At 35.5% G+C, this 288358-nt stretch overlaps 3 protein-coding genes and 2 pseudogenes across 11 annotated transcripts; 3 read left to right on the top strand and 2 right to left on the bottom strand.

Annotated features, from left to right (window-relative positions):
* Nucleotides 1-53464: 53464 nt before the first annotated feature.
* LCORL (ligand dependent nuclear receptor corepressor like) lies at nt 53465-229322 on the top strand. Of its 8 annotated transcripts, none has more exons than XM_061191263.1 (7): nt 53465-53770; nt 103708-103773; nt 115578-115657; nt 116556-116685; nt 173944-174195; nt 198355-198448; nt 229098-229322. In XM_061191263.1, exons 1-7 carry the CDS (start codon nt 53611-53613, stop codon nt 229276-229278), a joined length of 963 nt encoding a protein of 320 aa, XP_061047246.1. In that variant the 5' UTR covers nt 53465-53610; the 3' UTR covers nt 229279-229322. The 8 variants fall into 8 exon arrangements, with proteins under 8 accessions (XP_061047246.1, XP_061047244.1, XP_061047249.1 ...); XM_061191261.1 differs by lacking the exon at nt 229098-229322 and adding an exon at nt 199776-201028; XM_061191262.1 differs by lacking the exon at nt 229098-229322 and adding an exon at nt 199776-201028 and having other exon boundaries at nt 53721-53766.
* Nucleotides 151524-152342, top strand: LOC133092044 (GTP-binding nuclear protein Ran-like; annotated as a pseudogene).
* A 2245-nt stretch (nt 229323-231567) lies between the features above and the next one.
* On the bottom strand, nt 231568-269960 carry NCAPG (non-SMC condensin I complex subunit G). Its single transcript, XM_061192129.1, has 21 exons — nt 269662-269960; nt 268510-268713; nt 267765-267993; nt 265855-266000; nt 265486-265570; nt 264277-264469; nt 263657-263806; nt 259970-260110; nt 259241-259364; nt 257951-258040; nt 257444-257623; nt 254868-254978; nt 252335-252454; nt 246406-246633; nt 238765-238946; nt 238303-238477; nt 235872-236033; nt 235502-235640; nt 235035-235118; nt 232722-232797; nt 231568-231783 (listed from the first exon to the last, which is right to left on the bottom strand). Exons 1-21 carry the CDS (start codon nt 269770-269772, stop codon nt 231684-231686), a joined length of 3030 nt encoding a protein of 1009 aa, XP_061048112.1. The 5' UTR covers nt 269773-269960; the 3' UTR covers nt 231568-231683.
* LOC133092876 (U6 spliceosomal RNA) lies at nt 260590-260690 on the bottom strand (annotated as a pseudogene).
* Nucleotides 269961-269984: 24 nt separating the features above from the next.
* Nucleotides 269985-282061, top strand: DCAF16 (DDB1 and CUL4 associated factor 16). 2 transcript variants are annotated; one of them, XM_061192130.1, is made up of 2 exons: nt 269985-270227; nt 278946-282061. In XM_061192130.1, the coding sequence occupies exon 2, from the start codon at nt 279571-279573 to the stop codon at nt 280219-280221; it is 651 nt and encodes a 216-aa protein (XP_061048113.1). In that variant the 5' UTR covers nt 269985-270227; nt 278946-279570; the 3' UTR covers nt 280222-282061. The 2 variants fall into 2 exon arrangements, with proteins under 2 accessions (XP_061048113.1, XP_061048114.1); XM_061192131.1 differs by having other exon boundaries at nt 278931-282061.
* The last annotated feature ends 6297 nt before the right edge of the window (nt 282062-288358 follow it).

Here is a 288358-nt window from a genome sequence, read left to right as displayed (position 1 = left end):
CCACTATAAAGTTACTCTTTTTTCCCCTTTCTGTACTGTATGCATTTTTCAAGGAAACCAATGTATACAGTCCACACTTAAGAAGTGAGGAGTTATGTCCCCCTCCCTGAGGGTGGAGTATCTGCACAACTTATTTGGACGTCTTCTGCATGGGAGATTTGTCTCTTCTCCCCCATTTACCTATTTATTCAATCATTTATCTATATCAGTGTAGACTTACAGATATTTATTTTATACTTTGGGTTATAATCCAATACTACTTTGTTTATTTTGTTGTCCAAAAATTTCCAGCTTTGGCATTGGCATCTCTTTCAATTGACTCCTGAGCCCTTTGACATAATACAAATCAATGTAGGTTTGTTTTTTAGTTCATTTTTTGTTTGTTTGTTCATTTGTTTAGACCTTCCTTATTTGGGGGCTCTACAAGATTCACCAGGTTCATCTTGTATTATTTCCTGCCCCAGTCCTAGAATTAGCCATTTCTCCAATTATATTTTCATCTTTATTATCAATTTTAGTTTTTTCAACAATTCTTTATTCAATAAATAAGCATGAAGTTCCTGTTTCCTTTTGCTTCCAACAAAGAAGAGATGAGAAGCAGACACACACAAAATATAAGTTCAAAAGAAGCAGGTCCTTGAGAGAAGGAAGGAAGAAAGGGTTTCACATCTTCTATTCCCTATAGTTACCAGGAGGTAAGTCACACTTCTAGACTGTCAGAGGGGAAAGTCCATCTGCAGGAGAAAGTCAGCACCTGGACCCCCTCAGAGCATCCCTAGGGTGGGTGCTCTCCCTCCAAAAGAACGTCTGCTCTCTTTTTCCTGCAGGGAAAGGTCCTTGCATCTCATCTTGCAAAGAGAGAACACCATCCGGCACATCTGTGTCCTCTGGAAATGGTTCAAACACTGGTACCAACAAGGAGAAGGATAAAAGGAGCCCAAGGAATGTCTCTAGTGAGGATGAAAATATCCACAAGCCCCTCAAGATATCAAGATACCCTTGTGAGAGTGCCAGTGTGTGTAAAGTGGCCAGTGGGTGTTTCAATGAAGCAGTATCAAGTGAGAGGCCCTGACTGCCGTCTCCTAGGGGTGCTGTAAATATGTAAATAGGACCACATTACAGAGAAGGGGGCCCAGCAAATTGTGTGCTCCTGAAGGCACCAACAAATGGATAGAGGGAAACAAGAGCCATAAAAACTGGCTGGGGTTTCCCTTCTGATGGTTCTCAGAGGCTGCTTCCTCCAGAAAGCCCTCCCTGGCCCATGGAATGGCCTGGGTGGGGCATCTTTGAGCACCTAAAGCTGTGAACTCTCACTCACTTATCAACAAATGTTTACTCACCCCTAATATGAGTCAAGAACTAAGCTATGTGCCAGGGATAAAGAGATGAATTATACCCTGAGTCTCAAAACTCACATACCAGGGGATGGAGAAGGAGGGTGGGGGAATCACAAACATGTCAGTATGCAACTTCAATACCGTGATAGGAGGCAATAGGCAAGACAGAAGGAGAATAACTGCCCAGGTTATGAGGCAAAGGATGGTGGAATGGATGAGGAAACACCCAAGCAGTCTTAAAGGATGACAATTAATCCTCCAATTCCACTCGTTGACCATTCTTCATATTATTTAATATAATATTATATTCTTCTCTTGCTTTTTCTCTCTAACTTCCCTTAGAGACACCTTTTGATTTGCTCACTGTAATCAGTCAGGTTTCCACGAGCGAAAACAGAACCAGTAGGATATATATGTAAAGAAATGGGAGATAGATAGAGATAGAGATAAAAGGAAAGAGAGAAAGAGAGAGAGAGAGGGAGGGATTTATTGCAAGGAATTGGCTCACACAATTGTAGAGGCTGGCCAGGCAAGTCTGAAATCCTTAGGGCAGGCTGGAAGGAAGGACAGGCTGGAAGGAAGGACAGGCTGGAAACTCTTGCAGGAGCTTGACACTGCAGTCGGCAGGTGGAATTTCTTCTTCCTCAGGGAAACCTCAGCTCTGTTCACAAAGCCTTTCAACTGATTGGATCTGGCCCACCCAGATTTTTCAGGATAATCTCCTCTTACTTAGAGTCAACTGATTGTAGATGTTAAACAGATCTACAAAATACATTCACAGCAACACCCACATGAGTGTTTGATTGATTAACTGGGAATTACAGCCTAGCCAAGTTGACACATATGACTGACCCTCAAACTCACCCATCTCTTTCTACCATCTGCCTTCAGTGCACCACTCACGTGAGATCACAGACTTCCCTGGCGGTCCAGTTGTTAAGACTCCCCACTTCCACTGCAAGGGGCACAGGTTCGATCCCTGGTCAGGGAAATAAGATCCCGCATGCCGTGCAGTGCAGCCAAACAAACAAACAGAAAAACACACACATGAGATCACAATGAGAGGAATTCCTCTAGGACTTGTGCAATATAATAGCCCGGCTTACTCACTGATTACACCCCCTCCTACCCCAACACACCTAACTACTCAGAGCCTTTGCCTGGACTCGGGCAGGGCTACGGCTGCCTGTCTGGGTGTGCCCAGGGTACAGATCACTACTGAACATTTCCTGGATAAACAAACAGGACTATTGTAATACATGCGAAAGGGGAAAGGATGCCACGTAACCGTTTAGAAAGATGGTAAATGCAAGGCACATTCACTTAGAAATTAATGAAAGACAAAAATATGGGAGTTTTGGACCCTAGGGGGGAAAAAAACAACTTCTATTCCTTTCTCCTTTAAGTGTACAGAACAGAAATTAAGTACTCAGACCCTGCAATCAACTGGATTTGAAATCTAGTTTACATAACCTATTTGAAATCTAGTGGCAATTTCATAACCATTGTGAACCTCAGTTTCTTCAGCTATGGCATGGGAAAATAATAAACCTTACCTCAGAAAGTTGTTATGAGGATAAAAGAGAAAATACATGCAAAAGCACTTAGCGCAAAGACAAGCATCCTATAGAGTTTTTTTAAGTCACTATTATTATCATTAAGTAACTGCTCTGTGCCAGGCAAAGTAGGGGATACTGAGATAAGTAAGAACCTTAAAAATCCGTTGAGAAATGTCAGATATATAAACAATTTCAATGCAATATTTAAATCCAACAGGAGACGGGGGAGCAGAGAAAGCAATGAGTACTCCAGCCTAAGGATCAGGAAGACTTCACAGTGGAAATTTCACATGAACTGGGCTTCCAAGGACCAGCAGTGCCTTTCTGAGCACAAAAGCAGGGAAGGGCATTGCAAGCATAAGGAATAGCATGTGTAGAGGCAGAGGCATAGAAGAGCACAGTGCATCCAGAGGTGAGCAGGAGTCCCGCGTGAATGGAGCATAGGCATTGTATGGTGTAGGAAGGAGGGGTGGGGTAAGGTGGAGGAGGTGGAGAAGTGGGATAAAGACATCTGATGAAGGCTGATATGGCATGCTAAGGAGATTGGCCGCTATCCTGAAGACAGTTGGAGGCAGGCTTCCAACTCTGCTTTTGGCCACTAAGCAATTGTACTGTAAATTGATAAAGCAGCATTTGTATTTACTTGTCTACAAGCCAGACATAGCAAATGCACACATCCCCATGGAAATGTTCCTCGCCAGGATCATCAGTAATCCGGGCAGAGGAGGGACAGGGGGATTACACATACCAAAAACAAGTCAACCATGGCGCCCAACCCAGTCCATCACCTTACATCACCACATGGCCGGATTTACAGGGGATGTGGGGAGGAAGAAAACTTTCTTAGTTGAAACAGAAGGACATATCCACAAGTATTTTCCTCTCTTCTCTCCCTTCTGCACACTCCAGTTCTGAACCATTTTACATAATTGACTATTCCCTCCTCCTTTCAGCATTTGCTTCTCTTGGCTTCTTGGACAACCTCATTCTCCTGGTTGTCTCTCTACCTCACAAGATGCTCCTTCTCAGTCTCCTTTGCTGGTTCCTAACGTTGGAGCCCCAGATTTCAATCTTTGGACCTCTTCCCCATCTTCGCTCATTCCCTAGGTGCTTTCATACAAATGTATTACTTTGTAATACATTTGTAAATGTAATACCATCAATCTGCTGACAATTTCCAAATTTATATCACCACTCAGACCTCTCCCTTGGATTCCAAACTCTGTATCCGATTGCCTGCTCAATATTTCCACTCGATATGTCAGGCATCTCAACCTGAAGATGGATAACACTAAACTTTTGGTTTGCCAAGCCAAATCTGTTCAATAAACATAAATCCCAAGATCCTTTTAAAACATAAATTATCACCTCACTTCCCTGATCAAAACTGTCCAACAGCATCCTATTTCCTTCACAGTAAAAATCAAAGTCCTACAAAATCCCAGCTGTTGAATTCCCTCCCCTTTACCTGCTTAACACTGATCTCCTACCACTCTCCACCATGGTCATTCCATGCCAGACACACCAGGTTCTTGCTTTTCTTCACGTACACAAGCACACAGGAGCCTCAGAGCCTTTACACTTCTTCCCCCTGCTAAGGATGCTCTTCCCCCAGATGATTGCAGATTGGATGTCACCTTCTCAGTGAAGTCTTCCCTAAGCACCTTATTTAAAATATTAAGTCCACCACTGTCAACACCCCATCCAGAATGCCATATCTCCTTTTCTGCTTCATTTTCTCCTTAGCACTTGTCACCATCTAATCAGGCATCTCATATAGTTTTTACTTGTCAATTTGTTGTCATTTTTCTCTCTTGCCACCACCATTAGAATATAATAAAGCATGAAGATGTTTTCTTCTGTTTTATTCACCACTGTGTACCCTACAGCAAAAAAACAGAGCCTGGAGCATAGTAGCTACTCAATAAACATTTTTAAAATTAATGAATCAACCTATGGAGAAAGCACTGCACTTAGAGTTTGAAGACCTGGGTTTGAATTCAGACTGTGACTTATTTCATTGCACCATTGGTGAAATGATTCATCTTCTTTGGCCTCAGCTTCCTCCTTTGAAAATTGGGGTTAGTAATCTCTGTTTAACATGTAGCAATGATTAACTAGGATTATAAAACACAATACAATGGGTACTCAAAAACTGATTATACACTCATTTATCTTATTTAATGTTTCTGGCAGATCAAAAAGTCAACCCTGTAATAGAATGAGAGCTTCATCCACTGCCAGCAGTTCTTAGACAAAATATGATTTGTAAAAACCAAGTTTAAACATCTACATTTTGAAGCATTATTATTTTCATACTCCATATTAATTCCTCAAACTTCAATAGGAAGTTAGGGTCCAGATATATTTTGTCAAGTAAGATGATAGACTAAAATAACAGATTGCCTGTTTTATGTCAGATATGCATTCACAAAATTATTTATTTAACAAACATTTATTAAGTACCTACTATGTGCCAAACACTGTTCTAGGCTCTGAAGATAGAGCAGTGAACAAGACAAAGTTTTTGCTTTTATGGCATTCATATTGTAGTTCAGAAAGAAATGAATGAATACATTAAGATAGTAATGATTTATAAAGAAAAAGCAGTATAAAGGAACAGAGAAGCATGCTATTTTTTATAGGATAGTCTGATAAGGTAAAATTAGATCAGAAGCCTGAATGAAATAAGGGATTAAGCCTGGGAATACCTGGGGAGATAATGTTCCATGCATAGGAAACAGTAAAGAGTGTTTATTAAAGAAAAAAGGCTGATTCTCAGTAAGAACAGTGAGTTTCGTGGTGTTTTAATTTGCCCTATATCCATCCCCTTTCCCCAGCTCCATAGTAGTTGTAAAAACCAACAGCCATGGAACTATATTTATGAAAAACAGCAGTGTACAGTCAATGGAAGGTACAGAACATGCCTAGAATACCCACCAAAATCTCCATTACAAGAGAACCATCATTATTTGGCCTGTCTGGCAGCACCCTGGTGTTCTAACTATGTTCTTAGATTCCGTATGTCTATTTGGCATCCATTAATCACAGGGCCAAACTATCAGCCACATGTTTACCTGTCCTACAAGTCAGCCTGCCTGAAACTCACCTTTCATGAGCAGATCCAAGGTTGTGCCCCCACCCACCTTCTTATCTGACTCTCACACACCAAGCCAGTAATTCCCCTTCCATAAATCACTGTAGGGCCAGTATTCAGGCAACTAGAACCCAGAGCCCATCAGAATTATTCAAACTGGCCAATCCTAAACTGTTTATTTTGCTCTGCTTTGCCTTTCCCATAGAAACCCCGAGAAATGTTCTTAACTAGGCCTTCCCCTCATTTGTGCTTCTGCCTAATCAAACCTGGTATTTATCCTGTGGTCCTGAATGGTGTGGTATGTCCCTTTTTAATGACCTTGGCCTCTCCATGTCATCACTCAGTCACATCTCTATGAGTTAAATCTCAGGTATAATTTTTAAACACCTGGAAATTCCCACTCATAGGACTTGTCTTTATTTGACCTGACTTAGAACTCAATCATTGTGAACACCCTTTTCCATGGGGCATTTATTGAAAAATACCAGTGGCTATGATTTAACATCACAGCTGCCTGAGTTAAGATTAACAGCTGGGGCAAACAAAGGGCTGACTAAATTTTTTTTTTTCTTTTGAGTAATTAGATTTCCACAGAAGGCTTTGAGAAAGCACCAACATATGCCTGGGAATCTAGGTGGCAAAGTGCATGCTCAGGAAAGACCTGGGAAAGCTCTTGTCTCTGACCTCTGACCGAACTTAAGGCTCTGCACAGGCAGGAAGTGAAGGGTAAGGCAGAGCTGTAACTAGCAGAATGTGAAAAGTGCCAAACATGCACCCAGAACCCTTTGGCAGAGGCTGGGAGAATTATTGCTTCAAAGCATGCAAGGAAATCCCTGTCTAATTATTAGCTGACCACTAAGCCAACTGACCAGAGACTTCAGTGGCCACACATGACAAAAAATACTGACTTTACAAAATTAGTTGAGGAAAATCACTAGGCAAACAAACTGTCATGATAACAAACATAAACAACGACAAGAAGCCATGAGGAAGCGGGGGAAATCTGGTTTCCATAATAACCACATAATATTATTTAAAATGTTCAATTTTCTACAAAAATTATGAGACATGAAAAGAAATGGGAAAGTATGGCCACACGGGATTGGGGGGGGGGGACAGTAAGTAGAAACTGTCCCTGAGAAGGTCTGAACATTGGACTTACTAGACAAAGATTTCAAATCAGCTTGTGTCAAGGGTCTCCAAAACTACCTTGAAGTTCATGATTCACTAGAGAGACTCACAGAACTCAGGAAAGTTATACTCATGATTACAGTTTATTACAGAGAAAGGATACCAATTAAAATCTGGAATGGAAAAAGGTACAAAGGGCAGGTTCCAGGAGAGACAAGGCAGAAGCTTCCAGCCGTCTTCCCATTGGAGTCGTGTGGACTCTCCCTACAATGACTGTGATAACGTGTACTGAGTACTGTCAATCAGGGAAGCTCACCCAAGCCTTGAAGTCCGAGGTTTTTAATGGGAGTCAGTCACATCATCTCAACAGATGTGGAAAAAGCATTTGCCAAAATCTGATGCTCAGTCATGATAAAACACTCAACAGACTAGGAATAGAGAGAAACTTCCTCAACCTGACAAAGAAATTCTACAAAATAAAAAACTAGAGTTAACATCATATTTAATGATGAAAGAGGGAATGTCTTTCTCCCTGAGATGAGGATTAAGACAAAGATTCCACTCTCCCCACTTACAGTCAACATTGTACTGGAGGGTCTAGCCAATGACATTGAGCAAGAAAAATAAAAAAGCGTACCCAGGTTGGAAAAAAACAAGTGAAATTTTCTCTATTCATGGACAATATGGTCTTGTGTGTAGAAAGTCCTAAGGAATACACATGCACAAACACAAGCTATTAGAACTAATAAACAAGTTCAGCAAGATTGCCAGGATAAAAGATTAGTATATAAAAGTCACTTACATTTCTGTGTATTAGCAATGAACAATCCAAAAATGAAACTAAGAAAATAATCCCATTTATAATAGCATTCAAACAAGTAAAATACTTAAATTAATTTAACAAATGGAGTGTAAAACTTATATACTAAAAGCTATAAAATATCATTGAAAGCAATTAAAGAAGATCTAAACAAATGGAAAGACATCCCACATTCATGGATTTGGAAGGCTTGGTATTGCTAACATTTCAATACATGCTACATTGATCTACAGATTCAAATACAATTCCTATCAAAATCACTGCTGCCATTTTTGCAGAAATTGACAAGTTGATTCTAAATTCATAGGGAAATGCAAGGGACCCAGAAAAGCCAAATCAATCTTGAAAAGGAACAAAGTGGGAGACGTTGCTGATTCTAAGACTCAGTACAAAGCTACAATAATTGAGACAGTGTGATATGACATAAGACTAGACATATAGATCAATGGAATCAAATTGACAGTCCAGAAAGAAACTCATGCATTTATGGTAAACTGACTTTCAGCAAGGGTGCCAAGACAATTCAATGGGGAAAGAATAATCCTTTTAACAAATGATGCTTGAACAACTTGATATCCACCTGCAAAAGAATGAGTTTGTACCCTACCCCTTACACCATATATAAAAATTAACTCAATATGAGTATACACGTAAGTTTTTTGCTAAAACTCAACACATGGACTGAAGAGCATAATGGACATGACTGAAGATAAATATTTGAGTTAGAAATTTAAGGCAACTTATGCTTCCAGAACACAGTATGAAAGGACAATGTGTTAAATATATAAAAGAAATGTAAAGAAATATGTCATCTAGATTCAGACGTTTATAATTCATTTAATAGGATTTCTGTCATCATAGAGAGAATGGAGGAAAAGATATAACAAATGAAATAAAAGTAGAAAATTTCCCAGAACTACAGAAAGATATAAATGTTCCAATTCAAAAAGTCCAAATACACATGAATTTTCACTTTTTCAAGGAAAAGAAAAAAATCCTAAAATCTTCCAAAGGGGGCACAGAGAGGAGGAATTAACAGGTACACTACAAAGAACTGAGATTTAGACTGGCATCAGAATTTTTATCAATTTTAGATGCCTGAGATTTTCCAAGTTCAAAGAGGAAACATAGCCTATACAAACAAGTATTCACATTATTCTAAAATGTTCACATTTACAAAATTAGCATACCACAAACTTCTTAAGAGCATAAAACAGAGTAAGACAATATAACTGGGATACATTTAAAAATTAAGGGACACTAGGATTGGTTCAAGATGGCAGAGTAGAAGGATGTGCCTTCACTCCCTCTTGCAAGAACACCAGAATCACAACTAACTGCTGAACAGTCATTGACAGGAAGACACTGGAACTTACCAAAAAAGATAACCCACAACCAAAGACAAAGGAGAAGCCACAATGATATGGTAGGAGGGGCGCAATCACAATAAAATCAAATCCCATAACTGCTGGGTGGGTGACTCACAAACTGGAGAACACTTATACCACAGAAGTCCACCCACTGGAGTGAAGGTTCTGAGCCCCACGTCAGGCTTCCAGATCTAGGGTCCGGCAATGGTAGGAAGAATCCTAGAGAATCAGACTTTGAAGGTTAGTGGGATTTGATTGCAGGACTTCGACGGGACTAGGGGAAACAGAGACTGAACTCTTGGAGGGCACACACAAAGTAATGTGTGCATCGGAACCCAGGGGAAGGAGCAGTGACCCCATAGGAGACTGAACCAGAACTACCTGCTAGTGTTGGAGGGTCTCCTGCAGAGACGGGGGTGGCTCTGTCTCACCGAGGGGAAAAGGACACTGGCAGCAGAAGTTCTGGGAAGTACTCTTTGGCATGAGCCCTCTGAGAGTCCGCCATTAGCCCCACCAAAGAGCCCGGGTAGGGTCCAGTGTTGGGTCGCCTCAGGCCAAACAACCAACAGGGAGGGAACCCCCACCCACCCATCAGCAGACAAGCAGATTAAAGTTTTACTGAGCTCTGCCCACCAGAGCAACAGGCAACTCTACCCACCACCAGTCCCTCACATCAGGAAACTTGCACAAGCCTCTTAGATAGCTTCATCCACAAGAGCGCAGACAGCAGAAGAAAGAAGAACTACAGTCCTGCAGCCTGTGGAACAAAAACCACATTCACAGAAAGATAGACAAGATGAAAAGGCAGAGGGCTATGTACCAGATGAAGGAACAAGATAAAACCCCAGAAAAACAACTAAATGAAGTGGAGATAGGCAACCTTCCAGAAAAAGAATTCAGAATAATGATAGTGAAGATGATCCAGGACCTCGGAAAAAGAATGGAGGCAAAGATCGAGAAGATGCAAGAAATGTTTAAAAAATATCTAGAAGAATTAAAGAACAAACAAACAGGGATGAATAATAGAATAACTGAAATGAAAAATACAATAAAAGGAATCAATAGCAGAATAACTGAAGCAGAAGAACAGATAAGTGACCTGGAAGACAGAATGGTGGAATTCACTGCTGCAGAACAGAATAAAGAAAAAAGAACAAAAAGAAATGAAGACAGCCTAAGAGACCTCTGGGACAACATTAAATGCAACAACATTCGCATTATAGGGGTCCCAGAAGGAGGAGAGAGAAAGGACCGGAGAAAATATTTGAAGAGATTATAGTCGAAAACTTCCCTGACATGGGAAAGGAAATAGCCACCCAAGTCCAGGAAGTGCAGAGACTCCCATACAGGATAAACACAAGGAAAAACACGCCGAGACACATAGTAATCAAACTGGCAAAAATTAAAGACAAAGAAAAATTATTGAAAGCAGCAAGGGAAAAACGACAAATAACATAAGGTTAACAGCTGATTTCTCAGCAGAAATTCTACAAGCCAGAAGGGAGTGGCATGATATACTTAAAGTGATGAAAGGGAAGAACCTACAACCAAGATTACTCTACCCGGCAAGGATCTCATGCAGATTTGATGGAGAAGTCAAAAGCTTTAGAGACAAGCAAAAGCTAAGAGAATTCACCACCCCAAATCAGCTCTAAAACAAATGCTAAAGGAACTTCTTTAAGTGGGAAACACAGGAGAAGAAAAGGACCTACAAAAAAAAACCCCAGAACAATTAAGAAAATGGTAATAGGAACATACATATCGATAATTACCTTAAACGTGAATGGATTAAATGCTCCAACCAAAAGACACAGGCTTGCTGAATGGATACAAAAACAAGACCCATATATACGCTGCCTACAAGAGACCCACTTCAGACCTAGGGGCACATACAGACTGAAAGTGAGGGGAAGGAAAAAGATATTCCATGCAAATGGAAATCAAAAGAAAGCTGGAGTAGCAATTCTCATATCACATAAAATAGACTTTAAAATAAAGAATGTTACAAGAGACAAGGAAGGACACTACGTAATGATCACGGGATCAATCCAAGAAGAAGATATAACAATTATAAATATATATGCACCCAACATAGGAGCACCTCAATACATAAGGCAACTGCTAACAGCTATAAAAGAGGAAATCGACAGTAACACAATAATAGTGGCGGACTTTAACATCTCACTTACACAAATGGACCGATCATCCAAATATAAAATTAATGAGGAAACACAAGCTTTAAATGACACAATAGACCAGATAGATTTAATTGATATTTACAGGACATTCCATCCAAAAACAACAGATTACACTTTCTTCGCAAGTGCGCACAGAACGTTCTGCAGGATAGATCACATCGTGGTCACAAATCAAGCCTCAATAAATTTAAGAAAATTGAAATCATATCAAGCATCTTTTCTGACCACAACGTTATGAGATTAGAAATCAAATACAGGGGAAAAAAACGTAAAAAACACAAACACATGGAGGCTAAACAATACGTTACTAAATAACCAAGAGATCACTGAAGAAATCAAAGAGGAAATCAAAAAATACCTAGAGACAAATGACAATGAAAACACGACAATCCAAAACCTATAGGATGCAGCAAAAGCAGTTTTAAGAGGGAAGTTTATAGCTATAAAAGCCCACCTCAAGAAACAAGAAAAATCTCAAATAAACAATCTAACCTTACACCTAAAGGAACTAGAGAAAGAAGAACAAACAAAACCCAAATTTAGCAGAAGGAAAGAAATCATAAAGATCAGAGCAGAAATAAATGAAATAGAAACAAAGAAAACAATAGCAAAGATCAATAAAACTAAAAGCTGATTCTTTGAGAAGATAAACAAAATTGATAAACCTTTAGCCAGACTCATCAAGAAAAAGAGGCAGAGGACTCAAATCAATAAAATTAGAAATGAAAAAGGAGAAGTTACAACAGACACTGCAGAAATACAAAGCATCCTAACACACTACTACAAGCAACTCTATGCTGATAAAGTGGACAACCTGGAAGAAATGGACAAATTCTTAGAAAGGTATAAACTTCCAAGACTGAACCAGGAAGAAATAGAAAATATGAACAGACCAATCACAAGTAATGAAATTGAAACTGTGACTGAAAATCTTCCAACAAACAAAAGTCCAGGACCAGATGGCTTCACAGACGAAATCTATCAAACATTTAGAGCAGACCTAACAACCATCCTTGTCAAACTCTTCCAAAAAATTGCAGAAGAAGGAACACTCCCAAACTCATTCTATGAAGCCACCATCACCCTGATACCAAAACCAGATATAGATACTACAAAAAAAGAAAATTACAGACCAATATCACTGATGAATATAGATGCAAAAATCCTCAACAAAATACTAGCAAACAGAATACAGCAACACATTAAAAGGATCATACACTATGATCAAGTGGGATTTATCCCAGGGATGCAAGAATTCTTCAATATATGCAAATCAATCAATGTGGTACACCATATTAACAAATTGAAGAATAAAAACCATATGATCATCTCAATAGATGCAGAAAAAGCCTTTGACAAAATTCAACACCCATTTATGATAAGAACTCTCCAGAAAGTGGGCATAGAGGGAACCTACCTCAACATAATAAAGGCCACATACGACAAACCCACAGCAAACATCATTCTCAATGGTGAAAAACTGAAAGCATTTCCTCTAAGATCAGGAAGAAAACAAGGATATCCACTCTTGTCAATAGTGTTGAACCACTATTATTCAACATAGTTTTGGAAGTCCTAGCCGCGGCAATCAGAGCAGAAAAAGAAAAAAAAGAAATACAAATTGGAAAAGAAGAAGTAAAACTGTCACTGTTTGCAGATGACATGATACTCTACATAGAGAATCCTAAAGATGCCACCAGAAAACTACTGGAGCTAATCAATGAATTTGGTAAAGTTGCAGGATACAAAATTAATGCACAGAAATCTCTTGCATTCCTATACACTAATGATGAAAAATCTGAAAGAGAAATTAAGGAAACACTCCCATTTACCATTGCAACAAAAGAATAAAATACCTAGGAATAAACCTACCTAGGGAGACAAAAGACCTGTATGCAGAAAACGCTAAGACACTGATGAAAAAAATTAAAGATAATACCAACAGATGGAGAGATACACCATGTCCTTGGATTGGAAGAATCAATATTGTGAAAATGACTATACTACCCAAAGCAATCTACAGATTCAATGCAATCCCTATCAAATTACCAATGGCATTTTTTACAGACCTAGAACAAAAAATCTTAAAATTTGTATGGAGACACAAAAGACCCTGAATAGCCAAAGCAGTCTTGAGGGGAAAAAGCAGAGCTGGAGGAATCAGACTCCCTGACTTCAGACTATACTACAAAGCTACAGTAATCAAGACAGTATGGCACTGGCACAAAAACAGAAATATAGATCAATGGAACAAGATAGAAAGCCCAGAGATAAACCCACGCACCTATGGTCAACTAATCTATGACAAAGGAGGCAAGGATATACAATGGAGAAAAGACAGTCTCTTCCATAAGTGGTGGTGGGAAAACTGGACAGCTACATATAAAAGAATGAAATTAGAACACTCCCTAACACCATACAGAAAAATAAACTCAAAATAGATTAGAGACCTAAATGTAAGACCAGACACTATAAAACTCTTAGAGGAAAACATAGGAAGAACACTCTTTGACATAAATCACAGCAATTTTTTGATCCACCTCCTAGAGTAATGGAAATAAAAACAAAAATAAAAAAATGGGACCTAATGAAACTTAAAAGCTTTTGCACAGCAAAGGAAACCATAAACAAGATGAAAAGACAACCCTCAGAATGGGAGAAAATATTTGCAAACGAATCAACGGACAAAGGATTAATCTCCAAAATATATAAACAGCTCATTCAGCTCAATATTAAAAAAACAAACAACCCAATCCAAAAATGGGCAGAAGATCTAAATAGACATTTCTCCAAAGAAGACATATAGATGGCCAAGAGGCACATGAAAAGATGCTGTACATCACTAATTGTTAGAGAAATGCAAATCAAAACTACAATGAGGTATATCTCACATCAGTCAGAATGGCCATCATCAAAAAAAATCTACAAACAATAAATGCTGGATAGTGTGTGGAGAAAAGAGAACCCTCTTACACTGTTGGTGGGAATGTAAATTGATACAGCCGCTATGGAAAACAGTATGGAGGTTCCTCAAAAAACTAAAAATAGAACTACAGTGTGACCTAGCAATCCCACTGCTGGGCATATACCCTGAGAAAACCATAATTCAAAAAGAGTCATGTACCACAATGTTCATTGCAGCTCTATTTACAATAGCCAGGACATGGAAGCAACCTAAGTGTCCATCAACAGATGAATGGATAAAGAAGATATGGCACATATATACAATGCAATATTACTCAGCCATAAAAAGAAACAAAATTGAGTTATTTGTAGTGAGGTGGATGGACCTAGAGTCTGTCATACAGAGAGAAGTAAGTCAGGAAGAGAAAAACAAATACCGTATGTTAACACATATATATGGAATCTAAAAAAAAAAAAAAAAATGGTCATGAAGAACCTAGTGGCAAGACGGGAATAAAGACGCAGACCTACTGGAGAATGGACTTGAGAACACAGGGAGGGGGAAGAGTAAGCTGGGACAAAGTGAGAGAGTGGTAGTGTATATATATCCAAATGTAAAATAGATAGCTAGTGGGAAGCAGTTGCATAGCACAGGGAGATCAGCTTGGTGCTTTGTGACCAGCTAGAAGGGTGGGGTAGGGAGGGTGGGAGGGAGGGAGAGGCAAGAGGGAAGAGATATGGAGATATATGTATATGTATAACTGATTCACTTCGTTATAAAGCAGAAACTAACACACCATTGTAAAGCAATTATACTCCACTAAAAACGTTAAAAAAGAAAGAAAAAAAAAAAGATACTTGCACCCTGATGTTCACTGAAGCACTATTTACAATAGCCAGGACATGGAAGCCACCTAAATGTCCATCAGCAGGGGAATGGATAAAGAAGATGTGGTACATATGTACAATGGAATATTACTCAGCCATACAAAGGAATGAAATTGTGCCATTTGCAGAGATGTGAATGGACCTAGAGACTGTCATACAGAGTGATGTAAGTCAGAAAGAGAAAAACAAACATCATATAATATTGCTTGTATTTGGAATCTAGAAAAATGATACAGATGAACTTATTTGCAAAGCAGAAATAGAGACACAGACGTAGAGAACAAGCATATGGATCCCAAGGGGGAAGGAGATGGTGGGATGAATTGGGAGATTGGGATTGACATATATGCACTACTATGTATAAAATAGATAACTAACGAGAACCTACTGTATAGCACAGGGAGCTCTACTCATTGCTCAGTGGTGACCTAAATGGGAAGGAAATCCAAAAAGGAGGGAATATATGTATATGTATAGCTGATTCACTTTGCTGTACAGCAGAAACTAACACATCATTGTAAAGCAACTATACTCCAATAAAAATTTTTTTTAAAGGAAACACCTATAAAAACAAGGTTATATATTGATCAGTTGATAAAAATGTTGTGACCTGAGGAGGAGCTTCAAGATGGCGGAAGAGTAAGATGTGGAGATCACCTTCCTTTCCACAAATACATCAGAAATACATCTACATGTGGAACAACTCCTACAGAACACCTACTGAACGCTGGCAGAAAACCTCAGACCTCCCAAAAGGCAAGAAACTCCCCACGTACCTGGGTAGGGAAAAAAAAGAAAAGAAAAAACAGAGACAACAGAATAGGTACGGGACCTGCACCAGTGGGAGGGAGCTGTGAACAAGGAAAGGTTTCCACATACTAGGAAGCCCCTTCGCGGGCGGAGACTGTGGGTGGCGGGGGTGGGGAGCTTCGGAGCCACGGAGGAGAGCGCAGCCACAGGGGTGCGGAGGGCAAAGTGGAGAGATTCCCGCACAGAGGCTCGGCGCCAAGCAGCACTCACCAGCCCGAGAGGCTTGTCTGCTCACCCGCCGGGGTGGGCGGGGGCTGGGAGCTGAGGCTCGGGCTTTGGAGGTCGGATCCCAGGGAGAGGACTGGGGTTGGCGGCGTGAACACAGCCTGAAGGGGCTAGTGCGCCACAGCTGGCTGGGAGGGAGTCCGGGGAAAAGTCTGGAGCTGCCGAAGAGGCAAGAGACTTTTTCTTGCCTCTTTGTTTCCTGGTGCGCGAGCAGAGGAGATAAACAGCGCCGCTTAAAGGAGCTCCAGAGACGGGCGCGAGCCACGGCGATTAGTGCGGACCCCAGAGACGGGCATGAGATGCTAAGGCTGCTGCTGCCGCCACCAAGAAGCCTGTGTGCAAGCACAGGGCACTATCCACACCTCCCCTCCTGGGAACCTGTGCAGCCCGCCACTGCCAGGCTCCCGTGATCCAGGGACAGCTTCCCCGGGAGAACACAGCGCGCGCCTCAGGCTGGTGAAACGTCACGCCGGCCTCTGCCTCTGCCGCCAGAGGCTCGCCCCGCATCTGTACCCTCCCTCCCCCCCCCCGGCCTGAGTGAGCCAGAGGCGCTGAATCAGCTGCTCCTTTAACCCCATCCTGTCTGAGCGAAGAATAGACGCCCTCAGGCGACTTACACGCAGAGGCGGGTCCAAATCCAAAGCTGAACCCCGAGAGCTGTGGAAGAGCTCTCAAAGAAGAGAGAGGGAAATTTCTCCCAGCAGCCTCAGGAGCAGAGGATTAAATCTCCACAATCAACTTGATGTACCCTTCATCTATGGAATACCTGAACAGACAACGAATCATCCCAAATTGAGGAGGTGGACTTTGGGAGCAAAGATATATATATATATATATATATATATATATATATATATATATATATATATATATATATATATATATTTCCCCCTTTTTCTCTTTTTGTGAGTGTGTATGTGTATGCTTCTGTGTATGATTTTGTCTGTATAGCTTTGCTTTTACCACTTGTCCTAAGGTTCTGTCTGTCCGTTTTTTGTTTTGTTTTTTTACTTTTAAAAAATTTTTTCTTAATAATTATTTTATATTTTAATAACTTTCTTATTTTATTTTATCTTCTTTCTTTCTTTCTTTCTTTGTATTTTTTTCTCCTTTTTATTCTGAGCCGTTTGGATGAAAGGCTCTTGGTGCTCCAGCCAGGCATCAGGGCTGTGCCTCTGAGGTGGGAGAGCCAACTTCAGGACACTGGTCCACAAGAGACCTCCCAGCTCCATGTAATATCAAATGGCGAAAATCTCACAGAGATCTCCATCTCAATGCCAAGACCCAGCTCCACTCAACGACCAGCAAGCTACAGTGCAGGACACCCTATGCCAAACAACTAGCAAGACAGGAACACAATCCCATCCATTAGCACACAGGCTGCCTAAAATCATAATAAGGCCACAGACAACCCAAAACACACCACCAGACATGGACCTGCCCACCAGAAAGACAAGATCCAGCCTCATCCACCAGAACGCAGGCACTAGTCCCCTCCACCAGGAAGAATACACAACCCACCATACCAACCTTAGCCCCTGGGGACAGACACCAAAAACAACGAGAACTACAAACCCGCAGCCTGCGAAAAGGAGACCCCAAACACAGTAAGTTAAGCAAAATGAGAATACAGAAAAACACACAGCAGATGAAGGAGCAAGGCAAAATCCCACCAGACCTAACAAATGAAGAGGAAATAGGCAGTCTACCTGAAAAAGAATTCAGAATAATGATAGTAAAGATGTTCCAAAATCTTGGAAATAGAATAGAGAAAATACAAGAAACATTTAACAAGGATCTAGAAGAACTAAAGAGCAAACAAACAGTGATGAACAACACAATAAATGAAATTAAAACTTCTCTAGAAGGGATCAATAGCAGAATAACTGAGGCAGAAGAACAGATAAGTGACCTGGAAGATAAAATAGTGGAAATAACTACTGCAGAGCAGAATAAAGAAAAAACAATGAAAAGAATTGAGGACAGTCTCAGAGACCTCTGGGACAACATTAAACACACCAACATTCGAATTATAGGGGTCCCAGAAGAAGAAGAGAAAAAGAAAGGGACTGAGAAAATATTTGAAGAGATTATAGTTGAAAACTTCCCTAATATGGGAAAGGAAATAGTTAATCAACTCCGGGAAGCACAGAGTCCCATACAGGATAAATCCAAGGAGAACACGCCAAGACACATATTGATGAAACTATCAAAAATTAAACACAAAGAAAAAATACTAAAAGCAGCAAGGGAAAAACAACAAATAACACACAAGGGAATCCCCATAAGGTTAACAGTGGATCTTTCAGCAGAAACTCTGCAAGCCAGAAGGGAGTGGCAGGACATATTTAAAGTGATGAAGGAGAAAAACCTACAACCAAGATTACTCTACCCAGCAAGGATCTCATTCAGATTTGATGGAGAAATTAAAACCTTTACAGACAAGCAAAAGCTAAGAGAATTCAGCACCACCAAACCATCTTTACAACAAATGCTAAAGGAACTTCTCTAGGCAGGAAACACAAGAGAAGGAAAAGACCTACAATAACAAACCCAAAACAATTAAGAAAATGGTAATAGGAAAATACATATTGATAATTACCTTAAATGTAAATGGATTAAATGCTCCAACCAAAAGACATAGACTGGCTGAATGGACACAAAAACAAGACCTGTATATATGCTGTCTACAAGAGACCGACTTCAGACCTAGGGACACATACATACAGACTGAAAGTGAGGGGATAGAAAAAGATATTCCATGCAAATGGAAATCAAAAGAAAGCTGGAGTAGCAATTCTCATATCAGAAAAAACAGACTTTAAAAGAAAGACTATTACAAGAGACAAAGAAGGACACTACATAATGATCAAGGGATCTATCCAAGAAGAAGATATAACAATCGTAAATATTTATGCACCCAACATAGGAGCACCTCAATACATAAGGCAAATACTAACAGCCATAAAAGGAGAAATTGACAGTAACACAATCATAGTAGGGCAGTTTAACACCCCACTTTCACCAATGGACAGATCCTCCAAAATGAAAATAAATAAGGAAACACAAGCTTTAAATGATACATTAAACAAGATGGACTTAACTGATATTTATAGGACATTCCATCCAATAACAACAGAATACACATTCTTCTCAAGTGCTCATGGAACATTCTCCAGGATAGATCATATCTTGGGTCACAAATCAAGCCTTGGTAAATTTAAGAAAATTGAAATTGTATCAAGTATCTTTTCCGACCACAACGCTATGAGACTAGATATCAATTACAGGAAAAATCTGTAAAAAAATACAAACACATGGAGGCTAAACAATACACTACTTAATAACCAAGATATCACTGAAGATATCAAAGAGGAAATCAAAAAATACCTAGAAACAAATGACAATGAAAACATGACGACCCAAAACCTATGGGCTGCAGCAAAAGCAGTTCTAAGAGGGAAGTTTCTAGCAATACAATCCTACAATACAAGTTTCTAGCAAAACAAGAAACATCTCAAATGAACAACCTAACCTTACACCTAAAGCAAGTAAAGAAAGTAGAACCAAAAAACCCCAAAGCTAGCAGAAGGAAAGAAATCATAAAGATCAGATCAGAAATAAATGAAAAAGAAATGAAGGAAACAATAGCAAAGATCAATAAAACTAAAAGCTGGTTCATTGAGAAGATAAACAAAATTGGTAAACCATTAGCCCGACTCATCAAGAAAAAAAGGGAGAAGACTCAAATCAATAGAATTAGAAATGAAAAAGAAGAAGTAACAACTGACACTTCAGAAATACAAAGGATCATGAGAGATTACTACAAGCAACTCTATGCCAATAAAATGCACAACCTGGAAGAAATGGACAGATTCTTAGAAATGCACAACCTTCCGAGACTGAACCAGGAAGAAATAGAAAATATGAACAGACTAATCACAAGCACTGAAATTGAAACTGTGATTAAAAATCTTCCAACAAACAAAAGCTGAGGGCCAGATGGCTTCACAGGTGAATTCTATCAAACATTGAGGGAAGAGTTAACACGTAGCCTTCTGAAACTCTTCCAAAAAATTGCAGAAGAAGGAACACTCCCAAGCTCATCCTACGAGGCAACCATCACCCTAATACCAAAACCAGACAAAGATATCACCTTAAAAAAAGAAAATTACAGGCCAATATCACTGATGAACATAGATGCAAAAATCCTCAACAAAATACTAGCAAACAGAATCCAACAGCACATTAAAAGGATCATATACCATGGTCAAGTGGGGTTTATCCCAGGAATGCAAGGATTCTTCAATATACGCAAATCAATCAATGTGATACACCATATTAACAAATTGAAGGAGAAAAACCGTATGATCATCTCAATAGATGCAGAAAAAGCTTTCAACAAAATTCAACACCCATTTATGATAAAAACCCTCCATAAAGTAGGCATAGAGGGAACTTTCCTCAACATAATAAAGGCCATATATGACAAACCCACAGCCAACATCGTCCTCAATGGTGAAAAACTGAAACCATTTCCACTAAGATCAGGAACAAGACAAGGTTGCCCACTCTCACCGCTATTATTCAACATAGTTTTGGAAGTTTTAGCCACAGCAATCAGAGAAGAAAAAGAAATAAAGGAATCCAAATCGGAAAAGAAGAAGTAAAGCTGTCACTGTTTGCAGATGACATGATACTATACATAGAGAATCCTAAAGATGCTACCAGAAAACTACTAGAGCTAATCAATGAATTTGGTAAAGTAGCAGGATACAAAATTAATGCACAGAAATTTCGTGCATTCCTATACACTAATGATGAAAAATCTGAAAGTGAAATTAAAAAACACTCCCTTTTACCATTGCAGCAAAAAGAATAAAATATCTAGGAATAAACCTACCTAAGGAGACAAAAGACCTGTATGCAGAAAATTATAAGACACTGATGAAAGAAATTAAAGGTGATACAAACAGATGGAGAGATATACCATGTTCTTGGATTGGAAGAATCAACATTGTGAAAATGACTCTACTACCCAAAGCAATCTACAGATTCAATGCAATCCCTATCAAACTACCACTGGCATTTTTCACAGAACTAGAACAAAAAATTTCACAATTTGTATGGAAACACAAAAGACCCCGAATAGCCAAAGCAATCTTGAGAAAGAAAAACGAAGCTGGAGGAATCAGGTTCCCTGACTTCAGACTACACTACAAAGCTACAGTAATCAAGACAGTATGGTACTGGCACAAAAACAGAAATATAGATCAATGGAACAGGATAGAAAGCCCAGAGATAAGCCCACACACATATGGTCACCTTATCTTTGATAAAGGAGGCAAGAATATACAGTGGAGAAAAGACAGCCTCTTCAATAAGTGGTTCTGGGAAAACTGGACAGTTAATGGTAAAAGTATGAAATTAGAACACTCCCTAACATCATACACAAAATAAACTCAAAATGCATTAAAGACCTAAATGTAAGGCCAGACACTATCAAACTCTTAGTGGAAAACGTAGGCAGAACACTCTATGACATAAATCATAGCAAGATCCTTTTTGACCCACCTCCTAGAGAAATGGAAATAAAAACAAAAATAAACAAATGGGACCTAATGAAACTTAAAAGCTTTTGCACAGCAAAGGAAACCATAAACAAGACCAAAAGACAACCCTCAGAATGGGAGAAAATATTTGCAAATGAAGCAACTGACAAAGGATTAATCTCCAAAATTTACAAGCAGCTCATGCAGCTCAATATCAAGGAAACAAACAACCCAATCCAAAAATGGGCAGAAGACCTAAATAGACATTTCCCCAAAGAAGATATACAGATTGCCAACAAACACCTTAAAGAATGCTCAACATCATTAATCATTAGAGAAATGCAAATCAAAACTACAATGAGATATCATCTCACACCGGTCAGAATGGCCATCATCAAAAAATCCATAAACAATAAATGCTGGAGAGGGTGTGGAGAAAAGGGAACCCTCTTGCACTGTTGGTGGGAATGTAAATTGATACAGCCACTATAGAGAACAGTATGGAGGTTCCTCAAGAAACTAAAAATAGAACTACCATATGACCCAGCAATCCCACTACTGGGCATATACCCTGAGAAAACCATAATTCAAAAAGAGACATGTACCAAAGTGTTCATTGCAGCTCTAGTTACAATAGCCAGGACATGGAAGCAACCTAAGTGTCCATTGACAGATGAATGGATAAAGAAGATGTGGCACATATATACAATGCAATATTACTCAGCCATAAAAAGAAACGAAATTGAGTTATTTGTAGTGAGGTGGATGGACCTATAGTCTGTCATACAGAGTGAAGTAAGTCAGAAAGAGAAAAACAAATACCATATGCTAACGCATATATATGGAATCTAAGAAAGAAAAAAAAAAGGTCATTAATAACCTAGGGGCAAGACAGGAATAAAGACACAGACCTACTAGAGAATGGACTTGAGGATATGGGGAGGGGGAAGGGTAAGCTCGGACAAAGTGAGAGAGTGGCATGGACATATATACACTACCAAACGTAAAATAGATAGCTAGTGGGAAGCAGCCGCATAGCACAGGGAGATCAGCTAGGTGCTTTGTGACCACCTAGAGGGGTGGGATAGGGAGGGTGGGAGGGAGGGATACGCAAGAGGGAAGAGATATGGGAACATATGTATATGTATAACTGATCCACTTTGTTATAAAGCAGTGGTGGCTTCTCTTGTTGCAGAGCACGGGCTCTAGGTGCATGGGCTTCAGTAGTTGTGGCGCATGGGCTTAGTTGCTCTGTGGAATCTGGGATCTTCCCAGACCAGGGCTCGAACCCATGTCCCCTGCATTGGCAGGTGGACTCCCAACCACTGCACCACCAGGGAAGTCGCTCTTGTGTGATTTTCTTCCATATCGTCTGCCATTGTTCTTTTCCAGGCCTAAAATAGCACAGGTTTGTTTTTTTTTAATCTCAATTAAAAAGCTGCTTCTTTTAATTGAGAACTTAAATGCAAAGATTTTATCATTTCATGTTACAGTAGCAGAACCAGTTTTTAGTTTAATCTGATATAAAATTATAGGATAAATTTTTTGTTTTCTGGATCACCTAATCATAAATATTCTAAGAATATCTCATAAGATGTTAAGAGCAATTACAAAAATAAAGGTAGAAACAGACTTCTGTATCCTGTCTCATCAGTAGTTTGGTCAAGAGGAAAATTTGGCCATCTGTGTCAATATCAGAATTCCAGGACTTTGGGTGCAGACTAAAAATAGCACTTTGGACTACAAAGAAACCACAGGCTTCCAAAGCATTGACCAGCAGGAAGGAAAGAAGGAAGGAAGGAAGGAAGGAAGGAAGGAAGGAAGACAAGAAAGAAAAAAGCTTCCTCTGCAGCATTGTTTTCAATTGATTGATTTGCACTTTATTTAAAATAGTTGATGATTTTCCTTCTAGAAGGGTAGGCATCAAGGATTCCTTTTCCGTGTTAATAATAATAATAATAATAAATGGACACTGGTTATGATAGTTGAAGAAAATGCAAAACAACAAAAAAAGTATGAATTAATTACATTTTTAACTGAGATTACATTATATTTGTCATAATAGCATCTTAACTGCATGGAGAATATATGTGTGAGAATGTATTTCTTTAGACTATAGTTAATTTTTGGTGTATATTTGGATTCACTAATCTCTTGGAATAAACTTGAGGCCTTTTTAAGATTCTGAAGTCCAAAAGCTGGCAAACCACAATCTGCAAGAAAGAACACAGGAACTGGAAACAATTAACTGTGGTTTTATTTCCAACTCTACCCCATTTGCTGAACTTGGGTAAATCACTCAATGATCGTGAGCCTCAGTTTCTTCATCTGTTGAAAAGAAGTGCTAGTACCTTTCCTACCACATCTAATTATTACAAGGAACAAATAAGAAAATAGATGTGAAAGCAGGTTGAAACTTAGAAAGTACTATACAAATTATTCAAATTGTTTATGAGTAGAAATAGCATTATCTGTTTAATGCCTAATTTTAACAAATAAAAGTAAAACTTGCTAGAAACAGGCATAATAAAAATATGCGTGATTTTGATGTGTTTGGCAACCAAGTATTCTTTCTTAAGAAATTAGATTCACTATGATACAGTCTTCAGATGCAAATGAAAGGCCCTTATTATTTCAAAGGAATGAAATTGTAAACTGAAAATATAAGGTTGAATAGTGCTGCATAATCTCTATGATCCTTATTCATTTTCTACCTTATATCATAGGTAAAAGTACATGCCTTATCTCCTATTCAAATCATTAGCTCTTTGAGGACAAAGTTCCTGTTTGTTCCATCTTTGTAACCTTCACAGAACTTTTGACATAGTTGAGAGCATAATAATTATGTCACAGGCACCCAATAAGAAATGAAGAAGCTCAGTTTCAAATCCAGATCTATCTAACATCAAAAGCCTTGTCCTTTCCTGATACCATCTCAGTACTATAAACTAGTCATTTTGTAAAACAGTGTTGAGCATTCCATGGACAGCAGGTCTTACATATTTATATGTAAAATCGTACATATAAGTGTAAGACCTGCTGTCCACAGAACCCTCAACACTTCTGCAAAGTGACTAGTTTATAGTACTGGTTGAAAATAACTTCAGGTCCGCAACTTGTGTTCCTGATTCATGTTCTTCTCTCACCCACCACCTTTGCTCTCACCGTCTCAAACCTTTGCCTCCTTGGTTCTTCTCCACAAAGAAAAGATACCCAGAGTTCTTTAATCCTCTGAGCACAAAGAAATCTCCTGGTGTCATCTCCCCACCACCAGGAAGAAAAAAAGATAACGCACCCTCTGGTTAGAATTCAAACTGATAATTGATATTTTGAAAAGTTCCAAATATAAATGCTGTCCATCAGCATCTCTGTTGATATTAAATCATTGAAACACTTCACTACTTCAAAGTACTTGTGTCCCATCTTGTCCCTATGTTCCCAGTGCTGACCTCACCGTGGCTGGGTGCACTTAGGTAACCTAGGTGTATAAAGTCATCAGTTGGGTCTACTTCATTGCTTCCATCCTGGCCTTGTTCTCTAGCATCTGGACTTGTCAGGGAAAACACTAAGAAAAGTCATATAAAGGGAATCTATTAGTAAATGTAGTCCTACATTTTCTCAAAGCATGTTCCTCCAAAAGATAGTCTCCAGAAGTGCTCCACTATAAAGAAGGAAGGATGAAAAGATTCCTGTGGTCTAAAAAGTAAGAGAAACTGCATACCTTACATTTGCTTGCAGATTGACAAGAGATTCTCACCAGCCCTTACTTCACTAAAGGCAGGAATAATGCGTCTACTATGTCCCAAATGCTACTACAGTGTCTGGCCCTGGAAGATGTTTAACGAGTATTTGTCAATCAAAAAAGTAAATGCATTTCCAATACTAAATACCCTGAGAAGAACTACAATTTAAAACTTTTTTTTTCAGTTTTGTTTCACCCAGAGTTACCCAAATATATCTGAACACAGAATCCTTTTTTCAAAGAAATCGTGTTTTATGGATCACATTCTAGGAAATGTTGATGGGTATGGTAAATCAAACAAAAGAAAACCTATTTTGCTCTGAAGGTTAGATAATATTTTGTTTTAATTCTCTAGAATCTTGACTAGCCCTAAAAAGACTCATACTCTTTTCCAGAGGTCTGAATAATTCCCATTAGAGAGAGGAATTCAAGCAGGAAGTAGAGAACTTAGAATCTTTTAAAATTTGTTCAGTTTCCTAACATTATGGGAGAATTAACCAGCTCAGGAGATGGTCTAGCTCTGGATTCTCTAATGGTCTATTTTCCTCAAACTGTGTAAGCACCAATTTACCATCTTTATCAGATTTTTGAGATGAAAATACAACTATTTATTCCAAAGTCAACATAAATTCTTAAAGGTTAAGAACAACAACAACAAAAATCTTTTACATTACTCTGGGACCTAGTTCTACAACCATAGAAAGAAATAAGAATCCCCTAAGAATTTTGAATTCAAAAGTCTGAGTTTTATATTTTTAAATGCTTTCTGAAACAAAATATTTTTTAAATGAGTTTTATTCTTTCAAAAATGTTGATAATGCATGTATCAGGGTTTTTTTTTTTAACTTACCCAAAGTTTGGTTAGCTACAGTTCCTCAAAGCAGTCCTAAACACTTTTCGTTTTCAAGTGGATAGGTAATCAAGACTATTGGCCCTGCTTTGTGCAAAAATTATATATAAAAAATTACACAAACAAAAAACTGAACAGAATGTCAGTCTAGAGTCCAAGAAGTTCATTACCTTCTAGAATCATTATAGATATTAAAGTGCAAACTCAAATGTTAAACAGACCTGGCTCAGGTGAAACAAATTAGTTAGCAGTGTAAGCCCCAGTTGTCTCATGTAAAATGGACATAACCACAGAGCTTACTTCATAGAGTTTTATAAAACTTATGGAAGAGTGTCTAGCACACAGAAAACACTCAATGTTAGCTTTGATTCTTAGCCCAATCCCCTATTTTCCAGAAGTTAAAAATGAGACCCAGACAACATGAAGGATTTGTTCAAAGCAACACAGATAGTTAGTATCAGGGCATGAATTGTAACTTAATTCTCCCAACACATCCTCTACAACATCATAACAACAACACACACAAAAAAATAGGAGTGGGAAAAATAATTTGAAAATACATATAACTTGATATACAAAGGAACTGTAAATCGATGCAACGGTGAGAAACAAATGACTTACAAGTTAAGAAAACACTTGAGTGAATGAAATGATCATATTTTTAAGGTTAGTCAGAAGGGCCACATAAGAATACTTTTAAATCATATTTTCATGAAAAGTGGAAAACGTGGAAAGATGAAGCAGAGAAGGCAATTGGTGGGAAGAAGAGATGCGAACAGACATTTGAATGCTCTAAACCAACTACATGCTAAGACCGGCAAGCAAGTTTTCCTGCCCACTGCATTGAGATTGAGAGAACCTGTGTCTGGCACTATTCTTAGCTCTATACAATGTATCTGAGTCCTCACAGGAACCCAAAAAGGTAGGTACCATTATAGTCTTCACTTCCAGGTGAGAAAATGGAGACTTGGAGTGCTTGAATATCTGGCCTAGGGCCAAATACTTAATAAGTGACACAGCCAAGAGTTAAACCCTATTAGGTCCATAACAAATTATGATGTGAAAACGAAAGGGAGAGAGAGGAAAAAAGCAAGGGAAATGATGACTTCGGAATGTTTTCCTCTTTGTAGGCTAAAATTAAAATGTTGTATTAAAGATAAAGATATATTTTAGATATATTTACATATATATACATTCATGTAAATCATTGCATACATGATTTTTATCAATGTTCTGGTGAATTTTAAGGAAACTATTGAAGATAATGTGCATTTGTTTTTCTTAAGTCAAAACAACCAAATTATGAGAGGAGAGGCTTCCATGTTTTACAAAAGTTCAGTATACTTTCTGGTACTAAGAATCATTCAAATCCAAAGATTACACACATAACCACAGTTCATTTTAAAAATTGGGCCATAGGTGATTGCATATATAAGTGGCAAAGATCCAATAGAATGAAACTATAAAATGGTGCAAGGTGCAAATGAATCAACAGGAAAGGGGATGAGAGATTGCTGGGTTGTAGCAAGAAGTTTAACAGGACTGGCAAACTCAGCTTTAAGTTGTATATTAAAATACATTTGTATGGCCATGCTTGTGAACTAACTACAGTGGAGTGGTTAAGAGCATGGCCGCTGGAATCCTACAAACCTGTTTCTATCCCAGATCTGCAACTTATTGGCCCTGTGAACACAGGCATATTACTTCATTTCACTAAGTTTCAGTTTCTTTACATACATAAGGCAGAAAATAATATTATCTATTTCCCGTACAATAATACACAGTGCTTATCACAGGACCTGCCACGTTCAAATGAGTGTTAGCACTACATAGGTTATATTTTGCTTTGATATCCATAATTGTTTAAATGCTACCCATGACAAACTGAATAAATTATACTTAGTTCTCATTCTTTTTGAACACTTATTGCCCCTTCTCTTTGAACACTTCATGGCCCATTTGACTCTTCAGCTTCTCCTTGAACTTCTCTGCTTCCTTGACGTATGTGATTGAACTGTATTGTCTTTCTGCCCATCTCTGTGATTGCTGTTGTTTATTTTTTTCTTCTATTCTCTCACTGTGATATAGTCCGAAGATTAGCCCTAGGCATTCTTCTCTCTCTTCATACTCTCTCTCCCCAGCAAATTCATCCACTGTCATAACTGTCTTAACCACATTTAGGTAGATACCAACAAACTACCTCCACTACTGACTCCTTGAATGCACTCCTTGCCCTTATCCAGCTGACTCAGAACATTTCTGTGTGACTGTCACGCTGTTTGCTTTCACTCATCATGACTAAAATGACAGTCACTGTCGACCCTGCAGTGGCCTCTGTACATCATCATCCATCTTTCCAAACAAAAGGAACAAACTCTCCACTTAAGTAGAAATGAATTGTTTGGAAGTCTATAGAGGCTAGCTCACAGGATTGATAGGAGGGCTGGAAAACCAGCCTCAAAAATAAGCAGAAACCAAGACACAGCCACACCCCACCTCAGTCACAGGCTGCTGAGGATGTCATCACCACTAAACAAGTACTCTTATGCTACTGGATTCACAACTCTGCCACAAAAAAAAAAAAATAACCTCTGACCATCCACTGCCCTCTTCCATCACTCCCACAAGAACTAAAGCTCCACATGGGTGTATCTGTTGTGTCCAGCCTAGGTGACATCATCTACACTTTAGCTACTGTATGAAGAAGATTGGAGGGAGATTATCTGCTCCTGCACACATACTTTTGTCTCCCATGGTAGAAGGTAGGACTCTACCTTCTTGTTTTGGAATCTTTCCAAAATATGAAGACTGTTTAGATGCTACGCAACCAAAAAGTAGAAGTGTTTCTACACCTTCCGGTAAAACCAGCTTGCCCTCCTGACCACACTGCTTTTGTCATCACCCTCAAATCACTCTGTGCAAACCCCACCTCATTATCAATCAGTTTTGGGGTACCATCAAATTTCCCTTATAGTACCTCCTTCACCCTGGTCCATTATCTCATCACCTCATATTGTGCTTTTGAAATGATCTTTTCACTGGCTCCCTGCCTCTAGGTTCTTCCCTTACACATTTGTTGTGGACATTTGCTCTTTACAGTGCTCCAATTTTCTTTTGGATAACTACCTCTCCTCCTTTGCATCTGGACTGTTAATCAAGGTGACTTGACCTACAAATCCTAATAGCAGATCTATGACCCAAGGTAAATCATCACATACTGCCTCTTAGAATAGCAATATTGACCAGATGTAATACAAAGACTGAAAATGGTCAGATCTAACCATCTGACCATTCTAACTTGACCCTTAGAGTGTACGTCTGATTCTCTGTTTCCCATCTGTGAATTCCCGTATATTGCTCCCCGCCAAAAATGATTTTTGAGCTTATGTTATGTTTTAACCATAACTGATAAAACACTGCTGTCAAATCAGTTTTTCAGAAATATCTTTTAATCAAAGCACTACTCTGTTCAAACACTTTCAAAAGCTTCCCACAGGACAAATATGAAACCCTTTCAAATGCTCTCCAAGACCTTCCACATTGTGACCTCAAACTATCCATTATGGGTTGAACTGTGTCCCCCCGAAAATTTATATGTTGAAGTCCTAACCACCTCCCAGTACCTCAGAATGTGACCTTATTTGGAAATAGGGTCATTGTGATGTAACTAGTTAAGATGAGGTTATACTGGAGTAAGGTAGTCCCCTAATCTAATATTGTCCTTATAAAAAGAACCTCATGTGAAGAGAGACATGTACAGAGGGCAAACCATATGTAGACACAGGGACAATGCCATCTACAACGAATGCCAAAGATTGCCGGCAAACAGAAGCTAGGAGAAAGGCATGGAACCAACTTCCTTCAGAAGGAACCAACCCTGCAAACACCTTGATCTCAGACACCTAGCCTCCAGAACTTTGAGGCAATATATTTCTATTGTTTAAGCCACCCAAGTTTGTGGTACTTTATTTTTGCAACTCTAGCAAACTAATACACCATCTTTCTGGATTAAACCTCCATACTCCCTTACAAAAATAATTTTCTCTCATAAAATAATGAATCATTATACCATTCTCCTTATTTTTATGTACACTTGTAATTTTTTGTGAAAAAAGTTTTTTCTAAATCCCAACAGATTTCTTCTAGGAAGTTAACAAGCTGATTCTAAAGTTTATATGGCTAAACAAAGACCTAAACAACCTGGAAAATAAAATAAAACGTGGGAAATTGCCCTATCAAATATCAAAGATTTATTATGAATTTATTTTAATTAAGATAGTGTCTTATAAGCACAGAGGTAAAGAAATTGACCAATTGCAGTGCCAAAAAAGAGAATTATGTATTTATGGCATCTTGATATCTGGCAGAGACAACTCTAGAGGTAATTAGAAGAAAAACAACGTTTTTTTAATGATGCTGAAACAACTAATTATCCACATGGAAAAAATAAAAAATAAATTGAAACCATACCTTATGTCATATATAAAAATCAAATTCTAATGCATTATAAACAAAATGTGATGGTAACTTTAAAACTTTCAGAACAAAATCTAGGAGAGAATACTATTGTCTTGGGATAGCAAATTATTTCTTAAATGAGATACAAACTATTAAGGAAAAGACTTATAAATTCTATTATAACAAGATTAAGAACTTCTTTTCATCAAAAGATACCATAAAGAAAATGAAAAGACAAACCAGAAACTATTGAGAGAAACTGCAACACAAAAAACTGATAAAGAATTAGTTTCCAGAATACACTAAGAACTTCTGTGAATCAATAAGAAGTCAGATAGCTCAGTAGGAAAATGCCCAAAAGATGTGGACAATAATTGCATTACAAAAGAAAGCTAACAGCCCAATAAACATGAAAATGCCCTCAATTCCATTAATAACATAGATATGTAAACTAAGACACAATGAAGCACATGATATAGCCACTAGATTGGCAGAAATTAGGAAATATAACAATATATAACAATAATAAATATTGACAAGACTGCTGCTAGTGAGATTACAGTTTGATACAATTACTTTAGAAAGGAATTTGGCATTAACCTGTAAAGTTGAGAATGCCCATACCTAAAATCCAACAATTTAACTTGTAAGTATACATCTTAGAGAAACCAGGAAACATGTTAAAAAATAGTCATGGAAGTGTTGCTTCTAATAGCAAAAATAATGAATATAACAAAAATGTCCAATAACAGGAGGTTGGATAAATTATAATATGTTGATACATTGGGTTATTATATAGCAGTAAAATTAAATGAACCAATACTATATACAACAAGGTATAAAATGTTAAAAACATAACCTTGAGTGGAAAAAAGGCAGACCATAAAGGGCTACGTTGAGTACAATTTTTTATAAAGCTCATAAACAAGCAAAACTGAACAATATGCTGTCTAAGGATACATACATATATTAAATTTATTGCTAATACAAATACAAGCAAAGAAAAGATAAACATAAATTTCAAGATAGAGTTTATCTGGTTGGAATAGAGAAGGGGAGGCCCAGAAAAAGAAGGGAAGAATCCTAAAAGAATACAGATAGCTTCAACAGCATTGGTAATATTCTATTTTTAAATTGAATGGTAGGCTCAAAGGTGTTCATTCTGGGATTATGCATCAAATCTTACATATATAGTGCATGTATCCTTTTTTTGCACCTAATATTACATAATAAAAAATTAAGGAATATGTCACATTTTTGACAAGATAGGTTTGTATTATGGTTTCATTCCTTTCATTGAAAGCATTAATACTTATGGGGTTTATTGTGATGTATTACAAAGGGGTGATTCTCTATGTTTACTCCCCCCACCCCAAAGTTAATATATTAGTTTTGCATTGATGTATAACACATTACCACAAACTGAGCAGCCTAAAACCACATCAATCTATTAGCTCATAGTCCTGTAGGCCAGAAGTCCAATCACGATGTGACTGAGTTCTCTGCTCAGGGTCTCACAGAGCTGAAATCAAGGTTTTGGCTGAGCTGTCTTTCTTTTTGGATAGTATGGTGAAGAATCTGCTTCCAAGCTCATTCAGATTATTGGCTGAATTGCAGCCCTTGTGGTTGTAGGACTGAGGTCCATATTGTCTGTCAGGGGGGCTTAACTCCTGGAGGCTTCCCACATATTCAAAGTCAGCAAGGGAGACTCTTTCTCACATGGAATCCTTCTCACACTTCAAATCTCCTTCCAGAAGGAGCTTATCCCTTTTAAGGCCTCATCTGATAAGGTCAGGCCCATCAGGATCCTCTCCCTATTTTTAAGGCTAAATGATTTGGGACCTTAATTACATCTGCAAAACCCCTTCACAGAAGTACCTGCATTAGTACTTGACTGAATAACTAGGAGAGTATGCGTTTGCACCAGAGGCCACAAATCTTGGGGGTCATGTTAGAATTCTGCTTATCACTTTTAGCTAATTATCAAGCTTAATTGATTTCATAATTCCTCCCATTGCCAGTTAGACTGTTATGCCACCTTCATCATATTATATATGTTTGTATATATATATATGCCAAGATCCCGTTTCCAGGTTATTTATACTTTAATGTTGATCAGTTTATCTATTCTTATGGCATCCCCATGCAATAATTTTTAATTATAATATTTCTAGTGTATTTTAATATTTTACATGGCAAGTTTCCCCCCATTACTTGTTATTTTCCATATTTTTGGCTGGTTTTATATTTCATGTTACCCCAAATTTTTAAAAAATAAAAATAAAGTGAAATAAATAATTCCTTTGGAATTTTTATTGTAATTACATATTTTATAGACTTTGGAACTTAAATTTGACAAAACTGGAAATTTGATTGGAACTGTATTTGAGAACAATTGACATATGTATTAATCTGAACTCTTCCCATTGCTGGTGAAAGAAAGCCAGTGCAAACTAACCGTTAATATTTGTAAATCATATTAAACAGGATCTAACATAAGGTCAAAGTGTCTGTTTAATACATAAACCAACTATTATTTTGGTTTCAGCTTAAATATTTTCTCATCAGAGAGGCCTTTCCTGAGTTCCACACTAAAGTACTCCTCCCATCATTTTCCATTCCATCTGTCAAAATTCTGCAAATTGTAAAGGTCAGGTGACTATAAAGAAATTAAACTTACTTTCTAAAGCAAACACTCAAGAACTTATACTTTTAAATAAGTGACCATCTCCCTCAAGGTTGTCATCTTGAAAGTTATAGAAAACACCTCTGGGACATATGCCCAGTTCCTGCTCTCCTTCTCTGAGGACTTCTCCCAAACCCATACCACTTCACCCAAGGTATTGAGCCTTTGTACTGGGTCAGCTCTGTTGCCCAACCACAGTCAAATAGACACTGAGATAAGTTGGACTACTGAGCTCTCTCTACTGGGAATTTGTAATTGAGAACCTGAGATAAAGAACCCACTTCAGTTATCTGCAGGTGCTGAGCTTGTGTATAAGGGCTGAAACTCCATTTTTTGATCAGCCATCTTCTCCCCTCCTCCCCATCAGAGGGAGGGAGAATGATAATTAATGATGCAGATATGAAAATTACATGGACTTTGTGGCTCCAGAGGGAGAAAGAGAGAGAGAAAGTAGATTTTGATTACTTGTCAAATCCCACTTCTAGATTTACAAAACACAGTACTATTTCTTGTACTTGGATTTCTCCGGGATATCCTTGTTTACTTCAAATGAATTGCCCCTTATGTTAAGCTGTTTTGTGTGGGTTTCTGCTACTTGCAAATAAACTCTAAGTAAATAAACTATATCCCTTTCTAATCAGTCTTTGATTATGTAAGACATTTTTGAGATAATTACTCTAGAACTGCCTTCTGAGCTTTGATCACGATCTTTCATTTGATGACATATCTTAATCTTTTAAAAAAATTTTAACAACCAAAAGTCTTTCAAAGATACATAACTTTACAAAAGTGAGGATTTGAAGAACACTCACTGAATACTCATATTTTAAATAATTGGCTTAACTGTTTTACAGTAACAACTTTTCACTGTAGAGTTAGTATATGATTGAGATTAAGAAGATAGGTTCAGAAATTAGATTTCCTTGGTTCAAATTCTGGTTCTGTCACTTATTAATTGTGTAACTGTGAGAAAGTTATAGGGTTATTATGAGATATACATAAAATATCTATAAAAACACTTAAAACAGTGTCATGTAGTAAGTGCTCAATAAATATTAGCTATTCTTATTTTTACTATTACTATTCTTATTATGTGCAATGTGCAAAGCAATGTGATACATACTACAAAGGAATGCCAACTGAATGTTAGAAGGAATTTCTACCCTCATGAATAAACAACCTATAAATTATAGTTTGAACTCAAGAGAAATACAGTGATGGTCTCCTTAATGGTTTAGTCGTGTGAATCTGTACCCAACAATATTTTTAATGAATTAGTTAAATATAAGTGACTTACATGATAAAATAACTTTTGTAGAAGAATCATTTAATGTTAAAAACATTTGACCGCCTTTGAGTGGTCAAATGAACTGAAAAAATTAAATTGTATTGTATTTATGAAATTATTTCCAATGGGAGAGTACTAAAAACGCTCAACAAAATAATGAATTCTATTAATTATAGAAAAGAAAAGTAATATTAAAAAGCTAAATTGAAAAAGATACAAAGATCTAAATCAATGAGCCAAAGAATTTTTAGGTTAGGTATCTTTTATGTCCCACCCCACTAGATCCAGCTTTTTTTTTTTTTTAACATCTTTATTGGAGTATAATTGCTTTACAATGGTGTGTTAGTTTCTGCTGTATAACAAAGTGAATCAGCTATACATATACATATATCCCCATATCTCCTCCCTCTTGCATCTCTCTCTCACCCTCCCTATCCCAACCCTCTAGGTGGTCACAAAGCACCAAGCTGATCTCCCTGTACTATGTGGCTGCTTCCCACTAGATACCTATTTTACATTTGGTAGTATATATTAGATCCAGCTTTAACCAATGTCACCCTTAAGTCTTAACCATTAGGTCTATATTTAAATATCACTTTAAGGTGGTGTTTCCTGATCACTCCATCCAAAAAAAGTTATCTATTCCCCTATTTTCTTTTCTCAGTATACCCTCTTTATTTCTTTCAGAACACTTTCCATGATTTACGATAATGTGCTTGCTGTCCACTTATTCATTATTTGTCTACACTAGACAGATAATGTAAATTCTTAAGGACAGAGAAGAGGACTACTCCATTCTGTTCTGTGCTGTATATCAGGCACCATCAGGGCACCTAGTATGTAGTAGATACTCAGTAAATACTAGTGAGATGAGACAATGAATGCCCTCCACCCTCCCTACTCTGCTCCATCTCCATCAAAATACTCCATTTTCATCAACTTGTTCTTGCCAACATTATTACTGCCCACACGTTATCATCATCTACTTCCAGTCTCAGGACCACTGTTAGTTTGGGTTGTTTGTGCACTGCATAAAGACACTGTGCTGAGGGGATAAAGGGGGCTGAAATCCAGCTTGTGCTCTCTCTCCAGCTGTGAGCCCTGGCATGGTGACTGCGTCCACCCAGAGGGACCATCTCTCCTAATTCACACAGTCTCCATTACAGGCTAACAGAGGTCCTTTTCTGACTAGACTCACTTCGGAGCTTGAGTTCTCTCTCTGTTTTATATTCTGTTATGGGTTGATTTGTGTTCCCCACAAAAAAAATATGCTGAAGTCCTAACCCTCAGTTACTTCAGAATGTGACCATATTTGGAACTAGGGTCATTGCAGATGTAAATAGTTAAGTTAAAGTGAAGTCATACTGCAGTAGAGTGGGCTCGTAATCCAAAATGACTGGTGTCCTTATAAGGCAGCCATGTGAAGACAGAGACACACAGGGAGAACACCATGTGACAATAAAGGCAGAGATTGGAGTGATGCAGCTGCAAGCAAGAATCTCCAAAGATTTCCAACAAACCACCAGAAGCTAGGAAGAGGCAAGGGAAAATTCTCTTACAGGTTTCACAGAAAGAACGGCCCTGTCAGCACCTTGCTGTCTGACTCCTGGCCTCCGGAACTGTGTGATAATACATTTACGTTGTTTCGAGCCACCCAGTTTGTGGTGTTTTTTACAACAGCCCTAGGAAACCAATATACATCCCTAGTATCTTTTCACTTTTTCAGGTGAGGCTGATTAAACACAGGACCCACCCACCACCCCCCCACACACACACAAAATAAATACCCTGCCTACTGTCAACATAGCAGGTACTTTTCCCCGTTTCATCCTTTTTTATCCCTCACTAGATGGAGGTCTATTAGTCTGAGGCAGAAGCTTTAGCGAATTTAAGGAGGTCGTCTCTACACAACCAGTGATAGCTGATTTGGCACCTGAGCTTGTACAAAAAAATCACAGATGTGGAATAATTTTTTTTAAGCTTAGCAATTTGACTTCATGCAAAGTTCCCTTGCTGCCTACTCCATAGACCTACCTTTTCAAAATAAATCCAGAGATTAGATACTAATAGCTGTCACAAACGTGCTTTGGCAAGCTATGAATAGTAAGCTTATTCCTGAGATCTAAACTCTCAAGAATAGAAGCTTCCTAAACCTGAAACATTCCATGACAACAGAAACTTCCTTCACCTGTCTGTATGATCTTCCACATCTCTATCATATGCACTCTGAGAGGAAAAAGAACTGGTTGAAATACAAAGATATTAATGGCCAAGGGGACAATGAGGTATATTCAGACCAAGATGTGAATATAGATCTCATTAATAGTCTCCAATAATAGTCTTCTGTCTGCAGACAGAGCAAAGTTTTTAAATAAATAAAAAGGATGGTAGAGCCAAACCGTGCCCTTTAGAATAGATATGCTACTCCCAGTACAAGCTTGCATTCCATTAACATTACAGAGGTTACTAAATTACCAAATTCACCATTTTCAGAAAGAAATCAAACCAAGGTTACCAAAGCAGCTGTTCAGTTGGCCTCATTTCATGAATGGAATCCATGGTGCTGGCCCAAATGGTTTTTTTATTTTTAATCTTTGCCAAAGAGCTTAATTAAATAAATTATTTTAAACAAAATTTACTACTTAATAATAATTATTTTAAAACTGTTTAGAAAAGAAAATCATTGTGAAAATACTTTCTAATTTAAGAAAGTTTGCAAATCCAGGCTTAAATTGAAGCTAGATGTAGTCCCACAAAGACTGGAAAAAGTCACCTCTGTGGCTGAATTTTTTCATACATTTCAGGACAGTCCTTTTTCTTTTAAAGTGAGATAGTTGATAAAAATTTGTTTTTAGAAACTTACCAATATGAAATATTTTCCATTTAAATTCTAAAGCAGCTATACTATGAAATCCTAAATTTTTCAAGTAAATTATCCTTCATGGTAGATTTTTTTTTTTTTAACTTTTAATCTGGTAGATATTTTTAATGCAGCAAACAATTTTAAATTAGCCTTGTATGTATTTTAAGGATGAAAATTAAATATATTCACTGAACAACTTCAGTTAACAGGAGAACAAAGAATACAGGACAGATAAGGTACATTTTCATGTATAACCCTGAAACTGTCTCAATTATCTGGAAGAAAAAAAAGATAAATATTTTTAAAACTTTCTGATCTGAGTGCTCCCTTTTAAAAAACTAGTTTCTTTTTATTCACTCATTCATTTACCTATTCATTCAAATATTTACTGAGTGCTTGCTTCATATAAGGCACTACTAGATACTATTGCTTTATTATTCTATTACATGGGCTTTTTTCTTAAATGCAAGTAATCTTTAACAAAAGTCAGGTATTTGCTTGAGAAAACAAAAAAAGAAGGCTTCCTCTCTAAAGAAATTAAGCAAATAATTTAGGGAAAAGTATAGTGGTTTTCGATAGCCATTGGTACCTGTGGTAGATTGTATGATTGGCTAACAATTCATCCTTCCCTTTCCCACAATCTTGCTATGGTTCGTTGTGTGCAGAATATACCATCTCCTCCATTGACTTTGGACTTGACTGTGTGACTCGATTTGACCAATGGAATGTTAGCCAATGTGATATAAGGAGAGACTTTAAGTGTTTCATGTTGTCTTGTTTGCCCTTGTGCCCATCTGTCATCTTCATGACAAGAGCATGCCCCAAGTAGCCACGGATCCCAGAATGAGGTACGTGCACATGAACCCAAACTGAGACTTGGAGCTAAGCCTACCCTAACCCAGAAAATCCACAGGCTCATCAAATTGAGGGAGAGAGAGAGAAAAGCACTTCGGAAAATAAAAATTAAACTGATTGATTGGCTATTCAGTGAACATAGTCATAACATGTAGACAACATTTACTGATGACCAATTTTTAGGATCAACCTATAGATAAAGCATACATTTAAATACGGTTGCAGAGTAGACTGTAAATGTTATCAAACGATGCAAAATGTAGATGATGAAAACTGAAAACTTAAAGGGAAAGAAAGAACAAATGCAAAGGTAAGGGTGCTAAAAACCTTTATCTGGAGAAATGGAGAATCAAATACATTGGCTACGGTTGATGAATAAAAGTATATTAGATTTTTAAAAATTTTAATCACTGTATTAGTTTCCTAGGGCTGCCCTAGCAAAATACTACAGACTGGGTGGCTTACACAACAGATTTGTTTTCTTATATTTCTGGAAGCTGGAAGTCTAAGATCAAGGTGTCGGCAGAGTTGATCTCATTCTGAGCCCTCTCTCCTTGCCTTGAGGATAGCTGCCCTCTCACTGTGTCCTCACATGATCTTTTCTCTGTGCACACATTCCTGGTGTCTCTTTGTGTCCAAATTTCCTCTTCTTATAAGCACACCGGTCAGATTGAATTAGGGCCTGACCTCATGGGCTCATTTTAACTTAATCACCTCTTTCAGGTCCCTGTCTCCAAATGCTGTCACTGTCTGAAGTTGTGTGGGTTAGGGCTTCAACGTATGAATTTTCGGAGAACATCTTTCAGCCTATAACAAGCACCCATGTGTTTAAAAACGTGTATTCAAATAGTGATATAACTATATTGAAAGGTAGGAAGAAGGGAAAATAGTTTTACAATGTCAAAAATTGAAGTCAAGAACTAGTGGTAAACACATACTATTTAGAGATATGGAGCTATTTCAGGGCTGCCATGTACAGTTGTGCAAGTTGTACAGGGTACGATTGAATATGGAGGTCCTGACTGACCACAAGAATAACTATTAACATAAACAGTTAAAAAGTTGAAAATAGTTAGCTGTGGAGAACTGGACTGGAATTGAGGAAGGGCAGGGTGGACTAGTTTTTTTCATTAAAAACCACTTAGTACTAGTTTATTCTTAAATCACGTGTACGTATTAGTTTGATTCCAAAAAAATTTAGCTTCAATAAATAAATAAATAAACATTTCATTTCTTCTTTGCCTTCACCCTACCACTGCCCTGTTTCCAAACCTTATTAACTCTTGAATGGACTATGGTAAAGTCTTTTTAATGTTTGCCTTGCCTCTATTACCCTCCAACCCATCCTGCAATGCCTCTAGAGGGTTCTGTCTCAAATAAAAACATCTCCTAAAAAAAACTGATTCTAAATCAAGGAAATCAACTGTATGGGAGAAAAAAAATCTAGAAATGCTCTTTTCTGGCCATTATCATATAAGAATATAATATACTTCTATTGGATTGAACCATATGTAATTGTTTTTTTTTATAGGTCAGACACACTCAAATATCAGTAATTTCATAGATTCAATACAATAGATCAGAGATTGAACTTGATATGATGCAAATGACTTTGTCTTCCATGAGTTCACAATCTAATACTTGTTAAAATGTGTCCCCACATAATCTACTTCTTACTGCAGCTTTTGTTCAAATTCATTAAGTGCTTGCTTAAATAAAGCACTTTTTAAATGATTTTTACAAAATAAATATGACCATGTTACTCCCCTGTTTAAAATATGTCAGTGATCCTGCCATTCTCTGTGTGATGGTCCTTAACCTGGAGGTTGTGATCTTCCGTGATCTGTCCCTTGCCTTCCTAGTCTTTTCTCTGATCACTGTATTATTGTCATTTTATGTCCTCTCAAAACGAACTGTTTCCCCTTTCATCATGCTGTAGCTGCCTTTAGGCTTATAATATCTTTTTGTCCAAGGTTATTGGCTTTAGACAGAGCTCATTACAGGACTTGGTTTTGCTCTCTCCTTTTGTGAGCTCTGTTCCTTGGTGGTGGCTTCATTCTCAAACACCATGTACTTAGTTGCAAAATGGTTGTAGCACATTTAGTGGAAAAGAGCAAAGGTCTCTCCCAAAGTTCACTGTGTCTCATTGGCTCTGACTAGGTAATGTGTCTATCCTTGAGCCAATCACTATACAGGGGAATACAATGTGCTGATTGGCCAGTCCTGACTCACCTGCCCAAGTCTGCAGTCAGGAGTAGTGTCAATTCCATAAGACGCAGATAAACTGAGGATAGGAGAGGGAATGGTCTTCAGGGGAAAATTAAGATCTGATTTCTAAAAGGAAGGTCTACAAATAGTGTGCAACAAACACTATAGATATATGTCATGATCACAAGAGCAAATTCTGTGACTTATCCTTGAAGCCCAGAGCCTAGTGTTGCACTTGAAAAACATTAGATGCCCAAAATGTTTATTGAATTTTTATGTGTGGGATATTGATTTCTGACTAAAAGATATATTTTATGATAAGGTATATATCTTAAGTGTTGATATTTTTAAATTAAATCACCCAGTGTATACAAATGCAAGTTGTTTAAGATATTTCTGTGAAAAAGGAACAGTATTTTATAACTGCATGTAAATTCTAATCATACTAAATTTGCAAAATAAAATTCTGTCACATTTTTTATATATACTACAGTTTTGTTTGAACTGAGAAAATCATGTAAAATCCATCCCAAAGTAGTTGACATTTTGGAGGGCTTTTTATTTTCTTTTCTTTTTTATCTTTCTCAGAGAGTGCTTGGAAACCGACACTTTAAAAGAAAATGCTGCTTCGGCAATAAGTTTTACATAATCCTCAAGGTGCCAAAATAAACCCTTGGATCAAGGGATTCATAGTAGAAAAAAGAGCCTGCTTTTTAAACATACAAAAAAGCACATCTGAAGATTTATCCTCAAAAGTGAGTATGTGCAAATCAGACTTCTCTGAGGAATAAAGGTGTGCTAACAGACATTCTAGCTTAGCAATTGAGATTCCCCCAACAACATGATGCAACTATTTCATTAGCTGCATGTGGGTAATTTGATTCTTCTCACTCTTTCTATTCCTTGTAGAACCTATCTGGGCAGCTATTTAATAGTACCAGGCCAAATTTCTTCTTCACTTCTTCCTGCCAAGTAGTACCGTAATTGTCATCAAGATGTGATCATCTGTTTCACATTGCTTTAACTCATGCTGAATGAAAGCACCAGGGTGATTTGCCATTTTATTTCAGTTCTCATTCCTGAAAAGTAGAAAATATGTGAACACTTCTTTTTATTCCCTTTTCAAAATCATAAGACTGTGACCTCATTAACATTGTCCAATTTAATGCATTGTACTATTTGATTGGAGGGAGAAAGATGATTAGAATGGAAAGAGATGGTTTTTAAGAGAGGCAGTTGGTTGGCGGAGGGAAAGAATAAAGACTTTACTTGATAGAATATAAAAGCTTTCGCAGTTCAGAAATGCTTTGTCCAATATGGTAGCCTTCATCCACATGTGGCTAATCTGAATTGAAATGTGCTGCAAGTGTAAAATACACATAGAATTTCAAAGAGTACAGAAAAAAGAATGTAAAATATCTCATTAAAACTTTTATATTGATTATATGTTGAAGTGGTAATGTTTTAGATGTATTGGATTAACTAAAATATATTTTTTAAATGACTTTTACTTTTTAAATATGGCCACTAGAAAATTTAAAATTGTACACGTGGCTTACATTTATGTCTCACATTATGTTTCTATTGAACAGAGCTGGTCTACAATTTACATGCCAAGAAGTTAGAAAGGTCAGAGATGAGATATAAAGAGATACAAAGTCATATTTAACAAGCAATCTCAAATGCTATTTTCTGTTTTGAAAGGCTTATTTGGAGGAATATTCATCTCTCTAATAGAGGTCAGGATAAAGTAGGTGAATTTTTTTCAATAAAGTAGCTATTTGGTTTTGCCTGTCTGGATATCTACATTCCCTTTTTCTGGTAATAGTGACCTTTGAGGAACTCTCTCTCCCTGATTTTGAGTCCATGTGGTTTGGATGAGGCTGACCCATGGTTCTAGAGTTGGTCATGTGACCCACGCCTAACTAATCAGAATATTCTATTCCCCTGGCCACAATAATTGGCTCAAGAAGTCGATAAAAGTTGGTCAACTTTAAATAAGCTGTGTATTTTGGAGTAACTAATAAAAAAGAGGTGTTGTTAATCTGGGGGATTAAGCTGTAACTACTATTGGTTAACTTGGCCAAGCACATTGGGAGATATGACCTAAGAACGGAAACAACAAAGAAGAAAGCAATGGTAAAAGACGGAGAGAAACAGTTTATTTTTGAGTACCTGGATCCATTCTGTGACTAAACGTATCACCAGGGATTTTTCAGAATCTTAATAAATAGCCTACTTTAATCAAACAAATTTAAGTTTAATTTGTTTTTCAAAACTAAGAAATCTGACTAAAGGGATTAACAAATGATTAAATAAACAATATGCATTCACAAAATTCAATAAACATTCACAGAGGTTTGTCTATGTTCAAGGAACTGTTAGGTGGAGGAAGGCACAAAGTCATTATTATTTTATTATTATTATTATTACATTATTAATTTATCCATTCATTCATTCATCCATCCATCTTATCCATATCTTATCCATATCCACTTATCCATACAGTAAGCACTCACTGAGATCCTCTTCCATGCCAGGCACTATCATAGACACTGGAGAAGCAAAGATAAAAATTCAAAGTCACATACATTGAGGATCTTTCATTTTCTAAGTTACTTATGTGCCTAATACTAGTTCTTTTTGCTCTCCCCAACATCCTTCCAATTTTCATTTTTCCACAAGTCAAACCAGTTATACAATTTCTGCTCCATTTTGTCCCAGGAAATTCTTTCTTGGATTTCTCCATCATCCTACATCCAAAAACAAGTCCATCCTGCATTTGGACTTGCTTTTGGGGTCTTCTGCCAGCTCTCATTTATAACTGTCCTTCCTCACCTTAAGAATTCCTTTGACCTCTTTTTTATGTTGGATTCCCTGTTTCTGTGATTACTTATCTCCTTAATTATAAGAAATCATATCCCCCAGTAGCATCCTGAAAAGGAATACATGGGAAGTAAATGCTTTGAGAACTTGCAAGCCATAAATATCTACCCTATTCACATAACTGACTGATCGTTTGACAGATTTTAGAATTCTAGATTGGAGATAATTTTTAGTTACAATTTTGAAGATGTTGTCCATTGTCATTTGCTGAGAAGTGTGATACTATTCCGATTCCTTATTCATTGTACATGGTCTACAATTTCTCTCTAGAAGTTTTTAGAATTGTCTCATTATTCCTGAGATCGTGAAATTTCATAATTATTTGTCTTGGAGTGAAGCCATTTAATCTAGGGGCTCATTTCCCTCAGTTCTGGGAACTTTTATTATTTCTTTGATAATACCCTCCTCTCAGTTTGTCTGTAGGCTCTTTCTGGAACTCAGGTTGGTCAGATGTTGGACTTCCCAGACTGATCTTGAAATTTTCACATCTTCTACTGTCTGTCTCTACATCATTTTGGTTTTTTGATGCTACCTTTAAGAAATTTTCCATCTTCACCTCTCAACACTCTATGGAATTTTGTCTTAATTTCATCTGAAATATTTTTAATTTCCAAGAACTCTTTCTTGATTCCTTGTTGTTCTCTGTTCCCAGAGCATCTTGTTTCAAAGTAATTCTTGTTTTAATAATGCAATATCTTCTCTTATCTCTTTGAGGATGCTAATTATAATTACTTGGAAGCTTTCTTATATTCCCTGCATTGTCTCTGTTTTATTTTGAATTCCTTTTATCTGCTTGTTTTGGTCTCTGTCTTTTGGATTTTTGCCTCAAATGTCTAAGGGCTCTTAGCTGCCAATGTACATTTATGAGTGAAACCCTTAAACATTTTTTGGATGCTCTGTGTAAATGGGTGAGCCTTATGACTGGCGGGCTTTACTGAAGTGTGATCAAGCAGAAGGCAAGCTTTTCATTACGAAGATATTCAAACGTCAGCATCTATAAGTCTTTTCTGTGAGACTTTTGAGTTTCTCTTGAGAAAGAGCTCCAATTTCCTGCTAGAAGGTGTAACTCTGGTTATGGGTATTCTAGGAGCAAGTTGGGGGGAAACTTAGCAAACTTTTACTTAATAATCTGTGTTCAGTCTGCAACTTTAGCCCCTCCCTCTACTAAACTTGGCGACCTCACATCCATAATCTCTCTAGTCCGATTTCTCCAAAGAGTGAATGTCCAATCTCTTCTAGGAGTTGGGATAAAAAGGCCTGGCTGCACATACATGGTCAAGAAGGAGTCTAGAGGAGGAGGTGATTCTCAGCACTCCTTACACATTCTTTCAACCAATTCCCAGGCTTTTTAGCCACCTTCTCACTTCTACCTTCTGTCTTGCGATTCTCCTATTTCCTGAGAACAATGGAGAAAGAGAGACTGGGGGAGACCAATGGTATTCAAAAGAGTTTCTGAGTTTTATATTTAGATTTCTTTTTCTTTCAAGTTTCTGGTTTAGAGCTTAATAACTTTAGTGTATATTAATAAGATCAGGTGATTTTACCTATTAAATTTGAAAGTCTACAATAGAATCATATTAGACTATTTTTTACCTTCTACTGTTGCATAAGTGATTATTAATTATAATTTAAATCTTAGTATAATTTAAATCATCAAATGTATAATTTTGACATATTGACTACTAAGTTAAAAGGTACTAAAGTTTTATCAACTTCATATTTTAATTCATATCTCTTCTTTATAAGGGTAAATCACAGTATAATTTAATTGCTTCTTTCTTTTCTATCTTTATTTCACATCTATTCTCTAGGCGGATATTAATATGCACTACTACCATATTTCACTGGTTAAATAAACCTTCTTTATGGTAATATTTTAAGATAAACTTCTTCAGTCCACTGGATTTTACTTCAGAGCTTTATTGCTGGGCCTGTTTACCATGAAATATTAGTATTTTGTACTATTTTTATATCAAAATACATAAATATTTTCTATATTTGAAACTGAGGACTCAATCCTAGCTATTGTCAACAGCATGGAAAAGATTTTTCAAATTCACAAATTGTTCGTATTTCTGCTCCCTAAGACATTTTAGTAGGTAAAGTGATTTGCTTTATTCATACAAGACATTGTGGTTTATTTTGTATGAGGAATTTCAACACACTGAAAGGCCAAATGATTATTTCCGGGTTTGAAATATAACCTCTGTAAAATGCAAACATGCCACCTCCTTTTGTCACTGTCTTGACATCAGGGGTGAAAAATAAGTTTGGATTTATGAGTAGGTCTTGAGAATGTTGGTGGGGGTGAAAGAAGTCCTATATCTTTCATGCTTTCTTTTAAAAATCCCAATTTGTTACCCTTTTATTTCAACTTAACAAAAGCCTCTTTGGTATCAACAAAGTGTAGAATACAGGTATAAAGAAATGATGAATACCCAGGCCTTGACTTCACAATCAACAAGGTGATAGAGTGGAATAAAAAGATACATCCACAAATAACTATAATATATGGAAGAATATGATAAAAACCCATGAGAAAAAGTATAAAAAACATGCTTTAAGAGCACAGAAAGGAGTATTAGACGAGCTCCATGACAGTAGACAGCATGGAAATATGAGAAAGTGGGCGGCAAAAACCCCAGTTTGGCTGAATGATATATTAAATACTGGGGGACCGTACTTTTGTGTTTGTGTCACTATCTTCACTCAAATAATGAGGAGCCCCTCATGAAAATCATATAAAGTCGAGGTTCCTCAATTTCTGACTTTTAACAAGGCAACATTATTAACTTCTTTTCTGCTTCCCAGTGTAAAGCAGTCATTAAATTTGGAAAGACAGATTCAAATTCCAGTTCTATCACTAACTAGCTGAGTGAAGTTGGACAAGTTAACTTCTCTGGTCCAATTCATAATTCCTTCTCTGTGATATGTGGATATTAATAACAGTACTTATTGCATAGGGTTATGGGAAAGGTTAAATGAATTAATAACATATGTACATGCTCAATAAATCATGGCTATTATTATAGCAAAAAAAATTCAATATTAGGAATCAGGAAATCTGATCTTTAGTTTGGGTACTACTGCTTGTAAGCTGTGTAACCTACATAAATTGCTTATTCTGTCTGGGCCTCAGTATCCCTATCTGAAAAAGTAGGGGATTGACCTAGACAACACGTACTCTTCCTAAACTGTAATAGACTGGGTGCTGTAGATGACATTTTTATTTGACTTTGATACTGAACTACGCAATTGGATTAAATTGGATCAAATTGCCATCATTAAGCATATAATACATTGAAATTTTATTAAAAGGCTGAAAATGAAAGTGATAATAATGAGTTAGGCTGCAGAAGTAATTTCAAGTGCACACAAAAAGAGTAGTGATAGATCAGATCCTATTAACATCTGCCTGGATGTAAGAGAAAATAGATGGTAAATTTATTCAATTCAGATGCCAAGCTCAAAGGTGTATGATTTTGTAAGAAAAAAAGAAAAGAAAAGAAAAGAAAAGAAAACATGCTCACCCTAATTTCAGTATTGGTTATCCTGACAGTTTAGGGCCTGAGTCTTCCTAATACAGTGAAAATTGTATCCAACTATAAGATATTTAATATGAAGAGGTTACAGGGTGTAATAGTAATGTTTTTAAAATGTATTTAAAAATATCCAATGGTTGAACTAAACAAAGAACATGGAGAACAAAAATCTGAGATACGCCCCTGAGATGAGTGACCATATTGAATCAACTATCATGTCCATTTTTATGTACACTAAGGACAGCCTGGGAATAGGAAATAGACATTACAGTAGAAGAAATGAAGTGCATCATCATTATATTTCTGCTTCTTCAATTTTTATTCCCTCCTTTGAAATGTTATCATTGTTCCCTATAAAATGTACAAAAAAGATGTTGATAATATTTGGAAATGTATCAAGAAGACAAAATCGCTCATCTATTTAATTATTTAACTAGAGTATTGAAATTAAATGCATCAGCATGTATATCTGAGGTAACGGTGTCCTTAGAGTCCAAACTCCCACAAGAAAAAAAAGTACTGAAAAATCTTTGGCTCATAAACATGGATGAATCTAACATGTTTGCATAAAATTTAGCATAATATGATTATGTGGCTGATTAGAAATTTTCTGGAAGGGGCTATGTTCCATATCCTAATAATTGGTTGATCAAGTTTGTCTTGATTTTTATATCTCTGATCAGTGCAGTGCATTATAGCTCAGAACTAAAGGAAATATAGTAAAGTGTGATATTTTTAAAGCAGCTAATAAAGTTTACTCAAAAAATGGCTTCTCAGAAATATGATTTATAGTTAATTAAGGCATCTAATGGCTATGCCTTATACTTCCAAATATCTAATTCATACAAAAATGTTTATATTTTATTAAATTATAAAATGTATATTATTTTTATGTTACATGTTGATAATTCATAATTGAATAGGTATTTTACAATCTTATTAGTATACTGGGTTGTTTATTTTTGTTTCAAAGTAAAAGAATCGCTTTCATTTTTGGTTAGTATCTCAAAAAACATCTCTTGTCATGTACTTCTGTGATTTTATATTTCTTTACTATGGAAACATGTGTATTTCAAACTACTCCAATTTATTTGTATGTTTATATCATAGTCTCCTAAAATGTACCCCAGATTGGGAATTGACTGCCAAATGATCTCATGAATCAAGAAATGTAATTTTCCCAGCCGCTTATATGTATACTTGATACTCTATAGAGGTGCTTATAAGCTTTAGTGGATAATAGTGAACTTGGATGGATATTTATGGTGGTTTGATTGAAGTAATGACCCTAATTTGGTGATACCTTTCTGTATCCATGCCGTTAGTTAGTATTCTCCCTCTCAGATTTTGGGCTTGATCGTATGATTGGCTTTGTTTAATGGGAGAGTAGCAAGCAAAGAAATGCAAGCAAAGACTTGAAAAGCACTTACACATTAGTGCTTACCCTCTTTATATGCTTTATATGCTGTCACTAAATAAATAAGCTCTAGCTAGTCTCTGGATAATGAGATGCATGGCTCAGTCATTCCTTTTACCTAGCAAACAGGGAGCCAAACTCCAGACCAGAGTGAGGCCATCCTAGATCAAGCAGCTTCCAGCATTAGAAATCCCAGTCAAAACCAGCAGAGCCTCACCAACTGAGCAGAACTGCCCATTTGACCCATAGACTTTTGAGTGATAACAAATGGTTGTTCTTTTAAGCTACTAAGTTATAGACTGGCGTTTTACACAGCAATAAACCAATGATACAATATGTATTGGAAATAGACAACAGAACAAAAACATCTTTCCGAGGAACATTAACATTTTCATATCATATATCTGTTGTTATGTTAAAACTCCTTTGTGAGCAACTAGATTTTCAGCGTAGGAGACAATCTTGGATATGACCCCCTCTCTATCCTTGTCTTTATAGATATCCCTAACATTTGTCAAATCAATCAATAAACATTAGGCATCAACTAAGTGCCTGAAACAGCACTAGATGCTGAAAATACAAAGGTGAATCAGCCAGACTTCTATCATTATGTTCACTGAGCTTACACGAACATCGAGTTTTTGGATTATTACAACATACTCTATGATACTTGCCATGGAAAAGTCTTTGCTCTTCAAAGTCAAGCTGAATTCCAAAGTTAACTCTATTTGTGTATTTCATTGTATCTGGCTATGATCTTCCCCTTCTCCCAGAAATTCTATAGATATGATATTCATTAGTTCTGTTCGTTAATACTTCTATTTCCCCTGCTTTGTGGGAACATGGTAGCATTGCACTTTCCTCATGCAGTAGATTGAAAAGTGGGCACAAATTATTTCTTTCCCTCTTTCCATACCCCTTTGTAATGTGTCTTGCAGCTCTTCCTGTTAAGAGGTAGGATCTATTTCCCCATATTGTCACTGGGCTTGGCCATATGATTTGCTTTAGCCAATGGGCCTGGAGCAAATGTAACCCAAGCCGAAACTTAAAAAATGCTTTCATTGCCGCTCTATTTACAATAGCCAGGACATGGAAGCAACCTAAGTGTCCATCGACAGATGAATGGATAAAGAAGATGTGGCACATATATACAATGGAATGTTACTCAGCCATAAAAAGAAACGAAATTGAGTTATTTGTAGCGAGGTGGCTGGACCTAGAGACTGTCATACGGAGTGAAGTAAGTCAGAAAGAGAAAAACAAATACCGTATGCCAACACATATATATGGAATCTAAAAAAAAAAAAAAAGGTTCTGAAGAACGTAGGGGCAGGACAGGAATAAAGACGCAGACATAGAGAATGGACTTGAGGACACAGGGAGGGGGAAGAGTAAGCTGGGACGAAGTGAGAGAGTGGCATGGACATATATACACTACCAAATGTAAAATAGGTAGCTAGTGGGAAGCAGCCCCATAGCACAGGGAGATCAGCTCGGTGCTTTGTGTCCACCTAGAGGGGTGGGATAGGGAGGGTGGGAGGGAGGGAGACCCAAGAGGGAGGAGATATGGGGATATATGTATATGTATAGTTGATTCACTTTGTTATACAGCAGAAACTAACACACCATTGTAAAGCAATTATACTTCAATAAAGATGTTAAAAAATAAAAAGCGCTTGTGCATTGGGGCTTGCTCTTTTTGAACCCTGTGACTGCCACCATATGAACAAGCCAAGGCTAGCCTCCTGATGATGAGGGACACCTGGATTGATTGCTCTGTTGTCCCAGCTGACGGCTCACCCTCAGAAACAGAGCTGCTTTGTTGACAGGCAGCTATTCACAAACACCTGAGTGAGCCCAGGCCAGGCCAGAAGAACTGTCTGGCTGAGCCTAACACAAATTGCTATTCCATAGAATCATGAACTAAATAAATAGTTGATGTTATAAGCTTTTAAGTTCTGAGGTGGTTTGTTATGTCCTCAAAGCTATCTGATATATCACTCCTTTGAAGTTAGGCATAGCCATATGATTTGCTTCACCCAGTGAAATATTTCACTTCTGGCAGGTCTTTAAGAGCTGGACTGTGCTTTGGCATCTTCTTTCTCTTGTCATGCTGACTGCAGAACTTTCAGATGGTGGGGCCCCATAAACGTGGGTCCCTGAGTGGACATAGAACAGTTCTTCCTCTCCTCTCCACTACTGAGTTTTGGAGAACATATAGTTTAAGTAAGAAATAAATCTTTGTATTAAACCTCTGAGATTTGGGGTTTCTGTTACTGGAGCATAACCGAGCCCATTCTGACTAACATAGAATTTGGTACCCAGAAGGAAGTACAGTTATGATAGAAAATCTAAAATATTTAGCTATGACTTAGAAGCTCAGTGGGTGGTGGCGAGGAAAGTGATGTTAGAGGCTGGAAAGTGGGCAATCCACGCTAGCTGTGGTAAAATATTTGCTAAAGCTATTCACGCATGCCTCCCATTCTTCCCCTTTCTAAACAGAAATGTTTACCACTGTTGTTCTGTTCCTGTCCCACCAGTGTTTGTTTGTTGAGTTCACGTGTCTGTGTGTGTGTGTGTGTGTGTGTGTGTGTGTGTGTAACCAGGGAGGATAGATATTTTGTCTTTTCAGATCTTTATAATAACAGAAGTTTTTCTCCTGTTCTAATACAAGGACTATCAAGCATCACCCAGAGATGCTGGACTTTGAGATTAATGCCATTACTGAATAGAACTTTTGGATTGTTTCACTTGTGATAGGAATGAATGTATATTGTAGTGTAAGGAGAGTGATATGTATATTGGTGACTAGAAGGATGGATTGTAGTAATCACTGGTGCTGTTCACCAGTAAATTTTTCTTCTGGGCAAATGGTAGGATTACATTTTCCTGCTCCCTTGAAGATAGCATGCCCATATGATTTGCTTTTGTCAATGAAATGTGAGTGAAATTGACTTGTATCACTTTCAGAAAGAACCTGTTTGCCATTCATCTTCCTTTTGCCTATCATGTAAGTGAGGAAGTTCCAGAGATTGGTTGGAGCCTCCCTAAGCCATTTGGTTGCTTGGTGAGAATCTCATGGAGTGACGCTCTCCCCAGCCTCTCCCTTCCTTCTACCAGAGATGAACATACAGATGAGCAGGAAATAACTTTTTTTGTTGTTTTTAAGCCACTAAAACTCTTGGATGCTTTGTTACTGCACCATAACCTAGCCCATCCTAACCAATGTAGAGTACTGAGATAGAAAAGCTACAGAGGCTGATCATCTTAGCAATTACAACACCAGTAGAATCCACAACTGAAACCATCCACTGATAACTCCACAAAAGCACCTTCACTAGTGATTTCACTTGCTTCTCCAACTGTGTCCATTCTAAAAAAGATGATTATGAGATTTCAAACTTCATTTTTTTTTTAATTTTTGAAAATTTAAAACTACGTATTCAGTATTGAGGAGGTAACGATGAGCAAGGACTTTTTCCTAGGAAGTAAAAAAAAAAAAAGGGGGTGGAGGTGGATAAGGAAGGATAAGCCACAAAACAGGGAGGATGGAACTGAATTCAGAATTCACAGAAGTTTCCAAGAAGAATTAAAACATATTTCCCACAGACTTGTGCATAAATTCCCAGTAATCCACAGTACTTCTCGGCAAACTGTGTGTCATAGCTTCGGTTCGGCCCCCTGCACGTATACAGAAATGCATGCACAATCACTGTGGCGCAAACGTTAAAAATGTCATTGGAGTTTATATCTAATCAAAAGCTTTCTCTCTCTCTGAAGAAATATTTTCTCTAGCTCAGCGCAGAATTCATTCCACAACATTTAAGTGCTAAATCCCGTGCCGCGCACTGTACTAGGGTTGGGCAAGTGAAAGACGACACGGTACACAAGACTCAATGGGTCGCTGTCCTCCAGGAGTTTACTTTTTGCGGAGCATAAAAGTGTCCCCTTTTGGAGTTTTCACCCAGCCACATCCAAGCCCCCCGTAAACGATTTCCGGTGAAAAGCCCCGCAAAATTTCCCTAATCTTTACAAATATTCTCGCTTTCCGAGATGTCATCGCCCTGGAAACTGAAGTTACTGTGGGTTCTCTCTCTGGACATTTGGCAGTTATTTCGGATGCAGCCGAATGACCGGCTTGTTCCTTCCCAGCAGCGACGAGATCACAGTGACCCCCAAAAGTTTCCAGCACTTAAAGCACAAAGCGAAGCCCGAACCTTCAAGATACCGACAACTCTAGCGGCTTCCACCGCCTTTCTATCGTGGATCCTAAGGAAGTTAAGGTGGCTGGGTCAGACCCCGCAACGCGCGCAGCGCACTGTCCTGAGCGCTAAACCCACAAGCGGCACAGAGCTGAGAAGCGGAAGGCCAGGCTGCAAGCCCAAGTGTGCGAAGGGTACGGAAACGTGCCCATCCCTGGTGGACTACAAGAACCGGCATGCACCGCGCCGCGGCGGCAAGCTCCGCTTCGGGACCCCAGCGCAAGGAGACCTGGGAAGTGAAGTCACCGGGAGTCCGGACTCGCGTCGCGAAGACAGAAAGGAAGCGTTGCTAGTCCGCTCCATTAGCACGCCGGTTCCTGGCAGGGCTCCGAGCCTCTGGCTCCTGCTCAGGGTTTTCGCGGGCGGCGGGAGCGGTATGGCTCGCTTGAGTAAACTCCGGGGGAAGGGGAGAGAGGGGAGTAGATGGGGAGGCGGGGTCAGCGGAAGCGGCAGGTTGCTTCCTTCTCCTCACGCTCCCTCCCCGCCTCTCCCAGAGGGAGCGGTGGGAGGGGGAGGGAAGGGCAGAGGGAAGGTAGTGTGACACGTGTCAATCAACCCCCCTCCGGGGGGCGCGCGCTCCGGGGCTCGCGCCGAGGGCTCGCGCCCCTGCCTCGTGCCTGCGCCGCTCGTATGTAAATGAGGGCGCGTGACGCGGGACGCAGATGGACAAGGGAAGAGAGAGAATGGCCGCTGCCGCCGCCGCTGCTGCCGCCGCCGCCGCCGCCGCCGCCGCTCAGTGCCGGAGCCCTCGGTGCGCGGCGGAGAGGAGAGGATTCCGGCGGGAACTCGACTCTTGGCGCCACCGCCTCATGCACTGTGTAGGTAAGAGAGACACGGGCCGGGGCCCCGGCTCCGCGCGGCGACGGCTGCCGCAGCCCGAGGAGTTTGTGGCAGAGGGGTTTAGTTGAATCTCCCGTTCGGGTCAGTTCATTGGGGGAGCGAGATGGGAGCGGCGGCGGCGCGGCGGATCCGGCGATCGCCTTTTGTCTGGGGGCTCCTCGCCCGGCGCGGTCCGCGCTCCTTTCCCCTCCTCAGCTCTTTGGCTCCCCGGGAACTGTTAGTTCGGACCCGCTCGCCGAGCCCCCGAGGAAACGGCTCGCTTGCGCTCTCCCCGAAACTCCTCGGCGCCCCTGGCCGCTCGCCGTCCACCCTGTCAAGAGGGAGGAAGCGGGCCGGTGGGTCGGCGCTCGGCCGGAGAGGAGCCGGCGGGCAGAGCTGGCGGGAGGAAGGCGGGCTGGTCCGCGCCCCCGCCGGGCGCACACACACCCCCTTCTGCCGCCGGGGTCCGGGCGGGCCGACGCGACCGGGTTCCCGGGGACGGGGACCTGAACGACCCCCGGGAGCTCGCGGGGCGGGGGCCGCGGGTGAGCCGGCTGGGGGCGAGGGGCGGCGGGGGCGTCGCCCGAGGGGCGGGGGCGCCCAACTCTGCCCTCTCGCGCTCGGCGGCGGCGGCGCCGTGTGTACTCCTTTAAGAAGGAGCCGCTCGAGCGCTGACGGTTGGGATTTGAAGTTCTTCCTCCCTCTTTGGAAGTCTGGACGCGGGGGGGGGGGGTGTTGCCATGGCGACGGCAACCCCCCCGTTCTCCTCGCGGACGCCCCGAAGACTCGGGTCCTCTTTTACTGTCATGTGATGGACCTTTCCTTGCACAGACACGCACATCGCCCTCCCCAACTCCCATCCCCGTTCTGCAATTCCGTCTTCCCTTTTGGTTGGGTCGGAATCTTTCTGCTTCAAACTTCTGGGCTCCGGGCTGTCATTCTGCGGGTTGCTCGGGGGTGGCGGAAGGTGGTGGGACCTCCCCACCTTGACGCCGTCGCTTTTTTGTCTGAGTAAGACGTGTGCGTGGAGCTGTTATCCAGCAGGTTGGATAACACCGAGTGGGCACCGAGGGGATAACGCAGTTTATGGGATGGGGTGTGTTGTGTTTGTTTTGGAAGGGGTTGATGGGTGGGAGAGTAGGAGAAGAGGTAGAGGGAAGGTTGCATTGTCTAAGGAGTGGATAGTGGCAGCAGCTTGCTCGACTGGCAGTTAAATCTTGGCATTTGGAGTTGAGGAGTAACCTTAGTGCCCTAAGAAAACAACTCTCTTACCCTGTTTCCATCTGTTCTTGCGCCACCTCGCGCCCCTTTTCCCCAAGCCCCCTCAGATTTGTTTGGTTAGCGCCTGAAGATCTTTTTTGTTTTTCACTAGTGAAAAGGAGATCGTGGTAGGATAAACTAGTACAACTTCAAATCAGAAATGTGCACTGCAGAATACGGTGGATATAGGAAAACGTACGAGAAGGAAGTTTGCTCTGAGTAGGGGCATTTAAGTTATGTTCAAGCAATTCACTGTTTTACCCTTTAAAATATGTTTTGTTCTTCTCTAAGGAAACGTTCTAGGAAATAGCTTTAGTCAGGTATTCATAAGTGATTTTCTCTCTTTTTAAAAAGTGTAAAAAAACCCTCACGGTATTCTTATATAAAAACTTTAAGCCAAGGGTTGCTGGTGCTTCCCGAATACAAAATGGACCCTGTTTTTATAATTGCTTATGTAAAGATCTCTTCCACTGACAACCTGTTTGAAAATTGTTGAGTTCGTTCAGTTAGAATCAGGCAGGATGATAGCATTGTAACACTGGCTCGAGATACTATTGTGTTAAGTTTTGCCGAGGCACAGTTATTTGACGGTGTCTTTGGACAATTTTTATATTTTAGAATACTTTGGTTTTTCTTTTTTCTCATCTTGCTTGTTTAGATGCATTAAGTATGGCTTTGTCTCACAAAAATATATGTGCTTTTGAAAAATAGTCGAATTTTAATTAAACACAAAATTAATTGGATTTGATGGAAAAAGGGAAATAGGATGTCTTTCTGTCTTACCTACTTGGATACTCAAGTAGGATTGGAAGACATTGAAAATTGTGTTAATGCTGTGTGTCTAATATGCAGTCTTTATATTACATTTTTAATGTAGTATACACTTGTACGGTATTTGAAAGAAAATTTTTTCCTGAGCTCTAACTGTATTTGAGAATTGTTTCCCACAGTCCCAGTCCTAGTCAGGAGACCTAGGAAGATCCATCTCATAGTTTGTTTTTATCATGGTTGTTTTTTAAATAAACAATAAAACTCTCTTAAGCAGGATATACACTGGTTGACTGGGTTTTTTTCAGTAGTGTATATGTGAAGCACCTACTCACAGTATGAATTGGGATTAAATGTGTTTTGTGTAACTATTTTAAGTTACCTTTTGCTATTACTTTGTAAATATATTTGAAAAAAGCTGTATTCTTTTTACTTTGCATGTGTGTATGTGTGTGAATATATATATGTACTTCTGTATTGAATATTCATTGCTCTTATTGGATGAAATTATTTTTATAAAATATTCTTTCTGCCTTTGGGGAAGAAAATGATCCACAAGTCTTATTTTTAAATGAAATATGGAAATTGTAAGCAGTGTCTCAGGGCCTTACAGCAAATTAGTATTGAGCCAGTAGTGAAGTTTTAAAATCTCAGTTCTTAGCCTAAATCTTTAAAGTAATCTCATTCATTTTTAAAATAACATATATAAATATTCTAATTTTATGAGCAAAAAGTTCATTTTCCTTGCCATGACTGCTTGTAGTTAGCTAAGATGTTTAACTCTTGATATGGAAAATGATATTTACCTTTCTCTATTTGTGGAACTCATCTCTTTAGGTTAGGTTTCTGGCTACTCTGTGATTTAATCCTGGTTTTTATTTTTTTATAATTGAAGAATTGTCCTGTAAGCTGTATGTCCCAATTAATAGCTTTATTTACAATGTGGTGCTTTCTACAATTTGATTTTTCTCTGTAATCATCCTGTACTATGCTATACTTTTGAATATGTTCATCTAACAAATGTTTGAGTGCTTATTGGTTATAATAAATAGTATCCTAGTACTCAGCATGTTGAGTGATAACAGATATAGTCCTGGATCTTATGGAATTATATATGGAATATATAATTAGTATCTGATAAATCATAAAATTTAAAGCAAAGTCAAGTCCAGGATAAAAGAAATGCATTAGTATATTTTTAAACATTATCAGGACTTGTGTAGTCTATTAGGATATTTGATCTGGGAAATAAGTTTTCTGTTTTGTTTTAACTTTTAATTTTGATATAATTTCGAACTTACAAGAAAAGTTGGAAAAATAGTACCAGGAACTCCTCTATACCCTTACCCACATTCACCAATTGTATTACATTTTGCAGTATTTGCTTTATCATTCTTGCCTTATATCTATATCTTTTTTTTTTTTCTGAACCATTTGAGGGTAATTTGGAGACATGATGCCTCTTTACCCCTAAATTCTTCAGTTATATTTCCTAAAGCCAAGGACATTGGCTTACCTAACCACAGTATAGTTATTAAAACCAGGAAATATAACATTGACATACTATTAATGATACTGTTATTGAATTCATAATCCATATTCAGATTTTATCCATTTTACTTTATAAGCTTTTCCCCCCAGCTAGGATCATACATTGCATTTGGTTGTCATATCTCTTTTTAGTCTCTTTAAATCTGGAACACTTCCTCAGCCTTTCTTGTATTTCTTGACCTTGACATTTTTGAAAAGTACAGGAGAGTTATTTTGTAGAATGTCCCTCAATTTGAATTTGTCTGTTGTTTCCTCATGATTAGATTGGTTATGCATTTTTGGCAGGAATACCTCTGAAGAGATGTTCTGTCCTTCTTAATACATCATATCTTGAGATTCATAATGTTGTTTTGTCCCAGTGTTGGTGATGGTAGCTTTGAAAATTTGGTTAATGTGGTATTTTCCATATTTCTCCCTGAAAGTTACTATTTGTCCTTTTGTAATTAATATGTAATTTGTGGGAAAATACTTTGAGGAACAGGATATTTACATAGTCTCATCAAAACTTTACCCACAAGTTTTAACATCCATTCATGATTTTTCTAGCTTCATCATTCTGTAACTAGTAGCTGATATTCTGTCATAAAGCAGTCTGTCCCATCTCCTCCTTTATTTATTTTGTTAGTTATTTTCATCTGTATGAACTCATGGGTTCTTATTTTATTCAGTGGTTAAATCCATTACTGTCATTATTTTGATTTCCAAATTGTCCCAGGTCTGGCCAGTGGGAGCCCCATCAAGCTGTTCCAGTGTTTTTGACAAATCACGTGTCTCCCCAACCCCTCCCTGCCCAATGATTATTTTTGAGCACTTCCTTCCTGCCCAAACAAGATATTCCAGGTTCATCTTGTACTTCACATGTCCCAGCCCTGACATCAGCCATTTTTCCAAGGAGCCCTCCATTCTTTTTAGTGGAAAATAGATTTAGATAACAAAATCTGAACACGAGGTGTCAGGACTGTTTTTAAGCCCTATTTTTCTGATACAGAAGTTAATGATCAGTGTAACCAGTGTAACTGATTTGCCTAAGGTTACAACAATAAAACAATGAAGATTTGATAAGAATCATTCTATAAACTCCAACATACCATTGTTGTCCAGTAGAAATAAAATGGGTGCCAAATATATTATTTAAAATTTTCTAGTAGCCACATTAAAAAAGCATGTTTGATTTAGCCCAATATATTAAAAATATTTTAACATTAATCCATATAAAATTGTTGAGTTAGTTTACATTCTTTTTAAAACATTAAGTCTTTGAAATCAGTTATTATAGCATATCTCAGTTTGGACTAGCTACATTTCAGGTGCTTAGTAGCCTCATGTGGCAAATGGCTCCCACACTGGACAGCACAGTTTTATAGTGTAGTGACTCCAGCCAAGGCTTGATTACCTTGGTACCACTTATTTCAAATCTGTTGATACTAACCAAACTGATAGCTTTCCCCAAACCTTTTATTCCCCAAATCTTTTATTTGAATAACGTAATATAGTGAATGGGAATATAGGCACTGGAGCTAGACTACCTGTGTTTGAACTCTAGCTCTCTAGCTGTTACCACCTACCAGGGTGGACAAGTTACTTAACCTCTCTGCACTTCAGTTTCTTACCTGTAAATTGAAGATAATGAGGTTGTTCGAAAATTAATTGTGTTGATATATGTTAATATGTGTCTGCCATATAGAAAACATTCCATAAACATTTGCTGTTATTATTATTTATACAGGTTATTAAAAGCTTTGAGCTTTATGTTTTTGCCAGTAGATTCTTTCTGGTGGGAATGCTGATGAACAATGAAGAGATCATGAGGCATGTTAGAGAAAAAGATAGTAAGGGCTTGAAAGATCTATATTCTAGGGTATTCTTGAGCCGTAGAGTCATGGAGTTTAAGAATCGCAGTATAATCACTTAGCTTGATCTTCGCTTTTTATGTATAAGAAAAGCAAAAGACATTTGATGCTGTGCTACGTTGCAAGGAATGTTTAGGCTTTGTAGTAGCTGAATACAAGAAATTCGTTTCAATTCATTAAAAAAAAATCTGTATCATATTATATCATGAACCTACTCTCTGTTGGTACCTACACTCTGTACTCTTCCTGTTAACCACATGACTGTGTTAGAGTTCTACACTCTGCAGGTGTTTGCAGAGTAGACTTTTCCAAACTTCCTGCCCCATTGATAATCAGCAGTATCAGGGGCAGAGGATATTCTCTTCCTCTATTTTTTAACCTCTGAAGAAGTTACGGGAGCACTTCATAGAGCTATAACACTTAAAGATGGGATAGTCCAGGTAAATAAAGTTCTAGATAATCAACTTGACACTTCTTTCCGGCTGCTTCTTGCCTCCTACTCTTTTATTTTTCCACCAACTTCTACCTCATCTTGTCACTATTGCTATGTAAATTCTGGAAGAGTAGATTTACTTAGAAATCTGGATTTGATGAGAACTGGTATGAATGGGTCAACTACCCAAAAACTTTGCACAACTGTCTTTTCAGGCACTAGCAAATTTTTTATCCATTAAAAAAAGATGTGAATTAAAGCACTATGTAATAATATGTATCAGGCAAATGGAATCTATGATGATCATGAGTAGTTGGGTGGTAAAGACACATATCCAAATTTCTCTGTAAAATAGGCACATTGTGAATTTTGCATGTAAAATTTGAAATTCTGTATACTCTTGGATTATTGTATACTTGGAAGTTCTGCCACCCTTGGGTTCAAGCAGTATATGAATTTTGTATATTTGCATATGTTAGAAACAGGCTGTATGCTGGTCTGGGCGTATCACATGTATTCTCCCTGTGTGGTGCTGTCTCTTCCTGTCCGTGCTACTTCCCTTGGCTGGTTACATGTGTGTATCCCTCCCTGTTTGGCTGGGCACTGTGATAAGTTCCTGTTATGTCACCGGAAGTAGCTATTATGTATCCTCCATGCTCCCCTGGTTTATCTTTCAATCCTGGTGTTTAATTCTTCTACCACTGTGCAGTCTTGGGAGGAGCAACAGAGGCATGTAGATTTTTGGATATGCAATTTTTTCTTCCTTTTTGGTAAATCCAGTTTTTCAATTATAATATCATACGTTATTGAGGTTTAGAGTTTCTATCTTTTTCTTTTTTGATAATATTCCTTCTTTTTTGGGTGTGTGTGTGTATTTTATTTACCACAGACTATAGATAAGAGCGTGTGAATAGGCCCAGACAAACCTACTGCTACCATTAGGAAACTAATTAAGGTAACAATGCCATATTTGTATTTGAAGAGTGGCACTTTGCTCTTAATAAAGCTAATTAAAAATTTGTTTTGAGGATTTTTATGTTTTCTAGAAAACAACTTACAATGAAGAATCACTTTTCTATATCTCCTTTCCTTTTATATAGTTTTCCCATTAATTGGCAACAACCCTGCTTACTTATATTTTCTTCTTTGTTTTTCTTTTTTCTTTACCTTGATCTATTACCAAGTTATTATTATTTTCTTTGCAATATCTCTTGGATTCAGTTTTTCTGATGAAGTGTTAAGCACTTGGGCCGATTTAGGTAAGACTCTAGTTTATATCAGTATCTGCAACATTGATTTTACTGTCCTTCAGTCTAGTTTATAACCTATATTAAATCATTATTTGGAATAGCTGCTTTGATTTTGTACTTTACAAAGCAGTAGTATCTCCCATTTGTCTTTTTTCATCAAATAAAAGCTCCTAACCATATCCAGTGAGTTGACCATAGTCCACCAGGCTTCTTCCCTGTTCGTTTGCCTAGTTTCTTCTTTAGACAGCCCAGCCACTTTCATCTGCCTTTACTTCTGTTTTGTACACATGGCTCCAAATTCTTGAGTATCTTATTAATCATAACAGCTACCCTGCCTGCATCCTCAGTCTCCTTTAAAATTCAGTTGTATCCTAGAGTCTTTTCTAAAATATTTCTTGAAAAACTAGTTTGAGACTTCCTCTGTTAATTCAGATTGGCCAGTTCTTTTCTGATGGCTATGTGTAAGGTGTGTATGTAGGGGAAAAACTTTGTCCAGTAGTCTTCATATTTAAATAGTAAACTATTTAGTAAACAGTTTAGGGACAAGGGGCTAAGTCTTCACAAATGGTAAAAAGGATTAAGAATTGAAAGAACATAGTTCCTTTTTAGCCTCTATTGTTATAACCTTAGGCACGAGTCATTTCGCTTTTCATAGATGGAAATCTACGGATAATAGATTTAGAGCTGTCCTTAAATGTTCACTATCTTTTGTTTTTATGAAAGGTGCTATAATACTTATATAGTAGTGGTTTCTGGGCTAAAAATATAAATTAAGGAATTACCAGCATAAAGATGATATTTAAATCCTTGAAATGGATGAGACCACCTAAGGGTAAGGGATAGTATAACTAGAGAGGAGTACTCAGTACCGTGTCTTAAGGAATCTTAGCATTCCTTGGATGGAGGAAGAGGAGCCTCAAAGGAAAGCCACTGGACTTTTACACTGAAAAGTAAGGCCATTGGCTATGTCGGAAAACCAGGAGAGATGGTATTACCAAATCTGAGTGAAGAGTGTTAAAATAAGGAGGGATTGTTATATGTTGATGAGATGTCAAGTACTGTTAAACAGGGAAATGTGCATTGTTTTTGGCAGCATGGAAGTTCCTAGTGACCTTGACTGGATAAATTTCAGCAGAGTGGTAGGGATGGAAGCTATATTGTAATAGGTTAGAAAGTATTTAAGATGCGTGGAAGAGGAGAAACCATTTGAGAAGCTACATTTTGAGGAAGAACAGATGTATAGAGCAGTAATTGGAAGGGTGTGGGATCTAGGGATGTTTGTTTTATACATGGATAATAAGATGGAGAATACTTTTTTGAATTGATAATATCCATGATTACTTTATATGTTAATTAAGCTGAGACTTGATAGCAACAAAATATTGAGAGATAAATTAGATAAATAGGATGGGCTTGGTTTGAATCACTGAATGTGAACTCTAAAATTGTTTCTTTTTCCCTTCAAAACATATTTTCCTAATTAAGTTCATCAAGTAAGATATGGTATGTAGCATTAGTGTGTTACACAGTTTAAAAGATTGATTTTTTCCAGTTAATTTACTGTTGCCAGTCAATCATCAAATATCTTGAGTCCTACTGTGTGCTAGTTGATAGGAGTGTAATTCTATGTTTCTTCCTTAACCAGGTTCTGAACTAGAAACAGACTTACGAATCAGGGATCAAAATGTTAGCTTTTTAGATGGTAAGGTTGTATTGAAGAACCTGGCTTGTAGCGGAAGCCAGAATTAAGACAATATCATCCTGAATTGAACTTACCAACCTATCAAAGACAGAGCAGCTAGAGCTGCAGGCCTCTTCTAAAATACAAGGAAGCTCTACCCCATGTGGTTTGCTTATAGGTAGGTAGGACCATCTAGGCAGAATGAACGGTAGGCTTGAACGTGCATGAAAAATGACCTTTAAAACATTAATCCATTCCACTAGGAACAACTATCAGCATGTTGCCAATACTAGTTATTCCTCTTTCCTTTGGTAGGATGAATAAGGGGTAGAGAAAAGGGCAGAAGCTTCTTCCAGAATACTTCCCCTAAAAACGTGGTTAGGATTGGGAGAGGTGGGAACTGTGAGTTGGGTAAAAAAGCTAATTCCTACACTAGGAATTCTTTGCTTTTAAAGAGCTCACAGTTATCAGGGATGTTAAGTATTAGAGATGGCATAATATAATGGAAAGGCTTAGGAGACAGCAATTAATTTTGATTTGAAGAATCTGAAATGACTAGGCTTCAAAGGATTGACTGAAAGCTGGGGTTGGCAGACTTTTTTTGTAAAGGGCTGGATGTAAATATTTTAGGCTCTGTGGGCCATATGGTCTTTATTGCAAGTACTCAACTCTGCTGTTGTAGCACAAAAGCAATCTATAAATGAATGAACATGGCTGTGTTCCAATAACAAAATTATTGACAAAAATAGGCAGACTTGGTCTACTGGCCATGGTTTGCTGATCCCTAAGTTAAATGATCCAGCAGAAAAGTAGGGTGGAAGGAACAGGTTGAAGGATAGTGTAAGCAAAGGTATAGAAGTCTAAGTAATGTATATTCTGAAAATATTCAGCACTCTAGTGTCACTGGAGTATAGGGTGGGAGTAGGAAGTAGGACTGAAAGTATAAATTATGGCATCTATAAGGAGGAAATTATAAGCCTTTGAAGTTTTTTTTTTTTTAATGGGTAATAAGTATGATCAGATAAGTTGGCTTATTTTCATTTTGAACATCTGCTGTTGGTTCAGGTTCGAGGGTTTTTTTATTTCTAATAGTTTTAAGAAGCTCAAATTTAAGCAGCCCTTTTAAGTCAAAACTGGGAAAATGAGCAATCTCCACTTCAATAAATTAATTAAGATATTGGATTGCTGAAGTACTCTCAGATGGCACCCTTCTTTTTTGCTTGGGTTCTGAACAACTTGAAAATTAAAACAAGGAGAAAGATGGAAGCAGAATATTACTTTTATTACTAATAGAGTCCAGGCTAGAGAAATAGATTGGTGAAGGAGTCAAGTAGTTCTGGCTTAAGCCAATTTATCCACCCAGTGCTAGGCATACTAGGGAAGCAGAGCGGAATATGAGCTCTCTGTGAGTACGTTCTCCCGATAGCTACTCCCAAGGGTCTACCCAACTATTCTTTACAAAATCACCAATCAGATCAGTCACTTCGCTTCCCTAGGAGTGAAGAGAGGCTCAGATTGTGCTTATGACGCATCCTTCCTCATAGAAACAGGGAGCAAGGAAAAGGTGTTACTCCTGTAACAATCAAGGCTAATTTTTGCAGAGTTGTATCTGGGCATAAGTGTACTGGAAACAATACAATTGTCATTATACTGAAAACAAGTCAAACTTACATATTCTAAATATTTTAAAAAATATTTAATTCTAGTGTTTGAAACACTCATTTTTTTAAACTCTCAAAATAAAATTGGTAGTTTTGTTTTTTTGATGAACTAGATTTTTCTACAGGCCTATGTAAGATACTTAAATAAAATGCATATTTGGCTAGAAAAGAAAGACAAGACTTCCTTCTTTATCAATTTTCAATTGACTTTTTAAATTTAGAAGGAATTAATGTAAAAGAATTGACCACTGTGTCTTTAAGTGGAAAAAGCAGATACTTTGACAAATAGATTATCCTTTTAATTAGCTTGGATTATGGGTGCTTATGCAGTTTATTCACTGGTATCTCTCTTTCTTTTTTTTTTTTTTAAATGTCATCAGTTGTTCTTCCTTGTTCCCTTCTTCTTTCCTTTCGGAACGTTTCAGTACTGAAACCATCAGGTGGGACCAAAGTGTCCACACTGGTTAGGGTATATGGGGGGAGGGGGCATGTCCTCTTGAAGAAGTGGGTATGTCAGAGCCTGGCAGGGTTGAGGAGGGTCCCCATGTGGGTTGATGGAGCTGGAGGTATGAGGAGCAGTCTGAATAGGAGGGGCACACTAGTGTAAGGTGTTGGAGCCCAAGCAGGGTCAGATCGGTATTTGTGAAGGTGAGTAACCTGGTACAGAGTAAGAGGGATAAGAGGGCATCTACTAGGAGGTGATGGCCACCAGGGGTGGCAGCAGAAAGGCATCCGTTTAGGAGGGTAGCCTGGTTTGGGTGTATTGAGCCTCAAGTTGGATATGGTGGGAGTCCATGGTTGGAGGCATCCCAGTGCAAGATCAGAACCTGAGGGTGGGGAGAGGAAGACATCCCAGTGGAGGATCAGCTCAATATGGGATGTTAGTGCCTAGGCAAGATGAGGAGGATATTCTTGTAGGAGGAGTGCCAGGCACGAGGAATAGGGGAGGTTATACCCATGGAGGAAGTATGTGGGTGTTGGGGCAGAGAGGGGTAAAGAGAGCGTCCATGTGGGGATGGGGAAGCAGCCACAATGGGAGGCTGGTAACGTACAGGGAGACTAGTCAAATAAATAACCTTAAGGATAATGGGAGCCAGCCTGTCACTGTCTGAGAAGGGAGTTACCATTATGGAAGTGGAAAAAACTAGAATGCTTTCTGTAGTGTTGGATTGGAAAAGAGATATTGGTATGTGAATTCATGGTTTTTCTTATATATAGATGTAGAATATAGAAATATATACTTATGCCCTAAACTGTTCACTGAGAAGGGACCTAGGAGCAGTGACACCCCAATAGCAGTGAGCATGATGCTTCATTGTTAATTTCCTGATTTTAATGGTCATATTTGTAAGAGAATGCCTTTGTAGGAAACCCTTATTAAAGAATTCAAGGGTGATGGGTTATCATGTAGGCCATTTACTCTCAAATAGCTGGAAAAGTAAAAGTTCTTAGCATACTTAAAACATTTTCTGTAAATTTAACATTGATACAAAGTAAAAATAAATATTTAAAAGCAGTGTCATTAGTCTAAATATTACATTCTCTTGAATTAATCACTTTCAGCCCTTAAAATCTCATAGTTGGTAATATATAAACTGACTTACAGACTTTTCAACACTAAGAATTGCCTTTTGAAATAATGATAGCTAATGTCTATTGAATGCTTACCATCGTGTGTTAGACACTGTGCTAAAAAGCTTTTATTTGTATTAATCACATTTAATTTTCACATGTGAAATAGTACAATTTTTATCTTCATTTTACAGATGAAAAAACCAAGGCTTAGAGAAGCTGACTTGCCCAAGACTTTTCATCTAGAAAATATGAAGATAGAATTAACATATAAGTCTATATTACTCTTTTGGTGAAACCTAGTTTAAAAATTAGCAAGTCTGATCCTTCCTGCTTTCTGATCAGATAGTTGCATTTAAAACTTTAGTACCAGATCTGTTCTCTGTTTTATTTCAGAACTTTGAAATCAGGAGTAGGGAGAAGTATTCTGGGTCTAGACCTCCTTGGCCTTTTGTTCCTGGCCCTGGAATAAGAGAGAACCAGGGGCTTCTGTATTTGAATGCACATATTAGAGTTAAGTGTTCCCTTGAGATGGGTTAGTCAGGGAATAATATCCCCAAATTTCTTTCTTGGTCTTAACATTGGGAACGGGGTGGGGGGGGGGAGGTAAGAACATAGAGTTAGTGGGGCAAGGGATTTCCCCAGCATAGATTGTCAATGTTAAGTTTTAGTCTTGATGTAAAGATATACAGTTAACCCTCTATCCCAATTCCAAGAATGATGGCCATCCCCTTTCCAACTCTTTTGAACTTTTCCCAAGAATGGCAAGTGATCAAATAGAAATAGCTGGTGACAATTTATTGTTTCATTTTAGCTATCCTTTGCCTATGCTCCCCTTTACCCATTTAGCGTAGTATAGGAAAGTAGTGCCCTGGTGAAATATGTGTTTGGGTTTTTTTTTTTTTTTTAACACTAATATTATGGCATCAGCTTAATCTTTACCTGCTTTTTCTCCTTTGCCTTATTATTTGACCTTTTAATATTTCTATTCTAGCACAGATATATACAACTCATAAATGAAGTAAAATTTCCCTATGAATACAGATTAGCTTACTTACCTAACTTATCTTACTAAGTTATCTTAGTTAACTAATTTATCTTCATTCTTCTCCTCAGTCTGAACCCACAGGTGCTTTCATCCTCTGTCACAGAGTGAGTTTTTTTCTGACTCTCTCATTCTTTAGACCTATTCTGAAATTGCTCTTTTGTTTTTTATCAAGAATAATTGGATTTTCAGTGTGGAAGGAAGCATGGCCATCTGCTATAATCCTTTCATACATCTCTTTTCTCTTCATAATTTTTTCAGTAAATATTTATGGGCCAGGCATTGTGCTAGGTGACTCAGATGCATTAGACTGTCTTTGTGAAGCATGGTCTTGTAGTGAAGACAAGCCTCTCCTACTCTGAAGTGTGGTAAATGGTATAATAGAAGCACATACAGTATTAAAGTTGTGATATAGAGAAGAATGATCAGGTTTCTTTGTATGGGTCCAGGAATGACTGTGGGACATGAGAAGAGAAAAGAGAAACAGAAGCTGAATCATGGAGAAACATCTAAGCAGAATATAACAATAATTATTATTATTTTAAATTATTTTATTTTACTGTTCATTAGGCATTAAGTGCTTAATTACACTAGAATTCATTTGATTTTCAAAACAGTCACATAAGTAGAAACTATTTTTATCATCCCCACTTTACAGATAAGGAAGTTAAGTAACTCACAGGTAGTGGAAAACCATTGAAGGATTTTAAAGCATGGCAGTGACATAATTTAATTTGTGGTTTTATAAGATTACTTGGCCAGTAGAGTAATAGGAGAATAGGACAGGCAAATCAATCGGGAATGTCAGGATAGCCCAACCAAGAAATTATGAGGCTCTGAAATAAGAGTAGTGGTAGAAATGGAGGAGGGAGAAGAATTCAAGAGATATGTCATTACAATCAACAGATTTTAGTCATAGGTGAGCTGTGGGCATACAGAAAAAGGAGAAAATAGAGAATCATTTCCAGGCTTCTGTTTAAGAGGCCTATTGGATTGTGGGACCATTATCCAGGATAGGACATAGAGCGGTTTTCATATTTGAGATAGTAGCGTCAGTATATAGGCGTATCAATATCTAGGATCAACCATTAGGGTGTGCTAGTTTGCTGTAAGCCAGTTGTTGCAAGAATATGTACAGCAAGACCTGTAAGGAAACCAATCATACAGTGGAATATAGTAGAGTATAAATTCTGAGCTTTCTTAACTCAGAAATTTTGCTGCAGGAATGATGTGGCACCTCTGCATTCTTGAATTCTTAACATTTGTAGGTCCAGGGGTGGCTTTGGACCTTGATTATTATCATATGTGGTGTTTTGTTTCCCTCCCCGCCCCCCCACAAATTTTATACCTTATTATCTGTCAGGAAAATACAGCCTAGATAGACTTAGTAATTTTATGTTGTATTTTTTTGTTTAGTATGTGAATAACTTTATAATTATTATAAGTAATTTGGAAAGACTACCTGAAGTCAGTTTTCACAAATTGTGTTGAAGTTAGTAGAGTGAATGTAACATGGTTCACTGTAGGTTTTAGACTTCCATAGCTTTGACATATAATGATTACTTCTTTAAACAAAACCCTAAACGTTTCCTAGTGACCCTCATTTTCTCTGTCTCCTCCCATTTATTAGCCTATCTCAATATTTGATTTACTTGATCTCCCTCCACTTGTATGTCTTTCAGATACCCTAAATATAACATATCTAAAACTGAACTCTTGATCTCCCTCTACCAAATACCAAATCTGTTCCTCTGGTTTTCTTCATCTCATTGTACCTAGTTTCACAAGTCAAGAGACCTGGAAGTCATCTTTCACTTACCGTCCATCTCCTCTCCTATACCCAGTTCACCGATTATTATTTATTATGCTTCCAAATATATTTTTTTATTTGAATTTTATTATATTTATTTATTTTTATACAGCAGGTTCTTATTAGTTATCTATTTTATACATATTAGTGTATATATGTCAATCCCAATCTCCTGATTCATCCCACCACCACCCACCCTCCCACTTTCCCCTCTTGGTGTCCATACATTTGTTCTCTACATCTGTGTGTCTATTTATGCCTTGCAAACCGGTTCATCTGTACCATTTTTCTAGATTCCATATATATGCGTTAATGTACGATATTTGTTTTTTTCTTTCTGACTTACTTCACTCTGTATGACAGTCTATAGGTCCTTCCATGTCTCTACAAATGACCCAATTTCGTTCCAACAGATGGCCAAGAGGCACATGAAAAGCTGCTCCACCTCACTAATTATTAGAGAAATGCAAATCAAAACTACAATGAGGGGGCTTCCCTGGTGGCGCAGTGGTTAAGAATCTGCCTGCGCAGTGGTTAAGAATGCAAGGGACACGGGTTCGAACCCTGGCCCGGGAAGAGCCCACATGCCACAGAGCAACTAAGCCCGTGCGCCACAACTACTGAGCCTGCACTCAAGAGCCCGCGAGCCACAACTACTGAGCCTACATGCCACAACTACTGAAGCCTGCGTGCCTAGAGCCCGTGCTCCTCAACAAGAGAAGCCACTGCAATGAGAAGCCCGTGCACTGCAACGAAAAAGTAGCCCCTGCTCACCGCAACTAGAGAAAGCTCACACACAGAAACGATGACCCAACACAGCCAAAAATAAAAACAAACAAATAAATAAATACATTTATAGAAAAAAAAAAACTACAATGAGGTATCACCTCACACCGGTTAGAATGGGCATCATCAAAATCTACAAACAACAAATGCTGGAGAGAGTGTGGAGGAAAGGGAACCCTCTTGCACTGCTGGTGGGAGTGTAAATTGATACAGCCACTATGGAGAACAGTATGGAGGTTCCTTAAAAAACTAAAAATAGAATTACCATATGACCCAGCAATCCCACTACTGAGCATATACCTAGAGAAAGCCATAATTCAAAAAGACACATGCACCCCAATGTTCACTGCAGCACTATTTACAATAGCCAGTCCATGGAAGCAACCTAAATGCCCATTGACAGACGAATGGGTAAAGAAGATGTGGTACATATATACAATGGAATATTACTCAGCCAAATATATCTTAAGTCCATTCTTTTCCCTCCATTTCCACTCCAGTCTAAGTAAACCTTACTTTTTTGCCTGGACTACTGCACAGATTCTTAATAGTTTCCCCTCTTCTGCTCTGATTCTTTTTAGTTTAATCTTGTGTCCTACAACAACAATCTGATGAAGTTTTTGCTCTATTCTCAACCCAACGATGACTTCCTTTTGCACCAGAGACAGAACCATGGAAGTCTGAGATATTGTTTTTTGGAAAATTATTATAGCATGCCCAAAAGTTGCAATGTGGCAGGAACCAGGAGAGTACAAAAATTGACTTAAAGCCAGACTGTGAATGTTTTCCCCCCGCTAAGGAATTAGTCCTTATTCTGATATTTAATTGGGTGTCAATTGACATTTTTGTTAGTTTGCTTTTAAGTGGTGAAGTTCACAGGAGTGCCACTTTCCACATTTTATTCAGTGAATTTACTGTTGCAGTTATGTTTTATACCAGTCCTCTGCAAACACTGATTACTCTTTCTCTGGGGAAATCAAAAGTAGCTTTCCCAGGAGAATATTTGAAAGCTTGGTCGTAATTTATAAAAATCATTATGGGAAATTTTAAATATACAAAAAAGAAGAAGAAAGCATAATGAATCTCCATATTTCTGTGACCCAGCTTTAACAATAGTATTGTAGGTTCTGGACTAATTTTTAATAGTAGAATTTTTATTAAACAAAGCATTTTATACGTTGGTTGTCTGAATGCAGCAATCAATCCGTTCCATGTTCTAATGTGAACAAAGCCAGATTACACATTTTTTGTGGTAGTTGTGGATTTATGCTAGAGTTGTGAAAAGCATCATGACATTTATGATATCTTACTGCTTGCTTTTAGGCTTAATATAAACTATTTTTGGTTCTTTACGGTTGGTTTATGAGCCAGAAAAGTTGAGCTCTGGACCCCAGAAGCTTACTGTTTTCTTCCCTTTCCTCCCTTCCCCTCCCTGCTCCTCCCCTCCCTTCCCTCCCTTCCCCCTCCCATCTTTTTGTTCTGCTTTTTGAATGGCTGTAAAACCAATAAACCATTGCTGCTTATGTCTTGGATCTATCTGACATTTTATATTCATCAAGCAAATCAAAGAAGGTACTGCTTATTAATAGATTCATTGTGTATGTTGAAGAGCAGTTCATTGTTTTTCATCTTGTAGAGCCATTGAATCAACAGAGATATAGCTAATGTGTCAGAGTGTCTCAGAGCATTCCTCTTATTTGGTTGCTGCTGAAATACCAATAACTCACTAAAAATGTTTTTACATTAGTTTTACAATATTTGTTAGCACTCATGATAATTTGGTACTTAACAATTTGGTCTTGGTGTTTATTCAGATCTACATCAAATTAATTTATGACTTGGAAAGTCTGAATTTTAAGAGATATGGATAGACAGATATATAGAGACATAGAAGTATATATAGGTATCCATCTATACACATATATGTATAATTTATCATTAGTAATAACAATTGTGATAATTCCAGGAGACTTTTTTAAAGAACTTTATTTATTTTATTTATTTATTTTTGGCTGCATTGGTCTTCGTTGCTCTGCGCGGGCTTTCTCTAGTTGTGGCAAGCTGGGGCTACTTTTCATTGCGGTGCGTGGGCTTCTCATTGCAGGGGCTTGTCTTGTAGCGGAGCATGGGCTCTAGGTGCCCGGGCTTCAGTAGTTGTGGCACATGGGCTCAGTAGTTGTGGCTCGCAGGCTCTAGAGCACAGGCTCAGTAGTTGTGGCGCACAGGCTCAGTTGCTCTGCAGCATGTGGGATCTTCCCGGACCAGGGCTCGAACCTGTGTCCCCTGCATTGGCAGGCGGATTCTTAACCACTGCGCCACCAGGGAAGCCCCCAGGAGACTTTCTTAAAAAGTGTTTTTAGTTTAATTTTAATGAATAGTTGAAGAGAATGTCCTGTTGACATTTGTGTGCTTAAAGTTACAATTATATAAAAAGTATTAAATTGAGATTTTTGTAATAAATTATGAATTTAGAGTACCTTTAATTCTAAGTGTCACTTATTAACTTTGTAACCTTTAGAAAGTCATAAGCTATTCTCTCAAAGTTGTTAGGTATTGATTTTCAAGTCAGCGCTTTTTTTCCTTCTTCCTTTCTCTTTACTGGACCTCTCTGTATGATTTGTTGACAACCTCTTCTTAACATCCTTTTTTAAGCTTCACATTTTCTTTCCTTCGACAAATTTCCTAAACTCAAATGTGATCATATTACCATCCGTGTAAAATTCTTCATTGCTTCCCCACCACCTTGGGATAAAGTCTAAATTCATAATATATTTTAGAAAAGCCCATCATAACCTGCTGCCTCTGTTCTTTTAGCCTTTTTGTCATTCTACCTTGAGCACTACCATCAAGGAGCCGCATCAGTAGCACAGTAATAGTAGTATAGTAATAATAACAGCTAACATTTATTAAACACCTATAAATATTTGTGCCAGATATGTGCTTTACACATATTCTGTCCTTTAATCCTATAGTAATCCTGGGTATAGGTATCATAGTTAGCATTTTACAGAGGAGCCATGCTGAACCCTTTTTGGGTCATCAAGCACTGTGTCTTTGGGCTTTTGCATTTTTTTTTCCTTCTGGATTACCAGTAGCTGCTATCCATTTCTTCTTTTTGTAAACATTTTAAAAAAGTATAACTACATAGAGAAAAGTATATGTATTATGAACTTACACTTTAAGGGAACAAAGTGAACATACTCTTGTAACCACCACCAGATTAAGAAATAGAACCCCCCAGAAGTCACCTCATAATCCCTCCCAGTCACTAATCTCTCCCCCGTCAAACGTGAATAGTATTCTGACTTCTTAAAATCATAAATTATTTTTTGCCTATTTTGGGAAACTTTGTTTAAATAGGATTATATAGCATTTATTCTTTGTGTATAGCTTCTTTAACGTATTATGGTTGTAAGATTCATTCATGTGGTCTCCCATAGATTATTCATTTTCATTGCTCTAATAATATTCTAATATGTATATATGTGATAACTTGTTCATCTATTCTATTTTGAAGGATTTGGGGCTGTTCCCAGTTTACATTATTACAGACAATACAGTTGACATTCTTATATATTATACGTATTTAATTTTGATTCAACTCCTGGATTATTTTTCTGTCGCATTTTAGCTAATTAGACTTCATTTTTTCAGCTTTTCTTAGCATTTCCAAGTTTGTATTTGGTACCCTTCTGTATGCACTGATAATCACTCTCTCCTTTCTCTATCATATAACATTTATGCTGTATTTCCCACTAAGTAAAAAGTGTGTGTGTGTGTGTGTGTGTGTCTATGGGTAAAGGAAAAAACATGTTTTTTCCTTCCGTTTCTTGGCACCCACTGAGTCCTTAAATAATTGTCGAGTGAATGAGTTTTTTTCAGTACATTTACCCTGCACTGCTAAAAAATAAACAAGCATAAATTTAATGGAAATTGGGTAATATACTTATTCTCTGCCTTTGTTTTATTCTCTTCAGTTAAATATATAGATTTACCTTAAAATTGATTATTATCAAGTTATATTGAAATTTTTAAATTTGTCCGGTATTTACGTAGTCCCTTTTGTGCTTCCGTTCTACCATACAGCTATCCTGCAAAGTATCTTTGGAAATTTTTTTTATAATTTGTGACACATTTAATAACCTTATTTGTGGCGAATGATATTATTTGCCCTTTGAAGGTTGTGTTGTTTTGGATATAGCCAAAAGACATTTGGAGCTATGACAGTAATTTTATGAATGATACACTGTATCAAAAGTGAGTTGAGATTTCAAGGAACATAGACTCTCTGCTACCCTCATCCCCTTGTGGCTTTGAAAACTATTTCTTTATACAGAATTGTCACTGAATTCAGATAGAGTTAAGTCATTGAGATAAGCCAGAGTTTATAGTATATTTTGCTTCTGAGTTTCTTGGGCCTTAAAAGCTGATTATTTTGCAAGTTACTTACCTTGTACTTAATTTATACTTGAGCATTAGTTCCTTAATTTGTAAGAGTGTTTTCTTTTTCATTTTTAGACTTTTTCATCTTGAATTTGTCTTCTCAGAAATCAAAATTTTTATCTTTGCTTTAACCACCATGCCATTACTAACACCCAGCCCCCCAAATTAAATACTAAAGATAATGTACCTTCTACCATCTTATTTCTCTCACTTTCTGTTTGGCTTTAGCACTCTTTTCTTGCTCATCACAGGGATTCTATGTAATGTTTATTGAGCTTGTCTGCTTTTTGTTTTTCTTCCCCATTAAACTATGACCTTAAGGCAGGTGTTTATTAGGAGTGTAACAAAAATGTTGACTCTATGAAGACTTTATCACCTGTTTTAGTCTTCTCTAAAACACTGTATTTGCTACAAATGCTCATTTTTACAGTAGTAATCTTTCTTATTATTTGAAAACTCTCTACTTCTTTCTTGAAAAATCATTGTGTTACTAAGTGTAGATGGTCCCTCTCTCTCTTCAGCCAAATCCTCTGTCAGCTGCATTTTAGGCTAATTCAACTACATTTATTAGGTGAATCACTGTGATAGATCCTAGGGTTAATAGAAAGGCAGTAATGTTGTCAAGTTGTTAAACATTCTAGCTACCTTTCTCAATCAAAAAAAAAAAAGTCTCAAATTAGGATGTGAACATACTTGGGAGATTGTGGTGCTGGTAACAGTGAATTCTGACAAGTAAGATTGGAAAAGTCTTTGTGATACCATTTGGACAGTATTTGTTGTATGCCATACCTTTTATTTTATTTATTTATTTATTTTTGGCTGTGTTGGGTCTTTGTTGCTGCGCGCGGGCTTTCTCTAGTTGTGGTGAGTGGGGACTACTCTTCGTTGCAGTCCGCAGGCTTCTCATTGAGGTGGCTTCTCTTGTTGCGGATCGTGGGCTCTAGGTGCGCGGGCTTCAGTGGTTGCGATGCATGGGCTCAGCAGTTGTGGCTCGCGGGCTCTAGAGCGCAGGCTCAGTAGTTGTGGCACACGGACTTAGTTACTCTGCGGCATGTGAGATCTTCCCGGACCAGGGCTCAAACCCGTGTCCCCTGCCACCAGGGAAGTCCCAGAGACCTTTTATTTTGCACGTGAACAAACTGCTGCTTAATATGATTAATTACTCAGCTAGTTATAAAGTTGGAAGAAAATGTTTTAGGTTAGTTTGGAAGGCAGGACACTTGACAGATGAACAAAGATGGGGAAAAAGCATTTCAGATAGACCACAGGTGCAAAAGCTCAGATTTGTAAATAACGTAAAAGGTTAGTTGTTTCTTGTAAGTGGCATATTAATTATAATGGAGTTGTATAAAATGAGGTTGGCGAATAGGCAGGGGCTAGATCAGGGAAAGCCATATATGCTATCCTAGAATATTTATAATTCATCAATAGAGACCCATTGAAGAGTTTTAAACAGAATTAGTATAGTTGGCTGTTCTTTTAAATTGTGAAAGTTGATTAGAACAGTGATTTCAATATCCATTATAAGAGCCTTGGTAGTCAGAGACATTCCAGTAAACTTCACATTTTCTGTACTGCTACGAATAATGTTCAGTAGAGGTGAATCTTTAAGGTAACACATTTACTGTTTGAAACCGTAAAACTTTTTTCAACTTATGAACTATATCAGACCTCCAAAAAATTTTTAGAGTAATATAATATATATTCAAGTACCTTCTATCTTAAGAAATAAAACATGACAGATGAAGTTGAAATTCTCATCTATCTTTTACCAGTCCCATTCCCTTTCCTCCATCCTGGAGGTATGTATTTTTCTCTTGCTGTCAGTCTTCTACAAAGCCTTCATAGTCTACTTTCTATAAGTTATTTCAGTGTAAGAGACAGATATGCTTTATGTACTAGGTGTCTTTCATAAAAGTTGCACAGAGTTTTTGTGTCTGTTTTAAATGCCCAGCAAACCTTCTCTTTAAATTATTGTTTCTTCCTAAAGCATATTGTCATCCCATACTTTTTTTTCATTTTTATGTAAACCTAGTTGTTTTACCTATTGGGTTTGCTTGAAATGAGACATTATCAGTGCTATAAAATATGAATATTCTAGTATTATAACTTTGTAAGAGTAACTTACAAACTTAGTAAGAGGTAAAGGGAAATAATATGGACAAAGCCTGGTCAGAATGTGTTTCCTGAATTTTTGCCTGTGTACTCAGGTAGGAGTAAGATCTAGTTCAGATACCTGAATTGTGTATTTCTAGTTTCTGGTAAAGTTTAGCATTTATTTATTGATTTATTACATTTTATTAAGAAATTCCATACAAATTAACTTTCTACCTGGAATATATGTGTTTTATTAAATGTTTGAAAACAATAATTAAATCTTCAACATATGAATTGTTGATGATACTCCAAGTCTTACAGAAGAAGGATTAGTGAGTCAGAGAGGTTATGTCATATGTCCAAGGTCACATGGCTGTTATGGTGGGAAATTTGAGGCTCCAGCATGGATCTTGACTCCATATCTATTATCATTCTATATTTTATGAGAGGACAAAACAGATTCATACTAGACATAAAAATCAGGGAATGCTAATAGCTCTTAATGAGAGGATGAGACTATTTTTCCCATCAATAGCTAAGAAGCATCTAAATACAGGAAAATAATTATTCTAGTGTCAAATCAACTGTGTTTAAGTCTTGAACAGGGTAACTGTCTTATACATGTGCTTATTCCTCAGTAATTCCTTATGACTAGTTTGGTTTCCATTTGTTGCATAAATGTAAATTAGAGAAAGAGGTGGATAATTAAGGTACTCTTTGAGTTTTTCTCTTCTAGTGTCTATTCAGACATGTTGAATCCAGTTCCTTTAATGCTGAGTTTCAAACCAGCCTTGGCTCTATTTTGGGGCTGGACAAATTTTTATTGTGGGGAGTTGTCCTGTGCATTGTAGGGTGTTTCGCAGCATCCTTAATACCAGTAGATACCAGTAGTTGCATTTATATCCTCATGTTTGGGGATTAGGGAGACTTCAAGGCCTTGTAATAGAGACACTTTTGTTAATAGAGGCACCACAGTCCTTAAGTCAGAGTAGAATATATATTTGACATATGCTTACAGAAAGAACACAGCCAAGAAACTACTTAAAGAGGTAGTGGTTACATTGAAGCTAAAGTGTTTTAGCGTCCAAGAAATAGAAAAAGCACTAAACTAAGCAAGACACAAATATGGGTTCGTCTTAGAACAAGGTAGGATGTAAATAAATAAATGGTTATGAATTTCAGAAAGATACTTGATGGGGGAAAGATAATTATTAAGATTTTAATTTACAGATTGGGCTGTGTTTTAAAAATTGTTTTGAGAATGAATGTCTTTGGTCTCAGAGTGAAATTTTTCTCTCAAACATGTATTCAACAAATATTTGAATGCCTTACATGGGCCAGATGCTAGGACTATCATAGCAAGCAAGATGACATTGTCCCTTCCTTTTTTTGGAGCTTATACAATTTTGTGGCATTTATCAAATAAAAATATCAAAGATTTATTTATGTGATTTTTTTTCTCTATCACTCTTCTTTCCCACGTTTGAGGGCAGAATTCTTGTCTGGTCTTCTCACTGATATATCCCCAGCTTCTAGAACACCTGGTAGACGTACAAATATTTGTTAAATGAATAATTGATTAGTTGGGAAGAGACATTAAAAAATTATACATGACTAACCACAATTGTGATAGGTGCTCCAAAGGGAGTATTATATAATATAAAGCATGTAACAATGGGTCTAACCTAGTCTAAAGTTAGATTAGATTATATGAAGCTTTAATTTTAGGCAGTGATTCTTTTTCCCCAGCTTTATTGAGGTATAATTGACAAATAAAATTGTATATATTTAAAGTATACAATGTGATGATTTGACATATGTATACTTTGTGCAGTGAATACCACAATCAGGTTAACTAACATGTCTGTCACCTCACATAGTTAACTTCTTTGGCGTGTGTGATGAGAAAGCTTAAAATCTGCTTTCTTAGCAAATTTCAGGTACACAACACAATATTACTAACTGTAGTCACCATGCCGTACATTAGATCCCCAGAGCTTATTTGTCTAATAGCAGAAGGCTTAATACCCTGACTAGCATTGCTCCATCTCCCCTAACACTCCAGTCCCTGGTAACCACCACTCTACTGTTTCTCTGAGTTTGACTTTTTTTTTTTTTTTCCAGATTCCACGTATAAGTGAGATCATACAGTACTTGTTTTTGTCTGGCTAACTTCGCTTAGCATAATGTCCTTAGATTCATCCATGTTGTTGCAAATGGCAGAATTTCCTTCTTTCTTATGGCTGAATAATAGTCCATTGTCGATACACATCACATCTTCTTTATCCGTTCATCCACTGATGGACACTTAGATTGTTTCCTTAGTACACTTGGCTATTGTAAATATTGCTGCGATGAACACGTGGGTGCAGATATTTCTTTGAGATAGTGATTTTGTTTCCTTCGGATATATACCCAGAAGTGGAATTTCTGGATCATGTGTTAGTTCTATTTTTAATTTTTTGAGGACCTTCCATACTGTTTTCCATAGTGGCTGCACCAATTTACATTCCCACCAACGTACGCAAGGGTGTTGGTGGGAGTTTAACAGCCATCCTAACAGGCGTGAGGTGATATCATTGTGGTTTTGATTTATGTTTCCCCGGTGATTAGTGATGTTGAGCACCTTTTCATGAACCTGTAGCCGTTTGTATATCTTCTTTGGAGAAATGTCTGTTCAGTTCCTCTGTTCATTTTTTAATCAGATTGTTTTTTGCCATTGAGTTGTGTGAGTCTCTATATATTTTGGATGTTAACCTTTTATCAGATATATGGTTTGCAAATATTTTTACAGGTTGCCTATTCATTGTTGGTTTCTGTGCAGAAGCTTCTTAGTTTGATGTATCCCACATGTTTATTTTCACATTTGTTGTTTGTGCTTTTGGTAGTACATCTAAAAAAATTATCACCAAGACCAGTATAAAGGAGCTTTCCCCCTATGTTTTCTTCTAGGAATTTTAGGATTTCAGTGATTTTTAAAACCAAGATTTTAAGAATGAGTAGGAGTTATCTAGACATGTTTTGGGAGTAGGAATGGGGGTTGGAATGCATTGTAGGCTGAAGGAACAACTTTGTGTGAATGCCTGAGTTGGGATACAGTGTGGTTTTTTTTAGGGTTTGAGTGTTGGCAGGCTTGGGGTGGGGGCTTGTGGGTAGCACGGTACCAGATGACATACTAACTTTTTTTCAATTATGTACTGAAATACTGAACATTTGTAGTAAAAACAATAATGCCATTACAATATTAGCAACTAAAATAGAAAAAAACTTTTAAATGGTCGTTTAAAAATATTTTGATTCTGATACTTGATGAAAACTTGTTTTAATTAATTAGAAAATGAGACTCCATCTTCCATCTGTGTACTGATGATCTCTAAGTCTGTGTTTCTACCTCCAGATGTTTTTGTTTTAATTTATGCCCACATAGCCAAGTTAGCATATCCAAAAGTGAACTCCTTTTATATCTACCAGTCATATAAGACAAAACAAAAAAATTTCATGGATTTTCTGTCTCAGTGAATGTTTCTCAATTTCTCAAGCCAGAAATCTTTTTTTTTTTAACATCTTTTTTTTTTTTGGTAGTAAAACAGATATTTATTCAAATATAAAATTTTTCCCCACAAAAATATTTTCTAAATGTATGATGTGGAAATACCGCAGAGAATATTCTACTAGACTATCATATATATGAAAAGTATGAAAAACTCAATATGTATGCAAAATCAATTTACCTCTGGAAATTGCATCTTTATCACAATTAATGCTGTAATAAATCTCTTTGTTTACTTTCTCCCCCACGTCCTGTATGTCATAATATGTTCCCTGACTTATGAACTAGAGGTGATTTCTTCTGAAACCATGAATATCTCTTTATGGCATCATCCATGGAAGTAACTGTCCTGCTGGTTAGCACTACCATCCTATTCATGGTGCTGAGTTTGATGGAAAGCCTTTAAATTAGCCATGTGAGAATTTACTCTGTCTGAGTTGTTCTTATAGGGATGAAGAACATAGTCTTATTTATTCCGGAAAAATATTTGTTTATATGCTAACAAATCTACAATAAAAATCAAGAAGAGTATGCATAGCCAATGTCACCGAACTATTTTTACACAAGAACTAGATGAATCCTACAATCTCATTAATCTTACGATCACTAATATTTTTTTTTAACATCTTTATTGGAGTATAATTGCTTTACAATGGTGTGTTAGTTTCTGCTTTATAACAAAGTGAATCAGCTATACATACGCATATATCCCCATATCTCTTCCCTCTTCCGTCTCCCTCCCACCCTCCGTATCCCACCCCTCTAGGTGGTCACAAAGCATGGAGCTGATCTCCCTGTGCTATGTGTCAAGCCAGAAATCTTTACCCCTCTCACTCCCACCTGAAAATAATGAAACTATGTCACCATTTAATTATTTTTTCCATTTAATTGTATTATATGGCTTAAAGCCATTCTCTTTTTCTTAGGTATACATCTGCCTAAATTTATGTTCTTGTTTTCTCTCTGCTATATTTCTGCTGGTTTTCTAACCATTCTAGCTTTATTCATCTTTCCCCTTAACGTGTCTGTGTGCCACTTCCTGCTTGAGTGATCTTTTCTGAATGCAAAGCTAATCCTGTCTCTTGACTACTTAAATGCCTACCATAGCTCATTCTGGCTCTAAGGGTAAATATTAACTACTTGGCAAAATGTGCTAGACTCTTCCGGATCCATGTCGTGTGCATCTCTCCAGCCTTTTATATTGCCCTTCTTTCTTTTACCATACTTTTTCAGCTTCTAGACATGCTGCTTAAATTAGTTGAAACTTAAAATTTGAAAATCAGTTCTTCATCACCTGTACTGGACAGCCCAAGTACAGAACATTTCTATCATTACACAAAGTTCTGTTGGGTAGTGCTATATTTAAGCATATTAGGCTTTTTTTCCCCCTATCTACTCATGCTGCTCTCCTTTGCTAAATGTGTAATGTGCCCTTCTTTGTTTTGCCTCGCTAACTTTCATTCTTCCATTAAGACTCAGTTTGGATGTCCTGATTTCTGGAAAACCTTCCCTGATACCACCTTTTCTTGTCTCTTCCAACTCCAAAGTCTGAATTCTTGCCTTTTGCCTTAATGTTTATTGCATTTAAATTCAGGAATCAGTGTTTGAAAGCAGAATTCCAGCAGATACAAAGTATTGAAATTTTGTATAAATTATAGTTTTAGTCAGTATAGTTTTATACTGAGTGTGGTGCATGGATTTGCCACCATGGAAGTAAAGATACACTTAAGTAGATTTATCATCTGAGTACTTACTGAAGAAGCACTTCATTAAATAATTGTGACCTTAGGAAAAAATAGTTTGTGTGTTACATAGGTCACAGTTTTCAGATTTGCTACTTGAATGATAATTACATACATCTAATTAGATTTTAAAACGCAGAATTGAATCTAGCAACTCAAGAATTTGTCTGAAGGTAAATTTATGAATAGAAAAGCATTGTAGCAGATGTGTTTTCATTACAAAAATACAGTATTAAATTTGTAAGTATCAGGTCAACTTTAATAGCATTATGATAAGCAGAGTGGGGAATGCAGAAAGCATCAGTATGGGTACCTACCCTCACTCAAGTTTATAATATTGTTGCTTATCATCAGCAAGTTTTACTGCTGCTCTACTTTAGTTACCCACTACTCCCCATATCTCACCATCACTTGGTATATTTCACTTCTGTAATCATTAGTTTAGATATATCTCTGTTTGACCAAGATGAGGAAAGATTAATTTCAGCATAATTTTAGACCTTCAGAAATGGTATTAGTGAGCCAAAGAGAACTTAAGAAAGGAAAATGTGGCTTTTTGGGTGAGGGGGGAGAAAACTTCAAATTTTTGCCCAGGGCTTGTCTTTTCTAGGAAAGGGACAAAAGACCCGTTCTTCTTCTTGCTTATTTGTAGTAGATTTGGTGACTGTATTTTCCACACCAAAGATCTGGATGCGTCTTCTAAAGAGAGGTGGGTTTTTTGTTTTGGTTTCTGTTTGCTTTGGGTTTTGTTAATCTATCTAGAAATATGAGGCTATCATGGGATAGGTTTAGATGCCAAATATTAGAATGCCTCTTTATGGCTTATGGAACAGTAGATTTCTCAAGATATTTCTGAATTCAAATATTCATATTTAAAAGGTATAACTATCAGAACCCCAGTTTCCTGAATTCAGTTGAGTTTAGTTACATTTGGGTTTGGAAAGGCTTCATTGATATAGCTTAGATATTTAAATTGTGTGGCACAAATAAGTACAACAGGCATTTAAAGACAAACAGATATTAATGAAGAGTGGTTTAATTAGAGATGCTTTCTTAGAAGACCTGGGCTTTAGTAGACAAAAGGAGGAATGGAGAAGAACAAGCAGAGGCCTATAGAGGAAAAAAAAAGGAATGAATAGAGTGTTTGAGACAGGTTAAGAACACCTGACCAGAACAGAGGATTGACTATACATATAGACGTTGATTTCACCTATCAGGGAAGGGATTAGGATCATCTGATGAGCTCTCCTATAAAATCTCATTCATATGAACATATCACATCGTCCTTATATTTGCCTTCTCATCCTTTTAGTCTCAAAAGCTTTTTTTGAAAATAGTTTTTCTATGTGTACTTGTATCATACTTTTGCTTTCAAATCATTTTTCTACTTTGGTTCAAAAGGGTCTTTATTTTTGAAGATCATGGGATTTTTAGTATGCCATGAGCGTGCAGAAAGCTAAGTTACCTTTCCACACTCATTGATGACTGTGCCATCTAATTTTCATTCTTCCATCTTTACTCTCAACCCTGACATCATTTATGTTGACTTTATTTTTTATAACGATAACCTATCAAGTTGCCTAAACTTCACAGTTCATGTAGTTCTCAGTAATGACTTTCACTTTTCTCTGCTTCAAAAATCATCTGTTATGCCGTATTTAAAAATTTTGGCAAGGTTTTTCTTGGGCTGCGCCACATGGCTTACGGGATCTTAATACCCTGACCAGGGATCAAACCCGTGCCCCTTTCAGTGGAAGTGCAGAGTCCTAACCACTGGACTGCCTGGCAAGTCCAATTGGTGAGGTTTATTAAGGTATAATTTACAAAGTATAGTTCTATGAGTTCTCACACACTAACAGTTGGATAACCAACTCCTCAGCATTCAAGATACAGAACAGTTTCACCATCCCCAAAAGTTCTTTTTTACTCTTTGGTAGTCATCTCCTTACCCATACCCAAGCACTAACAACCATTGATCTGATTTTGACCCTATAGTGTTATATGAATGGAATCATACAGCATGTACTTTTGAGTCTGGCTTCCTTCACTTAACAGTATGCATTTCAGATATATCCATGTTGTTGCATGTATCAATAGTTTATTCCTTTTGCTGCATAGTAGTCTCTTGTATCATTGTTTATGCATTCAACAGTTGAACGACATTGGGTAATTGTGAATGAAACTCTACAAACACTTGTGTACAGGTATTTGTATAAATGTAGTTTTCATTCTGTTGGTTAAATATCTAGGAGTGGGATTGTTGGATCACGTGGTGATGTGTGTATAGCTTGTTAGAAATTATCAAATTGTTTTCCAAAGTTGTTGTGCCATTTGGCATTCCTTTCTATAATTTACGAGAAATCCAGTTGTTGTGCATCCTTACAAGCATGTGGTATTAGCAGTTTCTTTTTAGCCATTCTAATAGGTGTGTAGTGATTTTTTGTTGGGATTTTAATTTGCATATCAATGATAAATGATGTGGAGTACCTTTTCATATGCTAATTTGCCATCCATTTGTTTTCTCTTCTGTGATGTGTCTGTTCAAATCTATTACCCCCGCCCTTTTTTTTTTTTTTTGAGTGGTTTGTTTTCTTGATTTTCTAGATATAAATTCTTCATTAAATATACTATTTGCAAAAAGTTTACATATGCTATTAACCAGTATTGCTACTACTTTTACTTTAGTCAGTTATCTTTTAGAACAGTTAAAACTGGGAAAATGTCTCTTTTTTTTTTTGTAATTGAAGTATAGTAGATTTACAATATTGTGTTAGTTTCAAGTGTACAGCAAAGTAATTCAGATATATGTATGTATATATATATGTATATGTAAGTATATATTCAGATTATTTTCCATTATAGATTATTACAAGGTGTTGAATATAGTTCCCTTTCCGATACAGTAAATCCTTGTTGTTTATTTTATATATAGTAGTGTGTATCTGTTAATCCCATACTTCTAATTTATCCTTCCCTCTTCCCCCTTACCGTAAGTTTGTTTTCTGTGTCTTTGAGTCTGTTTCTGTTTTGTAAATAAATTCATTTGTATTATTTTTTAGATTCCACATAAGTGATACCATGTGGTATTTGTCTTTCTCTGTCTGACTTATTTATGATAGTCTCTAGGTCCATCCATGTGCTGCAAATGGCAATGTTTCATTCTTTTTTATTGCTGAGTAATATTCCTCTGTGTGTGTGTGTGTGTGTGTGTGTGTGTGTGTGTGTGTGTATACCACATCTTCTTTATCCTTTCATCTGTTGATGGACACTTTGGCTATTGTAAATAGTGCTGCTATGAACATTGAGGTGCATGTATCTTTTCAAATTAGAGTTTTCATCTTTTCTGGGTACATACCCAGGAGTGGGATTGCTGGATCATATGGTAGTTCTATTTTTAGTTTTTTAAGGATCCTCCATACTGTTTTCCTTGTTTTTTTTTTTGTTTGTTTGTTGGAGTTTGGGTTATGGAAATATTAGTGCCTTTACTAGATCTGTTTCCTAGCAAAATTCTTTTTAGCTCAGCATTGCTCTATCTCATCACTAATCAGGAATATCAGTTGACTTGGAACTATAAACAAAAACAAAACAATATATTTATGAACTTCGCTGAATCAGCCTAGAAAAATTGACTTCTGAGGGTGCTAAAGTACCTGTCAAGATGCAGCATGCACAGCTTTCCAGGTTGTGTTGGCCATTTGTCTGTCTTCTTTGGAGAATTGTCTATTTAGGTCTTCTGCCCATTTTTTGATTGGCTTGTTTGTAGTTTTGTTATTAAGTTGTATGAGTTGTTTTTATATTTTGGAAATAAAGCCCTTGTTGGTCACATCATTTGCAAATATTTTCTCCCACTCTGTAGGTTGTCTTTTCATTTTGTTTGTGGTTAGCTGTGCAAAAGCTTTCAAGTTTGATTAGATCCCCCAAAATGGGAAATTTTCTTTTATATTTCCTTTCATCTTAACCATTTTGGGGGAATCTTAACTTCTTTCTGTAAATCCAAACGTTTGGGTGGTAACATTTTCTTCTGCCTGAAGAATTTCCTTTCACATTTCTTGTAGTGCAGATCTTCTGATAATTAGTCTTTCAGTTTTTGTCTGTCTGAAATGTCTTTTTTTCACCTTCATTTTTGAAAGGTGTTTTTGTTGAGTATAGAATTCTGGGTTGATAGTTTCTTTCAGCACTTTAAAGGTGTCATTCCGTTGTCTTCTAGGTTGCATAGTTTTGGATGTGAAGTGTGCTGTAATTCTCATCTATTTCTTGTGTATGTATTTTAGGGTATTACCAGTTCTGTTCAACATTAACTGGAGACCTTAGCCAAAACAATTAAATTAAGGAGGTAGGGGGGAAGCACAGTGATTTGAAAGAGAAATTACAGTTGTGGTTTTCCACAGGTGTTTGTGTATAAAAATGTAAGAGAATCTATAGATATGTTATTAAAACTACTAGAAGAGTTTAGCAAGTTTACTGGATATAAATTGGCCACATCCATGTATACCAAAAAGAAACAAGTTTTTTTTTAGAAGTTAACATTTTTAGTTGGCCATAAGAACTATAAGCAAGAATAACTCCAATAAATGATACGTTTGACCTTTGTTAAGAAAATCATTGAGTGGTATTAAGAATATTTTTTCAAATTATAAAATAGTAATCTTTAACACATTGTGGTATTCACTTAGGAGTAGACAAACAGATCAATGGAGAGCCTAAAAACAGATCCACAAAAAAAGGTTGATAAGTTGGGCTTAATCAAAGTTACAAACCTTTGTGCTTCAAAAGACATCATCAAGAATGTGAAAAAACAACGCACAGACTTGTAGAAAATATTTGCAGATAGATCATATATCTGATAAGGGAACTATATCCATATGAACTTTTATAGCTCAATAATGAGAAGACAAATGACCCCAACTAAAAAATAAGCAAAGGATTTGAATAGACATTTCACTGAAGAACATATGTGAATTACCAATAGCACATAATAAGATGTTCAATATCATTAATCACTAGGAAAATGAGATATCACTTCATACTCACTAAAATGGTTATAATTGAAAAGACAAGTGTTGGTAAGACTGTGGAGAAATTGCTGGTGGGAATATAAAATGGTCTAGCTACTTTGGAAGACAGTTTGGCAGTTTCTTAAAATGTTAAACATAAAAATACTATATGACCCAAAGATTTCATTTCTATGTGTACTTACCCAATAGAAATGAAAATATACATCCACAAATGCCCATAGCAGCATTATTGACAATAAGACAAAAAGTAGAAACAACCCAAAGTTCCATCAGCTGTCAAATGGATATACAAATGTGGTGAAGTACTAATATGTGCTACAACATAGATGAACATCAGACATCATACTCAGTGAAAGAAGCCAGACAGAAAAGTGCACATATTACATGATTTTATTTATTTGAAATATCCAGAAAAGGCAAATTTATAGAGACAGAAAGTGGATTAATTGGTACCTGGGGTTGGTTGTAGGAATGAGGAGACTAGATGGGCAGAAGGTTTCTTTTGGAGGTGATGGAATGGTCTAAAATTAGATTGTGGTGATGATTGTGCATCTCTGTATATATATTAAAATCATTGAATTGTATACTTACAATGAGTGAATTTTATGGTAGGAAATTATATCTCAATAAAGTATTAATAAAAAAATCCAGACTTACATTTTGGGATTTCTTAGGACATAAAGATAGCCTTACTAATCAATTGAAATGGAATGGCGCTTGGGATAAAATTAGATTTCTGTATTAGACTCTTCATAAACATGAATTCTGATGGTTTAAAGAACTACATTTGTAAAGCAAAACTTCAAAATTTTATACATACACATAGAATAATTACCTATGACTTTAAAAAATTTTTCTTATACAATAAAAAATGTACAAACCATAACACAAGATACAAAAAAAAGTTTGTTTATGCTACATTACAGCAAAACAACACCCCCCCAAAAAAAAACCTCTGAAAAAAGTATTAAAATCAGCTATATCTCAAAAAGCCCCCTGCAGAACTTCTGTTATAAGAGAACAAAACGAAAAATCAAGCCATAACTGGGGGGGTGGGGGAGGGTACAGTTCATGAAATTGCTAATTATTACCCAGAATACTAAGACTGACTGAATTTTTGAAAAGCCAGTGGTTCAGTTGAAAAGTGGCAAAAGGGCAATATGAAAATACATTTCAAAATACGCTAAATTTTAGTAATAATTAGGGAACTGCAAATTAAAATAAGTGATTTTATTTTCATATGTGTGACAAATATAAAGCCTGGTAATACCAAGTTTTGGTGAGTATTTGTGGGAAACAGGAACTCTTAAACATTACTGTTAGAACTGTAGGATGATTCAACCATATAATGCAATATCTAGTAAAGTTGAAAATGTTCATACTTGAGAGCCAAGTAATTCTTCCACTTATAGATTTCTACCCAAAAAAACTCTAACACTTGGACAGGATCACACATTTATGAAGATTTTTAATGCAGCTCTGTTTGTAATAACAAAAAAAGTGAAAAGTCACACAGTTCTCAACAGAGAAATGGATAAACTGCATGTACTTATATAAATGAACTCTATAGTCAAACAGAATGAACTAGGAATTTTGGATTTTGGTAAGGGTGATCTAAGTTATCTAGATCAATCCTTCTGCTGAAAACAATGAAAAATGCTAGGTTAAAAAAATTTTTTTTAAGAGCTGAAGAGATAGTTGGGAATACACAGGCTAATGTTAGAAGTAAGAAGAAAATAAGAGGTAAAAAACTGCTTAAGCGTGAAGTCATTTGTTTTATTTGTTCTTTCCTGGCTGACTAGGCAAGAGGATCAGAATTCAAGTCCTGTAACTTGTTCAAGGTAGATATCCTTATATTCCTATCCAGATTAAGCTGGGACTTCAGAGGACCTTGCCTTCAGGGTAAATGCAGCCAGACCTATATCATCTTTTTTCCCTGCAGACCCAGGAGGTTGCCTGATGATCAAAGCAGGAAAAGGAAAACGTAAAGGAAGGAAAATATCTGAGATTGAACTTGTCACAGACTGGCCTTCTAGCAGATCTGTACCCTGAGTAAATCAAGGAACTTCAGGCCATGAAATTGGTTGAAGTGTTGCTGTGGTCTGAATGTTTGTGTCTCTCCAGAATTCCTAGGTGGAAAACCTAAGGGCCAAAGTGATGGTATTAGGAGGTGGGACCTTCAGGAAGTGATTAGGTCGTAAGGGTGGAGCCCTCATGATTGGGATTACTGCCCTTATAAAAGAGGCCCCAGAGAGCTAGCTTGCCCCTTCCACTGTGTGAGGACACAGGGAGAAGTTGGCATTCTGTAACCTGGAAGAGAGCCTTTACCAGAATCTGACTGTGCTGGCACCCTGCTCTTGGACTTTCGGCCTCCAGGACTGTGAGGAATAAGTGTTTGCTGTTTATAAGCCACCCAGTCTCTGGTATTTTGTTACAACAGCCTGAATGGACTAAGACAAGTGTATATTAGTTTCCTATTGCTGTTGTAATACATTAACACAGATTCTTTGATTTAAGACAACATTAATTTATTATCTTACTGCTGTTTATAAGCCACCCAGTCTCTGGTATTTTGTTATAACAGCCTGAATGGCCTAAGACAAGTGTATATTAGTTTCCTATTGCTGTTGTAATACATTAACACAGATTCTGTGGTTTAAGACAACATTAATTTATCTTACAGTTCTGGAGGTCAGAAGCCTGAGATGGGCTTCGGTGGGCTAAAATCATGTTGTTGGCAGGGCTGTGTTTCTTTGTGAAGGCTCTAGGAGCAGAATCCATTTTGTTGCATTTTCTAACTTTTAAAGGTTGCCAGCATTCCATGCCTTGTGGTCCCCTTCCATCTTCAAAGCCAGCAGTGGTTAGTTGAGTCATTCTCATAATGCCATCTTTCATTCTGATTGTTCTGCCTCCTTGCTCCCACTTTAAAGATCCTTGTGATTATACTGTGTCCACCATGTTAATCTCATTTTAAGGTGAGCGATTAGGAGCCTTAATAACATTTGCAATCTTAATTCCTCCCTGCCATGTAACATAATTTATTCATGGGTACTGGGTATTGGAACATGGATATCTCTGTGGAGCCATTCATTATTCTGTTTACCACAAGGTGGTTTCTAGCTGACGGTGCCCTTAGATGCTTTCTGGAAACAAATGATAAGCACCTCTGGAGGAGGGCACATCCATCCTAGGCCTTAGGGAATTTTTAATCTTTTGATGGTAAAAGCCAGTAAGTACTGAATTAAGTGCACAAAGAAACAAGGCAAGATGAGCAAGACCCATCAGACAGCAGAACCAACCCATTTAAGATTTTATATATATACACACACACACTATATGATCAGATACTAATTTTTTAAATCACTGTGCTTACCATATTTAAAGAAGTGACAGACCTAAATATCTGCAAGAAATGGGGAACTGTAAATAAGATGTTAAATATTTGAAAAAGAACATTATAAAACTTGTTTAACTAAAATTACTGAAATCAGCAAGTCAGAGAATGAACTTCCACCTCTGACCATGAGGAAGTAAGAGGGTTTGGACTTATCCTCCACTATAGACAGCTAGGAAACTGGACTGTGTATTTAAAAGAAATTTGTTTCAGACATTGGAAAACAGGCAGCACAGGACTGTGGTCCCTGAGGAAAAGGAAATTAATGATCACTCCAGCTTTTTGCCTGGAGGTAGTTTCCAGACTGTAACATAGGCAGGATTGACCCAAAAAGTGGTCTCGCTGACTGGAGAAGACAAAGGTCAACCTTTAGGGTGGTATATGTGAATGGCTGGAACTTGTGGAGCATAATACTGGAAAGGAGAGAGCTACATGGAGAAAGAGCTCAAGAAACCAGCATAGGGTACCCTTGAATCTTTGGCTGAAAACCACTTCATGCATATGTAGGATGACATTCTACAAGTCCTGATAAATAACACCTTTAGGAAAGGACAAGTGCCAGTGAGCTATAATTTGAACAATTTTCAGAACTTACACAGGGCTGGGAACCATTTAGGTTCCCACCAACCAGAATAAGTACAGTCATGGAATACAAGAGGTATTCAGTGGAGATCCAAGAAAACTAAAGGTAGTAGTGGAAAGGCTTTTCTGCTTCTTTCCTTAAAGCTTTTTTCAAAGCCTCAAAATGATCTTCAAGTAAGTTAACTTCCTGAATGAATCAAATGTGACACTCTTCAAGGGGAAGAAAAAAAGGACTCACAATATAAAAATTCATAATGTCTGGCATCTGAATAAAATTACTTGACATGCAAAAAAGCAGGAAAATTTAGCTCATAATCAGGAAAAATATCAGTCAATAGAATTAGAACCAGAATTAACAGATAATAGAATTAGCAGATAAGGATGTGAAAACTATTAAAATTTCCTAAGTATACTCAAGGATTAAAAGGATAGCATGAACATAATGAAGAGGAAAATGGAGAATGTAAAAAGGAAAGAAATGGTTCAACAAATGGTGCTGGGTCAAATAGATATCAATGCAGAAAAAAAGAACATCAGCTCTATCACACCATTCACAAAAAATAATCAAAATGGGCCATAGCCCTAAATGTAAAACGTAAATTTCTGTAAGTTTTCAGAGAAAAGCTTTGCAGCCTTGGTGTAGAGAAAGTTTCTTAGAGCACAAAAACAACAACCGTAAAGGAAAAAAATGAATGAATTGATCTTCATCAAAATTAACTTTTATTCCTTGGAAGACACCATTAAGAAAACAGAAAGGAAGGCTATAAGCTGGGAGGAAACAGCGACAACATATATATCAGACAAAAGGATAGTATCCAGAATATATTTAAAAACAAAAAAAAATGCTCTTACCACTCAATGATAAGAGGTCAAACAACCCAATTAAAAATTTTGCAAAATATTTTAATAGAGACATATGAATGGCAGTAAGCATGTGAAAAGATGATCAACATCACTAATCATTAGAGAAATGCAAATAAAAATCACAATGAGATATCATGACATTAGGAAGGTTTTAAGTCATTTGAATGGTTGAAAAGAAAAAAAATAAACAAACAAAAAAACACACAGTTGACCATACCAAGTGATGTTGGGGTTGAGAAGCCATAATGTAACATTTGTACATGGCTGGTGAGAATGTAAAACGATACAATAACTTTTTTTGAATTGAAGTATAGTTAATTTACAACATTGTATTAGTTTCTGGTGTATACCAAAATGATTCAGTTATACATATATGTTGTTTTTCATATTCTTTTCCATTATAGTTTATTACAAGATATTGAACATAGTTCCCTGTGCTATACAGTAGGACCTTGTTGTTTATCTATTTAATATATAGTAGTTTGTATCTGCTAATCCCAAACTCCTAATTTATCCCTCCCCCCCTTTCCCCTTTGGTAACCATAAATTTGTTTCCTATGTTTGTGAATCTGTTTCTGTTTTGTAAATAGTTCATTTGTATTATTTTTTAGGTTCTATATATGAGTGATATCATAGGATTCCTATTTGTCTTTCTCTTGTATGACTTAGTTGACTTAGTATGATAAACTCTAGATCCATCCATGTGCTGCAAATGGCAATATTTCATTCCTTTTATGGCTGAGTGACATTCCACTGCATATATGTGCATCTTCTTTATCCATTCATCTGTTAATGGATACTTAGGTTGCTTCCATGTCTTGGCTATTCTGAATAGTGCTGCAATAAACATAGTGGTGCATGTATCTTTTCGAATTAGAGTTTTCATCTTTTCTGGATATATGCCCAGGAGTGGGATTGCTGATCATATGGTAGCTCTATGTTTAGTTTTTTAAGGAACCTCCATACTGTTTTCCATAGTGGTTGTACCAACTTACATTCCCACCAACAGTGTAGGAAGGTTTCCTTTTCTTCACACTCTCTCCAGCATTTATTTGTAGACTTTTTGGTAATGGCCATTCTGACTGGTATGAGGTGATACCTCAGGGTAGTTTTGATTTGCAGTTCTCTACTAATTAGTGATATTGAGCATCTTTTCATATGCCTGTTGGCCATCTGCATGTCTTCATTGGAGAAATGTCTATTTAGTTCTGCCCAGTTTTTGATTGGGTTGTTTGTTTTTTTGTAATTGAGTTGTATGAGCTATTTTTTTGTTTGTTTTTTCTTTTTTTTTTAAGTAGCCCTTGAGTTGAGTCTATTTATTTATTTATTTATTTATTTATGGTTGTATTGGGTCTTCGTTGCTGTGCGTGAGCTTTCTCTAGTTGCAGCGAGTGGGGGCTACTCTTCGTTGAGGTTCATGGGCTTCTCATTGCGGTGGCTTCTCTTGTTGTGGAGCACGGGCTCTAGGCACGTGGGCTTCAGTAGTTGTGGCACACAGGCTCAGTAGTTGTGGCTCGCAGGCTCCAGAGCGCAGGCTCAGTAGTTGTGGCGCGTGGGCTTAGTTGCTCCACAGCATGTGGGATCTTCCTGGACCAGGGCTCGAACCCGTGTCCCCTGCATTGGCAGGCGGATTCTTAACCACTGCGCCACCAGGGAAGCCCTGAGCTGTTTTTATATTTTGGAAATTAAGCCCTTGTCGGTCTCGTCATTTGCAGATGTTTTCTCCCACTCCATAAGTTGTCTTTTCATTTTGTTTATGGTTTCCTTTGCTGTGCAAAAGCTTATAAGGTTTTTTTCTAGGTCCCATTTGTTTATTTTTGCTTTTTATTTTTCTGTTGCCTTGGGAGAATGACCTAAGAAAAACACTGCTATAACTTAACATCAGAAATGTTTTGCCTATGTTCTCTTCTAGGAGGTTTATGGTGTCATGTCTTAACATTTAACTCTGTAAACCATTTGGGGTTTATTTTTGTGTATGGTGTGAGGGAGTGTTCTAACTTCATTGATTTACATGCAGCTGTCCCGCTTTCCCGACACCCCTTGCTGAAGAGACTGTCTTTTCTCCATTGTATATTCTTGCCTCCTTTGTCGAAGATTAATTGACCACAGGTGTATGGTTTTATTTCTGGGCTGTCTATTCTGTTCCATTGACCTATATGTCTGTTTTGTGCCAGTACCATGCTGTTTTGATTACTGTAGCTTTGTAGCATTGTCTGAAGTCTGGGAGGGTTATGCCTCCAAGCTTTGTTCTTTTCCCTCAGAATTGCTTTGGCAATTCTGGGTCTTTTATGGTGCCATATAAATTTTAGGATTATTTGTTTTAGATCTGTGAAAAATATCATGCGTAATTTGGTAGGGATCACATTAAATCTGTAGGTTGTTTTGGATAGGTAGTATGGCCGTTTTAACTATACTAATTCTTCTAATTCCAAAGCATGGGGTATCTTTCCATTTCCTTGAATCATCTTTAGTTTCCTTTATCAGTACTTTATAGTTTTCAGCATATAAGTGTTTCACCTCTTTGATCAGGTTTATTCCTAAGTACTTTATTTTTTTTATGTGATTTTAAAAGGGATTTTTTTTTTACTTTCCCTTTCTGATATTTCATTATTAGTGTGAAGAAATGCAACAGATTTCTGTATGTTAATCTTGTATCCTGCTACCTTGCTGAATTCCTTTATCAGTTCTAGTAGTTTTTGTGTGGAGTCTTTAGGGTTTTCTATATATAGTATCATGTCATCTGCATATAATGACAATTTTACCCCTTAAAATTTGGATACCTTTTATTTCTTTTTCTTGTCTGATTGCTGTGGCTAGGACTGCCAATACTATGTTGAATAGAAGTGGTGAGAAGAGTGGGCATCCTTGTCTTGTTCCAGATTTTAGTGGGAAGGCTTTCAGCTTTTCGCCATTGAGTATTATGTTGCCTGTGGGTTTGTCATAAATAGCTTTTAATATGTTGAGATATGTTCCCTCTACATCCACTTTGGTAAGAGTTTTTATCATGAATAGATGTTGAATTTTATCAAATGGTTTTCCTGCATCTCTTGAGATGATCATGTGGTTTTTGTCTCTTATTGAGGTGGTCTGTCACACTGACTGATTTGCATATGTTGAACCATCCCTGTGGCCCTGGGATGAATCCCACTTGATTGTGATGTATGATCTTTTTCATGTGTTGTTGGATTTGGCTTGCTAATATTTTGTTGAGGATTTTTGCATAAAATGATATAATAACTTTTGAAAACATTTTGATTTCTTAAAAAGCTAAGCAACTTGGGGTTGCCATGGGGGAGGGTGGTGGGGAAGGGATGGACTGGGAGTTTGGGGTTAGTAGATGCAAATGATTACATATAGAATGGATAAACAACAAGGTCCTACTGTATAGCACAGGGAACTCTAGGCAATATCCTGGGATAAACGATAATGGAAAAGAATATAAAGAAGAATGTATATATCTGTATAATGGAATCACTTTGTTGTACAGCAGAAATTAACACAACACTGTAAATCAACTGTACTTCAATTTAAAAAGTAAATTAATTTGAAAAAGGTAAACATAAACCTACCATATAACCCAGCCATTTCACTATTAATTATATATGCAAGAAAAATGAAAATATCCACTGACATCTGACTGGATAATTCCATACGATAGAGATACTAGAAAATAAAATAACAAAGTAATGATACAGGTGACAGTATGGATAAAACTCAAAATCATTCTGCTGAGTGAAAAGGGTCAGGCCAAAAAAAAAAAAAAATGGAGTCTGTACTGTAAGTTTCTATTTTTGTAAAATTCTAGAAAATGTAAACTAATCTATAGTGTTTGCCTAGGGTTCTGAGTAGAGGGATAGATGGATTAAAAACAAGTGAGCAGGGGGCTTCCCTGGTGGCATAGTGGTTAAGAATCCACCTGCCAATGCAGGGGACACGGGTTCGAGCCCTGATCCAGGAAGATCCCACATGGCGCAGAGCAACTAAGCCCGTGCACCACAACTACTGAGCCTGCACTCTAGAGCCCGTGAGCCACAACTGCTGAGTCTGTGTGCCACAACTACTGAAGCCCGCACGCCTAGAACCCATGCTCCGCAACAAGAGAAGCCACTGCAATGAGAAGCCCGCGCGCTGCAACAAAGAGTAGACCCTACTCGCCGCAACTAGAGAAAGCCTACACGCAGCAACGAAGACCCAACACAGCCAAAAGTATATATAAATAAATTTATTTTAAAAAAAGTGAGCATGCGTTTGGAAGTGTTGCAAGTGTTAGTTTTTTTGATTGTGGTAATGGTTTTATGGGCATATGCATATGTCAGAACTCTTCAAATTATATATTTTAAATATCTGGTTTCCTATTGCAAACTAGGCACTGCAGAAGAAAAGATCAGTGAATTGAAAGATAGCAACAGAAAATACCCAAAATACAGGACAGGTAGAAAAAGAATTAGGGAAAAAAGTAAACTGCATTAGTGATTTGTGAAACAATATCAAGTGGTCTAACAATATAGAATTGGAATCCAGAACAAAAAGAGGCCATACAAAAAAATATTGGGAGAGATAATTGCCATGATTTTTCCAAATTTGGTAACAACTATAACCCTGCACAGATCCAGGTAGCTCAACTTATTTGTCCCAAGTAGAATATATACATAGAAAGCCACCCAGAGCACATAATAATCAAATTGCGCAAAGTCAGTGATAAAGAAGAAATTTTGAAAGCAGCCAGAGAAAAAGACACATTACGTAGAGAGGAACGAAGTTGAGAAGGACTGCAGACAGTCAGGAACTTTGCAAACCGTTAGACAATGGAAGGATATCTTTAAAGTGCTGGCATCAAAAGCTATCAACCTAGAATTCTATACCTAACAAAATGTTTTTTTTAAGTGAAGACAGAATGATTTTTGTTCCCAGAAAAACAATAGCTGAAAGAATTCATTGCTAGCAAACTTTTAGTACAATAAATATTGAAGGAAGTTCTTTAGACATAAGGTCTACACAAAGGAAAAAAAGGTTACAGAGATTGTAAATATGTGCGTAAATGTAAGAGAGACATTCTCCTGTTTAAAATTTCTTTGGGGCTTTCCTGGTGGCGCAGTGGTTGAGAATCGGCCTGCCAATGCAGGGGACACGGGTTCGAGCCCTGGTCTGGGAAGATCCCACATGCCGCAGAGCAACTGGGCCCGTGAGCCACAATTACTGAGCCTGCGCGTCTGGAGCCTGTGCTCCGCAACAAGAGAGGCCGCGATAGTGAGAGGCCCGCGCACTGCGATGAAGAGTGGCCCCCGCTCGCCGCAACTGGAGAAAGCCCTCACACAGAAACGAAGACCCAACACAGTCATAAATAAATAAAATAAATAAATTAAAAAAAAAAAAGTCGTCCCGATCTGTAAACAGCCATCAACATTTAAAAAAAAAAAAATTTCTTTAAAATAATTTACCTTTTAGAGTAAAAGTAATGTATTGTGGGATTTATAACAGATGTGGATGTAAAATATATAACCGTGGCATCGAGAATGGGGATGGAGCATGGATATATACTGCTCCTATCATTGTCTATTAAGTCATATTATAATATTTGAAGGTAGACTGAAAAGTTAAAAGGAACATTATAAATCCAATAGTAGCAAGCACTAAAAAACTAAAAAGAGGTCGAGCTAATAATAGCGAATAGTGGAAATAAAATAGAGTATTAAAAAATCCTTATTCAATCCAAAAGAATATTGCAGGAGGTGAGAGTTGGGGGAAGTAACATATAACAGATGGAATAAATAGAAAACAAATAACAAGATGGCAGATATAAACCCAACCGTATTGATAACTACATTAGATATTAATCATCTAAACACTTCAATTAAAAAGCAGATATTTACACTGTATTGAAATATCAACTGTATGTTTTCCACAAGAAACTCAATGTAAATATAAAGACATAGGTTAAAAGTTAAAGGATGGAAAAATATATATAGTTGACCCTTGAACAACAAGCGGGTTAGGGATGTCGTCCCTCCACACAGTTGAAAATCTGCCTATAACTTGTAGTCGGCCTTCCATATTTGTGGTTCCTCTATATCTGTGGTCTGCATCTGTGGGTTTAACCACCCACAGATCGTGTAGCACTATAGTATTAACTACTGGAAAAAATCCACGTGTGAGTGAACCCACACAGTTCAAACCCATGTTCGTCAGAGGTCAACTGTATAAAAAAAATGCTAATCATAAGAAAGTTGCTGTGTCTGATATAACATCAGACACAGTACACTTCAGGCCAAAGGATAAGACTTTAGAACAGGGATAAAGGGGAACATTTTTTAATGATGATGAAATCAGTTCACAAAGGAGACAATATAAAAAATATATATGCACCTAATATCATAGATTCAAAATACATGAAGCAAAAACTGACAGAACTTAAAGGAGAAAGATAAGACAGAAAACCAATATAAATATAGAAGACTTAAAGAACACTTTGTCAGCTAGGCCTAAATGACATTTATAGTACACTCCACCCAATAACTGCAAATACACATTCTTTTCAAGTGTACATGGAATATTCACCAACATAGTATATCATGTGCCACCTGTAAATCAAATCTCAATAAATTTAAAGTGATTGTAATCTAACAAAGCATGTTTTATGATCACAAGGAACTCAGTTGGGATTCAGTAACAGACTTCTGGAAAATTCCCAAATATTTGGAAAATAGACAGCACATTTATAACCTGGGCGCATAACAAGGCATAAGGAAAATTACAAACATTTTGAACTGAATGAAAATGAAAAGACAATTTATCAGATGGAGCTAAAGTAGTGAATAGGGAGAAATTTATAGCTTTAAATGTTTTTACTAGAAAAGGACAAAGGTCACATATCAGTGTTCTAAGCTTTCACCTTAAAAACTTAGAAAAATAAGTGCAAATGAAACAAAATAATTATAAGGAATATAATAAAGGTAGGACAGATATAAAAACCATAGAAAAGGATGAGCAATAAAATTATTGAAACCACAAGTGGTATTTTGACAAGATCAATAAAATTGCTAAAACTTTGGCCAGAGAGATCAATAAAAAAGTAGAGGAGATAATTAAACTGATATTGAGAATGAAAGAGGGATATCACTGCAGATTGTATAGGCATTAAAAGGGTAGTAGGAAAATCTTTTGAACAACTTTATGCAAATAAATACTATAACTTATAAGATACAAATTGCATAGCATAACCCTGTTACCATAACAAAATAGACATTTCAATAGAAAGGATGCTTAAAATCATTAGTCATCAAGAAATTGCAAATTACAACCACTATTATATACCCATACATGTTCCTTACAGTGGCTAAAGTTAGAAAGATTGACAGTGCTATATGTTGGTAAGGATGTGGTGCAACTGAATCTCTCACATATTACTGGTGGGAATGTAAAAGGGTACAGCCATTTTGCAGAACTGCTGTACAATTCCTTAAAATATTAACAACAAACCAGAACAATCTTACCACTCAGCCCAGCAATAACACTTTTATTTATTCAAGAGAAATGATAACATATATTCACAAAGACTTTAAACAACTCAAATGTCCATCAACATGAGACTTAATAAACAACTTGCCCTATATCCATATAAGGGAATACACCTCAGAAATTAAAAGCACTGTTGATACATGCAACAGCATGGATAAATCTCATTAACAGGTGGCTGAGCAAAAGAAGCTAGACACAAAACAATATATGCTCTGATTCCATTTATATGCAACTATAGCAAAGATAAGTCTAATTTATAATGACAGAAAATAGGTTAGTGTTTCTTTGGGCTTTGGGTTGTTCCAGGAAATTTACTCAGATGGCACAAAGATACTATTTGAGTTGATAGAAATATTCTGTGCTTGATTATGTTCTTAGTTAAATGAAAATATGCATTTGTCAAAATTTATTGAACTTTATTTTTAAAATGGGTACATAGTATTGTATGACAATTTTATCTCTATAAAATTGATGTAAAAAAATCAGAGGATGTGTTTGTCAGCTGATTGTGCAATAGAGGGAATTTGTGAAGTGGAATATATATAGTAGAAGAAATTAAATGTAGTTAAGAAAAGAGAAAGAGATGTAAAATATAGGAGAGAGAGAGAGGGCAGCATGAAGTATATTATGAGAACAACTTAAGTACTTTTGATCAGAGTCTTAGGAAGGGTGTTAACAGCAACACATATTCACTAAAGGAGGTACTTTAGGCAGAAGCAAAGTATTCCTAGATGAATGCTCTGAGATATGATAAGTAATGAAGAGCAGAGACAGTGGTAAATATGTGTGCAAACATAAAACAACATAGTGTTTAGTGAAGTATATAGAGCAATAGCATAAATAGGAAGGAGGTCTAAGTCCTAGAAGGATGGGTAAAGATTTTGATTAATGTTAGACCTATATCCTAATTTCTGGGATAACCTCAAAAAGAATAGAAATAGAGGGCATAATTATCATATTGATAGAGGAAAAACAAAATTAAACAATAAATATTCAGTGAATTCCAAAGTTTGCAAGAAAGGCGAAAAATAGAAGCTTGATACAAATAGAACAAAAACAGATAAGGAATTTAAACCCAAATATAAACTCTCTTAAATTTAAATTACTAAATTTTGACAAAATGTTGTAGTGTTTTAGAAAAAGAAATTCCATATTATTTAATAATACAGAAAGGTTGTAAAGAAATAATTGAAAAAAACATTATGGAAATAATAACAAAAAGTGTTTTATAGGTGTGTAACAAAAGACCATATAGTCGAATGTAAAAATCATTGCTAGAAATAAAAAGGTTCACTTTGTAATTATATGAAGTTCTATTCACCAGGATGATATAACAATTATAAAATTATAAGCACTTAATAATGTAGCCTCAAAAACTTATAAAGCAAAATTTCAAAGAAGTCAAAAAGAGGAATAGACAAAGCCACAATTTCATAGAAGATTTTGCTTACTTTTCTCAACAATTGATAGAAAAAACAGACATTGAAAAACCAAAACTGTAAAATTGCATCCAGCAATTTTAGAGTATGTATTCTTTTCAAGCATATGCAGAGAATTTTCAAAAATTGTGTATTGACCATAAAGACAGTCTCAGAAAATTTCAAGATTGAAATCATGTTGGGTATTTTCTTTTACTACAGTGTAATTAAGTTAGAAGTCTATTAAAAGGATAGACTATCCATATATATTTGGAAATTAAGAAACACACTTCTAAAAACTGTGAACCCGAAAAGAAGACATAATGAAAATTAGGGAATATTTTGACTGAATGATGAGAAAATATGACTGGATTGCAGCTTATTAGATGGAAATCAATAACTTTAAATGCATATATTAGAAAAGAAGAAAGGCTGAAAGTTAATGAGCTCTTCCATTTCAGGAAGAAAAAATAAGAGCAGAATAAAATAGAGGGCAGGAAGAAATAAAAGCAGGGACAGGAATTAATGGATAAGAAAACAGACATACAATAGAGAAGATCAAGGAATCAAAAAATTCTTTTTAAATCTAAAAAAAAGAGAGGGAGAGAAACTTAATGGCTCGACTGAGAAAAAAGATAAATCATAAATAACTGAAGTATAGAATGAAAAGCAAAAAGGACATGACTGCTGATATTGTTGACATTAGATAAAAACATACAAGGAAATGTTTTATGCAAATAAATTGGAAAATATAGTTGAAATGGGCAAGTTCCCAGAAAACTATGACTAACATAAGAAATAGAATACATGAATAATCCTTTAACAGTTAAATAAATTTGATCAGTAATAGGCACTTCAGAAAGACTTTATTTCCATTTGGCATCCCTGGCATGTTCTTTTAAAATGTTCAAGCAAGGCATCCTACATTTCCTAATATTTTCCCAGAGAATAGAAGAAGAAAGGACATTGCCACTCATTTTATGAGGGTAGCATAACATTGATATAAAAACTTGATCAAGTACAAAGGAAATTTACAGACCAGTCTCATTAATGAACATAGATGCCGAAATTTGAAGGGACTAATCAAGATAAGAAACCCAGCAAATATGTCTCATGATAATGTTGGGTTTTCCCAGGAATGTGAAGAGGTTTGGTTTAATATTCAATGTAATTCACTGTATCACTATATTCAGAGATTTAAGAAAGAAAAATGACATAGTTATTTCAATAAATTCAAAATAAATTTGGTACTCAGCCTTAAAAAAAAAAAGAAAGAAAGAAATGTTGCCGTTTGTGACAATGTGGATGGACCTGGAAGGTATTATGCTTCGTGCAGTAAGTCAGAGAAAGACAAATACTGTATGTTTTCACTTATAAATAAAATCTAAAAAATAAAATAAATGAATACAACAAAACAGAAACAGACTTACAGAGAACAAACTAGTAGTTACCAGAGGGAAGACGGGTGGGAGGATGGGCAAAATGGGTGAAGGGGATTGAGAGGTACAAACTACTAGGTATGAAATAAGCTACAAGGTTGTAATCTACAGCACAGGAAATATAGTCAATATTTTATAATAGCTTTGTATGGAGTATAGTCTATAAAAATATTGAATTACTGTGTTATACACCTGAAATGCAATATTGTAAATCAAATATAAATAAACTGGTTGATTTGGTAAAATTCAGTATCTTTGCATGGCAGGAAAACTCCCCTAGCAAGCTAGACATAGAATGAACTTCCTTAATGTGATAAGCAGTATTTCTCTTAAAGAATACAGCAAACATATTTAATGATGAAACTTGGAATGTGTTCCCATTTAGATTGGGTATGTCAAGGATGCTCACTCTCACCACCAATTTTCAACATCATAATTGAGGTCCTAGCTAAGCCAATAAGGCAAGAGCAAGAAAAAAGAAAGCAATAAGGATTAGAAAGGAACAAAACAAAACTACCATTATCTATAGATGATGTATTTGTATATGTAGAGCACTTCCAGATAAATTATTATAATTACAGAGTTTAGCGATGTTAGATAACAAAGTCAATATACAAACATCAATTGTGTTTCTATAAGCCTACAAGAAACAAAACTTTTAACTAAAGATATCATTTACAATAGCACCAACACTATGCAATATGAATAAATCTTAACAGGCTGTATGTAAGACCTTGGTCTTATCTAGTGAACAGTTGAGAAGCCCAGTAGAAGAAAAATGTAAGTCCCTGTTTGCTTTCTTTTCAGGCTTAAATCTAGGAAATATACACTGTTTAAATTCAGTATGCTTACCCGGGGTGGGGGGCGCTATACATTTTGTCCAAAATACCACAGAATAACATCCTAAAATAGTTGTTTGCAGTATTATTTTTGGAGTAAATTGATCACATCAAAATACAATATCTTGGTAATAGAGATTTGGGGCTTGTTCAGTCTGAGTCTTTATCGAATAGTAAGTCTTTTCTGTAGCATTCTTGAAAGCATCCTCTGGTGGGAGTTCATTCACTTTTCTGCCTGAAATTTCCACTCATGGGAACTAGTACTGAATCATTTCACAAAGATTTTTTTAAGTACATATTTAACAAGTACCATGAGAGCTACCTTACTTTGTCAAATTTAAGACATCATCAGTTGTAAGATGCATCATTTCTTCATGTTCTACTAAATAAAAAAGTCACTTTTTGACTGACACACCATTGATTTTAACATGCATCTTGAGTATAGAGGTTTTTTAACGTTTTTAAAAGCATTTTATGATTTATGAAACATTTCTACAGAAGTGTTTCTCCTGTTTTACAGTTTAGAAATATTACTGAGAAAATCTGTCTTTTATTTTTCAGGTCTATCATGCTTCCTTTAGTTTTTTTCCTTCATAATTTAAGCATCCCTAAATTAGTTCCTTTTCTTGGTTTTCCATTTATTTTGCCATCCTGGTCATTTTCCAGGATGCCTTGTAGTTTATCAGTAGCCTGCTTAATACTGAATATGATGCAAACTTCAAAAAGAAAATTGTAAAATCTTAATATTAGTTTATTCACAAAGTAGAATACTCTGAGTTCATGAACTAGAGTCTTGTTAACTTAATAAGATTTTCAGTAATTTTTTTTCCTTAAAACAAGGCAAAATTGTTGTGTTTTAATTTTTACAAGTAGGTTTAAATTTTATATATCATACTTTTCACAGCAAAAATTTCTCCCCATTGACACTCATTTACTCGTTTTTAAAACTGAGGTTAAAGATGCTACTTTTTTTAAAGTTAACATTTTTTGTAACCAGTATAAACAGGATTGTAATACATGTCTCTTCTAATTATTCTTTTCATCTCTACAAATCATTGCAAAACAAATCTGCTCATTATTTTAACCTGGGACTATTTCTAAATGACAAAGGTGTTTACTTGTTTTAGAAGTGAATATTTACATTTGAATATTTACATTTTTTTTGCAATCATGTAACTCCTGGTAGTCATTGTGTGACTTCTTGCTGTGTTGTATATATTGCCTAGTTCAACTTAATTCATCTAAAGGAAAAAATGACACCTCATAGTATGTTAAATTTATAATTATCTGATTCATATAGAATTTATGGTTTTTGATTATTGTAAAATTAAGCTTTTTTAGTAGTTAATATACTTTTCTCTCTTTAATAACACAGGTTTTGAGAGTATTTTAGAAGGGCTTTATGGACCACGGCTACGAAGAGACCTCAGTTTATTTGAAGGTAATGTTTCTTTAAATTTTATTTAAAAATTTTAATCTTCTGTCCATTTTACAAATGAAAAATGGTTGTTCTATACTAATTTTGTATTAAAATGAATTTGATCTCATTTAATTAGAAAATATTTTTAAATAAGTAAATAAAATGATCTAAATATTATTTCTATTACATAATGTAATAATGATAATTACAAAATTTAAAACAAAATTTCTGTTATTACATTATTACATTATTATATAATCTTTAAAAAACTTTTAGTACATTGATCAAAGTAGAAAACAAAGCTTGTTTTTGGGTTAATGGTAAAATTTAATTTTTGTTATTTTAAACATTATGTGCCCTGACTTATTCTTAAAGAGGACTTAAAAAGGTTCAATTAAATAAATATCTCCTGTTGCTTATGATATAGGCAGCCTGGAACTGAGATTGTCATTCTGAGATACCCTGCCATGTGTGTTCAGAGTTTTAATACTATTTGTTATTTCTTATAGCCTCCTCTTCCAAACACTCTAGCATAAATCCTGGTGGAGGAGTTTGATCTATGCTATAACTGCTATAATATAGGTTAGTTTTTTTATTACTTACTTGGAAACGTAGAGCACTAGGAGAGAACATTTTTGTAGACATTTGAAATTTTATAGTACAGCTCATTCACAAAATGGGCAGTGCTAGTATAGATTTTCTACTTTGATTTTGGTACAATTATTTCTGAATCTCGTACCTGTTCAGTTTTATATGCTGATAACTCTGTTAGCTTCTATTCTCCTCTGGTACTTTCCATTCTACAAAGACCCAAGGTATCTTGTATAAATAAATCTTTTGAGTTGAGGCAATCAAAAGTTTTCTACTTATTCTTTTTTTTTTAATTAATGTTGAGCAGGATAATTGAGTTATGAACCATAGAGCTGGTATCTATGAAAGATCATTTGTGCCAACCACCCATGTTCAGTCAGATGAATGATATGCATGCAGAATATGACTTTTAGGATGGAGACTCCAAAATGTGCCTTATTCTAGTGTATTATCATTCTTATGGCCAAGAGCTTTTTCTTTTATCTCTTAATTGTACTCATTTCTCGTTTTATCATAGTTTAACACTGCATTAAATATTTTTACCTGATATATTTATAAACACTACTAATTGTAGTTTCATCTGTTTTTCTGAGCATGTAAATGAAGAAAGGAAAAATCCAAAGAAACAAGAATTTAACCTGTGCTTGATATTTCTGCAACCTTTCTTTTTAAACCCGCTGTCCTCATTCAGATCAGAAGTCAGCATTATACTTAATTGCCTTCTGATAACCCAAGTTGCAACTTGTAACTCTAAGCGTCTTGCTTCCCCCACTGTCATTTATTTATTTATATAGTTATGTGTGTATATATTTATGTCTTCAAAAATTAGTTTATTACATAAAGGGCAGAATGTCCTAATGAAATAAATTCTTGTATTTTATATTTAGACTAGTATTTCCTTAGCATACAAGTAACACATGTTCATTTTTGGAAATTAGAAAATACAAATAAATCAGAAAGAAAAAAATTACTCCTAGTTCCACGACCCGCAGATAACCTTCACCATTTTTATATAAATTTAAAATATATGTTTGGATGTATTTATTCTTGTATTAAAGTAGTACATACTGTATATACAGTGTATATAGTTTTTTGTGCCTACTGATTTTCTTCACTAGTGTATCATTTGGGTATATAAAGTTCTGGATCATCATTCTTAATGGCAGCACAGTATTACATTGTAGATCTATGGTAATTAATTTAATTAATTTAATACGCTGTTGCTTATACCTCATTCCATTTATTCTTTTAATTCTGATAGATCTTGTACCTTATATCCTCTTTTGTGCTTTTTTTGGTGGGAGGATTTACAAAATTAGCTAAGCTTTGGAACTCAGTCTTCTTCTCACACATGGGCACATATTGATGTTGCCCTTTTTCACCCCAGATGTTCTAACTTTTCTCCAGGTTTCTTAGGTAAATTCTTCCTCCTTTTCTTTGCTTTTTTGAATTTAAAAAAAGGTTTCTTATCAAAGTTTCAGGCTTAAGAGGGATAATATTAATTGTAGTAATAAATCTGTATCTGTGCAAAGATAAAGACAGCCATACATTTTGAAGGAAAGTTACAACAGAGCTATCAAAGTGTAGAGCCTTTGAAAAGGCATGTAGAAGCTATCCATTATAGACATCTCCAGCTTTTTTCTTATCCTCTTCTTAAATAAGTGTGCTTTCTTTGTTGTTATCATTGTTTAAAATGGTTTAATATTTAGATGTTAGGACTACCAAGTGTAGGTATTTCTCATCTGTATACAAATCTGTATGCAGGAATCACATAGGTGAGTGTATGTTTTTAGATAAATCATTGGAAATCTGAACCCTTGTTACTCACTTTCCAAAACTCAGGAACTGGATGAATTGGCTAGCCAAGGGATCCTTGTATATTACTCTAAATTATTTTTATTATAAAATTAAATGCATAGTATTTTTATTTTATAATACATTTAAGTTAAATAGACTGCATTGCCAATCTGCTACTGTTTCTGTGGAAAAATGTACTCTAAACTTCATAGTGCTACCTTGAAAGTCAACTTTGGCATACAGTGTGTTTTTAATTTTAAGGCTTTTTATCATCTGTATTAGTGTTTTGAGAAGTTTATATTTTAATTCTTGAAATCATATTCAGAGTCACCTCCAGATTGAATGGTTTCGAAAGCTTTTGAGTGTTGCTAATTTTTAATTTGTTGGAAACAAAAGCTTTCTGTCTTCTTTGATCTGTTCTTAGGACTTTTTGTCCTTTTGAGGAAAACGTAACTATTATTTCTTTTTGGAGTAAAGTCTCCAAAGAAACTTTGAATGTCATCAATTTTTATGTACTCCCTGAAAAGTTCCCCATACTCTATGCCTCTCTTCTACCAACCCAGAATTCACTTTTCCTGCTGTCACATGACTTTTAAGCAGAAATTCACTCTTGTTTTCTGCTTTAGTCAATCCTTTCTCATGTCTTATTGGGGAACCAGTTTCTTTCATTTGTAGGATTGTCTGATTTACTTGCCCTGACTATGGACATTTACAAAAATATGAAAAGAGTACAGTAGGCAGGTGTAAAGTGGCTGATAGATCCTTATTGGCTTTTCCCTAGCTGTGTCCACATTTCAAAGAGAAATTATATCAGAGGTATGCAAGCGATCGCATCTTGGCCAAATCCCGCTCACTGACTGTTTTTGAATGGCCTGTGAGCTAAGAATGGTTTTTATGTTTTTAAATAGTTGAAAAAAATCAAAAGAAGATTTAATATTTTGTGGCATGTGAAAACTGTATGAAATCCGTATTTAATGCCTGATTAGTACAGTTTTATTGGAAACAGCCCCTCTCATTTGTTGACATATTGTCTATGGCTACTTTTGTCCTTCAACAGTAGAGTTGAATGGTTTTGACAGAGACCATATATCCTCCAAAACCTAAAGTATTTGCTCTCTGGCTGTTTATATTATAGTAAAGGTTTGCTAATCCCTGACTTATACCACTGACCAACATTTAATATTTTTGGTTTAATATCCTTTTTTTTTCCCCAACGGTTAACACTATGATGATGGAGCAAACAAAGCTACTTTTTAATAAGATTTATTGGATGACATATTTTGAATGCTTATTTTGTGTTAGGAACTGTGATGAGCAATGAGGAAAGAAAAATGAATAGGTAGGATCTCTTCCTACTAGGAACCCATACCCTAGTATTAACTAAAAAATGAGTAGCTTTCTAATATGAATTGATGATTATTTATATTAAAACCAGAGAATCTAATACTATTTTATAGTTAGTTATATAAGTTATATTAGCTTTCCTCAGTGTGTACACAGAGACTTATCCAAGTGTACAGGCATACCTCAGAGGTATTGCGGGTTCAGTTGCAGACCACTGCAATAAAGAGAATAACGCAATAGAGTGAGTCACATGAATTTTTGGTTTCCCAGTGCATATAAATTTTTTGGTTTCTACAGTTATGTTTACACTATATCGTAGTCTATTAAGTGTGCAATAATAGCATTATGCTAAAAAACAATGTATGTACCTTAGTTAAAAAAGACTTTATTGCTAAAAAATGCTAACCATCACTTGAGCCTTTGGCAAGTTGTAATTGTTTTGCTGGTGGAGGGTCTTGCATTGATGTTTATGGCTGCTGACTTATCAGGGTGTTGGTTGCTGAAGGTTAGGATGGCTGTGGTGATTTCTTAAAATAAGACAACAATGAAGTCTGCCACACTGATTGACTCTTCCTTTCACAAACAATTTGTAGCATTCAGTGCTATTTGATAGCATATTACCCACAGTAGAACTTCTTTCACAATTGGAGTCAGTCCTCTCAAAACCTGCCATTGCTTTATCAACTAATTTTATGTGATATTCTAAATCCTTTGTTGTCATTTCAACAATCTTCCCAGCATCTTACCAGGAGTAGATTCTATCTCAGGAAACCACTTTCTTTGCTCATCCATAAGAAGCAACTCCTCATCCTTTGAAGTTTTATCATGAGTTTGTAATGATTCAGTCACATTTTCAGGCTCCACTTCTAATTCCAGTTCTCTTACTATTTCCATCACATCTACAGTTACCTCCTCCACTGAAGTCCGGAGCCCTTCAAAGTCATCCATGAGGGTTGGAATCAGCTGCTTCAAAACTCCTGTTAATGTTGGTATTTTGACCTCTTCCCATGAATCATGGATGTTCTTCATGGCATCTAGAATGGTGAATCCTTTCCAGAAGGTTTTCAGTTTACTTTGCCCAGATCCATCAGAGGAATCACTATGTATGGCAACTATAACCTTATGAAATGTTTTTCTTAATGATTCCTGGTCAGTGGGCTGCAGAGTGGATGTTGTGTTGGCAGGCATGAAAACAACATGAATCTTGTTGTACATCTCCATCAGAGCTCTTAGGTGATCAGGTGCATTATCAACGGGCAGGCACATTCACATTTTGAAAGGAATTTTTTTTTTTTTCTGAGCAGTAGGTCTCAACAGTGAGCTTAAAATATTCAGTAAACCATGTTGTCAACAGATGTGCTGTCATCCAGGCTTTGTTGTCCCATTTATAGAGCACAGGTAATGTGGTAAATGAGGACTTTTGGAATGGTAAATGAGCATTGGCTTCAACTTCAAGTTATCAGCTGCATTAGCCCCTAACAAAAGAGTCAGTCTGTCCTTTGAAGCTCTGAAGCCAGGCATTGACTTCTCCTCTTTAGCTATGAAAGTCTCAGATGGCATCTTCTTCCAATATGAGGCTGATTTGTCTAAATTTTAAATCTGTTGTTTAGTGTGGCCATCTTCATTGATTATCTTAGGTAGATCTTCTGGATAACTTGCTGCAGCTTCTACATCAGCACTGTTGCTTTACCTTGCACTTTTCTGTTATGGAGATGGCTTCCCTCCTTAAACATCATGAACCAATCTCTGCTAGCTCCAAACTTTTCTCCTGTAGCTTCTTCATCTCTCTCAGCTTTCATTGAATTGAAGAGAATTAGGGCCTTGCTCTGGATTAGGCTGTGGCTTAAGGGAATGTCGTGGCTGGCTATCCAGACCACTAAAACTTTCTTATCATTCACGTGTTCACTTTTAATTTCCTTTAAGAACTTTTCCTTTGCCTTCACAGCTTGACTGTTTGGCACAAGTGGCCTAGCTTTCAGCCTGTCTCAGCTTTTGATATGCTTTCCTCACTAAGCTTAATCATTTCTAGCTTTTGATTTAAAGCGAGAGACTTGCTGCTACTCCTTTCACTTGAACTCTTAGAGGCCATTGTAGGGTTATTAATTGGCCTAATTTCAATATTGTTGTGTTTCAGGGAATAGGGAGGCCCAGCAAGAGGGAGAGATGTTGGGGACAGGCCAGTTGGTGGAGCAGTCAGAACACACACACGAAGAATATACAATGGAAAAAAGACTGTCTCTTCAGCAAGTGGTACTGGGAATGTTGGACAGCCGCATGCAAATTAATGAAGTTAGAACACGTCCTCACACCATACACAAAAATAACTCAAAATGGCTTAAATACTTAAATATAAGAAATGGCACCATAAAATTCCTAGAAGAGAACATAGGCAAAACATTCTCTGACTTAAATCCTACCAATGTTTTCTTAGGTCAGTCTCCCAAGGCAATAGGAATAAAAGCAAAAATAAGCAAATGGGACCTAATCAAACTTAAAAGCTTTTGTACAGCAGAGGGAACCATAAGCAAAACGAAAAGACGACTTACAGAGTGGGAGAAAATATTCGCAAATGATGTGACCGACAAGGGCTTAATTTCCACAATACACAAACATCTTATATAACTCAACAACAAAAAAACAAAAAACCCAGTTGAAAACTGGGTAGAACACCTAAATAGATATTTCTCCAAAGAAGACATACAGATGGCCAACAGGCACATGATAAGATGCCCAGCATCACTAATTATTAGAGAAATAAAAATCAAAACTATAATTATGTACCACCTCATACCGGTCAGAATGGCCATTATTAAAAAGTCTACAGTTAACAAATGGCTGGAGAGGGTGTGGAGAAAAGGGAACCTTCCTATACTGTTGCTGGGAATGTAAGTTGGTGCAGCCACTTTGGAAAACAGTATGGAGGTTCCTCTAAAAACTAAAAATAGAGTTGCCATATGATTCTGCAGTCCTACTCCTCGGCATACATCCAGACAAAACTATAATTCAAAAAGGCACGTGCGTCCCTATGTTCATACCAGCACTATTCACAATAGCCAAGACATGGAAGCAACCTAAATGTCCATTGACAGATGAATGGATAAAGAAGATGTGGTATATATACACAATGGAATATTACTGAACCATAAAAAAGAATGAAATACTACTATTTGCAGCAACATGGATGGACTTAGAGATTATCATACTAAGTGAAGTCAGAAAGAGAAAGACAAATACCATATGATATCACTTATATGTGGAATCTAAAATATGACACAAATGAACTTATCTATGAAATAGAAACAGACTCACAGACATAGGGAACAGACTTGTGGTTGCCAAGAGGGAGTGGGCGGGGGAGGGATGGATTGGGAGTTTGGGGTTAGCAGACGCAAACCACTATATATAGAATGGATAAACAACAAGGTCCTATTGTATAGCCCAGGGAACTATATTCAATATCTTGTGATAAACCGTAATGGAAAAGAATCTTAAAAAGAATATAGATATGTATAACTGAATCACTTTGCTGTACAGCAGAAATTGACAAAACATTGTAAATCAACTCTACTTCAATAAAAAAAAGAACACACATAGAACATTGATTAAGTGACAACTTATATCGGCACAGTTCTTGGACCCCAAAGCAGTTATAATAGTAATGTCAAAGATCACTGATCACAGATCACCATAGCAAATATAATAATGAAAAAGTTTGAAATGTTGTGAGAATTACCAAAATGTGTGACACAGAGACACAAAGTGAACAAACGCTGTTGGAAAAATGGCATTGATAGACTTGCTCAGCACAGTGTTGCCACAAACCTTCAATTTGTAAAAAAATGCAATATCTGCAAAGTGCAATAAAACAATAAAACTGCCTTATACGGTTGGACTACAGTTTGTTCACCTATTTGAAAGACCTGGTCACTTCCTAGGTTCGGCAATTATGAATAAACCTGCTATAAACATGTGTGTGCAAGTTTTTGTGTGAACATACATTTTCAACTCATTTGGTTAAATACCTAGGAGCACCATTGCTGGATCCTTTGGAAAGGAAAGACTCTGTTTAGCTTTGTAAGAAGCAGACTATCTTCAAGAGTGGCTGTACTATTTTGTGTTCCCACCAGCAATGAATTTAGGTTCCTTTTGCTCTACATCCTCACCAGCATTTCATGTTGTCAGTGTTTTGGACTTTAACCATTTTAATAGGTGTGTAGTGGTATCTTGTCGTAATTTGCATTTCTCTGATGGCATCTAATATTGAGCACCTTTTCATATGCCTCTTTACTATCTGCATATCGTCTTGGGTGAGGTGTCTGTTCAGACAGGTTTGGAGTCAAGAATGAGTTAGGAAATATTTCCTCTGCTTCTGTTTTCTGGAACAGATTATAGAGAAACTATTTGGGCTGGTGCTTTCTGTTTTGGAAGGCTATTAATTATTGATTTAATTTCTTTGATAAATGCCTATTGAGGTTACGTATTTTTTTGTGTGTGAGATTTGGTAGATTGTGTCTTTCAAGAAATTTGTCCATTTTATTCAAATCTGTGGGAAACTAATGTTGTCCATAATATTCTTTTGTTACTCTTTTAATGTTCATAGGATCAGTAGTGATGGCCCATCTTTCATTTCTGATATTTTCTCTTTTTTTCCTTGGTTAGCCAGGCTAGAGGTTTATCATTTTATTGATCTTTAAAAAATCAGCTGATCCTAATTTTTTAAAAGGTATAGAATATAAACTGGAAGGATATATTGCAAACTATTAATTGTTATCTCTGGATGATGGGATTATGAATACTTTTTCTTTTCTCCTTTGTACTTTCAATATAGTTAATATGTAGTTTCATAATGAAAAATTATTTTTTAATTATATTGCCTACTGTTTAGTATCTTTTAACAAAATTAACACAGTTATAATCAGTTTTTTATGACCTTAATGAAAAATCTAGTTTCAGTATTCTCCTTTTTCACTTTTCATTGAACTTTATCTTTAGGAACTCCAAATTTGTTTTCTATGGCTTGAGGGTACTGAAGAGAATAAAAACATTCAAAAGAAGTGTGGTTAGTTAAAAGAAAATGAAAGTAACATCTACTGGACTTCTGTGTTTTGCGTATGTTCTTATTTAATTTTTACTACAGCCTTAAGATGCAATTATTATTATCCTCGTTTTACAGTGAGGAAATTGAAGCTCAGAGAAAGTGACTTGCCCAAGGCCACATCTGTCAATAGTATGTGGAAAGACCATGGTTCACTACAAGGCTTTCTAATTTCAAAGACTGTTATCTTTCCCAGATAAATTAGGTGAATGATTGGAGCCAGACTTTGACCACAAAAATATTTATATATGGTGGAAAGGTTGATCTTTATCATTCATTTACTATCAGTTTCATATATGACATTGCCTTTTATTAATAAGGCTAGTTGTATAAGGTACATATTTTGACCCTTTTTGAGCTTATACCTTCATGTATTAAAGTTTCAAAATGAGAGACAACTTATTTTAGAGATGAATATCTGAATCATTGTCAAATTTTGTTTGAGAGATAAAATGAATGTGTTTTGTTGTAGTGCTTATTTAATTTTTATGACCTGAAAGGACAACCTGGACAGAGGGAGAAGTCTGGCCTCCAGGTGATTTTTCAAAATCGCTTTTCCTATATATAAAAAATGTATACCATCACCATTTATTTGGACTGAAAATTAAAAGTTGCTATATAAAGAGTAATTACTAAATATTTTTCAGTAAATTCATAGATTTCTGAACCCAGTAACATTTAATGGCATTTATGTAATCATTGATTATTCAATGCCATTTGTTTAACTATGTAGGCATTTATTTTAATTGAATTTCCTTGAGGAACTTCACCTAAAATAACTAAAATAAATGAGGATAATCTAAGCATGCCCAATTTTATTTTACAACTGGTAATTGTCTTAATTAACCCAAAGTTGTTGTCCCTTGAGTCAATATATTTATCACTGAAACTTTATGAAACCTTCCAATGATTTTTCAGAAATACCTTTTCCAGACCTACCAGCTATTTTTCAAAAATCCCAATGCTGGATTCCTTTCATAGTCCCTATTCATGAGGCCATAATTTTTAAAAGCAGTAAGATTTCCTTGATCTATCAAAATTATGTTATGCTTGGCATATGAGTCAAGTTTTTGCTACAGTAATGCTACATAACAAACAGCTCCAAAGTCTGTTTCATGTTTATGGGTGATCTTATTCACTGGAGTCTAGGCTGTGGATGGGGATAACATCTCCTCATGACTCCATGTTCCAGACTGAAGGATTAATGGCTTTACGGGCCAAGTTCTTCTGATGTAGGATGGTGGAAATTCAAGAGAATTGGGGAAATTTGCCATGCCTTTAAAAGCCTCTGCTTAGAATGGTATACTGTCACTTCTTCTATATTCATTTCATTGGTCAGAAAGCTGTGCCTCGCTCTCTGTAAGAGCCACTGCACAGTCCTATATTCAAGAGTGTGAATCTATGCTTCTGTTGTACTGACTGGGTGAAAGGTTGGAGAAAATTATGAACCTGCATAACTACAATTCTGGGTTTTTAACTGTATAGGTTATGTAAACCTTTTCATTTGTCAGGTTGTTTACAAAAAGTGATCAGTTTTCTTAAGCAGATATTCAGTTAAAATTTATCTTCTGCAAACTAACCTTATTAAATATATGTGTGATAGTACAGGATTTAAAAAATAATGACTAGCGACTCTACCTCGTTAATAATTCACCTTTGCATGATGTTTTGTAGTTTATAAAGTATTTTCATATTTTTAAAATTTGATCACAAAAAAGTTAGGTGATGGCATCCTTATTTTACAGATGTGGAAATTAAAACAAAACCTTTGTGGCTTGGCAAGGCTACAAATAATAAGTTCCATTCCAGATTTTTGGAAACTTCAAATCCAATCATCTTTCCATTACTCCATACTGGATCTTATGTTCCCATTCCCTCCTCTTTCCAAGCTTAAATAAATAAAAGGAATATTTCTGGAGCACTGCCAAAATCAAAGGAAGCTATCACTATGCTCTTTATATTCCAGCAAATTATATTATCTTCTATTCTGACCTATATATCTGGATTAATGCCAGAGTATCCCAGGGGCTAAACCTAAGTAGTATTTATTCATTATCATTCCAGAAGGATGAGTTTATTTCCTGTGTAGTTTAGCAGAAAACATGTATTCAATTTCATTATGTATTTCAAAAGTATAAGAGAAATTACTGTGGTATACCAGTGCTTTTCAAATTAGTTCCAGTGTAGCTGCCTCAGATGATAATGGTTTATGTATTATTTGAAGTTCTGTGTATGAATTTATTTGGGAAAAGAAATTGGAGGGAGTTTCTATTGCAAGGAGTAAGTTTGAAAAATCACTGTCTATACCAAGTACAGTTAGGATGGCAATGTTATTATATCTTCATAAAATTCCTTCATTAGCAAATGTTTTCCACAAACTCGCTAATATATTACGACAGTTGGATTATAAGGAACATTCTTGTGAAAAAAATCCATGTTTGGTATTGAATAATATAACTTGTTTACTTGCTTTTTGCTCTAACTCTTGCAACAAAGCCTTTAGCATGTAATGAAAATCTGATCTGACTTCTTAGCAGTGGATTTCTACTTTTTTATTGGATAGCATTCCATATTCTCAAATCTGTAGGCTTTTCTGGTGCTTTATTCCATTTCTCTGTTTTATGTTGTCTTCCATGATGTGCAAAATTTATTCCTTTATCCCCATATCTCCCTGTTTGTTCTGATTTCTTTCATACTGAAAATAAAAATTAATAGATGATGATAAATTGAATCTTTCAGAAGGCTAGATGATACTTAAAATTCTATTGTTGGAAAACTAATTTATAACCAGCTCATTGTTCTTGCTACTTTGTCCGATAATAGTGCAAAATTACTCTCCGTATTTCTTTCTAGATGTCACCAGTTTAATTTTGGGGGGCCTTTTCCCCTTACTATTAGTAGCTAGCTTTTTTATATGAGCCATTGCTATGGCAAGTGGTAATTTTATTTGTTTTAATAAAGTTAGTGTATTTAATCAATATTTTTCCCTCTTTTGAAGACTGTGAACCAGAAGAGCTGACTGACTGGTCTATGGATGAAAAATGTTCATTTTGTAACCTACAGAGAGAAGCAGTCAGTGTAAGTTTTAGTGCTATGAAATTATTTCTAAACTAATTGCACTATTGTAACACAATTTTTTAAACTTAATTTGTTCTGAAAATTTGTGACTTACAGTGAAATTTAAATACCTGATTTTGGTAATGAGAAGAATATTTTAAAGTCTTATGTTAGAAGTCTAACATTTAGCTTAACTTGCAGGTAAAAATCCCAACATTCTCATCTTTTTTGCTTATTTCACATTTCTTTCTTAAAGCTCTCTGACTCATAAAGTTCAGTTCAGATCTGTTTTGTATTTAGGTAGACATGGGTGAGCCTAGTTTGGTCTGAGACCACCCTGTAGTCTGATTTCTTAGGAATCAGTGGTTGGAGGATAATGTAGTACTACTTTTTAGCCTTTTACTTTCTCATGAAGTCTTTTGGATATCATAATTATCTCCTGTGAAATGATTAATTATTAGTTTCTACTGTAAACAGGGCATAAACTAGACAAGCAGCGTCTTCCTGCATGGTGGGAAGTCCCAATTCTTTATGTACTGTTGTGGGAAGGGCTGAGAAGAAATGGGAATTTGAGAACTTGCACCCATTTTGGTCAGATTAGTGGATAAACATATCTGCTTTGTTCTTAAAACTCTCATTACTGGCATGCTATATAGTGAATTTATTTAACAATATATTTTATCTGCCCCCCACCCCCTTTTTGACAATAGTTTTGCTAAGGAATAAGGCTAGTTTGGCCCTCTATCAAAGATAAATTTCTTTTTTCCTGACTGCTTTCTCAAATTTTATGTTCTGTATATAATTTGATATATTTAAAAGATAAAAAAATAAACATTTAGATAATTTTTTTGCCATTTTAAATGGAGTCCCATGTTTAAATAAAAAGTGATTTTTTTATGTTGTTTTCTTCTAATTTTAGGATTGTATACCATCTCTTGATTCTTCACAGTCAACACCAACAGAGGAACTATCATCTCAGGGCCAGTCCAACACTGAAAAGATTGAATGCCAAGCAGAAAATTACCTAAATGTACTCTTTCGAAAGAAAGGTAATATTGATATACTTTGTCATTTAAAATTTGCAATAGACATCTAAAATGTTTGAATTTCTCTCTCACACAAGTTTTTAATATGTCAATCTCTACTCCATTCTTGATTATTTCCTTCTTTGTCCTTAGTTTTTCTTCATATTTTTAGGGACGTTAGGATTTGCAATCACTGTAGAGCTAGTCTTCTATTAGGCTTTCCTTTTCACCATTCTATTCTCAAATCTCTCCCTGACTTTATTTTCTTAATCTACTATAGGCAGAAGAAAATTTTATATGCTTCTGGTCTTCCTTATTTTGTTTCTGACTTCAGAAGTTCTTTCGTGTTCAATAAGTGATAGATATAATATATTGCAAAGCTGTTTTTAGAAATGTAACAGTTAAATCATTTATCAGCCAGGTTGGTAGTATATTTGCTGGCTTGAGATTTCAGTGTTTCTTTGATAGCTTGAATGTGCTTACTTGACATTACAATGTCAGTGTTGTTCTTTGCTTCCTGTCTATCTAAACATTTAATCCAAATGAGGGCTGTTTTCACTTGTTTTCTTGCTTGATACACATATATCAGGCAGAAGTTATTTTTATATCTTAAGTTACTTGAGAAAAATACAGAAATATAGACCCTTCCATTTTTTGTTCTTGGCCATTTGCACAGTAGTAGAGTGTCTTAATTTTTATCACATAGACCTTTGGAGTAAGTCATGGTGTAGGGAGAATGAAGGGTGGTGGTGGGAGGATCACTGTACCTCCCAGCTTCCTGAGATTGAGGAAGACATTACTGTATTTTCATCTAAGTATTGATAGTGCTTTTACTCCTCTTTTGAATTAGGTAACATCAGATATTTTCTGTTAAATAGATAACTTACAGGTTTTAATCTATAATGTTGAATATAGTCCTCACCTTTGAGAAAGGAGGCTTTTGTTTAGTCTTACTGTTACGAGTTCTTTTATGTGTTGAAATATGAAAATCCTCTGATGAGAAGAACCATTAGTATATTAAAAGGCCTAAAGTTAAGAACTATATATTTTTTTAAGTGCAGGGGACTGAAAATCTTTTCCTGTGTGTTACCAAAGTACTTAGTATTGAGAAATTGGCAGTATCTTTAAAAAACAAATTGTTTTTTAAAAATTTTCTTTAGAACCAATATAAAAATTATTTACATGATTTCTTTAAGAATTTTATATTAACTTAGAAAATTTTATTCTGCCTGTATAGTTACATTTATAAGAATTATGTTATCAGACTTACATCATGAAGAGAGCTGGAAAAAATGTATGCATTTACACACATGCATGCAGTAAGTTTCACTCACCTTAGAACTTACTCAGTCGCCTCCTCCTTTGAATAATTTGTAATGGAAGTAGGTAGAAATTAATCAATAATAATGCCTTTTAATATTTGATAGTATGGAGTTAGCCTGTGCTCCATTGCCCTGTTAAGAGTAATCAGTAAAAACTTGGTACTATTTCAGCTGATTCAAGCATCTGGGTCTCCAAGAGGTCTCCTACCAATGGTTGGGTGAGTGTTCATGGATATTTAGTGACCTCTCCATTTGGGGATTTTTTTGGTTTTCTTCAAGATCTTTGAAGGATCACAGAGTTTTTAAATGAAAGATTCTTATTAGTAGTATTTTTGCTTTACTTCAGGTCTTCAGTATTTTTGTCTTTGTTAATTTCTTTATTTGTAGTCCATCATCACTTTCCAGATTTAATTAAACATAAGGACTTTCCTACTTGTTTACTTGGGTTTGTTTCTGTTGTTTGTTTTTAATTTCTTTGAATGAAATCATTTTCAAGATTTCCAATATGGTCTGACCAGGATGAGTCTAGAAGATAATAACAGTATCTTTTAAATGGTCTTAACTCCTTTGTTTGTGTATTTGTTTATTTATTTAGTAAGTTCTTTTAACTTTACTTTGAAATAAAAGGCAAAAAATGTGTTTTTAAAGATAGGAAATACTTCCGACTCTTCGGAAGCAAATAAAATGCTAATAAAGCATCTTGTTAGTGAAGTTTTTATTTGATTCCTGAAAATTTCTCAAACTCAGTCATTTTTAGGAATGCTGCATATTAGTAACATTAGTATTACTGGTACTTTAAATCTGTTGCTTAGTTTGAGGAACATAAGCATGTGATCATCTTGCCAAGACAAAGAGAAATCTTTTAATATCCTTATTGTAGCTTGTTTATTATCTTTCTTAACTATAGTTTTATGGAAGTTGATGATGTAAGCTGCTATTATTGAGAACTCACACTTAGGATAATTAAGATGGTTGATGTCATCAATTATGATTGAACACTAAGCCTGTTTTGTGACTTACCTCGTTTAATCCCAAAACACTGTTAAGAGATAGGAACTCTTGTTATCATTTTAACAGACAGAGATAATGAAGCTCAGAGAAGTTTTGTGTTGTGAACATTTGAATCCTTGGAAGAAATTTTAAAAGGTCAAAGATGTTCTATGTGAGGAACACTTAGATTCTAAGTATTAAGTAGAAAATCGTTCCTGTTGTCTACTACTTAGCAGCCTAGAATTAGGATTATTCTAATTGAATTAGGCAGGCTAGAGAGGACCTATGAGACATACAGAGCATTCCATCTTTGCTTTATGTGAACATGAACAGCTTTAGTGATTAGTTCCCTTATAGTATTTAATAATTGGAGAAAACTTATTACTTAATCTAAATACAGTTTGGACTATCCCTTATAATTAGAAGCTAGTCAAAAATACTCTTGTAGGGTTGAGTAAGTACAGTCAGGGGAGTGGATATTTTAGTGCAGAGGTGAACTTTTAACTAATTTTGTATATTCTTTAGAAATGTTTCAAAATTGAGTTCCTTCTAGAAGTTAACCTAGACAATTGTCTAGAGTGCTAGAGTAGAATGAAACCTCCATGATAGTAGGGACTTCTGTTTTGTTAATTGCAGAATCTTCAGTATCTGGAATAGTACTTGTCACATCTTAGATCTTCAATAAATATTTTTGAATGAATGAATGAGTACTAAGATAAACTGTCCATATATCTTCCAGTTTCTCTACATATTCAGTGGTATTAGTACTTATTTGTTTTATTTGAAGAAGAAAATTATTTAGCGTGTATGTATTGTTTATCTTTTCCTTCTTTGTACTTAAGTTTATTACTGTGTATGGCCTGAATATCAGTCAGTTTATTTGTTTTGAAATGTGGGTAAACATAGGCATATAGATATAAAATGCCTTTTCTGAAGCTGTCCCCATAGGATATGAACTAAACTATTTTGACTTTGGCTTCTCATTCTCTGATCACCTGAAGCAGTGTAAATCACTGGCTTACGATTCAGGAAGATATCTCATCTTTTATTTTTCAGTTAAAGAAGTCTACTTGACTAAATTGGACAGATAGTATGCACATTGTAGCTGAATGAATCATACTGCTAAGTGTATATAACAAAATAAAGCCTTCCTTCATCAGAATATAATGTTTTTCCTACTTTATCTTTTACCCCCCCCACACACATTGAGCATTCATGTAACTACTATTCTGGCCTTTTCTTTTCGAAGACCTTCTTGATATATGGTTGAAAGCGGCTATTAACGAAACTTTCCCCCTTAAATTAATTGATAGCTAGGTTTTATATAAAGTTTTTCATGCCTTTTTTGAACACAGATCCTTTTCCTTTTAAACTTTTAATTTTTAAGCTCTATAATATTGCATGAAATAAATATTAATACTGCTTATTAATTAATTGGATTATGACTGATACTAAAACATTTGATTTCTTAGAAACAGGAGTGTTAATCTTTTAGATTGCTTTTCTCTAAATGCAGGTATCCTTGAATGACTATGTAAATTTGACCTGATTCATTCAGGCCCTAAGCATTTCTTATACAAATGTGCCTTTGTGATAACATGTGGTCATACATTGACTTTCTCTTTATATGTGGGCTGCCTTTTTAGAACTCTCAGGGAACTGTATGTTAGTGTCATAAAATAATCCACATACCATTATGAGCCACAATCCAGAGGTGTTCTTGAAAAGATTTTTCTTATTTTGCCATGTAGAGGATATGAATAAAATTCTAAGAACACACTTTAAAAAAAAATTTTTTTAACACACAGTTAAAATTATAACTGTATTTAAGATTTTAAGCATTTCTGTTAAAATCACCTTTCTGCCTGCAACACCATCCATAGCAGGAATTAAAGGCCGACTATCAGGTCATTCATTCATCGTCACATGGATTCTTATCTCCTTTTGTCTTTTTTAATCTTTAATTTGACCCAGTCATTTACACCTTTACAAGCACCCAAATTTTTTCCACTGTGTCTTCTGGAACTTGTGGTCTTTCATCAGCAATCCCCTATATCCTCAGTCTTTTCTCTTAATGTTCCCTTTACTTTATTGCTTTAAGTGAAACCTATATATTCATAAAAGATGCTTTTGTAGACCTTTCCCTTGCTGGATGTTTTTAATTCCTTGCTTTATGTAATATGGGGGTGATAAAATTAACAAGCAACTTCTGAGATCTTTATAGCTGCTTTCCAATCATTTATTTGCCATCCTCACTCCAAACCCTGAGCTTGTTTGGAATATCTAAATATTCCATCCATATTATCATATTGCACACCTCTACCAGCCTTTTCACTTTCTTCCTCCCATCTTAGTTCTTGGTGACTTCAAGTTCTGTGTAGCTGTTACGTTCTACATTCTGGCCTCTCAGTTACTTGACCTCTTCATTTCCAATTATCTTTTCCTCCATTCCACTCCAACCACCTTTCCCATGATCATCCCTAGACCTTTGCCACCTCACAAATATAATTTCAACCATCCCTATTTCTACTACCATTTTATTTCAGTAGTCATCCCAGTATTTTTTTTAACCTCCTTGCAACCCCCAATCTATTGACCATACCACTTCTCACTGTTATTGTCTTAACGACTTCACGTCTCTCCTTACTCAGCTCAGATACTGTGCTCAATCGCTGTAACCATCTTTCTGTAAAATTTTAACTCCCTTGCTTCTCTTTTCCTTTGTCATATTTGCTTGTCAGAACCTTATCTGTGTTTTAACCCTATTCTCAATATCTTACACACTTACCCTGGAACAGCTGAACTTGACTAAAGTAAAACACCCTATTATGCTGACTTTCAAAGTCTCACCTAGTCCCTTTCCTCTGTTACAGGTGGTTATTTTATATCCTTCTCCTCAAAAGTTCACAATTAAAAATTATGCTTCCTTTTTGTAACACAATCACCTTCTAACATATAATTTACTTATTTCTTTTATTTTTATTGTTCATTGTCTTATTCCTTTTGCTAGAATATAAGCACTATGAAGAATTAGATTTTTGTATTTTTGCCTGCTGAGATATCTCAAGCATCTGACACATAGTAGATATTTATTTTCTGTACTTTTACCATCTTCACTTCTCAACTCCCCTTTTCTTTTCAACCCATCCCAATTAGACTTTCTTTTCTACTACTCCACTGAAATTGTTTTATCAGTTTCATTGGTAATTCCATCTTGTACTATTCAGAGGAAAGTTATCAGTTCTCACCTTATTCAGCTTTTCAGCATCATTTGATAGGGATGATCACTTCCTTAATCCTGGTTTCTAGGAAATTATATTCTTCTAATTTTTCCCCCATCTTGCAGATTACTTCTTTCACATGCTCCTTGCTGCTTTTTGTCTTTTTTACCTTTAAATATTGAAGAGCCTAGGAGTTAGTCCTCAGTTGTCTTTTCTTCTCAATATGCCTTCTCTTACTTGATGGCATCATTTCATCCAGTGGGTTTAATTACAATGTATGTGTTGATGACACCTGAATATTATAGGATTATATCTAATCCTAATCTTTTCTCTAGCTTTACTCTCTTATATCTGTCCACTTGGTATTCTTCAGTAGAATATTCAATAGGCATCTCAGAATGACCTATCTAAAACAGAACACTTGATTTTACTCTCCCCAAACCTTCCCCTGCCCCAGCCTTTCCTATCCTAGTAAAAAGTATCACCCTTGCCCCCAGTTGGTCAGCCCCCAAGCTAGGAGCTTTTCTTGATTCCTCAGTATCCTCTATACCCACATTCAACCTATCATCAACTCCCATTGGTTCTACCGTCAAACCATTTCCATAGCTGCCATCCTAATCCAAGGCACTTCATCTCTGGCATATACTACTTAAAGAGCCTCCTAACTGGTGCCTCTTCTTCTACTTTTCTCTTCCCTACCAATTCATTTTTTCTACACAGAAGGCAAAATGATATTTCTGAAGCCTAAACCAGGACATTATTCCTCTGCCCAAAAGCTTCCAATGGCTTTGCATGTCACTGAGAGTAAAATCTATCAAAAATTCAATCTATGTGGCCTACTTCTGCCTCCTCTTTAGCCACATCTCTTATTGTTTATTCTTTTGCAGACTCTGGCTTTTTGCTTTTCCTCAGATGTGCTAACCTTATTCCCATCTCAGGGTCTTCCTACTTGCTGTTGCTGTTACCTCTGTCTGGAATCCTTGTTTGCATCTGAGCATTGCACTCCTTCATATTACCACACATTACCCTGGCCTGACCACTCATTGCCCCAGCCACCCCATTTATGATAATTCTTTCATTCAGTCTCTTTCCCATCATTCTCCTTTGCATTTGTCTGTTTGTTTGTTTCCCTGACTCCTCTTTTAATATCTGTTTGTTATCTGCCACTTCTAGAATATAAGAACAATAAGACAGGGATTTTGTCTATTTTGCTATATCCTCAGCACCTAGAATTATACCTGGTACAGTCAAAACTCAGTAACTTAATTGAGTGCATGTAGAAGAGGAATATTTTCAAGATCAACAGTAATGCTTTGAAATCATGATTGTCTATCCAGTTTTTTTAAAATGTTACTTATAGCTGTAGTATGCTAGATCTTTTAGCAAAGTCTTTAATGAGTCCTTGCATGTGATAAGAAAGTTCCAATATTCTAAGATGTTCTAGGAATCAGCCCAAATAATGAAAATATAAGTGATTCTAAATTCCTTTCAGAAATGTTTAGTCATTGAATTATTCTTTCAATGGTTTTATACAACTCTGATAACCTTTTGAGGACATAATTTAAATTTTGGGGAAGCAGTGGTTCTTTCATTTATCTTTATATAATTCTTTAGAAGTTTGTCTAAATTATTTCTTTGCATATTCTAATTCAGTTGAGAAAGTGTAGTCTATTAGGTGAGAGGGAAGACCTAATTCTCAGAAGAGATATAATTCTATCTGGGGCCCTATTTTTTGAATTACCATCTGTCCCTGGGTAGTATTTCTTCCCTGTGCTCTGTCTCTAATACGGCAGATAGTGAAATTAGCCTGTATGTGAATAAATGTAGTAATCTGTATATGCTGTTCAAAATAATGAGTACTGAATTGGAAAAAGCACTTTTTTATGGAAGTAATAGACAGTTACTACGTGCTATTTAACTGTTTCGTATTAATTTATCATTTAAAAATCTTTTTAGAATATTTTTCTGATTTTCTTGAGTAACTCATGAATTCACCAGCTGTGTCATCACCTATGTGTTCTTTCATAAAATCCTGCTAATTTACTTCTTTCTTTCCCTGAGTATGACTTTCCCCAGAGCAAGACTAGCATGTTGGCCTTTATAAAACATATTTCTCGTCCACGGTTAGAGAAGTTAATTCATTCAACAAAGTTCCACTAAGTTTCCTTCTATATGCCAGGTACCATACTAGTGGAAAAAAGGCAGAAAACATCCCTGTCTTCTGTGTGCTAGTGAGGGGAAGCAGACAGTAAGCAAGTAAATTCTGTTTGTGGTTGAATGTGAATGCGTGCATGCGCACACACACACACACACACCTTACACACATGCTGGATATAAATATATATGTAGGTGCTGTGGAGGCAAAGCAGGGAAAGGAGCTTAGGGAATGCCAGGGTAGAGGTGGGAATTGCAGACTTATAAAGGGTAGTCAAATAACATTTGAGCAAACGCTAAAAAGAGAAAAACAATAGAGTATCAAACTCAAACTACAGAAAACCTGGGGGAAATACATTTCAGGAGTTAAAGCTAATATCAGTTTTGAAAAATTATAGATCAGGCATGTAGGAGGTGATCGCCATTCCCATTCCTCAGTTTTACAGATTATTTTCCTTTTAAGACCAAGCTAAAATTACAGCATTTAAAAGCAGATAGGGGATTTGGAGATTATTTAACTCTGTTCCTTTACTTACATACAAAGAAGTAACAGTTAAATAACTTGACCAAGCAACATGTACTATAATGTAAACAACTGATTAAATAATGTAAGATAGTTAATGATTATTAATAGTACTTAGTAAAATAATCAAAAAAGCATTTTTAAAATGTTTAATTAATGGATTAAAGAGTTGCCTGCATGAAGTTTGATGGTAATAAAAGAGATGGAGGCTTAGTTCCTGTTGCTGTTTGGTGATGCGTAGTATTAAGTCAGAGTGAGCTGGTGAAGTAGTGAACAGGTGAATTAAATGCCTAAGGTTCATCCATGTCTGAATCCATGGAACTAGCTTATCTGAAGCATCAGCTGAAGCCACAGAAAAGGCAGTGGGATTTTTTTAAAAACTCCTTTTAAAAGTGGATGAACTATTTAAGTTCCCTTCACTTGTAGTTTTTCAGCTCCTGGTCACCCTTTAATGTGTGGAGTCTTCTCATATCATGATCAGACTCACTTGTGTGAACAGACATTTTATCTGCATGATCTAAAATTTTTTTTAAAGATTTGGTGTCAAGTATTTGTGACTCCTTTATCTTTGCCTGACAAGTGATGAGCATCAAGTTGAAAGATTTTCTAATCATAAACTCTTCACTATGTGATGTTAACAGTTAACATTTCCATGGTCCACTTCATTAAACCCAGCCTCCTTAGCAAGATGTAAGACTTTTTGCTTTATAGTCAACATTTCTTTTAACTCCTTGAAGTTAACAGAGGAATATGCTAGGTTTGTTCATACTCCATTCATTGTTTATTGTGATACTTTTTCCCCAAGCCTGATTGACTGAGAGTATCTTTTTATCGAAACACTTTCATAAGTCCTACTTCTAGAAGTGTCAAATGCATCAGCATCCCACAGCAGATATTTCATGCCAAGTGTGAAAAATAAAAATCTGTGTCATGTGGGTATCTGTCCACTGTTCTACTTTGTCAGAATACCTGTGGCGTCCCTTGGTCCCCCCATAGGGGCCATGAGATGGGAGATAAGCAAATTTACTGTTTTTTTAATAGCTCTCAGTTTCTACACACCTCCTGTACTTTAAAGCATCTCTGCAAATAGAGCATGATTCTCATGTTAAAAAATGTGTGTTTCATAATACATAATAATGTATGAGACTGCAGACCATAAGTATACACTGTACTGGTGGGCTGTTTAAGAGATTTTTAAGGATAATTTTGATTCTGTGAAATGATTTCTACCTTCTTTGTCAATTTTAAATATTATTCCATCATATCCCTCCAAGAGTATTGATTTTAGTAGATTTTGAACTCCTTGGAGGCAAAGACTATCTTAATAATTTTTATCTTTCCAATTCCTTATAAACATTTCTTAGTTTTTTGAATAGAGTTTTGGTCAAAGACATAAATCAAAATCATAGAAGATACTCTTCAACATGTAATATACATGTAATATATATTTGCTGCTCAATTTATGTATAATTATGCGTTTTAGGGTTAAAGTGAGAACACTGCCTACATGCGTGTGTGGTGGAATAACATGGCTCGGCTGCTGAACAAATTTTAGGGTACCATGTAGCAGTGTGGTTCAGGGGTGTAGGCAAGGGGCCAAGCAAACACAGGAGAAGCCTGCTCAAAAGACAAGGCAAAAGCAGGTTCCTGCTTTCAGTTGCTATATATTCAGGTGTCTTAAAATTTTGCTCTATGAAATACTATGTTTCTAAGATGAGGGGTTTTTTTGTTTTTGTTTTTTTTATGAGAACTGATGTTTATACGTTTCATTCAGTCCTCCTGCCGCAAGTTGTGTGTGTTTGTTCGATGGTGTGAAAATAAGGGTTTGTGTTTTTTTAGAACTTCTTGGAAAGCCTACATTTCTTAGAGGTCTGCTTTTCTCTGATTTTTTTCTTTTTAAATTTTGTCGCTAAGTTTCTATTTCTTCATGTTATTTTAAATTTTTTAAATTAAACCACAGTATTTGTTAGTTTGTATGCTTTTAAAACAGTGGTTATGTCTTATTATATACCTAAAAACAGCAGGTTGTTAGATGACTTTAGAGTAAAAACTACTATGACAATTCTTTTGCTTAGTTTCTTTTTAACATGTACTTTTAGAGCATACATATAGAAAGTTTTCATTGTCATTGTAAATAATACGTCTAAAAACTCTAATCCAGAATTCTTAAAAATATGTTTCCTCTTGGTATTTTAGCTGTAAGACTTTAAACCTGATTGTAGTCTGCCTGCAAATTTAAGACAGCCCAATATACTGAATTGGGTGGTGTTAGAATCTCAAGATCAGGACCTTTTGAGGAAAGAAAGAAAACTTAATGGCCAAGAACATTAGCTAAAGACTGAAGTAGTTCATGTGTCCTGAACTGAAATAATAAGGGAGAGGGAGGGGTATGTTACTAGTCAGCTGTTTTTTTTTTTTTTTCCAGACAATTTTCTTCATATACTGTGGTTTTGTGAATGATATAGTGTAAAAAACACCTGAGTTATAAGCCAGCCACTGAATCAATCTACCACCTCAACTTTTTAATAAAAGGTTGAAGTTCTGTCTTGCCATAATTTTGAGTCTGATATTTTCAGTTTCTTAATCTCACATAAAGATCTTTTTTTAGTGCAATTTTTGTAGAAATAGCACTTTGTTAAATATGCTCTAACACATGAACTCTCCTCTCTATCTCATTTAATATGATATAGTTATAATTCTCTTTTGAATAATTACTTATTCTCTCTGGTACTTTGGAACCTCAGCGGCTGATTAATTCTTTCTGAATTTCTCTTACTAAGATATAAGGAGTCTAGGATTCTAGCAGAGGATTTGATCAAATACTATACTTGTGAAATGTGATAAATTAGTTTTATAAATTACCATCTCACCATTTTAAATTTACATGTAATTATGAACTGTCAGTTACAGTTTACTATTTGCTGTTGGCTAGTTGTCCATTATATTCACAGCCTGCTCAGACTGTTCTATGGATTAGAACTCATTGATTTGTTATTACCAAGCAGCGATCACCCCCAGCCTTTCTCCATATGGATAAATATTTGTATGTGTGTGTGTTTTCCCCCTTAAAGTGTTTTGAGTGAAGTCTTCTAAAATGTTTCTATCTTCAGTAGAAAGGGCAAAGCATAAGTTTTACCATGAAATATATGGATTCAAATCTTGCCCTACCATACATTAGTTATATAGTTCTGATAAACTACTTACCCTTTTATGTGACTTAGTTTTCTCATATGCGCAAGAGGCATAATAATTGTGGATGCTTATACTCTGTTGTCTACCCTCACCCACCAAAAAATAGTTTTATTAAAACAAAAGATACTAGTTTAGATTTTAGTTTGATAGGTATGCTGTGTGTTCAGTAGTAGCTTCTGGTAGAAAAAATATGGGCTATGGAGTCAAACCTAGATGGGTTGCTTGCTGTTTTGTTTGTTTTTTAATTAAAAAGCTGTGATGTTGGGCAAGATACTTAACTTAGTGATATTATTGTGAAGATTAATATAATGTAAATGAAACATGCAGCTTAGTGCCATATGTATACGAGGCATCCAGTGAAGAGTAGCCTTATGGTGGATTACACTAATTTTTTTTTTGCTTTTGAGTGTATGAGAAATCTAGGCACCAGCATGTAAATGACCTGCTCTAATCATAGTATGGCATAGTAGTTAAGAGGTCAGATTTTGGATTAGACCTGGGTTCTAGTCCTGGTTCTACTACTTACTCAGTCTTGCATGACCTTAGGCAAACTTTTTAACCTCCTTAAGACTAGTTTCCATTTCTATATAATGGGAATAATTGTGGCATTTTTAAGAGGATTATTGTGATGATTAGAAGAGATAATGCATCCAAACTGACCAAATTGTATACATTATTTATGTGCAGTTTTTCTTGGGTACCAGTTATACCTCAATAAAGTTGGGGAGGGGTGGGAAGAAGAGATAATGTAAGGACTCAGTAATCTAAAACTGCTGCTACTGTTATTTATTATCATTATCATCAGTTACTTGGAATCACACTAAATCAAAAAAGGAAGATCACATAGGGTTTAGTTCTCAAATTAAATCTTGTAATCATTAAGAAGGTTGTCCTTAGGAGCCCATGAATTAATAACTAACATCAGGGTGTAAGGCATCATACAGTCTCAAAAGTGAGTAGTAATACTTCAGAACTGTCAGCAGTAAATATATCAATAGTACTCTTCGGGTACTTTGGGGGAGTAGAATTGTCAGGTAAACAGCATACAAATTATAACATTCTTTGTGTTTATTTTATACAAATAAAAAGTCACTTTTGTGCTTTGGTTTCTTAGTTGATAAAATGGGAAAATTTTTGCTAAAGTGTGTTGATATATTGTTAGTCTATGTAGCATTAAGGAAGTGAAACAAAGGTAAAGGAATATTTGAAAAAAATTATTGTACAGGCGTATACACCAGTCAGCCTTCAATAATCATGTGAGACACTTTGAAGTAAAATTTCAGCATGAAAAGTCGGCTAATCCTGCTAGCCATTTTTCATATTCCCTTCATGTTCTGATTAATCAGAGAACCAAAGCTAATTTTAAAATATTAACTAATAACAGAGTGAAAATCTTGTATGAATATATTTGTATAATGAAAGGTCACATTTTCTAAAGCAAAATATAGATTATTTGGGAACTATTATTTTAGATTACTTTTTGCTTCTTTAGATATGGGTAATGAAGAGTATACATTATAGTAACTAGAAATGTTAAAATACTTTTATATGTATTTAAGAAAATTTATTTTTTTATTTAAGCCAGCAACATGTTAAAGTGACCTGCCTTAGGGTTGCTTCTGTCTTAAATACACTAAGTTAGGCTACCAGTGTTTCTAATGAGCAACTGGAACCATGATACTAGCCAAATATTCTAGTGAGTCTGATCATATGCTCTAATATTCTGGTATTATTTGAACTCCAAAGCCTTTTGGGTATGGTATGGCCTAGTGGCTCCTGATTTACTTTGCACATACTTCATTTTTCAACTTAAAATACTCTAGAGTTCTACAAAACTATCTGTGAGCTCATGTTAAATGATGGCAATTTTTTTCATGGGAGTCTTTATCCATTTTTGTTTTTCTAAAAAGCACACTTATTGTTCTGGCAGTACTGGTTGATGTTGTTGAGGTTTGTTTGTAAAAGAAGCACTTACTCTTTGGTGGAGTCATGGTCACTGCCTACCTAGATTAGGGTATGTTTATGTACCTCTGGCATTGTCATTTGTTGGTGTTATTGGAGTTCCAGAGTTGCAGGCCTTACATGTGTCTAGAAGGTTATAGAGATAAAACTATGGATAATATTGACAAGTCTGTGATTCTTCCTGTTACATGCATTTCTTTGACTTAATCCTTGTTAACCCTGGAAATGTTTTAGACTATTAATAGAGGACATTCCTTCATTGTTGTTGAATATTTTGTTAGACCAAAAAAAAGAAGAAAAAAAAAATTACCATCATGGAGCCAGTGCTGTAAAAGGGTGCTGTCCAAAATCACGTGTGCATGTAGTCAGGGATTAAGTAAGGTGATCCACTGGAGTGCAGGAATTCTATTTCCATTGATGTACATCCTTGATAAAATAAGACTTCTCCAATAAAGGGAACCAAGGCTCCTTGGAGAAGTGGTTGCTTCCATGGCTGGGGCTGGGAAAGTATAAAATGAATTTGGAGCATTTTGTGGTGCCAGAAAGTAAGGAAATCTCAAAAAAAGGTAGATTGGTAGGACACAGGTGCCAACCTGAAAGAACTGCTGATGGCCAAAGCTGGAACAATTTGAGCAAAAAAATAAATAAGATAACCCATAGAATAAAATCAATATCCATTTTTTCATATTGATGTAAATAAATAAATAAGGAAGAAGGGACAGCTCTATCTTACAGAAGAATTCCAATTTTAAAATGTAGAAGGAATGCAGGAAATGAAAATCACCCTTAGAACACCACAGTCACAATTATTACATCCAGCAATGAGTGCTTAAATCAGTGGGCAAAAGTTTGATGAGAATCAGAGTATGTGCATATTCTAAAAGTATCTTCCCCAATATATTAATTACAAAGAGAGAAAGAGTAGATCTGCAGTCGAGAAACCCAGCAGACACCAACTTAACCAAGTGATCCAGGGTAGCATCACCAGTAGTAACAAATATCCAGTCTTATTGGTACACTGATATGGTGCACTGAGAAATGCACATCACTTCTGTAGTATTCTCGCCAAAAATGCATAACTTTGAACTAATCATGAGAAAGCATCAGATATACTGAAGAACATTCTCCCAAATGACTGTTTGGTACTCATCCAAAATGTCTAATATCATGAAAGGAAAGACTGAGGAACTTTCATTGATTAGAGGAGACTGAGGAGAAACATGGCAATTAAATGCAATGTGAGATCCTGGATTGGATTTTAGAACAGAAAAAGGACATTAGTGGGAAAACTGATGAATTCCAAATAAAATCTACAGTTTAGTTAATAGTATTGTACTGATGTTAATTTCTGGGTTTTGATAATTGGTTATATAGGAAGTTAACATTAAGAAAAAACTGGGAAAAGAATATACAGGAAATCTTTGTACTGCTTTTGAAACTTTTCTGTAGTCTAAAATTACTTTAAAATTTAAAATATTTTTTAAAACATAATAAAAATAAATAAATTAACCGTTACTAATCTTTGACAGATGGACTAACAGTGGCACCCTTACTTGGGCTTTATATCAGAAGTCCCTTGTCATATAAAGGAGACCTAGTGTTTTGGGAGAAGAGTGAGAGTTCAGTCCCTCGGACAAGGAGGGATTGTTAATGGAGCCCTTATTCTTTGGTTTGCATTCTGAGTGTTGTGATATATTATAGTTTATATGGCCAGTTAAATGGATATACATATTCTACTATGTAGTTTTAGCTGAATTAAGTCTGAAAAATAGATAATACAAATGAAATAGGTAATAAAAAATAGATACAATAGATAAAATAAGAATAGATAATAAAAATGAAAAATACACATATTTGTAACGTGCATTCTCAGTTTTGTTAGTTGATGAGTGAATATCCAACAGAATTTGAAGAACTCTGCTCTAAAGGCATACTTTAGAGACTGATTCTTCCAAAGTCCAAAATTGATGAGCTGAACTTAGAAAGAACATTTAATTGCTAAAAAGCCTAACAGGGAAAGTTGTAGTCACAGGGGAGTTGGACTTTGGCTTTAACAAGGCTGGGAGATTCACAAATACCATGGTCAGATCATGGCTTTAAAGAGGCAAAAAAACAGGAGAAGCAGGAAGGGTAAGGAGGGGCAAAAGGATTAAATAGCTGCATTAAGCTGTGGTACACCATGACTTTTAGTAAAGCCTCAGGTAGGCTTTAAGAAATGAAACTTGGAAGTATAACTGGGGTGCAGCTATCCCTTAGCTCCTCCCCCGCCCAAAAAATCCTAAAATGTTATAAAAGGCAGAGATCCTATGGTTATGTGTTCTCCATGTTCCTCTCGTCTGGCAGATTCCTCATTTTACATGGGCAGTTGAGACAGTCAAATCTGTGGAATAAAAAGAAGCTTCAGGAAGTCCATGTCCACTCATTTGATCCTTGATTTTATATTTATCCTTTGCAGTGCATGTTCAGTAGTGACATAGTCAACCAAAGTGAAAGCAACATAAGCAATGTCTAAGTCTGCATTCTTTTCTGCCTTTGAACCAACTAGCTCACAAGACTTCCAGAAAAAAAAAAATCATTTTTCTCTAATAATTCCTTTCAGTGACTGTTCAGAAACCTTTTGTGTAAAGTGTGAGAGAGTAAAGGAATGTCTTCTCATTCTTGTTTTTCTATGCCCTGTAAAAAAAATAAGAAAACCAAACCAAAACCAAAAAAGGTTAACTTATTGCTCAGCTGTTAATGCTGCCCTTTATTCCCTTTGAAGTGTGAAGAATCGTTTATTTATGAAATTTATTGAGTTACCTTGTTGTGGTACCGTTGTAGATCCCTGAGTAGGTAAATGAGTAAGATACAGTGCTTAGTCTCAAGGAGGACACTGGCATGTTAATAATAGGATACAGTAGAGATAGACTAGAGAGAGTAGTTCATGTGCTCTTGATTCTCTTGTTGACTTAAACCTGGTGTACCCTACTCAGGAATGTTGAAATCGAAGACCAAATGAGCCTCAAGATACTCCTCCAAGAAATATACATACAATCTTTACATTTTATCCTTCCATACTGGATTGCTAACTCATAGAGAGCAGAAACTATGTATTTTCCCTTAGTGTCTCTTTTATTACCTTGAGCAAGTATCATAGTTATTTTAGAGTCTTGGTAAATGATTTTTAATAACTTTAGTTATAACAATGAAGGGAGATCTTTAGTTAAAAGATAGCTCTGTGCCTCTGTAGCTATCCTGTTATTTTCTAGATAAAAAAATTTTAATGCTTGTTATTAGTAATTTATTTGCATTTTGTTTAGAGACTCATTCCATTTAAAATTAAAAGTAAGAAAGTAAGAAAGCAACATTTGGGAGGAGCTTTTATGGCTCATATTCAGTAGGCAAGACAGAGCAATAGTATTAGCCTTGCGAGTTGAATATTAAGCCCTCATTCCTCAGTTTACCTTTCTGCCTGTTACTGTAGCAAGAAGATATTCTCCATGATCTTGATCCTACTGTAGTCCTTATCAAACTTAACTCATTTAGAATAGAATTTTTACAGCCTTATTCGGGCTTTGCTATATTGTTAAATTAAAGTATTAGATTTTCTTTGTTAGGGAGTCTGGTTTTTAACACCTTTATTTTGTTTTCTGTTTGTTCTCAGGAATGCCCCAGCTTTAGCAGACCTAAAAGCTTCTCTGGAGATGTTCGTATGTGTGCCACATTGGTTATAGTGGGTAGTATATCTACAAGTGGATATGTTCTACAAACACTGTGGCACACTCAGCCATAATTCCCCTGTAATAATAGCCTCTGGACAGTAACTTCTAAGCTCTGTTGACGGTGACTTTGACTTTGATAGGAATAAGGCATTGTCTAAACAACTACTTTTTTGGGTCAGAGATTGATAGTACTTAATAACAAGTGCCATAGCTGCTGACGAGGCAGAAAAAAAGATAGTTTGTCATGGGAGATGACTCAGCATTCCAAATAATTTCTAGTCAGATTTTCACTACAACACAGACTATTGTGTAGAGAGACATAAGCATTGAGATAATGTATCTAGCGTAACTTGCCTGACTGCGTCTCTCTAAGAGGAAAATGGTTTACCCCTCCTGTTCAGTATAATGAATTGTTTTGTATCTCTAGGGTAGCAGTTAGGCCAACTGAAGGACTTGTGCCATTATTATTCATCTGTTCTGACCCTGGCTTGCATGGCAGAGTGTATCAGTAGATCGTATAAGAAGTAGAAGCTGGATGAAGCAGGTTGGGAGTGGAATGTATGAGACATAGAATGATCCTTGTATTGGCAGTCTATGGTTATAGTGGTTATCAAGTGATTCCTAGTGGGGATAAATTTTTAAAAATTAGTTTAAATACAGTTGTGATTTCTTTTCTTTCTCTGAAAATATTCAGAAACCTCTGAATCTTTTCCACCTTTCTTTGCTTAACATGCTGTTCTCTGGCCTTTGTATCTTGTTCTACTTGACAATTGTAAGAAATGAAGCAGGGGATATAGTATTTTATCATTGCAGTTTAAAATTAACATATTCTATTTTGCTGCTGTAATTTCCATGATATTGTTTTATCAAGTTTTTATGTCTCTTTAATTTTACTTTCTAGTTCAAGTGTTCTTAACCAGGGATATTCCCCAAAAAGTTCATGGACAGGATTTCATGGGTTCATGAACTTGAATGGGGGAAAAAAATGACATCTTTATTTTCACTAACCCCTAGCTGAAGTTTAACATTTCCTTCAAATATAAATGCTGATAACAAACAACAGTAGTATTAATAATACCTGTTCTAGCAATAAAAATCATAGATATTTTCATATCACATAATTATTGTTTATATTCTCACTACTTTGGAATTATGGTAGATATTAGACTTACTACTAGATCTTATATTTTAATGCATTAAGAAAAAGTAATATATTACTATATCTCAACTTAAAATTTTTTTAAATTGTCTTTCAGTGTAGTTGGTTTCTTTTGTAATCCTACAAATTTGTGCATTTAAAACGTGATTCTGAGAAGGAGACCACCATAGTCTTCACCACACTGCCAAAGGAATTCTTGCACAAAAAGGGTTAAGAATCCTGTCTGCCTCCTTTACTATTGATTCTGTCCCCAGAATGTTATAGCTTAAGGACTGTGTCCTTAGAGTTATATATACATTCGTATGTATATTTATGTACATACATGTATTTCCCAGACTGTGCCCCCCCAAAAAACCTCATCCACTCTCCTGGCTTCCACTCTTTTTTTTTTTTTTTAAATGATATTGTTTTTATCACAGCAAATGATGTGACTGGTGTTAGTCTACATTTTTTTAAAAAATTAATTAATTAATTTATTTATTTATTTTTGGCTGTGTTGGGTCTTCGTTTCTGTGTGAGGGCTTTCTCTAGTTGTGGCAAGCGGGGGCCACTCCTCATCACAGTGCGCGGGCCTCTCACCGTCACGGCCTCTCTTGCTGCGGAGCACAGGCTCCAGACACGCAGGCTCAGCAGTTGTGGCTCATGGGCCTAGTTGCTCCACGGCATGTGGGATCTTCCCAGACCAGGGCTCGAACCCGTGTCCCCCGCATTAGCAGGCAGACTCTCAACCACTGCGCCACCAGGGAAGCCCCTGGCTTCCACTCTTAACCTCTGTTTTGATGAGCCACAGCCTCCAAGTTCCATGCTGTTTTGTAGACATCTCCACATATATATTATGGAAGAATTTTAAGCTCAGTGAATCTAAACTTATTTTCCTTTTTAAGCCTGTTCATTTTCTTATGTTCCCCATTAATTAGTGCCATTGACACCTTCCCTCTCACTCAGTATTAAAATACAAGAATCACTTTTGATTCTTTGTTCTTTCTTACAACCTCCTCTGAAAGCGATTATTAATAAGTCACTAGGGATTATTAATAAGGCTGCTATGAACATTCTTATGCCTTTTGGACATCTGTTTCATTTCTCTTGGGAAAATCCATAAGAGTAGAATTGCTGAGTCATAACATCAATGTATATTTAAAATATCTTAGAAACTGACAGATCATTCTCCCAAATTTATCATTTCACAGACTCATTAGAAATGCATGAGAGTTCTAGTTGCTCCAGATCCCTGTCAGTAACTACTGTTACCATCTTTGTTACTAGCTATTCTGGTAGGTGTGAAATGGTATCTCATTTTGCTTTAAATTATATTTTCCTCATAACTAATAATGTTGAGTGCTTTTTCAAGTTCTTATAGGCAGTTTGTAGATCTTCTTTTTTAAAGATCTGTTCAATTCGTTTGCCCATTTTTAGTAGGGTTGTTTGCTTTCTACTGTTGACTTATGTATTCTTTATAAATTCTGGATACAAGTCTTTTATAAGATGATTAGTAATGTTTTGTGTTTGTTGAATAGGGCTTTAACCTTGTTGAAGTGCGTTTATACCTCCTAATTTGTTCAGCCTTGTGAGGTAGAAGACATAGTTTTGATATCCTCCATGTGGTAGCTAATTTAACTAGACACATAAGATGAAACTAAGCCAAGACGAAGAAAACTACGAATATTGAAAGGGGATCTCTGAAAACTTGAAAGAGGCTTGGCAACTTTACCTTTTTGAAGTGGGCTTTACAAACTGTTGTATATTTTAAATGTTTTGTCTAACAGATTAAGCTTTAAACACATTTAAAACATGAAATAAAATTGTATTTACAAGATCATTATTAGATCTACAAAAGGTATTAATTTGTAATATCCAGGAAGTCCAGTAGAGGGATGGAAATTTGAAGTTGTAGGCCCTTTTTTTTTTTTAGTCCTGCCACATATAAGTATATAACCTCACTTGAAGATGATACTAAAATCATAAATATGTAGCCAATTTGCAAATGTGAGGCCCAGGTCAAATGACTCTCCTGGCTGCTTCTATGCTAGGTAAAACTAGACAGAGCAGACTTTGTTCCACTTCTACACGGTTTAATTCCTCTTTTTGAGAAAAATGTAACTAGTCTTATCAATTGATAAATTGATAGTTAGTATAATGACTTAGGAATTTTCTTTTTATATGGTTTAGCTGTACCTCTTAATTGTGGAGGCAGGAGAGTGTGCTGCCATTTGGCCTCTGGTGTGCTAAGTGTCATACTTGCTCATATCTTTCTCTAGAGAATGATGAGGAAAAGGAGAAGAAATCCAAGTCTGTAAGGTTCTCCATTTATTGCCTCTATCACAAGAGATTTTCAGTAAAGTAAGGATGAAATTATTAATGAAAATCAGGTGTTTTTTTAAATTTGGAAGATTCAGTTAGCCCATGTTCTTCTTACATTCTTTTCTTACAAATGCTTTAAAAAGTTAGATATATTAATACTACTCTTTATATTGAGGAATTTTCTTTTCCTGGTAATATAGTTCAGTGATTGCAGAAGATAACATTTATTTATTTATTGGCTGGGTCTTAGTTGTGGCATGTGGGATCTTCATTCCCACATGCATGTGGACTTCTTAGTTGTGGCATGTGAACTCTTAGTTGCGGCATGCATGCAGGATCTAGTTCCCAGACCAGGGATCAAACCCGGGCCCCCTGCATTGAGAGCTTGGAATCTTACCCACTGGACCACCAGGGAAGTCCCAACATTTCTTTATTAATAGACCCCGATTTTAAAATATTTTTTCCAATTTTTTGTACAGTATGGATGCTAGAGGTTGTTTTGTTGAAATGTATCTAGCAGTGGCGATGTATTATAGCATGCTAGAAACAGTTGCAATAGAGTGTTGGCAAAATTTGGCTGAAAACTTTAAAATGATTAGAATGTTATCCCAGAACAATGTTAGTTTGGCACTGAGGAATAGGTGCAGGGAATGGAGACCCAGTGTAAAAGGAGGATGAATAACCTAAATTGTTAGGGGGATTAAAAGGGCATACAGTATGTGTCATTTTATAAATTCTTAACCCTATATGTAAATTATGAGCTATTATAAAATTTATGTAATGAATTATGAAAGATTACAAAATAATGTAAAATTTTTGGTACCTTTTCTGTAAAATTATGAGGTTGGATTAGATTTTGTCTCACCTGGTAGATCCTGAAGTCTAGTAGTCCTCAAAGTTGGTAAAAAGTACAGAAGCTATTTTTGACATTTTAAAAAGCCAGAAAAAAGTCATATATTTACTTGCAATAAGACTGTAAACCAAACAAAAAAAATTTTCTTTATATTTGGTTCAAATTGATATTACTTTTTCTTCATAAAATTTGCCAGACAAAACAACTTACCTCTTACTGGCATGTCTTTTAATTAAATTAAATAGGGAATTAAATTATGAAAGATTGGAAATCACTGTGCTATATATCGTCCAGTGTTTCCCAAGGTGTAAGTGACCATAGTTTACTCTTACAAATTAAGATTAATGCATGTATTTATGGACAAATCAGAGATCCATCCGTGGCCATGTTTTTGTATTACCTAGTCATGTGTAGTAGACTTTCAGAGGATTCGCTTCCAAGATTCGTTTTCAATTACTGTGTTCCTAGACTTAATTCCACTCCATTTCTGTTGTTCTGCAACTACAGTTAAACTGTGTTCTAAAATTTGGATTAATTCGTTTTAGGGCACTGAATAGTATTTTTTATTGGAAATAAATGTTAAATAACAATTCTCTATTGTACAGAACTCTATAATGATAATTAAAGGTTAATATACTTGTTTTTATATTTCAGCCACATGCTGCCTTGTTGATCATTTGTTTTCTGAGAATTGAATTCTAAATTTGGAAAAATAAGAATACGTTTTAGTCTTCTCTCCAGATACCTCTTTGATTCCCTCCTTTCTTCTACCCCTTCTCTCCTATCTCCACCAAAGTGGCAGTATATGGTATTCGGTCTCCATTAATGGGTAAAATACATAATTCCCGAGCACCTGAATAAGATCACTTTAAAGTGATATAAATTAAGAAGATGGGGAAGAGATTATTTTTTATAAGTCAGGGCTACTTCATTTGTTCTCTGTAAAACTGCGTGTTGAGTATGTTAGATTGAATCCCAGTAGGTGGACAGGCAATAGTTGCTCAGTGGGTAGTTAACATGTTCCATCGTCTGCATTTTAGAAAGGCATGATAGTTTTTCTGTCCCAGCTTGAAGAGAAAATGAATTTTAAAATGCCTTGTTGCCACATTTAGTGACTGCTTTTAGTCTGTGGAGAAAAACAATTTATTAATGAGATGCTTGCTCACTAGTAGTCAAGAAGTGTCAAATGGATGTGCTATGTAGTTGTCAAAATGTGAGTTGGAATTTGGTTTTTAAATGGCTTAATATAGCACCTTTTTTATTTACCCATAGTGTAAGATTACTATTGTTCCATAATTCATCAGATCTGCATTCCTAGATTTTCATGATTATTTACCTACTTATAGAATAATATAATTTGCATCTAAATTTAGTTGTCTATAACACATTTTTTCAAGAGCATCAATCATATTATTCATTAGTGAATAAATACAATCTCAACACATGTATCAACATCAAAACTAAGCATTATGAATAGTATGGCTGTAATTCCTTATTCTAAAGGGTCTCTGGTGCCACCTACTGAATAGTTTTTTACAGGAAGAAAAGTATGTGAAATCAAATGGATTTTTTTTTTTTTTAATGAATTGACATGTTTTTATTTATTTATTTATTATTTTTGGCTGTGTTGGGTCTTCGTTTCTGTGCGAGGACTTTTTCTCTATTTGCGGCAAGTGGGGGCCACTCTTCATCACGGTGCACGGGCCTCTCACTATCGTGGCCTCTCTTGTTGTGGAGCACAGGCTCCGGACGCGCAGTTTCAGTAGTTGTGGCTCACAGGCCTAGTTGCTCCACGGCATGTGGGATCTTCCCAGACCAGGGCTCGAACCCGTGTCCCCTGCATTAGCAGGCAGATTCTCAACCACTGCGCCACCAGGGAAGCCCTGGATTTTTTACTTAATCCAATTTTTTGTTTTGTTTGGTAAATTAATAAACTTCATTTTTTAGAGCAGTTTTGGGTTTACAGAAAAGTTGAACAGAAAGTACAGAGTGTTCCCATATACTTTGCCCACTCAGTTTCTCCTGTTATCAGCATCCTTCATTGCTGGTTGTACATTTGTTACAATTGATGAATCAATGTTGACAAATTATTATTAAATAAGGCCCATAGTTTACATTAGGTTCACTTTTTGTATGCTGTACAGTTGTGTGGGTTTTAATAAATGTACAATTTCATGTATCCACCATTACAGTGTTATACACAGTAGTTTCACTACTGTGAAAATCCTCTGTACTCCGCTTATTCATCCTTCTACCCCATGCCCCAGCTTGTGTCGAACACTGTCTCCATAGTTTTACCTTTTCCAGAATGTCATATAGTTGGAATCATACAGTATATAGCCTTTTTAGATTGGCTTCTTTCACTTAGTAATGTGCATTTAAAGTTCCTCTTTGTCTTTTCGTAGCTTGGTAGATAGCTCATTTCTTTTTATTACTGAATGATGTTCCATGCTGTGGCTATACCACAGTTTTGTTTATCTATTAACCTGTTGAAGGACATTTTGTTTGCTTCCAATTTTTAGCAATTATAAGTAAAGCTGCTATAAACATTTACTAGTTTATGTGCAGACATAAGTTTTCAGCTCATTTGGGTAAATACCTAGGAGTGCAATTCCTGGATCCTGTGGTAAGACTTTAGCTTTGTTAAGAAACTGCCAAACTATCTTCCAGTGTGGCTGTACCAATTTGCATTTCCATCTGGAATGAATGAGAATTCCTTTTGCTCCACATCCTCACCAGCATTTGCTGTTGTCAGTGTTTTGGATTTTAGACATTCTGATAGGTGTGTGGTGGTATCTTTTTATTGTTTTAATTTACAGTTCTTTAATTTACAGTTCTTTTTATATACTTATTTGCTATCTGCATATCTTCTTGGGTGAGATAATCTGTTCAGATCTTTTGCCCATTTTTTAATCAGTTTTTCATTTTCTCATTGTTGAGTTTATATATTTTGGACATAAAAGCCCTTTATCAGGTAAGTGTTTTGTAAATATTTTCTCTCAGTCTGTGGCTTGTCTTTCCATTCTCTTAACAGAGTCTTTCACAGATTAAAAACTTTTAATTTTAATAAAGTCTACTTTATCAAATTTTTTCATGCATCATGCTTTTGTTGTTTTATCTAAAAAGTCTTTGCCAAACCCGAAGACACCAAGAGTTTTTCCTATGTTGTCTTCTTGTGGTTTTATAGTTTTGTGTTTTACATTTAGGTGTATGACCTATTTTGAGTTCATTTTTGTGAAAAATACAAGGTCTTTGTCTAGGTTCTTTCTTTGCATGTGGTTGTTTGGTTGTTCCACCATCATTTCTTGGAGACAGTCCTTTCTCCATTTGATTACTTTTGCTCCTTTATCAAAGATCAGTTGACTCTTGTTTGTGTGGGTCTATTTCTGGGCACTCTATTCTGTTTCACTGATCTATTTGTCTGTTTGAGTTCATTATCATACTGTCTTGATTACTGTAGCTTTATAATAAGTCTTGAGGTTGGTAGTATCAGTTCTCCAATTTGGCTCTCTTTTGCTATTGTGTTGGCTAATCTGTGTCCTTCGCCTTTCTGTATAAACTTAAGAATCAGTTTGTCAATACCCACAAAGTATTGTGGGATTTTGATTAGGATTACATTGAATCTATAAAGTTGGGAAGAACTGACATCTTAACAATATTGAGTTTCTATCTGTGAACATGGGATGTCTCTCCATTTATTCAGTTTTTTGATTTCTTTCATCTGTTTGTGGTTTTCCTTATATAGATCTTGTATATATTTTCTTAGCTTTATACCTAAGTACTTCATTAAAAGGGTGCTAATATAAATTGCATTATGTTTCAAATTCCACTTGTTCATTGGTGGTGTATAGGAAGATGATTGACTTTTGTGTATTCACCTTGTATCCTGCAACCTTGCTATTATTAGTTCCAGGATTTTTTTTTTTTTATTTTTCCAAACAATGTTATATGTAATTTTTTTTTGGAGTACAGAATAATATGAACATTGTCAGTGCATTTTCAGAATAAAAGTAACTGATTCAAAATCTGAAGAATTATCATCCTCTAATGAATATATAGACAACAGTTCTAAATGCTGTATTAATCTATTGAATCCAAAAGTATACTGAAAGAATAATAATCTAAATAATAATCCATGACCTAGTAACCTTATTATTGGCTTGATTCCTCAAATCAGTAAGTTAAAATGAGAATAATCTTATGTTCACCCTAATAGACTTTTTTCTTTTATTTTTATTGAGGTGTAGTTGATTTATAATACTGTATTAGTTTCAGTTATAAAACATAATGATGCAAAATTTTTATAGATTATACTCCATTTCAACGTAAAACATATTGGCTATATTCCCTACATTGAACAATATATCATTTGTAGCTTATTTATTTCATACATAGTAGTTTGTACCTCTTAATCCCTACCCTGCCCTGCCCCACCCCCTTCCCTCTCCCCATTAATAATCACTAGTTTGTTCTCTATATCTGTGAGTCTGTTTCTGATTTGTTATATTCATTCGTTTTATTTTTTAGATTTGACATATAAGTAATAACATCAGTATTTCTCTTTCTCTGTCTCATTTCGCTAAGCATAATACCTTCCAGGTCCATCCACATTGTTGGAAGTAGCAAAATTTCATTCTTCTTTTATGGCTGAATGTATTCCATTGTATATATATACCACATCTTATTTATCCACTCATCTGTTGGTGGACACTTGGGTGACTTCCAAATTTTGGCTGTTAAACAGCATTGTTGCTGCTATGAACAGCATTGTTGGAAGTTTTTTTTAAATTACTGATCCAATTTCATTACTGGTCTGTTCATATTTTCTGTTTCTTCCTGGTTCAGTATAGGGAGATTGTACATTTCTATGAGTTTGTCCATTTCTTCTAGGTTGTCCATTTTACTGGCATATAGTTTTTCATAGGAATCTGTTATGATCCTTTGTACTTCTGTGGTGTTGGTTGTTACTTCTCCTTTTTCAGTTCTGATTTTATTGATTTGGGCCTGCTCTCTTTTTTTCGTATGAGTCTGAGTAAAGGTTTATCAATTTTGTTTTATTTTTTCAAAGAACCTGCTCTTATTTTCATTGATCTTCTCTATTGTTTTTTAAGTTTCTGTTTCATTTAGTTCTGCTCTCTTCTTTATGATTTCTTGTCTTCTGTTTATAGGATTTGTTTGTTGTCCTTTTTCTGGTTCCTTTAGATGGGAGGTTAGGTTATTATTTGAGATTTTTTTTTCTTGGTTCCTGAGTTACACTTGTATCACTTACTTCCCTCTTAGAATTGCTTTTGCTGCATCCCATAGATTTTGAATCATTGTGTTTTCATTTTCATTTGTCTCTATGTATTTTTTTGTTGTTCTTTGATTTCTTCGGTGATTCATTGGTTGTTTACTAGCACATTGTTTAGCTTCCACATGTTTGTGTTTCTTGCAGTTTTTTTTCTTGTAGTTGATTTCTAGTGTCATAGCATTGTGGTTGGGAAAGATGTTTGATATGATTTCAGTTTTCTTATGTTTACCAAGGTTTGTTTTGTGGCCTAGCATGTGATCTATCCTGCAGAATGTGCCATGTGCACTTGAAAAGAGTATATATTGTTGCTTTTGGATGGGATGTTCAATATGTATCTCTTAAGTTCACTTGATCTAATGTGTCATTTTAGGCCAGTTTCCTTGTTGATTCTCTGTCTGGATGATCTGTCCATTGATGTAAGTGGGGTGTTAAAGTCCCTACTGTTATTGTGTTACTGTCAATTTCTCCCTTTATGACTGTTAATATTTGCTTTATGTATTTAGTTGTTCCTATGTTGGGTGCATATATGTTTATAATTGTTATATCTTCTGCTTGGATTGATCCATTGATTATTGTGTGATGTCCTTCTTTGTCTCTTGCTACAGTCTTTGTTTTAAAATCTATTTTGTCTGATACAAGTATTGCTGCTCCAGCTTTCTTTTGATTTCTATTTTCATGGAATACCTTTTTCCATCCTCTCACTTTCAGTCAGTGTGTGTCAAGTAATTATTGATAAGTATGTATTTATTGCCATTTTGTTAGCTGTTTTGGGGTTGGTTTTATAGTTCTTTTTTGTTCCTTTTTTTCTCTTCTTTGTGATGTGATGACTGTCTTTAGTGTTATGTTTGGATTCCTTTCTCTTTTTCGTCTGTGTATCTATTTTGATTTGTGATTACCATGAGGTAGGGGTGTGTGTGTGTGTGTGTGCGTGTGTGTGTATTTATTTATTTATTTTAAGTTGCTGATCTCTTAATTTCAAACTCATTCTTAATACTCCAGTATTTTTACTCCCCTCCCCCCATGGTTACTGTTTTTGAATCATATTTTACATCTTTCTGTTTGTGTACCCTTAATTACTAATTAGGGATATAGATGATTTTACTACTTTTGTCTTTTAACCTTCCTACTAGCTTTGTACATGGTTGATTTACTACTTTTACTGTATATTTGCCTTTACTAGTGAGATTTTCCTTTCATAATTTTCATGTTTCCAGTTGTGGCCTCGTTTTCACTTAGAGAAGTGCCTTTAACATTTCTTATAAAGCTGATTTGGTGAAGCTGAACTCTTGGCTTTTGTTTGTCTCTAAAACTTTTAATCTCTCCATCAAATCTGAATGAAAGCCTTGCTGAGTAGAGTATTCTTGGTTGTAGGTTCTTCCCTTTCATTACTCGAAATATATCATGCCACTCCCTTCTGGCCTGCAGAGTTTCTGCTGAAACATCAGCTGGTAGCTGAATGAATGTTCCCTTATGTAATTTGTTGCTTTTCCCTTGCTGCTTTTAATATTCTCTCTTTATTTTTAATTTTTGCTGTTATAATTACAATGTGTCTTGGTGTGGTCCTCTTTGGGTTGATCCTGTATGGGACTCTCTGTGCTTCCTGGACCTTTCCCATATTAGTGAATTTTTTAGCTATTATGTCTTCTGCCCCTTTTTCTCTCTCGTCTCCTCTGGGACCCCTATAGTGGGACTGTACGTACGCTTGATGTTGTCCCAGGGGTCTCTTAAACTGCCCTCGTTTCTTTTCTTTTTTCTGTTCAGCTTCAGTGATTTCCACTGCTTTTGTCTTCCAGCTCACTAATCTGTTCCTTTCTATCATTAATGTACTGTTGATTTCTTCTAGTAGTGTAATTTTCATTTCAGTTAAATTGTATTCATCTCTGTTTGGTTCTTCTTTATATCTTGTAACTCTTTGTCAAACTTCTCACTGTATTCATCTCCAGGAATTTTTTTGTTGATTCTTTCATATAGACAATCATGTTATCTGTGAACAAAGACAGTTTTATTTCTTTATTCCCCATATGTATACGTATTGTTTTTTCTTGTTACCTAGAGCTTTTTATTATGTTACCTAGAGCTTCCATTATGATGCTGAATAGGTGTGATAAGAGGGGACATCCTTACCTTGTTCCTGATCTTAGGGGAAAAATATCTAGGTTTTCACCATTAAGTATGATGTTACTTGTAGGTTTTTGTAGATGTTATTTATCAAGTTGAAGAAGTTCTCCTCTGTTCCTGGTTTGCTGAGTTTTTATTATGAATGAGTATTAGGTTTTGTCAGATGCTTTTTCTGCATCAGTTGAGGTGATCATATGATTTTTCTTCTTAGCCTGTTGATGTGCTCGATTGCATTAATTGGTTTTCAAATGTTGAATCTGCTTTGTATACCTGAAATAAATTCCACTTGGTCATTGTGTATAATTCCATCTGTACATTGTTGGCTTCGATTTGCTAGTATTTAGCAAGATTTTAAAATGTATTTTCATGAGAGATATTGCTCTGTGGTTTTGTCTTTATCTTTCTTTTGTATTACTATAATGCTGACCTTAGAATGAATTGGTAAGTACTCCCACCTCTTCTAGTCTCTGGAAGAGATGGTAGGGTATTGGTGTAATTTCTTCCCTAATACTTGGTAGAATTCACCAGTGAAACCATCTGGGTTGGTGCTTTCTGCTTTGAAAGGTGATTATTCATTCATTTTTAACAGATATAAGCTTACCCATGTTATGTATTTCTTTGTGTGTGTTTTGCCAGATTGTATCTTTCAAATAATTGGTCTGTTTCGTGTAAGTTGTCATATTTGTGGGTATGAAGTTGTTTATAATGTTTATTTATCATCCCTTTAATACTCATGAGATCAATTGTGATGGCTTTTTTTTCATTTCTGTGTTTGTAACTTGTGTCTTGCCACTCTTTCTTGGCATCCTGGTTAGAGGTTATCAATTTTAACGATGTTTTCAAAGAACCAGATGATCTTAGTTTGTAAGAAGGCATAGACTATATACACTGGATTCTTTATTCTGAAAGTTCTCTAATATCATCTGCTTTTTAGTTTTCTTAAGGAAGGAAAGATTCTGAAAGCATATCATAGATTTTTTTCCCTTAATCTGATTTTTACTTTATGGTCCCCGTAGGCTTTTCAGATCTTACTTAATGTTGAAACATAGAGGCATATCAGAAAGATAGCAAAGAGGTGCTTTTTGTCAGGATGAGTAACTCTGCCCCAAGGAGAGTTTTACTGTGGGGATTTAACCAACTCTACCCTTTCCTATGAGAATTCAACACTAAATCTCCAGGAATTGTCATGAGATATGACAACATTGAAAAATCATTTGCTCTTTTGCTTATTACTCTACATTTAGACTTAAAATTTTTCCACAGGGTTAGAGCTGCTCAGAGTGTTCCCCTAGGAAGTTTAAATGCCTCAACTACATCATTAAGCTTCAAAGGTTATTGAAGGTAGATAACATAAATCACCTTAGTATATTTAAACTGTCTAAAGAGATAATTCTGTATGTTTACATGAATTATATCTTTTAAACGTAAGGCATATGAATAATTTGTTTTTTAAATGAATTGTTAAATAAGTATTTATTTTTGAAATGACAAGGAATTTTATAACCAAGGAAGATTTGGTTTCTTGATTCTGGAAATACAGATGATTAGAAATATGAAACTCTCATTAAAGAAACAATGAAAAATCCTAGATTAAAAATCAAAACTTAAAATAGAGAGCAAGAATATATATCTGTATCCAAAAGGAGAAAATCTCCCCTGGTAATATTTAGCCATTGACTAATTGCCACAGGGTTTAATAAGAATCTGAGTTCAAACTAATTCAAAAATCTAGAATTTAATTTAAAATCATCTTGCATTGGAAGCAACCCAGTTGTCCATGGACAGAAGAATAGATAAGCAAAATGTAGTGTATATATACAATGGAATATTAGTCACCCTTAAAAGGGGGAAAATTCTGACATATGCTTCAACGTGGAGGAACCTTGAGGATATTACACTAAGTGAAATAAACCAGTCACAAAATGACAAATACTGTGTGATTCCACTTATATATGAGGTAGTTGGAGTAGTCAAAATCATAGAGACAGAAAGTAGAATTGTGGTTGCTGTGAGTGGAGGGGGATGAGAGATTATTGTTTAATGGGTATAGTTTCAGTTTTATAAGATGAAAAGTTATGGAGATGGATTGTGGTGAAGGTTGCACAACATTATAAATGTATATAATACCACTGAACTAAACTATACACTTAAAATGGTTAAGATGGTAAATTTTATGGTATGTGTATTTTACCACAATAGAAAAATTTTTTTAAATCATCTTTGTTTTCAAAATAGTCCCAAATATAAAGTTCTTTAAAAAATGAATTCATTCCCCCCATAATAAAATAAATCATAAAACACATAAGCAAACAGTTTATAATTGTTGGCAGAAATAATAAAGAACCAGAACCAACCTTCAAAGACTGGATTTTTAAATTAAAAGATAAGAATATAAAAAGGGTATGTTTTAATCTATTTAAAGAAATATGAAGTTTAACATTAAAAGCATGAGTAAAAGCTAGAGACTATCATAAACTACCCAACATGTATAAAAAATAACCAAATAGAATGTCTAAAAATTAAAAATACAATAATGGAATTTTAAAACATAATGAAAGTTTTAAACAACCAATTACATTTGGGAGGGTCATTGATAATTGGGAAGGTTGAAGAAGTCACAAAAAATGCAGCAACAAAATGAAAAATTTGAAAGATGCTAAGAGACATGAAAAATATAGTGAAATGAGGTATTGTGTGTCTAATCAGAATTTAAGGTGGGGATTATAAATAGAATTTAAGAGAGGCAATATTTAAAGCGATACTACCAGAGAATTTTCTAGAATTTATGAAAGACATGAATCATATTCAGGGATCCTAGTGTTACCTAACAGGATGAGTGAAAATAAATTCACATCAGACTTAGTTGAAGACTGCAGAGCAAGAGAAAATGTTGATAACAGCCAGAAGTACAGGACTGATTACTTACAGTTGAATAACAGACTGACAGCTGCTTTCTAAGCAGAAATGGACTCCTACAAAAGAAACTGTCTATCAACTTAGGATCTGGTAAAAGCTCTTTCAAGAAACAAATTTGTTTGCAGATTAAAAAAACGGAAAACAGAAACTTTACCTCCAATAGACTTAAAACAAAAACAAAACCAAAAAACCCTCTGAGGGTTATACTTGAGGAAGAAATAAAACAATCTTGAAAAGAAAGTCTGAAATGCAAGGAGGAATGAAAGTATGAATTGGTAAACGTTGAAGTAAATCTAAAGAAAAACTGATTGCATAAAATAATAAAAATAATAGCTACTTGTCAGATTAATAAATCCCGTTAATACCTGAAAACAAGAGCATGTAAGCCTAGAGTGGTATGAGTGGAATTAAAGCATTGTACAGCCCTTTTTAATAGAGCAAATATATTTATTAACTTCAGACTTTCCTTGACAAGGAAGAATAATGCATCTGAAAATTTTGGGGCTAAGTAATGAAAGAATAGCTCTAGAGATACTGGTTTCAAACCAGTAGAAGAGGGAAAATACATGGAAAATTTTTTTCAAAAGAAAAATTGGGACCTGTAAAAGCAAAAAATAGGAATAAATAGAAATACTAGTTATTTAAATAGATATAGTACGAATTCTCCAATTAAGACATCGATTATTAGATAGATTAAAAATTCAAATCCACCTATATGTTCTTTATAAAAGACTCCTTGAAAATGTGAAAGGCTGGAAAAAAATACACACTAGTAAAAGCCCGACCAAATATGCATAACAATGTATAACATCAAACATAATGATTTATAAAGACAGAAGTATTCAAAATTAATTGGATTTTTATATCATGATAAAAGGTACTGTTTCACCACAAAACCATGACAGTTGTGAATATGTGTGTCAGAATAACACAGCCTGAAAATATGATGCAAAAATTATCAAAAATACAAGGAGAACATCATAGACAGGGAGTTTAAGATCTTGTTAAGTCCAACAGACCTAATGTTAATGAGAAGAAAGAAGATTTGAACAACATAGTTAATAAGTTTGAGGTAATGGGCATACATAGAGCCCCAAACCCAATCATTGCAAGTTTTGAAACCTTGTAAACATTTTTTCAAGTATACTCAAAATTTTATAAAAACTGACTGCATTTTGTGCCATTAAGAAGTTATCAACAAGTAAAAACTGATATCACACAGACCATATTTCTTGATACAGTTCAGTTAAGATGGCAATCAGTAACAAAAAAGATAACTTTAAAGGAATAAGTTTATGCATATGGAAATATTATGACATTTCTAAGTAATTTATGGGATAAAGAAGGAATCCTAATGGCTATCAGAATATATTTGGCACTAAATAATATTAAAAATACATTTTAAAGCTTATAAGACTTATAGGATTTGGTAGAAGGAGATTTATAGCCTTAAATTTTTATATTAAGAAAAAGATTGGAAATTTAATAAGTCAGCGGAGCATCTAAGTGAAGGAGTTTTTTTTTTTTAAGTAACGCTAAGGGACTTCCCTGGTGGCGCAGTGGTTAAGAATCTGCCTGCCAGTGCAGGGGACACGGGTTCGAGCCCTGGTCTGGGAAGATCCCACATGCCGCAGAGTAACTAAGCCTGTGTGCCACAACTACTGAGCCTGTGGTCTATAGCCCACGAACCACAACTGCTGAGCCCGTGTGCTGCAACTACTGAAGCCCGCGCACCTAGAGCCCGTGCTCCACGACAAGAGAAGCCACCGCAATAAGAAGCCTGCGCACCGCAACAAAGAGTAACGCCTGCTCACCGCAACTAGAGAAAGCCCACGTGCAGCAATGAAGACCCAACGCAGCCAAAAATAAATAAATAAAATAAAATAAAGTAACCCTAAATAATTAGGAGAAAGGCAGACAAAGAAGATATCAACAAAACTTGTGAAATAATATGCAAAGATAAAATAGAAAAGATAAAGTTAAAAAGTCAGTTTTTTTAAAAAGGCTATTAAAGTTAAAATGTCAAAATTTGCTGGTATCTGAAATTTTACCTCCTAAAATTCTAGGCATTTAATGCTTCAAGTATTTTGCTCATTTTTAAAGTTTTTGGTCTAGGGAGATTTCCCAAATTATTGTCTTTGATTTTTTTCTCCTGATAGGGATTGTTAGAAAATAGTTGCATTATATAAAAATTATGTAATTAGGCTACTGCTTTTTGAGGACTATGTGATAAGCACTGGGTAAGCGCTCTCTATACATTAGTTCATTTAATCCTTGAAGCAACTCCTTTAGACACTATTAGTAAAACTGCTTTACAGATAAATTATGGCTTATAAAGTAACTTACACAACATTATACAGCCTGTAGTCAGCAGAGCTGAAATTTGATTCCAGGTGTATCTGACCACAATGATGTATTTCCAACCATTCTTCTATATTGCCTTCCAGTGTACTGTTTATTATGGGTTAAAAATATACTAAGTTTGGTGGTTCTCCAAGTGTGATACATGGAACTCTTGGGTCTCTAAGACTCATTCAAGGAATCTGCAAGGTCAAAACTTAAAAAAAAAAATTCTAAGATGTTATTTGCCACTTTTGCTGTGTTGACCTTAAAACTGATGGTGCAAGAGCAATGTTGGTTAAAATTACTGGTACCCTAGCGTGAGTCAAACCAGTGGCACTAAACTATACCTAGTAGTCCTTGTGTTCTTCAGCACCACACACATTGTAGTAAAAAAAAAAAAAGGGCTATTACACTTAAGAATGCCCTTGATGAAGGAATAAAATTGTTTTAATTTATGAAAATTTAACCCTTGGGTTAGACATTTTAAAAAATATTCTGTACAATTAAATGTGAAGTACTCAAAAAATATTTCTCTTGCATACCAAATTGCATTGGTTGTCTTGAGGACAAAAAACTTTGTTAGGGGCCTTAACTCATAAATAGTATTTATTAATATCTGTGTCAAATAATATAGCAGTGAACTTCATAAAGCAGAAACTTGAGAGAATTCAGAGTAAAGGACAAACACTTCAGGAGTATTAACATGTTACTTTCAGTCCTAGATCGGTAAAGTGGATCTAAAATTAGTAAGGAGGGGGCCAGGGTGGGGGCCGCGGGGCCGGGGGTCGGGACGTCCCGGCGGCAGCAGCGGGAGGCGGCCGGGAGGAGTAACATAACAATGGCTGCCCAAGGAGAACCCCAAGTTCAGTTCAAACTTGTATTGGTTGGTGATGGTGGTACTGGTAAAACTACATTTGTGAAACGTCATCTGACTGGTGAATTTGAGAAGAAGTATGTAGCTACCTTGGGTGTTGAGGTCCATCCCCTTGTGTTCCATACCAGCAGAGGACCTATTCAGTTCAATGTATGGGATACAGCTGGTCAGGAGAAATTTGGTGGACTGAGAGATGGCTATTATATCCAAGCTCAGTGTGCCATTATAACGTTTGATGTAACATCGAGAGTTACTTACAAGAACGTTCATAGAGGTCTGGTACGAGTGTGTGAGAACATCCCCATCGTGTTGTGTGGCAACAAAGTGGTTATTAAGGACAGAAAGGTTAAGGCAAAGTCAATTATCTTACACCGAAAGAAGAATCTTCAGTACTATGACATTTCTGCCAAAAGTAACTACAGCTTTGCAAAGCCCTTCCTCTGGCTTGCTAGAAAACTGATCGGAGACGCTAACTGAGAGTTCGTCACCATGCCTGCTCTCGCCCTGCCAGAGGTGGTCATGGACCCAGCGTTGGCAGCGCAGTACGAGCACGATCTAGAGGCTACTCAGACAACTGCCCTCCCGGATGAAGATGATGACCTGTGAGAAAGTGAAGCTGGAGCCCAGCATCAGGAGTCTAGTTTTATAGGCAACTGTCCTGTGATGTCAGTGGTGCAGCGTGTTTGCCACTTTATTATATAACTAAGCAGAACATGTGCTTAATCTTTGGGATGCTGAAGGAGATGAATGAGCTTCGGAGTGAATGTGGCAGTTAAAAAAAAAAAACGTTCATTTTTTTGGACCTGCATATTTAGGTGTTTTGGAACACAGTTGTTTCCTCCTTGAGTTTCAAATATAAGACTGCTACAGTCACATCACAGTAGTCAGTGGTGGAATCTTGTTTGTTACTGTCATTCCCGTTTCTTTTCATTTAGAATCAGAATAAAGTTGTATTTCAAATTAAATAAATAAATAAATAAAATAAGTAAGGATATATAGTAGAAGCCCTAAAATAATAGTAAGGGGTAGTTTATGGGTATAAGTTGAACTCTATCCTCAGGTAATATAAACTATTCTTTTTTCTCAAGTGTACCTAGAACATTCACAAAAAATTTATATACAAAGTCAAAAAGAAGTCCTGAGAAGTTCATAAAGTAGAAACAATACCAAAAAAAAAAGCTTTTTTTTTAAATCATAATGCCATAAAGATAGAAATGAATAACAACAGCAAAAGATTAAGTCCTATCCACCTACAATGTAAACATTCTTTTAAACAACTTTAGTGTGAAAGGGAAGAAAAAAAGTATAGGATCTCTTTAAAATATACTAATAATGAAAAAACTACATGTAAGACTCTAGGGGATATAATTAAAACAGTGATTAGGAAAAGATTTGGCCTTTAATATTTTTATCAATAAAAACTACAGAATGAGAATAAGTTAAATTCCCATCAAAAAAAGCTAGGAAAAAAATCACAAAATAGAAATTCCCTGGCAATCCAGTGATTAGGATTCTCTTCTTCCACTGCAGGGAGCACGGGTTCAATCCCTGGTCAGGGAACTAAGATCCCACAAGCCACGAGGCGCTTCCGGAAAAAAAAAAAAAAAAAAAAACTCAACAAAGTAAATCAGAATAATGAAAAAGGAAGGAAATAATAAAGATAAAAGCAAAAATTATTAAGGTGGAAGACAGAAAAACATTAAGACTAAAAAATAAATAGAAAAAAAATTTTTTTCTTTGGAAAAGGCCTTGAAATAAAGTACTAGTTAACCAATTGGCCAGGGAACAGGGGAGAGGTTAGCACAGAAGGAGAAAGCAGAGATGTAGAAGACATGATAAGGGGGAAATAATCATTGAAGCAGAAAATTTAAAAAGTCATAGTTTCTGTTTTATACAACTTAGGTGAAATGGATAAAATTAATAGGAAAATCCAGTTTACCAAAATTGTCTCCAAAGAGCTAGAAGACTTAAACAGGTTATTCGTTTTTTTGTGTGGTTTTTTTTTTTTTAAGAGATAGAAAAATGTATCAAGAAACCAACAAAAACACCAAGCCGGGAGGTTTAAAAGTTATATTTTACCAAATTTTCTAAGATCAGCTAATCTCTATGTTTCATAAAATCAGAACATAAAAAAGTAAGTTCCCAAATTATTTTTTAAATGACTATGATGTTGATCTAGATAAAAATCTCATAAAGATAGTGCACACACATACACACACACGACTACAGAATAATCTTATTTATATCAATAAAAAAATATCAAACAAAATTCTACAGTGTTGTAGTAAAATAATACATCATTGATCAAGTGTTCCATTGATCAATGGTTCTGTCTTAGGAAATCCATTAACATAAATCACCTGTTAACCTAAGGAAGAACAAAAAAGTGTACTTCATCTCTACTGATGTTCAAAAGGTCTTTGGAAAAATTCAGCATGTTCCTGCTAAATATATTTGGTAAAAAAAGGAATTTATGCATGTATCTTCAACCTGATAAAACACATATACTCCTGTTTTTAAAATACAGCTTAAAATGTGGAAACTACTGACAGCATTCCTACTAAAACTGGAACAAGATAGGATTGTCCTGTGTCCCCACTATTCAACATCTTGTTGGAGGTTTGGGTTTGTGCAATTAGATAAGAGAAAACTGTTTTAGATTCATAAGAATTGGAAAAGAAGAAATACAACTAGTTCTGTTTGCAAATGATATTAGAAGACCAAGAGCATTGATAATAAAACTAACTCAAACAGTAAAAGAATTTAGCACCGGGATTTCCCTGGTGGCGCAGTGGTTAAGAATCCGCCTGCCAATGCAGAGGACATGGGTTTGATCCCTGGTCCGGGAAGATCCCACATGCTGCGGAGCAACTAAGCCCGTGCGCCACAACTACTGAGCCTGCACTCTAGAGCCCGTGAGCCACAACTACGGAAGCCCGCACGCCTAGAGCCTGTGCTCCACAACAGGAGAAGCCACTGCAATGAGAAGCCCGCGCATTGCAACGAAGAGTAGCCCCCATATCACCACAACTAGGGAAAGCCTGCGCACAGCAACGAAGACCCAACGCAGCTATAAATAAATAAATAAATTTATATTTTAAAAAAAAGAACCCGTGTGCCAGTGCAGGGGACACGGGTTCAATCCTTGGTCAGGGAAGATCCCACATGCCGCAGAACAACTAAGCGCATGCGCCAGAACTAATGAGCCTGCACTCTAGAGCCCTTGAGCCACAACTGCTGAAGCTCACATGCCCCAGAGCCCGTGCGCTGCAACTACTGAGCCCATGTGCCACAACTACTGAAGCCCGTACACTTTAGGGCCTGCATGTCGCAACTACTGAGCCCACGTGTTGCAACTACTGAAGCCCACGCACCTAGAGCCGGTGCTCCGCAACAAGAGAAGCCACTGTAATGAGAAGTGTGCACACCACAATGAATAGTAGCCCCCACTCCCCGCAACTAGAGAAAGCCTGCACACAGCAATAAAGACCCAATGCAGCAAAAAAAAAAAAAATTAGTACAATGTCAAAATTTAAAGCAACAGTGTTTTTCATGTACACATAGTCAGATGATATAATTCTATTTACAGTAGTTAAAAAAAGACAAATACTTCAGAATAAACAAATGAGCAATTTTGGTTTCCCTAAATTAATATATAAATTTAATATGATTCCTTTAGGAAATCTCATCTACCCCTTTGGAGCTACCATATGGAAATACAGATATGCAAGAATAGGTTTTTGAAAAGATTTAGTACTGGCTCTTCCAGTTATTAAAACCTCTGTAATTAAAATGGCAGTACTGTTACCTGAATGGGGAAACAAACTCATTGAGAAATAGACCCACACACCCAGGGAAACAGATATATGACGTAGGTGGTGTTTCAAATCACAGGGAAAATGATGGACTGATTTTAGGATAATAACTGATATTAGGATAATTGGAAAACTAATTAGAAAAAGGTAAAAATAGATCCATATCTCATATGTACACTGGAATAAATTTCAAATTGGATAAGAGATTTCAATATAACGCAAAATAATGTAACCATGTACATACTAGGAGAAAATATCAGTGAATTCTGTTGTAACCTGGAATAGGGGGCAAAGGCTTTCTGTATGACTTAAAGTCCAGATGCAATAAAATAAAATATTGACTACATTTAAAGGATTTATTTATATTAAATAGAAATTTGTCTAGCAAGAAAGTCCCATAGTCAAAGTTAAAAGACAAAGGCAAACTGGGAAAACATACTTGCATTGTATATTACAATAGTTAATCTCCTAGTATATAAGGGATTTTTTTAATTAATAGGGGAAAAAAAAATAGGACCAAACGCTTAACAGAAAAATGGACAAAAGGCGTTAGCAGAGTGTTACACACAGAAAAATAAGATATTTAAATGACCCTTAAATTTATACTAGAGCTACAAATTAAAACAATACTGAGTTACCATTTCTCTTCTATTAGATTAGCAAACATTCAAAAGCCTGACAGCACTCAGTTAGGGTACCTATGAGGTAACAGTCACTTTCATCAATTGCAGTGGTAAGTACAAAATGTACACTCCTGACAAAGAAGTATTAAGCAATATCTATTAAAACTACATATGTATTTACCCTTTGATTCAATAATCCCACCTTTTAGAATTTACCTGATGGTACTTGTTTAACAACATGAGAATAGAAATGCACAAAATTATTTATTGCAGCATTATTTATAATAGCAAAATGTTTGAAATCACTTACATGCCCACCCATAGGAGACAGGTTGACCACGTGGTAGAAACAATGGCTTACCATGGAGCTGTAGAATAGAATAAAGTGACCTACATGTCCATCAACAGATGAATGGATAAAGAAGATATTACATATATGTACAATGGACTACTAAACCATAAAGAAGAATGAAATTTGCAACAACATGAATGGACTTGGAGGGTATAATGCTTATGAAATAAGTTAGAGAAAGACAAATACTCTATGATATCTCCTAAATGTGGAATCTAAAAAAATAAACTAGTGAATATAACAAAAAACAGACTCACAGATATAGAGAACAAACCTAGTGGTTATCAGTGTGGAGAGGGAAGGGGGAAGGAGCAAGATAGGGGTTGGGGATTAAGAGGTGCAAACTATTGTGTATAAAATAAATAAGCTGCAAGGATATATTGTACAATACAGGGAATATAGCCAGTATTTTGTAGTAACTATAAATGGAATATAATCTTTAAAAATTGTAAATCACTGTTGTACACCTGAAAATTATTTAATATTGTACATCAACTATACTTCAGTTAAAAAAAATTTTTTTTACGAACATCTCTGTGAACTGATAAGAAGGATTAACTTGGTATATACTTTTAAGTGAAAAAAGCAAGAGGAAGAAAATGGGATATATACTATGTTAACTTTTAAGAAAGAAGAGGAAAGAATATATGAATCTATTTTCTTATTTTTATACAAGAAAACACAAAAGCATAAATCAGAAACTAATAAAATTTGGTTACTTTGGGAGTAGTGGAAGATAAAATAAGTGAACGTTCTTTGAGTCTTGTATAGTTTTGAGTTTTGAGACATGTTAATTTTGTGCATTTTTTTAAAATAAAATTAAATGAACAAGGATGGGGGAGGAAGCCCTGTGATTGCGTAAAACAAAAAAAGCAAATAAACCTAACTATATCATCAATAATACAGAACACAGGAAAAATTAATTCAAATAACTAATATAGTGCTCTGTACTCTCAGTGGGGTTATTTTAAGGATAAACATTTTTCAGTAGTTGTATTGCTATAGTAATTTTGTGAGTTTTTACTGTAAGAGAAGGGAATAAAAATATGGAACGGGGGAAGAAAAAGAAGAACTCCATGGTAATAGAGGTCCCAGTATGAACTCATGATTTAAATATGCATATATTTAGCATTTATTAACTTTTCCTACTGTAAGATTCTAGAAGCAATGACATCACAGTAGCAGTGACCACACTTATCATCCAGACCTTGATGCCTAAATACCAGTCCCTACCACGAGTAGGAAAATTAGGGTATTTGGAATATTGGTTGATTCCAAGTTAGGGACAGGAAAAGTAGAAAGTGGACATGGAATATTTTTTTATATGCTAAAAGAAAAAAGAAAAAAAAAAAGGGAAGTCCTCAAAACCAGAAGGTATATCAAAAGGATATAAGGACCAGCATGAAGGGGTTTCCAGTGGCCAAATTTGGAATAATTTGTGCATTAAAATGAATAATGAAGTCATAGATAACATATTGGATAACAAGAGACAGTCTATGAGTTCATAGTGATAATAACAAACAAAAAATAAAAGGTAAGGGTCACAGACGAGAAGGCATTTCTTTTCTTTTTTAAGAATGTTACATAAAAATAGAAAATGAATAATGGAATTAAGAAAATTACTTTTTTGTAACCACTAGTGTACCAGTTGATTCTGGCAGGAATTATCAATCGATACTAAAAACATTGGGTAAATACAAGATTGTTGGGGAAGAGGATAATCACATTAAAGTATTACTCCATAGATTACTAATTACAAAGGAGAAAAGGTAACTCTAAAATGGCAATATCTGTTGGATACCACCTTACAGCTAGTGATCAACAACATCACTAATACTGGGACCAACTGGTATGATAAAACAAAAGGCATATCACCAATGTACTATTCCTGTCAAAAATGAATAACCTGTGCCCATTCTTACCACTATTATTCAACATAGTTTTGGAAGTTTTAGCCACAGCAATCAGAGAAGAAAAAGAAATAAAAGGAATCCAAATCGGAAAAGAAGAAGTAAAGCTGTCACTGTTTGCAGATGACATGATACTATAAATAGAGAATCCTAAAGATGCTACCAGAAAACTGCTAGAGCTAATCAATGAATTTGGTAAAGTAGCAGGATACGAAATTAATGCACAGAAATCTCTGGCATTCCTATACACTAATGATGAAAAATCCGAAAGTGAAATTAAGAAAACACTCCCATTTACCATTGCAACAAAAAGAATAAAATATCTAGGAATAAACCTACCTAAGGAGACAAAAGACCTGTATGCAGAAAATTATAAGACACTGATGAAAGAAATTAAAGATGATATAACTAGATGGAGTGATATACCATGTTCTTGGATTGGAAGAATCAACATTGTGAAAATGACTCTACTACCCAAAGCAATCTACAGATTCAACGCAATCCCTATCAAACTACCACTGGCATTTTTCACAGAACTAGAACAAAAAATTTCATAATTTATGTGGAAACATAAAAGACCCCGAATAGCCAAAGCAATCTTGAAAACGAAAAATGGAGCTAGAGGGATCAGGCTCCCTGCCTTCAGACTATACTACAAAGCTACAGTAATCAAGACAGTATGGTACTGGCACAAAAACAGAAATATAGATCAATGGAACAGGATAGAAAGGCCAGAGATAAACCCACGCACATATGGTCACCTTATCTTTGACTAAGGAGGCAAGAATATACAGTGGAGAAAAGACAGCCTCTTCAATAAATGGTGCTGGGAAAACTGGACAGGTACATGTAAAAGTATGTAATTAGAACACTCCCTAACACTATACACAAAAATAAACTCAAAATGGATTAAAGACCTAAATGTAAGGCCAGACACTATCAAACTCTTAGAGGAAAACATAGGCAGAACACTCTATGACATAAATCACAGCAAGATCCTTTTTGACCCACCTCCTAGAGAAATGGAAATAAAAACAAAAATAAACAAATGGGACCTAATGAAAGTGAAAAGCTTTTGCACAGCAAAGGAAACCATAAACAAGACCAAAAGACAACCCTCAGAATGGGAGAAAATATTTGCAAATGAAGCAACTGACAAAGCATTAATCTCCAAAATTTACAAGCAGCTCATGCAGCTCAATAACAAAAAAACAAACAACCCAATCCAAAAATGGGCAGAAGACCTAAATAGACATTTCTCCAAAGAATGTATACAGATTGCCAACAAACACATGAAAGAATGCTCAACATCACTAATCATTAGAGAAATGCAAATCAAAACTACAATGAGGTATCAACTCATACCAGTCAGCATGGCCATCATCAAAAAATCTACAAACAATAACTGCTGGAGAGGGTGTGGAGAAAAGGGAACACTCTTGCACTGTTGGTGGGAATGTAAATTGATACAGCCACTATGGAGAACAGTATGGAGGTTCCTTAAAAAACTAAAAAAAGAATTACCATACGACCCAGCAATCCCACTACTGGGCATATACCCTGAGAAAACCATAATTCAAAAAGAGACATGTACCAAAATGTTCATTGCAGCTCTGTTTACAATAGCCAGGACATGGAAGCAACCTAAGTGTCCATCAACAGATGAATGGATAAAGAAGATGTGGCACATATATACAATTCAATATTACTCAGCCATAAAAAGAAACAAAATTGAGTTATTTGTAGTGAGGTGGATGGACCTAGAGACTGTCCTACAGAGTGAAGTAAGTCAGAAAGAGAAAAACAAATACCGTATGCTAACACAAAATATGGAATCTAAGAAAGAAAAAAAAAAGGTCATGAAGAACCTAGGGGTAAGACAGGAATAAAGACACAGACCTACTAGAGAATGGACTTGAGGATATGGGGAGGGGGAAGGGTAAGCTGTGACAAAGTGAGAGAGTGGCTTGGACATAAATACACTACCAAACATAAAATAGATAGCTAGTGGGAAGCAGCTGCATAGCACAGGGAGATCAGCTCGGTACTTTGTGACCACCTAGAGGGGTGGGAGACGGAGGGTGGGAGGGAGGGAGACTCAAGAGGGAAGAGATATGGGGACATATGTATATGTATAACTGATTCACTTTGTTATAAAGCAGAAGCTAACACACCATTGTAAAGCAATTATACTCCAATAAAGATGTTAAAAAAAATAAAAATCAATCTATCAATCAATAAATGGATGGAGCAGGAAAAAAAAAATGATTAACCTGAACCTAAATCATAAGGAACCTAATCCAAATTTTGCAACATGCTACAAGATAACTGGCATGGAAATTTTTAAAAAAGAAAAAAAAGAGCCGGAGGAAAGACTAGGGAGACATGACAATCAAATACAATGTGTATCTCACCACTGTTATTCAACATAGTTTTGGAAGTTTTAGCCACAGCCATCAGAGAGGAAAAAGAAATAAGAGGAATCCAAATCGGAAAAGAAGAAGTAAAGCTGTCACTGTTTGCAGATGACATGATACTATACATAGAGAATCCTAAAGATGCTACCAGAAAACTGCTAGAGCTAATCAATGAATTTGGTAAAGTAGCAGGATACAAAATTAATGCACAGAAATCTCTAGCATTCCTATACACTAATGATGAAAAATCGGAAAGTGAAATTAAAAAACACTCCCATTTACCATTGCAACAAAAAGAATAAAATATCTAGGAATAAACCTACCTAAGGAGACAAAAGACCTGTATGCAGAAAATTATAAGACACTGATGAAAGAAATTAAAGATGATACAACTAGATGGAGTGATATACCATGTTCTTGGATTGGAAGAATCAACATTGTGAAAATGACTCTACTACCCAAAGCAATCTACAGATTCAATGCAATCCCTATCAAACTACCACTGGCATTTTTCACAGAACTAGAACAAAAAATTTCACAATTTGTATGGAAACACGAAAGACCCTGAATAGCCAAAGCAATCTTGAGAAAGAAAAACGGAGCTGGAGGAATCAGGCTCCCTGCCTTCAGACTATACTACAAAGCTACAGTAATCAAGACAGTATGGTACTGGCACAAAAACAGAAATATAGATCAATGGAACAGGACAGAAAGGCCAGAGATAAACCCACGCACGTATGGTCACCTTATCTTTGATAAAGGAGGCAAGAATATACAGTGAAGAAAAGACAGCCTCTTCAATAAATGGTGCTGGGAAAACTGGACAGCTACATGTAAAAGAACAAAATAAGAACACTCCCTAACACCATACACAAAAATAAACTCAAAATGGATTAAAGACCTAAATGTAAGGCCAGACACTATCAAACTCTTAGAGGAAGACATAGGCAGAACACTCTATGACATAAATCACAGCAAGATCCTTTTTGACCCACCTCCTAGAGAAATGGAAATAAAAACAAAAATAAACAAATGGGACCTAGTGAAACTTAAAAGCTTTTGCACAGCAAAGGAAACCATAAACAAGACCAAAAGACAGCCCTCAGAATGGGAGAAAATATTTACAAATGAAGCAACTGACAAAGGATTAATCTCCAAAAGTTACAAGCAGCTCATGCAGCTCAATATCAAAAGCAAACAATCCAATCCAAAAATGGGCAGCAGACCTAAATAGACATTTCTCCAAAGAAGATATACAGATTGCCAACAAACACATGAAAGAATGCTCAACATCACTAATCATTAGAGAAATGCAAATCAAAACTACAATGAGATATCATCTCACACCGGTCAGAATGGCCATCTTCAAAAAATCCACAAACAATAAATGCTGGAGAGGGTGTGGAGAAAAGGGAACCGTCTTGCCCTGTGGGTGGGAATGTAAATTGATCCAGCCACTATGGAGAACAGTATGGAGGTTCCTTAAAAACCTAAAAATAGAACTACCATACGACCCAGCAATCCCATTACTGGGCATATACCCTGAGAAAACCATAATTCAAAAAGAGTCATGTACCAAAATGTTCATTGCAGCTCTGTTTACAATAGCCAGGACATGGAAGCAACCTAAGTGTCCATCAACAGATGAATGGATAAAGAAGATTTGGCACATATACACAATGCAATATTACTCAGCCATAAAAAGAAACAAAATTGAGTTATTTGTAGTGAGGTGGATGGACCTAGAGTCTGTCATACAGAGTGAAGTCAGAAAGAGAAAAGCAAATACCGTATGCTAACACATATATATGGAATCTAAAAAAAAAAAAAAAAGGTCATGAAGAACCCAGGGGCAAGACGAGAATAAAGATGCAGACCTACTAGAGAATGGACTTGAGGATACGGGGAGGGGGAAGGGTAAGCTGGGACAAAGTGAGAGAGTGGCTTGGACATATATACACTACCAAATGTAAAATAGGTAGCTAGTGGGAAGCAGCCGCATAGCACAGGGAGATAAGCTCGGTGCTTTGTGACCACCTAGAGGGGTGGGATAGGGAGGGTGGGAGGGAGGGAGACGCAAGAGGGAAGAGATATGGGGACATATGTATATGTATAACTGATTCACTTTGTTATAAAGCAGAAACTAACACACCATTGTAAAGCAATTATACTCCAATAAAGTTGTTAAAAAAAAAAAAACATACAATGTGTAATCCTAGATTGCAACCTGAGATTGGGGAGGATAAAGCTGTAAAGGAGATAATGAGGAAAGTTGGGGACTATATTTTTTGTGTTAAATTTTTTGAAAGGGATGATGGCATTATAGTTATGTATCATAATGTTCTTGTTCTTTCTTTCTCAAGTAGAGTTAAAGCTTCATGATATCTGCAACTTTCAAATGCTTCACCCATAAATAACCTGTGTGTGTGAGTTTATATGTAAATCCAATGACACAAAATGTCAATAGTTGTTGAATCTATAGAGGTAAAAATTTGTGGAAGTACATTGTACTCTTCTTTCAACTTTTCTGTAGATTGAAATTTTTAGAAAACCATATTTGGGGAAGAATAGAAGGCAAGGGCAAGAACTGTACACCGTACGTGGTTCTGTAGAAATTTGCTTTCCTTCTTACCTTTCGTTATATCATTATCTGCACTAATATATTTGTCATTAAATGATACCAATGTGTCAGAGTTCTTCATGTTATATAAAGTGCTGTATAAGTATTAATTGTTAATACATATCAAACATGGAGAGACGGGAAATGGATTTTGGAGAAAGAGAAGATAAGAAAAATACCATCATCCTGGTCTTTAAAATTTTTGTTGGATTAGTGACCAATATTTTCCACTTCAACAGTCTCATAATTGAGACAACTTACTCAGATATTCTTAGATTGGTCCTAAGAGCAACTCTCTCTCTAGGTAAATAATAGCATTATATGCTACCTGTGAGTGTGGAAGAATACTAAACAAAGGAGTGAATACAAGGAAGTTGGAATCAGTTGGTTCTGGTGATTCACATCTCTCCCAAATGTAAAATACACTCACCCCTGCCCAAGACCTCCAAAAGTCTTATCTTATTACAACATCATCTCAGAGACCACACTCTTGTTATCTAACTCAGTTTCAGATACAAATGAAGTTCCTTGAGTGTAGTTCCTTTGGTATAGCACTTCAAATATAGTTTCTCTTGATCTGTAGACCTTTGAAAGTAAAAAGGCAAATTACTTGCCCACACACACCCAACATACAATGTTAGGACAGGCATAGGATAACCACTGTAAACACTCTTGTTCAAAAATGGCGAAATGGGGTGCACACAGGGGTCCCTGTTCCATAGCAATCCTGAAATCCAGCTGGGCAAATGTTGGAAGTTATTCGATTAGATCTTAAGGAAAAATTCTTTATGGCTCTTGAATCTGCCCTCTGGGCTGTAAGTTCCACTTTCTAATTTATGCTTTCTTCCCATTTTTTTAAATTCAGATATAATTCACATACTATAAAATTCACTTTTTTCAAGTATAAAATTCAGTGGTTTTTAATACACTCGTTAACAAAGTTTTGCAACCATCACTGCTCTCTGATTCCAGAACATTTTCTTCACCCTAAAAAAGAAACCCATTACTAGATGAACACTCACTCATCATTCTCTTACTCTTCTTCAGTCTCTGGCAACCACTAATCTAATAGATTTCTCTCTCTGTAGATTTGCCTCTTTTAAACATTTCATATAAATGAAATTGCACTACATGCAGCCTTCATTTAGCATGTTTTTGAGGTTCATTCTTGTTGTAACATGCGTCAGTTCATTTCTTTTTATGATTGAATAATACTCTATTGTATGGATATACCACATTTTATTTATACATTCACCAGTTGACATTCATTTGGGTTGTTTCTACTTTTTGGCTGTTGTGAATAATGCTGCTGTGAACATTCATACATATTTTTGATTGAACATATGCTTTCGGTTTTCTTAATTATATACCTAGGGGTGGAATTTGCTGGGTCATATGGTAATTCTATGTTTACATTTTTTAATGTGTTTTCAAAATGCATTTTCCAAAATGGCTGCACCATTTTGCATTCCCACCCACCATGTATGAGGACTCAGATTTCTCCACATTCTCACTCGCACTTGTTATCTGCATTTTTTATTATAATTCTCCTTCAGGGTGTGAAATGGTATCTTATTGTGCTTTTGATTTGCATTTCCCTGAAGACTATTGATGTTAATCATCTTGTCACGTGCTTACTGGTCATTAGTAATATCTTCTTTGGAGAAATGTCTACTCAAATCATATGCTGTTTTTTTATTTGGGCATTTGTCTTTTTATTGTTGGGTTATAAGAGTTCTTTATATACTTGGACAGTAGACCTTTATCAGACATGTGATTTGTAAATATTTACTCCTATTCTGTGGACTCTTTTCACTTAGTGTCCTTTGAAGTACAAAAGTTTTCCATTTTAATCAAACTCATTATATCTATTTTTTTCTCTTGTTGCTTGTGTTTTAGTGTCTAATCTAAGGAATCATTGCCTTAATCTAAGGTCATGAAGATTTACACTTATGTTTTCTTTCAGATTTTTATAGTTTTAGCTCCTATATTTAGGTCATTGATGCATTTTGAGTTAATTATTCTATATGGTATGAGGTGGAGGTCCAGTTTCATTATTTTGCATGTAAATATCCAGTTGTCCTAGCACAGTTTGTTGAAAAGACAGTTATTTCCCCCACTGAATTGTCTTGGTACTCTTATCAAAAATGGATTAATGGTTTATCTTGAGACTCAGTTCTACTCTATTGATCTATATGTCTGTCCTTAGGACATTAACACCTAAGCTTGATTATTATACTTTATAGTAAGTTTTGAAATCAGGAATTGCTAATCCTCCAGTTCTTTTTCAAGATTATTTTGGCTATTCTGGATTCCTTGTATTTCAATATGCTTTTTAGAATCAGCTTGTCAGTTTCTACAATAATGCCAGCTAGGGTTTTGATAGGGATTGTGTTGAATTTGTTGATCAATTTGGGGAGTTATCATGTTAACAATATTAAGTCTTCCAGTTCATGAACACAGGATGTATTTCTGTTTATTTATGTTTTGTCAAACTTATTCCTATAAGTGTTTTCTTCGTAATACTGTTGTAAGTGGAATTATTTTCTTAATTATTTCCTTTTAGAATTGTTTAGTGCCATTGTATACAAGTAAAATTGATTTTTATATATTGATATGGCATCCTGTAACCTTGCTGAACTTACTAGTTCTAAAATTTTGTGTGTGTGGATTCCTTACAAATTTGTATATACAACATTATGTTATCTATAAAGAGAGTTTTACTTCTACTTTTTCAATCCAAATTACTTTTATTTCTTTTTCCTGCCTAATTGCACTGGCTAGAACCTCCAGTACATGTTGAATAGAAGTAGTGAGAGCATATGTCCTCCTCTTGTTCGGATATTATGGGGGAAACTTTCAATCTTTCACCATTAAGTGTGATGTTATCTGTAGATTTTTCATAGATGCTCTTTCGTAGATTGAGGTAGTTTCCTTCAATTCCTAGTTTGTTCATTGTTTTTATCATGAAAAGGTATCAAGTGCTTTTCTACATCTATGGAGATTATTATGTGGCTTTTGTTCTTTATTAATACGTTATATTACATTGCCTGATTGGTTTTTATATGTTGAACTAACCTTGTATTCTTGGGATTCTTGGTCTTGATGTATAATCCTTTTTTTTTTTTAACATCTTTTTTGTAGTATAATTGCTTTACAATGGTGTGTTAGTTTCTGCTTTATAACAAAGTGAATCAGCTATACATATACATATATCCCCATATCTCCTCCCTCTTGCATCTCCCTCCCACCCTCCGTATCCCACCCCTCTAGATGGTCACAAAGCACCGAGCTGATCTCCCTGTGCTATGCAGCTGCTTCCCACTAGCTATCTATTTTACATTTGGTAGTGTATATAATCCATGTCACTCTCTCACTTCGTCCCAGCTTACCCTTCCCCCTCCCGGTGTCCTCAAGTCCATTCTCTACATCTGCGTCTTTATTCCTGTCCTGCCCCTAGGTTCTTCAGAAACATTTTTTTTTTCTTTTCAGATTCCACATAATGTGTTAGCATACGGTATTTATTTTTCTCTTTCTAACTTACTTCACTCTGTGTGACAGACTCTGGGTCCATCCGTCTCGCTACAAATAACTCAGTTTCGTTTCTTTTTTTTTTTTTTTTTTTTTAAAGAATTTCACTTTTATTTTTATTTATTTATTTATTTATTTATTTATTGGCTGTGTTGGGTCTTCGTTTCTGTGCGAGGGCTTTCTCTAGTTGCAGGAAGCGGGGGCCACTCTTCATCGCGGTGCGCGGGCCTCTCACTATCGCGGCCTCTCGTTGGGGAGCACAGGCTCCAGACGTGCAAGCTCAGTAGTTGTGGCACAGGGGCTTAGTTTCTCCGCGGCATGTGGGATCTTCCCAGACCAGGGCTCGAACCCATGTCCCCTGCATTGGCAGGCAGATTCTCAACCACTGCGCCACCAGGGAAGCCCTCGTTTCTTTTTATGGCTGAGTAATACTCCATTGTGTATATGTGCCACATCTTCTTTATCCATTCATCTGTCGATGGACACTTAGGTTGTTTCCATGTCCTGGCTATTGTAAATAGAGCTTCAATGAACATTGTGGTACATGACTCTTTTTGAATTATGGTTTTCTTAGGGTACATACCCAGTAGTAGGATTGCTGGGTCGTATGGCAGTTCTATTTCTAGGTTTTTAAGGAACCTTCATACTGTTCTCCAAAGTGGCTGTATCAATTTACATTCCCACCAACAGTGCAAGAGTGTTCCCTGTTCTCCACACCCCCTCCAGCATTTATTGTTTGTAGATTTTTTGTTGATGGCTATTCTGACTGGTGTGGGATGATATGTCATTGCAGTTTTGATTTGCATTTCTCTAATGATTAATGATGTTGAGCATCCTTTCATGTGTTTGTTGGCAATCTGTATATCTTCTTTGGAGAAATGTCTATTCAGATCTTCTGCCCATTTTTGGATTGGGTTGTTTTTTTGATATTGAGCTGCATGAGCTGGTTGTAAATTTTGGAGATTAATCCTTTGTCAGTTGTTTCGTTTGCAGATATTTTCTCCCATTCTGAGGGTTGTCTTCTCATCTTGTTTGTGGTTTCCTTTGCTGAGCAAAAGCTTTTGAGTTTCATTATGTCCCATTTGTTTATTTTTGTTTTTATTTCCATTTCTCTAGGGGTTGCGTCAAAAGGGATCTTGCTGTGATTTATGTCATAGAGTGTTCTGCCTATGTCTTCCTCTAAGAGTTTGATAGTGTCTGGCCTTACATTTAGGTCTTTAATCCATTTTGAGTTTATTTTTGTGTATGGTGTTAGGGAGTGTTCTAATTTTGTTCTTTTACATGTAGCTGTCCAGTTTTCCCAGCACCACTTATTGAAGAGGCTGTCTTTTCTCCATTGTATATTCTTGCCTCCTTTATCAAAAATAAGGTGACCATATGTGCGTGGGTTTATCTCTGGGCTTTCTGTCCTGTTCCATTGATCTATATTTCTGTTTTTGTGCCAGTACCATACTGTCTTGATTACTGTAGCTTTGTAGTATAGTCTGAAGTCAGGGCACCTGATTCCACCAGCTCCATTTTTCTTTCTCAAGATTGCTTTGGCTATTCGGGGTCTTTTGTGTTTCCATACAAATTGTGAAATTTTTTGTTCTAGTTCTGTGGAAAATGCCAGTGGTAGTTTGATAGGGATTGCATTGAATCTGTAGATTGCTTTGGGTAGTAGAGTCATTTTCACAATGTTGATTCTTCCAATCCAAGAACATGGTATATCTCTCCATCTGTTTGTATCATCTTTAATTTCTTTCATCAGTGTCTTACAGTTTTCTGCATACAGGTCTCTTGTCCCCTTAGGTAAGTTTATTACTAGGTATTCTATTCTTTTCGTTGCAATGGTAAATGGGAGTGTTTCCTTAATTTCTCTTTCAGATTTTTCATCATTGGTGTATAGGAATGTTAGAGATTTCTGTGCATTAATTTTGTATCCTGCTACTTTACCAAATTCATTGATTAGCTCTAGTAGTTTTCTGATAGCATCTTTAGGATTCTCTATTTATAGTATCGTGTCATCTGCAAACAGTGACAGCTTTACTTCTTCTTTTCCGATTTGGAATCCTTTTATTTCTTTTTCTTCTCTGATTGCTATGGCTAAAACTTCCAAAACTATGTCGAATAATAGTGGTGAGCGTGGACAACCTTGTCTTGTTGTATAATCCTTTTTATGTGTTGCCTGTTTCTGTGTGTTAGGAGAGTTGGCCCTTGAACAATGTGGTGGATAGGGGCTGACCCTTCATGCAGTTGAAAATCTGTTTATGACTTATGGTCAGCCCTCTGTATTTGCATTTCCACATCCACAGATTCAACCAGTCACAGATTGTGTAGTACTGTAGTATTTACTATTGAAAAAATCCACATATAAGTGGACCCGCACAGCTCAAACCCATGTAGCTCAAGGGTCAACTGGATTTTTGTCTATTCATAATGGATAGTTTTCATTTCATTTAGTAGTTTTCTTTTCATGTGATTTCTTTGTCCAGTTTTGGTATCAGGCTAATATTGCCCTCATAGAATGAGTTGGGAAGTGTTCCTTCCTCATCTCTTGTTTTGGAGTTTGTGAAGGATTGGTTTTAATTCCTCTTTAAATGTCTAATAGAATTCACCAGTAAATCTGTGTGTCCCTGGGCTTTTCTTTGTGGCAAGATTTTTGGTTACTAATTCAGTCTTTTTACTTGCAGGTCCAGGTGTTTACTGTTACTTCTTGAGTGAGTTTGATAGTTTGTGTCTTTCTAGGAATTTGGCCATTTCATCTAGGACATCTAATGTGTTGATGTATAGCTTTTTTTTTTTTTTTGTAGTATTTCTTGATTAGTTTTAATGTTAATGGTGATATTGCTTCTTTCATTTCTGATTTTACAAACCTAAATCTATTCTGGTTTTTATTCTTGGTCAAATTTTTGATCTTTTGAAAGAACCAACTTTTGGTTTTATTGCTCTTCTCTGTTGTCTTTCTATTCTCTATCTTATTTTTTTCTGCCCTAACTTTTTATTTATTTTCTTCTCTGTGCTTGCTTTGGGTTTAGTTTTCAATTCGTTTTCTCTTAAGGAGGAAGGTTAGGTTATTGGGTTATTGGGTTGAATTTTTTTTAATATATGTGTTTATTGCTATAAATTGCTCTCTAAGCACTGCTTTAGCTTCATCACATAACTTTTGCTGTGTTGTTTTCCTTTTCAGTCATTTGGGAGTTGATTGGTCTTGAGCATCTTCTTCCAAGTTCAGTCATTTGGCTGTTTGCAGGAGACTTCAGTTCCTCTCCTTGTGAGCCTCCTCAGTGCCACTCACAGTACGGCTTTCTCCAGAGTGAGTGATGAGAGAGCAAGAGGACAGAATAGTGTGGGTGGGGGTCACAGCGAACACCAGTGTTCAGAGTATCCAGGGTAGAAACCATATTCTTTTATAACCTAATCTTGGAAGTGACATACACTTCTGCAGTATGTTATTATTAATCACACATTCCACCCTTGATACAATGTGGAAGGGACTACACAACACTGGAAACCAGGAGGTGGGAGTGGGAATCATTAAGGATCATCTTGAATCTGGCTACCACAAACAACTTGCTAAACTCTTGAATTAGTTAAATTTGGAAAATGAAGAGATAGGGCAAAAATAAATTATTTCTGTCTTCTTGGGGGCATACTATTTCCATTTGGCAACATATTTTCTCTTCTAGCCCAGTGTTTGTTAGTTGCCTGAATTTTGAAACCATCTGAGTTTATATCCCTGGCCTAGATCTTTATTTAACTCAATTTTTTTTATAGTTATGATAACTTGCACAAGTATTTTAGTAGGCTCACTAATCAGCAGCTGAGCAGCATTTTCTTTGTCTTTCTCTTTTTTATCTTGTTTGCTTGTTTGTTTTTTGCCAAGTCCTTTGGTCTCACACACAGACTTATTCCCAGTATAAACAAACAAAAACTGAGTAGATGAATAGAATAAAGTAGCATTATCTATTCTGCTTTAAACTTAGCTCTAAACTCAACTCTAAAGTATAGCCCTAGTCACATGATATGTCTGATCATATTTCTGTTGTTTTTGGATAAATATAATTATTTTGAATTTATAAAGTGATATTAGCCAATACATTACAGGATAATTAACCAAAATACCTAGAAGTAAATCAGTATCTCCTTTTAACACATAATTCAAAGCAAGATTAGGTTTGAAAAAAGATGGAAAAGAGTGTTCACAGATGCCTTCAGGGATTCCTGGAAGTAAAAATCAAGAAATGGTATAAATTGGGAATCCTTATGTGTAACATGGAAATTTCTCGTTTTGATACAGATCACTTTAGTTGGGTTACATGTGCTAATATTAACCATTCTGGAGCACAGTATATCACATGGGCTTAGAAATTATGTCCTTTGTGTTTTCCCAGCTAGTTAATAATTTCACATATTAACCTAGTTAGTTAATATTTTTACTTATTTGACATTTTATGATTCACATAAAATATAACTGCTCAGCCTGCATCTTTTTGTTTCTCTTGTTATTTTCACTATAACCTAAGATAACAGTGGAGTAAATGTCAGCTATTAAAATGACAAGTACAGGAGTTCAGTATTTTATCTACAATCTCATAGAACTTTAAAATATCCTGTGAGCAAGACTTATTATGACTTCCAAGGTTCTATTATCATTTCCATTTTTATGAACAGAGAAACTAAAACACGGAGGGGTATGTAACTAGCCTGAATTCAGGAAGATGGCTAAGATTTCAATCTATAGCTAAGTCTTTCTTTTTTCATTAAAATATAGTTGACATACAATATTATTTTAGTTTCAGGTATACTATGGAGTGATTCACATTTGCATGCATGATGAAATGATCACCATAATAAGTCTAGTAAGCAACTGTCCTCATACAATGTTAATACAGTATTATTGACCATATTCCTTGCGTTGTATATTCTCATTTATATGTGGACTCTAAGAAACAAAACAAAAACAAACTAAGCTAAAACAGACTCATAGTTACAGAGAACAAACAGGTGGTTGCCAGAGGGGAGGGGTGTTGGGGGATGAAATAGGTGAAGGGGGAAATTAAGAGGTACAAACCTCCAGTTATAAAATAAATGAGCCACGGGCATGTGATATATACAGTTAACCCTTGGACAACGTGGGGGTTAGGAGCACTGACCCTCTGCACAGTGAAAAATGAGTCTAACTTTGCAGCGGGCCCTCCGTACTCGGGGTTCCACATCCACAGACTGACCAACCATGGACTGTGCAGTATCGTAGTATGTATTTATTGGAAAAAATCCATGTCTGTGTGTACCCCCGCAGTTCAAACGCATGTTGCTCAGTGCTCAACTGTATAGCCAAGTCTTTTTTCTAGTACTCAGAAACAAGTAGTGCCTCTCTTCCCTACTGGGCTCTAAACAAAGAATAAATGTGAGGACTAAAATGTTACTTTTTTTATAGGCCCATAATCCCTTCTCAAATGTTTTTTCAGAATTCAACATTCTTTGTTTTGAAAGAGCTAATGTAACAGAGATGTTTATTATGTAACATCTCCAGCAGGTCCAAAACAGCACCCTGTGATCAAATATATTGATACTTCTGCAGGACCATAAACAGATTGATGTTGGCTGAGGTCACATTTTGCTACCAGATACAGTGGTGGTCATGGTGGAGGTAGTTTTGTTGCCTTTCCTCACCTTTAAATAGTATGTTTTCTAATCTTCTTGCATTTTAGAATCATGGATCTATAAAAGTAGTTGCTAGTTGGAGGACTTGCCTTCACATCTCTTAGACAATTGCTCCAGCTAATACTGAACCCCAAAACTAAGGAGACTCAACCCTTCAGTCTCAGACAGCCCAGGATCAGGGCAGGCCTATTCACACAGCACTGATCTGCCTGGGTAAGAGTTGAGGCATTTAAGGAGCAGAGGAGCATGTTGGTTTGGCCAAAAAGTTCGTTTGGGTTTTTCCATAACATCTTAACAGAAAAACCCAAACAAACTTTTTGGCCAACCCATTATCTCTAGAAGTAGGCCCACTTCTAAGAGGAAGACGTATGGAGCCTAACCAAATACACTTAGTCATCCTTCCTAGTTCAGCAATCTTTCTGCCTCTGAAGGAGCAGAGTAAATAAAAGGATTGGGGTGAGGCCAGTAGTGTGTGTGTGAAAAAAGCCACCACCATCCAATATCAAAACTCTTTATTACTTATTATATACTGTGTTTATAAGTGGTCTGTCTTTATTCCACACCTCTTATAAAATCATTCAATTGTTTTTACCTCTTGTACAGGTTTCAAGCAGAATTGTATATGACTGCTGTCCTTTATTTTGGTTGTAGCTGACCAACATGTTTTGGGACCAAGGACTGATTAAGACCCTCAATAGTGGTACTGCTGTTTTTATAGGGGAATCTTAGTAGATGTGCACTGAAATATTTAAGAGTGAAATCTCATAATTCTGCAATTTACTTTCCGGTAGTTCTGCAAACCAATAAAAGTAAAAAGAAGGTGAATGTGGCAGAATGCTAACAATTCTTGAATCTTGGTAGAGGCTGTCTGTGTCATTGTAGTGTTCTTTATTTTTTTCTTTCTGATTGAAATTTCTCAATATGAAAAGTTGAAAAAAGAAAAAAATCCTTGATGACATTTAGGCTATATATGAAGTGCACATTTGACAGAATTGAAGAATTAATGGTAATAAATAGTTACAGAGTTTAGATATTTTCTTTAATAGTTAATGGGTATACGTACTCTATTAGGTTAAAACTTGCTTGGTTACTTTACTTATATATACAATTTATGTTCACATACTAAGTGTCTTAGTATCTTGTAGAATACATTTGAATTAAAACTCTGAAAATAAGCTGTCTGTTTTTATGTCTAGTTGTTTATATTTTAGTTTGGGACCAAAAATATTTATTTTTAAGAAACAATTAAAAATGCCAAGTTTGGGGTTGATATATTCTCGTAATACTAATTAAACCAACAAGGTTTTTATTGCTAAGTCCTAGAAACCATTCGCAATTATGGACCGAATCTGAGACTTGTGAAATCATTAATTTGTAATTAAGATAAATTTAAACATCGGTATTTTGCATTCTCTTTTTTAATTCTTATTATATTTATTTCTTCCCTAGATCTTCCTCAGAACTGTGATCCTAACATTCCCCTAGTTGCTCAGGAATTAATGAAAAAGATGATACGTCAGTTTGCAATTGAGTATATTTCAAAAAGTGGTAAAATTCAAGAGAATAGAAATGGTTCAGTTGGACCAAGTCTAATATGTAAGAGTATCCAAATGAATCAAGCAGAAAACTCCCTTCAGGAAGAGCAGGAAGGCCCCTTAGACCTCACTGTGAATCGAATGCAAGAACAAAATACTCAGCAAGGTAAGATTTGTGTGTATGTGTGTGGTATGTGTGTTTATGTGTGTGTGATATATAATTTTATGTTTTAGTATTCCTAAATATATATAACCTTATATTCACAGAGAAATTTACTTTAGAAGTAATATTACTTGTAATTAACCTATGTAGTATGGACTAGAGAGAAGTGTTAAATTAGAGCTTTTGTATTACATTTGACTTTGTTTATAAAACTGGAAGTGAGAGTTTCTCTCAGTGTTTTTTCACAATAAAGTGTATGGTGAAAGAATTCTAGCAAGCAACCTAAAAGGAAAGTGTACAAATAAAAAGATATATATGATAAAAATGTATTTTTGTAATGTACAGCTGAGAACATTCATTAAGCACTTGCTGTTCAGTTTTTTGCACTTAGGTGAAAAATAAAAAGAAATAGATGATTTGTATTCAATTGTTTATGATGTAACTAGGGAAAGAGAAAAGTTAATGCATGTGATAAATATAATATAATTAACTATATGGAGATAACATTTTTCCTAAGAAGCATGAATGATGAGGCTGTATTGGTCTTATCTAATTGTTAATTGAAGGCAGAGTTGTGATTCTCAGAGGAAAAGAAGGAAGACCTTAAAGTGCTTGTGGAGGATGCCAAACAAGTGTTTGCCTGGAGAAGAGAGAACAAGTGGCTTTTGTTAATACAAGTTAAGGATAGTGTTGTCAGGCCTCAAAGCCAGAAAAAATGTCAGCATTAAGTTTGATCACAGAAGGCAGTGTGGTGTTGGAGGCTGTAAAGAAGAGTACACTAGTCAGTGTTTAAAGAAGATAATCTTTTCAATGTGTAAGACATTAAAATTGAGAGAGGCTGAAATATGGAAATACTTTTCTCTTTTTGCTTCCCTAATTGTAGGTTGTATGAGTTTATTTATGTAGTAAGATCTGAGAAATTTGAGATAATAATTAGGTAGGTTATAAGACAGAGAAAGAAATGTTGAAGATGATTTTGATGTAAGTCTTAAGGACAAAAATATATCAATACATTGAATTTTGGAAGTTAGAAAGCATGGGATTTTTAGAATTTTTGTTTGTCTTGCTTTTCCATGTTTCATACCCTCTTATATCTCTTCTCCTTTGTGGGAGGCCGTTCAGTGTTCTAAAGAGACTAAAACATAGGCTTTGGTATCTGTGACAGACTTGTGGTTGAAATCCCAGCTCTGCTACTTAAGTTACATGAATAGTTAACTTTACCTATCAGAGCTTTAATTTCCTCATTTGTTACTTGGCAATAATAATAACAAACTCATTGGAGCAATATGAAAGTTAAATATAAAGTAACCAACTCATAAAAGATACTCAGACATTAGTCTCTCCCTACTCTCTACCTCCTGTTCCCTACCACCACAGAAGAGAAGGCTTGGAAGTAACATGGTAGTTATCTGTAAATATTTCTATGGCTCTTCCACTAAAGTAGGACTGAACTTTCTCTGAATGGCCCAATAAGTAGAATTAGGATCACTACCTAGAAGTTAGGTGGAAACAGATTTCAGGTCCATATAAGAAAGAATATTTCTAAAGATCAGACATTTTTTTAAAGGGGAAAGGGGAAAATGATTCCCTGGTTGCCTTATCATTAGAGGCATTCAAAAGCATCAGATGAGTGGTTGGAATAGATGACGTTTTAAAAGTAAATTTCCAGTCCTTACATCCTGTGATTCTATGAATTTAAGTAATAAGGCAGACCCAAGTATATATAGAAAATAAGTAATGTAGTTACTTATTTAAATTATTTTGATATTCTAGGCAAAGTGCACAAATATATATGTGAACATTCTGAGGCTGAAAAGTCATTTAGTTTAGTGTGGCTTGTAGTGGATAAAGCAAGGGAGAGAATGGTAATAGGTGAGGCTAAAGAAATAGGTAGGGGTAAGATTGTGAGAAAGCCATGTAGGAAATATTAAGGATTTTGACTTTTCTTAGGGCCGTAGAAAGCTGCTAGGTTTCTTTAAGCAGAGAGTAACAAATCAGATTTTCTTTTATAAAACTATTCTGCTGTGGTATAGATTGGTAAGCTCTAACTTCGTCTACTTGCATACCAAATTTTTTTTTAATGTAGCACATGTATGTGTGTATCTATACACACCAGTACCTTATATGTACTGATATTTCCACAAATTAAAACTTTTAAGGTTGAAATAAAGATGTTATAAACAATTTTTAAATGTCTTGCTAATCGTGGTGACTTCACCCCCAGTATCTTATTACACAATGTAGACTTTGGAGCGTTTTCATTAGTAATAATACAAGGTATAAATCCTTATTTCAAATGGTTTCTTAAGAACTAAAAAAACTTTTGGACTGACTTCACTGTTCATACCTTATAGTATAATTAATAAAGTGCTCATACTAGTAGTAGCAGGATTAGTTCTGCCTTTGTTTGTCTATTATTTGCTAGTGCTTACTTTTTTCACATTATTCTCACTCTGTAGTTTTGCAACAATACTCATTTAAGTCATTTGTTCATTTTGTGAGTTATTTTATTCAAATTAGATGCTGTAATCTGTAAATCCAGTAGATAATCTAGCCATAAATAATGTAGATAATTTATGGATTGTCTGACCTATAAATCTATAAAATTATTAATCCCAAATGGTTTTACAGGTAACTTTATATAACCTTAAGGCAGCAGATAATTCTTATCTTTTACAGACTATTTTAAAGAATAGAAAAGAGAGAAATATTGATATAATCTTTATCAAAACAAGGCACAGATAGCAAAAGAAAGAAAATTTGCAAGCTAGTCTTATTTACAAACCTAGGTACAAAAATTCTAAACAAAATGTTGGCAAATTGAATATAGTAAATTATAAAAACATTATAAATGTTTTTATAATTTATAAATGTTTATGAACATTATAAATGTTTATATAAATTATAAATTATAAAAACATTATAAATCATCTGTGGGGAAGCACAGATGATTCTGCGTTTGAGACACGTTTATGATTTTACACATTACAAAAAAAAAAAAACCATATCATCCTAATAGATACAGAAAAAATTTACAAAAGCTGACACATTTATTATAAAAAATGCTTATCACCCTAAGAATAGATGAGTACTTCTGCTATGAGGGACATCATAACCAAATGATTTAAAGTAATGGACATGACAAAAATTTTCAAGATTTTATGAGAGGTCTTGACTCATGTAACGTGATGAGAACAAAAGAAATATGAAAGTAAGCAATAATAAGTAATAGGTTATAAGGAAAGAATGAGCAAAATTGTGGTTACTTACAAACAGTATGATTGTGTATATAGAAAATATGAAAGAATATCCGTGTAAAGTTTTAGAACTGATGAAAGAGTTCAGAAAAGGTACTACTCACGAGATTAGTATGATAACATCCAATTAGAAAATCCAGTTTTTAAAAAATCTTCTACAATAGCAACAAAAGCAGGAAAAACGTTAAAACACCTAAGAATGAAGCTAATAAACTAAGACCTTATGGAGAACATTATAAAACTTTATTGAAGGTTATAAAAGAAGACTCCCAAAATGAGTGATTAATTTTAAATGAATGGGAAGACTCTAAAAGACAGCAGTTCATCTTTAATGTACTTAATAATTCAGTGTCATTCTAGTCAAAATTCTGATAGGGTTTATTGTGAAAAATGACTTGCCAATCATAAAATTTATGAGCAAAACTTAAAAGAGCCAAGAATTACCAAGTCAAGGTGGTGAGGGACTTCTCTAAAACATACCAAGACTGTATAATAATTCAAACAGGGTGCTATGGGCCATATACAAATCACTAGGACAGATTAGTAAGCCCAGAAGAGATGTCATTGTAAATCACCAGGATGATGGCCTGTTCAGTAAACAGTTCCAGGGCAATTGGTTACCCACTTGGAGGGGGAAAAAATGGATCCCTACCTTACACCGCTCACAAAAGTAATTTTAGTTGGGTTAAAGGGCTAAATGTTAAAAGCAAAACTAAAAGTTAGAAAAGATAAAGGATTATGTCTTAATGAATTTAAAATAAGAATTTCTTAAGATGCAGAAATAACAATCCATGCAATAATTGTGTAAATTTGTACTAAAATGTAAAACTTAAGTGTTATAAACGTCACTGTGAAGAGAGTGAAAATTCAAGTCTCAAATTTGGAGACAGTATTTACAACTGATGTAACTAACAACCATTCAGCTAATCAAACAGAACTACAGCCAATGAGGAAAACATGACACCTTAGAAAAATAGGCAAAAACAGTTATCAGAAGATCACAAAATAACCAAATAAGCAAAGTAAAAGATGCTCAAAAGAATATCCTGCTCAGCTTTCATCCCAATATACGGTTCTTTTATTCTGTCATATAAAAGATGGTAATTCAACCTCTGATTGACAGTAAGTATGTGCAAAAAATCGTTGTTTGACAGCTCTGACAATTAAGCTCCTATCTCTGAAACATCCACCCTTCATTTTATATTTCTTCCATCTGCAATAATTATTTTACTCAATAGTACTGTAAATATTTGTAGAAATTATTGTATCTCCAGACTTCTCTTTCCCATGCTAACCTTTAGGGTTTGGGGGTTTCTTTTCCATCTGCAACAATATGAGAAAATTTATTCCTTTTACTTATTATTAGTGCTGTAAATATTTGTTGAAACTATTTTGTCTGTCTAAACCTCTATTTTCCATGCTAATCTTTATATAGCTTCTCTAATTTTTCTTCATAAATCAGTTTCCATACTTCTCATTTTCCTTGTCCTCTCTTCCACAAACTGTAGACTGACTTAAAATATTGTTACCCTGAGAGATACATTCCTATTTGCCTCTCCATTGTACCTTCTAACCAGGTATTTCAAATATTAGAGAGATTTCTTTGTGCACTTTCATTTCTGCAGATTTGTATAAATACTCTGAGCCTCAGAAACTGGGAGAAAGTAAGTTATGAATTCTTTTGTCCTGGAGCAGTAGCTTAAAAAACAGGTAGAAATAAAATTAGCATAACCAAAAAAAAATTTTTTTTCAATTTTAATCTGAGCCCAAAGTAACAGCTTCTCCTGAATTACAAAGTACAGGAAGAAATTTGCAACTTACGGACCTTTATCATTATCGTGACAACCATGAAGAATTTACCGGTTCTGTACAAAACAAGATCAAATGTGGGCAGAGGTGAAAGAGCAGCGCTCTATTGGCCTTGTTGGTGGTGTTGTCTACCATGAGGTCCAGTGAATATTCTGGTAGAATTTTCATTATAGTAAATTTCTCACTTCGTTGTAATTGTTTCCGTGTTTATCTCCCCACTGTAATCAACCTTTGGGAGCAGGAACCTGTGTATTCACTTTTGTATCCCCAGGGCGTGTATGATATATGACATATTGGATTTACTGGATTAAAAATCTTCACTATTTTCAAATGCTATTGACAACTAAACTGAGAATTGATACTTGATCATTGGATTTATGGGTTTTTAGCAGTGACATTTCTTATTTTAAACATATTGGATGGAAATTATCCTGAAATATCTTTATACTTTCTTAAACAACATATGGAACATTGTGTCATGATGAACATTAATTATTGCACTGACCTGTATTGACTTGACATTTTTAGAATTATTCTCCCTTAAGCTAACTGGCAACAGATTAAGTTAAAAATACTTTTAAGAAATTATTATTTCACATTGCTATCAGTAGGCTTAACTTTGGAAATCATGTCTCCTAGATTGAATAAGATTTTTTTAAAAAATAAATTATGTATGAGACTAATATAAACTAGACTTCAGGTAAATTTTATATTTCATTGAATGAAATATATAAATTTCAGTGATATGTTTAATTGTTATTAAGTATCCTTTGTTGTTGCTGCTGCTGCCATTCTAGTCTGGTTTCTTGGCTGAGATTAAGGTAGGTGACACTGTCAGCTGAGATGTTAAACTATAATTAAAAGAGCAATGTATCATTTTATGATATCACGTATTATAAACTACACTGTTTATAAATGAAGTTTGTTGTTACTCTGTTAGGAAAATACTGAATAGTTTTGTTTTTTTTTAAAGTTCAATTCAGAAGATATTTCCGTATCAACTAATGAAGGCAATAAAATTATCCATCTTGTTTTTCTGTGCTGAACTTTTGTTTTCCAAGGCTGAAGACATATGGAAGAAAATGTTATGTTCCATGCTTGAGAAGATACCATATTTTAGTAAACCTGAAGAATAAAACATATCTAAATGATTCATGTCCCTTCTGATCTAACCTTCTCTGACTCTAGGGATAGATGAAACAGGTGGTTTTTAAAAATTCCAAATCAAGGCCATATCACTCATCTGCTTAAAAACACTTTAAAAAAAAAAAAACACACACACACACACACACACACTTTAATGGCTTTGAATTGTCCTTAGGATAAAGTCTAAAATCCTAAACTCACCAAGATCCAGATCCTACCTATCTATTCAGTCTCATCTTGCACCTTTCTTTAATCTTCATATTGGTTTTCTCTGTTTCTTGAATGTCATATACTCTGGCTTCAGAACATTTGTACATGCTTTTGCCTCTCTGTAGAAGCCACTCTACCCCCTACCCACACCAATTTTTTCTAAATAAATTTTACTTGGTTTTTCTTCAGGTCTCCATTTAAACATCACTTCTCTAAGAAAACCTCCCCCACACCTCCTAAATTGGATGCACACAGACATAACACATGCATTCTTACTAATTACCACCAAAATTGAGTTTCGGTCTCATATTTTCCCCTAACGTCCTGTATTCTTTTGTAGCCTCATCACCCTTGTAATTGTTTCCACCATCTTATTTTGTGCTTTCTGTTTGTCCCATTTGTTAAGCTTTTTTCCCTCCTTTGTTATTTTCTTTTAGATTGCATTTTTTCTTCGCTAATTTTGAAGTTATATACTCTACTGCTATTCTGTTAGTGGTTTCCCTAGAAATTTTTTAATGCTTAGTTAACTCAGCAGTTAATGTAAGGAATTTTCCTTTTTTTTTTTTTTTTTTTTTTGACTGCGTTGGGTCTTCGTTGCTGCACACAGGCTTTCTCTAGTTGCGGCAAGCAGGGGCTACTCTTAGTAGCGGTGCGTGGACTTCTCATTGCAGTGGCTTCTCTCATTGCCGAGCACGGGCTCTAGGCGTGCGGGCTCAGTAGTTGTGGCACTCGGGCTCTAGAGCGCAGGCTCAGTAGTTGTGGCACACGGGCTTAGTTGCTCCACGGCATGTGGGATCTTCCCGGACCAGGGATCGAACCCGTGTCCCCTGCATTGGCAGGCAGATTCTTATCCACTGTGTCACCAGGGAAGTCCTGTAAGGAATATTTTAACTTGTTACCTGCCCTGACACGATAGCCATTTTATCAATGCTTTTGTTCTCTTTTTATGATATCACAATTAAAACATTGTAACTATTTTATATAATCAAGTTTTGTTTAGATTTACATACATGATTACCTTTTTCCTTTGCTCATTATTTGTTCTTATGTCTTGAAGTTTCTTCTGGAATCAGAGATTCCTTTTTTTTTTTTTAACGTCTTTATTGGAGTATAATTGCTTTACAATGGTGTGTTAGTTTCTGCTTTATAACAAAGTGAATCAGCTATACATATACATATATCCCCATATCTCCTCCCTCCTGCGTCTCCCTCCCACCCTCCCTATCCCACCCCTCTAGGTGGTCACAAAGCACCAAGCCCATCTGCCTGTGCTATGCAGCTGCTTCCCACTACCTATCTGTTTTACATTTGGTAGTGTATATATGTCCATGCCACTCTCTCACCTCGTCCCAGCTTACCCTTCCCCCCTCCCCGTGTCCTCAAGTCCATTCTCTACATCTGCGTCTTTATTCCTGTCCTGCCCCTAGGTTCTTCAGAACCATTTTTTTTTTTTTTTTTTTTTTTTTTTAGATTCCATATATATGTATTAGCATATGGTATTAGTTTTTCTCTTTCTGACTTCACTCTGTATGACAGACTCTAGGTCCATCCACCTCACTACAAATAACTCAGTTTTGTTTCTTTTTATGGCTGAGTAATAGTCCATTGTATATATGTGCCACATCTTCTTTATCCATTCATCTGTCGATGGACACTTAGGTTGTTTCCATGTCCTGGCTATTGTAAATAGTGCTGCAGTGAACATTGTGGTACATGACTCTTTTTGAATTATGGTTTTCCCAGGGTATATGCCCAGTAGTGGGATTGCTGGGTCATGATAATTCTACTTTTAGTTTTTTAAGGAACCTCCATACTGTTCTCCGTAGTGGCTGTATCAGTTTACATTCCCATCAACAGTGTAGGAGAGTTCCCTTTTCTCCACACCCTCTCCAGCAGTTATTGTTTGTAGATTTTTTGATGATGGCCATGCTGACCGGTGTGAGTTGATACCTCATTGTAGTTTTGATTTGCATTTCTCTAATGATTAATGATGTTGAGCATCCTTTCATGTGTTTGTTGGCAATCTGTATATCTTCTTTGGAGAAATGTCTATTTAGGTCTTCTGCCCATTTTTGGATTAGGTTGTTTTTTTGATATTGAGCTGCATGAGCTGCTTGTAAATTTTAGAGATTAATCCTTTGTCAGTTGCTTCGTTTGCAGATATTTTCTCCCATTCTGAGGGTTGTCTTTTGGTCTTGTTTATGGTTTCCTTTGCTGAGCAAAAGCTTTTGAGTTTCATTAGGTCCCATTTGTTTATTTTTGTTTTTATTTCCATTTCTCTAGGAGGTGGGTCAAAAAGGATCTTGCTGTGATTTATGTCATAGAGTGTTCTGCCTATGTCTTCCTCTAAGAGTTTGATAGTGTCTGGCCTTACATTTAGGTCTTTAATCCATTTTGAGTTTATTTTTGTGTATGGTGTTAGGGAGTGTTCTAATTTTGTTCTTTTACATGTAGCTGTCCAGTTTTCCCAGCACCACTTATTGAAGAGGCTGTCTTTTCTCCACTGTATGTTTTTGCCTCCTTTATCAAAAATAAGGTGACCATATGTGCGTGGGTTTATCTCTGGGCTTTCTGTCCTGTTCCATTGATCTATATTTCTGTTTTTGTGCCAGTACCATACTGTCTTGATTACTGAAGCTTTGTAGTACAGTCTGAAGTCCAGGAGCCTGATTCCTCCAGCTCCATTTTTCTTTCTCAAGATTGCTTTGGCTATTCGGGGTCTTTTATGTTTCCATACAGATTGTGAAATTTTTTGTTCTAGTTCTGTGAAAAATGCCAGTGGTAGTTTGATAGGGATTGCACTGAATCTGTAGATTGCTTTGGGTCGAGTCATTTTCACAGTGTTGATTCTTCCAATCCAAGAACATGGTATATTTCTCCATCTGTTTGTATCATCTTTAATTTCTTTCATCAGTGTCTTACAGTTTCCTGCATACAGTTCTTTTGTCTCCTTAGGTAGGTTTATTCCTAGATATTTTATTCTTTTTGTTGCAGTGGTAAATGGGAGTGTTTCCTTAATTTCTCTTTCAGAGTTTTTATCATTAGTGTATAGGAATGCAAGAGATTTCTGTGCATTAATTTTGTATCCTGCTACTTTACCAGATTCATTGATTAGCTCTAGTAGTTTTCTGATAGCATCTTTAGGATTCTCTATGTATAGTATCATGTCATCTGCAGACAGTGACAGCTTTACTTCTTCTTTTCCAGTTTGGATTCCTTTTTTATCTTTTTCTTCTCTGATTTCTGTGGCTAAAACTTCCAAAACTATGTTGAATTATAGTGGTGAGAGTGGACAACCTTGTCTTGTTCCTGATTTTAGAGGAAATGGTTTCAGTTTTTCACCATTGAGAACGATGTTGGCTGTGGGTTTGTCATATATGGCCTTTATTATGTTGAAGTAAGTTCCCTCTATGCCTACTTTCTGGAGGGTTTTTATCATAAATGGGTGTTGAATTTTGTCAAAAGCTTTTTCTGCATCTATTGAGATGATCATATGGTTTTTCTCCTTCAATTTGTTAATATGGTTTATCACATTGATTGATTTGTGTATATTTGAAGAATCCTGGCATTCCTGGGAGAAACCCTGCTTGATCATGGTGTTTGATCCTTTTAATATGCTGTTGGATTCTGTTTGCTAGTGTTTTGTTGAGAATTTGTGCATCTGTGTTCTTCAGTGATATTGGCCTGTAGTTTTCTTTCTTTGTGACATCTTTGTCTGGTTTTGGTATCTGGGTGATGGTGGCCTCGTAGAATGAGTTTGGGAGTGTTCCTCCCTCTGGTATATTTTGGAAGAGTTTGAGAAGGATAGGTGTTAGCTCTTCTCTAAATGTTTGATAGAATTCACCTGTGAAGCCATCTGGTCCTGGGCTTTTGTTTGTTGGAAAATTTTTAATCACAGTCTCAATTTCAGTGCTTGTGATTGGTCTGTTTATATTTTCTATTTCTTCCTGGTTCAGTCTTGGAAGGTTGTGCTTTTCTAAGAATTTGTCCATTTCTTCCAGGTTGTCCTTTTTATTTCCCTTTCTCTTCTTTGTTCGCACAGCTCCCGGGGTTCAGCTTTGGATTTGGCCCCGCCTCTGCATGTAGGTCGCCTGAGGGCGTCTGTTCTTCACTCAGACAGGATGGGGTTAAAGTAGTAGCTGATTAGGGGGCTCTGGCTCACTCAGGCTGGGGGGAGGGAGGGGTACGGAATGCGGGGTGAGCCTGCGGCTGCAGAGGCCAGCATGACGTTGCAACAGCCTGGGGCGTGCGTTCCCTGTGTTCTCCTGGCGAAGTTGTCCCTGGATCACGGGACCTTGGCAGTGGCGGGCTGCACAGGCTCCAGAGATCCTTTTAATAAAGGTCTACTGGTAGTAAACCTTCGGGATTATTTTTTCAGTTTCTTATTCTTTTTTTTTAACCTTGATCTTCAAAGAGATTTTTCTTCTGGGTACACAAGTCTAAGCTGACAATTATTATTTTCTTAGCACTGCTACCATGATAGTGTCTTGGCTTCTATTTTTGCTATAACCACCCAACAAATAGTCTTTTCTTTGTAGGTATTCTTTACACACTTTTTTTTTAGCATCTCTCTCTCACTTTTCTCTCTCTGTTTTGTTTATGCTTTTTTGCAGGTTGTCCTGGATATGTTTGGGTATAGATTTCTTTATTTTTTTTTCTTTTTATTTGTTTATTTATTTATTTATTTTTTGGCTGCATTGGGTCTTCATTGCTGCATGCGGGCTTCCTCTAGTTGCGGTGGGCGGGGGCTACTCTTCATTGTGGTGCATGGGCTTCTCATCATGGTGGCTTCTCTTTTTGCAGAGCACGGGCTCTAGGTGCGTGGGCTTCGGTAGTTGTGGCATGCAGGCTTAGTAGTTGTGGCTCGTGGGCTCTAGAGTGCAGGCTTAGTAGTTGTGGCGCATGGGCTTAGTTGCTCCGCGGCATGTGGGATCTTCCCAGACCAGGGCTTATACTCATGTCCCTTGCATTAGCAGGCAGATTCTTAACCACTGTGCCACCAGGGAAGTCCCAGGTATAGATTTCTTTTCTTCATTCTGCTTGGAAGTCCTATCATTTCTAAAACCGAGGACAAATTTCTTTCATCAATTGTGATTTTTCAACTATTATCTTCTCAATATAATGCAGCTCCCATTTTATCTCTTGTCAAAATTTACTGAGACATATTTTGGATCCTCTCATTCTATCCTTCATATCTCTTATCTTCTCTTTCATATCTTCCACCTCTTTGTCCCTTTGTGTTATATCCTGATTACTTAATTTAGAACTATCTCCAATTCACTGATTCCCTCTTGAGCTATTCTAATCACTGTTTAACCTTTGTCTTGAGTTTCTAATTTGTTATTATTTTTCCATTTCCAGAAGTTATTTGTTACTGTTTTGAAATATGCCTGTCAGCGTGCCCCTAATTTTACAAAAAGAATCAATAAGCAAGATATCAAGAGTGATTTGAGAGGATCATTTTAGGTAAGGTGGTCAGGAAAGCCTCCCTGAAGAAGTGAGTTTGAACAGAGAATTGAATAATGAGAAGAAGTCCTCCACATGAAGATCTGAGGGCAGGGCATTCCAGGCAGAAGAAATATCAAAAACAGAGAAAAAAATATCAGAAATCAAAGAAGGCAGGAGCAAATCAGGTATGTTTGAGGAACTGTATGAAGATTGTCTCAGTCACTTAAAAATCAAGAGACTAGTCAAAGCTTTTCCCTAAAGTCAGATTATAGAGTGTCAAGAAATATAATTGTTATGGTATATTTAAGCTGGATTTTTCTCTTTTCTGTTTTGTAAAGAATATCACAAAAAGCCATGCACTTTAAATTCAGAAGTTCTATAAATAAATGTTATTTGCCATGTAACTGTCACTTGACTAACCTAGTTAGCTGTATGAAGTATAAAAAGAAAAAGAAATCAATTTCTTTATAGCCATTACATTTTTCCTGAATATTTGTTAGAGTTTGATATAAAATTGGCCACTCTATCACCACATGGTTTCCAGGTGATAATTCACTGAGTTTTTGTTTCCCTTATAATTTTTTTCATGTATTTTCCCTCCAAATACAGCTTTCATAATATGTACCTTAACTTTGAAGTTATCAGTGTGCCAAAATGGGGTTCAAAATAACAGCTTGAATAAAGTAAAGCTGATATTACTTCTATATTTAAATCTTCCTCTTAGTTTTCTATTACATGAAGAACAAAATTTAAGTTTTCTTTCCATGACCTACATGGCTTTGCTAAGACCTTGTCCCTGTCTACCCCTCTGGACTTACTCCTTTTCCTCTCTTCCTGGCTTAGTATGTGCAAGTCACACTATCTGTCTATTTCTGACACATTCTAAGCTTACTTCACTTCTGAACCTTCACTCTTGCTGATGGCTTTCTTGGATTACTCTGCCTTTAGATCTTCTTCTTTCTCTGGCTTGGCCCTCTTCATCATTTATATCTTAGCTAGAATATCAGCTTAACAATAAGAGAATAATAAATTCCAGTGTATAAAAATAACTTCTGGGTGATAAAGAAGAAAGCACCATTAGAAAAATCCGAAGAGAAATAGTAGTCTATGAAAAAATATTTATAATTTATATTACAAAGTAAAGGACTAATACTCTAATGCATTAAGAGTTTCAAAAAATTGAGAAGTGAAAGATATACCACTGATAGAAAAATGAGCATTGTTTTACTGTCAGTTCATAGAAGAAGAGGTTTTAAAAGCCTTTAAACATAGGGAAACACACTTATAAACTCATAGGAAATGCAGTCATATATGGTTCACACCTATCAGACTGATAAGAATTCAAGTTTAACAACATAATCTTTCTGGTGAGACTGTGAAGAAACAGGCACTCTCTAGTATTCTCATTACTAGGGGAATACAAACTGGTAGAATCCTTATGGAGGGGAATTGACAATACGTGTTAAAATTATATATGCATTTACTCTTTGACCCAGAAATCTCACTTCAAGGAATTGAGCCTATAATTACACTTACACAAATATCGATGATATACACTCAAGGTTATTCATTGGGCGGCATTACTTATAATAGCAAGGGATTAGAAGTAACCCAAATGGTTAACTAAATTATTGTACATCCACACAGTGGAAAACTGAGCATTTGAATAAAAAGGGTGAGAAAGATCCCTTTTTAGTGACATTTTCAAGTTTTAGGAGATAAAAGCAAGATGCAGAACAGTATATATATGTTCTCTTTTTGTATAAACAAAGCAGGAAAGATAAAACCTATAAGGGAATGAAGTAAATGAGGCGGAGGAGGCAGGATAGAAGTGTTGTGAATGGACCTTGTTATGTAGTTTTATATAAATGTTCAGATCCCAAAGAATAAGCATTTTTTAAAGTTAAAGCAATCCCTAAAATTTGAAAAAGAATGTAACAAATGAGCATAGCTGCATCAAGTTAGTAATATATTAACACTGAGAAAAGAATGATGTCAGGTGACTTTACCCAGTATTTTGACTATACATTCTTGGTGGAATATATTTTAAGGACAAAGGAGTGCTTCAAAGAAATTCTAAACTTCTTTTAGTAATATTAGTAATAATATTGCCATTGTTATTTTGGATCTCTAGGATAAATCAAATATATAATCATGTTAACATTGTTTTGGGAAACCAAGATTTTCAGGGTAAGAGAAGAAACAAACAAGTGTAAAATCAAAGTAAACGCCCTGTAATATTACATATGTGTAGATTGGAAATGTCACTGCAAACTCATGATTTTTTTTTCTTTTCAAAAATGTGCATTTCTTAGTCTGACCACTGAAATATTCTAAAAGCAATAACACGACAGCTCAGTGGCCTTGAATTTAGACCAAGATTGTGGTCTTCTAAACATTATTTTCCCTTAAAGGGAAATAGGCTTCTTTGGAATCCAGGTCTGGATCAGAAAATGTATAAGATGAGCCTGGAACGTCTTGTGCCGGCAAGCAAGGACGTGCCAAAGACTAATTTGTCAACCAAATACAGGAGGCAACGTTAAGGGTTCCCCATTGGCCAAATAAGAGAACATTTAAGCATCAAAAGGAAGAACAGTTTCAACTGAAACATGTTGAATGTTTTAAAATCCATTAGTTCATGATAATCCAAAAAAAAAAAACACAAGGTGCCCCTCAAAGTCATTAGTCTACACTGGAGAAGCATAGCATACCAAACTCCTTACTTTGAAAATGAGCAATTAGAGGAAAGAGTTAAGCATTTATTTTGCTTTGCTTTTACAAATTGTATTTCAGGACAACCAAATAGCCTTTTGAGGAAGATTCTTAAAGAAGAATTTCAGTTAATAAATATGGCAGACACGACAGACTTAAAATATTATTATTTTGCAATGCCTAGTAAGATAACTGAATCAAACATTATCAGAAGATAAAACTATTAGAGGAGAGGTTGCTTGGGGAACTTTACAATGGAGAGGTCAGGCTGTTGTCATCAGAATACACTGATCACTTAAGCATCATTAGAAATAGACTTTATACATCACTCGTGAACTATTCCTGCCAGAAACGTTGAACATGAATCTAAGCAATTTTTTAGGTCAGTGGTTCTCAAATGTGGTCCAGGAAGCCCTCAGTGTCTCTGAAACTCTTTCAGGGGATACACCAGGTCAAAACTAATAATAACATATTATTTGCCCTTTTCACTCTCATTCTCTCACAAGTGTGTAGTGGAGTCAGTCAGAGGCTGAAGTATGATTTCTGAACACATTGAATACAGAAGCATATATGAGAATCCAGCTGTCTCCTATTAAACTAGAAGCTAGGCATTTAAAAGATTTGCAAAATTATTTTTTAAAGTTCTCACTTTATTTTGACAATGTTATTTTTCATTAAAATGTTTTGATAAACATTAACATTTATAGAGTTATCAATTACAAATATTTAAAGTTTTTAATTAGTTTAATTTATAATATGGTAAATATTATAACTCACCTAAACAAAAGTTCTTTGAGGTCCACAGTAATTTTTTTTTTTTTTTTAATTTATTTATGGCTGTGTTGGGTCTTCGTTTCTGTGCGAGGGCTTTCTCCAGTTGTGGCAAGCGGGGGCCACTCCTCATCGCGGTGCGCGGGCCTCTCACCGTCGCGGCCTCTCCCATTGCGGAGCACAGGCTCCAGACGCGCAAGCTCAGCAGTTGTGGCACACGGGCCCAGCTGCTCCACGGCATGTGGGATCTTCCCAGACCAGGGCTCGAACCCATGTCCCCTGCACTGGCAGGCAGATTCCCAACCACTGCGCCACCAGGGAAGCCCCACAGTAATTTTTAAGAGTGAAGAGATCGTTGAGAACCAAAAGTTTGAGGACCATTTGCTTTAGAGCAAAGTAAACGACACCATAGGAGAGTAAAAAGAACAAACCATAACGTAAGACATTCTCTAGTAGAACTGATGACCTGGCCTCTTCAAAAAGTCAGTGTCATTATTTTAAACAATGAGGGAAAGGGCTGCTATAAATTTTAAGAGACATAGCCATCAAGAATAACACAGACAAATTAGCTCCTAATTTGAACATACAAACTGTAAAAAGACATTTTGGACTCACTAGAGGAAATTCAGTACAAACTAAGTATTAGGTGATAACAAGGAATTTTTATAGTTATGTATAAAAATGTTCATATGTTTAAAGATGCATAAGAATATAGAAATGATGTGACAGCTGGAATTAACTTTAAAATACTTAAGTAGATAGAGATAAATAGAGCAAGTGTAGCAAAAATTTAGGTAATTGTATAAACTGAAGAGTGGATAGAAGGAATCATTCTATATTTTTGCATTTTTGAAAGGTATCTCAATTAAATTTCTTTTTTAAGAAAGAGCAAGTCATCTTCCCAGAGGCTTTAACTGATCATTTATTCCAACATAGTAACCTCTTCCCACCTGCCATTGTTATTATTCTTTTCTGTCACTGTGTTTTATTTTCATTGTAAGGCCTTACCACCTTGTGAAATTAATATTTTATTGACTTTTCTCTGTTCTACTAGAATGTAAATTACATGAGAGCAGGAACATTTTCTGTTTTGCTCCCTACTGTTTCCTTTGTGCCGTTTAGAAAAATGACTGGCATATTATAACCATGCAATAAATATTAATCAAATGAATGAACTGTAAAGCTATGCATTGATCTTATATTTATCCACCCAGAAGTAACTGCTTCGGTTTTCAATCCTTCCAAATCATTTTCTGGAAAAACATACTCAACACACACACACTTACACAGTCTCACTCTCTCTTCCCAGAGCTCATTCCCACAAATTATTCATTATATAATCCTCTATAAGTTGTATTTTTAAAATATTTTTAAACATCCATATGTTACTGTTTTTCTACAGATCCATTTTAATACTTAAATTGATCTACTTAGCTGAATAGTATTCAATTTTCTGGAAGGATCACATTATACTTAATTCTGTGTCTTCAGATATATAAGTGAACATGCTCGAGCTGAGATTTTGCAGTCTTAATTTTCACCTTAGGACATATTCCTAGAAGTGAAATTGCTGCATAAAACAACATGCATAAAGCTGTTAGAAGTCAAGATAGTGGAGGTAGGTGTAAGTTAGTGACCAGAGGAGATATGATGGGGGGCTTCTGGGTTGATGGTGGTGATCCAGGTGCTGTTTACATCGAAATGTTCAGTTTGTGAAAATTCATTAAATTGTGTAGTTAGGTTCATTCTTGTTATGAATGTTGTATTTCAATAAAAAGATTTTTAAAACTCATAAATCACTTTTAGCTGAGCATGTTAAGGGCTAGCAAATCTAAAGTCTTCCAATATGATGTTGTAATAAGTATACATCCCACATTTTAAATGTTTGGTTGAAACTTAAACTTACAGAATACACAGTATAATACATGGGATAAAAAAGAGAGTGTGTTTTTAAAAATATTTTTCAAGGTATTGACTTGAAGCCTTTTGAAACCTTGCTTTAGTTCAGTATTTGTAGGAATAACTGAAGAAAGAAAAAAAGAACTGCAATGAAATTCTAAAATGGCATATGGTGGAAGTGCTGAAACCTTGTTTAATTTTACCAGTAATATTTCCTAATTAAATTTAGTATTATTAATTTTTACATCCTAATTTACTATAAGCACTTCACTCTGATTTATTTTGTCCCTTGTCGTTATTAGTAAATAGTAGGTGAGTGAATTCTATGGGATTTCAGCTATGTATGCACTAAATAAAAACACATCGAGAAAGCAATAACTCTTCCCTTTTAAAAAAGTGTTTGATGTGCAGAGGAAGGCAAATGAAGGAAGGAAAAACCAATGTTAAAGCTTAATTGATGTGCTACTCTGATATTATTTCCTCCATGACCCTGAAACTTTAACTCAGTGGTTAAACAAGTAACAAAAACAATTTTAAAATAAAATTTGGATAAACCCAAGTGATTGCTTTTACACTTTGGTATTATTTTGTTAATAAGTTTGTGGGGTTTCTTCATGAATATATGCTCATTTTGGCAAACTTGGGGAAAGCAGAAAATTAGCGAGATTATATTAAGTGTGTATTTTATATATATTTGTGCTTATCAGTAATACTGAAATCTTTGGTATATCTTTGTATATAAAACCACTTAAATGTTAAATACTATTTTCTTAAGACAGATGCCTAGAGGAGTGTGAACATTTTTAAGGTTTTTGATAGCATATTACTAGATTATTTAGAAAAGCATTTGTTCCTAAACTGGTAATGTGTGATGGTGGCAAATTTATTGCGTCATTACCAACATTGTAACTTGACTTTTTAACACATTACACAGATTAGAATTGTAGTTGAATACAGAGTCTGGAATAACTGCCTGAGTTTGAATGGCATTTCACTACTTACAGTTATCTTGGGCAAGATAATTAAAACCTCTTTTGCTTTCAGTTTTATCATTAAAAATTGCAAATAAATAAAACCTATTTATATATTGAGTTGTGTGAGCCGTAAGTGGGGTTAAGACATATAATGCTCTTAGAGTGGTGTTCTGCACACTATAAAAATGTTATGGTTTTATATATTTAGATTTTTATATAAGCTCTGTTTTCTAGAAATCAGTTAAATATAAATGATTAATATTTGAAATCAGGGGAATCTCCTAGAGAGTACAGTAGGGAAAAACAAGAGCTGAAGGCTGACTAGAACAATACAGTGAGGGGCTAAAAGACAGGAAGACCCATTTAAGGAGAGAGATAAGAGGTGATCAGAGACAAAGTAGAAATAGTATTAAAGTATTTATCAAAACTGTTAACATAGGTTTGCATCAAACCATGAAATGTTACATTGCATTGATTTGGATGAAAGTTTTATTGCTAGTGATTAGTGTTATTATGAAATTTAATTTGGAATATTTTCCCCTTGTCCAAACAACAAAATGTATGTGATATTTTGTCATTAAAATTCACTTGCCTTCATGTACTGAATCTTACTGATATTTCATCTTTAATATTGATGATAGGTAATGTGTTTTTGAAGGTCTTTTAACTCATGTCCATACTCAGGTATGGACTGAGCTTGATGAATTTGTCTTGTATAGCAACCGGAGACCAATAATATTGTGAGGAGTTAATAAATATGTTTTTAATATATTTAATATTCATATTTAATTTAGTGGTTAGTGATCATCAACTTGACATTTCTAAAGAAAAATCTGTTATTATTAGAGCCTAACGAATATAGAAATTGATGATTAAAAATCATTCTCAGCCTCTTTAACTGAACTGGAGTTTCTCTTTGTGTGAAGCTAACTTCTCTCCCATATAGATATCAACTTTTTGACTGTGCTGCCATTTTCTGACTAGCTGAACAAAGTTCATTTATTTCATGATTATTTTGTCAGTCAGGGTCTGCTGTATGCAGTGCTGTATGCTTAGGATTGATGTGACAGAATTGAGCAAGTCATTGATGAGTCAGTGAATTGGTCTTTATTGAGGTACTATTGCTTTCAGGCCCTTGCTTAGAAGTGAGTCTTGTGAGAAAATCAGCTAAGTAAGTATACTTAATTAGATATAAATCGTAAATAGATTCTAAACATAGTTACTAAATCCCCACAGTACTATTGGGCTTCAGGTGCTAAACTAGGCAAATTATAATAACACATCATAAATACAGTATAGAAGAATACGAGGGTGCTATGGGAATGTGAAAGAAGGCTGGGGAAAAATTAGGAAAACTTTCTTTGAGGGGATGATCCGGAAGGATGTGTTAAAGTTAGCCAGGCCAAGAGAGCATAGAGCATACTTTGAAGAATGGACAGAGACAGGTAAGAGATGAGAAAGAATGGTGTCCTTGGAGGAGTGAAAGACAATTCTGTATTATGAGGGTTGTATTTGTCTGCTTTTAATAGATTCTTCATCAGGAATTTACAGGAGAATACAGAGCTGAGAATAATTTGTAAACAGAAATCCAAATCTTGGTTTTGGAATGCAAATTCTCAAAAAAATTAACCCAATAAAATGTTGATACTCAAGAAATTGCTTAATTTGGTCATGGTTTCAATTTTCCAAACACCAGTCCATTTTTAAAGTTATCTGGTAGTGTCATGTAGACAATTACCTGACCTTGTTGCTAGATTACATCAGCCTCTCTTTAATTCTATACCTTTTGCACTAGTGTTTGCTGAGAAATAATTAAATCGTGTTGTTAATGCTCAGTCTACAACCAGTATATGGAAACAATCTGTTTTTATTATTTGGAAAATTTTCTTATATACAGCAAAATGCAGTGTAATAATCATGTTCCTGCCACCCAGAACTAATAAATGTGTTATTTGATCATATTTGCTTCTAATATGTTTTCTCTTGAGGAACTATCACATCCTTTTGTTTATCCTTGAAAGCAACCTCTGACAATACCTATTTATGCATCTCTAAGCAAAATAGTTTTATGTGCTTTAGAGATTCACATAAATGCATACCAAATGCATTCATGTTCATTTACTCCTGCAACTTGCTCTTCTTACTCATCGGATTAGCAAAAATTAAAAATCTCAACAACACCAAGTGTTGTCAAGGTTATGGAAAAAAATTTTAGTAATATCTACAGAAGTTCAAAATGTATACCCTTCTGTCCAGCACTTACACTCCTAGGTGTGCATCTTAGAAAAATTCTTATACGTGAACACAAGAAAACATTTAGAAGGATTTTCGCTTCAGAATTGTTTGTAATAGTGAAAAACTAAAACAGCCTAAGTACCTACCAATAGGTGAATGGTAAATAAATTTCAGTCTCTCTTTCTGTCTTCTACTTATTTTTCTGTTGCCCTGAAGCATTTAGCATGGTAAGTGCTTACTTTTTATCCATCAAGTTAATTATTAGTACTTTGAAAATGTATACACACAAAACAATCTAGTTATGATGTGATATCTCCATTGTGAAGAAGTGATGCTGATAGATGCAAATCAGCAGCAGGGGCAAGAAAATGCCCTTTTTTGCCATTTCTGATTTTTTCTTTTTCTTAATCCTAGTTCCCAAGCTATTTCTCCCCTTCTCTTACTGTTTTTGTTTTTTCTATTTCAGATAATCCTAGGGGTTACTCTTTATGATTTTTCTAGCTCTTGAGCCACAGCCTTTATGATGGAAAAAGGAATCATGATACCAGCAAAATACTTTAATATAGGTGACAAAACCACTAACAAAAAGTGAGATTTTTTTGTAGATAACATGGGCAGCCTAGGTATGGAGAATGGGTTTTGGAAAAAAGATAAAAGCATTTCTCACCTGGGCCACTGTTTAGAGTTCCTGAAGAAGAAGAATCAGGAATATAGGCCTGATTTGGGTAGTTCTCTTAAAGATGGAACAGGGCTTAAGTCTAGCTCATCCTCAAGACTGAAATTAGCTATCAAGCCATCAATCAAGGAGTGGTCCAAAAAGGACAAGAATACCTTTACTGTCCTAGCTAGGGAGCTACAGCCTAGTTTGCATAGTTAATGTAAAGGAGAGAGAGAAGGAGTTCTCTGCACCTCCTTATTTATGGTTTGTGGAGTAGTTAACCTGAAATCGACCATATCAAAAGTCTAAAATTTAGAACTGGAGAAATTCATTAATTTATTCTGTAACATTGACAAGGAATAACACACTTATGAAGAGTGTATTTTATATGCTATAAACTACATAAAACGAGCAGAATCAAAACGAGTGAATTCAGTGATAAATCTGAATATGGACTAGGTAGTAATGACTTCTGAAGATGGTCTTATAAGACCTTAAAATAGTAAAATTTTAAGTGCTGAAGAAGAGAAATGAGATAGTAAAGGAGAAGACAACATTCATTTCTCTATTTTAGTAGGCTATAGCACTCTACTTTTGTTTATGAAATACAAATGAGTAAGTCAGGATTCCTGACCTTGAGGAATTCAGTCTCATGGAAGAAAAAGATACGTAAATCAAAAACTGCATGAGAGTGTCGTAAGTGTTATAGGATGCTGTTGACAAGGTGAACACTAAGATTCTACTTGGGGGGATCTGGGTCTTTAAAGATGAGACGTTTGGCAAGTTGAAAAGTGGAAAGAGCATTCTAGGCAGAGGGAACCAGGCCCTGCAGTTTGAGAGACCTGACACCACATAGCATGTTTGAGGAACTGCAAGTGGTTTAGATACACAGGAAGTGTGATGGTTGAGATGAGTTGTTGACTAAGCCTAAGATTGGGCTGGATGGATAAACTGGGGCAAGATACTTCATTTAATAATTTTTTAAGGTAGTTATGTACCATGTACTTTGTTTGTCCAGTCTCCCTTTTTACCCTTTCAATCTAGGCATTCTAACCTCTAGCAATAACTGAATTCCTTCCAGTTCCTCTCAGTTCTTCTCAGCAAATATTTACTGAACACTTATTATGTGCCAGCCACTATTGTAGGCAGTGGGGATACATCAGTAAATAAAATAGACATGATCTCTGCCTTCACATAGCTTATAGTCTGGTGGCTAACACTAGTAAGTCAATAAGCAACTAGAATATAGCCTGCTAAATGCTAAATACTCTAGGTAAGTGTTGCAAGTATAGGAACCTAGAATAATGACAACCAAGTTCAAGTTGTGTCATGAATGACTGAATGATGAGTAAGATTTGGTGAATATTAGGATGAGTGTGGGGATAGAAGAAGGAGAGGATTAAGAGACTTCTAGGCAGAGGAAACTAATTGAAAGTGTGAAAGCCTAGAGGTGAGAAATAGCATAGCACTTTCCCAACAGGTGTCCCTGTTCCCCCCTTAGCCCCTTGCAGTCCATTCTCCCCACAGCAGATTGATCCTTTAAAAACATAAATTAAAATTGTGCCAGATTTATGCTTAGAATCCTCCAGTGGTTTCTTGTCTTTCAAAATAAAATTTCTTACCATGGCCTACAAGGCCCTGTGTGACCTGCCTGATTTCTGATTTCATCTCTCACAGTCTGCTTACTCCACTCTAGTCACCCTGGCCTCTTTGCTGTTCCTTAAACATTCCAGATATGATTCCATATCATAGCCTTTGCACAAACTGATCCTTCTACAAGCTTTCCCCAAGATAATCTGCTTGGTTGATACCGTCACTTTGTTCAGGACTCTGTTCAAGTCCAAGAGGCCTTTCCTGATAATACCTGATAAAATAGCAGCTGCCTTAGTCCTACCCTCATTACTCTATCAGCTCACTCTGCTTTATTTTTCCTAAGTAGCACTGATCATCAACCTGAAATATGGTTGTTGTCAGTGGTGGTGGTGTATGAATTATCTAACTAGATCACAACCACCGTGAGGATAGGTACTTTGTATACCTTTTTTTTACTGCTGGTCTCCAAGTTCCTAAAACAGTGCTTTGCACATAATTAAATTATTTTTAAACCTAGTTGAATTTTTTAGTATATTTTTTAAACACGGGTTTTCTTAAAATTATTTCTTGTAGCTTTAATTTTCAATTTTTTAGCTATCTGTAGACATATTCCCAGTATGTATTGCTGTGTTTTAAATTCATAATTTATTTTTATTCTTTTTGATTTTGAAGTTTATCAGATTAACAACATATCTGAATCATTGAAGCTTCATCTATGTAAATTCAACATTATAATAGTAATAAAAATAACTACATTTTAGTAACAAATACATAGGCAGTTGTTTTCTAACAGTTTATTTTTCCTAAAATGTTATATTGTTGTGTCTTCATCCAATCACAGATATAACCACAATACATTACATAGGCAGTGATTCAACTGTTGTACATTTCAGTTATTTAAAACAGGAAAATTTTATGCTGAGTTCTAAAAACTAGATTGGTTGTACATAGAGTCACAGATTACCTAAAGTATGTGTCCCACATATTACTAGTCCTAGTAAATGCTAAGTATCGCTCTCTTATTCATCATCATATTTTCTATGCTTTCTGTTTTGTTCAGCGTACATTATTCCTACTTTCCCAAAGCATCATCTGGGCAGCCTTGAATAGGAAGCAGTCATGTTTCTATTGAATGAGCAGTCAATGGCTGTTCACTGCAGAACAGTGGAAAAGGTGACCAAGGGTGGATTTTAAACATTTTATATCTAGTCTCTTTGTTTCTTCATATCACTTGGCAGTGCCAGCTCCTTCTCGGTTCTTTTTTCCTATGTAGTGCCTTCCCAGTCATGTGTTGTTGCTAAAACCACAAGACGAGTTGGTGATGGCCATGTGTCAGATACAAGTGTTAATTTTTAGGTCATGAATTAGTAGATCATCAAAATATGAAATGTTAAAATGTTAAGGATTACCTGTCACAAATATAAAGTTTTTTCTCTTGCAAAAATTATAGGGGATGGAGTGTTAGATCTCTCTACAAAGAAAACCAGCATAAAATCTGAAGAGTCATCCATATGTGATCCTTCTTCTGAAAATTCAATGGCTGGGTAAGCAATATCTAGGAAATATAATTTAATATTAATATAAAATTATGGAGAGAACTCTTAATACTACTCTGAATAGATTGACATATATAGTTTTCTTCCAGAATTTTTGTCACTCATAAGTGTGTGTCTCTCATACCTTTCATTTGTCCTTTCTCTTTCTTTTTTATTCTTTCTGTTAAAGAAAAGTTATCAGAACAATCACCAAACTTTAGTTCATGTTACTAAAATGAACTACCAAATTAATCATAGAATACAAACTAAGAAGCAGGACGAGTAAAGAGAATTTTAAATTCAATATTTAGGAGGCAATTTTAAGGAAAATATGTAATTTCACTATTTAATTTTTTTAAACAATCAGCCAGTTTTAAAAGTACTATACTTACTAATTCTTATAACTAACTTAACAGTGTTTAGATTTTTTTCATTGTGTTCTAGGTGTGGTGGCAGACTACTTTATCTAGTAATCACCACAAAAAATCCTTTCATGCTTTAAAAGCTGTTGTTAAATTAATTAAATAGTTAATAGTGAAATGCTGTTCTGTTGGATTTTTGGTTTTTTTTTTTTTTTTTGGTAACTTTTGCATCTTCCCATTAACAAACTGCATAGGAAGCTTTTTAGTAACATTTAAATCTCAGATGTAGAGTGTAATCTGTTTCAACTAAGGCTGTAATAGCTTTTTGAGTCATGAGGTATAGTGAGCTTTCTGTTTAAGAAACTTTAAAAGTTACAGTGATACATTTGAAATAGAAATAACATGTATAAAATCTAAAAGTATTTTACCCAAATATAACTTATCTACTTGTTTCAGATTTTAAGTTTTTATCTAGAGAAAAATTAATCTTGTGGAAATATGGGGTATTTGTGTTTGGAAATATTCTTGCTGCTACAAATTTCCTTTAAAGGGGTTGACTCTTTTATTACTTGTTTAGCGGTAACGTCACTTTTCTACTAACAAAAACTCCTTTAGGATTTGGGTATTTTATATAATGGAACTCTAATTGTAAAAAAATTATAAGTGTTGCTCTGCAAGCACCTGTCAGAGGAATAGCAACATCATGAGAATATTTTTACAAATACTGAGTTAGGATTTTATGTTCTTGGAAGGTCTGCCCGTTGAGGCCACCGTATGATTGACACATTGTCCTACCAGGACTATAGCGTTTGCTTTGATAAGGAGCAACTACTACATCTCACAGACTTAAAAGAGTCATAAGCAGTGATGTTACCTAAGCAAGGAGTATAATAAAGGAGTGGACCCTCCCCTTCCATAGCTGTGTGAGAGTCTCTCATGCATCAGTTTACCATCGTTTCATTCCATCCATCCAGGAGACTACACAGAAACAGAGAGGACTATGTGGAAAGAAGTGCTGAGTTTGCAGATGGTTTGCTCTCAAAAGCTTTGAAAGACATTCAGTCTGGAGCACTGGACATAAATAAAGCAGGCATACTTTATGGCATACCTCAAAAAACTTTACTTCTCCACTTAGAAGCCTTACCAGCAGGGAAGCCTGCATCTTTTAAAAACAAAACTCGAGATTTCAATGATAGTTATTCATATAAAGACAGTAAAGAAACTTGTGCAGTGCTGCAAAAAGTAGCCTTGTGGGCGAGAGCTCAAGCAGAGCGCACAGAAAAAAGTAAACTCAATCTACTTGAAACCTCAGAATTAAAATTCCCAACAGCTTCCAGTTACCTCCATCAGTTAACTCTACAGAAAATGGTTACTCAATTTAAAGAAAAAAATGAAAGCCTACAATATGAAACACATCCTACTGTACAGTTAAAAATTCCTCAGCTACGAGTAAGTTCTGTTTCAAAACCACAACCTGATGGTCCTGGTCTGCTGGATGTTATGTATCAAGTTTCCAAAACCTCTCCAGTCCTGGAAGGATCAGCTCTCCAAAAACTGAAAAATATACTCCCTAAACAGAACAAAATAGAATGTTCTGGGCCCGTAACTCACTCAAGTGTTGACTCTTATTTTCTACATGGGGACCTCTCTCCTTTGTGTCTTAATTCTAAAAATGGAACAGTTGATGGAACCTCTGAAAATACTGAAGATGGGTTGGATCGAAAAGATAATAAGCAGCCCAGGAAAAAACGTGGCCGTTATCGGCAATATGATCATGAAATAATGGAAGAGGCTATTGCAATGGTAATGAGCGGAAAAATGAGTGTTTCCAAAGCACAAGGAATTTATGGGGTACCTCACAGCACTTTAGAATACAAGGTAAAAGAAAGATCTGGAACACTGAAGACTCCTCCGAAGAAGAAACTCCGATTACCAGACACTGGGTTATATAATGTGACAGATTCAGGGACTGGCAGCTGCAAAAACAGCGGCAAGCCTGTGTAGATTACTTGTTAGGAAAACGTGTGTATGTGCGTGTGTGTATGTGCGTGTGCGTGTGTGTGTGCGTGTTTGCGTGCGTGTGTATGTGCACAAGTGTGTATTTGTGTGTCTGTATACACACATGTGGGAATTACAGATGCTCACTCTGACAGGAGACATGACATTTTACAGTTCAAAAACCACTTACATGCCTTTTGAAAAAAAAGTTTTATTCAGGGTTTTCACTGTGGACAGAACTATATAGTTGCTTACTTAATTCTGATAGTTTGTATTTAATCCTTGTATAAATAGGTGAAAAAGATTCAGGTTTTCTTTAGTAGTCAATAGCATAAAGCATTGTGGGAAAACAAGTAATTGTCAAGTGAAACATTTTTATTGGTGAAAGACCACTCCAGCCATTCAGTTGAACCATCTTATAATGGAAATATATTAATAGTTTGTAAACATTTTTGCATAGCATACTTACATTTGTTGTAAGTATATCAAACAACCAATCAAAGTTTAAACAGACAGCTATCTCCACACTAATAAAAATTAATATATACAGTATTAGTACACTACAGTGCATTCTATGAAATATGAAATGCACTCAAGTGCATCCACCAGGAATAGAAAAGAAAACCTTAAATGATATGTATAATGAAATTTAATATTTATCATTTAATAGTTGATTTAGCAGGAAGTTGGGGTTTATAAGGTATATACTTTAAAAAAAACTGACACATAGTTAACCCCAGCAGCTATAGAGTCCTTTAATGTAAGATGGAATACTAAGAACAAAAAGTAATTTAAATTTAATTATTAAAATAATTTAATTTTGTTTTTCATTTGAAAAATAAGCTAATGTGTAAGGTTAGAAAAGAAAGTTGGAATGCAACTTAGAGCATGTTTATAATGTGCACAGAAAAAGCTTGAGAATGATAATTTTGGTTTAAATGTGCTGGTTAGTTGATGTTATGACTACTTTAAATTTTAAGGATTGTGACACACTCCTACTATTGAAAAACCTCAGTGTAACTTTAATATATTTGCTGCTGTGACATTTCAAAACATTTTCAGTTTATCAAAATGAATTACAGATTTCATTTTGGTGGGCGATACATTATCATTTTGCTAATAACCAAATTTGCAGTTTGTTCAGGGTCTTGAATAGATTTACAGATATTTAACACTGAAGCTGTTTTGAACTTTCAGTAATGTAAACTCTCTACTAATTGGGTAGTTAGAAGCTGGGCAGTGCATTTTAACTTTTACTAGACTCATAAGAGAGACCAGTAATTTTATATAGCAGTTTCAAAATGTGGTTCAGAGTATCCATGTTGGATTTATGAAGTATGCAGTTTTAGTGGTAAAATGTTATAAAGCATGTGCCTCCATAGAAAGAATGGGGATTTGCTTCATAAATTCAAAATTCTTCGAGTGCCCCTTTTCTCTATTAAAATTCAGGTTCTGATCATTTTTTCTAAGCCAGTTTTCCTAAGTCCAAAAGGAATACTTAAAGCTGAATTTAAAAAATAAGTGCACCTTGTCAAATACATGTGTTTTTACACTTGTGTTTGTGTGTATCTAATAATCACATATACATGTAATACTAAAGAAATTTTCAGCTATTACATTTAAAAACTGCTTACATATCTTTAAGGAAACTGAAGAGTGGGAAACTACACAACTGAGTAGTTATTTGGTCTCTTAGATCCATACTGAACCCTCTTCAGCTATTAATGTTACCTGCATACTAGGGTATGAATCCTCTTGCTTTTTTTTTCCCACTAAGAAAGTATACATAATAGATTGCAAAACAGCAGATGTCAGGGTCATCTTTCTTTTTAAAGAATTAAGCCATATTTTGTGAGGGCCAGAACTTGGATTATTTAATATATTTCCCCTTCCCCCCCCATTGAAAAACAAAGTTAAAGTAAATGTTTCAACACAATTTTATTGACCTCTTTATACAGAATTTTACTTGCAAGAATTTGGGGGCTTGAATGCATTACATAATATTTATATTGTATTGAGCTTTTTTATTCCTCACACTATATTTACATTAATAAATTGATTGAGAAGTTTATAGTAAAGGGATACTTACAGAACACTTTTATATCATTTAAAAGATGACCTGACCAAAAACTTTACAGGATTCATAAAATCAGGGATCATTTTGCTATTGACTTCACAGTGATCAGTAGTTTTATAGGTAATATTATAGTTAATTTGCAGCATTTTAGTACTTGTATTATTTATTTTTGGTCAGAAATAGTAAATTAAATATTTTTTGATAGTTTATAGGTAATGATCAACCCATAACTTTTAAAAGAAACAAAATGTTTCTAATTATTGAGTTAACTTTTGATTATACAAACTAGGAAAGGCAGGGAAATTTATGGGTTCCCCTTCTCCCCAGTGATTCTATTAAGATGTTCTTTATGTTAAACTTTCAAAGTACTTTATAAATTTAGTTACCAGTTACTACTTATTAACTGACAATTTTCTGAAAAATCCAGTTTCAGCAGACTTTTAATGAAGGTGAAAGCAACCCTTATGTGCTTTCTACTTATTTGAATGTTCCTCAAGTATTTTATATTTAAAAAAAAAAAAGGAAAAGAAAAAACAGTGCCTCTGTTTTTAGAAAACTACTGCTCAGTAAAGTTGTTTAAACCATTTCTGGTAGCTAATGACAATTTTATATTAAATTGTATACTAACTTTAGTGAGACGGATTTTTTTAGTTGTTTACAGTACAAATACTTGTATTTGTTTTTTAATTGCAGTATTTCCATTGTCGCAGTAATTTAGTAAAACTCTGTGGCTGCCTTGATTTTGACAGATTTTGTTAATATAAACTGATTGTTAGGCAATTAGTTATATTTATGCATAAATCAATTGCACTATAATTCATGAATTATTTATTACAATATTTTCTAATGAATTCATGTATCTGTCTTGTGTTGTAAATGTACTGTAATTCTGTTTCTACTTTGTGTTGTTATATATCTAAATCTGATTGTATGAATTTTAATTGTTCAGTTAACGTGTTTCTAGGTTGTAATTTGTAGTAAAGCACTTCAATGCTTTTGCACTTAAATTTACAACACTGTTGGTGTGTGATTGATTTACTCATTCAGTAAAAGAAAAAAAAAGAAAAGCAAAGAAAAAACTGACTACACTGGCTTCTTTGATTCACTCTAGGAAGCAGTTTTATTAATATTAATATTAGAAATTAACTTTCTCCAAAGACAACTATTTCAACAACAAAACTTGTAATGGCAAAATGGATAGAAACTTACCAGAAAAAAAGCAGAGTTTTTTTAATATATAAATCAAACAGGAAAAGGTTAGAAAAAAATTTTAGCATGAAAAACAAGGGAGTTGTGAAACATACAATTTTAGAATCAATTGAGAATAAATTCTAGATTGGAGGCTTATGTGTATTCAACTATTTACTTATATATTAGGTTTTTCTTTGAGATTCTAACATACAAATATGGAAAAGAAAAAAATTGAAGGCAAATAAGCATATTGTGGAGTTTTATAATTTGAGAACTTAGTTATCTAATATCTGAGATATATATATATATATAATCTTAATACCTGAATATCTAATTAGTAACTTTTTAAAGCTGTTCTTCATACGGCATTAGATAGAAATTACTGGCCACTGTGGTATTTTTGAGATTTTTGAAGTTCCATTATTAAAAATAATAAGTATAGACTTCCTTGGAAAGTCAAAAGAGAGCTATAAAAATCAGTGGTTTTCAGAATAGTTAACACTAGTCATGAATTTTTAATATTTCTACTCTAGACTTTACTAACAGAAAAAAATCATTGGAGCCTTTCAGGAACTGTTATGAAAGCATATTAATCTTTAAAATATAGTGCAATGTATTTTTCTGAGAAACATGTAAAATCTCTTTATTTAGTCACAGATATGTTTAATAGGCCATAACATAACTTTTAAAGAAACCTGTTGGAAATGTGTCTATCAGAACTTTTGGGGTTTTCTTTTGCTTATGTGAAAATTATAATTTTTAATTTACTGGGAAAGAGTATAATATCACTTATTTCTTCTTATTTGATAGTTAACATTTACTCCTGCCTTTGTTCTCTACATAGGTTTCTTGAATTATCCAGTAGTGAGTCTTCAGAGTCAGTTCAATTATTTTACACTCACAACCATGAAAACATTTACAAAAAATTATTTTCAGAAAAGAAAGGATACTGAGGTCATGCCCTGTCTTCATCTGTCTAGAGGTGGCAGTGGACTTAAAAAGTTTTACTGTAATTTCGTATTTCTTATCTCTTTGATAGCTACTTTATGTCAGATCACATGCTAGTTTTAGTAGTGAAACATTGGTTGAATCTAGTAAAGATACCTTTTTTTTAGAAAGATTTTGATCTAATTTGCAAAATTTGCTTTGTTGTTTTTGTTACTCAACGTAATTTTTATAAAATGGAGATAAAATATTGCATACTTATCTGTGAAACAGGGTAAGCCAGTTTTAGGGAGGAAAATTTTTAAAATCTCACTTTTCATTTTAAAAGAAAAATTCTTTAATTTTTAATATTCATGAACATAATAACCCTTTATTTAAACAAAATACAATCTTCTATAGCAATTCATAATCAGCATATTTCAACTCCAACCCTAAATAAAATTTCTACAAGTCAGGAACTAACAACAACAAATATAAGAAATCACAAGTGGGAGGCTATTTTCATGTACAGAGTTTGGTGATATGTTTAATTTAAATAGATACTTTTCTGAAACAGAATTCTTTTAATATATTTTTATTCTTCTTGCTGCTGGTATTCGATTAAAAAGCCTTTTGTAGACCTCTACATTGGTTGCTAAGTAATCCTGGGTTTTAGTTAACATTAGATGTATGTTAGTTTTTGCAGTGGGACATTTTCCAGCATTTGAAATTAAATAATTAGGTAAGTAATGCCTTTAGTTTTGATGTAATTAATTTAGTATCTAAAATCAATTAAAAATAGATTTCATTTTTAAATAGCTTCAATTTTTATTTTATTATTAGGTTAAAAGGCCTGCAGTTTAATCTTAGAAAAGACATTCTGTTATTTATATGAAATCTAAATCCCTTAATTGTGACTATGCAAAACTCTTTTTTATTCATAATTTTATTTTCACTACCTTGAAAAATATCTATTTTAAATAAAGATAAGAAAGATTTTCTCCTACATCTTATTTTTCTTATTTGTACTAATATGGACTGATAACCATCAAAATAATTTATAAAATGTCTACTTTACAAAAATTTTAACTCCTTCCAAAGCACTTTCCATTAAATATTCTTAATATATCCAAAGCACTAAACATTAGCAATCTCTAAATATAATCATATCTATCATCAACAGCAGCTTTTATATCACAAAAAATAGGGCTTTGCTTTGACGCATATTTTGTCATAGGAAATTAATTATCACCAGTGCTTCATTTTATTTTTGCTAAACAATAATGAAGATGTCACTATTGCAGCTCTCCATAGGAGTTAGGAGTCCAGCAATACCAAAATATCTTTTGTTCAAACTCTGTTAAAATTAAAATTCCTTACGATATTAGTATTTTTGCTGTAATTCATTTTTTGTTTGATTTTTATTTTTAGTTCAACTGTTGATGCAAAATCAGAGGAAGCTACTAAAATGGAAAAAGGAAAATCAGCATTAAGCAAAGTTTTGGAATCTTTGTGCATACATCACCAGCAACAAGTTTTGGCTATGTTGAAATTTCTAGTCCAAGAGCAGAATGCTGCTTCTCTTTGCTGTTGTAATACATCATATTCTGTGTCTTCAGAATCTCAAAATCCCCTTATTGAAGATGATTTAGATGGGCTATTCTGTAGTTGTGAATATAGGCTGGCAGAAAGAGGGTATTTACACAATGAAAGACAAAGCCCTGGTTTTGTGCCTCTGCCAGTCTGTATTAAAGATATACATTGTTTATCTTGCCAAACTGTAACTATTGAACACATTAAGACAGTAGTGAATAGAGGAATTGCAAACAGTTATAATTCTCACAGGTGTTGTTCTGGACTGTTACCAAACATTCATTCCACAAAATCAGCCTTTCAGACTCCTCTTTCATCAAGGGAAATATGTGATGTTTCAGTAAGTCTTAAAGACGTTTGTAGATCTCGAAGTCCCTCACCCCCACCATTATCACCTGTACAGACTGAAGGATTTGAAAAATTGAAAGATGTCATCTCAGAGCTTTCAGCCTTAGAAAATAACAGACTTGGAACAAACATTAACCAGCCTCCATCTCTGACACCAGCAGAAATAAGCAGTGACAAAGATGATCATGAAGGTAAAATGCATAAAACTAAAAAGTCCAGTAACTCTGATTGTTTGCTCTTGGAAGACAACAATAATTGTACTACAAATCAAGAAGAAGGTGAAACTACTGTAATTTTTCAAGATTTAATGGATCGTATCAATGAAAAGTTAAAATCAATAGAAACGATAGATATGACAAACCTTATAAAATTATCTAGCAGTGATTGTAATAGAGACAATGATTTAAAATTGAGAGATTTAATAACCTCTCTCTTGCATAATGCAAAGGCCAGTGATTACAGTTTTATGGAATTACTGAGTCAACATGATAAAAAGGTAGAAAATAAAACTATTCAGACAAGATTTCGAAAGCGTCAAGAAACCTTATTTGCAATGCGCAACTCTCCTGATTCACCCATATTTAGAAGGCAGTCTTTACAGATAAAAAGAGAACTTGCTAGTCTTGATGAAAACTTTATAAGAAAAAAATACACTGAAAAAAATCCAAGGAAATTTATGTGCCATGATGAACTATTTTCAGCGGACAAAGAAGAATTCTATCATTGCCAAGGGCCTTCTTTACAAAATTCTAAAAGCCTTCAAGATAATCACCATGCAGAAACATTTTCACCAGATTATGGATTACAATCATTGCAACTACCTCTTAATTTAGAAACTAACTTGGCTTTTGATGCATTTTCAGAAAGCTTTAAAACAACTTCTGAGAAAAGGAGCATAAGAAGATCACAGGAGAAATCTGTGGCTGGAAAAATTTTTTTGCAAAATCATAAAGAGAATCCAAAATTAGAGAATATTCAAACTCCTTTGAAAAGTGATGTCCCTGGACTTCTGAGCAGAACTAAACGAAATATTGTACCTCCAGGGTGGTATTCTATATATGTAACAAATAATTATATTTTCAAAAAATCCCCTAAGGCCAAAAAAGTTTCTGACTCTACAAAAAAAAAAGATCCAGTAAAAAATATTCAGATTGAAAGCTCACACAATATAGACTTAAACAAAATTGCAATGAATTCTAATTTACAAGTTGTTGTGGAACGTTTGGAAGATACAATAAATATGGCCAAAAAGTCTTGGAATAATCAGTCATTATCGGAAGGATATAAAGCATCCAAGAAATTGATAGAAATTGATGGTAAAGATCAACATGCTGGTAGAAATATGACTCTTACTGTAAGTAGAATGACATGCAAAGAGCAGAGTTTACCAAAATCCATAGTGGCATCTACCAATATTAAAAGCAATCATATACCTACAATAGATTTGAATAACAAAAGACTTGATAACCAGAAAAAGTCATCTGTTTTAAATACAGGTAGCTTGATTTCCAGTGTTGAAAATGTACCAACAAAATATGAAGCCATTGAAAGCTCTTCTTTTGCCAACTATTCTAGTCCTATCAAACTCATGTTTTTATCTGAGGTTAAAAGCAGTGAAGGAGTCAAATATACTTTAACTTCAGTTGGTAATTCCGAATCAAATCGCTGTCTTCCTTCGGAAAAACGACCAACTCATCAAGTAAATGAAAAAAAAAAAGAAACAAGTGAGAATACCCCAAATGCTAACTTTGAAAATTGTAGTTCTAATTTTAATGATAGTGACGGTCTCCAAAAAGAACTAAACAAATTTAATTGTGCAAAAGAAACTGCAGAATCCTCTGCAGTGTTTACAGATGATATGAATAGTGATAAGCCGCAAGAGGAACCTAAGGAATATTCAAGCAGTGCTATTGATTCATCTTTTAAAAGAAAACCAGGTAGACCTAAAAAAATAGGTCCCCAGGTTGTGAAACAGATTAAGCGACCAATTGGAAGACCACCAAAACCTAAAACTGACCAAACGGACATCACCATTTGCCAAAATGAGTCCTTTAGTCCTGAAAAGAAAAGCCCAGAATCTCTCATATCAGAAGTAAAAGAAGGTATATATAAAAAGAGTATTATAGTAACTGTTATTTATGGAAGGTCAAGAAGAACTAAAAGGCATGTTTCTGAAGGAAGTGTAAACATAAACAATGGTATGTCTTTAAATAATAACGTTGCTGATTTTCCAACAGAATATAATAGTCTCAGAAATATTAGAGAATATGAAATAGACTCGGGTGAAAGAATAAGTGCTATTTCAAGTCTGACTACTGAAACTGAGACCTTGGGGTCTGGCTTTGAATATGTTAGACCTATCAAGAACAAGTCTGTGATACCTCAACCTTCCAAGAACATTATTCGACCAAATCAGAAGTCTTTGGCAATAATTAGGAAGCCTGGTAGACCCGCAAAAGTGAAAATCTCTGGCATATCTGTGACTATTAATAGAATTTCACCTCAGGAGAGAGAAGTAAGTATTAGCAGCTGCTTACCTCCTTTAGAACAAGAGAATATATTAGAAAAAAATCTGCCTGAAGTAAAATATGATCACCAGTGCACCGTGGATACAAGGCACACTGAAGCTGACGAATTTAAGAATGGATCAAAAAGTATGGTTGCTACTATACCTTTGAGACATTCTATTAGGGATCGAAAACCATCTCTGCATTTCTTACATTCATTAGCATCTTCTGGTTCACTTATTTATAGAAATGCTCTGCTCCATAAATCATGTAAACTCCATTTGCAGAAAGGTAAATGTCAGAAGGACAAACATAAGCAGTCAAGGATTAAAATAGCTTCCAAAGGTACACCAGGAGCTAGAAATTCAAGGAATGCAAAAAAGCGTTTGGAAGATAAGTTAATACCCATTTCTGAAGTATCCTTGGACCCTATAATTTCATCAAACCCTTTGCTCAGGTGGTGGGCTGCTTCTACTTCAAACGATTCCTTATTAGAGGAATTAAACAATAGATTTGAGCAAATAACAAATGCTTGGTTGCCCGTGAGTGGAGATGAAGCTGAAAATTGTGTTCATAAAAAAAGAGAACACATTGAAAATGATAACTTCAAAATAGCAAGCCCTTTGGACACCTGTTTTTTAGAACTTGAAGTTTCACCTGTAAAAATGCTTTTTCGGAAAAAGTATGATTTGAATGAACTCTGTACCTGGTTTATGCAAACAACAGAAACACAGTCTCTTTCACTAGTTAGAAAAGCAAATGCACGAAACCCTTTGGAAGTAATAAATACCAGAGGAATTAAATTAGGGACCAAATATTCTGATTTTAATACCAGCCCCTTCAGAAAGCACTTTAAAAAATTTGCACTATCTTCTCCTTCAAAATCAGCAGGGAAGTTGCATATACTGCATAAAATGGTTAGCTCTCCACTCTTAAATGTGAAAAGTAATTTAACACTAACTAGGTTAAAAAGAACTGAGTTTAAGAGGTTGCGACATGAAAGGTGGAGAAGAGAGGGAAAGCTGCACAGCCATGGAACAGGTGCTTGGATCTCTAAAAGGAGGAACTTAAGATTTTTTTGCCAGAACCAATTTTTGAGTAAGACTGAGGGAGGAACAAATGCTGACATCCCACGCCAAGGAAAAAACACAGTAGATAATCAGTTTATTTTGCCACCTAAGGTCAGGGATGACTTTTTGCAACAGAGGGTGGCAATGTCTGACTTCAAAACACATGGTAGTTTAGAGAATAAATTTAAGTCAGAAGCAAAGGAGAATGGAACAAACTGCAGCCAAAAAGATTTTGAAAAGGGCCCAAGACTAGGAAATGTAGGTCCAAATAATTGGAGGTCAAAAACCTTAAAAGATTGTAGAATATTTTTGAGGAAGATCAACTATCTTGAACACAGAAATACTTTTAAGTTAAATACAATCATTTACTCTCCTGAATCTGTTAACAGTGGAAGTAATCATCAAACTCACATAGAAGAATCAAAGCACATTACCTTAAGATCCCATTCTGCTAGGCAAAATTCTTTTAAAAAGCAATCTAAAGAAATAGAAAATGCTAAAGCAAATAGTCCTTCAAGCAATAAATTTCCTAGCCAACTTGACAATAGTAAATTAAATAAATGTGTTAACTATGACAAGAATCCTTCTGATAATTCTGAAGTTCTTAGCAAATTGAACAAAAGAAAAAGACCACCATGGAAGACCACAGAAATGTCAACAAAAAGACATAAACGGCAGTCTTGCAACAGTGGACAAATGGCAAACTATTATTCAAAATCCCAACTAGGTAAGTTTTTCTCTCCTTAATTTTAAAGTTTCATTGTAGGTGCCTTGAGTAAAGTATGAGATAATGGGTAGAAAAAGAACAGCTGATTTAGTTTTATTTCCAAAATATTTGGACAATCTAATTTCTTGGCACCTAGTATGAAACTCATGAAATTAGGTGCTGCTCAATGTCCCAGTGCACTTCCCCACATCTAAATGTGTCCAGGATTTCAAGCAAATTAAAGTATATTTGAGACATAGAAAGCTTCTAAAAATATTAATGTGAACATTACCTGCTTTTGCATCTGATAGTTCTAATATAAAATATAGAAAAACGGTTTGACAAATAAATATGCCCAAGTAACTATCTAAAAATTAACTACTACACTACAGGCTAATATATATTTATTGTCTTGATTTGAGACCATCTGGAAGGAAGTGAAAACTATCTCATGGCTAAATTGATAAAGACTATAACATATGTAACAATCCTAGGGTATCAGTCTCACATTCACCATTAAGTTGTTAGGCCCTTTGGTACTACTTTGGGAACCACTTTAAGATTTTATTTATTTAAAGAGTGTCAAGGAACAAGATTTTTTTTCCAATAAATCAGCAACTTGTTGAATAGTTTTTTCATATCTGACATTGAACGAGATTCCATGGATATAAAGGATTTCTTTACGGAGATAATCCATAGCCTAGCAAGGGAGAAAGTCGTATACAGGTAATTTTAAGGTAATGCTAAATTCAGAATGCAAACTGAAATTACTTTAGCAAGTAATTATGGGCTTTACTCAGTTATACTGACCTGACATTGGTGCCTCAGGGAGACTTGTTACCCCTAGAACCTAGCAAAAATTGGATGTAAACACTGTAGTTGCCATCATAGCGAGTTCAAGCTCTGCTTACTGATAGGTGCTAGACAATTTAGGATAAGTAAGAGTGTGGTAGTGCTTGTTGATTACTTCCCTGATGTGAAAGAGTGCTGGGTTACATTTGGAAATTTAAGGATATTTTATTGTATGGTTGCATTGTTACATTGTGTATTTTAGGGGAGTCGTTTGTGGGGTCCAGAAGGTATTGGCGGCTTTATTTTTGTTACCTTTTTAAAAAACTTTTTTAAAAGCTAAAAAAACACTCTCAGGTCTTAAATTAAAATATTAAAAGCAGTAATTAAACTCAAGTTTTAATAGGTTAGAAGATTATTATGACCCCCAAAATTCAATTACTTAACTGAATAACTTTATAATACCTATTTCAGTATATCTAACATGCAGTGATTTTAAAATTTTAACTATCTAACATTCAGTGATTAAAATTTTAAAGGTGGTCAAATTAGAGTCTCCATTATGAAAGATGAGTCAAATCTAAAAGTAATGCCCTTTGTTTCTTGCCCTAAGGATAACTAAAAATAATATTATAACAAATAGTATGTCAGGGAAAAAGAGGGAAGAAGTCTGATAGTTATTTTTTTAAAAGAACTTATAATTCACCTAAAAATATTCACACATATTTTTAAAAAACTGCGATGAATGGAGAATAAAGTGTAGTGTTTCATTTTTAATTCTTTATACCATCCTCATTTCATACTAAAGGTAGTTTACATTGTCATTTTTCAACAGAACTGTATTTTGTTCCTTCCAGCTTCTTAACCATTGTATCTTTCTAAGGTATAAGTGTAAATTTATTTTAATATGATTCTTCATCTCACTATAAATATGAGATCACCCTAGAAAAATAAGATGGAAGATGCCTAATTATTACTTTTCAAATTAATTTCAAATCCTCTTGTGACATTTAAAAATTTTTTAATATCATATTAAGAGTTGTTTTTCACCTTTTCTCATTTTAAAAATTACTAGTAGTAGTTCCTGTTCTGCTTAAAGTTTTATTTATCTTTTACTGATAACTTTCCTTCTTTATTTTTTAACATTCTTTTTTTTTCCACTCAATCAACAGGGACATTATTTTTATAAAGTTGTATTTATAGCAATATTTGTTATATTATCTGATTTCTAAATGTTTCTTAAGGTGTTGTTTTCTTCTCATTATTCTTGATATTCCATACTTCTTTTTGCCTTTTTGGAAATGACACTAAAATTCATTATTAGTTTTATATGTGTTTTTCTTCTTCATAGAGTACTTAGTGACTGGAAATTTGAGATAGACTTTTAACAACAGGACTTTTCTAGGTATATAATGAATTAATAGAATATTTCTGTTGATAAAGAGTTTTGCTTCTACCACGAATGTCTTGTTTTTAAACATTTCAAGATTAACTGTCCAGATATAGTTTAATACACAGAAGTTTCAAAAGTTATACTTGACTACATTTGTACTGCTATATATCAACTGTAGACATGGAAAGGAAGAAGAAGAAATGCAATTCTATTCTATTCTTGTTTCAGCAAATACTTTTTGAATGCCTACAATATGCTCTTAGGCACCGGAAAAGGTTCAAAAAGTTCTTTTTCCATCGAAGTGAGAAAACAAGATCTATATCGCTTATTTATTCAATATATAGAGTGTATTTTATGTTTTAAGTGGGATATTATATGTTTTAAGAGGATAGAATAGTGAAAGTCATGGTTTGTACTCTCAAGGAGCTTATCATCTCATGGGGGATAGTGAATAGGCAATTCCGGTAGAAAGATGAGTGCTGTGATGGGAGAGATTGGCTGTAAGAGCACATAACAGGGAAATTGAACCCAGGTTCAGAGAATTAGGCAAGGATTCCTACTTTTAAGCTGGAGTTTGAAGGATGACAAAGTATTAGAAGTCCAGAGAGTATTTCAGGCAGAAGCAAATTGCATGGGGAAAATTTGGGTGACAGAAGAGAGCAGGCTTGTCTGGAGCACTGATTAATTTAGTTCGTATAGCTGAGACACAAAATAGGAATTAAGGATGGGGCAAGGGGTAGATGGAAAAGTGGCAAAAGAGAAAGCTACTGATGGAAGCATAGCCCAAATTGTGAGGTCAGCATCAGTTAATGAAAAAAATATATATATCTTGAGCCCTAGTAGTGACAGTAATGGGGAAGAATCGATATATTTGAGAGAGATCCATGAAGTAGAATCAACCTGTCTTAGAGAAGAGAGGAATAAAGGATAACATCCAGGTCTTCGGCTTGAACATCTGGGTAGGTGATCGTAATATTCCCTGAGATATAAGAGAACACTCAAGGTGTTCAGTTTTAGACATAAGAAATTTGAGGTATCTAGTGGGGTATCCAAGAGAAGATGTTTAGGAAGCAATTAGTTAATACGGGTTTTTTGCTCAGGAGAGGGGTCTGAGCTGGAGATAAAGATTTGGGGGCCAGCAAATAATTGAAGCCATGAGAGTGGAAGAGACTGTTCAGTGTAAAATATGAAGAACATAGGGTCTCAGAGCCCCAAAGATATGGAGAAAGGAAAAGATATGTGTAAAAGGAGACTGATGAGTAGTCAGGAGGTAAGAGGAAAGCCAGCAGAGCGTGGTGAAAGGAAATATGTTTTAAGAAGGGAAAAAAAAACAGTGTAAAATGTTATTAAGAGGTCAGTTAGGCCTTGAAATGTTCCATTGAACATAGCACAAGAGGTTATTTTAGAGATTTGGGAGAGAGCAGTTTTGGTGGACTAATAGAGCCAGAAATGTTATGATTGACTAAATGCAGGAAGAGGAAATGAAGAAAATTAGCACAGAAAAATGTAAATGGCTATGATTGGAGAGAAAATAGGGAAGTAGTGAGAGGAAGCCCAGTTAAAGGATGTTTAGATGCCAATGGCAAGAAGCCAGTGGAAAAACAGATTGAAGATAGAAAAATGAGATGGCAAGTAGGAGAAATGGAGTGAAGCCCCTGACTTGATTATGGGATATCTTGGGGCATCATTAGAGAGATTGGTTTTGGCCAGAAGAGTCATTTCTCTCTTAAAACATGAGAATAGTGGGAATAATATATGAGGATGCAAAGCAGTTTATAAGTTTATGGGCAGACTATTGAGGATAGTAGAGTCTATTTTCTATGAATCAAGAGGTAATCTAAGAGTAGCATGGTGGGCATTGAGCTCTGTGGATAATGTTTGAAATACTGTCTCAAGAAACAACAGGATTGAACAGCTTTGTGATTTTATCTCAGTTGCCAGAATGTAAGCTTGGAGAAAGGTGGGCCCTTATACTTAAGAGTAATTAGGTTCACCAAGTGGGTGTAACAGAAAGAAAAGAGATCAAACCAAGAATTCATTCTGTGAATTGTGATAAACTATGTGATCAAAGTGTAATTCTAAGGAGTCTTTTTCTAATAGTTGCACACAATATAGATTTGAGGGGAGGGCAGAATGGGGTGTGTGAAGGGCCAATTGTAAGAGATGGTTTCTGAGGTGATAATGGCCTAAAATTGTGTATGACTATTGAAAATAATAATATAGGCCTCTTTAATGTCAGTGTCTTTTGAATTCCTAAAGCAAATGTGTGCCTTTTCCTAATTGATACATATCTGGATGTAATAAATGGACTTTGGACACCTGTGAGGAAATTTCAAACTAGAACAACCTAGTGTGTACTTAAAGCTACTAGTTTCCTAAAACGTTAAATTTTCCCATAAAAATTCAGAACTCAAGTTGACACTTTGGATTGGATTGAAAAAAGTTCACTTTGTCAGCTTCTCCTGTTTTGTGGTCTATCCTCAAAAATGACTGAATATATATATTCTTTCCATTCAGAATTCTGGTTTTCACTCAGGTATATAACTGATGGGTGATTACTCCTTTAACTACCTAAAACCGATACTAACCGTGCATACTTCTCTGGTCCTGCTAATGAACATTTTACCATATTTTTTTTGAATCCTAACTCAAGATATTCTTTTAAATGTGTATGGTTGAGGCAACCCTCGGCACAGAGTATCCTTTAGCATTTAAAAATAAAATTTAGAGTTAGAGTTACTTCATGTGCTGTTATTCAGCATCATAATTATCTTCTAATGGAAACACTGTGAAGCATAGAGTAGATGATTTTCTGAATTTCATTCTGATAGAAAAACGTTTCCAGACGATTTAGTCACCTTAATCTAGTTGCTACGCAAGCGTTCCAGAGGTGCATTCCAGGAAATGCTAGTCCGCCAAGATGTGCCGTGTGCAGAGCGTTCTGTGGTCTAATAACGTTGGGAAATGCTCCCTTCTCTTTCCTGCGCTTACTGAGTCGCAGTGCCCCATTAGCATGTTAAACTGCATTCTCCAAATGCTATATCCCACAGAACACAGTTTGGGCAACATAATTAGGAAACACTGCTCTACATAGTTTCCTGCTAGGCTTTCTCTGTACTTACTGTGATGTTCCCAGAAAGAAAGCAATGACTGTAAAAATGTAAGTTAATCTACGTACTAGATTTGTTCTTGTACATAAATTGTTAGAGTAATCAAAATTAAATTGTAAGTGCTTTACTAAGATTCACCATTAAAAGAAGACACATAATTAATATTTTAGGCTCTGTGGGCTTTATAGTCTCTGTTGCAACTACTCAATTCAGCTTCTGTGGCATAAAAACAGCAATAGACAAACACATAAGTGAATGAGCATGGCAATGTTCCAATAAAACTGCTTACAGACGCCCCAAGTTAGAAAGTTAATTTTGTTTGAAAATAGTGCTGTACTCCATATCCATTAATAGGGAGAATCAAACAAATTATCTTTCTTCAGCTTATACTAATTATGTTGCCAAAGTGAAAAAACAACTTGAAATATTTTTTGATAAGTTCCCTCGGTTCCTTTGTAACTCTAATGTCTAACAATGCATGGTGGACCAGCCTATTTGGTATAATAAGTTTCATTTTTGTATATTAGATTTTATTTCATAATGAGTTAAGAAAGGAAGAGCTGTGGTAGCAGTCAGTTCAGGTGGCTTTCCTCTCTGTATTACAGACGGTGAGAAAGTATCTTACGAGTTTAGGAAAACATACGAGATCAGTGTCTCCTCAAGTCTTAATTTATCCACACTCTTAATTTGGTCAGAACTGGATGAAACAAAGACAGATATTTTAATGTAAGAAATAATAAATACATTGACTTATTCTTTATTACATGGGCTTCATATTACCATTTTACTTGCCAGTGCCATCAGTAAAAATATTAAAACTGTGACCCAATAATTTAAAGTATTCTAATGAAATCAAAAAATTTTAATAAAAATCCATTCTGTTTACAATTGGTTATTTTCCCCATCATTGTAATTTTCATAGGAACTGAGTATAGAGAAGAATGTCAGGTTTTAAAGAGTTTTAATATAGTATTATTGCCATAATACTATATTAAAATATGAAACAGCTACTTTGGTAATTCCTTGTCTTGATTTTTTTTCTTAGAATTTTCCTTGCATATCTTATATCCCATTGCTTTGTCAACCGTTACGGATATTCTGCTTTACTAATTGCCCCATATCTTTCATGGAAAACTATTCAATTTATTCAACAAATATTGTATATTTTTCTTTTGATCTACCATGCATTGTTAGATACTAGAGTTACAAAGGAACTCAGGGAACTTATCAAAAAATACTTCAAGTTGTTTTTTCACTTTGGCAACATAATTAGTATAAGTTGAAGAAAGATAATTTGTTTGATTCTCCCTTTTAATGGATATGGAGTACAGCACTATTTTCAAACACAATTAACTTTCTAACTTGGGGCGTCTGTAAGTAGTTTTATTGGAACATTGCCATGCTCATTCACTTATGTGTTTGTCTATTGCTGTTTTTATGCCACAGAAGCTGAATTGAGTAGTTGCAACGGAGATTATAAAGCCCACAAAGCCTAAAATATTAATTATCTGGCCCTTTGCAGAAAAAGTTTGCTGACCCCTGTTAATATCAGTAGAATTTTGATAAGGTGTGACTAGAAAAAAAAATTATTGTATTTTTTTAGTAAATTAAGATTATTATATCCAGTTCATTCCCAACACCCACCCATACTCACTCCCTGTTGTCCACTCCCACCTCGCACACAATACATTTCTGACATGTAGTTGTGTTATTTTGTTTTTCTCTATGGAACAAGACCTGTCTTTATCCAGCAGAGTGGTGCTGGGGGAGCCATCAATGCCAGTTTTATTCTGTTTTGTAAACCTTTATTCTCTCCCTGCAGCCTCCAGACCTGCTTTGTCTATCTGAGGTAAGTTCAAGGGTCACCCTTCTCTTCCTTAACCAGCTGCTACCACCTGTTAGGAAGAGATTGATTTCAGTGCTTCACACCTTAAATTCCTTCCTCAAGTGTTCTCTTCTCCCCTTTTCTACCCCTTTTTTCCTTCTCTATTTCTTCACTTAGTAATTCAAAATTTTTAGTTCAGCTCTCATGGCTACCATGTTTTTCTCCTCATTTTTCCTGGGCAGTAAATAGTTTTCTTTGTAGTGGAGCTGAGTGTCCTGTGATTATCATAATATAAAGCCTACTGAATTCACCTTTTGTTTAATTACAGGAAAATAAAAGGCAGAGTAGGTGTCTGAATGATTTCATCCTGCCAGGTTTTTTCTTCCTTGTTTTTGTTTAATTTTAAGCAAGACCTTGGCTTCTTTTTTCTCCCCCTCAATTCCAGTTCTAGGCAACCTGGAAAATTCATTTGTTTGCTTCTTTGTCTCTGTGTTATATAAACGTATAGAAGGCTAGATTTTAGAAGCCAGTATCTATAGACCCCATTAATTCTTTCAAAAAGGTTTGTCTCCTGTGTGCCAGGCAGTATGCTACACATATGGAATATGATGGGGGGACAAAACTAGATGTCACTCCATTCACGGTCAAGTTTGTTTGGAGAGGCAGACATTGAGAAAACAGTTACACAAATCTTACAACTTCTTAATTCGTAGGTAGTACTATGAGAATTCCTTATAGGGAGATCTTATCAAGTCAGGGAAGTGAAGGACGACTTCTCTGAGGAAAGTACCATTGAGCTGAGTGAGAGTGAGTAGGAAGAATGAGTAGGAACCAACTAGGCCAAGTGGCAGAGAATGGGGAGGGGAGGAGTGACCTTCCAGGAAGAACTGAATGTGAAAAAAGTATGAGGCATGGTGTTCCTGGCGGGTAAGAGGGATAAGACATGACTGGTGTGTCTTGAGTCACGAGGGAGAGGAGGAGCATGATGTCAGGTGTGGTGAAGATTGAGGAGTGAGTGAAGGGTAGACCATGCAGGTTCTCAGAAACCATGTTCATGTCCTCTCAGTGGCTAATTTTACCCCACTAGTCAGGTAATACCAACACCTGTCTGAGGACTCTACTTAATGCCCCAGGGGCTAGGAGGTCTTTCCATTCTTTTTGGTGGGAACACCAATTATATCCAGTCCTGTATGGCCTCTAGGTATTTTCCACCTGGTCCTTTACAGTGGTCTTTTTCACAGCCTTGGGAAACATTCATGTACTGATCAGTGTTTATCTACAGACTTGCGAGGAGCTCTGGAACTAGCTCTCTCTGCAGCTCTCTTTCCTGTATTCGGCTCCACACATTCTAGTCACCTGGGACTCCTTCACCTCCAAACTCTGTCTTCCTTTCTCAGGAAGATTTCCAAGCTCTTTTTGGGTTCCCCCTATATTGCAGCCTGGAAACTCTCCAAGCAGTAAGCCAGAGCAAATTTTAGGACTTACCACCTTTTGCTTCCCTTTTTTCAGGAATCACTGTCATCCTGTACTTCCTGTCATCCATTATCTTAGCAACGTTATTCCATATATTTTGTGGGTTTTTTTTTAAGTTGTTTAAAGTGAGAGGGCAAATTCATTTTGTTACTTCATCATGGCCAGAAACAAATATCCCAGATTTATTTTTTTAACAAATATTTATCCAGTTTCTATATGCTAGGTGCTGAAAATAATATACTGAACAAGACCAGCAGGGACTTCTACTGTCATCAAGCTTGTATTTTTTTGGGAGGGGGGAAAAAATAAAACAGAAAACAGAAGACACTGGTAAATTCTGTGTTAATGAAATTAAATGACATAAGGAGTTTTTAGGGAGAGCTGCTTTAGGTTGAGTACTCAGGAAAATTGAGATATCTAGGATATCATTCATGACTGAAACTGAGTATGGATGAGAGCTAAGGGAGAGTATTGGAGAAGAAGAAAAGAAAGCCTGGGACTCAACCTTGAGAAATGCCAATATGTATTCTGCAGGTAGAGTGGGATGCCTTGCAGTGACAGGAAGAGGCAGAGGAAAGCCAGTATTGTTTTTTGTCTCAAAAGCCAAAAAAAAGTGAGTCTCAAGAAAGAGGGTATCTTACTCTGCTCTGGCTGCCATAACAAAATAACATGGACTGCATGACTTAAACAACAGAAATTTACTGTCTCACAGTTCTGGAGGCTGGAAAGTCCAAGATCTGGAGGGTTCTGTTGCTGGTGAGAGCTCTCTTCCTGGCTTGCAGGCCATTTTCCTGTTCTCTGGTATCTCCTTCTCGTCTTATAGGGACATCAATCCTATTGGATTATGGCCCCGCCCTGTGACCTCATGTCACCTTAATTACTTCCTAAAAGCCCTATATCTCTTAATATATAAATCTGAGGCAGGGAGACGGGAGGGGCAAGGGGGAGAGAGGGGCCGACACAATCCAGTCCATAGCAGAAGAAATGGGCAACAGTGTTGAATGTTGTTAGGAAGGCAAAAAAGTTGAAAACTAAAGATCGTTCATTAGACTTATCATTTCATTGGTGACTTTAGTGCTGCCCTCATGGAGTAAAAGGCCTGGAAGCTAGATTGGAGTAGGTTAAAGAATGAGAGGTATCGAAAATGGTGGTAGCAAGTATAGGACAACTCTTTAAAGTAATCTAACTCTAAAACTATTAACCTCAGGAAGGTAAAAGATTGAGTGAAGCCTTGTTTCTTAAGGAATGAGAGACCTCGCACTTGTTTAAACGTCATGGTGAGGATCCAATTGAGAAGAGATGGTCTATTATTTATCTGTTGCCACAGCAATGCTACATTACACACCACCCCAAAACTCATTAGCTTAAAGTAAATAAGCATTTATTTCACTCATGAATCAGTGATTGGCAAATAAGCCTGGAGGTTCTTTGGATATTGGCTGGGCTCCCTCGAGTGTTTTGGGGTTAGCTGGCTGTCAAGTGGACAGCTTAGCCCTGCTCCATAGCAGCTTCCCCCTGCTATCAAGTGGGACAGCTTAGCCCTGTGTCTCTCATAGCGATCCAGTGAAGCAGCCCAGGCATGTTCTCAGGGCAAAAGCAGAGGTGTAAAAGTGAGCATAAATGCCCAATTTCTCAACTTCAGCTTGCATCATATTTGCTAATATCCCATTAGCTAGAGCAAATGGTGAAGCAGAATGAGAGGATATGGTAAAATGACAGGGCAGAGAGAGTGCATATAGTGACGGGTGAAGAACTGAGGCTATTAATGGAATTAATCTGCCACAGATGGTATATTTAAAAAAAAAAAAAAAGAGGGTCGGAATCATTGATGATGATCATTGGTAAGTTCCTGAGAAGGCCTCTGGGCAAAAACATTTGTTTTAAGTCATGCCAGGTTCTGCAGTCTTTTACAGTTAGTTGGCATTACTTTAGATAAACAACTAGCTAATTGCTTTTACTTTCATATTAATTTAGTACTGAAGTTTTCTATTTTATTTGTATAAAGGTATGTGAATCACATGTAGTTACTGAATATTTGAATACAGTACTGCTTTAGGCAGAGTTGTGTTGTACGAATTTAATATACAAGTTCACTAAGAAATTCAGGGATCCCTACAAGGCCAAGAATCACTTCTAAGTCACATAACAGTGCAAACTGTTCATTGATTCCTGGAGAGAATTTGTTTTGTACCTTTGATCTGACTGCAATCTCCTTCATTCCATTCAACTAAAAATTCAGGTAGATTATCTCATTTCTCAGTAGAAATGATTCAGTTCTAAATGTTTTCTTTTGAATTCTTGATTACCATGGTTTGCTCTCTAATAATCATGGTAGCACTTACTAATTAAGCACATACTATGCACCATGTGCTAATCTTTTTTTTTTTTAACATCTTTATTGGAGTATAATTGCTTTACAATGGTGTGTTAGTTTCTGCTTTATAACAAAGTGAATCAGCTATACATATACATATATACCCATATCTTCTCCCTCTTCCGTCTCCCTCCCACCCTCCCTATCCCACCCTTCTAGGTGGTCACAAAGCATGGAGCTGATCTCCCTGTGCTATGCGGCTGCTTCCCACTAGCTATCTATTTTACGTTTGGTAGTGTATGTATGTCCATGCCACTCTCTCACTTCATCCCAGCTTACCCTTCCCCCTCCCCGTGTCCTCAACGCCATTCTCTACATCTGCATCTTTATACCTGTCTTGCCCCTAGGTTCTTCTTTTTTTTTTTAGATTCCATATATATGTGTTAGCGTACAGTATTTGTTTTTCTCTTTCTGACTTCACTGTATATGACAGACTCTAGGTCCATCCACCTCACTACAAATAACTCAATTTCGTTTCTTTTTATGGCTGAGTAATATTCCATTGTATATACATGCCACATCTTCCTTGTCCATTCATCTGTCAATGGACACTTAGGTTGCTTCCATGTCTTGGTTATTGTAAATAGTGTTGCAATGAATATTGTGGTACATGTCTTTTTTTGAATTATGGTTTTCTCAGGGTATATGCCCAGTAGTGGGATTGCTGGGTCGTACGGTAGTTCTGTTTTTAGTTTTGTAAGGAAGTTCCATACTGTTCTCCATAGTGCCTGTGTCAGTTTACATTCCCACCAACAGTGCAAGAGGGTTCCCTGTTCTCCACACCCCCTCCAGCATTTATTATCTATAGATTTTTTGATGCTGGCCATTCTGACTGGTGAGAGGTGATACCTCATTGTACTTTTGATTTGCATTTCTCTAATGATTAGTGATGTTGAGCATCCTTTCATGTGTTTGTTGGCAATCTGTATATGTGCTAATCTTTTACTGAAAAAGTAATTTTCCTAAAATTGGTTGCAGTAAATTGCAAATCTAGGGTTCTAATCCGAGACTATCAGATTCCAAGTCTTGCTCTTAACCACCAGGATCTTCTGCTCCTCCAGTAACCACATCAAATAATCAAAAGGAAGTCAGAAAAAATGGCTGACTTAAAATCTCCCCCTTAACAATCTACCAAAGCCTTTAAATTCATCAGTATCTTACCAAAGGGAAATTTTACTCTTGAGATAAATTAAGTCTTTTTAAAAAACCAAAAAACCTGTACAACCTAACTTTTAGAGAGTTTGCCAACAAGAGAAAGGATCTATTTGGTCATGTTAGACCTCATGGTTCACTAGTGAACCATGTTTACCTGGCTACACTGTATGGCTTTTTTACATTTGATCCCCTTTAAGCCCAGAGATTCAAAATTAAACTGTCGTATTATTATCTGACTATACAAATTATAGGAACAAACTAGTATGGTGAACATTGTAGAAACAAATCATACACATATCTGCCATACTTTATTCCCACACATGTAATTTTTTATTTTGATTTTTGTTATTAGTACTAACTCACATTTATTGACTCCTTACTATGTGTCCAGCTGGGCATATTACATGCATTCTCTATGCCAGGTGCTTTATTTACATCAACTCATTTAATAATCACATTACCCTTAAGATGTGGTATTCTATCTTCACTATCCAGTTAAATTGAAGCTTAGAGGCTAAGGAGTGTACACTCAGCAGGTGAGTGATTTGATTCAGGATCAGAACTCAGGCTCTAAAGTCTCCCTCTGTCCCACTTTCCTAAAATCCTCATCCCTAAAGACCTATTTCAAATGTTTTTCCCCCTCATCTCCCCACTTCTGGGATTCATCTTTCCCTTCTCTGTAATCCCTTTGTCCTTAGCTACTCCTTTTATTTTTTACTGCTTTTAATTCTGGTAATTTATGAATAATTTTTCCCCACTGTCTCCTTACCAAGCTGCAAAACCCTTGAAGACAGATACCATCACAGTCTTTTGTATTCCTAACATATTAGGTAGGTACTGGTTAAGGATTTAACTTTACTTAACAGCGGACCTGGCTGATGAACACATGCCAGCTCCATATAGAACTGAAACATTTTGCTCTGTGGCATGGTCCTCTATACTGGCCTCCTAGAACCTAAGAACCATCACATTTAGGGTCCAGTAGACCAATGCCTTCATTTTTATAACTTCTTATTACATCCAAAACATGGGAATACACTTGTCTACTTCAGGAAGGTTCTCTGCTCTAGTTTTGCAAATTGACAACCATATCATGAAATTTGGACAGATTTGTAGAGAGATCAGGGTCAAAGACAGTGCTGAGCTACAACTATTCATTAAATTTTTACTGAATTAACAGTAATTAATTCAGTTAATTATTTCCAAAGGAAAATAAACCAGTCACCCACTGGCGTTAAGTAAGTTCAAATTTGATGGTTTCAGGGACATTATAGCAACTATTCAAATTCCAAATCCTATATCAGAATTGTTTATCCATGCATACAGCTGAGTTCTTTCTCTCTTTGAAAAGATAAACTTGTGTTCCCTGAAACCCTTAACCTAAAGAATAGTTTTATGGTAGCTCGCATGTCAGTCTCTGCCCTAACGTTTTTTCTTTTTTCACACTGAGAAATTAAAAGATATGACTGGCAGCCCCCTCTTTAGTTAAACGTAAAGAAAATTCATGCTCTAAACATATAAGTCTCCTGGATAAGGTTATGGCCGTAGACCAGACATGTGGTGTATGTTAAGTATTCTAAAGAAATAGATAAATGGATATTAACACGAAGGGAGAATCATGACAGAATCACAAACCAAGAGTCAGTGTGCAGGATAGTGTAAATAGATCATAGGCCCTGAAGACTCACTTAGTTGTGTGACCTTGGGTCAGTCATTTTACTTCTTTGAGCCTCAGTGGATGATTGTTAGAACTTAATCAGGTAATGTAAAAAAGGCTTTTAGCATAGTACCTGGCATATAGCAACTGCTCTACAAATGCTATTTTTGGACCTGTCTTGATCACACTAAAATTTGTTTCCTGCAATGTGGCTCACTTAAAGTTTATTGTCTGTATGACAGAAATGAACTATCATCACATATCTCCAGTAATAAGTAAAACAAGTTTAAATTATAAGTTGTATATATTAAAAATTATTTTTGTTAGAATTATCAGTATCATTACTTTAAATCACAGATGATAATTGTTTGGATTTTCATAACTCACAAATGATTTTTATCTTTTATACTTTCCAAATGCACATATTCTATAAACTTTCATTCAGATGGTGGAGAGGGGCTTTGTCTTAGGGTGAGTGAAATTACTGAAGTATTGAAAATAGGCTGAGCTGTCTGCCATAATCATTGCAGGCACCCTTTGCCCTTATTCAGCCTCACTTACCATCTGGGTTCCTAGATGATAGAGATAGATAGAGGTAGAAGGGACCTTACTTCGGATAAGTACCTCTCTTCAGCTTCTTCCCCCTTTCACCAAAGTATGTGCATTTGCATTTGTTTATAGCTCCATATGGTTATTAAGGCATGTTAACTGACTCTCATTAGATCATCAGAAACATGTAAGCAGGGAAGATGTCATTTAATTTTTTTTTTCTACAGATGAGGAAAGTGAGGCTGAAGGAGGCTAAGGTTACATGTCCAAGGTCATAAGGCTGATTATTAATATTGTCAGAACTGGAACCTGGGTCCTTACATTCTTTTCCCCAATTCTTTACTCTCAAGAGTACCACTGGATACACTATTGCTGGGCTTTCATTAGAATCCTGGATATGGACATATAAAGCCACTTTATCAGATGATTCAAATGCTGCTCCTTAAGCTTTTTAATCATGATGTAAAACAGAGAAGCCATGAAATAGAAGACTGATAAATTTGATGATATAAAATTTAAAATGGATTCGTGACAAACTCACTGTAAGCAGATACAAACAAAAAATAAACTAGGCAGGGTGGGGAGGGGTGGGATTGTAAATCACACAGAACACAGGATTAATTCTTAACTGCCTGGCAATACGAGAAAAGTCATCATCTGAACTGGCAACACAGAAAAGGAAATACAAATGGCTTCTAAGATGTGAAAATAAGTTTAACTTTACTGAGAAGAGAAATGCAAATTAAGCAAGGGCATACAATTTTTTAAGCTTCCCTAAATTTTATTATACATTGTTATAAGAGTGTGAGGGAAGACATTTTCATATATCATTGGTCAGAGTGTAAAAAGGTACACAGTCTATGAAGGGAATTTTGGTAATATCTATCTATCAAAATTTTTAAAGCACCCGTTGACCCAGCCATGCCAATCCTAGACATCAGTCCTGAAGATGTACTTGCACATATACTTAAAGAGACACATATAAGAATATTCAATATATTGATATTTTTAAGCAAAAGATTGGAATAGCCCAAAAGTTTATCAGTTGAAGACTGGTGAAGTCAATTATGACATAGCCACAGAATGGAGTTCTATGTAGCTATTAAAAGAATCAAATATTCATTGTACAAATATGGAACAATCTCCAAAATATATAAGCAAGATACAGAACAGTATTCAGAATTGTGTAGGGGGAAAGGAGATATTTGAAACAGACATATATACATACATATCAATGCGGAGAGACTATCTGGAATAATACACAAGAAATTGGCAACAGTAGTTGCTCCTGGAAGAGGGGCTAGGAGCAGTGAGAGACTTCATTGCATAACATTTTGTAGTTATTGATCGATTTTTAATTTTGCAAATTTATTACCTATTTTTAAAACATGAAAAAAAATCATTGTTTAAAAACTACATCAAGAAAAGTTGAACATTTATTAATCTTTCACTTGGTACAAATGTATATGATTCTATGACAAATTTCTCACATTAAACCTAACTAGTCAAAATTTTAATTTCCAAATATAAAGGTATATTTGTTAAAAATTCCTGTAGACTGCAAATTTTTTGAAAGCGTGGACTATATCTTCATCTTTGTATCCAAAAGTGCTTTCTGATGGGTATTCAATAAATGTTAAATAATTCAACTGGTAGAGAAGATGGAATTGAAAAGTGCTCTGGTAAGTACTGGATTATAATTAGAGATCGAGATTCTTATATTAGTCCTCATACATCTGGTTAGAACACTCTGAAAAAGAGCAGTTTATTTTTCTATTTTCCTATATCTTAGTTTCCCTATCAATCATCTCTTAAAAAAAAAAAAAAAAGCAGGGAAGTGGGGACTAGAAAGGTCACTTCTAGCTCTGCTGTTCTAATGCCTCTGGTTCTAGCACTTCAAGATCAGTAGTGCCCAAACTTCAAACACCGGCTTGTTCTTTTTTGTAGGTATATATTTATGAATTAAACATGTCAATCTGCATATTGGTACTAACATTTAGTTCTTTTTCTTGACTATTTTCTTCCCATGCATGTGTATAGTTTTGTGTATCCCTGGCGTTTGTGTTCCCAAATTTGGAGTGCACTCTCTAGAAAAGTAACTTTAAAAGTCTTTAAAGTATTGAAAAGAACAATAGTGTAGTTATTGAGTAGTATTCTCTGATGAATACACATTTGTCAATCAAATAGCAAACAGAAAACAGAAAAAAAAAAAATCGTTTTTAGGACTATGATTTGTTGCTCCATGCCATTGTTTTCTTATTTTGGAGTTTGATGCCTGATATACTTACCTACCAAGCTACCTCAGTTAATATCATTGTATTTTTATAGCTTGCTTTAGAGTTTCTCAAAGAGTCATACATCAGACTTTCTTGTTTTGAAAATACAAATAAAAGTATGAAGACTAGCAGTCCTTGGAGGAAGGAAAAGCATTACTGTTATTAATCATATCTCTAGGTTTTGGATTTTTTTTTAATGATGATTTACTATTTTTGATGAATAATCTTCTAAGCTGTCATTTTGTTTCATTATCTATTTATAAAAATTGAAACCATGTCATTCGGTGGAACTGGGACTGTTTGGGGAGAACTCAACTCAGTGAAAATATGATGGCTGTTAAAATATGGTTTAACAGGTTAAATCTCTGGCTTATTGAATGGCAAGTGAGTCAGTTGTTTGAAGTTGTAAGGAGAGATCAGGAAAATGCTACCGAAGTCTGGATGCTGCTGCCATTTACCAACTCTAATAAGCCACCAAAATACTACACAACTCAGCTTCCTCTTTACAAGTGGGAAGAATCATTGACCTGCGGTTGAAGAAAGCTTAGGAATGATGTAGTCTAACTGAACTAATCAGTTGTGTCAAATGAGCTAATGTATAGCAAGCTATTAAGTCATTTCTAAACGTAAGGATTCACATTTGAAGATGTGAATTGACTTTAATATTACACATGTGGAGGGGCTAGCTATCCTTTGGACTCTCAAGTTTCTGTGATTTTAGAGAAGATTCTCATCAGAGAGCTAGTAGACAAGCATAAGGGAAAGAGCAAGGACTGTATTCCAGTTCCAGCCCGTGTCTCGACTTTATTTGTACTGGAACTCTCTGTGACTCACTTTTATCGTTTCTTATGAGCTTACAGTATACCAACCTTGCTTGGTGGTTATGAAATTTGAGATAATGCATGTGAATGTGCATAGAATATGGTAGGCATTCAACAAAGGTTAATTCCTTCTTGTCTCAAAGTGGCTGTGATCCTGGTAGATTAAAGGAAAAGTTAAAAGGGTTGAATCCGGCCAAGCTCAGTAGGTTAAATATCCTTTCTGATGTATACTGATGAAATCCGTATATGCTATTTTTGTCCAGTGGTATCTGAGTGACCTCTCAATTACCTGTGTTGAATTCAGTTCATTAAGGAGGCAGGAGCTAAAAGAAACCCAACAATCAATCATCTCTATTGTTTAGAGGTCTGAACAATAAAACTACTGAATTTTCTTTTACAAGGTTGATAGTTTCTTTGAAATTAAAGTAAAACTAAAGTGCTTTACACTTTTTTGTTCCAGCATGCTACAAGTGAAAACTGATGAGAAAGTGAATTTGTCTGATGGGAATACAGCAAGTTGCCCTTTGAGCCCCATTAAGATGTGCCTTAATCGTCCCATTGAATGGAATCTGAATTTGACAGCAGCATCTCTAGCGAGCTGTACAGTTCATAACCAAAATCTCAAAAGTGAAGAGAAATAGATTGCAGTTCTTCTTGCACTATCCGTATTTTGTACATCAACATTCTTCCTGCTGATAAGCATTTATCGATCGATTTTGAAATATTTCTAGTCTTGTGATTTGTCTATATATTAAATCATTAGCATTAATCATTTTGATTATATTCTTTGTATGTTTTTTTACATGTTTTACACCAGACCATTGTGGAATTTTGCAGTACAAATGGATTTTCGAAGTTTCTCTTTTTAATGGTATTTTGTGAATTTTTTACTCCCTAAGTTTAAATATATAATTGTCCCGTTTTATTTCCGTGCACAATGTCTTAATATATAATGCATTGTGAGATTTAGAAGGCTAGTATTGTAAAGATTTGTGATTACCTGACCCATGAACAGTTGTATAACAGGTGGATACCAACTACCTCGAAGCAAATTGGTAAAAGGCAAAGGCATCTGTTAGAAAAGTATATCATCTCTTTCAAAGTTATATATGTATAGAAAAATTGATCATAGTTTATCATCAAGTAGCATGTTTCCATTCATAAGGACAATTTGAACTGATCAGTTATTTCTCTCTACTTTTAAACCTATAAAGTCTGGGTTTTAAGAGCAATGGCACAATTGCATGTTGACTCTTCAGCAAATCTGTGCCTCTTGCAGATAAGAACACTGGTTTTTGTAAGTTATCCATTTTGAATGAAAAACGGTAAATGGATTTACATCCATTGATTTTATTGTATTTTAGCCATTTATTTTAAAGTGTAAAGGGATGTCTTAAAATGAGGATAATATTCCTTACCTCTTCAGTAGTACAAAAGCATAGCTTCATCATTGGCTTATGTGATTGTGTCCAAAACTTGAATAGTAAGAATACTCAAAGTCTGATGCTTAATTTTTCCCATGGCTGAGAAGGAAAGCTTTGGTATGGTGGTCCATGTAAAGTATGTAAGAACATGGCTCCTTCCCTTTGGATAGCCTGGCTATGGGTTAAATGGGATTTAGTTTATTGTGTTTCTAAAGACTTTTACTTATGGCACATTTTGTGTACCTTTTAAGTCCTTATTTCTCCCAGCCTACCCCAACCCCCAAATTATTTTTAAAAAGACAGACAGGGATTTAACAAAAAGGCTTACATAAGGAATCTGAAGCACAGGAAAAGACACAGAGCCAACAGAATGAGAAACAATCATCTGTTTTTCATTGTTTTATATCACCACCATATCTGCCTTTTCCTTTTTCTTAATAAGCATTCTTTGTAACCTTCGGACTCCTTTTATATTTCTAAGTTTTATAAAGCACATATACATATGTAATGTAGCAATTTGGCTCAAAAAAGCACAGCATTCTTACTTTAGCTCCATCTTAGAACATCACCTTAAATAAATGGCCTCTGGTAAATAAACCTAAAAAAGCACAATTATTATTAAAACCAATGTATTAGATCCAATGTCAGGGTATTTCTAGCTGAACAATAGAGATGATTATCAGAGGAATAAAAGGTGTTTGGTTGGGAGTTACAGAAGGAAAGAGGACTGATTTGACACGGTGTAAGTTTCTTAAGTCAGGCAAGTGCCAATTCAGAAAATAAATTTACAGTGAAGAAACAGGGCTCATTCATACATTAGTATATAGTGGACTTCCTGTCACATTCTTTTCCTACTAGTATTTTTTATTACCCACAATAAACATTTTGTTATGCCAAAAACATAGAGAACTCCATGATTAATATGTATATGTGAACATTTCCCTAACCCAGGAACCATCATAACATAAGCAAGCTTGGGCTCTCATATGCAAACATTCTAGGAAAAAAATTACTCATGCATGTAGCATTATCAAAATATTTTTAAGTGTAAGAATCACAAAATTATCAAAATGATAACTGTTGAACTTGGATGCTGGGGACTTTGGTTCATTATACTAGTCTTTCCTGGAAGTAAGCTCCTCTCTAGCCAGTTTGTGGTACTTCATTTGCCCTTAAGATGTCGTTTTTAAAATGTGTTCTGAGGTGTTTTTATCTATGTTGGATCTGCCACATCTAAGTCAAACTTTTCAAATGCAAGCTACCAGCTAGTTACATTTAAAAGTTGTCTATAATGCCATGAGTTTAAATGTGAGAACTCATAAGCATCACCTGGGACAGCTGTTAAAAAGCAGGTTCCTGGGCCCACCTTAGATTCTGATTAAATCCATGACTGATGCAGATGGTCTGTGGAGCACACTGATGGACGCTGTCTCACTGCTTCAATACAGGCTAAAGTAATGTGGAATCACACAGCAGAAAGTTCTACAAGAATCAGACTTCTTCTAATTTTCATACAAGGGTAACTTTATTAAAGCAAAGAAATGAACATAATTTTAAAGGACATTTTTCAAAGGACTCCACCTCCATCATTTCTTCTCCTAATTTTTATCTTCACTGAGAAATTATGCAAGGTTAAGTTTACTTTTTTCTAGTGCTGCTGTCTTGGCTCGTCTTGGTAGTCTCATCTTCATTTCCGATTCTGGCTCTGGAACTTCATGATCACTAAACAGATGTTGAAATACACCAATTTAAATACAAGCTTTAAAACCGGTTTATTTATAAATAAAACTTTGTTTCTGTCATTCTATCAGTGTGTGATTGATATCCTGATTCCATTAAGCTTAAAACTGAAATCTCAAAACCAAAAAACACCGATTGGCTATCCAGCAAAGTGAACCATGGAAAACCTAACTAATTTTTTTTTATATCTACCTGGAACTTGTTATTATACAGAAAAAAGCAAAAAACAAAAACCCAAACTTCTATAATGAAGCTTGTAATTAAACAGGAACCATAACAACTGCCCAAGAGTTTTTTGGGAAACTCAAGTAGTGAAAAAATAAGTTCTATTTATTTAGGCAATACAATCCTAAAACACTGTAAACAGCAAGTTTCCCCAAAAGATACTTAAATTTAATTAAAACTTGATCTAAAGTTATAAACTGAAAATATATACATTTTACCTATGAATGAATGAATGCAAGACAGCTGTAAACAGCTTCCAACAATGGCTTATTGGCAGAAACCAAAAATAAACAGTATATCACTAATATCATCCAAATTATAGGCAGAATTGTTCTATCATTATAAATGTAGAGAACCCAAATCTGAATCTCAATAGTTTGCTAATTCAATTTCAGAGAAGTCATACATACATGATCTTATTAATTAGAGGAATACGTGGAAATACAATTTGAAAGAACATAAAGATAACTACCTAGTACTAAAAGCCATGTCAACGAACAGGAAAAGCACACAAGCCAGAGGAAGTCAAATGCTCTTAGATACATGATCTAAAAAGCTGTAAATTTTCACGGATTATCTTGTTACATAATCACAGTATAAGCAAACTACAATTTTTTTTTTTTTTTTTACTTCTAGACAAATTTTTTTTAAATGAAGATAAACCTCTTTACATATTCTAGATGTGCATGGCATACCTTTCAGAGTCAGCCTCAGCCTCAACAGTCTGACGTCTCCTGTTCGTTCTAGCTGAAGCTATCACTTTTCTCCGTCCTTAAAGACAGTATATAATTCATTATCAAAATCTATTATCAATTGCTCATTTTTAACCTGTTTTCTGGGCTACCCAAATCCTTTATTTTTCCCTCTTCAACACCCTTTCCTCCTAGTTCCCAGCCACCTTGATACAAATTATCAACACCATGGAGAAAAGGAACCCCAGCAAGATCAAAATTTTACTAATTTCTTTTGTAAGCTCTTACAATAGGCAAGGGAAAAGATGGAAATTGAGTTATGGTGGCAAATTTTGTTAAATTTATTTGGGGGAAAGAAGCATGTGAAAAATGTTATATAAAGAAAGTACCTCATAGCACAAGGTATATGGAGAACCTAATGAAAATTAAGGTTAAAAAGAGAGGTTAAGCCCATAAAACAGATCCTAAATAAATAGAACTTTAATCAGTAAGGTATGGTCTATTGTAAAATATTCAAACATATACCATGGTCAATTCAAATGTGTGTTCTAAAACATTTCAGTATAAAAATTAAAGCCCTTTATATGCTGGGGGGTTACAAAAATTCTACTAGCTAGAAATTCACAAGGTTAAGCAGTGAAGTGGCCTGTGATGCTCATTTATGATAATAAAACAGCATACATAAATGAAGTTGGAGCTATTAAAAAAAAAAGAGGTGGAGTTCTTATACCTGACTAAAAGCAATCTGATCAAAACCAAATTATTCAGTATGATCATTTGGTTGAAATTTATATACCCTACTTATTCAAGTGAGACTTTTTGTTTCTGTTTTCTTCCAAATGTACATATTTGCTTGTAAACTTCTAAAGCAGTTATCCCCAAGAAAACATCCAACAATATGGGACTAATATGGAACAATTATCCAGCAATTAGCATTTAAATAACTGATTGGCTACAAAACAGTATTATTTTTTTCCATTTAGAAAAAAATTAAGTCTACACAGAAAAGGGCCTCAAAAAATATTTTTCAGGGATTAAAATAATGGTTGGTTCATAGGTGGAATTATTAGCATTCTTTTGATTAGTTTGCTTGGATGTGTTTTCTGATTCTTCTGTAATAAGCATGCATTGCTTTTGTAATAAGAAAATAATAATAAAAGATTAAAAAGACCTTGAATTTCACATTTTTTTTCTAAGTGATCCCCTAATAGTCAACATTTACTTTATTCCAGCAAATCCCCTATTGTTGGATATCCCTTTGAAAATAAATTATGTTGGGAAAATATGAAATAAAACAGAAAACAGAAGCCCACAAAAATACTAGGAGGATAAAAGGGACAAAAATGCTTAATCATATAAAGGACAGACCACAAACAACTGATAATATAAATATAAAATCATCGTTCATCATTTGATAATAAAAATCTTAATTTAACCCAAATAGTCCTTTGCAGTATGATCTTTTGCATCATATTTCTTCCAATCAAAAGCACTTGAAGCAACACTGATGTCTTTTAGACACAAAGCAAAACCTAATATCAGCTAAAACAAATCAAAAAGAAAGTTAAGGATACTGAAGACAATGAATAATCTTTATACCTATCTAAGGAAACAAAGTATTTCACTGGATAACAAAACTGAAAAGTTTTATTATAAGGTTAGTCAATCCAGGGGACTTCCCTGGTGGCTCAGGGGTTAAGAATCTGCCCACCAATGTGGTCGACATGGGTTCGAGCCCTGGTCCAGGAAGATCCCACATGCCATGGAGCAACTAAGCCCGTGTGCCACAACTACTGAGCCTGCGCTCTAGAGCCCGCAAGCCACAACTACTGAAGCCCGCGCGCCTAGAGCCTGTGCTCCGCAACGAGAGAAGACACCACAATGAGAACCCTGCACACCGCAACGAAAAGTAGCCCCCGCTCGACGCAACTAGAGAAAAGCCTGCACGCAGCAATGAAGACCCAATGTAGCCAAAAATAAATAAATTAATTAAAAAAGAAAAGAATCCGCCTGCCAATGCAGGGGACATGGGTTCAATCCCTGGTCCGGGAAGATCCCACATGCCGCAGAGCAACTAAGCCCGTGCGCCACAGCTACTAAGCCTGCACTCTAGAGCCCGCACGCCGCACCTACTGAGCCCACACACAACTGCTGAAGCCCACGTGCCTTGAGCCCGTGCTCCAAACAAGAGAAGCCCCCACTCGCCGCAACTGGAGAAAGCCCATGCGCAGCAACGAAGAACCTAATGCAACCAAAAATAAATAAATAAATAAATAAATTTATTTTTAAAAAAAAGCTAGTCAATCCATATATTACCTCTGTTGGTCTTTTGCCGAGTGGATTTCATTCGGGTTGCTTTTACATCCTTGACAGGAGTTATATATACTTCTTTGTTGTTTTCTATTAAAGGAAATAATACAATTATTAATTAACTAAATTAAAAGTAGCCTCATGAAATACTTTAAATGATGACAATCAGTCCCAATAGCAGCTACTGAAAATTTATCATAAATAAGTGTTCCAAAAAAATGTGAACACTGGAAAATAAGCAAGCAAAACTCTTAGGAACATAGTATGCATGGTCACATGGTGAGAAATATACACAAAAAAACTATACAGTAAACACTTATCAGTAATACACTTTCCTAAGGGGATTTAATTAGAAAAACTTTTCTTCTGTTTCTGACATACAATCACATATATGTTAGAGGAGGAAAACAATGTATCTCAGTAAAGATGAAAAGGACAGAATCTTATAAATACTCAGGTTAGTATGTCATTACCATCTTCACTTTGAAAAACAGTTGTAGTTGTGTTGTCATCCTGTGCCGCTACAACTCGGTCACCATGTTCTTTATTTCCTTTTTCTAACTGAACCTTGATTTTCTCCAAAGCTCTCACACACATTCTATCTTTTACTTGCTGTAACAGAAAACTTTTTTTAATGCAGCATTTTCTAATCTTCTTTCAAAAACGCTATATACTGATAAAGTTAATAAAACATTCTAAAAATTCTATTAAATTTATGAAGGAAATATTTACTTCAAATGAGCAAAGTCACAGCATACTAATGTATGTGTAAATTAATAGAATCATGTAAATTCTACTTTGATAAAAATTTATACACATTAAGAGTAACTAGAAACTACTTACCTCCAGAATCTCATTCAGTAGAACCAGAAGATCTTTAGCAAGACTGCTAGTGAGTTCTAAAGAACTCAAGGCTTTCGTATAGACCCGAATTTCTGGTGAATATGGACATGTTAGGATCTCATTGCAAATTTTTATAGCTAGATTGTCATGAACTGTTAAGGCCTGGAAAATCAAGAGAAAAATCCTTGTCAATTGAAATGGTATGATTACAATACAGTCTGACACATCTATCATTTCCAACTAATTATCTTGACATAATCCCAAAATGTCTAAAACAAAATTATCATAGTCCTCCCCATGTGAGCTCCCCTTCTTGTAGAGTGGATGCTGTGGTACAGGGCCCAGATCCATCTGCTTTACTACTGACCATTCATTCTCCAGGCTACCATGAGTTATGGAGGCTAAAAGTTCCCAGGTGCAGAACTGATCCAAGCTGGAGACAATGGGCTCTGCCTAAGGTCACACCTCCCCCGCAAGGGTTAGTCCCCATTCAATAACTGGTAGATGTACAGGTACAACAGCCCAGCCTTGTTTCAATTCTGGACAAAGCAAAGAACTATCCCAATTCTGTAACTTCTGTGAGATCAGCTGGGACCTTAAGACTGCATGACAGTTCAACTTCTTCCTCTGCCCAATCTATTTCCCTCACTCCTCCAAGATGCTGATCATGAGAGTACGCCCTAATGTCAACAGCTTCTTTGAGGTCTTCTGTCACCCACACTTAGGACCTCAGAGTTATCTTGGATTCCTCCATCTCCCTTGCTTCACACAAAGTTCGTTCTTCTAGGCTTTTCGATTCGCAATTTTTTTTCTATGTCAATTTCTACTACTTTTTTCTGTCTACTTTCTACTACTACTTTCTATTATTCTTTTTCTGTAAGCTTTTATCTCCTAATTATATCAACTTTTAACTGCTCTCTTTATTAATATTCTCTCCCTATTCCTCTTACCAATTCACCTCACCTAATGAAACTGACCACCAAATTAATCTTCCTAATAAGTAACTGTCATCCCATTAACCCTTTCATCATACCCTTTCATTATACGCCCTGCAAATAGAGTCAACTCCAAATTCCCTATCCTAATGTTCTTCCCTAACAGGCCTATTCAGGGTCCTTAGCTGACAGATTTTTTCCATAGTTCCCCAACATGACTTGTACTACCAGCTACATTTAATCACCTTTACTAAAAGTCTTTCTCTCTATCCAAACCACTCCCCAAATCCCAACAAGGCCTAAGTGAATTTTACTCAGTGAGATTTAAAACTAGTAATGCTGTACTCATCACCCATACCACATGAAACTTGCCATCTTCTAAAGTGCTGCTAAAGCACTTTGTAGCTATATCACGGACCCTTACTATATTTTGCCTTAATATCCATTGTAATCTTCTTTCCAATAACATGTAACATAGTAACTCAAATGAAGTATGCAGTCACTAAATAACAAAACAGAAGACCAATATCTTCAACTTAATCAGCTGGCATCTGAAATAATTAACACATTAATTTTCAATATGATGAATGTTTGATCAAATGATATTAAAGGGTTAAAAACCAGCTTACATGTAATTTGTGGGAGAGTATGCACTTACTATATCTTCTTCGAATTAAAAACAAAACTAAGCATGAGGTGAGTTTCATTCTTTGAATTCTCCTTCCTTGTATCAGAAACAGAGCAGGTAAGCCAACAATTGAGGACTCAATGAGTCCTACATAACAGGTCATTATTCAGAATGATAAACAGCCAGAACTAGGTGGGGAGGGCGTAGTAAGGATGATGAATTTTCGGTAACTTCTTTTCAGTAGCAAAAATATTAGCACTGATTACTTCTATTTTTATATGATTATCTCCCCATTTCCCAAAAGATTTTTTTTTTTAATTAAAGTATAGTTGATCTACAATATTATATTAGTTTCAGGTGCACAAGAGAGTGAGTCAATATTTTTATAGATTATACTCCATTTCAAGTTATTATAAAATAATGGCTACATTTCCCTGTGCTGTACAGTAATCCTTGTAGTTTATTTTATACATAGTAGTTTATGTCTCTTAATCCCCTATCGCTATCTTGTCCCTCTCCCCTCCCCTTCCCTACTAGTAACCACTAGTTTGTCCTCTATAACTGTGTGTTTGTTTTGTTATATTCATTCATTTGTTTTACTTTTTAGAGTCTGCATGTAAGTGATAACAGAGTATTTGTCTTTCTCTGACTTATTTCACAAAGCATAGTACCCTCTAGGTCCACCCACATAGTTGCAAAAGATCTTTTTCTTTTTCTTGCTTTGTGTTATGTGCTACCATATAAACTAGAAATCTCAAGATCTATATGTAGCTTCTCACTATTTCGAAGAATCTATGAGAGGGATTATTTTACCAAAGCATGCCAGTTACCATCCCTAGACCATCCACAGGCTAGCATACTCACCTACCTGATAATCTTGGGAATTCTTGGCCTGAGGATTTAATCCACTTGGTCTTGTCAAATCTACAAGTAACTCAGCAACATTAGTGATGTCTATTTCAGCTAAAGGAGAAGATGCAGGGGCATTGGCCAGCGTTTGTAGAGTTGGAAGAAAGGCTTCTTCAAAACATTCCTGGTTAGTCCTATTGAAAAACAATTTGAGGTATGTTGGCAAAGAAAAAACATATGATTCTTTAAAAAGCAGCAACAACAACATTATATGTAAAATGCACCCCACCAAGATACAGTACATATTCATCTAGGAAAGAGCCAAATAATTCAGGTAGATAGAATCTAAGTAAGTTCTTCTCATTTCCTCACTTACCACTGAAGAAAAAGAACATTAACAACAAAATACTATAGATATGACTCATAGGGAGCCTGAATTTAACTTCAAGTTAGATTTTGATTTATCGATATGACTAAATACCTGCTTGCATAAGCAAACATTGGGAAGAACACGCCTAGGCAATGTCGAAGTCGAACATCCTCTTCAGTCACAGGATTGTACCATAACAAGACAAGACGAGAAAGAATCCTGCTGCTGACCAAAAGCCCAGAGAACATCAGCTTGGCTAGTCCTTCTGCAGCTCCTGTCCTGAGTTCAGACACCTATTAAAAATGACTTTCATTTAAAAGAAATTTTTTATTTGTATTTCCTTTTTAAGCCTTACATTGTAGCCTAAAATAAGTATTTTTATATAAACTATCCAAAATCATTCCAGCTATTATGAATTTTTTTAAAGGCACATAAAAAGATTTTGTTTTTTCCTTTTAGGTTAAGGCTATGTGACAAATTATTAGTCTAGCTATGAAAACTTCAATTCCTTTTAAACTCTTTAGAAAAACCAAAAGATCTTATAATATTGTGAAACCAGAAATCAAAACAATATGTATTAAACACTTATCATGGTGCTAAGATATAGAAAACCTTCAGTAATGGTCTCTGCCATCAGAGAAGGTACCTATAAATGAAAGCTCCAGAGGTGGGTGTGGCAATGTGTGTGAATAATAGGTAAAATGTGAATAGAAGGTGTACAAGTAGAAAAAGGCATTCCTAGAAAGAGAAACCAAAACAAACCTAGAGAAGAAAATGGAAAAGATGTAGTGGTATTCAAATGGAGGTACAGGTATAAAAGAGTAGTAATTAAAAATACTGGTTATTGAGCCTGAATTAAATTCAAGCCTCTGACACTTCCTAGCTGCATGATCTGATCCTGTGCATATTACTTAATTTCTTTGTGCCTCACTTTTTTCATATACAAAAAAAGGAATAAAACTACTTATCAAAAAACACAAAGAAATAATACATGTAAAGCTCTAAGGAGTGCTATCTACACAGTAAATCCTCAACAAATGTCAGTGATTATTTATTATTATTGATGGAAAGTAAGTTTGCTCAGTGATCAGATTAGAGAGAACTCGAAAATTAGGTAAAGAAATATGGTTGAAGATTTTTGAAAGGGTAGGGAGACAAGATTTAAATGAGATTTCAGGAAAATTATCTAGACAGGCCATAATCTGGGAATGAAAGACAAGTCTAAACTAGAGGGGACAGGAGGAAAAACAGAGGAATGAGCAGATACAAGAACTATTTCAGAAATTTTTCAAAACTCAAAAATAAGAAGAAAAATGTAGAGGTTGATAAGATTAATAAGTGCCACGGTACTGGCATGTGCTTTCCACATACAAACTCATTTAGGGCTCACAACAACCATGAGGGCAGAGACTTTGTTCCACTCAGCATTGTACTCTCAAGAGCATATAGTGACTGGCACATAAATAGCTCTCAAATATTTGTTGACTAAATTAAAGAATTATTCCACTGAATAGGCATCATTATTCCCATTTTAAAGATAAGGAAACAGGACAGAGACAGTAAATACCTTATTGAAGATTCACAGACGTTACCAGAACACAAATCTTTAAGTCTCCAACTCCAAAGGCTGCATGCCCTCTGTCTTTTTAAAAATTTCTAATATGGGAATTTTAATTGGGACAAGTCTTTGACTTGTCCCAATTAAAGCATGTGAAAAACTATTTAAAAACTATTTAAAACTATTCACATACTTTAAAGCATGTGAAAAACTATTACTTATGGCCCAGGGGACAGTCAAGGAAGTCAAGATTTTTTAGTGGTTATGACAAAAATAAAATCAAAGCCACAGAATCTAGTTTAGCCAGAAAAAGATTAATGTACCTGCACTATTTTAAAAAACAAAAACAAAATTCATTCATCTACTGTCAAACAGTTTTCACGTGCAATAGTTTTCCATCTATGCAATGTCAGCAAGCCCACAGCACTAGACAACTGCCAACGAGAAGTTAGTCTATCACTTGGCTAATAACTCAAAATTTAAGAAAATACTGATACAATTATACTCCAATAAAGATAAAAGAAAAAAAAAAAGAAAATACTGATAAGGAAGGACTTATTTCCGCCATTTTGCAGTCCAAATGTGAAGTCAAAAACTGTTACGATATACAAAAGACATTAAATATTGATTTAAAAAAGGTCAATTCATCAAAAAGATAATTATAAACATATACACAACAAACAACAGAGCCCCAAAATATATGAACATACACTGACAGAATTGCAGGGAGAAAGAGACAGCTCTAAAATAATAACTGAAGACTTCAGTACTCCACTTTCTGTAATAGACAGAACAACTAGACAGACCAATAAGGAAATAGAGGACTTGAACAACACAATAAACGAACTAGACCTACCAAACATATAGAACACTCCACCCAAAAATAGCAGACTACACATTCTTCAGGTGCACATGGAACATTCTCAAGAACAGAGGCTATATGAGGCCCCTAACAAGACTTAATAAATTCATAAAGAATGACATTATACAAAATGTCTTCTCCAACTACAATGGAATACACCTGAAGAGCAACAAGAGATGAAAACTGTAAAATTCACAAGTCTGTAAATTAAACAATACACTCTTCTTACACACCAAAGGTCAAAGAAGTCATCAAAATGGAAATTAGAAAATAATTAGATGGGGGCTTCCCTGGTGGTGCAGTGGTTAAGAATCCGCCTGTCAATGCTGGGGACATGGGTTCGAGCCCTGGTCTGGGAAGATCCCACATGCCACAGAGCAACTAAGCCCGTGCACCACAACTACTGAGCCTGCGCTCTAGAGCCCATGAGCCACAACTACTGAGGCTGCAAGCCACAACTACTGAAGCCTGTGTGCCTAGAGCCCGAGCTCGCAACAAGAGAAGCCACCACAATGAGAAGCCTGTGTACCACAACGAAGAGTAGCCCCCGCTCGCCACAGCTAGAGAAAGCCTGAGCACAACAACGAAGACCCAATGCAGCCAAAAAAAAGAAAAGAAAAGAAAATAATTAGATGAATAAAAATGAAAATGCAACAAACAAAAACTTATGGTGTGCATCAAAAATAGTGTTGAGAGGGAAATTTATAGCAGTAAATGCCTACATTAAAAAAAAAATCTCAAATCAATAACTTTACACTTTAAAGAACTAAAAAAGAGATAGAAAATCGGGGGTGGGGTGGGGAGAATCAATGAAACCGGAAGTTGGTTCTTTGAAAAGATGAACACAATTGAAAAACCTTTAGTTAGACTAACAAAGAAAAAAAGAAGATGAAAATAACTAAAATCAGAAATAAAAGCAGGGACATTACAACTGACCTTACAGAAATAAAAAGGATTATAAACGAATAATAAGAACTGAATACCAACAAATTAAACAACCTAGATGAAATGAACCACTTCCTAGAAACACACAAATTACAAAAATAGACTCAAGAAGAAATAGAAAATCTGAACAGACCTATAACAATAAACAGATTGAATAAGTAAATCAGAAACCTCTCCAAAAGAAAAGTCCAAGACCAGATGTGTTCACTAGTAAATTCTACCAAATATTTAAAGAAGACTTGACACCAATCTTTCTCCAAATCTTCCAAAATAATAGAAGAGGAGAAAACAATTCCTATCTCAGGTTATGAGGTCAGTATTACACTGATAACAAAGGCAGACAAAGACCAATACAAGGAAACTACAGACCAATTTCCCTTATGAATACAGATGTAAAAATCTTTAATAAATTACTAGCAAATGGAATCCAACAACATATTCAAAAGATTATACACCATAACCAAGTGGGATTTATCCAAGGAATGCAAGGGTGGTTCAACATAAGAAAATCGAGCAATGTAATGTACCATAGCAATTAAAAAAAAAAATCACATAATCATTTCAATTGATGTAGAAAAACCATTTGACAAAATTAAACATGTTTTCATGACTGGAAAAAAAAACTCAAATAAAAACAGAAGAGAACTTCTTCAAAACGATAAAGGGCATTTATGAAGAATCTACATCATACTCAATGGTTAAAGACTGAAAACTTTCCCCCTAAGATCAGAAACAAGACAAGGATGTCTGCTTTAACCACTGCTATTCAAGATTGTACAGCAAGTTCTAGCCAGAGCAATTAGGCAAGAAAAACAAAAGACATTCAAATTGCAAAGGAAGAATTAAAACTGTCTCTTCACAGATGACTTGGTCTTATAGAAAAAATCCCAAAGAATACACACACACACACACACACACACACACACACACGGAAACTACTGTACAAGAGCTAACAAATGAATGCAGCCAAGTTGCAGGATACAAAATCAAATCCACACACAAAACAGTTGAGTTTCTATATAACAAGAATGAACAATCCAAAAAAGGAAATTAAGAAAACAATTCCATTTACAATAGCAACCAAAATAAAATATATAGGAATAAATTTAATCAAGGAAGTAAAAAACATGCACTCTGAAAACTATATACCATTTCTGAAAGAAATTAAAAATGACCTAAATAAATGTAAAGATATTCGAGTTCATGGATTGGAAAACATAACATTAAGATGGCAATACTGCCCAATGCAATCTACATATTCAATGCAATCCCTATCAAAATTCCAACAGACTTTTTTCCAGAAATGGAAAAGCCAATCCTCAAATTCATAAGGAACTGCGAGATACCCCAAATAGCCAAGACAATACTGAAAATAAAGAACCGAAGTTGGAAAACTCAACTCCCTGATTTCAAAACTTACTATGAAGTTACATGAATCAAAACAGTCAGGTACTGGTACAAGGGTGGACACAAACAATGGAAAAGAATTGAGAGTCTAGAAATAAACTCATATTCCTATGATCAATTGATTCTCTCACCCTCCACAATGGTACTAAAACAATTCAATAGGAAAAGAATAGTCTCTTCAACTAATGGTGCTGAGACAACTGGATGTCCACAGGCAAACCAATGAAGTTGGACCTCTACCTCACACCATATACAAATATTAGCTGAAAATGCACCAATCCACCTAAACTAAAAGCTAAAGGAGTAAAACTTTTAGAAGAAAACACAGAGATAAATTTTCATGACTTTTGATTCGGCAATGTATTCTTAGATATAACACCAAAAGCACAAGCAGCAAAAGGAAAGATAAATTAGTCTTCATCAAAATTTAAAACTTTTTAAAAATCTAAGGACATTATTAAGAAACTGAAAAGACAACCTATAGGAGAAAATATTTGCATATCACTTATCTGATAAGGATCTACTACCCAGAATATATAAAGAATTCCGAAGGACAGCCCAATTTAAAAATGAGCAAAGGATTTGAATAGATATTTCTCCAAACAAGGTATACAAATAGCCAAAAAGCACATGTAGATACTCATCATTAGTTATTAGGGAAAGGCAATTCAAAACGAGATGGCTAAAATTTTTAATAACAATTTTTTCTTATTAATAAAACAACAAAATTATTTTAAAATAACAAGTGTTGATAAGGATGGAACCCCGTTCTTTGTTGGTGGGAATGTAAAATGGTTCAGCTGCTATGGAAAACAGTTTGGCAGGTCCTCAAAAAGTTAAAGAAATTACCACATGAAATCATGAAACGCCTACAAAAAACAGGATAGTAAGCTCCTTAACATAGGTAACAAAAGCAAAAATAAACACATGGGACTATATCAAACTGAAAACCTTCTGCACAGCAAAGGAAACTATCAACAAAATGAAAAAGCAACCTATGGAATGGGAGAAAATATTTGCAAATTATATATCTGATAAGGGATTAATATCCAAAATTATATATAAAGAATTCATATAACACAATAGTAAAAACCAAATAATTTGATTACAAAATGGTCAGAGGAATTGATAAACATTTTTCCAAAGAAGACATACAAATGGCTGACAGATACATGAAAAGCTGCTCAACATCACTAATCATCAGGGAAACGCAAATCAAAACTACAATGAGATATCACCTCACACTGTTAGAATGGCTTTATCAAAAAGACACGAGAAAAGTGTTGGTAAGGATGTGGAGAAAAGGGAAACTTAGTGCAGTGTTGGTGGGAATGTAAACTGGTACAGTCATTTTGGAAGGCAAAATGAAGTTCCTCAAAAAATTAAGAACACAATCCAATTTTGGGGTATGTATCCGAAGGAAATGAAAATAGAATCTCAAAGAGATATCTGCATGCCCATGTTCATTGTAGCATTATTTACAAGAGCTAAGATATGGACACAACCCACGTGTCCATCAATGAATGAATAAAGAAGATGTGAGATATATAGTGCACTATTATTCGGCCATAAAAAGAAGGAAATCCTGCCATTTGCAACAACAGGGGTAGACTCTGAGAACATTATGCTAAGTGAAACAGCCTGACAAAGACAGACAAATACTGCATGATATGACTTATATGCAGAATCTTTTAAAAAGTCAAACTCATAGAAACAGAGTAGAAAAAGTGGTTGCCACAGACTGGTGGGTGGGTGAAATATGGAAAAGGGTATACTTTCAGTTCTATTATACCTAAAAAAAAAAAAAGAAAAGAAAAAACAGAATAAGTTCTAGAGACCAAATGTAAAACGTGGTGACTAGCTGATAACACTACTGTATTACTGAAATTTGCTGAGAGAACTTAAATGTTCTCACTCAAAAAAAAAAAAAAGATAAATATGTGAGGATGTATTAATTAACTAGTTGGGATAGGGATCAGGGGCAAAATCCTAAAAACAACAACAAAAAAGGATTAATATATGACCTAGTAACCCCACTTCTAGAAATATACCCAAAAGAATTGAAAATAGCTACTCAGACAAATACATCTTCACAGCAGCACTATTCACAATAGCCAAAAGGTGGAAACAGCCCAAATATCTTTCAATGGATGAATGGCTAAACAAATTCTGGTATATACATAAAATGGAATATTATTCTGCCATAAGAAGGCTTGTGATATAAGCCACAACAGTCTTGAAAACAAGCTAAGTGAAAGAAAGCAGACACAAAGCCACATATTTTCTGATTCCATTTATAGGAAATATCCAGAAGAGTTACATCCATAGAGACAAAACGCAAACTGGTGGTTGTTAGGGGCTGGTGGTAGGGGAAATAGGGAGCAACTGCTTAATGGGTAGTTTCCTTTTGGGATAATGAAAATGTTTTAAAAATTAGAGGCAGTGGTTGCACTATATTTTTAATGTACTAAATGTCAATGAATTGTTCACTCTAAAATTGTTAATGTAATGTCAATTTCACCTCACCAAAAATTATAAAAACTTTATAATTTAAATGTTTACATATGCTATAAAAATGTAGTTCATGAGTACCCTAAGGAAAGAGATCTAATCCCGTATCATATCTTAGAACTTCCACCCACCCAATGTAAGATTATTTTAAATTATTTCTTAAGACCCTTGGGGGGGAAACTTGTAAGTCACAGATCACAAAGACAGAGAAAAAAGATGAAAAAATAACAACCCCTCCCAATAGTCATTTCATTTTTGTTTACACTTCAATTCTCTACACAATGTAATTTGATAGTGAGAAATTAGGTATATTAGAAGTGAAAGTAGGATTTAATTATAATATTCAAAAGGCAAATTTAAAAAAAAATGTTAGCCAAGTTTAAACTTCAGCCTAAAAAATACAAAGAGGATAAACGTATATATGCTGACAATAACCTTTCACAATAATAGGGCTATGATTATTTCTTACCTCGCTATCTAAAAAATCAGAAAGTAGTTTCAGAACATTCTTGGCTGTATCAGCCTCTTCTTCAGATTCTTTTGACTCTTGCTCTTCATTAGTGTTTACTTCTGCACCTTCACTTTGAATAGCTTTGATTTTTTTCGTTTTAAATGGTTGAAATCCAAATGCCATCAGTTGGTCAAAGATTGCCTTTAAAGCACTTATTTTTATTGTCACATCATCAATTTGCAAAACCTAAATCGAAACATCCCCCACCAAAAGCAAATTAGGTGTATTTTTATTCTGTTTATGCTACATAAAATTAACATATATCTTATTATTAATCTAATTGCAACAACAGTGTCAAGTCTATATAAATATTTTTTAAAACTTAAAATTTATTTTAAAGTTATTATTTTTTTTCATTTATACCATGACATTTTTATATTTCCTTCAGAAAAATTCTGTCTTCAGTCAAAAAAATTCCCTGAACTAAAGTCAAGCTGAATTATATTATTTGTTCCTTTTGTATACAAAAAAGTATATGTTTAACTATGATTTTATTATTTTTGTAAGATCTAGAAAAACTGTTCAATATATTGCAATTGTTTGGGGCCATCTATCAAGACAAAAACATTACATTCTAACCAATGAAAAGCATTCATTGGAACATCAGTACTCTTCTAGGTTATCAAGTTTCATTAAAGAAATTTTTCTCTTATTAGCTCAATAAACTCAGATTTCATTAATAGTGAATTCAGTTTTCATTGAACTGGACTTCTTTATAAAAGGAAGTGAACCATAAAACCCAGCAGTTTCTATGAGTCTATCCTGAATCCATAAAACCCAGCAGCTTGTATGAGTCTATCCTGACTTAAGAAAACCGAATTCTTACATACCAAATTTCAAAGCCATGAAAAAAATAGAGCTGAATATTTCTACTATGAAAAGATTTACTATATTTTTTAATGCACTTAAATTTTGGTCACTGATAAGCTACTTGGCTATACAGCTTAGCCCATAGAATGAAGAAAAATCACCCACAAGTTGGTCAAATGAATGAATCGAGAAAAATGGCTCAAAATTACAAAACTTCGAAGGAAATTTCAAGACACATCTATTACATATTTTCTTTTGGCAAGACTTGCAAATCTGCCAAAGCCAAATGCTTATTTATAAGAATGTACTGTCATGACTATTCTCTACAAATTCTAAACATGCTACTCTCAACAGCATCTTGGTTTTCCTTGTCCTTCTCAGTCCCTCACTGGCTAGCAATAGCTCTCAATATTGGATATTTATTTAAGAAAGATTTCTAAATGAAATAATTTCCCTCTCCTGCCTTTCTAACAAGTGTGGATATATTTCTTAAGTCAATTTCTATTACTAAAACTTGATTAAAAAAAAAAAAAACTGATTTCTTACTCCCCCAAAATACTGTTCTTTTCCCTTAATCTAAAATCTTCCAATGACAGCTCTGAAAATACCTTTATAAAGATAAATAATTGAATCTATTCAGTGGTTAAATTCTTTTGATTGCGAACCCCTTTGAGGACCTAATAAAAGCCCACTTCAGAATAACATTCAAAATATAGGCAAAATTCGACATACAATTTATTTTACTGCATTTGTATCTGGTATCATTCACATTTTTAATGTACAAAAAATTATACCTAGTTATTTTTTCAGGCAAACATTAATAGCTAGTCCCTGAAAAAAGTTCAGAGATCAAAGTTGTTTAAAGTTAAAAAAAGGTAAACTTTAATTTTTAAAAATTTTAATTCTATGACAAGGCTGCTATTAACTGTTTTGATTTGAAATTAAGGTAAAATTATGGAATGGTCTTGATAAGAAACATTCATTTATTTTTCACATGAACTTGATTTTGACAATTCTTTTTCACTACAGAAAATTATATAGGAGCAAACAGTATCAAGGCTCCTATAGCTCCGTCAAGTGGGGTATGAGTTAGTATTAAATAACTTCCTAATGCTCCAGGACACTTGTAAGCATTAAATTCATATTACCTTTCTTCTGTCTGAAATGACCAAAACACTTATTATTGATGTTATGTCAGCAAAAATTAAAAGGATCAAAATCCACATTTCATCTTTAAAAGTCAAGTGAATTTATGTGTCTTTGGAAAGAGTTCTATGGTATTTCTTTTGCTGCAGTACTAGAAATTTTATATAGTTGTCTAACTCTAATCTCCTCTACTTGAAAACAACAACTTCTCAATACAATTTTTCAGAAGTACTCATAATGGTATATAGGGCATCTTAATGAACGTTTTACCTCATTTTTAGAGTAAAAAGCGCTATACTTAATAAGCTAGACATAAATGAACCCTTCACTATCAAATGTTCTAGTAAGATTTTTCTTCCACCTAAATAAAAAGTAATGACCAGGGGTCAATCTAGCACTTAATGACCCATCCTCTAGAAAGCCAGGAAATTGAAATAGAGAACTTACTGGTTTAATTTCTTAGCAAAACCTCTTTGAAAATGTAGTATTTTATTTCCTGGGCACCTATAAAGCCAATAGATTTCACAATAGTAAACAAGACTCCCTTTAGAATTACTACCAGAATCACTGATGCCAGTACCTGCTGATATAAATAGTAATGACTCTGTATAACACAGGGAGATTCATTCATTCACCTTGGAGCAAAACCAGATGTATGGCCAAGCACTATAAATGATTCATCTGGACAAAGTACCAAGATTTTTCTTCCAGTTTGTTTGAAAAGAAACTGTACACCATTTTAAAGATAATACCTGACATTCTAAGTTTCCAAAAGGATCTCACAATAATAGAAATTCTTCTCTGATAACAAGCATGGGATGATAAATACAAACAAAGCACTGTCAGGAATTTAATCCTTGCACATTAAATGAACTGATTAGATGTCAAGTACTCCAAAAAAGGAAATTAAAACAAAATGAAATTTCTGAGGACTGCCTTTTGACAAAAGTATGGTTTTAATTTTCTTCCTTTGATACAAGTCACAAACAGTTTGACTATTTCCAGAACACATGACTTCCCCAAGTTCTCCCTAATTGTATGTTTTCTTTTTCTTGGCAATGTCATATGCAACATTAAAGGATGCTTCAAGAAAAGGATTTTATGTTGGGGGAAAATTCAACTATTGGTTGAGTCTTTTAATGTAATCTTCATAAAAATGATAATCCATGTTGTCATGTGTTATTTTCAAGTTGAACATGCAAAGCACTCCCATTCACCTGTTGGCAAGCAATTTGCACTAAAATTCCTTGCAGCTTTTTTATCCCATTACATTTGACAACACCAAGAGGCTACATGAATCACACTGTCTTTTTACATGGGGAGGTGGAGGGAAGTATATTTTACAAGTAAAGCTAGGCCCAAATGTTAAAAACAGATGTCCAAAGGAGTTAAAAAGTCAAATGCATTCCACTGATACACTAGACTTAATCCCCCCTTGTCTACTCAGTAGCACTCTAACAACTGCCCTCTCTTTCCTATATTCAGTTTTTTCCTTTCAAATGGGTCATTCTCATTAGGATTCAAACAGGCTGTAATTTTCTCCATCCTAAAATAATTCAAACCAAACCCAAAACTCTTTTTACCCCATATCCTCTCTTGCTACCACTCCATTTCTCCATTACTCCTAACAAAATAAAATCTTGAAAGAGTAGTCTACACTGGCTGTCTCCAATTCCTCTCCCATAATTATCTTTGGACCACTCCAATAGGCTTTGCCCTGTGCATAAACTAGGGCACATGGAAGTCACCAAACACTTCCTTACTTGCCAAAAATGGTCAACTATGAATCCTTATCAACCTGTCACCAGCATTAGACAGTTGGGTCACCCTGGCCTCTCTACAATACCATCTTCACTTGCCTTCTAGGCCATCACACTCTCCCCTATCTACTTCACCTTGGTCTTTACTGGTTCCTCTTCATCTCTCTTACCTTAAATGTTGCCTGAGCCCTAGGGAACTATAAAGTTGAGATCTCCTCTCAAACTATACTCATTTGTCAGGTAACATCCAGCTTCTACGCATTGGATACTATTATAGAATAAAGACTTCCAGATTCCTCTCCCCAGCCTGGGCCTCTCTCCTATCTCCAAACCCACATAAAAATGCCTATTCAATATATCCACTTGTACCTCAAACTTCAAACTTACCATGTCCAAAACTGAACTCCTTACCTCACCTACCTGCCGTAAAACCTGTTATTCTGTTTTCCCCAACACAGGAAAGGGCAATTCCATCTTTCCAGTTATTCTGGCCAAAATCCTGTTTTCTTCCACTTCTTTCTCTCACACGCCACATCAAATTTATCAGCAAATTCTATAGACATTGTCTTCAAACTTAAATTACCATCACTTCTCATGACCCCAATAATCACAACACTGGTCTAGGTCATCATCACCTCTTTCCTGGATTATTGTAATACCTTCCTTATGAGTATCCTTCCTTCCATACTGTATCCCTATAGTTACTATTAGGGATCTGCAAACTATGACTCATGGGCCAATTCCAGTTTGTTGCCTGTTTTTATACAGCCTCCAAGTAAGGAATAATTGTACATTTTTCAGTGGTTAAAAAATAATATCTCATTATATGCTAAAATTATAAGAAATTTAAATATCAGTGTCCATAAATACAAGTTTTACTGATCTACAACTACGCTTATTCAATTATGTATCATCTATGGATGTTTTCATACTACCACAGCAAAGCAGTAGTTGAGACAGACCATACGGCCTGCAAAGTCTACAATATTTACTCTCTAGACCTTCAGAGAAAAGGTTTGCCAACCAACCCATGGTCTAACCAACACTATATCCAGTCACAGCATAAAAATCCCCTACTCAAAATCTTCCAATTCCGGGACTTCCCTGGTGGTCTAGTGGTTAAGAATCCACCTTCCAATGCAGGGGATGCAGGTTTGATCCCTGGTTGGGGAACTAAGATCCCACATGCCGCAGGGCAACTAAGCCCGTGTGCTCTACAGCCCTCAGGCCACAACTAGAGAGCCCGTGTGCTGCAGAGCCCGCACACCACAACTAGAGAGAAGGCTGCGCGCTGCAGTGAAGAGCCCACGCCACAACAAAAGATCCCACATGCCGCTACTAAGACCCGACACAACCAAATAAATAAATAGATAATTTTTTTTTAAAAAAAGAAAAAAAAACTACCAATTCCTTCCCATCTCATTCACTGTGAAGGCTACATCTTTACAGACTAGAAATCCCTAGAAGACATGGATGACCAGCTGCCTGCAAATCATTTCTCCTACTATTCTCCCCTTTGCTCAATCTGGCCTAGCCATATGAGCTCCCGCTCCTTTAATATGTGAAGCAAAGTCCTACTGATGGACCCCTTCCCCTGCTCTTCCCTCTCTTTGGAAACCTCCTACCCAGATCTACATGGTTCATTCTCACTTCCCTCTGGTTAACAGCCCAAATTTTGACTTATTAGTGAGGTCTTTCTAAACCAAACTGCTCCCTTTCCCTATTTCCAGTCCTCAGTCCCCTTCTCTGCTTTATTTTTTTCCATCTGACATACGACATATTGTTTATTTTTCATTGTGTATTTCCTCTTCTAAAATGTAAGCTGCATTAGGACAGCAACTTTTATCATGTTTTTCATTACCTATCTTATTTTTTTCTGAAGTCTATAATAATGCTGGGAATATAATATGCACTCAATAAATATTTGCTATATGATTAATTTTTTAAATACCTTAAATAACTGACATTTCATCTTTCTTCTACAAAAAAGTTTTAATAACAAAAAAATCAAAACATAAAAACTGAGCCCTTAAAGGTCATCCATAATCATCATCATCATCATCAACAAGCCCTGGAATCGATTAAACTTAATTATACTAGCAAAATCACCACAGATTGAGTATTTATCTCAAGAAGTATAATCAAGATTTTAATCACAAGATAAATCCTACCTGCAATAGTAATACAAAGTGTTTACTTGCAAAATCCTGATTCTGTAGTCCACAGCATCCCAAGCACAAAACAGCCAGATTTCTTACTGTAGGATGAACACTTATTATTCCAGGAAGAATCTAAAATGAATTAGAAATTAAAATAATTTTGACTAGGATAAGAAATTTACAATAGTATATTAAAAAAATGCAAATTTCTGTATGATTTCACAGACCTACTTCATTTCCATGTAGTCTATTAACCCAAAAAAGTCAACTTTTGGTTTAAAAAAAGGTAAATATTAAATCAGTAAAACAGAAGAATATAGTCAGAGCAAAATATAGTCTGATCATGAGATACCTTCCCTCCACCTGCCAAAACTGACTCAATGGCTTCCCAATGCTCATAGAAAAGATAAAACTCCTTAACATATGATATACCTCATTGTGTAGTCTTTTCCAGTATCACCTTATACCGTTCTATCTCTTGCTCTCTGTTTATTCAATTGAGCTGATTTCAATGCCTCCCATTCAGTGCTGTCCACTAGAAATATGATGCAAGCCAAGTATGTCATTTAAAATTTTTTTAGTAGCCACATTAAAGTGAAAAGAAACAGATGAAACTAATTTTAATACATTTTATTTTACTCAATATAGACAAAATATTATCAATACAACATGTAATCAATATTAAAAAATTGAGATTTTTTAGCTGTGGCTTTTTTCATGTTTATAAAAAATTGAGATAATCTGTTATTTATACTGTTTGAAACCCAATGTAGTTTTACATTTATAAATATGTATAAATATATATATATATTTGGACTAGATTTAATAGCCACAGGTTCTTAATATCCACATGTGGCTGGTGGCTACCGTATTGAAGAGAGTAGGTCTAGATCATTCTTCCCTCTTTTTCACATAGTTAATGTCTACTCAAACATCACCTCAAGGTCACCTTCCATAAACAGATGAAATCTCATTATCATAAATTCACATATGACCATAAAGCTCTTCTTCATAGCAATTATCAATGGCATAAGCTTTCACTTGTTTATTTGATTGATGCCCCCCATCACCTGACCAGAAGATCCAAAAAGGGCAGTCTACATGTGTTCTGTACACCATGTACACTCTATCCCCAGCACTGGGTGTACAGATGTTCAATAAATATTTGTTCACTGAACATATGATTTTTATTTAAAGCACAGTAATATCATTAAAATATTATAACTCCTATATTTAAATACCTTACTCATTTACATCCCTCTATAGTCTCTTTCAATCTTTAGACAGATTGTTTTTATATACTTAAAATCATTATGACCATTCAATTTTGTGTTCTTTCTTCCCTCAATATTGTGTTTCCCCACATATATACGTAAGTCTTCATATTTACTACTTCAATTGTGCAGTTAATTATACCATCATTTATCATTCTCTTGCAATAGAACCATAAAGTATACAAGCAGAACTTTAAAAGTATCACTTTTCACTAGAGACATCTGCTTTGTTAAAAATAAAACTAAATTCTAACGGTTTAACAGATCTAGTTTTAATCAGCTCTAGACTGTTATAAACAATAATTGGTCTTCTTTACTACATTTAGAAACTCATGACAATACAAGGAACTAGATTTTAGATCACATTCATTGGCTGTTTTTTACTAATCCCAAGTAAAAAAAATTTGGGGAGAATCTGGAAGAGGTTGGATACATTCAAAATTTGCTTTGGATAAGTAGCACTATTAAAAAGAATACTCTAAAGCTGCATGTCTAATGCTGTCACCACTAACCACATGTGGCTACTGAACACTTGAAATATGACTAGTCCAGACTGAGACGTGCTTTAAGAGTTAGTATGAAGAATAGAATGTAAAATATCTCAATAAAATATTGATTAAATGATGAAATTATAATATCTGGGGTATACTGGGTTAAATATATTAAAGTATATTTAAATTAATGTATATTAAAATTAATTTCACATTTCTTTTTAATTTTTAAATGTGGCTACTAGAAAATTTAAAGTTACATGTGGTTTGCATTATATTTCTATCAGACAATGTGGTTCTAAAGGCTTGTGGTATTTATATCCCTCTGGTCAGTAAAATGGAGATTACCTATGAAGGGTTACTTTAGTAAAGTCCTTAAATATATAATAATAAACAAATTCCTTTCACAGGGCTTATAATGTAACCTTCTCAGTCTTTATACACAGCAAGATTCTGGTACTTAAATATTCCTTATGTATCTCAGTGTTTCCTCTTACTACTCAAAACATGAAGATATTCTGCATCTCTTTCCAGCATAAAATAATTTTTTCAAACTTTCTAAAGGAATAATTATAACTTATATACCAGGTCCTTTACATGCATTATCTTAATCTAATCCTCACAATATGAAGCAGTCACTGTATTATTTTTTCTTTTTTACATTTATATTTATCAGATGTTTAAAATGGTCTTTTCATTCTTTCGAACCCCAAGGAACATATTACTTATAAAATGATGAAGGCATGAGCTAAAATAAAGCCTCAAAGTGCACCAACATACCAAAGATTCAATGATGCCATTCATGGTTGCACCTATACCTGTTGAAGTGCACATCTGTTTCAACAGTTCATAGCACAAAATAAGACACTTCTGTAGCGTTTCAGCATCATTCTAAAATAAAACACAAAATATTCAGCATTAGTAAAAATATATTCTGCCCATCCCTTAAATGTTTACTTTCTCGAGGCTTTTTGTCCAAGACATGTTGTCTCTATACACATTCCCTGCACAACCTTATCCAGTCACAAAATTTACCATTTATAAGCTGGTTCAACTATTTTCTAAGTTTCAGATTCATATATAAAACTGCCATAAGACATTTCCTCTTGTATGTTCCACAGGCTTCCCAAACTCAAAATGGCCAAAAGGGAACTAACCAATCATTACCCAAATTCCTCCTCCTGTGCTACCTCCATAAATTTCGCTGCCATCTACCCAGCTGTCCAAACCAAAAGACCTAGGATACATTCTTGACTCACTCTTCTCCTTGTTACTAATTGTTAAATACTTCTCAAATCCATCACTTCTTTCCATATCCACCATCATTATCTTGTTCAGACTGCACTCATCTCAATCCTACATTACTGTAACAGTCTTCAAACTAGTATGTCTGCCTGAAATTCATTTCCTGAGTAACAGTGATCTTTATAAGACATAAATCTCATCTTTAGTGGTTCACCATGATCTTTGGGTAAGGGACAATTTTTAAAATATTGTTTATACAAGGCCTTACATGAATTGGCCCTTAATTTCTTCCCCCAGATTTATCTCTTACCTCTCCGCCTCAATTCTTTAGTCATGTGGACCTGAAGTTTTTAAACACAACAGGCACTCTTTAACTTCTAGGCCTTCACACACGTCATTCCATCTGCCTATAACATTCCCTTAACAACTCACTGAGGAGAGATGACACAGAGTGCATTAAAAGCACAATCAAAGCCACTTGCCTGGGTTTGAATCCTGCCTCCACCATTTACTATCTGTAAAACTTCAGGCAAGTTACTTGCCTTCTATAAAGTAAGGATAATTGTACCAATTCCGTTAGGTCATAATGAGAATCAAATGAATTTATACTTGTGAATACCACAAAAAAAACGATCCTGTAACTACTTGCTTATATTATTTTTATTCAAATCTCAAGTTGAAACATTTCTTTTGGGAAAGCCAATACCACCCTCTCCATAAAACCCCTATACTTACCTGAACATAGCATTTATTATACTATACTGTAATTATACTGTAATAGATTTATAACCCTTAAATAGGACAAATGAACAGATAAATGGTCAAAGCAAGTAAAGTTAAACAGATAATATTAATCATGATAGATCACCCTAGTTAAAATTTTCCTAATTCAGACCTGCAGTTTATATCATTTTTCAGTTTATATTTTCATTTTTCACTTTAAATTTGCTCCTCAAATTTAACAGCCTATAATGATCCATTGACTTGGTCAAACAAAAGAAATAAGCTACTTAGCTATGAAAATAAAATTCAGGCATATCCATTGGGAAGGTGGGGTGTTAGAGCAGGGATGTCTATGGCTGCAGAGCTCAAGGACATAACATAACTTACAAAACTCTCCTGTATAGTAAACTCTTCCCTATCCAGCATTCTCTTTATAAGAATAATCAGCACTTCCCAAACCAAAACTACAGTAATAAATGATGTTTACTACAAAAGGCAAGATCCTAAAAGACCTCCTGAATCAAAGTTAATAGCAAATATTATAGTAATTGATACCATTCTACCTTACATTAAAATAATATTAGTGTATCAAATACAACTAAGTTAATTAAAAAAGACTGCTGAAACGAAGCTTTAAATGTTATTAGATATATAAGTTTAGTATTTCTTTTTTTTTTAATTTTTATTGGAGTGTAGTTGATTTACAATGTTGTGTTAGTTTCAGGTGTACAGCAAAGTGAATCAGTTATACATATACATATATCCACTCTTTTTTTTTTTTTAAAGATTCTTTTCCCATATAGGCCATTAGAGAGTATTGAGTAGAGTTCCCTGTGCTATACAGCAGGTTCTTATTAGTTATCTATTTTATACAGTATTTCATTTAAATTAACAAAGTTACTTAGCTTTTTCTAAAAACAAAAGAGTAATTAAACTTTAAAAAGATATGTGTATAATGGCACTGTTACTATAGAAATTCTTTTCCTAGCAGTGGAAAGGTCATGAGTCTTCCACAAATAAGGGAAAGATGCATTTTCCTTTTCTAAACCATTCAAGACAAACAAAACAAAACAAAACAAAACAAAGAGAAGGAAGCCACTGGAAGGCAGGTTTCCTTGGCAAGGAAGAAAGACTTCAGATTCCAGGGATTAGCATGACAAGGGCGCAAATCAAATAAAGTCCTAGCTACAATAATTAAAAGTTCATTAAAGCCTTTTGAAGTCCAAAATAGAAAGGAACAGGCGGAAAAATATTATTTTTGTATTAGTTCATGGTACTGTTAAAAATCCCTCCTAAGTGAATATATTCCGGCAGCTGAGTTAAGAAGACAAGGTTTAGTTCAGATGATTAACAGTAGCTGAAATGTAATATGAAAAATGTATCTATACCTTCTCTATGTGGACTTCTTTAATTTCAGGTTGCTCTGTCTCTTTCAATAGGTTTATTTTGGCATCTTCTAATGCTTTTATTTCTTCTTTTAATTCTGATGCTTGATTAAAATCCTGTAAGTTAATGCAATTTTCCAAAGCTGCTTTTGCCTCAATAAGTTTAACTTTTATTTCAGCCATCTAAGAAAAGATATAAATTGTGTAAACACCAAACAAAAACTGTTAATGTGAAATCTGTAGCAAACTAAAGAGTATTATTTAGAACCATCTCAACCATCTAAAAGTTAAGCAGTCAGGTACATACAGAAAAAGTGGTAGTCCTCCTGAAACAGAGACTGGCAAATCTTTCAGACTGACATAATCTGATAACATTTTAGACACTCTTACATAGTTTAATAGTTAATCAATAATTTGACTTTGTGCAATTTTGAAAATGTACAAGAAGAAATAAAAGACTTGCACAACTACAATATACTCAATCATTTCTTTAATTTAGAAGAGAGTTACCTTGAGTTCGTTCTTTCTTGCAACAGCTGGATCATTATTAACACCAACAGTAACAATGGGTGCCCGAATCTCTGAGATAATTTCTGTAACCTGATAAGTTATAATTCAGAATACATGCTTTAATATATGTTATATATCAGAAAATGACATCAAACTGTTATACAAAACTCCAAACTGTATCCACAATCTCTTGAAAAATAGAGCAAAATATACAAAAATGGCACACATTCTATTTGCTAGACAATTTTAGAAAAAAAATGACCTAACAATGCATCTGACTAAAAACTCATAAGATTATGGGAAGGTAAATAGGCACATAGACACTGAAGATAAATTCTCTTTCATATAGTGCTTTAAAACAGAAAAAATGAAAATAGCATCTAATCTTAGGCACCATACAACTAAAATTTTCTGCCTAAAATCCTCAACTCCCTCCCTTGTTCAGCTCCAATGGCAGTGGAATATAAAAAATTAGAATACTCTTTTATTCTTCCTTTGGGTATACAAGGCATAAATAATGACAGCAAATTAAACACTTTCCTTTCAGAGCCACTGGGCATTGGAGTTGGCCAATTCAGGAAAAAGCTGCATCCCAAATGAAGGTACCTTAAGCAGGTCCTGGATAACCACTAACTGGGGATGTTGCAGAAAGAATTTATGTTATGTATATCTATAGAAGGAAGGAGTGGAAAAGACAACCTTTGAATTAACTCGCAACTCCAAGACTATACGATTTAATGAAAATCAACGATACAGGCCTCTCTTTTTGGGCTACCCCAGAGAAAATAACACTTGAATATAGTAAAATAATAGATAATATTTATTTCTGTATCTACCAAGCACTTTATGAACATTGCTTCATTGAACAATGAAAGATAAATTTCGTTGTTATTCTTATTTTGCAGACAGGTAAAAATTCTAAATTAAATAGCTCAGGCAAAGCCACAAATCCAGAAAGTGTCCGAGGGGATTTGAACCCAGGTATGTATAAATTCAGTCGGCCCTCAAACCTTCTAGCAACCAATGCCTATATGTCACCTCTTCCCTAATCTGCTCCATTTCAAACTGATTCAACACAATGATAGGTATGGTAAAAGAAAGGAGATATTTTTTAAAATGTGTGTGTGAGAGAGATTGGTTTTAAGAAGTATAAAGACTTGATAAAGGAACAAAACTAAAACAAAAGCAATTAAAGACAAATACAGCCAAAAGTACTGAAAAGAGAATAAGACAACCCTCAATGTTATTGACCAAAACCTTTTATCTCTATCAAGAATGAAAATTACTTACAATCTGTGTTCTCTTATTATCATCTATAATCATGTGGAGCAGTCTCTCAACAAGAAAAGAAATTAGGGATATTGGGGTGGTGGGTAGAGTAAGAATCTCCTGTAAGATAGCCAGCAGTCGTTTCCTGCACTCAAAAAGAACTATTTTAATTTCAATACAAGAGTAGAAACACATTATATCTCTAACATTTCACCTATTCTGAAGACTTAATTACAGACTTAATTTGTCTTCTTTTTTATATTTATCACTATAGGTACAAAAATATATGTACAGACTTTAGACCAAAATTCACATTCTGAAAAAAAATTTATAAATGGCCCTATAATCTTTCATAAATCAACATGATGAAATGACAAAATACCATAAGTGAATCAAATCTTTTAGACTGTATTTATTATAGAGAGGACTAGTAATACTAATAGAAATTTTTAAGCAAAAACCTGCAATTTTATTGATTTATTCTGAAGGAACTGAATTAGAAACTTGTGTTTCCATATATACATATATTCATACAGAGAGAGAGAAATTAGGAGAAAGAGAAACAGAGACAGTATATAAATATATTTCCTCTTACATACTCCATATATATTATATAAGAGGAAAGAGAACACTTCATATAACACTTTAGGGAGCTAGGTTAAATATATTTAATCATATTGTAACAAGACTATATTTCAACACATAAAATTAGAAGCGCAAATTAGAACAAGGGTTTACATTTAAATGTACCTTCCTCCTTCTTCATTGGTATCCAAAGACTTGATAATTAGAATCAATTGTTGACCTATGAACTCTTTTGTCATCAAATTGCCAATATAAGAAAAATCACCTCTCTGTTCTTCATTAACAACCGGAATGCTCTGAATATAACTAAAACAAGCACAATTAATAAGATGTAGAATCTGTTTAGAAACATTAAACAGCTCCCCGTTACGTCAGAAAAGGTCATTTTCTGCTCATATCAGTCCAAATATATGGATATTTATACCATGTTATACTAATCCTGATCTACAGAGTAACTTCTGTGTTACTGTCATCAACTTCTGTGAACTTACTGGCTTGATTCAAGAGAATTTGGAAAATATATTTTCATTAAAGATTCAAATTTCCTATGGGAAATTTTCAAAAGGTACATATTTGTATCTCTCAAAATAACTAATTATTTCAATGTCACTAGTATTCTCAATTATAAAGTTCTAAATCCCTTCTCCAAAAATCCAATTATTCAGAAAGAGCTAGTCTTCCCTCATCATCCTTAATTAACCATTATTTTGTTTAAAAGAACAGTTGTAGAAATAGTAATTACATAAGTAATGCATGAATACAATGACCTTTTTAAAAAAAATCAGAAAAATACAGATAGCTTCATGAATTTGTAGTACCCTTGCTTAGGGGCCCTACTAATCTCTATACTGTTCTTATTTTAGTGTAGGTGCTACTAAGCAAGCACCATCAACTACCCTTTTATTTTTACTATCACTGCCCAAATTAAAGCCTTTTACAACCCTCACCTAGATAACATTCAAGAGTCTACCAGAAGGTCTCCTTTTTTGTGTGGAACAAAAAAAGCTACTTAAAAGCAGAATTAAGAGTTTAAGTAGAATTAAGACTTTAAACCTATACAACTAGGTGCCTTTAGGTTGTAAGTAATATATGAAATGATAATCCTGATGAAAAATGTCATTTTTAAATTGTCAACAAAAAATCAAGTTATAAACACTGCAGAATAATGATGAATAAATGAACTGACTCATAAAATGACAGCCAAGAGTAAATAAATCTCTGGCAATGATATTAGGACCTTCAAGGGCATCAGCCACCCTTTGGATTCTAGCAGGAAACTAAACAAAAGCTACAAAACTGATAATTATCAAAATCAATAAATCAGTAGAGTTACTGATTTCTGACAAGCTAAGAAACCTTCACTCACCTTTGAATCCCTCCTACTTCTCCATCCCAGCTTTAGCACAATGCATAGTATCAAGACTTTGAATTTATTTTTAAAAATACCCAAAGAGTAGTTGTTTCATTAATAATTACAAATCCTGAACTGCATAAATACAACTTAAAATCGACCTACCAATTTTAATTACCATGAAATCGTCTCTTTCCAACCATTTTTAAAGGTAGTCATTATAATGAAGAGAACACTCAAGAAAGTCTTTTTTTAAACTCTCTAAGAATTAGTGTCCCTTTTTCTTACTCAAATTTGATAGGCCTCATTTAACATCCCCAATTTCTCTATGTGAACACCTCAATTAACAGGAAATCGTTTCGTATCAGCATTCTGAGTCACTAACTCTTCCTGCTACAAAATGCCTGAGAATACATTTGAGATTATCAAGAAACAATTTTTCCATTTAATTTTGTTTCTGTTCTTGAGAAAATGAATCCTATCTAGTGACATTGCTCCAAAAAGAAAATCATCCTATTTCCTAAGTATTCTTTCAATAATTAAATATGATCTTTAAAGTTTTCCTTTTTATAAGTGAAAAAAACAAGTTGATCCAAGTAACTTATTTCAAAACTCACAGATTAAGTGACAAAGGAAATATAAGAATCCCTGACCTCTTAAAGTTAGAGGAACCAAGCTCTTTACATGTCAATTTTCAGTAACTAAGAATTAATCAATCTGTGAACCAGTCTTTGAGATGCTCCCCCTCTGTTATTTAAATATAATATTTAACATTTCCTCATATTTTCTTGTATTTTTGCAGTCTTCTATGAGCACTTATTACTTTTATATAAACATATATTATTAAGCATTGCATCAAAATTCATTCCTTTTGGGTACATTTCAACATGGCCCAAACAGCATTATAATGAATACTCCAGTTAAATATTAAAGCCTGAAATAATTACCCTTAAAACTCTAAGTAGATTCCCACGTTTTTCTTGTTACTATGAGCTCAAGCTATAAGTCTCCATATTGGCTCACATTTAAGATATTTATGGATTCAATGTTTTGCATACAAAATTCAAATACGTTCTTAGCTTTGCTCCCTAACTTATATGTGGGGCCATTATACGCGAAAGCAGGACACTATATTTCACACCAAGAGAATTCAGGCCCATAATCCATATTATATGTAAAGCTTTTTAAAAAATGCATCAAAATCATGAAGTTAAAAATCTACACACCAATATCTATTAAAAAAATATATAACCTTTGGCCCAGCAATTCCACTTCTGGGAATCAACCCTACAAAATCCCAAACATACATAAAAATGTAAAGAAAGTTTAAAACACCTTCATCAGTGAAAACTGAAAACACCCTAAATGTCCATCAATAGAAGAGTAAATTAAACGTTACCACCATACTATGGAGTGATAGGCTGTTATTAAGATTGTGATAGATTTGTACTGATATGTACCAATACAATGATCTCAGATAGTAGTTGAAAAAAAACAAAAATATGTATAGTGTGTTATATTTTTAAAAACCATGCATTTAGTATATGTGTATGTGAATGTAGAGAAAGAGGGTTGAAAGTGTATACCCCAAATTGTTTAGATGTTAACTCTAAGGAGATTAATGGGTTTGAGGAATTAGGAGTAAGAGGAAATACCACATTTTTATTCTGTATACTTCTGTATTTGAATTTTGACAAGAATGCATTCATGTTTTACTTGTACAATTTTACTTGTATAATTTTAAAGTGAACTAAGTAGAAACTAGAGTAATTCAAATAATTTAAGAAAAAGATACTTTGAAAAAACTTTTTAAAAAACAAAAGCCAAACAGTTTTAATTAATACTAAAACTGGCCAGATGTCCATCCTGTCAGTTGGAAAACTATGGCCCATGCACCAGATAGAGCCTGCTGCTTGTTTTTGTACAGCTTGCAAGCTAAGATTTTTACATCTTTAAATGATATATATATGTAAATATATGTGTAAAAATATATACATGTGAAAATTATATGAAATTCAAATTTTAGTGTCCATAAAAGTTGATGAAAGATTGATCAGAAAACAATCACACTTATTCATTACATATTTTCTGTGGCTGCTCTTGCAGTACCACAGCAGAACTGAGTCGTCGTCACAGACAGCATGGCCCACAGACTCTAAAATATTTACCATCTGGCACTTAGAAAAAGTTTGCCAACCAATTTCAAAGAGCAGCACATCATCATTATCAACTTTATGGAGAAATGTTCATCATTACATCTTACCAGTTTTAAGGAAATGTCCCAAAACATATTGACTTTGGTCTTTCAGTATACTGACCAGCACAGGATATTCTTTAGAAAGACTCAGTGTGTATACCTATTTATCCTTGCCTGTCCAAAAAAATGGTTTTCAACTTATTCTCAATCAAGCATGGCTTTGAGGGAGGGGGCTGGGAAGTTAACACATACAACAACACAAGTACAACACAAGTACATCCCAAACCAAAGAAAACAATTTTACCTCAGTAAATACTCAGCGTATACTACAGGCTCTGGCAAAATCTGCTCTAAAAATTCTTCACCTTCTTCTCCTTTTGTTCTCAAATATTCACAAAGGACACGCCAATACAAAGCAATTTCAGGAGTTAATGTATCTGCTGGAATCAATTTCCTTCATTTAAAAGGGAGACAAAATGTATCTTAATATCCAGTAAAAATCTGAACTGAGTAGAAAAATGGGAATAAGCAGACTTGATTTATAACCACCATCCTTTTAACTGCAGAGTCATTAACTTATCCACACAACAAAGAATGAAAATATTTAGACCAAAAGAAAAAAAAAAAAGAATCAAATGAGCAAACACAATAGGGATCCATGCTGTTGGACTTTCCATGGTAAGCTAATGCAAAAATCAAAGTAACAAAACAAAACAAAAAATGCAGCTAAAGTAGTCTATGATAAAGTAGTGAGTTCTTACACAAGGAGGAAAAAAAGGGAAAAAAGACATCCACCAGACTAAAGAAAACAAAAGAGGTGTAGATAAAAGGTACTGATACAATCTTAAGTAATGCGGAAGAGGACTAATTTTAATTGCAGAGGTTCATCAGTATCATATTTCAAATAATGAATACTTTACATACCTGCCATCATTATTTTTACAGATTTCTGCCAGTTCATTAAGAGGAGTCACTGAAAATAAGGCACTGAGAACAGAGACTGCCACTTCAGAAGAATTTTCCACATCCAACCGATGAAGCAACTCTAATATATTTCCTTCAGTGAAACGTAACCAGCCTTGGAGAAGATGCTTCTGCACTGCTTGTTTCACAGCATCTGTTAAGTCATTTGAAACACAGGTGAACAAAGTCTCCCTCTAGCTTCCATTTCCTATATTTTGTCTGTTTTAATTAACTCTTATCAGATCAATGTTAACTAAGTCGACATTTACTATAAAAATGGGACCAGACAAAGGCAAAACAATGCGTACTAAAGAAAAAATTAAAAGTACAATGATACTGTAAAAAGTGAAAAGTCACTGTGATGCTCACTTTCATATGAAAATGGAAGAGGTCAGAACCAAATATACAACCACTACCACAGCCTACAAAAATATTTTTGCATTCCTTCTCCCCCGAGTTCACTGGGCTTCAGGTACTAGTCTAGACTATATATAATACCTATTATTTTACTTGTTGCCTGACTTCATCCATTTATTACATGATTGATATGTGCAGTAGTGAATCATACAGGCATATATCACTGAAAAACCTTATTCTTAGTTTTTAAAGTCATCCTAGTCATTAGTCCTTCAAACTCAGGTTTTCTTGCTACAGCAAAATTAAGCCATCTTAGCCTTCTCATGGGGTTTGGAAATTTAAAATATATCATTCTTCATATCATTGCTGTAAGTCGATTCTCCAGCTGCAACAGAGAAAAAAGGGGGGGGGGAACTAGAAAAATTATACTGGTCTGACCATTTCTAATTGTTTCGGATACACAGAACACATTCATAAGAGGATATACACAAAAGGGATAAGACAGCATTTTTTTTAAAGGAAGCGAGAGGGCTGAAAAAGAGATCCTGCCCTACTTCTGATGTTATTTTTATAGCCTTAAGCTCTAGTTTCTCCATACATAAAACACAGAAAAATTAAAACAAACTGTGCTACTTCTAAGTACCAAGACCTTTAACCCTAGAAAATGTATTCTATACAATACACATAGATAAACTTTGACAGGCTGTGGGAATGATAGGCTTACCTGACCTAATTTAGGACACTCTTTCCTAAACCTTTTAAATCTAACCTCAAAATCTACTAATGTTTTGTCTATAATGATATCTAACTTACCTGATCTGTCATTAAGACCTTGTTGAAGGAGCATTACTCTCTGAGCAATGGACATAGCTCTCATGTGAACCTTTTCAGCTAAAACCTTAAAGAGATGATAATAAAAAAATGGCCATTAAACTCAATATAATTTATGTATTTTATAACTAGTAATATCTCCTTCACCTAAGAAAATTATCCAGAATTTCCAAAAAAATTAATATCTGGTAACACATTAATGCAATAAGATTCCACCTAAATTATCTACACTCTCCGTCCATAAAAATCTCAATTGAATTATTATGTGCCAAATATTTTTCAAAAGTATTTTAAGAATACAGCTTCTTGTCTTTTAAGAACATGTCTATATAAGATATTGGACTTATTTACCTGATAAGCCAGCTTTCTGACAGCCTCTTTCACATCCTTGGTGCGCCCTACAATTTTTGGCAAAGTCTTTGCTGATGGCGCAATACATGATAACGCTGCCCGCCTAACTTCTGGATTTGAATCATTTTCAATCAAAGCAGCATATGCTAAAAATAGAGCAATACATTTTAGTACGCTAACAACATATTAGTTAGCCATAGTCATAGATAACCCACATTTTGATGTTTAATCTTTAAAATGATAAAAATCATTTTTTAGTCTTACACATTTAATTTTAGCTGAAGATTTTTTTCTGCCAACATCCCTTAAAAAGGACAGAATTAGAAATTAGTCAATGGACTGGGCAGGAAGGCTAAAACTGAAAACAAATAACCCTAAAGATCATGGAAAATCCATCATTCAGATTATGTCTTTGCTACTCTTTAAGATTTAGAAACAAGTCTAGGATGGAAGCCAGTTTATTTTAAACTGATATGTCTTTATAAAGAGCTCACTATTTTGATTTTTAATGAATCCTAAAAAGAAATAACTTCTGATTTTACTCATTGAACAAAACTCATTTCCTGTATTTAAATATTTATTCACCTCTATTTATCAGATTTTCCCAGGCTTTAAAATCAAGTATATGTTGACTACTAAACATATATGTTTTACATATTATAATGTCCCTCATTTAACACCAAAAAATACCAACCACCACCAGTTATCAAAATTATAAAGGTAGTAACAGGGACAAAGAGAAAAACAAACCAGAAGAGTTCCCAAAATAAACCTAGGCATATATGGAAAACTGGAATATGACTATCTTTATGAGCCCAGAGGTACAGAAAGATTTCTTAAATAAAAGATAGAAAGTGCAAATCATACAGGAAGAGACTGATAATTTTGACATTAGGAATGTCTGCCCAACAAAAGACATAGTGAAGACAGTGAAATAATCTATCTAAAGCAGGAAGATCTAACAATTCATATAACCCAAGGATTTCCCTTCAGAATATATAAAGAACTCCAATTAATAAGCAAACCAATAGAAAAATGAGCAGAACACATTAATAGGCATTATACAGAAGAAATAAAATTGGCTCCTAAATATATGAAAAGATGCATAACAGTGACATATGATACACACAACCTGATTAACAAAAATTTAAAAATCTGACAGTACCAAACACTAGAGAGGATATGGCTCAATGAACACTTTTATGCACTGTTATTGGAAATATAAATTGATAAAATGTTTTGTAGAACACTTGTACCTCATTTAATAAAGCTGAATGCACATATCCCAACAAGTCCACTCTTAGGTACATATCCTAGAAAAACTATGCATCAGAAGCCATGTAGTGTGTAAGAAAGTTCATAGCAACGACACTGTATTTTAAGAGGAAAATAACTGGAAACAACTAGAAGGTCCATCAATATTAGAAACAATAAAATTGTCTTACATTCATACAATAGAACAGTATATCAGTAATATAACAACATGGATGAATGTTACAATGAGAAATAATGTTGAGAGCACAGAAAAATATAGTATGATCCACAAAACATACAAAATGATAGGCAAAACTTAAACATTATGTAGAAGTATATACATGTGGTTAACTGTTTAAACAAACAAACAAAAGGGAACCCAAAATTCAAGATATTCATTAATTCGGAGGGAGAGTGATATAACTAGAAAGGGACATAAGAGAGGCTTCAGAGGTACTGACGATGCTCTATTTTTTTTTAAGTTGGATGGTGGCTACTTGGGTATTTTTTTTTAATCATATATTTTTACATATATATATGTGCATATGTATATATAAACTATGCTCTTCCATAATATTTCATAATAAGAAAATTCATCTGCTGAGAATTTAACAAAGTCAGTGAAACTGAAAAAGGATTTAGGGAGCTATACATACCATTAACCACCAGGCATTCATCATCTTTGGGATCCTGAAGGCGTGAAAGAGCAAGAACTGCCTGTATCCTTACATTTGGAATTTTATCTTTCAATCTAATAAGCATGGCTTCATTAATTTTATCAAACAAATCATCATCAATCTGGGCATCTTCTGGCATATTTCCCAAGAGCTTGTTTATGAGCTGGCACACTCTAAATCTAACTGCATTGCTGTTTGCTTCATGAGACTAAAACAGAAACAAAACAAAATTTATTCCAAGTCACATACCATTACTAAATAATGACATACCATTTGAATTCTATATGTTTAGAATTCAAGAATTTATAGCAATACTTCATTCCTTGCAGAAAAACTATAATGCTACCTTGATCCATATATGCATGCTAAATACACACTACATAACATAAACTCTCAAAATACACAGTCTAAAGTATCTGCTAAATTACAAGAGCATATTTGTCTTCAGAGGAACTCTTTACTTCTGAACTACAGAACCCATTTCAAACAAATGTATGTAAGAACTGGTTTAGAATGGTCATTAAAAATTTAATGCTGGAGTTATTTTTAAAAGTTCACTTTTTAATCTTAATGACAGTTCTAATATTTCCTATAAAAGGCAGATTCGTTCAGGCATTTTCTCAATTACCAGATATTCATTCTCTAAGATACACAAACTCCCATGGCCCTTTTAAAATAGTAAAATTTTCTACAATATTCCCTCGAAATTCTAGTTTTCGTATACCTTTAATAGAAAAGTAAACAAATAATTTAAAATGCCACCATCTTCCTCTTCTTCATCATCTTCCGTATCTGATTGGTGAAATGAAGTAACAAACTTTGCTGCAAATTCTATTATCCTCTCCACAGCTGGTTCTCGTTTATAGACCACCATAGCGTACTTAAGGTAATGAACAAAATCCTCATAAAAACCTGTTTTGTCATCCACCTGAAAGAGAAAAGAAACCCTTCACAAACTGCAGGGATAAAATCCTTTTTTCTCAACATTACTCTAAGACACTGAAAACACCAGCCCTAACGCAAACAAACTAAAATCATTATTTAGTAAACTCTCAATTATCCAAGCCATCAAAGGGGAAATAAATTTGCACAAATTTCTCTCCAGAGAAATTTATTTCTCCCAGGAAGAAAACAAACGTGAATTTTGACAGTGATAGGATTCCTCTGATTTTTTTTTTAACACTCTTGAATTCTCAATATGATGCCTTGGTACCAGTTTAGTAAAAATCTGCTTCTTCATGAACAACCCAAAATCAACAACAGCGTTTGCATTTTACCGTATTACCCTTAATATTACACAGCAATTTCCTTTTGATATAACTTTCACATCCTACCTCATATCCCCAAGCCCTATACTGACTTACAATTTTTCTCGGACCTCAAGATAATTTATTCTCCCGAAATTCATGGTCCTATTCTTCTTGAGGCTTCATTTAAAAACGAAACAAACAGTATTTACATGACTAAGAAGAGCCAGGTCCTAACGATTAATTTGCTAATTGGTGATTTGATACAATTTAACAGTGGGGCGAGGTTTAAGTAATTAAATGTGGGCGGTGACCTGAGGGACAACAGCCGCTGGAGCACCGCGTTCAGGATCCACGCTGCGGCCCTACACTAGATGCCCGGTCACCCCCACGCGCAAACGCTTCTCCACGTTCACCGCCAGAAGATTAACGGTCCGCGCCGGAGGCCGCTGGGAAGAGGCAGGGCGGGGTGGGGAAGGGTGTGCCTTTCCGAACCGGGTCGGGAAAGTTAAGGAGACTGGAGTCTTGGTGCGCGGAGTCGGGAAGGTCGCGGGAAGCACCTGGGAGAGGCCAGGCCGAGCCGGGGAAGGGAGGAGCGGGGGCCCGGTGCAGCGGGCCGCATCGCTTACCGAGCGGTAGGTGCGGCTCAGCGCCACCACCAGCTTCGCCTGGTTCTGGTGCGGCTGCTGCGCCAGCTGGAAGGCCTCCTTAATCGGCAGCAGCCTCTTCTCCGCCCCCATGGCGCCGGGACCCGGTCGTGAGGAAGCCTGTCCGCGCTCGGCTGCAGCTGGCCCGACTGACCACGGTCGGAGACTCCACAAGTACGCTTCAGACTCGGGTCAGCAGGCGGCCGACAGCCTAGGGCGTGGTAACCGCCAGAGTGTTCAAATAACTCCCGCGGGAGACGGAAATACGCGAGACTATCGCGAGAGCTTAGAGCGGCGAGAGTGGGAAGAGATGGAGCCACCCCCTTCAATCCCACCGATGGGGCGCTTGCGCTTAGGGTCTTTTAAACCGTTTTCCGAGTGGGAAGTGGCGTTTCTAAGAGGAGGAGGAATTGGCGCCCCCGGAAGTGGTATCCACCGGAGTGCGAGCCTTGCGGCGGAGTGACTGTTGGAACAGAGCTGGTGGCGCTAGGCTTAGTCGGGTCTTGCGGCTGGGAGTGAGGCGAGGAAGAAGAAAGGATCCTCCTTGGGTGAGAAAGGGAATCTGCTGAGGGGAAGAATCCCTGCTCCCGCTGAAGGGGAGGAGGGGTTCGTTCGGAGATCCGTCAAGAAGGGAGAGCTAGGGCGTGCGGGAGTGCTGGGCGGCGGCCCGGTTTCTACTGAAAAGGAGGATGTTCCGAGGTCTCCAGGTGGAGGCGGGCCGCAGTATTTTTAAGCCTTAGGTCCGCGTCTGGTGGAGAGTCTGCAAACGTGGAAGGCAATATGGGAAGAGAGGCACGGGTTAATTTAGGTACAGCTTGTTCTAGATGTTCTGGCTTTCGAGGCCTGTTTACAAAGGTGCATAACGGCAATGGTTTCAACACAGAATGGAAAAAGAGTTTAGGGTAATGGTAAGATAAAGAAATTTGGAGTGCCTTCCGGCAGGAACTAAGTCTTTAAACTGTTTTTTAATGGAATTATTTGAGACAAAAATTAACATCTAAGGAAATAGATTACAAAGCAGCCTGTACACCTTTTTTCCTGTTGAACTACCTTTCCTCCCCAGCAGCAATGGATTTTCTGAATTTACTGTTAATTTTTATGTATTAATGATATATGAATAAATCTCTGAATAAGTATCTTGTATTGTTTTCATGTTCTAACATTATATAAATGATCCTATGTGCAACTTGCTTTTTTCACTCAGTATTATTTATGAGGTTTATTCATATTGATATTTTAATAACAATAACTTAACACCTTTTGGACCCTTTGTCGAGAAAAAATTAATCAATGGTTGATCTAGGAAAGAAATGGAAAATTTTATTCAAGCCAACCTGAGGGTTATAACCTGTGAAACAATCTTTCAGGAAGCTCTGAGGACTGTCCTGCCCTTTTGAGGTCTAAGCATAGTAATATATGTTTTTGAGACAAAGGGTTATATGTCAAATGACGTATTATTGACAGTTTACACAATCCAGATCTATAGTTACAAAGGGAGTAGTAGGTCATGGGTCATCTTGACTCCTTACAAGATTAAGAAAGAAGGTTATCTCCTAAGGAGGTTTGGTTATGCAGATACATAACACACACTAAAGGGGAGGGAGGAGGCCCAAACAGGCAGAGAAAAACTTTATGTTTAAATTTTTCTTGTCTTGCCATAAAATATGAATTTTATTTCATCACCTTATATGCCAAGGCACTGTTCTAAGCACTTTACTTGATCTAATCCTTAGGCACAACCCTTGTAAGTTCTTTCTGTCTTTTAAGAAGAGGAAACTGAGGTACATATAGGTTGCTCTAGAATTCTATTGTATGAGCATGCCATAATTTATTCATCTATTCTCTTCATAGTCCTAATTCCTGAAACATTGCAGGTATTCAAATGCTAGTTAAAATAGTAAATATGGTAGCAGTTGGGTTGCCCATAATTTCAAAATTATCAAAATGTCTAATTTCTGAAAAGGCAAGAGGGGTGGGTATTTTAGGTTAATCAGCTAGAGGGAAAGCATAGAGGTCTAAGAGTGCATGGAATATACTTGATAACATTTATAACCTCACTATAGCTAAAATGTAGAATGCCTAGACAGCTGTGGTTAAAGAAACCTAGAACGGGCATTAATTTTTTAACCAACTATATCCAAAATATCATTTCAACATGTACTCAACATAAATTATATTGATGAGATAATTTACATTCTTTTTTTTCCTATTAAGTCTTTGAAATTGGGAATTATTTTACACTAGCTACATTTCAAACTGCTCAATAGACATGGGGCTAGTGACTACAGTATTAGATAGTGTAGAACTATTCTTACTTTGGGAACCACTGAATATACCATTTGTTTTTCATGTAAAATCAACTGGTGAACTGAAAGTTAGAACAAACTAATATTTGGAGGCATTTTTCTTATTTTGTGGCCTTTAATTGCTCAGCTCTCCTTATGCTTTGAGTGCCTGCTACCTTTGTTGCTTTGTTTAACTGTGAAGTTTCTAACAATATTATTTCATTTACCATATTTTATTTGGTTACCCACAAATGAGAGGTGACTTCATACCATTTTGTCATTACTGAAGGATGAGGCATCTGGCCACCAGAGGTCAGCCTAACTATATTTTGACCAGCTTGGGCAGGGGGGATTAATAACATATTTTTGTTCAGTATTTTTGGAACATTATCTGAAAAGTTAAAGAAAAGATACTAGATTACAAAAATGGCAGCCTTTGGAATGGAAGAAAATATTTTCAAACCATATATCCCGTAAGACGTTAATATCAAAAAATATATAAGGACTCATAATTCAGTAGCAAAAAAATTAATAATAACCTGCTTTAAAAATGAGCAAAGGACCTGAATAGACATTTTTCCAGAGAACACATACAAATGGCCAACATGCATATGAAAAGGAGCTCAACATCACTAATCATCAAGGAAATGCAAATCAAAACCACAATAAGGTATCACTTCACACCTGTCAGGATGGCTATTATCAAAAAGTCAGAAGATAACAAGTGTTGGTGAGGATGAGGACCCTTATACACATTGGTGGGAAACAATATGGAGGTTCCTCAAAAAAGTAAAAATAGAGCTATCATATGATCCAGCAATCCCCCTTCTTGGTATATATTCAAAGGGTAAAATTACTATCTCAAAGATATATCTGCATTCCCATGTTAATTGCAGCATTATTCATAGTAACCAAGATATGGAAATAATCTTAAGTGTCCATCAATGAATGAATGAATAAAGAAGATGTGACATTTATATACATACACAATTCAGTCTTTAAAAAGAAGGAAATCCTGCAACTTACAATAACATGGGTCAACCTGGAGGACATTCTGCCATGTGAAATAAACCAGACACAGAAAGACAAATACTGTATGATCCCATTTATATGTGGAATCTTAAAAAGTTGAACTCATAGTAATAAAGAGTAGAATGGGAATTATCAGTGGCTAGTGGGTGGAGGAAATAGATATCAAAGCGTACAAACTTTCTGGAGACCTAATGTACATCATGGTGACTATAGTTGATCATGTATACTTGAAATTTGCTGAGAATAGATCTCGAGTGTTATCATCACATGCAAAAAAAAAGTAACTGTGAGGTGATGGATATGTTAATTAGCTTGATTGTGGTAACAATTTCACAGTGAATACATATATCAAAGCATCACATTGTACATGTTAAATGTATGTAATTTGTCAATCATACCTCGATAAAACTGGTAAAAAAAAAAAAAAAAGATGCTATATTAAGCTTAAACTCACTGCCTTTAGCTTACCTGTGTCTTGACTTTTTCTTTTAATGCTATAGGGAAAAGAACAAATTGTAGCAACCAAAGTAAGCAAACTAACTAATTCGTATGGTAAGGCTACTTAGTTCTGAAATTACAGAAAAATGGTTCTTTCAAAGTAAATTATGCATGGGAGTATACAGAGTAAGTGGTTAATTCACTTTTGATATGAGGATATTATTACTCATGCAATGTAAAGAGGTAACAGTGATGGGTTCATTCTAGAATTTACATATGCCTTCAAAGAAACTTTGTCTTATTTTTGCTTAACAAAAAAAAGTAGAGTGAGCCTTTTAAAGAATGCTTTGAGCAACATAATTACTGAAGTATAGCCAATCAGTAATCATGCAAATGGAATCTGGTTGAAATGAAAATAGTAAAAATGTAAGAGGACAGAAGAATTAAAAGCTAACACCTGGGGACTTTCCTGGTGGCGCAGAGGTTAAGAATCCGCCTGCCAATGCAGGGGACACAGGTTCGAGCCCCTGGTCCGGGAAGATCCCACATGCCGCGGAGCAACTAAGCCCGTGCACCACAGCTACTGAGCCTGTGCTCTAGAGCCCAGGAGCCACAACTACTGAGCCCGTGCTCCGCAACAAGAGAAGCCACCACAATGAGAAGCCCGAGCAACTACAACGAAGAGTAGCCCCCACTCGCCACACTAAAGAAAGCCCGGGCGCAGCAACAAAGACCCAACACAGCCAAAAATAAATAATAAATTACTAATTAATTTTTTTTAAAAAGTTAACACCTGTCTCAATAAAATACTTATGGTATGTTTTAAATTTTCCTTTTCAGATTGAAGTAGGTAATAATATTATAAACTTTTAAAAGTATTTGCACTCATGTTCTTAAAGATGACGTTATAAGCAGTGACCTTTACATTGCTTTAGTAGCATTATCTTTGTTGATCTTGTTTAAAAAAATTATTTCATTTGTCTTTGTACAACATACTACCAAATTACCTGAATATAATTTAGGAATTTTTGTCTCCCTAGAATAAAAGTGAAACATGCTTGTATAGTTACTTACAGCAGGCCTTCATCATTCTCTCATTAATTTTTTCAAAAAATTTGCTAAGCCCCTAATATGTGCCAGACACTGCAGAGAACTAAATTAGATAAAGAATGAGTAGAAGCCAGAGAAATGTTTCTTAGAGGAATAGTACTGACACGAAGCCAGACCATATCCACTTCAGTGTGTATTTGAAACTAGAGATGTTTACTAACTTTCATTTTGGAAATCATTCCTACATAATGGCATGAGTGGGATCTTGATATTTCGGTTTTGCTTTTTTCGTTCAGACCTATGCCTTTAGTCCATCCATGTTGCTATGTATACTTCTAATGTGCTTTTAACACATGTTACCTATCCACTCCTCCAGTGATGGAAGCCTGGAATGCTTCTATTTCTTTACCATCAAAGATGACTCCTCAGAGCACATGTTGGTCTTATGGAGAATTTCTCTGTTATATATACCCAAGAGTGGAATTCCTACATCATGAGTTGTGCAAATAGATTGACTAAGTAGTGCTGCCAGATTGCTGTTCAGAAAGGTTACCCCAGTCTGTAATCCCACCAGTAGTGCTGGTTTCTAAGGGAGTTCCTTTAGTCCCCTCACGAACACTTGGCATTGTCCAGCTTTCTAATTTTTACCAAAATAATAGAATAATGTGATATCTCTTTACTCATCATATAGTTAATGGCCTGTGGATTTTCTCTTCTGTAAATTGGATATTTTTGTCCTTTGTCCATTTCTTTATTGAGATTGCTACCTTTTTGGTTGTTGTTGATTTGTAGTTAACTTTGTTCTTGATGTGTTTAGTTCAATCCAAAAATATTAATTTTGATGTGATTGAATTCATTGTATTTTGGTCTTGTGCTTTATGTTTTTTTAAGAAGTCCTTCTCTGGCCCTAAGTCACAAAGATATTCTCCTGCATTATATTCTATTAACTATATAGTTTTACAATTCTCATTTAGGTCTTTAACCTGTCATGAGTCCTCCTTTGTATGTGGCATTATATAGGTATACAGTTTTATTTTTCTTCACGTAATGACCCAGTTTTTACCAATATTATTATATACTAAATGCATTCATTCTTCCTTGATTTATGTGCCAACTTTACTGTATACTACATTCTTAAATCTTATGTGGCTCTATTTCTGAGCTTTGTTCCATTGGACTATTTGTTCTTATACTAACCACCCTATTTTAATTTCTGTGGCTTCTGTAACATGTGTAATAATATGTGTTAATATCCTGTAGGCCACGATATTTACTTTACTCTTCTGTTTAAATAGTTTGTTTAGCTATATGTGGAATTTTATTCTTAACATATTGGAATTGTATAAATTAATTTGGAAAAAAGTTATCTTTATAATATTCATTGTTCCATTCAAGAGCATGGAATGTCTATTTTAAATCATCTATGTCCTTGATTAGAATTTTACAGTCTTCTTCATAGAGGTCTCGCATATTATTGATTAGTTCTTAAATCCTTTATAGGTTTTTTTTTTTTGCCCTTATTGTGCAAGTGATGTATGTAATACATTTTATGGTTAGTATTGCTGTTGTTAAGAGTGCCTGGGGTCAAATCCTGATTCCATCACTTAGTAGATATATGACCCTGGACAGGTAGCTTAAACCTCATGTATAAAATGGGGACAATAAAAGTACCTATCTTATAGGATTGTTAGGAGAATTTTAAATGACTTAACATTTGTGCGGTTCCTAGAATAGTACCTGGAAAATTGTAAGTGCTATATAAATAAATTAATGAATAGTCATAGGTTAATCTCAGATCCAGGAACTTTGTTGAACTCTTTTATTAGCTCTAATAGTTTATAAGTTAGGCTTTTTTAATGTTAGATGACCATATCATCTGTAAATTAGTAGTTTTATATCTTTTTTTCCAGTTCTCACACTTTTAAAAAAAACATTGATTAGGGCTTTGGTACACAATATCAGTCCTTGTCATCCTTATCTAATTTCATTTTTTTAATTACTTAATTTATTTATTTTTGGCTGCATTGGGTCTTTGTTGCTGCGCTCGGGCTTTCTCTAGTTGCGGCAAACGGGCGCTACTCTTCCTTGTGGAGCACAGGCTGTAGGCGCGCGGGCTTCAGTAGTTGTGGCACGCGGGCTCTAGAGTGCAGGCTCAGTTGTGGCGCACGGGCTTAGTTGCTCCGCGGCATGTGGGATCTTCCTGGACCACGGATAGAACCCTTGTCCCCTGCATTGAGAGGCGGATTCCTAACGACTGCGCCACCAGGGAATTCCCTAATTTCATTTTTAAAGGGAATATATCTGAAGTTTCTCATTTAGGATATTTGCTGAAAGTTTTTGGTAGATAATTTTTATCTTGTTGAGAAAGTAACTTTCTCTTCCTAGTTTGGTAAGAGCATTTTGTTTTTTAAAACATAAATAGGTGTTGATCAAGAACTAAGAACAGTTAAATATCCATAGTTAATAAAATTATCTAATTTATTGCTGTAGTGACTTATATTTATAAATTTTATGAAGTTGAGATATTCTTTCCTATGATAAGTTCTACATGATTATGACATTCATTTTTTCTTTAATACACTATTACATTTTGTTAGGTAATATTTGAAATTTTTGCAAATGAAATGAGCCTTATTTGCTTCATCTCTAGATTTGGAATTAGTATTTTATTATCCTCATAAAAGGAGTTTTATGCTATTTTTCTTTTTTCTGGAACAGTTTATATAAAATATGTATTAATTTCCTTGGAAGTTTAGTGGAACTCTCTTATAAAACCATTTGCACCTGGTGTTTTTAATAGGAGGTTGTTACCTTTTGAGTTTCTTTAATACTGGTCTGTTTTATTCAAGTTATCTATTTCTTCCTGTACAAATTTTAGAATTTTATATTCTTCTAGAATTTAGCCATTTTATCTAGGTTTTCACATTTTAGCATACATTATGTTTTTAATTTTGGGGGGGTATTTTTAAATCTCTTTCCTGATAAGTGTCACCAGTTTTGTTTTTCTTAGTCATATTTTCAGAAAACCGTCTTTCAGTTTTATCACTCTATTATTCTTTTATATACTGTTTAATTTCTGCCTTTATTATTTCCTTTCTGCTTATTTTGCTGTTGCTTTTCCATTGTCTTGAATTGGATGCTTGTGCATATTTAAACTTCCTTGTTACCTCATCAATGTATTCAAAGCTATAAATTTCTTCTAGGTACTGGTTTGACCATACCCCACAAATTTTTGCTTGTGGGGTTATTATTCAGTTTTATATCTAATATCTTTTATGATTTCCATTTTATTAATTCATGAGCTATTTAGTATCCTAACATAGGATTACTTTTAACTAACCTTTAATATCTACTTTTATTGCATTATGGTCAGAGAATTTAGTCTAAATGAAATGACCCTTTGGAATCTAGTTATACTTTATAACCTAATGCATGAACTATTTGTGTGTGTGTGTGTATGTGTATATGTGTGTACTTAATATCTGTTCTGTTTGGTATAGAGTTTTGTATACTTAAATAATATAATACCTAAAGTATATTAATATTTTAACTTTTTCAGAATGCTTGTATCCCTGCTTATATTCCCCTGTCAGTTCTATTAGCTGTTACTAGAGAAATTTTGAGGATCTGCTTTTAGGGTCATAGATGTTTATGATGAGTGTATCACTTTCATTGTTTTCCTTTTACTAGTATTATTATCAATCTTTGTCCCTTATATTTTTTTGGCTTGAAATCTTTTTTGTTAGATATTAAGATTGCTGTCCCAGCTTTATTCTGGTCCACAGTTACCTGATATATATTTTTTCATATTTTTAGCTTTGACCTTTTTTGGGTCTTTTTGCTTTAAAATATCTTTTGTTAGCAGCATATTGTTAAATCTTGTTTTGTTTTGTTGATCCAGTCTGAATGTCTGCCTTTTAATTGTCAATTTAAGCTGTTTATATTCATTGTAACTCCTGCTATATTACGATTTATACCTGCCATCTTCCCTCATTATCTACAGAGTATGGTCATAGGACCACAACCTCTGGGGTCCCAGCAAGAGTTCTAACGTATAGAACTCTACAACCAGCACAGGTCCCCTAGAACTAATCCCAACAAGCACCTCTAAAGATAAAAAAGATATCTTTTATAGCTCCCTATTTGGAGTTTGGAGCATAAGGGATCTGCTTTTGCAGAAGTAATTTCCTGGGCTAGAACTGCATGATAAAAAACAAGCTAGCCCAGATATGTACCAAGAAAAGATTGAAGTGGCCCCAGGCTCTCCTTCCCAATTTTGTCATGGTAGGATCCATTCCCAGTAGGAAACTCTGCCTAAACCTATGTGCTAGAGATGGGAGAGCTGATAAGGCTTCTTGCTCAACATCAATGTGCTTGGATACTCTATGAAGTTAGATGGATAATAATGTTACCCAGTGCTTTCAGGCTTTAATATCATGTCTCTAGTCTTCTCATTCACAGGTTAAGGCTACTTTCCAGATAGTCCAACAACTAAGTCAGCAGTTTCCAAGGACATTTGCACCACCTATGGAAAACATCGGATCCGTGCACACCAGACAGATTCTTGACAACTCGTCCCACCATCCCCCTGCACAAAAGTTGCTGCACCAGCAGACAAAGAAGGCGACCACTGAGTTTCTTTTCATTACGAAAATAGATATAATATCCCTGCCAGCAAAAAAGAGTACACAAAGTGTCTCTTCATAATTTAACAACCAGGTGAGACCATGCTAAGAAAATCAGCTTGCCTAGATGAGGACCCCTTCTCTTCTTGGGTAGCCAGGATTTGAAGGAGAGACTCTGACCTGTGCCACTGGTAAGTGACTAAATTTTACACACCGAACTGGTCCTGAGAACTGAGCTGTCTTCTTTGTAAGTGAAGAATATACAACATAATCTTGAAGAACTGCACAGTGGTGCGAGCCAGAGGCATACTGTGTGTGTGTAACAGACTGAGAAACAGACAAATGAATCCTATTGAAAGGATTTCTCATCTTCTGCTTCTATTTGCCAGTGTTAGTGTTTTACTGGCTTAGATTGTTACCTTTTTCTGGTACCTTTTTTTCTATACTGTTGTTCTATTCTAATGGGTCCTAGAAATCCCTCTCCTGACCCCTTATCAGAATCAGAAAGTGAGGAAGAAGAAAATGCTAACTACCTAAATGAGAGTTCTGGGGAAGAGTGGGATTCCTCTGAAGAAGAGGACCCTGTGGTGCCCAACCTAACACCTCTTGAGAGTCTTGCCTGGCAGGTTAAGTGCCTTTTAAAATATTCTACAACTTGGAAACCTTTAAATCCTAATTCCTGGTTGTATCATGCTAAACTCTTGGATGCTAGCACACCCGTCCATATACTTCGAGAGATAGGACTAAGACTCTCCCATTGCTCCCATTGTGTACCCAAACTGGAACCAATTCCTGAATGGCCTCCTCTAGCTTCTTGTGGAGTCCCACCTTTTCAAAAGCCCCTTATGAGTCCCAGCCGGCTTTCTAGAGATCATGCCACTCTAAATGGGGCACTGCAATTTGCCACCAAACAGTTAAGCCGAACATTGAGTAGAGCCACTCCCATACCTGAGTACCTAAAACAAATTCCTAACTCATGTGTTTCTGGTTGTTGCTGTGGCTGGTTAACTAAAACAGTTAAGGAAACAACCCGCACTGAACCCATCAACACTACTTACTCCTACACTGACTTCCAAAAGGCAGTTAACAAACTCCTAACTGCATCACTATAAAGATCCACCGTTCCTTCTCATATCTCTCGTGTTGCCAGTCGAGAAAGGAATACGGTTCCACAGCCCACAGTTGAGAAACTAACATCTCAACCGAACTGTCCTGATATGCCAAAATACGATCAAGTACTGAATATAATACCCAAGAGTCCTGTAACTCAACTACAGAAGATGTGCATTGTGAGCATTCCCTTTGAAAGACCCTGTGGTTAAAATGAGAACTTCAGTAGAGAATTAGTCAAAAGGGACCTTATTACAAGAGATAAGTTGACTGTTCTCCACACTTAGTTCTCCCTGCAATTTACTCTGCCTGTCTAATGGACTTAACTAGATACCTAATTATTAATGGGAAGGAAAAGGAGGCCACTACCCCATTTGTTACCCAACCTTCAGAATAGCCATTGTGGAAAGTGGTAAGTTAGCTCCTCCCAGTAACACCCTTCTGAGCATACTTTTCTCTGATATTCATTTCTAGGGAGGTAGTTGAGTTAAATTGAATAACTAGATAAAAGAAAATGGTGGGAATATGGATTTATCTCCCACTTTTTATATTGGTAGACCTACATATGGCACCCTTTAGGAGTTCCTATTTTGGGGGGAGGGAGTGCTGTAGTGTAGTAGTAGCCTACACTGCTCCAAACCTATTATGGAACCTGCAGTTACAGCATAAACATTTTATAGGCTCCCACCAGGCTGTCTCTAGCTAAAGTGGCTTATAAGATCATACCTGGGGATTAAACAGACACCTGTTCTGTAGGCAATATATTTCCTGCATCTTGGCATCCAGACCTTAGTCAAGAACAAATAAAACCCATTCGAAAGACCAATGGGAAAAAATTAAGAGAGCATTTATGTTAGTGGATTAAAGTATTTCATCTGTATGATGTTCCCTGAAGCAGTATTTCATGCACTTTCCACGTCCATTGCAAACTTTTCAGGAACTTTACTGTAGAAAATCTCAGCCTAGTACAGTCTGAAGTTGAAGAGTTTTTTAGCATCATTGTTTTTCTACATCTAGCTTTAGATTTTTTTTCTGGCTGAATAGAAAGGATATGTACCCTTGTAAATGAGTCTTGCTGTGTTTATTTAGATGAGTCCAAACGTAGAAATCAACATACATAAAATGCATGAGACCAGTAAGTCTTTTCACACACCTCCGATAAAGAGTGAAACCTTTGTGTGACCCTGGTTGACTGGGCATCTAAAGGGAATCAGAAAACAGACTGTTAAAGATATATCATATATCCTTCCTTATTTTAGTTTTGCTTTTTCCTATTCTCCATAATTAAGTGCTGTATACAGTGTGGCATCAAAAAATTGAAGCATTAATGGAATCACAAATTCTATAAATGTATAGCAACTTTAAGGAGAGAGGAGAATGTTTATAACCTAATGAGTAGTTCCTGCTGAACCTTAGTTGTCTCCTCTTGAGGAAAAAGGAGGGAATTATAGTAGGTAGAAAAAAGTATTTGTTAATGGAAAATTTGTTACTGAACTGACACCATATAATGTTAGTGTAACTGAATGTATCAGTAACTTCCTGTGTAGATGTTCTATGAAGTTGGTTTTTAAAATGTTACAAAAACCTGTTTCTTTCTTTCTTTGTTTTTTGGGTTTTTTTGGTTTTTTTGGTTTTTTTTGTTTTTTTTTAGGGGAAGGTGGGAAGAGGTAGAGGGGTCTAAAAATTAAAATATGTTGATGTTTATGTAACCATAATATGTTCCTGTGTGTGTGTGTGTGTGTGTGTGTGTTAAAGTGCCTTGTTCATGAACACATTTTTGCTGTTCATTCCCAAAGGAAGCCTTTCGCCAGCTTCCCAGCTGAATAAACCAACAGCTTTGTACATGCTGAACAGAGTATGGTCATTTATTCTTCACAAATGAAATAGATTCTGCTTTGCTTAAGGCATATTCAACATTCACCAAGTGCTGAATAGGGTCCATAGAGATACAGTGTATCTGAAAGGAGGTGACTTGGCAGCTCTAGAAAAGAAATGTACTTGAAGAGGGAAAGTGTCAGATACTCAGTCAAGACCCAGATTTGAACCCATTTGTTTGTATATAAGTAATTCCAGGTTGCTCAAAATGATAGGTACCTGAATAAGCCTTAAGCCTTTACTTCTTTTTGTGTGCCATGGTGTGGGGTTAGGGGTGAATTTACCACTTTCACACTCTCCCTCCATGGGCCTTTGGTTAAATGCAGTCCCCATAATTAGGATAAAGAAGGATGAGTTTATTCCCTATTTATAGAAATATTTATCAAAAGAGTAAGGAAACAGAATTTCTAAACCAACAGACATCAGTGTTATTTAAAGGTATTATTCTGTCTTGGTGCAGATAGTCTCTTTTTGTTGAAGCAGTCCAGATACCTTGAGCCCAGAAGACCATAAACATGTTTTTTTTAAGCCCATCAGCTTCCTAACAGAAGAAATCTAGACATGGCAGGAGGAGGGCAGATGTTAGGTCACCTTTAGGGAATTATTTTGCTGGGACTCCAATCAAAACTATCCATCTAAAACTTTTTCTCTATGGTGAAAACAGTGTTTTGATATTCGAGTAGATTCTTAAACCAATTAGGACTTTAGAAGTCACTTGGGTTGTTTTCTTACTGAAAACATAAATTCTCTTACATAATAAATGATTTTCTACTTTTGGCTCCATTGTTAGAGAATTCAGTATCTTTTGGAGCAGCCCATTAGTTTTAAATAGAAATTTAGTCATTCATCTAATAACATTATGGAGTGCCTACTATAATCCAGACACTCACTGGGAGTGCAAAATTAAATCAGATGTTATACATAAGAAATCAGTTTTAAAATAGAGGGCTTCCCTGGTGGCGCAGTGGTTGAGAATCTGCCTGCTAATGCAGGGGACACGGGTTCGAGCCCTGGTCTGGGAAGATCCCACATGCCGCGGAGCAACTGGGCCCGTGAGCCACAACTACTGAGCCTGCGCGTCTGGAGCCTGTGCTCCGCAACAAGAGAGGCCGCGGTAATAAGAGGCCCGCGCACCGCGATGAAGAGGGGCCCCCGCTTGCCGCAGCTAGAGAAAGCCCTCGCACAGAAACGACCCAACACAGCCAAAAATATAAATAAATAAATAAATAAATTTTTTTAAAAAATAAAATAAAATAAATTGAACCAATGTGAATTACCCCAAGGCTTTTGGCCATTGATGCTCATTTACTGTGAGCTAGGGTCACAGAATATAAACTTACTCCTTACACTGGCCCTTAAATATTTGAAAATGAGACAGTCATCGAAGTGTAGTGGGAATTCAGATGGAGAGCACACTCCAACAATTAAACCCCACAAGAGGTAGTCAGCTAAGGGAATACATAAAATAAATAGGTATTTTATACACAGATTTAAATTGTATATACTAAATTCACAAGGCAGTGGCACACAAAGATCAGGACCAGAAGTGTTATGCTCATATGGCTGGGGTATGTATAAAAGCCCAGAAAGTCTGGATAACTACTCAGACCTCATGAGACAACTTTATACAAGCTGCTGGCACATAAGTTCTACTAATGAGTGGTATCCATTGGACTGAGGGAAATTGAAGGAGCTACACTAACTGACACCAACCACCAGGTATTTCTTCTGTGTCTACTTGCCATCATCAAAAGGAAAATCTCTGTGGTGTATCTTTGCCAGTTTTGAACAAAATTTAGTTAATGGCTACATGTTTAAATGTGATCCTTGTATATAATTTCTAATCTCTTTCTATAGGTGGCAGCAGTGGGATTATATACTATAAAATTTTTGGAAATGAGTCTAAGGAAAGGGAGAGGGTAAGGGTATCACAGTGATCTGATCTGCCCAGCTCCTCTTAGCTGTAAGAGCTATGACCAGCCCTTCTCAATAAGGTATGGAAAAAGAATACTTGATTTTAAAATAATGATTTAAAATAACAGTGTAGCAGGCAGACAGTACTAGAGTTGCTTCTAAACTGTGGAGTCAGTTTAAAATGTAGCCTCCACCTGTGCTCCGCAACAAGAGAGGCTGCGATAGTGAGAGGCCCGCGCACCGCGATGAAGAGTGGCCCCCGCTTGCCACAACTAGAGAAAGCCCTCGCACAGAAACGAAGACCCAACACAGCCATAAATAAATAAATAAACAAATACTTAAAAAAAAAAAAGTAGCCTCCAATGAAAACCCATTATCAAATGGACTAGGAATATACATGTTTCATTTAAAATGTCAATTCTGAACTTAATCACTTTTATTCCAGCCCACACGTGACATAAAATGTAATCCATTTAATTCCAAGAGAATTTTGTTAATTTCTAAAAAAAAATATTCAAAAATAAACCTTTGTGGCACAGTGTAAAAATCCTTTCAACTCACATCTTCACTCAGGTAAAAGAAAAAAAATCCCTTAATATTATGTATAAATGCAAAAATAATATCTTACCCCATCTCAAGGACCACTTTCAGGGCTTGGGTTGAATCAGAGAACAAGCCTGTAAGCAACGAGCATCGAAACTGAGGCAGAAGCAGGGCATTGGTGAAAGCCAGTCCTCTACCTCCTTCTAAAACCTGAATACTGTGGCTTTTGCCTTTTTTTTTTTCCTGCATATTGAGCATAGACCTTTGTGAGGAACCTCTCCCCTCATCCCCTGCAGCTGCTGCATGTGGTTGATCATTGCTTATTTCTCATTGACAGCAGCTCATTATAAACCTGGAAGTGACCTTCCACAGCTGGGTAATATTTACCAAAGTCATAACTAATGTTCATCTATTTTCTTCTTTTTTAATCTTACAGCACCCGTTGAAATGACACTATGAAAGATACTTTCAGATAATTTCTAGAGGTGAGGAATCTGAAGATGAGAAAAATTAAGTGACTTGTCCAATTCAATACAAAGTATTTAAATATTTGAATCTATTAATAACCCACTTAAGATACGATAATGTATATAAAACTGTACAGTGAACAATAAACAATTCAAGCTCAAAAAAATGTTAGTGACAGCTTAGGGTTGGAGCATAAAACAGTAAGTAGTCTGGAATTTGGGCAGTTTATATCTGGGAAGAAATAGATGACCCTGAAACATGATATGAAAATTCCTGAAATCATTTGGAAAGCTATGCTCTATTCCCTAGAGTAGGACATAACCAGTATTCACCTAGGAGACAGGATCCCAGCCAGCCTAACAAGATTATAACTGAGTTCCTAGTATACACAGAAACTGAGCTGGTATGGTATCAAACTAGATAATCAACAGAAACCAGATGAAACAGTCTTAAAACATTGCAGCTTATAAATGAAGGAGCTAGTAATATTTTATTGTGGGGAAATTATTAGATTTGGGTTAACTACTAAACCCATGCTTAATGCTACCCTTTAATCCATGGTGTCAGCTTATGAGACCTGACACTCCAATACATCAATTGATATCTTGCTGTGTGTGTATTATCTAGGTCTGGTTGGGGCAACTTTGTTTGGGAGGTGCACAGATAATTGGAACTGTCCAAGAGTATGGCCATCATCCATCAAAAAAGACCCTAGGGCTTCCCTGGTGGCGCAGTGGTTGAGAATCTGCCTGCCAATGCAGGGGACACGGGTTCGAGCCCTGGTCTGGGAAGATCCCACATGCCGCGGAGCAACTAAGCCTGTGCACCACAACTACTGAGCCTGCGTGTCTGGAGCCTGTGCTCCGCAACAAGAGAGGCCGCGATAGTGAGAGGCCCGCGCATCGCGATGAAGAGTGGCCCCCACTTGCCGCAACTAGAGAAAGCCCTCGCGCAGAAACAAAGACCCAACACAGCCATAAATAAATAAGTAAATAAATAAATAAATAAATAAATATATTAAAAAAAAAAAAAAAAAGACCCTAGATTGGCTTTATGATTGAACCCTGAGCAACCAAAATGGCTTGATAGAGTGGCAGAGCTCTGGTGACACAAGGGGCTGACCACACTACCTAGAGAATCCAAGTTCCTATAGTAATTGAAAGCATTAATTTTGGCCACAGCCAAGGCATTGTACATTGCAAAGTGGGTGCATATAGGGTTGCCCATGGCTACCTGCCTGGTAGTAATGTAGACTTTCCCCGTGGCTTGAATAGCTTTGGTCCAGATCCCAGTTTCCTTCTTTAAACCCAGTTTTTCTATGTTGGTCACTTTCTACTTATGATATACTGTTTAAGTAAATGTGTTGGATTGCCAGACTTAGCAAATAAAAATACAGGATGCCCAAGTAAATTTGAATTTCAGATAAACAATGAAATAGGGGCCATACTTACTCGAGGAAAAAAAATTAATTATCTGAAATTCAAAGTTATCTGGCATCCCATATTTTATCTGGCAACCCTATGAATGTGTGAGTAACACTAGTGAAATTTGGATTGTAGTCGTGTAGTTGTTCCCAGGGAACACTCTGGTTCTTTCCATTATGTGTTGTTTTTTTATCTGCAAATACTTGATGCAGGAAGAGAGAGGCTAACACATAGTTGACCCAAGATTAGAACTGTTGTTATGAGATAAAAGAGGAAGGTCAATTGCAGATATGAGAGCTTTTATAGGAGACACATTGTCTTTGGCTAAAATTATCACATAGCCATTAAAACATTTCCAGATGTACAAATTTTCAAAATGATGTCTCAGTAATAGGTAGTTTGGGGGTTTGTTGTTTTTCATTTGTGTGTATTTTAAACAGTTACTTTCTCATTCTCTTTTACCATGAAGGGAAAAAGAGCAATTATACTTGCTTTAATTGCTTTACAATGTTGTGTTAATTTCTGCTGTATAACAAAGTGAATTAGCTATATGTATACATATATCTCCATATCCCCTCCCTCTTGCGCCTCCCTCCCTCCCTCCCTATCCCACCCCTCTAGGTGGTCACAAAGCACCGAGCTGATCTCCCTGTGCTATGCGGCTGCTTCCCACTAACTCTTTTACATTTGGTAGCACTACTTTCTTTTTTTTTTTTAATACTTGATAGGTAGCACAGTTCTCACAGCCACTCCTCACTGCAGAAAAGGTCCACAAATTTGGAACACCTATCTTTTCCTTCCAGAACCCCCCAAAGAGTCAAGGATTTGGGGGCACAAGGTACCCTAGAAGGTGAGGTTGAGGAGCAAAGTTGAAAACAAGGGAATTACTTGAAAGTTTATTTTTGTTCTCCCTTTGTAGCCAGGCAGCTTTCCCTTTTTCTAGCAGAAGGCTAGAGGCTTATTCTCTGGAGAAATTGAACCAAATGGATCAGAATTGGGACCTGAGGGGGGAGAATGGTGGTGGTAGTGAGGTGCTATTCTGAAAACAGGATGATTGAGAGAAGGTCAGTATTCTGAACATTATAATCCTTCAGTGCCCTTTCACCACCTCACTACAGAATCTGGTAGCTGGGCTTATCCCCAGCCCTGACCAGCCCATCTAAAAAGATGGACAATTTAAAAAACAGTTTGCCACTTGATTATTTGTTACAGTGAAACCCAGAGTTCACAGCCTTGCTCATTCATACGTGGCTTTCAGTCCCTTGAAATCATGATAAGCTGATAGCCAAGGATCACTAGACCTTTGAAGATACCTTCAACAATGAAAGACGAAGACCAAAACAATTAAAAGTACCTAAAAAATAAAAACCTGAAAATAAGGCAGAAAACATAAAGCTCCCAGAGATGCTATGGTATTTTCAGAAACATACAATATATTACATCCATGAAAATTAAGAACACGGTGCTATAAAACATGAACAATCAGAAAATAATAAGAATATTGGAAAAATAGGAGAGCCAAAATTAAATATGAAATAGATGTGTTGGGAGATAAGCTGAAGAAATTTCAGAAATTAGAACAAAAAAGCAGAGGTGAAAAATAGCAAAGAACCAAAAAGAAAATTAGAAGATCAGAATGGGATGCAACATCTGATTAATAAGATCTCCAACATGAGAGAACAGAGAAACGAGGTGAGGATAAAAAATTAAAGAACATCTCCCAAAAATGTAAGATATGTGGCTCCTAAATTAAAAGGATCCACTGAGTGCATGGTACAATGAATTAAAACACACACACACACACACACACACACACACACAAAGGCGTATGATGATATTTCAGGATGCCAGGGTTAAAGAAGATCCTAAAAGTTTCCACAGGGGGAAAACAAGGGTTACATAAAAGGATGTTTTC

This window comes from Eubalaena glacialis, chromosome 5 (genome assembly GCF_028564815.1).
Source record: "Eubalaena glacialis isolate mEubGla1 chromosome 5, mEubGla1.1.hap2.+ XY, whole genome shotgun sequence".
In the NCBI taxonomy this organism is placed as follows: Eukaryota; Metazoa; Chordata; class Mammalia; order Artiodactyla; family Balaenidae; genus Eubalaena; species Eubalaena glacialis.
The sequence above is the reverse complement of the archived record's forward strand: the minus strand, read 5'-3'. Positions and strand labels throughout refer to the sequence as shown.

What these genes read in the sequence shown, in the direction of transcription:
- NCAPG (XM_061192129.1), bottom strand. Translation starts at nt 269,772, where the DNA reads ATGGGGGCGGAGAAGAGGCTGCTGCCGATTAAGGAGGCCTTCCAGCTG. An exon ending in TGAGCCGCACCTACCGCTCG is followed by an intron (nt 268,714 to 269,661) that starts GTAAGCGATGCG and finishes TTTCTCTTTCAG; the next exon opens with GTGGATGACAAAACAGGTTT. An exon ending in AGAATTCCCAAGATTATCAG is followed by an intron (nt 236,034 to 238,302) that starts GTAGGTGAGTAT and finishes TTGATTTTCCAG; the next exon opens with GCCTTAACAGTTCATGACAA.
- DCAF16 (XM_061192130.1), top strand. Translation starts at nt 279,571, where the DNA reads ATGGGTCCTAGAAATCCCTCTCCTGACCCCTTATCAGAATCAGAAAGT.
- LCORL (XM_061191261.1), top strand. Translation starts at nt 53,611, where the DNA reads ATGGACAAGGGAAGAGAGAGAATGGCCGCTGCCGCCGCCGCTGCTGCC. An exon ending in CCGCCTCATGCACTGTGTAG is followed by an intron (nt 53,771 to 103,707) that starts GTAAGAGAGACA and finishes TTAATAACACAG; the next exon opens with GTTTTGAGAGTATTTTAGAA. An exon ending in TGTACTCTTTCGAAAGAAAG is followed by an intron (nt 116,686 to 173,943) that starts GTAATATTGATA and finishes TTTCTTCCCTAG; the next exon opens with ATCTTCCTCAGAACTGTGAT.